This window comes from Heptranchias perlo, chromosome 26, assembly GCF_035084215.1.
Source record: "Heptranchias perlo isolate sHepPer1 chromosome 26, sHepPer1.hap1, whole genome shotgun sequence".
NCBI lineage: Eukaryota > Metazoa > Chordata > Chondrichthyes > Hexanchiformes > Hexanchidae > Heptranchias > Heptranchias perlo.
Genome location: NC_090350.1, coordinates 19,617,412 through 19,895,564, shown reverse-complemented (window position 1 = coordinate 19,895,564; position 278,153 = coordinate 19,617,412). Strand labels below are relative to the sequence as shown.

The 278,153-nt window shown below is 42.5% G+C and overlaps 3 protein-coding genes across 5 annotated transcripts; 1 reads left to right on the top strand and 2 right to left on the bottom strand.

Annotated features, from left to right (window-relative positions):
- Positions 1-9,278: 9,278 nt before the first annotated feature.
- LOC137342533 (interferon alpha-inducible protein 27-like protein 2A) lies at positions 9,279-21,083 on the top strand. Of its 2 annotated transcripts, none has more exons than XM_068006471.1 (6): positions 9,279-9,631; positions 14,570-14,658; positions 15,122-15,230; positions 17,636-17,683; positions 19,901-20,062; positions 20,932-21,083. In XM_068006471.1, the coding sequence occupies exons 2-6, from the start codon at positions 14,650-14,652 to the stop codon at positions 21,024-21,026; spliced, it is 423 nt and encodes a 140-aa protein (XP_067862572.1). In that variant the 5' UTR covers positions 9,279-9,631; positions 14,570-14,649; the 3' UTR covers positions 21,027-21,083. The 2 variants fall into 2 exon arrangements, with proteins under 2 accessions (XP_067862572.1, XP_067862570.1); XM_068006469.1 differs by having other exon boundaries at positions 9,280-9,631; positions 14,582-14,658.
- Positions 21,084-32,242: 11,159 nt separating this feature from the next.
- On the bottom strand, positions 32,243-37,427 carry smim12 (small integral membrane protein 12). 2 transcript variants are annotated; one of them, XM_068006985.1, is made up of 2 exons: positions 37,356-37,427; positions 32,243-32,966 (listed from the first exon to the last, which is right to left on the bottom strand). In XM_068006985.1, the coding sequence occupies exon 2, from the start codon at positions 32,959-32,961 to the stop codon at positions 32,677-32,679; it is 285 nt and encodes a 94-aa protein (XP_067863086.1). In that variant the 5' UTR covers positions 32,962-32,966; positions 37,356-37,427; the 3' UTR covers positions 32,243-32,676. The 2 variants fall into 2 exon arrangements, with proteins under 2 accessions (XP_067863086.1, XP_067863087.1); XM_068006986.1 differs by lacking the exon at positions 37,356-37,427 and adding an exon at positions 37,142-37,270.
- Positions 37,428-53,464: 16,037 nt separating this feature from the next.
- On the bottom strand, positions 53,465-251,602 carry LOC137342532 (disks large-associated protein 2-like). The gene is made up of 11 exons (XM_068006468.1): positions 251,525-251,602; positions 162,036-163,133; positions 122,333-122,553; positions 113,387-113,558; positions 104,272-104,503; positions 95,521-95,861; positions 87,543-87,637; positions 79,770-80,194; positions 75,529-75,620; positions 72,690-72,842; positions 53,465-55,592 (listed from the first exon to the last, which is right to left on the bottom strand). Exons 2-11 carry the CDS (start codon positions 163,065-163,067, stop codon positions 55,374-55,376), a joined length of 2,982 nt encoding a protein of 993 aa, XP_067862569.1. The 5' UTR covers positions 163,068-163,133; positions 251,525-251,602; the 3' UTR covers positions 53,465-55,373.
- Positions 251,603-278,153: the final 26,551 nt, after the last annotated feature.

Sequence of the window (278,153 nt, the reverse complement as noted above, 5' to 3'; positions counted from 1 at the left end):
CACCAAGCAAACATAGCTGTCACTCACAGCAGGCTTCGATTGATCTCCCTGCCTGTTTGTTTCTGCTCAACCAAGTTATAAAGCTGATAATCAACTAAAATTGAATGAATCAGCACTTATACAGATAAATATCAGGTATCGTTTCTGGATAGAACAATACCAGTGACTCTGCAAATAGACATTAACATGTTACAACCACCTTTTGTTTCACTGCATTAACCTGCAGACACATCAAGGTAAATTTTTGTCTTCACATGAACAGTAATCTGGCAGAACAGATGCCTGCTCATTAAAGAATCCGTAACTATAACCTAGGCAGCAGGAGATGTTTACCCTGCATCCAACCTAAGATTGTTTGATGCGATACAGGGTAGGGGAAGAAAAACTGGTGATATACTTATTACTGGTGCAATTAGGATGTATGGTTAGCAGGAAATTGGGTGGATTTCTGAATTTCGTTTAAAACAAGCCAATTGTGATGGTGTGGTCGGCCTATGTGGCCACTTTCACATTTTTGGGTTATTACTCAGGTTGAATGTGACCAGCCACTCTCGCAAACAAATCTTAACGCCTACAATCCAGAGTACACCTATTTTGTGCCCAACACCTAGATAAACAATAGCATGCCCCAGCAATTGTAACAGAGAGCTTTTACTCCATGAATCAGCTATTGGAATGTGTCATGTGCTGCCTTATGAATTCTGCATTTTGTATGAAAGGAGAACCAGATAAACACTCTTACTGAAACAAGGAGCAGACTTTGAATCAATAAGTGGCTTTATTTAGATAAGGCAGATGAATGAACAGCACACAGTGAGATTTATATTTCCCTACATTCCTTGATATATAAAACAACAAAGACATTGTGTGCTTTCTCTCAAACCATGGGTCTGAAGTTCTTTCTCTCGCTTCACTCTTCTAGCTCAGCTGGCTCCAGCTTGAGATATTCAATCTTACAGCTGGTGGCTGGAAGTTTCAAACACACTGCACCCTCACTCAAAACTGTCTGAGAACTGCTAATAAAAATCTGTAGGTTTCTGCCCACGGAGCTGTCAGTCACACAACCAAGAGCCTTGCCCTCTTCTCAAGAGGTCTCTCGAGCTGTTTCTCAAAGTCACTTCCCCACCTGTTACTTATCCTTGGAACTGTGACCAGGGAGCTTCTGGTGGTCTGACTGGTTGTGTGCCATGCTGGGCAAATTGAATAGAAGGGCACCTTAAGCAGTGAGATGTCCCAACATACCTCTGTCAGCCAATGTCAATCATCTTTGAAAATACCATAGGATTTTGGCAATTGCAAATAATAGCTTCCTGGGCCCTTTAAGCAGTTAACGCTTCATATCATCATTGCGTGGATAGAAAAAATATATTTACATCTTGAGGAAAATTTGGCAAATAATTTGACTAGTTCAAACTAATAGCTTTCTACTGGATAAGGTACTTTGTGTGGCCTTGAGATTTAACCTCTTGCATACTGATTCCAGCAATATAAAAAATGTTTAAAAAATTCAACACAGACAAAAATGCATTTTGCCACACTATGTTAATCAATTCTGTTTGTTTAACATGCATGCAACATAGTAGCAAAGTTAATTTTATTCCATGCAAAACCTCTTAATGTTTGGGCAGTTTCTGCTCATTAAGACAAGACATTAAAGGTGTATTGCATAGGATTTTTGTACTTCAGCATATCCAATGATCTGCATGGAGCAATAAGGCATGAATAATACATCCTCTGGGTGGTTGATACAACATTAATATGCAACACCACCTCCCCTCACACTTTTGCAGCTTGCTTATGCAGACAGTGTCTTTCAGTGTCGAACAGAGACACTTTCCTCTGCCGCACTTCATCCAGCAGCACCTCTACAGTGGACCAGCAAATCTTGCTGCTCTTGCATGGCTCTACTTCATTTTCCCTAAGCTGAGCAATTGCAGAGAAATTCCACCCGCCAAAAACGTCCCCCACTTTAAACTGCCACTGTAGACCTTTATATCCCTGCAGCAGCACCAGGTATCCACCCCATCCCCACTCACCACCCCCCCCCAACCTCTGTAAAAAGGTGGGGCAGGGTCACGGGGGCTTGATTCTGGAGGTGGCAAATCCCACTACATTTGGAAGGTGAATTTTCACAGTGGTTTCCTCGCTTGTCCGCTGTAACTTCTGTGGAAGAGCCGCAGAGAGACGACATAAACAGCATTAACATCGTTTTTCCGAGTTTCCATGGCTCGTCCACCGAAGTTGCAATGAATGTTCCACATGTACGCTGACGACACCCAGCTCTACCTCACCACCACTTCGCTCAACCCCTCCACTGTCTCGGAGCTTGTCCTACATCCAGTACTGGATGAGCATAAATTTCCTCCAACTAAATATTGGGAAGACTGAAGCCATTGTCTTTGGTCCCCACCACAAACTCCGTTCCCTAGCCACCAACTCCATCCCCCTCCCTGGTCACTGTTTAAGGCTGAACCAGACCGTTCACAACCTTGGTGACCTATTTGACCTTGAGGTGAGCTTCTGACGACATATCCGCTCCATCACAAAGACCGCCAACTTCCACCTCCGTAACATCACCCGTCTTTGCCTCTGCATCAGCTCATCTGCTGCTGAAACCCTCATCCATGTCTTTGATACCTCTAGACTTGACTATTCCAACGCTCTCTTGTTCGGCATCCCATCTTGCACCCTCCATAAACTTGAGTTCATCCAAAACTCTGCTGCCCATATCCTAACTCGCACCAAGTCTCATTCACCCATCACCCCTGTGCTCGCTGACCTACATTGGCTCCCAGTCCAGCAAAGCCTCAATTTTAAAAGTCTCATCCTTTTTTCAAATCCCTCCATGACCTCGCCCCTCCCTACCTCTGTAATCTCCTCCAGCCCTACAACCCTCTGAGATCTTTGCGCTCCTCCAATTCTGGCCTTTTGCGCATCCCCGATTTTAAATGATCCACCGTTGGAGACCGTGTCTTCAGCTGCCTAGGCACTAAGCTCTGGAATTCCCTCCCTGCACCTCTCCACCTCTCTATCCTCCTTAAAACCTATCTCCTTGACCAAGCTTTTGGTTACCTGTCCTGATGTCTGCTTATGTGGCTTGGTGTCAAATTTTGTCTGATTACGCTCCTGTGAAGCACCTTGGGATGTTTTACTACGTTAAAGGCGCTATATAAATGGAAGTAGTTGTTGTTGATAAGGAGAAGTCCTGTGGAAATTCACTCCCTCCATTTTAAAGCTGGAAATAAACTGGTGATTTGCCCTATCACCATTCATATTTCAATGGTTGAAAAAAGCTGACTATCTCAACTATGGACTCATTAAAAATCACACCATCAGTGTGAGTTTAATGAGATAAATATTGCATGGCATGAAAATGGAGCCCATACCACAGCATTCAGTGCAATGTTAAGGTGGCTTTTTATTTCTCCATTTGCTTGTTCTCTTTCTCCTTTCGTGTCTCTGTTTTTATTTCTCTGCAGCTCACTCTCCAGCGAAAGTAAGAAACCATTGAAGTGTCAAACAGGAAATTTGCTGTTTTCAGCGAGCTAGGATCAGGGAATTCCCTTTAAACACTGCAATCGCAGAACAGTTTACAGAGTAAACAAGGAGAGAGCTAGCTGTTTCATTACTTCATTGAGCGAACTCCGCCCTAGGAAATGGAAACTACATGGATTCATCTTTAGAAATTGTTGTTAGTTTCGATTCTTCAGAAATCTGCTCACGACACTAACAGCCTGTAGGGATCAGATTACACACTGGTGATCAGTTTCATTTCTCGTTCCACAGAGTAAATGCATCAGTAAATATGTAAATAAGTTGCCAGATATCCGGTAGTTTGTTTTTTTCGGTATATTTTCTTGCATACCCACAGGTGTGGGCTCACCAGAAAGAGAATAGACGAAATACTTTTTAACTACTAGATCTCTGTGGTGTTGCTCAGGAATCCTTTGTCACCTGATCTTTGCTTCTCCCTCATTCTGACCCTCTAGACTTTTTCTGTCCTCTTTCCCCCCCAACCCCCCACCACATATCTTACTCTTTTTCCTGATCTCTCTCTGGCCCCAATTTCTCTCTCTTTCCCTTTATTTTTATTTAGCATATGCAGACTCATCATATATCAGCCATTTTAGAACACTGCCATCACCAGCTTGCAATGCGTGAAGGCCACCTGATTGTTTAGTTAAGGGACATGATTCAACGACGTGAGACATGGTTTCAATTTGACACCATCACAAAGGCCCCATAGGTGAAGATTTGAGGCGCAGTGTCCCTGTCCAGTTCAAAAGCGGCTGAGAAGTGCCCAACTATAATGTGGCCAGTCGAATCCTGGTTGATGGTCTGTAGAGTTGGAGATTATACGAGCATCTGCTGCCCATTCTTCATGCCAGCGAGTTGATAAGGAAAAGTCAAGGGAATCAGGAACGTTTGACCATGTTAGCTTTCACAGAGAGCCGCACATGTTGTTGGTGGATAGAACAAATCAGAGTGAATTGGCGACATGATTTTGTTACAAAGTCTATTCACCAGTTTTGCTACTGCATCTGAATCACAAAGATGTTGAGGAGCTATGTTGCAAAGCACTGGTAACCATGGGAGGGGAATAGGGCGCAATGTGCCTGACACAAGGCACATTGTAGCATGCAGTTGTGTATGTACCAGTTTAGTGTGCAGTGAGCAAGCCCAAACGGTAGCGCAATATTCCGTAACTGAATAGCAAAATACAAGAGCAGATAAGCATAAAGTGCAGGTGTTTGCTCCCCAGATAGAGCTGGCAAGTTTGGCAGTTTTCAGCAGATAGTTTTTGTAAGTTAGTGACTAGTCAGCACAGAATGCACCTATTATGACTATACTACCGATAAGCTAGTCTCTAAGAATGCATAAATTGTGAGAAAGTTCAGATGTAAACGCAATTAATTTGTTGTTTAACCTCAAGATCAGGCTGCTTGTGACCTCTGCGAAGACTGCCACTTTTAGCAAAGTTCTGCAGGTTTTTAACCTTAGGGGCCTAATACAGAACGGATTCCTCACTCGTTCTCAATCCCTTAACACATATTATCATTAGCGATGCTCATTGTCAGAACCTTCTCAGGCAAGTGACCTAACAGTAGTCACCACTTTCAACTTGACTATATTTAATATTATATTGCCAAATGTGTAGAATATATTCTTCACTATTTTCTCTCTTACTATCTCCTTAGCTTCTGAAATTCTGTCTAGATCTGACTTTCTCTTCCATTACCTGAAATAAATAAACACAGATACATGTTTTATAAATAGGGACATAGAGTATGAAGTAAAGTAATGATAAATTTGGTGAAGCCAATGCTTGGACCATTGTATCTGCACTGTATACACACACAAGTGGAAGGGAATCAAGAAAAGTGCAGCAACCTATTTGATCCAAGGTAAAGAACTGCGCTGTATACATACACCAATAGAAAGGAATCCCCCAAAAAAGTGTAGAAAATTATATGATCCAAGGTAAATGCATACAGGGAAATCATCAGAGAAATGCAAGAAAAAGAAAGCACAGAATATAAGGAGTGACAAGATCTTCGCTATTCTTTATCACCCTTGGCTCTGAATTTCTCTCCAACTCTTTGACTTTTCTCTCACTTTTGCCTGCCACTTTCTGAAATTGTGTCAAAAGGAACTCACCTTCAGTGAAATTGTAACTTTCACTACTGAGCCATACCTACATAAACAACTCATTCCCTACTTATTTTGGAGTTTGCCACTGTAAATAGTAGCCAGAAGTGTTGTGCACTACCAAAGTAGATGGTTTCCCCTGAGTGTCTGATATAATTGCCAAGTAGAGGCTGCCAAAAAACATTGCCACCAGCACACTGAGAGTCTGGATTGACCCTGTTGTGTCCGTAGAGGTCAGTGAATCAGTTTCCCACTCCCCTGGTCTGTAAAATCATTCCCGAGCATATCTGGAACATAATTACACCAGCAAAATAGTTGCAAACTTGTAGTGCAGGTGGTTTAAAGTCCTTCCAGTTACTATAGAAACGGGATAAACAGGCCGGTTGTAAAATCAACAGCAGTGGGAGACAATAATAGTGAACTGCTTCCAAAATTCACAGCACAAAAATGCCCCAAATTTGATAATAATTGGCATCCTCTCTCGGGAAAGCCAAAAGATGGCTGTCATAAGAATTGAATCTGCCACGCTGGTGCAGAGGGGATGGGTCTTTCTTCTGAAATTAGGGTCAATGCATAAATCAGAGATGGTTCTCCCATCTCCTCGGATTCCTCCTCCTGAATGATTATATCCACATCTAACATGATTTTCTGTAAATAAAAGTGTACTATTGCATACTAATTATTTTTAAAGGGGTGCCACCTTCATGCCCTTCTATAGAACAATTAAAATCTTGGTTCTTTCAACTCTTAAAAAAGAGCTGCCACCTTTTCCCTCTGATGGCTCCATTTTTAGTTCTGCTTCATCTATTGTTACTATTAGGCTCACTATAGGCACTGATTTCAAACTATCTCCTCTGACCTCCCACATCTCTTCCATTACTAATGTTCCAAAAAGTGTGAGGCAGTAATAAGCAGAGAGAATAGAATGCTGGGTTATGTTGCCAAATCAATTCAGTTCAAATCCCCACAGGTCATGCTGAAGCTGTACAGTGATTTAGTTAGGCCACATCTAGAATACTAATCCAGTTTTGGCCATTGTAACATCAGGGGGTCTTCTACATCTCACAGGCAGCACAGATGGGTGCAACAAGAGTGATCCCAAGTGTTATAGAGATGAGCTGGGAGGAACAATCTGATAAGAAAGGCTCTTCAATCTCTTAAAGGGAAGTCTCAGAGGGGACCTTATAGAGCTATATATGACTCTTAGTAAGTAAAATAAACCCAGAATGATACTTACAGATATGCCAAGGTCAAGAGAGTACAGATTCAGAGTTGTGAAGGTAAGAAGTATCTCTTTACACAGATGTTGATCAACAACTAAAACAAGTTGCCAAGAAAGGAGGCAGAGGCCAGGATACTGGAATCATTTAAGAAACAAATGGAAAGGGGAAGTAAGTAGGGTAAGTATTCTGGAAGAACGAGATCAAGTGAGCTGAAGGGCTTTCTTCATTCAAACCTATCTTGTGAAGATGCCTCCAAGAAGCTTGATATTCTCTCTTGTGACTAACACTTCTTTTCCCCTCAATATCTCTTACTCTCTATAAAGCCCAGTCAATCCAAGACTTGACCTGTCTGCAGCTTTTAACATGGTTGACTACACCATCTTCCTCCAACACCTCGCCTCAGTCGTCCAGCTGGGTGCGACTGCCCTCACCTGGTTGCATTCCTATCTATCCAGTCGTAGCCAGAGAATCACAAGCAATAGCTTCTCTTCCCACACCCACATCGTTAACTCTGGAATTCCCCCAAGGATCTATTCTTGGGCCCCTCTTATTTCTCATCTACATGCTGCTCCAAGGCAATATCATCCGAAAACACATCAGATTCCACATGTAGGCTAATGACACCCAGCTCTACTTCATCACCACCTCTCTCGACCCCTCCACTGCCTCTAATTTATCATGCTGCTTGTCCGACATTCAGAACTGGATGAGCAGAAATTTCCTCCATCTAAATATTATGAAGACCAAAGCCATTGTCTTTGGTCCCCACCACTAACTCCATTCCCTAGCCACCGACTCCATCCCTCTCCCTGGCCACTGTCTAAGGCTGAACCAGACCATTCACAACCTTGGTGTCCTATTTGACCTTGAGATGAGCTTCCGACCACATATCCACTCCATCACCAAGACCGCCTACTTCCACCTCTGTAACATCACCAGTCTTCACCCCTGCCTCAGCTGAAACCCTTGTTCATGCCTTTGTTACCTCTAGACTTGACTATTCCAATGCTCTCTTGGTCGGCTTCCCATCTTCCACTCTCCATAAACTTGAGCTCATCCAAAACTCTGCTGCCGGTATCCTAACTCGCACCAAGTCTCATTCACCTATTGTCCTTGTGCTCACTGACCTACATTGGCTCCCAGGCCAGGAACGCCTCGATTTTAAAATTCTCATCCTTGTTTTCAAATCCCTCCATGGTCTCACCCCTCCCTATCTCTGTAACCTCCTCCAGCCCTACAATCCTCCGAGATCTCTATGCTCCTCCAATTCTGGCCTCTTGCGCATCCCCAATTTTAGTTGCTGCACCGTTGGTGGCCATGCCTTCAGCTGTCTAGGCCCTTAGCTCTGGAATTCCCTCCCTAAACCTCTTCACCTCGCTCGTCTCCTTTAAGACACTCCTTAAAACCTATCTCTTTGACCGTCACCTGTTCTAATATCTCCTTACGTGGCTCGGTGTCAAATTTTGTTTGATAACACTCCTGTGAAGTGCCTTGGGATGTTTTACTACATTAAATGTGCTATATAAATGCAAGTTGTTGTGGTTGTTGAATACTACAATATCTGGGAAGGCTCTTCTAATGCCTCACATGATACAAGAAAAGGTTTGTCATTTGATGCGATCCCTTTCTCACCTCTTACCTTCAACTGCTCCCTTACAATCTTTCTTGTCTCCCTTTATTATATCAACACTACAGATGTCCTCTTGAGTTTTCCTCCTTTATTCTTCCTATACTGAAAAAATGCTCTTCCTCTTGAAATCAGGACTCATCTCCCAGTATCCTACTCTAACGTTCTTTTCCTGGATCTCAAAGTTATGTCTTTCTTTCCTTCCACAATCTTGAGACCTTTAAAACCCAAATCACTACTTCCCTGATTAACCTGCAAGGGATTTCCACAGGGGCATTTTCCAATCTCATGGTGTAACTTCGTCTCCAAACTCTGAAGAAAGTGTGTGTTTTCATTTATTTTTGAATTGTTTATCTATTTTCTCCAGGGTTTCCGCCTATGTTCCGTCGAGGATCCGCCACTGTAATTTTTCCTGAGCTTTTCACCCTTTAGGTGTCTTGGACTGAGCCTTGACCCTCCACCTTGTTTACTCAATAAGAAAATGCTCCAATGACTTTTCAATTTGATTGTTCAATGCCTGATTTTTAATATTTATATTGAATTGTTGACTAATTAAACTGGCCGTGGTACAAACTTACGAATCAGCTTTTTACCGGAAATTTATAATAAACATATAAACTGCTTTTACAGTGATTCGGATTCAAAATAAAAAGTTATTGGATGGTGTGTTCACATATAAAACAACGTTCTTTCCCACTATCAGTGTAACCGCAACCAGACGAAAAAAAAAACATTAGTCTGATCGAAACGACTTGAAAAACAAATTCACAAATGAGCCAAAATCCCCAAGGATAATTAACAGCACGCCACGAATTGTTGGGATCTTTTCATTGGTTTGCATTTGCCAACGAGAATTTCTTCTTTATTTGGCCAGTTTCATTTCATTCATTTTACATCAGCGGTGCGTGAGCTCAGAACTTCTGGCATTCTTCAGTATCCCTTAGACCCGCCGCTGTTAATAGTCCGAAAGAAACTTTCGGGGGACAGACAACATAGTCAAAGCCCCCCTGACGGTCATTAAACCGACCAGACTTGTGCAATCCAAGGGACCCTGGAAACGAATGGAGGCATCAGCTTTGATTTTATGTTAGGAGCGCTGAGGGAGGCTTGAAACCCCTGATTCATGGGTCAGGTAATGTAATTTCTATTCATTTAAACTTCGCACAGTATTTCCGCGCAACAGTCCAAAGAAGAAACATTACAAATTTGTTATGGCTAAATATGGCTTATTTTATTACACCCTTACCCTTCTCCTATATTATATTTAATCTATTGCACCCTGTACCAAATCGTCCTCTAGCACGACAGTACCGTTGTCACACGCGCCTTACAGGGAGTCAGGGAGGTGGAAAGAACTTTGCAGCGTCAGTCCAGCTATATTTGAAATACCAGGTTCGCCAAGGTGTTACTCATTTTGAGGAGAAAGAGGAATGGCTGCCATTTTGGAGAAGAAATTTCATTTGCCCAATCTAGAAGTGCCAAGTATTTTTAGCATTGTATTACGAGCAATGATGTCCTTGCCAATAGGAGCTGTTTTTGCAATACGTGACATGGTTATCAACTAATGAAAAACTTTGCCAAACAACTTTACAAGGGTGATAATGCCTCTGTAATTAAAATCTGAATTGTTGTTACAGTATTTGCTTTAATTTGTGTGTTTGGTACTCATTAGAGACAATTGCGCTGCTACAACTGTGTTGTCTGGAGAATTTCTGGGGAATTTGGTCTCAGGGGTGCAACAAACACTCTCAGAACCAGTTTGTCTTCTTGGAAAAGATCAACGAGGAATGTTGGAGATAAACTTCTATTGTGGATTGTAGGTGTATAATCATACTGTATTTTGGAACAAAAAAAATGAAGTCATAATTGGGCTAAAGTAGGCTTAACAACATTTTCACATAAAACGTCAACGGTTGTGCATGTAGCCAGAGAGAAGTAGGAGGAATAACTAGTTCAGCAAGTTGATATCAGCAGTGCAGTGATAAGGGGGGAATAAATGGAAAGGAGGAGCTGTTTCACAGGATGTTCAAAGGACCCATGTCATCATGGCAAAATGTCTTTCAAAATACTTTATCACGTTTTTAAAAGTTCACCCTGCGGCGCACACTTCTACCTGAATTTTGCAATCAGGGTCTACAATTGATGAAGGACCCCAACTAGCAACGAAACTGCCTTACACCTGTTTTAGGCAGGTGAGCTGCTCGCCCATTTACAGGGGCAGCCTGAATATGGCATCAGGTGGGCCTTGGGTGTCAATGGACAGCCAACCCCCACTGCCCACCCCCCCACCCCCAGTTTGCAACCGCTGGCCGTCCATTTTGCAGGTGTAAATTAGGTGGCTGTGAGTTGAATTTCTTCCCCGAGGTGTCAGATAGGTGAGCATATAGAGGTTTACAAGATTGTTAAGCGTATAGAAAAAGTTAACCCAGATTATTATTTTTAATGAAACAGTGGATGTAAAACAAGGGGAAAAACTAGGAAAAGGTAATTTTAGGACTGGTATGAGGGAAGTCTTTTTCACATGAAGAGTGGTCAATGTGTGGAATAGACGTCCAGATAGAGTGGTGGAGGGAAAATCCTGGAATCATTGAAGAAACAATTGGATGCTACAATGGGGAGATTTTAGGATCTCTCTGGAGAAATGGGTCAAGTTGCCTTCCTTATCCGTGGGGCATTGTGAACTTGTGTCAGCTGCAGTGTGAACTGTCCTTGGTGATTGACATGACAACAGAGTTTTCAGAGCCAGAGGTGAGCCTGCCTGAAAAACTTCTAACCAAAATTATACTTCCCTTTTTAAAAAGTAAAGTGCAAAACCCAAAAATCAGGCCTTAAAAGCTCTGGAAATAATACAGCAGTTGGTGAGTACACTAATTCTGTGAATGTTCATCATGTTCGAAAAATTATTGGGCCAGATTTTGCTGTAGGAGGGCATCAAACATAGAAAGGAACATAGGAACAGGAGTAGGCCATTCAGCCTGTACTGCAGCAACTCGCCAAGGCTTCTTCGACAGCACCTCCCAAACCCACGACCTCTACCACCTAGAAGGACAAGGGCAGTAGGCACATGGGAACAACACCACCTGCACGTTCCCCTCCAGGTCACACACCATCCCAACTTGGAAATATATCGCCATTCCTTCATCGTCGCTGGGTCAAAATCCTGGAGCTCCCTTCCTAAAAGCACTGTGGGAGAACCTTCACCACGTGGACTGCAGCGGTTCAAGGCGGCGGCTCACCACCACCTTCTCAAGGGCAATTAGGGATGGGCAATAAATGCCGGCCTCGCCAGCGACGCCCACATCCCATGAACGAATATTTTAAAAAAGCCCCTTGAGCCTGGATCATGGTTGATCTGTATCTCAACTCCATATACTCGCCTTGGTTCCATAACCCTTGCCTAACAAAAATCTATCAATCTCAGTTTTGAAATTTTCAATTGACCCCCAGCCTCAACAGCATTTTGGGGGAGAGAGTTCCAGATTTCCACTACCCTTTATGTGAAGAAGTGCATTATGACACCACCCCTGAATGGCACTAATTTTAAGGTTACGCTCCCTTATTCTGGACACTCCCACCAGAGGAACTAGTTTCTCCCTACCCTATCAAATCCTTTAATCATCTTAAACACCTCAATTAGATCACTCCTTAATCTTCTATATTCAAGGGAATACAAGCCAGGTCTATGCAACCTGTCCTCGTAATTTAATCCTTTTAGCCCCAGTATCATTCTGGTGAATCTGGGCTGCATCCCCTCCAAGGCCAATATATCCTTCCTGAGGAGTGGTGCCCAGAACTGAAAGCAGTACACCAGATGGGGTCTAACCAGAGCTCTGTACAGCTGTAATATAACCTACACCCATTTGTATTCCATCCCCCTTGAGATAAAGGCCAACATTCCATTAGCCTTTTTCATTATTTTTTGTACCTGTCCACTAGCTTTTAGTCATTTCTGTACTTCGACCCCTAAATCTCTCTGCTCATCCACAGTTTTTAGCTTCTCCTCATTTAGAAAATACTCTGATCTGTCTTTCTTAGGTCCAAAGTGGATGACCTCACACTTCCCTACATTGAACTCCATCTGCCCACTCATTTTGCCCACTCACTTAATCTATCAAGGTCCCTTTGCAACTTTCTGCTCCCGTCTACACTATTTACTGTGCCACCTAATTTAGTGTCATCAGCAAGCTTAGATATACGGCTCTCTATTCCTTCATCCAAGTCATTTATAAATATAGTGAAAAGCTGTGGCCTCAGTACAAATCCCTGGGGGACACCACTAGTCACATCCTGCCAGTTTGAGTACATACCCATTATCCCTACTCTCTGTCACCTACCTCCTAACCAATTCCCTATTCAAGCCAATAGGTTGCCTCCAATTTCATGCACTCTCATTTTTGTTAACAGTATCTTATGTGGAACCATGTCGAATGCCTTCTGGAAGACCATTTAAATAATATCCATAGACACTGTTATCTACCACATTAGTCACCTCCTGAAAGAAATCAACTAGGTTTGTTAGATATGACTTACCCTTTATAAATCCATGCTGGCTCTCTGATCAGCTCATATTTGTCCAAATGCTCAGTCTCTCTGTCTCTAATGACAGATTCTAGTAAATTCCCCACAACTGACGTTAGACTAATAGGCCTATAATTTCCTAGTTTAAATCTCTTACCAGTCTTAAATAGTGGTGTGATATTGGCAATTTTTCAATCCCAGAGGGCAATTTCTGAATCGAGAGAGTTTTGGAAGATTGTGACTAATGCAGCAACAATTTCCTCACCTACTTCTTTTAATTCCTTGGGGTGGAAACATCAGGTCCTGGGGATTTGTCAGTCTTTAATCTCATTAGTTTCTCCATCATCATTTTTTAACTTATATTGAATCTAGTTAGTACCTCCCCTTGATTTATTTTTAGTTTTCCTTGTGTCTCTGGTATCTTGTACTGTGCAGACCAATACAAAGTAGCTATTTAGTAAGACTGCCATTTCCTGATTTCCAATTACAATATCAAAATGGAAAGACTGAGAAGGAGGGTGAATTCAGTGTCAAATCAGGGACAGAAAGAGAAATAAAGAAAGAAAGATTGGATTGAGAGAGAAAAAAGAGACAAAAAGGAAAAGTAAGAAAAAAAAATTAAAAATTTGATACTTTTAAAATCTCCTAAAACACTTCACGTGAAGGAATGAGACTCCACACTCATAACAGTTAATTTTTGGTGCCAGAGAGGTTAAATGGCAGTCATTAACACTTATCATGTCGTTAAACTGGCCCTTAATATCTGCAGCGGGTTTCATTCAAATCTCCTGCACAAATACAGCAACTTCATGATATTCAATGCATGTCAGTGGTGAGGCGGACAGCGAAATGTCGTTTTCGCGAAGCTAACGGCAACTCAGTCAGAAATATTTGGATATTTGCATTTAACTGTGCAGCAAAATCTGGCCCATTAAAACAAAAGGTCTGTGTCAAACACTTTCACTGGATCAGCAAACCCATAAGTGGTATTTGGTCATCTTTTCTGCTGCTCAAGCAGATAGGTTTCCTGTGATCTGTCCAAGACTGCACTTTTGCTGAAAATTTTAAACTGGTTGAAATGTCTGACTCACTGTCAATTGACTTATCCACTCACAATTATGAAGTGTATTTTTTTAAGGTTCATCCATCTTGTTTTTTTATTTAACTCAAATGTGGTTTTAGCATTCCAAGTGACATTGTAACCTTCCATGGGAGTGAGTTAGTGTTCTGTGATAGATTCTATACTGCAAGTTGGTACAGAACATGACTATGAAGTTGGTGGTTGTTGGCTTGTTTTTGAGGGTATGTACCCTTGTTACAACCTGAGCTTTCTCGCACTCGACACAAATTCAAAATTCAGCTCCCATTGAGAAACACACAGTCCCTATGAAGTGAGGTGTGACCCTTTGCACAAAAAGCGAGCCCTGGCTGAGCAATAACGCCTTTTGTTTCTGGATTACATGTTGGATTTCTATTATGCCGATGTCACTGCGGAAGATTATTAAAATCAGACACACTATACACTTTCGTAACAGACTAAATTACCAATCAGTTTTATTTACAGTCATTCACAGAAGTATGGAGTAAAAGGAAGTTGTCGCAATCAGTCTGAATAACACCGCAGTGCAGTTCATGAGAGGGGTAAGTAGTCAAAGCTGACAGTTCAATGACTTTCTTTTAGATGCTTTCAAACTAAAGATAGACAGACACTTATCAGAAGGTGAGGATTTGCCTGATCCCTACCATTTATGGTCTTTCCTGGAATTACGAAGCTGTGTTGTAGCTAGGTCAAGGACATAACTGACTGGTACAGCAATAATGTCCAAGATTAATACTCATAAAACCCTTTGAAGCAAAGTCCACAAAACCAAAAGAAATGCAAATATAGATAGATACATTTAGCTCAAAAACAGTAGTTTCACTGGACACACTAACTGGGTCAGTCACAAATAACAATCAGATAGAAAAGCTCAGAATTTGCCTGCCACATGCATCATTTTGCTCTCACAGTAATCTTGTTTTTGAATGAGGTTTAATGTTTCCCATAGGATAGAAACTATGGCTCAACTGACGTATTATACAATCCTTCCCTCCATTTCTGCAGGTGACGGAATTTGATCACAATCTTATCTGGACAATATCATTTGGACTGTGGAGAAAAATCAAAATGCATTGCCTGGCCTTACTAATACTGGTCTGCTGTTTCTTTGCTGGTGAGACATTATGGTCTATTGCCACATAAAATGGACAAACAAGGGAATCAATGCCTCTTCTGTTTATTTGCCAGATAAAGTATATATTTTTTTGTTTGTTCTTGGGATGTGGGCGACGCAGGCAAAGTTGCATTTATTGCCCACCTCTGAAAAGTGGTTATGGGCCTTCTCATTGAACCGCTGGAGTCCCTTGTAGTGACTGTGTTATGTAGGGAATTCCAGGATATTCACACAGCAGTGATGAAGAAATGGCAATATATGTCCAAGTAAGGATGGTGGAGGTGATGGTGTTTCTATGACGTTGCTACTCTTGTTATTTTTGATGGTAGAGGTTGCAAGGCTGGAAGGTGCTGTCAAGGTAAGCTTGGCAGTTGTTGCATCCTGTGGATAGTACATACTCCAGCCACAGTGTGCTGGTGGTGTATGAGATGGATATTGAATTTGGTGGCAGGGGTACCGATAAAGCAGACTGCTCTATCCTGGATCTTATTAAAATTCAATTTTATTTACTGTTGCATCTTTCTCCCACTTTTTTCCCAGCATGCAGCATTCTATGACTGTGAGGAGAGGCAGCTTGTGCTTGAGATCCCTTTCAAAGGAAAATTCTCACCATCAGGGCCCTTAATCTTGATGTTGATACTCCTTTCCCCAAAACTTTTCACTGTCCTTTTAATTCCAATCCTTCCACCTCAATGCTGACACCATTCCCTGAATGAGATGCAGCGCTGACAGTCTGTTCCTAGGCTTCTTCCAGTGCTTTCTGTAACTGGATGTTGAGCAGCTCAGGATGACTTGCTGTCTGAACATCTCTCCCTGCCTGGGGGTGGGGAGGGGAGAAGTTCTTATTTTCTGCTTTCATTGACAAGAACCAAGACTGGGAACTTGGCATTTGTGGAGAATTGCACCTATCACTCCATGTTGCAACCCACTGGGCCTTTCATATTTCACTCCTTCTTCAAATCCCTTATTCTGCTTCCTGCCTATCCAAAACACTGGGACTGCCCTGGTCAAAGTTATCAACAACATCCTTTATGACTGCAACTGTAATGTGTTTTCCTACCTTTTTTTCCTTGACCTCTATGCAGCATTCAACATGGTCAAATACTCCATATTCTACCATTGCCTCTCTTGAGGTCCATTTTTGTGGCAATGCCTTTGCTTGGTTCCACTCCAACCTGTCCCATTGTAACCAGTACATCTGCTGTGGAGACTTCTTTTCCTTGCCCACAAGATCACCTCCATTCATGGATCTCTCCTTTTCCTCATGTACATGCTGTCCTTAGGCAAAGGATTAGCTTCCATATTTATGTTAATAACTCAGCTCCACCTCTCCACCACCAACACCATTGACTCCATTACTACCACTGTGCAGTCCAATTGCTTGTCTGGCATCAAGCCGATGGATGAACAAGAACTTTTTCCAACTTAACACTGCCAAGACTGAAGCCTTTCTTTTTGGCTCCAACCAAAAACTCCTCCCCCTAGCCCGATTCGATGTTCTTTCCCAGCTACTTTAAGTTGAACTCAACAGTGTGCAAGCTCAACGTCCTATTTGACCCTGACCTGAGTTTCAAACCCTACTTCTTACGCAAAATCAAGACTGGCTACTTCCACCTTTGCAACAACTGCTTCCTATGCCTTTACCTCACCCTCACTGCCACTGAAATCCCCATCCATGCCGTTGTCAATTCCAGGCTTAACTTGTCCAACTCTTTCCTTGCCAGCATTCCAAGCTCTGCCTTACGTAAACTTCAATTCAGCCAAACCTCTGCCACCTGCATCCTATCTTACACTAAGCCCTACTGCCCTATCACCTCTATCCTCACCAAAACCTGTCCCCCAACACATCAAATTTAAAATCCTTGCCTTTGTTTTTAGTCCATCCCTACCTTTTCAACCTGCTCCAGCCTTATGTACCAGTGCTCACTCTCTAACTCTGAGATCCTTTGCACTCCCCATGCCGCACCACATTTGGTGACGGAACCTTCAGCCTTTCAAAATGGAATTCTCTCCCTAAACCCATCCACTGTGCTATATCACTTATCTTCTTCAAAAGCCTCTTTAAAACCTCTCTTTTTGAACATGCCTTCGGTTATTTCCCGTAGCTCTTCTCCTACTGCTGCCTAGCATCCACTTGAGTCTGTGAAGTTCTTTGGGATGTTTTATTACCTTACATGTAGTATATAAATGCAAGCTGTTGTTGACAAATCTCCAAGTCATTTACAATTGATTACTATTTTGTAATTACTGAGCATAAAGGAAAATTAATTACTGAGTATAAAGGAAAATAAGTTAATCATAATATTATCACATTTGTACACACCTCTCTATTTCACTTTGCATGATGCCATTCAGTAGTCCTGTGCTGTAGGATTTTTCTGATTTAAACTTTTTTTTATTTACAGTGGATGCTTCACCATGTTCTAAGGCAGTGTTGATGGCTATGGGAGCATGTAAGAGCATGATTTCTCTATATTTGTCTATTCAACTGCAAATTCACAAATATTGCTTTATTTTGGTTCCCATTTTGTCCTATTCTCCGTTCCCCCTCCCCCACATCATGTACTATTTCCTGGCCAAGAGGATGAGTTAATTAATATCAGGGGGTAAATTTTAACCCCCAAGAACAGGTGGGTTGGGGGCAGGTGGGCAGTGAAAATTCCAAGTTTTCAGAGCGTGACCACATCCTGGCTCCAACTTGCACACTTCTGGGTTTAACTCAGGCAGATTTGTCTGCGTATGGAGAGCAGACACCAGGAAGTCCTGCCCCCACTTAAAAGGGCAATGTACCTCATTGAGATACTTAATATTTTGTGTATTGGATAATTAAAACAAATTTAACCTTACCTGTTTGGGTTTCCCATCACTTCCCATTCACATCAGATGAAAGCAGGAGGGAAAGGCTGGATCCATGAGGTGAGAGCCTTTATTGCACTGCTTGTGGGCCCAGAGGAGCAGGAGTATTTCATCCAGGCCCAACAAGCTCACCTGGCTGACGGGGCCCCCTGGCGATTGGCCAACCACCCAACCCCGCCCCACCCGATGGCGGCCACCCTCCCAGCAACCTCCGCTCTTCTTGCTGCCTCCCCCGATCTTCTTGCTGTCCCTCCCCCACCCTCTCCGATCTTCTCTCCGGCGTATGATCCCTCCCTCCCACTGATCCCAGGCTGACAGCTAGGCAGCCTGTCAATCAGGCTTAAAAAGGAATTAGATAGTTGCTTGAAAAAGGAGAATATTAATGGGTTTGGGAAGCAACAACAACACTGGGATCGACTGGATGGTTTATGTGGAGAAAAACACAAGGTTGAGAAAAGCAGATTTGGATGGGCCGAATGGTCTGTTTCTGTGCTGTAACATTCTATGATTCTACAATCTAATTTAAGCTAAGAAACACAGTACAGAGAAAGAGCCCATAAACTATGGAGAAAAATACTCAGTTTTAGTTACACCTACTTCCCACATCGCTGTGATATCCGAGTTTATATTAAACCCAGCACAAGAATTGAATCCCTGTTCTAAATGAAATTCTGCCTCAATTAAAGAGCACAATTAAGTTATAAGAATCAGAAAATCATATTTTTAAATTAGGGGTAGAACTATAATATCAATTTTAGCCCCACCAGCTCCAATTATCGCTCCTTTGTATTTCATTCGTAGAGCATCACTGCATCTATAATGTTAGTGTTGGAGGTTTGAACTAGGAGACCCAAGTTCAAATCTTAGTTTCAATGAGCATTACTCCAGCAAGGCAAGTTTGCCAGCCTGTTTTTACTGTGGCTTACGCTGCATTCAGTAAGTCTTCCATTCAATGGCCCCCTCTAGCTCTTCTTTAAATGTTCTGAATGGCTTATTTCCTTTTAATCCACTCTTAGCACTAAAGTACCTGTCATGTACAGTTACAGCCTTCAGGTCCCGTATAATTATCTTAATTATCCTTGTTATGACACCACCTCTAGCTAAATTAATTTTGCTGACATATTGACTATAGTCACTTAGCTGGAATGAAGACAAAAGCTCACTACGAAGTATTTTTTCCCAGATGAATCGTTTGTATACATCAGATTCTAAAGAGGTTTACAGCACAGGAAGTGGCTATTTGGTTCATTGTGTCTGTGCTGGCACATAAAAGGGCTCTGCCATGATTTTCAGATTATGAACCGTCCTGTAATCCACTGAGAAAAATAATCAATTTACAGCTATTATCAAGTGCTGCTGATTCTGTCACAAAATGCAGTATATCTTCATATCCTGGTAGAAAAAATATTTTAAATTAAGATCTATACATTGCAAATGATACTGAATCCCACAAACAGATTATTTCCTTGTAATCACTCCTACCTATCCACTCTCTATGAAATAACACTGCCCAACATGTTGGGGTTCACCACCAAGATCATAATGGATGTGCCCCATTTACACTGCATAATACCAGCTGAGATAGGAGGATATTGTTGTGTAGGCTGTGTCTCACCACAGGAAGCCTTTAAAATGAAAATTGGCTAGAGTTGCCATCACCCATAGAATTGCACCCAAGCATGAGTCCATTACCTTCAAGGGAGGAGGAAAGAAAAAGGGATGGGAAAATTGGGGGGGAAATTTATATGGTATAATTAGTGTCATCACATAATTACTATAGAGCTTCAAAATAAATTGAACACTTTCCTTTCCAGCTTTTGCCATTTTTGCTGCTCAGAATTTTATTGCTACACTAGGATTCACTGCCACTGGAATAGCAGCAGATACTTGGGCAGCCAAATTAATGTCAATTGTCGCATATCTCAATGGAGGAATAGTACCACCTGGAAGTTTCGTGGCCACACTTCAGTCCATTGGTAAAATATTTTCTTCTTTCTGTTTTTATCCTCTTACCAAGTTGGTCTACTAAATCCATGCTATTCTTGCTCAGGAGAGTCTGAGCACAAGGACAGACTCCGAGGAGTGCTGCATTTTGGTGAACGTGCTATGATGCAAGTCATAGTGGGAATGAAATGCACCACATTACCTAGTCTTCCTTTCCTCCTACAGATATTCCTTTGAGAATGGCAAAACTCACCTTGGAGGGGGGAATGGCCATTGAAATTAAAACCTGAAATCGGGTCTCATAGTTAGGACCCTAACACTCCAGCATTATACCTGTAGAGATGTTACAGTAATAAAAAATAAAGGCGTGGTGGTCCTTAATTAGGGTTCATGCAGTTTGAAATTGATGTTGCAATTTTACCACCATTTTTTATAAAATGAGTTTAAAGTAGAATTTTAGTGTTAAGTACAAGGAATAATGTTATAGTTTATCTGGAGGAGGGTGGGAACCCCCTGGGTTAGAAAGCCACTGTGGCAAGTCTTCAGATAAAAGTAAAAAGTACACTACAGAGAGTGCATTATGTTATTTAAACAAAGACAAATTGGATACATATTACTTCTTTAAATAAATCTGTATAAAACACACAAACTGTGGAATCAATTTTAACCCCCCGCGCCTGGCAGAAATGGTGGGTGGGTGGGTGGGAGGGGTTAAAATCAGCCAAGTTCACTTACCGTTCATGCCGGTGACATTTTACCTTCACCAACTTTGAAGTCAGCCGGGTCTTCTGCCACAGGTAGGCGGGGCCTAATTTAAATCTTAAAGTCGCAGCCCGATTATGTTCTTGTCTCAGGTTTGATATTCAATGCTTTTGTTTCTCTTTTTTTGTTTTCCTGAAAGGTACTGCAGGATTCTCCACCTCTACCAAACTCATGTTGGGAGTCATTGGTGCCATCAGTTCCATCCTCATCAGCGTTAAACTGGATATTTTCTGAAATAGAAAAAGTTGTTACTGCTAACTTCAGAAATAAATTGTTATCCTTATCCACCAAGAGTGTGATGGAAAAGTCTTTGTGTGTGTAAAATTCTCTTTTTTAAATTTGAGATAAATAAGTTCTTAACATATGTATGGTAACCCAGTTTAAATCTATAATAAATGCCCTCTATATTCCTGCAGCCTGACTGTCCTACATAGAGGATTGCACGGTTCACAAACCGTAGGAACATTGTGCACCAGAGATAGCTGCTGTGCATTCAGTTTGTAATATGGAATTTTACAAATATTTTGCAGCAGTCAAGATTCACCCATGGACTGTCATTCCCCTCTAATAATTGTTATTCATTGAGGAGATACTCTATGAAGCAGCAGATTATGAAGGGGGAAAAAGCATCAACTTAGCTGATTCCAGTCAGCCTGGTTGAGATCAGTCTCACCTTGTAGAGTATTACAAACAACCAGTGTCCTATCACACAATATGTTAATTAAGTAACGCATCACACTAGTGGGACACCTAGCTCTTAATGTTTTTTGAGAAATCTTCATTCATCATTAGGGTGTGAAAATCAAGGTTGTCGCAAAACAAAATCACAACAGCTACAAGGATTGTATACGTGCAGAGTAATTGAATTCAATGGAAAGAAAATCGAGAATGGTGTAAAACGGGCTGCTGACATGCTATGAGCCTGTTTTGCACTACTGGCGTAGACCAATTTCAACCACCCTTCCCCCTAGTATGAGCGTTTAAGTACTTTTAGGTCAGGCATGGTAAAGTCAAATGTAACTTGAAATTCCTCTTTCAATACCAGAATGTGCCTTAACCCCAAACTAGAAATGTCCACTTTGAATATTTATATTTCTCACACAAGCCATCGTTACGATCTTTCAGAATGAGACTGAAATGAAAAAGTGCCCACTGAGAGTGTTCAAATTTATTTCAATTAGTTCCTTTTTAGCCAGCAGAGAAGCGAAACTTTAGTCCCATCAGTTTGGGCCAACTGGATTCAAGACTAGGTTCTGCAGGTGAAAGGATAATGTACTAACCAACTGCCGTGTGTTAAAATACTGAAGTGTAAATGCCTGGAATACTTTTTGCTGGATTTCATTACCTTTTTGCCCAGTTATTCTGTAGTGGCTTTACATAATAAGTCGCAGTATCTGCCCCCTTCCCAATTGAACAGCTTCTTATAAAAATATTAGCAAAACTAGTTATATTTTATGTTGTTTTTGGAAATATAAATAAGAATTTCAAACCCTTCCTGCACAGCATTGTTCTTAAATTGAATACAGACAGAACTCTTTTACACTGAAAAAAAATATATTGGGCAACATAAGAGAATCAACAAAAAAAAGGTCAAAGTTATCCTGTAAGAATATAGGAACAGGTGTCGGTCATTCAGCCCCTCGAGCCTGTTCTGCCATTCTGTTAGATCATAGCTAATCTGTACCTCAACTCCATTTACCCACCTTTACTCCATATCCCTTGATATCCTTACCTAACAAAAATCTATCGATATAGTCTTGAAAATTTCAATTGATCCAGCATCTCAACCTTTTTTGGGGGGAGGGGGGGAAAGAGAGTTAAAGCTGGGCTGCCAGGGGCAAGCCCAGTACATTCTTGTGGTATAATTTGTAGGCCAATACATTAATGCTGCATATGTAGTACATAAATTTTTATACAAATTTCTTTGTGTAAACCAGGATGGGTTATAAAATGAATACGATACAGAGCTTTGAGACATAGCACAGCCTGCACTCTGCTAATGCCAAAAACTACTAAGTTAATAATTTATCAGCAAGTGATCCCAAAACACAAGTAAAATAATTATGTGAGGAAAGACTGCGTGGCAGCTTATAAAATAATTTTATTTATGAAACATCACTGACATAATTACAATCAGCATTTTGTGACAGTGATATTTTGCTGCAAATGAAAATAAAAACAAAGGACAGCACTTCATACAATTTCATTTTCAGATCTGATTTGAGCCAACATTAAATAAAAGTCTGGCCTTCACACTGGGTATAAGCTTTTATCGATTCAAGTGCACTTTAAACATAGACCACACTACTGCAAGTTACTTTAACCATCACGACTTTAGTTATACAGAGTTCATCTAATTCTTTTTGCTCACGTGGAACTCAAAAGCACAGAAATGAAAGGAAAACAATGTGAAAATCATCTTTTAAAAAAAAGGGACAAAAATTGATTTTAAAAAAATCACAATTTTTATTTGTGGGATTAAACCTGGTACCTTAGCTGCATGCCTCCAAAGGCCAAAACAAGCAGCGCATCCTTAACACTGCACACAATGGATATTTCAGATTTTCCTCGCTAGAAAGTCTTCTTTCTCCTTAGTGGCAAGGGCCTTGAGATGTTAACTGCTGCATGCGAGAACACTATAAATCAAAGTTATTGTTGACTGATGTCATCCATAACTTTTGAGCGTTTCAACTGTGACTACTAGTCTTCGTGGTCCAAATACAACTACATTTTTTTTTGCGAAAACATTTAATAATTCCAGACTTTCTACAGCCCCTTCCTCTGCCACCTCTTGAAAATGTCATTGCCAAATTTGTCCCTTTGGAAGGGGCTTATTTCCAAATTCTAAGAAAGATGAATGGCTTGTCACAAAAAGGCAAAAAAAACTATGTTTAGGTTTGTGAAACTATTAATACTTTAAGCTAATGCCTGTCGACCTTCCATGACATTTTCCCATTTCGCCTTCTCATCTGAATACTGTGGGGTAGAATTTCCTGGGAGCTCCACTTTTAAGTTTCTTCAGGGTTTCTGTCGCAGTTACAATGAGAAATTGGGAGAAGCCTCATGGAAATTACTGCTGTACGTTTCTGACTTCTGCCAATGCTGATTTTAAACCAGCCGTTGGGCAATTCGGCCTTGGATTCTACCTACTTTTCTATGGGTGCCTTGTTTCCTATTCCTCTTCAATGACCCAGTTGAAATTGTGATCTCAGACTGAATGAATCACGAGTGTAAATCCACACCCAATTATCCTGTGGGACAGTGGACTGTGCTGTGGGATGAAAAACAACCGTTGTCACATTATTAAATCAAACGGATTGTTCTGGGTGGTGTTCAGCTGTCAACAAAAGTTTTGAGTGCTGGAAGCGTACAATATTCCTATTGAAATCAAAAGTTGCCATTTGGTTGGGTGAATGTTTTGTGTGCCTCCTTTCCCCTGCAATTTCTAGAAAGTTAAGTATGTATAATGTACTGCCAGGAACATGCAACTTAGGAGGAACAGTGAGTGCTGTCTTCTCAATACCAGAAACGCCTGAAATTTCTGCAAGGAATGCTGACACAACTTTGGACTACACTGGCAAAAATGTGCCAGCAAAGACAGCTACCCAGGAATCATGAAGTAATGTGAATATGAGGGAAGCATTGGCCAATATGCATTTGATTTGAAAATGTCTTGAGATTTTTGAAAAACTACATTGTAGTACTACTCTATCAAGCTGTGCTGAATGACTCAAGAGAATTGTTTTTTGAAAAGTAAATGTGGCTGAACTACCAAGCCAGCAATGTTTGAGAGCATCATGCTGTAGCTAGCCAAACTTTTGCCAAGTCTTGAACTCTATTCACTCGATTATACCAGCCTTTCACATTTGGGCATTTTGCTTCTTACAATTGATAGTGTGCACTTATTTTACTATTTGGATTAGCTAACCAGACATTTACTAGCTCATACTGTATAGTTTCATTAAACGTACTGCAAGAACTCAGGCTTTTAATCCACAATAACAAGATATATATTTCATTTTAAAAATTGCCCTTGTAATAACACTGAAATCTGTAGCAGTTTCATCCAATTCCCAAAGACACTATACTGAAGATTTACTGTACAAAAATCAACTTTTTGTGGGATATGCCTCCACCATTACATTTCCCAGTATTTGGGAACACTATTATAAAGTGAAAATTGTGAATTGCATGGACACAAGTAGCATCTTCATTTCATAACAGTCATTTAAGTGAAAACCCTAAGTTGCATTTAGAAATGATACCCTGCAGAAAATGACCACATACACACCAGATTTTGCAGTGAATTACCGTGAGTCTATAATGAGGTATAAAACACTCAAATCTATATCCACGCTGTCAGTCCAATGTTTACTTATAAACAAATATAAAAGGTTTAACGTAAAACCCTATAGATTAGCATAATAATATATCTACTGCTCATTTACGTACAATTTTCATCTGCCACCCTTTTTAGGCGGCAGATTCAGCCCTTCAGAATATCAATATTACATAACATTGAGTGATACTGTTTCAACACGTAACTGAAATTAAAACCATCAACGTTTTCTGCCAAGAGAATCCGTTACATGCTATTGTGCAGAATGAATGGAGCATATGGAAAGTTGTAATCTGCAGAATGCTCTCAGTAAAACTTCCCTTTCTATCAAAAGTGGTGGCCCCAATACACCTATATGGCAACCAGGAGCCTCTCAGCAATGTTACAATAGCAATCAGGGCACAAGGTATTTATTACATAAAATATGTAGTCTTACATGTACACTCAGGTTGTAATAAATATAGGAATGGTTATCAGAAATCCTTCCATGTTAATCATAAGGTGATACATAAGCTGAAGTGTAACACAAGATTGAAAGAGTTCAGAAAAATCAACCAGGCTTGAGTAGTTGATCAATATAATCTGAATTGCATCCTCTAAATACAATCCAGCCTGTTATTCTCAACAGTGCATTCAAAGGAGTGGGGGTGGTGTGTCTCTACTCCATATTCATTTTTTGTTTCACTGGCTGGAGTTGTAGAGACATAATAATGTTGGGCAATGACCTTCCATAGTTTAAATTGAAATGCTGTTATATGTAATTTCAACCGCAGTGAAATCAGGTTGCATTCATTTCAAGTTATTCTCTGTATGCTAGAGCCTTAAAACAAATTCATATTTCAATGCATATACAATACATTGCTACGAACATGCAACTTAGAGGAACGTGAAACAGTGGAGGGCAGTGTTCTCAACACCAGTGGCAAACACACCACAGCATTGTTGCAGGTGGTCTCAAAAGTTTTCACACAGAACATTTAACTTTTAATACAGGTCTTGACACCACTAGTTCACTTCCTAAATTAATGAGTTGTGGTCTATTTTGGAGAATCAAATGTAAAATTCCACTGCTGCTTTTTCATTCTTGTAAATGCTTCCATGGGTTTTCACTCTCTTTCCCACTCCTCTCCCCATTTCATGCTCATATCCTGGTTTTAATCTGTGAAAGAAATCACCAAATCTACTACAGGAAGTAGGGCTTATGAAACAATTGTAGAAACATAAAAAGGCACAAGTATAAATATGGATTATCCTTTGACTGGATACCAAGCAAAAACATCAAGAGGATGCAAGAAGCAGACAAAGTCAATGAGGAAAGTCGGGGGGGGCGCAGAGGTGTAAAAGGGAGAGCAAGTGTTATTAAGGCTGTGAGCCTTATCTTACGTACAAGTTTTCTATGAGAAAATCCAAACTCTATACAAGCTGCCTGGACTGTATCAGCACAAAGTGTTATGCATGGCACTCTTTATTAAAAACTTAGTGTTAGAACGTAAGAAATAAGAGTAGGCCATACTGCCCGCCCCCCCCCCCCCCCACCGAGCCTGCTCCGCCATTCAATAAGACCATGGCTGATCTACTACCTCAACTCCACTTTCCCGCCCGATCCCCATATCCCTTGATTCCCTTAATGTCCAAAAATCTATCAATCTCAGTTTAGAATATACTCAATGCCTGAGCATCCACAGCCCTCTGGGGTACAGAATTCCTAAGATTCACAACCCTGAGTGAAGAAATTTTTCCTCATTTCAGTCCTAAATGGCCGACCCCTTATCCTGAGACTATGACCCCTAGTCCTAGACTCCAGCCAAGGGAAGCAGCCTCAGAATCTACCCTGTCACCCCCTCTAAGAATTTTATACTTTTCAATGAGATCACCTCTCATTCTTCTAAACTCCAAGGAATATAAACAAAAGCAAAATACTGCAGATGCTGGAAATCTGAAATAAAAACAGAAAATGCTGGAAATACTCAGCAAGTCAGGCAGCATCTGTGGAGAAAGAAACAGAGTTAACGTTTCAGGTCAAAGACCTTTCGTCAGAACGGGAAGATGTTAAAAGAGTTAAAGTATTTGAGCAAGTACAGAGCCAGAGAAAAGGGGAGGGGGGAGGGAAAGAAAGAACAAAAGGGAAGGTCTGTGATAGGGTAGAGGGCACGAGTGATTAAATGATAAAAGGGATGATGGTGCAAGGCAAGGAAAGAGGTAATGGGACGGGTTAAGAAACAAAAGATTGATCAGGAACAGCTGTAAATGGCAGCAGCAGAACCATTACCAGCACTAGCTGACTGAAAAAATGGGTAGTCTTTCCAACTGCCCGTTGCCAAGGCAATCACAGTGTGCAGACAGAGAGGTGTTACCTACAAGTCCACCGAATATACAAACCACCAAAAAAAAAGAGAGAGAGGCAGAAACATAGAAAAGACAGCAAATGACCCGTTATATTAAAAACAGATAACATTTGTTCGCTGGTGGGGTTATGTGTAGCGTGACATGAACCCAAGATCCCGGTTGAGGCCGTCCTCATGGGTGCGGAACTTGGCTATCAATTTTTGCTCGACGATTTTGCGTTGTCGTGTGTCTCGAAGGCCGCCTTGGAGTATGCTTACCCGAAGGTCGGTGGACCCTTTCTATGGACCCACGGCGAGGAATCACTGAAGAGACTACACGATAACATCAACAAGTTCCATCCCACCATCAAGCTCACCATGGACTACTCCTCAGAATCAGTTTCTTTCTTGGACACACGAATCTCCATCAAAGACGGGCACCTCAGCACCTCACTCTACCGCAAGCCCACGGACAACCTCACGATGCTCCACTTTTCCAGCTTCCACTCTAACCACGTCAAAGAGACCATCCCCTATGGACAGGCCCTGCGAATACACAGGGTCTGCTCAGACGAGGAGGAACGCGATGGACACCTACAGACGCTGAAAGACGCCCTAGTAAGAACGGGATATGACGCTCGACTCATCGATCGACAGTTCCGACGAGCCACAGCGAAAAATCGCATAGACCTCCTCAGAAGACTAACACGGGACGCAACCAACAGAGTACCCTTCGACGTCCAGTACTTCCCCGGAGCGGAGAAACTACGCCATGTTCTCTGCAGCCTTCAACATGTCATCAATGACGATGAACACCTCGCTATGGCCATTCCCACACCTCCACTACTCGCCTTTAAACAGCCACCCAACCTCAAACAGACCATCGTTCGCAGCAAATTACCCAGCTTTCAGGAGAACAGCGTCCAGGACACCACACAACCCTGCCACGGTAACCTCTGCAAGACATGCCAGATCATCGAAACAGATACCACCATCACACGAGAGGACACCACCCACCAGGTGCATGGTTCATACTCCTGTGACTCGGCCAACGTTGTCTACCTCATACGTTGCAGGAAAGAATGCCCCAGAGCATGGTACATTGGCGAGACCATGCAGACGCTGCGACAACGGATGATCGGACACCGCGCAACAATCACCAGACAGGAGGGTTCCCTCCCAGTCTGGGAACACTTCAGCAGTCAAGGACATTCAGCCACCGACCTTCGGGTAAGCATACTCCAAGGCGGCCTTCGAGACACACGACAACGCAAAATCGTCGAGCAGAAATTGATAGCCAAGTTCCGCACCCATGAGGACGGCCTCAACCGGGATCTTGGGTTCACGTCACGCTGCACGTAACCCCACCAGCGAACAAATGTTTTCTGTTTTTAATATAACGGGTCATTTGCTGTCTTTTCTATGTCTCTGCCTCTCTCTCTTTTTTTTTGGTGGTTTGTATATTCGGTGGACTTGTAGGTAACACCTCTCTGTCTGCACACTGTGATTGCCTTGGCAACGGGCAGTTGGAAAGACTATCTGTAATCACCATGTATTGTTCTGTGATTTATAAATGCGAAGGGTTCGAGGATTTCATTTCCACAACATTCACCTGAGGAAGGAGGAAGCCTCTGAAAGCTTGTGAATGTCAAATAAAATTGTTGGACTATAATTTGGTGTTGTAAAATTGTTTACAATTGTCAACCCCAGTCCATCAACGGCATCTCCACATCATGAAAAAATGGGAGCAGTGGTTATAATCTGAAGTTATTGAAATCAACGTTGAGTCCGGAAGGTTGTAAAGTGCCTAAACGAAAAATGAGGTGCTGTTCCTCGAGCTTACGTTGAGCTTCATTGGAACTGTGTAAGAGGCCGTGGACAGAGAGGTCAGAGTGGGAGTGAGATGGGGGATTAAAATGGCAAGCGACCGGCAGGTCAGGATCACGCTTGAGAACAGAGCAGAGGTGTTCAGCAAAGCAAGCACCCAGTCTGCGTTTGGTCTCCCCAATGTAGAGGAGACCGCATTGTGTGCAGCGGATACAGTATACTAAATTGAAAGTACAAGTAAACTGCTGTTTCACCTGGAGGTGTTGCATCTCCTGCACTCGCACGGGAAGGTGCCGTGGGGAGGAGAGCAGATGTCGGGGATGATGGAAGAGTGGACCAGGGTGTCGTGGAGGGAGCGGTCCCTTTGGAATGCTGAAAGGGGAGGGGAAGATGTGTTTGGTGGTGCAATCGTGCTGGAAGTGGCGGAGGATGATACGTTGAATGTGGAAGCTGGTGGGTGGAAGGTGAGGACAAGGGAGTCCCTATGATGGTTCTGGGAGGGAAGGGAAGGGGTGAGGGCAGAAGTGCAGGAAATAGGACGGACACAGTTGAGGGCCCTGTCAACTACAGTGGACGGGAATCCTCAGTTAAGGAAAAAGGAAGACGTATCGGAAGCACTGGTGTGGAAGTGGTATCGTCAGAACAGATGCAACAGAGAAGGAGAAACTGGGAGAAGGGAATAGAGTCCTTACAGGAAGCAGATTGGGAGGAAGTGTAATCAAGGCAGCTGTGGGAGTCGGTGGGCTTATAATAGATATTGGTTGACCGCCTATCCCCAGAAATGGAGATAGAGGAGTTGAGGAAGGGAAGGGAAGAGTCGGAGATAGACCACGTAAAGGCAAGGGAAGGGTGAAAATTGGAAGCAAAATTGATGAAATTTTCCAATTCGGGGCGAGAACAGGAAACGGCACTGATATAGTCATCAATGTACTGGGAGGGGACCTGAGTAGGACTGGAACAAGGAACGTTCCACGTATCTCACAAAAAGGCAGGCATAGCTGGGACCCATACGGGTTCCCATCGCAACACCTTTTTTTTTGGAAGAAGTGAGTGGAGTCAAAGGAGAAGTTGTTCAACGTAAGAACAAGTTCAGCCAAGTGGAGGAGGGTGGTGGTGGAAGGGGACTGGTTGGGCCTCCGTTCAAGGAAGATGCAGAGGGCCCGCAGGCTGTCCTGGTGGGGGATGGAGGTGTAGAGGGACTGGACGTCCATGGTGAAAAGGAGACAGTTAGGGCCGGGGAACTGAAAACTGTTAAAGTGGCAGAGGGTGTCAGAAGAGTCGCGGACGTAGATTGTAAGGGACTGGACAAGGGGAGAAAAAAGTCAAGATAGGAGGAAATAAGTTCCGTGGGGCAAGAACTGGCTGGTATGATGGGTCTCCCAGGGAAGGAGGTAGAAGCGGGCTGTATGGGGTTGGGGGACTATGAGGTTGGAGGCCGTGGAGGGAAGATCTCCAGAGGAGATGAGGTCAGTGACGGTCTGAGAAACTATGGCTTGATATTCGGCGGTGGGGTCATGGTCCAGGGGAGAGTAGGAGGAGGTGTCGAAGAGTTGGCTCTCAGCCTCCGTAAGGTCGAGGTCTCTTCGCCACACAACAGCATCGCCCTTGTCAACAGGTTTAATGACAATGTCAGGGTTGGACCTGAGAGAACGGAGTGCTGCAAGTTTAGAAGGAGGTAGGTTAGAGTGAGTGAGGGGAGTAAAGAAATTGAGACGGCCGATGTCACGCGGCAGTTCGCAAAGAAAAGATCAAGAGACCCTCTTGGAAGAGCCCAGGTGGAACGAGAAATCTGAAGATGGGAAAAAGAGTCCACTATGCAAGGGGAAGACTCCTGGCCAAAGAAGTGGGCACGGAGGCGAAGACGACGGAAGAGCTCAGCATTGTGTCGATCTCAAAATTCATTGTGGTGGGGGCATAAATGGATGAAGCTAAGGCCTTTGCTGAGGACTGATTGTTCAGGATCAGAGAGGGGAAGGTCAGAGGGGATAGTGAAAACACAACAAAGGGTGAGATTGGAGGGATGGAGTCAGAGGAAAGTGAAGGGGAAGAAGGATCAGGAAGGGGGTTGGTATCTAAGAGTTGTTGAAGCTTGCAGTCCTTGGCACCTGAAAGGAAGACAAAGTTTTTTGTTAAAGCAACGGATGAGGCGAAAGATGAAATGGAACTGCGGACCAGGACAGCTCTGAAAAAGAGTTGGTGCTGCTGAAGAGAGGTCGAGAGTGTGCACATGGTGTTGAGCGTGGATCTCAGGAAGCAGCGATTCGAGGAACATTGAATATCATGGAGATATCTGTAATCATGGGCGGATCCGAAACATGAAGGGTGGAATTTAAGTTGGAAACCGCGTGCAATAAGTCGGAACTGGAGACAGTTGCTGAGGAAAGGGATGTGGCTATGAAAGGGAGTTTTAGAAGAAACCTGATCAAACATGAGAAGGGAAACAGAAAGCAATGAAGGTGAACAAGGTAAAAGAGACAAACGGAAATCCCATCAGAGAGAAGAGCAGAATTTCTTCGAAGTGGCCATTCCTGGAAAAGTGGCCGTGAATTAAACATGAAATCAAAAGTAAAATGCTGCGGATGCAGGAAATCTGAAATAAAAACAGAAAATGCTGGAGCAGCTCAGCAAGTCAGGCAGCATCTGTGAAGAAACAGAGTTAATGTTTCAGGTCGAAGACCTTTCGTCAGAACTGGAAGATGTTAAATATAAGCCCATTCTATTCAATCTCTCCTCATAGGACAACCCTCTCATCCCAGGAATCAATCTAGTGAACCTTCGATGCACCTCCTCTAAGGCAAGTATATCCTTCCTTAGTATTGGTGGAGAAATAGACAGAATATATATGCAAGGACAAATTCTTGTATCTAACCAAATGAAAGGGGATCTCAAGATAGTCTATATTTGAGGAAGTTGTTGTGAAATGTTGAGACTTGATAGTACTCAAGAGACTACGTGAACTGTTCATTGTTCAGTAATTGTCTTTATTGTTCAATGGTAATAAAACCTTTATCTAATCGAACTAGAATACATTTTAATTTGATTCATAACAAGCCAGGAATTTTAATATTTCATTTACTTAGGACAAAATGTACCAGTCAAGGGATTACAATTGGAGACCAGGAGTAGGGGATCACAAAGAGAGAGATTCATCGGAATAAACCCCATTAGGAATTTCTTAGTTTTCAACTCTTGCAGAATCTATAAAAGTCTGCAAGGTCCTGAATATTCACTTCACAGAAAATCCTGGGAACAAGTGTCACTTTAAAGTCTTTTATGAACTATACCACAACTCAGTTAGGCAAATGTTCAAACTTCAACACACTTCGTGCCATCTGACAGCCAGAAACTGCATTTCAGAGACAGGTTGTTGCTCCATTGCGTCGGTTTTCGTGGGCTAGCTACTATTGGCTTTGTCTGGTCGATTCCTGTTTAGCACTGCCTTTGGCGTGAACTCCAGTTTGTCCTTTAGGCTTAGCACTTCTGTACAGTCTTTATTCATGATCTCAGCAAGTTTTCTCTCTTCACGCAATTCAAAAATGCTTTTCTCTTCAGCTGGTTGCTGTAGGTCCCCACGAATAAACCACTCTAAATTGTAGCCCACTGCCCCAACCACAAAGGCCACGGGAAAAGTTATGTAGGGTGCATACGTACGGAGGGCAGTCCACAAAACAGGCCACATGATGTCTGCAAAGAGAAAATATCATCTCAATGTAGAGCTCTCAATTTTTCATAATTCTTCTGAGTTTCCACAGAAAACTAGATTTTTTACAGCTGTCATCAAGACTATATTGTAACAAAATGGCATGAAAGACGACCAATTTTTGAAGTTGGCCACTACATCTCAGCCATTGCTAAAAAAAAAACTTGGTTTGCTACCTAACTTGGGTAGAAATCCTTTCCAGCTCACACAAGCTGAAAATCACAGCAAGTAACCAGCTTGCAACAGTATTTATCCCCATCTCCAGTCCTGTATCGTTTCTCGGTTTTCAGAGGTAATACTGAACTTGTACACAGCCTTAGTTACACTTCAGTCGTGTATGGTTTTGGTCACAACGTTATAAGAATATAAGGGCAATGGAAAGGTGCTGTATAGATTTAGTAGGATGTTACCAGGGATGAGGCATTACAATTTTGAAGAGAGTTAAGAAGTTAAAGCTTTTCTCACCAGAGTTGAGAACGTTAAGGGGTGGCCTGAAAGAGGACTTCAAGATTATGAACAGTTATTTAAAGGTGATGGAACTGTTTCCACTGGTTGGCAAGATGGTAATGATAGGGCACAAAAATTAAAATTTCTACATGAGGGTGGTAAGAATAACAGGTCTCAGCTGGTGTATTGTGTACAATTCTGGGCATCACACTTTAGGAAGGATGTCAAGGCCTTGGAGAAGATACAGAGATTTACTAGGATGAGGGACTTCAGTTATGTGGAGAGACTGGGGAGACCTGACAGAGGTATTCAAAATAATGAGGGGTTTTGATAGAGCAAATAGGGAGAAACTGTTTCCTTCGGCAAGTGAGTCAGTAACCAGAGGCCATAGATTTAAAATTGGCAAAAGAGCTAGAGGGGAAATTAAGAGAATTTTTTCACACACAGGGTTGTTAAGATCTGGAACGCACTACCTGAAAGGGTGGTGCAAGCAGATTCAATAGGAACTTTTGAAAGGCAATTGGACATGTACTTGAAGAGGAGCAATTTGCAGGGTTATGGGACTAAACTGGACAGCTCTTTCAAAGAGCCGGCACAGGCATGATAGGCCGAATGGCCTCCTTCTGTGCTGTAAGATTCTATGACTCTGAAGAGTTTAATTTAAAATAAAGTTTCTATTGTGCATTCTTAAAACAAACAGACCCCACATTGAGACTAGACTGGCGGCCAACATGAAAGAGAATCCAAAAGTCTTCTACAGGCATGTAAACAGTAAACGGGTAGTAAGAGGAGGGGTGGGACCGATTAGGGACCAAAAAGGAGATCTACTCATGGAGGCAGAGGGGATGACCGAGGTACTAAATGAGTACTTTGCATCTGTCTTTACCAAGGAAGATGATGCTGCCAGAGTCTCAGTAAGGGAAGATATAGTTGAGATACTGGATGGGCTAAAAATTGATAAAGAGGTATTTGAAAGGCTAGCTGTACTAAAAGTAGATAATTCACCCGGTCCAGATGGGATGCATCCTAGATTGCTGAGGGAAGTAAAGGTGGAAATTGCGGTGGTACCGGCCATAATCTTCCAAACATCTGCAGATACGGGGGTGGTGCCAGAGGACTGGAGAATTGCAAATGTTACACCCTTGTTCAAAAAAGGTGCAAGGATAAAGCCAGCAACTATAGGCCAGTCAGTTTAACCTCAGTGGTGGGGGAACTTTTAGAAATGATAATCCAGGACTCAATTAACAATCACTTGGAGGAGTGCAGATTAATTAGGGAAAGCTAGCACAAATTTGTTAAAGGCAAATAATTTTAACTAACCTGATAGTTTTTTGATGAGGTAACAGAGAGGGTAGATGAGGGCAATGCAGCTGATGTGGTGTATACGGACTTGCAAAAGGCATTTGCTAAAGTGCCGCATGGTAGGCTTATCATCAAGATTGTGGCCCATGGAATAAAGGGGGCAGTAGCAACATGGATACAGAATTGGCTAAGGGACAGGAAACAGATAGTGATGAACGGTTGTTTTTCGGACTGGAGGGAGGTGTACAGTGGTGTTCCCCAGGGGTCAGTGCTGGGACCACTGCTTTTCTTGATATATATTAATGACTTGGACTTGGGTGTACAGGGCACAATTTCCAAATTTGCAGATGACACAAAACTTGGAAGGGTAGTAAATAGTGAGGAGGATAGTGACAGACTTCAAGAGGATATAGACGAGCTGGTGGCATGGGTGGACAAGTGGCAGATTAAATTTAACGCAGAAAAATGCGAAGTGATACATTTCGGTAGGAAGAACGGGGAGAAGCAATATAAACTAGAGGGCACAACTCTAAAAGGGGTACAGAGATCTGTGGGTTTATGTGCACAAATCGTTGATGGTGGCAGGGCAGGTTGAGAAAGTGGTTAAAAAAGCATACGGGATTCTGGGCTTTATAAATAGAGGCATAGAATACAAAAGTATGGAAGTCACGATGAACCTTTATAAAACACTGGTTCGGCCACACTGGAGTATTGTGTTCAGTTCTGGGCACCGCACTTTAGGAAAGATGTAAAGGCCTTAGAGACGGTGCAGAAGAGATTTACTAGAATGATTCCAGGAATGAGGGACTTTAGTTACATGGATAGACTGGAGAAGCTGGGGTCGTGCTCCTTGGAACAGAGACAGTTGCTAGGAGATTTGATAGAGGTATTCAAAATCATGAAGGGTCTAGACAGAGTAGATAGAGAGAAACTGTTCCCATTGGCAGAAGGGTCAAGACCCAGAGGACAAAGATTTAAGGTGATTGGCAAAAGAACCAAAGGTGATATGAGGAAAAACTTTTTTTTTTAAAAACACAGCCAGTGGTTAGGATCTGGAATGCACTGCCTGAGGGGGTGGTGGAACCAGATTCAATCATGGCCTTCAAAAGGGAACTGGATAAGTACTTGAAAGGAAAAAAAATTGCAGGGCCACGGGGAAAGGATGGGGGAGTGGGACTAGCTGGATTGCTCTTGCGTAGAGCCGCTGCAGACTCGATGGGCCAAATGGCCTCCTTCCGTGCTGTAACCTTTTTATGATTCTGGGTACTACCTGTGGCTGGAAGGAATTAGCAGAATGCCGAGTATGAGAACAAGTACTCATATCCAGGATTCTGTGCTTCCATGATTGGATTGGTAAAAGCATGCAGTTGCAGCTGAAGCTCTGTTTTTATGGCAAGCTGTGCTGCTCACCATGCCACCTGTGAGGAATTCTTGGTACCTACTGTCTGCTAACAATCGCTCAAATAAATCTGCAATTGCTAGCTGTCCAGTAACCAATGAGTCACTATGGGATGAAGCTGATGAGATGGCAAACCTGGAGACATAGCACTCATTGTGTCCACATTATGGCCCGAAGCATTTCTGCTGAAGTCCTGGAGTGGGATTTGAACACACAACCTCCTGACTCTCAGGCAAATACAGTACCAACTGAGACAACCCGGAATCTTAAAAAGTAGCTTGCTCCTTGTTGGACAAGCAATGAGAAGTTAATTAATGGTCAGTGCCACTTTAGGTGACTAAACTCCTGCAGTATCGCTTCAGGGTCGCTAAGTTTTGACTCTTGTCAATCTGCACCTCGAGACTTAAATTAAATGAAGTGTGTGCTCCGTACTGAGAAAATAGTAAATGTGAGCTGTCAGCTGAATCAGGAATAGATGATAGAGATGGTACTTTTTATAGTGATTGAATATCTTAAACTTCACTGATGGGGATTTCACAGTAGTTCTGTTTGGCAATCCTAGGGTTCCCCTGGTGAGATACCCAAATAACCAAAAAAGTATATTAGGAAATGCAACTTAACTCCAGGCAGACCAGTCGTATTTACTTATTCCTAAATTCTACATTTGAATTGCCAGCAGTAGAATCCATACGGGCATTGCATATATACTTGAAAAGGAAATTTTTGCAGGGCTCTGGGGAAAGTGCAGGGTAGTGGACCTAATTGGACAGCTCTTTCAAAGGGCCGGCACAGGCACAATGGGCCAAATGGCCTCCTTCTGTGCTGTAAGATTCTTTGAATCGTTAGACTTTAATCACCCAGCAAGGGCCCGGCTCCTTCAAACATCCCCTGCGCCCCCCTCCCCCCCTCCTCCCCTCCTCCCTTCTACACCCATCTACCGCCATTATACACGGGCCCTGCCGCACGGTTGGATACAAGTGCATGAAGGACACGCTACCCTTGCACTCTTACATAAAAGGCGGATTCTTGCGGCCTTGTCACCACTGCAAATCCTCGGGCTCGATTAACGTCCTACCCGCAAGAAGGGCTCCTCCAGTCGGATTACTCCTCCGGGCATGGGGGAGAAGCCAGGACCCACCCCACCCCACCCCCGGTTATTATTGAGATTCATACCCCACCCCTCCCATCTTTCCTCTTCTCTCTCAGCCCCCTTTTACCAACCTACCTCCCCTCGCTGCAGTCACTGCTCTCCAGCTGCCAAACGTCCCGCCCCCCTGGTGCCTCCTGATTGGAACGGGTCCGTTCGCACTCCGACCGTGTAATTGGAGAATTCAACTGTCAATCACACACTCTTTCACCGCCCAGTGCCGCTCATCGGACCGTTAGAGCGCCGCCTAGTGACTGTAGGTTGCAACTGCAACTGGACGTTTGGAGGAAAAAAAGTGCAAAGTAGCTCTTGAAATATGACATTTGACAAAAATGGATTATTAGACAAAGTAGACCAATCCCCTTGAACACCCGAAGTCAGTCACTCCTCACAAATAATTTGAGGGTGTTTTACATTATCACTATTCACTTTTTTGGGAGCTCAAATGTTACAGGGGTGAGGTACACTGCTGACTTTTTAAATAGATTCTGTTCTGAAAAGTGTTTGGTAAATCCTTTTGTTTGAGGAAGGAGAAAAGTTAAAATGTCATATACAAGCAATATTGCAAAAGGTTTCCTCTACACTATGTGTAAGGAAATAATAACTCCGTTCTTTATAAGTGAATTTACCATTTCATCACACAGAACGCATAATTATGTTTCAACACTGTTAAATTGCCTGGTCTGATGGTGTCCTTTTAAAAATGTACTATAGAAAATGTTATGTTTTGAGCTGTGGGTATGGACCTGGGTGACCACAGAATACGAACACATAATTGGTCAGCACTGCGGGACATCAACTGCTTTATTGGGCGAAACCTCCAAATTACAATCTATTTTCTTTTTTATTCACATGCATTCTATTTTAGTTTGTACAGATTATCTTTTTTTATCAATGGTACCCTCCTGAATTTGGAGGAAGGGGGAGCTTGTGGATGGCCTAGTGACACTGAGCTTACCCAACACCACCCATCAGCCTGGTCAAAAGAGGACCATAGCAAATGACTGGCACATCTTGCTGTTAAACGCAATGAACCATTTTAATACAACTGTTGTGATGCAAAACTGTATTATGGCAAGAATATGCTGATACATGGGACTAGTTCAGGTCTGCCCGCTGTGTGCATCATTATGCACCAAACATGCACAAATCGCGAGCTCTGATTTTGTGTTGGCCTACCAGAACCTATCAGAACCAAATGGTGGTGTAAATACAGGTGCGGGACAAACGTAGGTTGGTTTAAACATAGCCCTGCTTTACAGATGTTCCTGTCTAAAATAGATTAGTTTACACATGTCTGAATGTATCTGACACGTTTATTATTTTATCATTAGTCAATGTCTTTGAAAAGTGAACTTTTAAAAAAACTTTTTCTTGTGTTTACCAAACACTGGAATGCAGTGACAGAAATCACATTGAAACGTCTCATTTTTTTGCAAAAGCATCATATTATTGGCATGTGATTTCATTGTGATGGAAATTATGCACAGCTGTTTGTGCTGCCTCACTTCCCAGCAGCCAAGGTACTGCACCTTTAAGAGATTACAGGGTAGATTTTCACCTTTACCGCCTGGGGGCTAAGCATCGCTTGGGTGGAGTGCAGAAGGAAAATCAGGCATTCATAGAAATATGTTTGTTACAGAACCCGCTCGATTTTCCTTCCATTAATTTAAATGGAAGGAAAATCAGGAGGGTTCTGTTATCAGTATGGGATCCTCTCTGCGCTTTGCTTAATGTCCAGACAGTAAAGATGAAGCTGTACCCCTACTTGTCTTACAGCGTACCCATGACCTCTGTGATAGCTGCTCCTGTGCTGACGCCTATTATACCTGCACTGGTCCAATATTTATTCGCTGTGGCTGAAGACTGGAAGATGAAATGCAAAATAAGAACATTCCCAATGGAACCAGATTCATTTAAAATAGTATTATAATAAAAAAATGTTTACAACATCAACATGTTTACATCCTTATGAAATAAAACACATCACAGTGTACATTGTCTAAATTCCCAATAGCTTACATTAAGCATATTAACCACACAACTGAAATTTCAAAGAAAATGGTTCAAAGTTATTAAGTTTATCTACATATATTTCATTTCAGAAATGAATGTGTTTGAAAATATTACCTACACAGTGATCCTGTTTTTTTGGATAATATAGAGGTACAGTTTTTGAAGAGAAGTATTACAGTGGTGGCGGTGTTTGAGGCAACAACCATTATAGTCACAGTTTTGTATCCAAAGAAGGCGGAATGACAGTCATAAGAAGAAATTTATTACTGCTGGTACTACTTTTAACAGGATCACAAATGTACAGCTAGAAGACTAAAATTGTTAAGAGGGCGTTTCTGGTATACTTGAAGCTTATTTCTTTTAGATCTTCATATATATACTCTCACTGTTTATACATACACTTTCAAAAAGACTTTTTTTTTCTTGATTAGAGTTTCTTCAAAGGTATCACTATTTACAAGTGAAAATTGCAACAGGAAAAATTGGGCAAAAAGAAACAATTCTGTGAATTACAGCAGCAAAACTTCCTGCCAGAAAGTGACAATCAATGTTGAGAATAACATTATTTTTTGTGGGAAGATGTGCGGGTTCAACTCTCAGGAAATTGACAGCAAAATCAGAAAGCTTTACTAGTGAGAGAAGTCAAAGAACTAAAAATACAATTTAGAAAGGAAAGCTAGGCTAAACCAACTAGACAGCATTCTGTGTCAATAGTTTCATGTGCATGCTTTTAATTCAGCATTTTATAAAAGTTAAGAGAATTTCACAAAGAACATTATCTAGCAGAAATACTTTTTTCAATTTTTATTTGTAATAATTTCTCCAGTTCCTTTTGTGGTTAGAGTACTTGTAATAAAATAGTTTTGCTCAGTAAATTGATCTTTTTTAAACTACATACATTTCTGTTTGTACTGCGTCATGTTTACTTTATATACTGTTTTAATAACAACTATGGATCTATCTAGGCACATAAATAGTTTGGAAAGCCTTGATGCAATAACCAAATGGGTTTGTTTTAAAGATACATGTGTCTCAGGAAAATGCTATGAATGTAACACTATCTGGTCAAATATAAATTGAAACAACAGACACCCTTCTCAGCCTGAAGTCTCGTCATGCAAACATCCTGGCTATCCTCAAATCTCTTGTCAAATGCATACTCTTGTGTGCTTCGAGTATAAAATACAAAGGATATCAGTACAAAGAGATCAACAATATGCACATTTGAACTCATCAGTTGTCATTAAATGGAGCTTTTGAAAGCTTTTTTCCTGAATTTTTCTGTTGACCCAGGTGTGGCATTTTAGTATTGGAGAAAGGAACAGTTTCCACTTTAAGTACCTTGTGTCAATATCAAGCACTCTCAGGGCAGGTATAGCATAGCATAGATAATGTAGCACTTTCTCTACTCTGTCCCAACAAGGTGCATTAAGCCCAGCCTCAGAAAAAGAGTGCCATGTGTGAATTTGTCATTTCCCAGACCAACCATCTTTGTGGCCTATCTGAGTAAGATTGCCAATTTAGTGCCAATAAGGAACAGTTCTGTGTTCTGGACTCGAGCCCGCTTGGAACTGGATTGAAATTGCCCAAATATATTTTACTTGGCACAGAAGGAAGACTTTCATCCCATCTATCTTGGCTGGATTCAAACCCAGGTCCCAGAAGTGGAAAAACCCAGTACTCTTCTTTTCAAATTCCATCTGTAAAATAATGGGTAGTTTAGAATTTCATTGCTAAGATGTGTGTACATCATAAGAAACTATCTTTGGGCCATCTGTTACTTTATGTAACGGATACACAGCATATTAATTTGGATGAATTTTGATAGGTTTAGTAAACTGCAACTCATGAATAGGATGAGGTTTATGCCCACAAATTCCACACAGTGACCTCATAGGGGGAAGCTTTTGGGTCAGGTGCCAACTGGGCGCGATATTGGAGGAGCGCCCACAGCACCCGGCCAATGTGGCAGTCAGGAAGTCCCAACCACTTTTGGGTTTTGGTCTCATTAACATTTTCTCGGCGAGCATCAGCTGGTGAGGAGGAGAATCATCTGACTAAATGGGTGCATGAAGTCCCTCGCAGATTTTCAACTGCCGGTCGCCCATTCTTTTTTTCAGGCGAGAAACAAGTGGCCGGCAGTTGAAAGTCTCCCCTGAACTCATCCTATATTCCTGACATCAGGAGAGGCAGTAATTGCAAAGTGTAGACAAATCAGTGAGTGTGCCATCCCAGGTTGCACTCATCTTCCTTCTAGAGTTATAGAGTTGCATTGGCAGAGATTTGGGAACAGGGCCACACCATCACTCTATGAACTGGGAATATCACAGAGGGGAATTTAAAAATGGGGAGATCCTTTCCAAAAATATAAAAACAATGGATGGACAACAAGACCAGACAGAAATGTATAGGTTTATTCACGTGCATGTTCTGAAATAAATAAAAATGATTGCTTTATTTTCTCTCACTTGATGTCAAGTGAGAAAAAAAATAATATGCTGTATGTATTTATATAATGTTTTAATATTGTGGCAAATTGCACCATTTATTTTATCAGCCAGTCAGAGTCAACTCTTATGAATGCCCACAATGCAATTTAAGTACATTGCTGATGCATTTAGGTAATAGAAACCATGTTTCGTCAGCACTATTTTGCCAGTATCCTCAGCCCTGAAATATTACTATCATCAAACCCAATTATATGTAACCTTGAGCAAAACAAACTACCAAAATACAATAGTGCATTATTAAAAACTAATAATAACACAGACTTCTGCTGCTGTACAGGGTGAAATGCTGGTTAAATTATTTGTCCAATGTTTATTTTCTTATACAGGCAAGCAGGCTGTAAGCTTGAATTATGTATTTTACACTTGGTTCTGTTGTAAACAAGGACTCCACAGCATAAACATGTTTTGTCAGAGTTCATTTCTAGCCAAACCCCAGGACTGATAATTAGAGAACAGTCAAATGGTCTGGTGAAAAACCAAGAGATCTTACCTCAGGGTGAATCTACTGTTGCAAAGATAGATAGATAGACAGAGAAACCGACCAATCAATAAACAGACAGACAGACAGATGGGCAGACTGAATGACGGGCAGACAGAAAGTAAGTTTTTCAGTCAATAAAAATTGATAGCTAAAATTTTATGTCACAAAATCTATCCTGTACATTTATTTAAATGTTTCTTTACATAAGACATTGTTCAATATATTTATAACTCTGCCACTGGTCTAATAGTTAGATTATATCAATATTGGTATATTGTGGTATATTAATATTTCATGAAGTAGTGATTTAATAATAAATATTTGTTCCATTTCACTCACATTCCCATATCCAGACTGAAAACACTGCATTACTGTACAGTTATTTGTGATAAGCTTTATCTGTTTAACAGTGTGGAGGGCTCATTTTAACCTAACCTGCCCGTTTTAGACGCTGCCCGATTTTACTTTCCATTGACGTTCACTGAAGGTGTAAAACGGCCAGCCGACCCAGTTTCTTGCTGGACGGGTTAGTTTAAAATTACCCCAACCTAAGGTGTCAGAACCAGTATTAGATTTAAGTAGTTACTCTATTTTCCACTTAAATGTGATGTTTTTACATATACATAGTAAAAAGATACAAACAAATTAATTTTCTTCAATGAAGCAAATATTTTCATGAAAATAGAATAATCACAGCACAAAAGTACTTCCTTGTAGCTTCTACAAAACTACATTTGAGAAGTACACTTTGCCTGTTCTCTTACAATTAAAGGAAATAGCGGTTGGACAATTTCCTAAAAGGCACATTTCACCAGAAGCTGCCCATGAAGAAATGTCAATCGTAGCTGATGAACTGGGCATGAAATTATGAAATCGCAAATGTTTTCTGCAATTGTTTTTTGAAAGGCAGTTTTGTACAGCGTGGTGAATAACGTCAGTGCTGGGAAAATGAATAATTGAATATTTTTCCGCTGTTGACATTCACTGGGAGCATTAAACAATCCTAGCATGTGTTGGATACAGAGATAAGCTTCCTCTATCCCAATCCAGCAATATGCCCTGATGTCCCACCTCAGAAAACCAACCCTCTACAATACCAAAGCAACATTTCAGATTCTAACACCAGCCACTTTCATGGCCTATCGGAGTTCAATTGCTGATTTAGTGGGAATGTACACATTTCTGGGTTTGTACTGTTGGCCAGGGGCTGCGGTAACCTGAGACGTTAGCTACTGATACACAGAGTCAGGAACGACTTTTGAACTAAAGTAACCTGAGTGGAGTCCTGGTCTTGGCTGGCTGGAACCGGTTTGAATTAATTATGTTTTGTGAAAGACAAAGGAAATGTGATAAGACACAAGTCCTTATTTAGAAAAGGAGTAATGAGGTAATGCTACCTAAGTCCTTGGGACAGAGCCAATGAGGAGAAGACAAAGGCAAAAAGCGAGCAGGCCTAAACCAACGGGAGAGAGAGACAGCAATGCCTGAAGAGATAAGATTGGGAATAAGAATGAAGGATCTGAGGCGTGGAGGCAGAGCGAAGACCCCAGAGACCAACCATCACAGAGGTGGAAGACCCTACGTCAGGGACATAGAGACGACGTCGAGAGAGAGATAGAACGGAACGCCTGGCCATCGTCATCTCTCCTTTTCGGGTATTATCCTTTATGTTCTGTGACCACTCAGGGAGTGTCAGAGAAACCTAGTGGGTGTGCGTTTAGATCTTAGTTTGGGTATAAGACTGTATAACCTGGTGTAAACTGCATGCCTATATCTAACCAGACGTATAAGCTATATGTATATGATCTAACGGCGTGAATAAAGTGAATTGAGAGTTAAGAGAGAATTGACTCTTCTCCTCTGTGCACTAAGCCAGTAACCGTAACCGGTGACAGTACGATGGATTCATGCTCACTGGGAACTGGGCAAGATGGTCCAAACTAACTGCAGGCATCAAAACAGGAGACCTCCATATCCCTCTTTGAATTTGCACCCAGGTGCCAGAGTAACAGGGCTGTGTGCTCATATACTGTACTTCCCAGGCTCCAACAGAAATGTTTTCTGTGTTTGGACATGAAGAATCACTGCCTTAGTAGCATAAATATATAGTGTCTGTCTAGTTGTACTTTAGTGTGAAATGGTGTCAAACACAAGTGTGAACATAGGGTCAGTGAGATCAATTGCTTTTTGTAAACTGAAACAAATAGGTATGGGCAAGCAGTCAGTGATGTAGCAATTGCCCCCAACACATAAGCCTTGGTTTACAATCCTGGTAAAGACTCTCACAAAATACTTTAATGGAATAGACAACAGGATAAGGCCCTACAATGGCCTTATCCAGTAATATTTCTGGATCCCTTCCTCTGTACCTAATTAAAAAGAAAACCATAAAAATATTTCAAAGCTTAACTAAAAGTGAAGCTTTCAAATGGAAGAGTGGGGAAAGGGGGCACTGAAAGCCAAACAAAGGAAATGCCAGATAATCTTCAAAGAAGCTTTAAAATATGTAAAATTAGGTTTCAAGAGAGGGAAGGGAAATTCTTCCCATGAATAATCTTTTTTTTAAAAGCACTCTGAGATGTTTGTTCAGGGAAGGAACTCTGTATAAATGCAATGTGGTGAGGATAAGGCCATTTGTTGTAGCAGGTGTGAGTGGGTAATGCCTTTTGGTGCAGTATTGACCATGGCATCATATAACATTAGACTATTAGCAGAATGATACCAGGAGATATATTTTAACAATGAGGCAGGATCTCAGCAGGGCGGGTCAATAAGCAGGTGGGAAACCTGGAAAAAATTTCATGCGTGTTCTGGACTGATTGCAACTCAATTGAAGGCACTTAATTCAACTTCCGGGTTTTGCGTCTCCAAGCTGCACAGCAGGCGTACTGCGCACCCACATGATGCGATTTAAAGCCCACTATTTAAAGGGCCAATGCAACAATGCATTTTGAAGGACAAAGTAGTAAACAGCATAATAGAACGACATAGAGGAAAGGCAGCACTCAGGTTCTTGGAGGCCTCCCTGGAGATACAGAAGCAGGAGGGAGGTATTATACCCAGGTGACAGGAGGAAGCAACCTGGTTCTGCCATCAAGAAGGCATGGCTGGAAGTGGCAGAACAGGTCAGCAGCAGGAGTACGGTGCCCAGGTCTTGGCTGCAGTGCAGGAAGCGATTTAATGACCTAACCTGGTCAGGAAAAGTGAGTACAGTTACTGATTCACCTGCATTCTGTGGTGAACATTACCCCCCTTCACACTGCGAAGCCTACTCCATCACATCACTCCTCACACCCACTTAAGGCTCAGTGTCAAGTTACCTTCACTTTCTGTGCACTTCTTCACATCCCCCATTTTTGCACCCACCTCTCCCTCTCACCCCAATCCTGATGCAATGTGATCAATCTGTCTTATAGTCACCTTCTGATGCATCTCTTTCATTGTCAGCCTGACCCAGAGCAATGCATCCATCGGATGACCACGTCACTCTCACTCATTCACATGTCTGTACTTTCTCTCCTTGTAGAAGAGAGTGCAAAATGCAAGGGAGAGGAGTTGGACAGGAGGGGGGCCTCAACAAATAGTGGCTCTTAAAGAGGCGGAGGAGGAGGCCTTGGACATCAGATGAACGGTGGGATGCCTGGCCGAGACTGACACCCTGCAAACGTCTGGTGACAAAACTTTAACATCCCTCACACACAACATGAATTGATGTTATCAATGATTAACCTGTTGCACACCTCAGTATGCTTATCGCAACATTACTTCTGCAATGATTCTTAATATTGCTGTATGTTCTCTTCCAAGGTCTTCAAGGAGTGAGGACGTGGACAAGTGCGATTTCTCAGAGCTGCTCCATGCCTCAACTGGTACCCGCAATGCTGCCTCCTCTCCAGATGGCTGAGTCTGCCCCTGCACAGGCCTAGGTGCAGCAGTCTTTGGTGGGGCCCTCACGGGCTCCAAAACCCAGAGGTCGTAGGCCAAAAGCATCCAAGCAGTCAGGGCATGAATGTGAGCAACCTGCCACTACCTCTGCTGAAGCCACAGGGGATGCACCACGCAGAAGCAGTAGGAAGAGGAAGTCTGAGGTTTTTTAATCATCAAGGGTATGTACAAGGGTGTCTGACAGAATGTCATGTTTTTCATTTATATTTATTTTTGGTTAAATGCACATTAAATCTTATAATCCTTACCACCACTGCCATGACTTGCCCATTCTTGAATCCCTTTTGTGAAAACGCCCTTTCATGTGATTCATCATGAACGGTGAGCATTGATGCCACCCATTGGGCGTGTGATTGTAGGACTGTTTTGTCTGGGGGTTGCGGGTGGGGGGGCTGGTGATGGTGGTGCTCGTTCCAGGTGGTCTGAGAACTAGCTTCACTTTGCAGATCTCCCTATGAGAATCTATCAAATATGAGTGACTCCTTGACATCACGAGCGGCCAGGTGTGCTGCTGCTCTGCCGATGGTTTGCCTATCGTCCTCTTCCTCCTCGTCTTCTTCAATGTTGAGGCAGATGCGGATGCTTCATGACCGCATGGAACCTCACCTGTCAATAACCCTCTCTGTTGTGCGATGTTGTGCAGGACGCAACACACGACTGTTTTTCTACACACCCTCGCTGGTGTGTTCTGAAGGGCTCCCCGAGATCGATCCAGGCACAGGAAGCGCATCTTGAGCAGTCCAACGGCTTGTTCAATGACAGACCTGGTGGTGATGTGACTGTCATTGTATCACTGCTGTGTCTCGTTGGTGGGGTTTCTCACAGGTGTCAAGAGCCACATCTGTAGGGGGTATCCCTTGTCTCCGAGGAGCCAGCCCTTAAGTCTGTCATGTGTGTGGAAGAGGACCGGGATGTTGGATTCAACCAGAATGAAGGAATCAAGGCAGCTGCAAGGGAATTTGGCACACATCTGCAGAAACCCCTTCCAGTGGTCGCACACCAGCTGTGCATTGATGGAGTGATATCCCTTTCGGTTGATGAACAGTCCTGGCTCACGTGCAGGTCCTCGGATTGCTACGTGTGTGCAATCAATTGCGCCCTGTACCCGTGGGAAGCCAGCCAGAGAGTGGAAACCCACTGCCCTCTCAGTCTGGCTGATGTCGTCGATGGGGAAGTTGACATAGTTGGATGCCCTGGCAAACAAGCCATCTGTGACCTGTCGTATACACCTATGTGCAGATGACTGAGAGATCCTGGTGATGTCCCCGTGGCGCCCTGGAAGGATCCAGAAGCGAAAAAATTGAAGGCAGTGGTGACTTTACCTGCAACGGGCATGCGTGCCCATCAGGCCCACCCGGGAGTAGCTCTGCATGAAGGAGTGAGCAGATGTCTGCGACCACCTGGCGACTCAATCTGAGCCAGCGTAGGCAATGCTCCTCAGAGGGGTCCAGGAAGCTGTAGACCCTCTCACGTGGTTAGTGCCTCCTGGTCCCCTCTCTGCTCTTCTGCAGGTCCTTGTGGCGCACCTCTGCCTTGTGGAGCTGCAACTCCCAGAACTGCACACCATGCCTGCCGCGGATGGTGATGTGCCTCATCCTCCGATGTACTGCTGAATAAATCCATTGCGCCCCCTCATCCTGATGGTGTCAGTTTGAGGGGGTCCAAAATGTAGGTAAATATGTGTGAACACAAGAATTCTGAGTATGAACAAAGAAATCTCAGTCTAAACACTAAAAACTCCCAGCCAAAGATTTGCCTGAGAGAACTGATTGCCCTGCTGCAAAAACTCACCTTTTATTCACACGTGTCAATCACTGGTTTAAAGGTCCAAATGGCTGCCGGCTGCAACTCGCCTCCGTTTCCATGGCATCTTTCAGAGGCCACGGCAGACATGTTCAGGTAGAGTTAGATTCATTTGTCTGCCTCAGTACACTAAAATTTAATTCCCTTAACTACTTCAAATACCTTAATTGCCCCTTTAAATGTCATCCTGCCGGCTTTAAGTGCCAGTGGGACTTCTGGGCTTCAGAAGCATGCGTGCACACCCAGATGTGTCTGGGTCAAACGCGGAAGTCGGCAGGTTGGAGCCGGGATTCGTTCCCTTTCCCAACTTTTAAAATTTTCACTGACCCTCCGCCCCCAACCCACCCGTTCTTCGGGGTTAAAATTTAACCCCTGGTATACATTAAACAGGTTTGCTTTCTACAACAAATAGGAAATGTCTCATTCAACAGAGTAGATTTCTACTTCATCAGAGTAACTCTATTCTTATCAGTGATGCCCAGAAGGTACATTTTATCCTCAGCACATTAATGGTCAGAAGGCTTGGTGCTATCTATACGCCAAACATGACACATTTACAAACTTCATGCTAATAAGATAAACTGCAAACCGCGTGTTAATTAGGGAATTAAAAAGCAACAGTATCATCCACAATGCTATGAATCATTCAAAACTGCATATACTTGCATTTATTTAGTTGCCCAACCTCTAGCTTTATATTCAGCAATTTGCTATTTGCATTGCAACTGTTCTTTAAATAAGGAGGAACTTCATTGTAAATGGCAAATGACTCTTTGATACACAACAAATAGCTGCTCAATAATGCAGTGCGTCACGCTGTTACACTCTTTTACATAAAAGCTGGGTCTCAGTCTCTTAAACCATACTGAGGATGACAAACCTACTCACAGCCCCTCATGTCCCAGTTACCCCAAATACTCTGTGTTGGCGTGTGCTGCAATAATTATTTTTCCTTGTTGGTTCTGATTTCAAGTGTCAAAATGCAGATTGTTTTTAAATGGGCTCAATTCAGAGGGAGGAATTTGGCACTAACGTAGGATTTACAAGAAAACTTCCACTCTCTTTTTTAACCTCCATCAATTTCTCTCCTTCCCCTCTCCTGAAGGCATTGACTCTTTGCTGAGCGACAGTTCCAGCTGCTTGCGCAATATCGCGCCATTAATGTAGAAAAACATCCCAAGGCATTTCACAGACGTGTAATCAGACAAACGTCGACGCCGAGCCAAAGTGGCCATTACTGATGTGCGTTCGTGTTAGCAGGCTATTCGACTGCAAGGGGCATCACAGCAGAGACTGATTCTATCTTCACCCCATGTCCACACACACACACATTTTCCAGCAGGGGTCATTGATCAGGAATGGATACTCTGAATGACTGGCTATAAAACCCCGACTCATCTCACTGAGATCAATTGAGTCCGATCCTGTCCTCACCTGACGTCCACCTGAGAGGCCTTCCAGCTGAAGCTGCTGTGAGTAACTGGGAGACAGGAGCTCGGCTGATTTTTTTTTATCCCCCTCCCTAAGCTATTGGAACCAGGGCCGATTACAACTGTGCTACTGCCGGCCCGGCTGAGATCAGCTAATTCAGCACAGTCTGGGAACCAAACCTAGAGTTTTCCTGGTCTCTCAAGGCTCGGCTATGCACTGAACACATGACATGTATTTTGATGTATTTTTTGTGTGACTTGCACTGATGTACACATGACTTCACATAACAATATAGCTGCTGAGGTGCCTGAAAGATATTGTCTGTAATTGGAGAGCATAAGTAACACATTGAGGACTATATTGTCAGAGTCCTTACATTGATCTTCAATTCTGTTTGCTATTATTCCTACTGTTGTTTGCATTTGGAAAATTTGGCCGGTACATTCATTTCTAGCGGTTTCTGCCACCAGTGCAAAGTTTGGTATAAAATTAGTGCAAAAGGGGCTGAAAATCTACTGCCATTCTGGCAGAACTGCCAGTTACCACCCTTTCCCCAGAGTTTCCATCTGACTCTGCAGGAGTGGAGCTCCCCCCGCCGCATTGATGCAGGAGGGGGTAAAGGCCGGGGGCACAGACTCCCTATGCCAGGACTTCCTACGTCCCCAGTCTTTCAAAGGCTTGGCGCAGCATCGGTGGCCGTCCCGTCTGGTGAAACCAGGCACACCAGGCCTCGGAGTGGAGCACATTTGGGGATCCAGGCCTTTGGGGATCCAGGCCAGGGGTGCAGCCTGGATCTCTGAAGAGGAGGGCCCATTTTTTAGCACAGTAATTTTTAGGCATGTGAGGGAAGCTGTAATCTTTCCGGGAGTTACTTGGTACCCCACCGACCTCAGCCAACCTCCACAACATGGCAGGCAACCTCGAGGTGCCCCTAATGGCACTGGTATCTTCCACCAACATGGCAATGAGGGGACCTCCTCCTAACCCCAAGAAGTTTGTCAGGGTCAGCGATGGAGGATCCCAGTGAGCGCGATCCTGCCATAAGTCCTGGGATCGCTCTCCCGTGGATTTTTGGCCGATTACGTCTTTTCGTCCCAGTTCTTGTGGTCCACAATGGGACTCTGCACAGAAAAATACAGGTGGCAGACTTGGAGTGTGTGAATAGAAGAAGGCTCCATTTATTGCACAGAAGTACAACAGTGTACAAAATGAAGACGATTCCCTGAAATCGATAAGCTACAAGCTGTGCAGTGGTTTTATATGGAATGGGGTGGAGCTCACTAAAGGCCAATGGCAGTAACTATGATGCTCCTCTCTGTTTTTTTTACAATGAGTTCAGATGAAGCAGTATTAACATTTATATGGACATTTTAGAGATGAAAATTGTACTACAGTACCATTCAAATTAAAAATCTTCGGTACAATTGTTCTTAAAAACAGTTCACATTTCTAAATGCATCTACGTTCTGGTCTTAAGAACATAATGGTATATCATGTAATCATCACATTTTTTTGGTGGGTTAAAGATTAACTAGGTAAAAGGGACACCCTCTATGGAATTTCTCAACTGGCACCTCTGGCATTTTTATTACAACTTTTTTTTTGTTTGTGACACTGAACTCACACCTTTTGTTCTACCACAGGGTTACCTTCACCTGTAGCCCTGCTGAGTCTCAAAAGCTTCAGCCGTGTTTTTCAAGGTAGAAAATGGAAAGTTCCTCAAAATATTTGAGAGATCCTATTATTCACCATGGTGGTGAGTGGCGGGTGGGGGGTTAAGAGAGAGAAGAGACTCCATGTTAAATTGAATGGTTGAATTATATTCAAACACACTATTCAGTCCCCCCTTCTGTGGAATGGCATGACATGAGTCACATGTTGTTTTGAATTGAGGTTATGTTGCGATTCTTGCAAAACCACTCTGTGAATGAAGCTTGCTGCACAGTGCAATCAGTTTCAAAGGATGGAAACGGGAGCATTTCTGCCTTTCTTCATTTCATTTACAAGAAAAAATATTTTTGCCGTGCTTCAAACCCCAATAGCCTGACGAAGGCTAGATATGCTACAAAAACAGATATCTAATCAAGAGTGAGTTGCTTTTCAAAACAAGTCTGCTCCACCTCCAGATCAGATCCACTCATTTCAATGAGAGGACATTTTTTGATGTTGCTGCAAAATGACTTTTTTTTCCATCTGGAGTGCTGGTCTTTAACCCTCTCTCCTCTGTGCAGCTCAGACATCCAACAAAGTTTGACTTCTATTGTAACATTTACAGAGCGCATCAGTATTCATCAAATTTTGCTTTTTAAAAGCAGGCGGATTAAAAGCACCAACCGTTGGTTCAGCCAGTGCACTCAGTGCACTCATCAAGAATAAATAGTATTTTTTCATTCCTATATGCCGGTGTGAAAAATCGGACCTGTCTTAATTTGAGCCTTTGACTTGAGTACATTTTTGGATCAATATTCATGCGAATTCCTGACCAAAAAAGCAATTTCTGCTAACAGCATTTTTTTCTTATTTGAAAACCCTATTTGCTCTAAGAGTTACTGATTCATAGCTTCAGTAATTAAATGTAGAATATATTTGCAAATCAGAAGTTACTTAGAAACAGGGAAGTGTTGGGCACCGAATTATTTTCTGACTGAAGTGGCATGCAGTGTCAACAGTAAACGATCAGTACACAGCAATTACTGATACAGTAAAGAAGAAAGTGAGAAGCCTTAAAGGAGCAATGGATAATGTAAGCTTGTGCAATTTGTCTGAGAGTAAATAGTTTCTTTAAAAGATAAAATCTAAAGCAAACAGAAAATAATTTGACACACCTAGCTTTGAAAGTTACAATGTCATAAAGGCTGTATAATAAATGTCAAGATATTTAACATTCTAAATAATTTGATGTTTGTTTTTTTAAAGCTGATTTCAGCTTCCAAGTAAAAGTTTTGATAAAAATTCATTACAGATTCCATAAAGAAGTAGATGATCTCAATTCTTTAGTTGCCTGGCTTGAATATAGGGAAACTCGTTACTCAAGTCTCTTTCCATGCAGTCAATAGATTGGCTGCCAAATTTTGGAATACCAACCACATTTGGAATCGACGGGAATATTAGTGTAGAGTTGAAACCAGAAAATTTCTTTATTAACTTCCGCCATGATCAAAATCTGACAATCAGTTGGATGACTAGTTTTCATGGACAGTCACTACCATGTAAACACAGAAGACATTTTCTGCTGGCAAGTCTGAAATGCTAGTTCTTAGTTCCGAATTTCTTGACAAATTTCCTGATCTTAATGACTAATTGCTAATGAGCCACTCTCTGTCATATTATCCACTAAGTTAGTCATTAAAATATCATAAGTTCTTCAGAGGAAACAAAAACAGAAAATGTTGGAAACACTCAGCAGGTCAGTCAGCGTCCGTGGAGAAAATTGAGAAGTTAACATGTTGGGTGTAGACCCTTTGCTAGAACTAAGTTTTGATGAAGGGTTCAGGCACAAAACGTTATCTCATCAGGTGCTGACTGACCGGCTGAGTGTTTCCAGCATTTTCTGTTTTTGCTTCAGATTTTCAGCATCTACAGTTTTTTGCTGCTTGCAGTTAACAGGAAATTTATCTGCACAATCATTTCACGTTGTACTCACGTGGCACAGGGCAAAATGTATCGGACAAGATAGGCACTCGTTAAAGTAGACACAGAGCTAATGTGGCAAATTGGAAAATAACGTTAGCAACTAACTCATAAACCATACATGTATATGGCTCGTACCCGAGTATATTGTACGAAACCTGCAATAAGGTCCTTCAAGCATATCTGTACTGTGTACGCATATGAGAAGTGTTTGAAGATTCTCTATCGGCAGAAATCTATATATATAGAAGCCAGTTGTCAATACACTTGCCTCAGTCTTGTGTAGACTTCAGATGTACAAAAACAAAAGTCAGAGAAGAAGAAAAATCAGCTGAAGGTTTCCAATACAGACAAGGACCATCATGCACTGTTCTCTGAAAGACTTTAATATAAATCAGTTTCATCAATAAGAATCTTTGTCCCAGTGATAACCACCAAGTGGAATATTATCTACTCAAAATTGTAACAGTCTCAGCAATAAGGACCTCTCCAATCCCTCTGCTGCCATCCCTTCCCATGTCTTGCCTTACAGAATTGGAATTTACAATATATTAGTGGAACCTGCTTACCATGCTGTTTAATATCATAATCCACTTTCTACTGTAGAATTCCAAAATACTGTGCATTCATTCCCATAGAATGTTGCCCATTTTTTGCTATTACACAGCCTACTGCATATTACACATTTTTCTCGGTTAATGCATCCCAGCAAGTCAGAATTATCTTAACATGCAAACACAACTTAAACCTTTTCACATTCTTTATAGGTGCAAATGGGCCTACCATCAGTTCCCATGAATACATCGTCATATCAGCAGTCTGGACCTATTGCCTTAAACCTTCGATCCCTTTTCTCTTGTTTTTAGCACTTTCGCTCAAATGCTTTCGCCATTTCTTTAGGTGCCCTTCCTTTTCCCCATTTCCGACCAGTCTTTCTTCATTCTTAGTCCTCCAATGCCACTGTCCAGTGTATGTCATGTTTCACCAGCAAATTTTGGGGGTGTTGATATTTTTTAAATTTACATTTTTAAAAATATATTATCGATTTTTTGTGCTCAAGGTGAGGGACATCAATGCTGGAGAAGGGTATATGTTTTCCCTTTTCTCCCACCCACTGTCAGTATCAACCACTCCCAGGTCAAATACACCAACAGGCAGATGGAGAGCAAACCTCCCTCTACATCGTCCCAACAACTTGCCTTAATTGCGACCTCTGAAGGGCATCCCCTGATACACCACTGCAAGCTTTTCCATTTCACACCTGTCTCGGCCTGCTAATTCAGCAGCTGTGAGTGCCAAGGTATTGGCAAGGTTTTGTGCTGTGGACTCGTACATACTGAGAACTAGCTTGAGCCTGTTAGAACTCATTTCATGTAGGCGCCTTACAGCCATTTTAGAGAGAAACAGAGCAGATGCTTTTTAAATTTGGCACTTCTGTAGTTCTGCTTGTGTGTTTGCATCGCTAAACCCACATTTTTGTCTAGAAAGGCGGGGGGAGGGGAATGTTTCATCCTGTTCAGCTGGGCCAGATTTAAACCCAGGTCCAAAAAGTAAAGGGATAGTTTTCTAACTGATTGTGCCACTCGATCCCCAGTAAGAAAGCTTCATTGTAACAGACAACATGGAACTCTCACAAAATTGCTGGGTAGTATAATAATTCGAAATTCTGACTTAACTCAGCACTTTCCAGACCATTTCCCTCACAGATTCAGATTTTTGGGGCTCTCACAGTTTTGTGTGTAAATCTTATTTAAAAAAAAACCTCATTTCTAAGACGAGTGACAAATTTAACTACAGTCACGATGCCTCAGTAAAATTTATCACATTAAGAATACACCACTGGTAAGTACCAGAATGAAAAGATAATTCCAATTAAACTGAATGATGAAGCTCACAGATCTGGTGTTTTGTCCTGGCGAACTGCAGTTTCCTAGTGAAACAAAAGTTAAAAATAAGTTCAAGTGTTTGCGGGATGCTTACAACGGCATGCTTCCTGGGTCTGACCATAACTCTCGTCATATTGTTCTTTCATTTGGATGCATTATAAAGAACTTTTGCACAAAATATATTAGACTGCAGCTTAATTTAAAAACTGAAGAAAATATAATTGGTCCACCGTGACAACATAAAGAAATACAAGAGGAATGTTAATGCTTGCTAGTGCTGAGACCAGACAGTAGGAGATTCAAATTATGCCCATAGCTGGCTTTGTCATCCCTTGTACATAAGATGTGAAGTTGAAGTTAAAGACAGGTTCCTGCCAAGTGGCGCTGTGCGATTTCAAAGCCTGGTTTGGGCCTCGGGGATATAGATTTCGATGCTATCTGCACTTTCTGTGGCAGAGTTTTGCCGATACGAAGCTGCTCTCTTGGCAGCCATGAGCCGTTTTCTTGCTTCCTGCCTCTGTCTGTCAGCAAGTTCCAATGACTTCTCCCGCATAGGAGGTAACCTTCCCTTCAGTGGTTTCTTTGGTATAGGAGGGGGGATCTTCGTTTCATCCTATCAACAAAAATATTTTTTTTAGATCACTGAAGTACAAATTCCTTCTTACTTCTTTATTTCCTCTCCTCATTGTGAATTCATTTTCATTTTTACCAACCAATTTGCTCTCCTGAAGGCGCTAATTTATGCTGGGGCATAATTCTATTAGCACCAGTTGCTCTCTGGTACCATACCCAAGTGCATCTAGGCAAGCTATTTCACTGTGGCAGGCATCACTGCTTAAATAAACCCTGCCCTCAGCTGACATCCAGACATATGCATTTTCCAGCAAAGTGGCTTAATAAAGATGAGGAGTGGGAACCCTGGATGATCTTTAGCTTTGCCTGGTCAATACTGAGCCCAATTGAAGGACTCCCTCCCTTTTCAGTCTGGTGAAGATCAGCCAAATCGGCACAGACAGGAGGTCGTACTTGGAATCTTATTAGTCTGTATATCTCAGTCTCACACTGGGCAGTACATTTACTAACTGTGCCAATGGGGAAGCTCAATTCATATTTATTTGAAATCTCTGCCGTGTGCTTGCCATAAATGGGGTAATGTGCCACGAGACTAACAATGATCCCTTAACCATGGAATAGAGATCATGTGGGATGTCCACCATGTTCTCCTGTTTTCTCTAAAAGGCAGTAAATATCACACCATGAGACTAATGCATTCAGGCTAAAACTAATAGTGAGTTTTAATTATTATAACTCAATACACAGAGGAGTAAGAACCATCAAGAAACTAATTGTACGATGCATATAACAATAAAGATAGAATCAGTCCACAAGAAGTTAAGGTATCTCCTTTAGAACGTATTCCTTATACAGTCTGATAATCAACAAGACGTTCGGAGGAAACAGTGTTTTATAGTCTTCCCAATCTATTCTCATTTGTGAGCAATACAATTTTTATACTGCCTTCATGGAATTCACTGCATATATGCACCAGTGAGACATGTTTGGCAGGAGCAGGTGACTTTGGACCTATGTTTCCTGTAAGAAAAGCACTACCCAAGGTTTCTACATTATTGTGAACCTCATGTTAAAGTAAAATATATATGATAGTTTATTTGTGAACAAAGCTGCACGTCTGAGACAAGCTTTTTACGACCTTGTGAAAGAAAAGCCTCTTTGAGTAAAGAGCATCTGGTGCCATCTGCAAGGCCTTGTTTATCAGTTAGAGAAGGGGAGCCATCTCTGGCTGTATGAGGGAGGTGGTACAGCCAAATGTGATAACGATCCCTGCTACAGAGAGAATACAGAGCTAATTGTCTCTAAATCGTATATAAAGTTGGGTGCTTTTTGGTACTGATTGGAATATTCTCGGAGCAAGGCTGGACTGCTCAACTAATCAAGACCTTCGAAAGTGCACTTTGAAGACTTGGACAGTGATCAACGGTTGTATTTATCTTGTATTATGTTGGATTGTACTCTTGTAACTTAATATCTTTGTTACTTATTATAACTTCTTAATAAAGCCATTATACTTTGGAACAAATCACCTTGCGATCTTTTGATTAAGGACCCGAACAGTAGAAGTATATTACTTGCATATTGGCGCTCCAATGTGAGGCACGAGGTGTTGTTTGGTACAAAGTCTAAGTAGTTGGGTTGTTGTACTTGGTAAAAGGGCAAAGTTGGGATCAGACATTTTGGGTGGTGGGAGACCTGTCTAATAGTTTCCGAGGCGGTACCATGGTGGGTTGTTTAACGCGGTGGGAGATTATATCCTCACACAGACTCACATTGTGAGTTGTTTAACGTGGTGATCACAAGGACTCACGGTGAACTGGTTATCGTGGCGAGCAATCCTCGCATGGACTCACGGTTTTGAGGGGTGAGTTAGTTAACATGGCGAGCGATCCTCGCATGGACTCATGGTGCATTTTAAATTGTTTTTTAAAAAAAAGAAGGGGAGCGTTGTTTAGCCATGGCAGCGGAGCTTGATAATTGCAGGAAGATGGAAGAACCACCAGTAAAAACAACTCTGGTGGATAAGATAAAGAAATATATTCAGGAGAAACTAAGAACTTGTGCTTTCTTAGTTAAAAACTGTCAGACTTTGTGGGAGGTTGAGAATCGAGTGAAGGAGTTAGCTAAGGAAAAAAGAATCAAAGGGATGTTGCTGTTTCAGCTTCAGGAGGTGGAAAGGTTAAAGGTTGAACTGCAGGCGGTTCAGACTGAGAATAAAATGCTGAAAGATAAAGCACAGGGAATGAAGGAAGTGTGTAGCAAGACTGACAATGAAAATATACAGAGATGCTGCAGGGATTGGTGGCATATACGCAAACGCAGGTAGCGAGCAAAACACTTGAGGCTACTCAAAGATAGGCAGAGTCGGAGGAAATTTAATATAAGTTAGAAAAAGCAAAGGCTAAAACAAATGAATTGATTGCAGCCGCTAAAACTATGGCTGACATTATGAGGAAAGAAGAAGAGGTGACCCAAAAGGGGCCTGATCACGATAGATGTAATAAAGAGATAGAAAAGCTTAAACAACAGATGAAATTCCACAGGGGGATGGTACATGTTGTAGGTCAGCGTGGTGTAGCTGAGGGAGAAGATAGTGGGAATGAAGGTGTAGACTGGGGTGGCCTCACAGAAAGGGCAGAGTATTACTGGGAAGGGGATGACGACCGAGATCATTATCATGATTGAGGTCCGAGGGACCCAATAGCCAGAATGGCCCCCACACATACGGTCAAACGAGAGGTCGGGAGAGTTAGGGTCGAAGAGGAAGCCCAGCTACCAGAGGGAGCAGAGGCAGATTTTGCAAACGCTGCAGAGAATGTGACCCAGACCATAGAGATCCCATATATGGGTATGCAATTACAGGAATTAGTGAAAACTAGTCCAAAAATAAAAGTCAGGGAAGACCCAGTACCTTCTATAGCAGGAATAGATCAAACTGCTGAATGAATGACTGTGACGACAGAGAGAAGGTATGAATGATATTATATGCCTGTAGCCCCAAGGTATTCAAGTGTCTGCCATCAGGGACACGAGAAGGCAGGCAGAGATGGACGGATACTCTAGCTGCAGTCTGGAAAGCTGTGGGGATAGGAGGTAATGGAGGTCAGGCTGCCTTGCAGGTCCTGATGAATTGTAAGCAAGGGAAAGATGGAGGAACCTTCACCACACACCAGGCTTGGGTGAGGACTCAGACTGTGAGCTTGAGATTTTGAGTCAGTACAGAATGGGGTTAAGTCACAAACATCAGCAATTGAAATATGGTTTAAGTGAAAAATGGTAGTCTATGATGGTATCAAAAAGGAGAAAGGGAGAGTGTAACAAACAACACAATTCTTTTGTTTTCAATGCACTGTCTCTTTAAAAAGCCTATCCTAATTGTGAGGGCTTTTTTCTCGGTATTGGGGGCTACACCCGCTTTTTAATGCTTTTTATGTGTTTTTCTCTTTTGTGTTGAGTAACGGTGACCGTGAATTGGTGTTTTAAAATTTGGACATTGGAGGTGATTCTATTGGTTTAATGATATTGGGTGTATTGGAATGTGATTGCTGTTGGCAAACTGACAGCATCCCCTTCTGGTCCTGTGATTGACTGTGATCAGAAAAGAAAGTGACCGAAAAAAGGAAAAGAATGAATCTGACAACAATCCGGTGATGTCTCGTAGTTGGACTATCTAAATGCTAAATACTTTAAAATGAGATTTAATTGTAAAAAAAAGATAAAATGCAGCTTTAAAGAATTACAGTTGCAGAATGGTCTCTGGTTATAAATTAATTTGAACTTCTTCGAAGCACTTTGTGCTATAGTGATTGACTCCTCCCCCACCCCCATAAGGTTCTGACAAGCAAGAAGTAAGTAACCCTTACTTCTGTATTGCTGAAGTTAAGTATTTGGACTGTACTAGTTTTTTCAAGAATTTTGTCTGAAAATTTCAAAGTGAAGCACCCCCTTTCTTCAGGGGTGCATGGTGAGGACCCTTGGATTAAATCAGGCTAGGTGGCACCCTCTCAGGACCTCAACACGAGAGTGTGACCATGGACAGGTTTACCCAAGTACCGCCCTATCAATTGGCCACAATTGCCAGCACAAGTTCGGTCCTTATGTTAATGGTCTTGAAGTGGAGAACAAGGTGATGGTGAAACTGAACAATGTCACAAGAAAGTGGGCAAAGAGATTTGAAGGACCCTTCTCAATAATAGACAAATTGAGTAGTAATGTGTATAAAATTCAAGCTGATAAAAAGGATAGGTGGGTACATATTAATCAGATAAAGAAGTGACAGGGACAGGATACCGAAACAGTACATGTCATCGTTCCTATAATCCTTTTATGGCTTATAGAAACACAGAAACATAGAAAATAGGAGCAGGAGTAGGCTATTCAGCCCTTCGAGCCTGCTCTGCCATTCAATATGATCATGGCTAATCCTCTATCTCAATACCATATTCCCGCTCTCTCCCCTTACCCCTTGATGCCTTTTGTGTCTAGAAATCTATCTAGCTCCTTCTTAAATATATTCAGTGACTTGGCCTCCACAGCCTTCTGTGGTAGAGAATTCCATAGGTTCACCACCTTCTGAGTGAAGAAATTTTTCCTCATCTCAGTCCTAAATGTCCTACCCCGTACCATGAGACTGTGACCCCTCATTCTGGACCCCCCAGCCAGGGGAAACATCCTCCCTGCATCCAGTCTGTCTAGCCCTGTCAGAATTTTATATGTTTCAATAAGATCCCCTCTCATTCTTCTAAACTCGAGTGAATACAGTCCTGCCATCCGAGGAATCAGTCTGGTGAACCTTCGCTGCACTCCCTCTATGGCAAGTATATCTTTTCTTAGGTAAGGAGACCAAAACTGCACACAATACTCCAGGTGTGGTCTTACCAAGGCCCTGTATAACTGCAGTATGGACAATGACAATGTGCAAGTTGAGGAGGACGAGACCGCCTCCACTGACTCCAGAAGGACATTCCCAGGCTATGGGCCTTTAATAACATGGGACGATGAGTGGGAGTTTGAACATTCTGAACCTTCCTTACCTGAGGGAATAAATGGAAACAATCAAAAACACAAAGAGAAGGACTTGGAGTTGGAAATTCCAAAGTCAGCCGTCCTATGTATATCTGTGTGTGGGATAGACAGCATTAATTTCAGACAGACTGCGAGTTCCAGAGGGAGAGAGAGAGAGAGATAGGACAGAGAATTTAGGCAGGCTCTCTCATGTTTTGTCTCTCAGGATTTATTTCTGTTAAAGGGATTATTCTTTAAAAAATGAATTAACAAATTAACTCCTTGGGCTCTCAAGAAGAGTCGCAATGGATTTTTGTGTTTCTTTCCTTTTAAAGCAAGAGACTATAGTTTTTGGGAATGCATGAGTATTGATGGTGCAGGATTACCAAGAGTAGTTCTTTGAGATAAGAGTAGCTTCACAAAGTTACGGAGCGATCCAGTGGTGTTAAGACTTTAAGACCTTATCTGCAGACATCGTCAGATATTAAATGTCACAGCATGGTGACGTTTTGGACGAAGACTTGGGTTTTGAAAATTCAAAATTACATCGAGAAGGAAAAGCAATCAACAGCCTTGATCCAAGTTGCTTTTCCTCTTTTGAAAACATTTTGATTTGTTTTGCTTTAACCCACTTTATTTTCCAAGACAGAGCTTAAAGGAGGGGAAAGGTATATCCAAAAGTAATTACAAGCACTTCCGTCTCTACTGTAAAACCGCCAAGCCTGGACATAATTGGTTTCCGAAAGTGGGATTGGTAAGATAAATTGATATGAGTTGCGGTTCAAGCACTCGAGAAGGGAAGATTCATCTGAAGTTTAAGGGGATGATCGAATTATATTCTAAAATAAAATGAGTCCATTCTAAATGGGTCCTGCCCAATGCTGTGTATCAAGGAAGAAAGTTTTTTTGGGAGCACATAAAATTGTACATTGACAAGTCCTGTAAGTCCAACAATACTGCTCTCAAATTGGGATAATGAAAAACGGTCCAAAAAGGATTTAAGTAAAATAAACAAAAATGTATTGATTTTGGACCAGACAGACAGTAAGGTTGCTCCAGAGCTCATTCATGAGATGAAATCTTAATATAATGGGATGTATTAAATAGGATGAGAGGAAATGGTTGAGGAAATGAGATAGAAACACCACCAAATGGGAATTTTTCTAAGGTTATCGCCCTAGGTGATTATGGGTGAATTTCAGGAACCAAACCAGAGGGGTTAGGGAAAGATGTGTGAGTTCATCCATGGGCTTAATTTTCAAATTAAAAAACAGGTGGGTTGGGGGTGGGAGGGCATTGAAAATTGTCACCATTCCAGACCTGACCCCAACCCGCCTTCAGTCCGCCCATTTCCGGTTTTCACTGGGTCGGGACGAGGGTCAGGCGACCAACCCGCTCCCAGGAGGCAGGTCGGGCCTTAAAACCTTTCAAGGAGGCTTCAGGCCTCCATTTTTCACCAATTCCTGATTTCAACCCCGGGGGGCTGGGAATCCCGGGCCTTCTGTTTCACGCCTTGTGAAAGGAGGTGAGAAGACCCGAAACTAACAGGTAGGTGCTTAGAAAGACACAGCTTTAGGGCTCGGAGGAGCAGGAGTGCTTCCCCCAGGCCCAACAAGCCTACGTGCCCTGAGCCCCCAATGATCGCGGACCCCCGATCGTGGACACCCGACTCCGATCATCCCCCTCCGACTCCCGACCCCGATCCCCTTGACACCGATCACCCAAACCCCGACCCCAATCCCCTGACCCTGATCACCCAACCCCCGATCCCCCGACCCCCAACCCCGATCCTCCCCCCAACTCCGATCCTCCGACCCCCAACCCTCCCCCTCAACGACCCCGATCCCCCGACCCCAATTCTCCCCCCACACCGATCCTCCCAACCCCGACCCCGATCCTCCCCCCACTCTGATCCTCCGACCTCCGACCTCCGACCCTCCCCCTCAATGATCGCAAACCCCCGCGATGACTCCCGATCCCACCACCCCCCCTGTGACTGACCCCTGATCCCATCCCCCATGACTCGTGACCTCCGTGCCCACCTATGCCCACCCATGCCCCTGTGCCCACCCATGCACCCCATACAGACAAAGACTTACCTGCAGACTTACCTGAAGACGTCCTCTCCCTGGCTGGTCTCACTTTCGACTGAGACCAGCCTGTCAATCAGTCGGTCACTCGGACGGGAAACCGACAAAAAAAAAAGTCGTCCTTACATCAAAATCATAAGGACGATCAGGAAACCGGTACTAATGGGTTTCCCGATCTCAATTTGACCCCCGCCCCCTTCCTGGCTACGTTTTAAAATCACCCCCCATGAGTCACATAAATCAGTTGGGAATGATTTACTAAAGATATCAATCTGGTGAAAGTCAGGAAAGTGTAGTTGAGAATAGTTAATTGATTGCTTTCTCTCGGAGATGTTTGCGTCCTTGCCCATATTGAACAATCAGAAAACTGCATTTGATAGCCTGGCCACTACCTGAGAAAACGGGACCATGCAGGGGAAGATAAGCAAAGATGTCCAGACACACCCGATCTTTTGATAAGATAACCTGAAAGCCCAAGAATGGCTACAGTGGACATGAAAAATACAAATGTATATCGCCCTCGGAAACGAAGACCAGGACGAAGAACATGATTACAAAGGCCTAAGGCCTGGTGAGCTCTTGGAACCACTCTTCAAACAGAGCAGTTGCTCTTACAGCATTGAATCTTACTGGACATATGAAGTGTGCCATGGAAAACACATTCGCCAATACCACGAGGGGAAAGAAACCAGCCAGCAGAAAGTTAATATTCAAGAATATTACCTGTGATATGTTGCGTGTGAGGCAACTAGTATGTGGAAATACATGATGAAGATGCACTGAAGAACGGGTCAAAGATTTGCTCAGTTACTTGATAACAGCACGACATGAAATGGTTAATGTGGCCCAGGAGAGTGAGAAAACCTTTTAAGCAAGGCACTGACACATGCTCCATAGAGAAACCGACTAATTAATGAAACAATCAAGATAGAGTTAAACACTGGTACCTATCAGAGAGATTGAAATTAAAATAAAGAAGGACATAGAAATTTGGATTTCCAAAATTCAGGGTTAGGTTCCCTTGAGTTAACAATGAAATTGGGACAAGTGAGGGCTAGGGAGAAATAATGTTTAGTAAAAAATATCCATAAGATGGATATTAGTAAAAGGAGAGCTGGAGAATCTTTTAAGTCCATGATTTCTTGACAATATGGTACATTGTAGTTTTCTATACAGCGTATTATGATTTTCTTTGTCTATATCGCAGTGTGTAAGATTAACCAAATGAAACTTAGAAGCAATATGTATATGTCTATGTGTGTTCATGTAAACATAATGCTAATAAAATGTAACTCCAGATGATCTTAGAAAGACCAAGAAGAAAGTTATGGGGTAGGGTGAAAATTGACCCAAAGTGGTTTCATTCAGGTTCAAAAGGTTGGAGATGTAAGAATATGGTTTAAACTGAGCATAGTCAATTATCCCATCTCAAGTAACATCTAGGCATTTAGCAAGAGGGTGGTGCTGGAGGAGACAAAGGTGCTGTCTCTGTGTGAACAAAAGCAGCTTGTAAGTACACAGCAGAGATGAAGGATGAGGTAGTCACGGTACGTGGCATTACGTGGCATGGTTCATCTAAAGTTGTTTAACACATGGGAGTCAGCATGGGGGTGAGATAGTTTATGGCTAGGAGAGAAGACCAGAGATGTGTACGTGCAGCCCCAACAGCCGAATAGTGTAAAGATAGGGCACTTTGCACCCAAAAGTTAGAGCTCTTGGGACAGTCGGAAGTCCACTGCCCACTTAGACCAGAAGAGCAAATGGCTCAGATAGGTATGTGATGTTGACAAGATGAGAACATTAGATAAGGCCATGTGAGGTCACCAGGGGCTGTTGGAAATTAAGATTGAAAGACTGAAATGAAACAATGCAATGCTGACATTGAAAACAGGACATCTACTCTTGCAAATCATGCATGGTGGGAAACAATATAGAACGTGGGACAACATCCTTGGGCTAGAATTCTCTCAGGTTTTAATCCTTGCTCAGCTTGTTTTAATTGCAATTGCTATCACAATGCTTTGTTTAGTATCCTCCATGTATAAAAAAGCTGAAAAGGCAAATGGTTGTAGCGTGGTGCCAGGCTGTGAACTAAAGATGGGACCAGAGTATGAGCCTAAAGCGTTTCCCCTGTAGGCTCAGAAGAAGGGAATGTAAGAAAAGCACTATATAAGCTATCTACGTTATTGTAAACCTTGTGTCAAAGTAAAATATATATATTAGTTTAGCTGTGAACAAAGGCTTGATGTATGTCCAAGACAGGCTTTTTACAACCTTGTGAAAGTAAAAGCCTCTTTGAGTAATGAGCACCTGGTGCCATCTGCATGGCTTTGTGTATCAGTCAGAGAAGGGGAGTCATCTCTGGCTGTATGAGGGAGGTGTACAGCTAAATGTGTGCATAAGGGAGTAGGACTGATAACAGCCCCAGCTACAGAGAGAATACAGAGCTAATTGTCTCTAAAACGTATATAAAGTTGGGTACTTTTTGGTACTGATTGGAATATTCTCGGAGCAAGGCTGGACAGCTCAACTAATCAAGACCTTCGAAAGTGCACTTTGAAGTCTTGGACAGTGAAAACTTTGTATCAGGTTGTATTCATCTTGTATTTTAACTTCTTAGTAAAGCTATTATACTTTGGAACAAACCACCTTGCGACCTTTTGATAAAGGACTCGAACAGTAAAAGTATTTTACTTACAGTTCCCAAAGTTCTCCATCACTGGAGATTTCCACGCCTTATGTCTGGGTCCGTTGTAGACCAATTGATAGAGATTGATTGCCATGATAAGTCAACAACTCCATTATCATTGTATCATGCAACTACCAGGTTGGTAGAAGGCAAACTAGATGGACCTTGGTCTTTTCTCGTCTAGCAATTCCTATGTTCCTATGCTTCTAATTCAAGTTCATGAACAACTGAGCTGAAGATATTGAGAGAAGACTGAACAAAGGACTGACTAACTAGCTAACAATTTAATTAATCACATTCAAAGACACAATAGTTGGAGATGCTTGCATTTCATGCTAACAAGCAAATGTTAAGGATTGGGACATTACTGTCTTCTTCTCACCTGTCCACCTCATGGTCCAGCCATCTGAGATAATCAAGGGCTGAATGGCCTACTCCTGTTCCTAGATTTTCCTGGGTCTGTGCCCAGGCACGCTGGATCGCCACGATGCATTGAATATCGGAAAACTGGGTGGTCAGAGTGCATGCTTGTAAAGGAACCCACCCAATTTTCCTTCCATTCATTAAAAATGGAGGAGAATCATGTGAGTTCCTTTACAAGCACGCCTTCTGACCCACCTGATTTTCAGCTATTTGTTGTTCCCAGGTGATCCACAGGGACTGGGTACGGACCCAGGAAATATCTCCTCTAATGGACTTGTTGCTTTACCTAGGATTTGCAAATGTTTTAATTAATATATGACTTCATTAATACTTAGGACAATACCTCAGTATCCCGACTAATTTACAAATCAAGCAACCTGGCCTGTATTTTGGAGGTAAATGAGCTCTCGTCTCTATTTTGAAATTAGGGAATGAAGGACATTTGAATCTAATTATTTCAAAACTGCATGACATAAAATACGGAGGTCTTCCATTGAGTCACTTCATTGCTTCCCTGGGAATATGGTTGCTCACTGGTGCATGTATACAGTACTTACCAGAACCTGTCCTGTGTCTTGCTTGGGTGAGCTGCCTGGAATGATGTCCACATGTCTTTCCAGTTAAGCTCTCCATGGGGCATGTGCAGACTTTCTGGCTTTACACATGTAACGTTGTCATGCACTATGTGGCATAGGACGTACATGGGAAATAGTATAGCTTAGCTGCTGTTTCATTGCCTACATTTGCCCTTCACACAAGCTGCCTCACATAGACAGTGCTGAATGTTTTGTAAGGTCTTTGCAGCCTGCTGTCCCTATCGAGAGACTGTCTAGCTTGAGCCATGCTCCCCTCACTGAGGGACTCACTCTGCTCTCAGCTAATGGGCTAATTACGTGATGGCCTGCAACCTCTTCTTGAACAGGCAAGACAAACAGGGCTAACTCATCAGGGAAAAGGTGTGGACCCATTATCAAGTGCCCCTGATAAGACGGTAACATTTGATTCCCCTTGAATCACTCCTCTGTGATTGATTCGGTGGGCTACTATGTCACGTAAGGTGCTGCTTGTCCTTGGCTCGGTGAATTGTGTGCCACTTGATCAGTGTGGAACTGTTGCTTTCCCACCAGTTAGTTAGCTGCTCAGAATGTTGTAAATGATTGGTCGGTTCAGCCATCTGACTGAGGGTCCTGGCCCTTTATTTGCTTGGAACCACTTCCAGAAAATGATTTCTTAATATTAATTCACACACCTCATCATTTTCCTCCCTCCAACCACAATTTTAATACATCTGTCATTTCTAACATCGGTATTGAGACATGGGAAGGAAGGAGTTAATTTGAAAATGAGCAGAAAGGACAGTTGGGACATATGATAATGTGTGTATGATTAAATTAGCAGAAGACAAAGGCCTTGATCACCTCAGCAATTGATTAAATTAGCAGCTTGAAAACTCATTTACCACAGGCCAAAACTGGGAGCGTCTGAGACTGCTGAGGGTAGCACACACAGAAAAGAAGCAATGCACAAAGTTATAACCAATCACAGAGTTAAGGGAAATAAGCGGGAGACTTGAATGTATAAAAAGGGATGATTCGATTAAATCGATGGTACTGTCTGAAGAGCTCATGCCTCGGCTTGACTGTTTCCTGCTTATCGCTCTGTAACATTGAAGTGGAGATGCCGGTGATGGACTGGGGTTGACAATTGTAAACAATTTTACAACACCAAGTTATAGTCCAGCAATTTTATTTTAAATTCACAAGCTTTCGGAGGCTACCTCCTTCCTCAGGTGAACCTGAGGAAGGAGGTAGCCTCCGAAAGCTTGTGAATTTAAAATAAAATTGCTGGACTATAACTTGGTGTTGTAAAATTGTTTACAATTGTAACATTGAAATAAGGGCAAGACAAAAAGCAAGGACTGAGTCTGCTTATCATTTTACCCGAAGGATTTAACTTAATTTAGTTTCAATCAAATCTGTGTAATTACAATCCTGAGCTATAGGTAACATTTTCAATTAATGCCTAAATGCTTCTGGCATAAAGTCAAATGCAGCAAAATCATTCATTTTACTATTCTCATAATCCACAACTGATCTACTTGTGAAAATGCAGCAATCTCTTTACTGCTAAGTGGCGGTATCTGGCTTTCTGCCCATCTTTCTTTTGTCTACCTATGGTGGTTTGCAACAATGCAAAAGAAACTCTCTGTGTCATCCCTTTCCTTAAAATTTGGAATAAGCTTAAATCTGATAAAGTTACTCTGTGCAGAGTTATGAGCTGAATCAACACACATCTTCAAGAATTGGTCTCATACTCATTGCCATACATACATACGAACATACGAATTCAGAGCAGGAGTAGGCCATTCGGCCCCTCGAGCCTGCTTTGCCATTTGATAAGATCACGGCTGATCTGATTGTGACCTTAACCCTACTTTCCTGTTTACCTACTATAACCTTTGACTCCCTTATTAATCAGGAATCTATCTAACTCAGCCTTAAAAATATTCACTGACCCTGCCTCCACTGCTCTCTGGGAAGGGAGTTCCACAGACTCACGACACTCTGAGAGAAAAAAATTCTCCTCATCTCCGTCTTAAACTGTGGCCCCTAGTTCTAGTCTCTCCCACAAGGGGAAACATCCTCTCAGCATCTACCGCTTCAAGTCCCCTCAGGATCTTATATGTTTCAATAAGATCACCTCTCATTCTTCTAAACTCCAATGAATACAGGCCCAACTTGTCCAACCTTTCCTCATAAGATAACCCCCTCATCCCAGGAATCAGTTGAGTGAACCTTCTCTGAACCGCCTCTAAAGCAATTATGTCCTTTCTTAAATAAGGAGACCAAAACCGCACACAGTATTCTAGATGTGGTCTCACCAATATCCTGTACAACGGTAGCAAAACATCTCTACTTTTATATTCCATTCCCCTTGCAATAAATGACAACATTCCATTTGCCTTCCTAATCACTTGCTGTACCTGCATACTAACTTTTTGTGATTCATGTACCAGGACACCCAAATCCCTCTGTAACTCAGAGTTCTGCAATCTCTCTCCACTTAAATAATATACTGCTTTTCTATTCCTCCTGCCAAAGTGGACAAGTTCACATTTTCCCGCATTATCCTCCATCTGCCAATTTTTTGCCCACTCACTTAACTTATCTATATCCTTTTGCAGACTCCTTACGTCCTCTTCACAACTTACTTTCCTACCTACCTTTGTGTCATCAGCAAATTTAGTAACCATACATTCGGTCCCTTCATTCAAGTCATTGATATAGATTGTAAATAGTTGCGGCCCCAGCACTGATCTCTGTGGCACTCCACTCATTACACCTTGCCAACCTGAAAATGACCCATTTATGCCTACTCTCTGTTTCCTGTTAGCTAACCAATCTTTTATCCATGCTATTATGTAACCCCCTACACCATGAGCTCTTATTTTGTATAGTAGCCTTTGATGTGGCACCTTGTCAAATGCCTTCTGGAAATCCAAGTACACCACATCCACAGATCCACTTTATCCACGTTGCTTGTTACTTCCTCAAAGAACTCTAATAAATTAAGCATCTCTCTGCCACGTTGGTTCCATTTCTCCTTTTTCTCCGCCTCATACTTGCGCTGACAATCCTTTTCTTCCTTCTTGGGCTGGCACCGTGCCTCCTTGAGTTTGTCCTATGCCTCCTTGTGCTTGCTCCTTGTTGTACTGAGCCACTAAGGAATGAGCTCTGATCTCAGTGAATTGGTTACCTCAGTGGTGCAGAATGGCCAGCTTTGAAAGCTTCCAGTGCACAGGATTGCAGTTCAAAAATCAGGAGTATTCCTTTTTCATAATAGCATATTTAATTTATTCCACTGCCACTGATGTTTCCAAAGGGTGGATTTTCTGAGTCCTCACCAGTGGGGAGTTATCTGGCCCACCTGAAGTGCAGATCAAAAAATTATGGGTAACGCACCTCATGACTTTTCGATCTGCACTTGCCATGAGCCATGAGCCAGGTAATTTGCCATGAATGGTAGAAGCAGGAAGCCCAGCAATGAAAGCATTGGAAAATTCCAGCCATCAGGCGATAAAAGCGAGGATTATGGTTTTAACAACAGAAGGGGAGACGTTGGACAGAGGCAATGTTGAGGAAGTGAAACAATGTGGTCTTGTGATAGACTGAATGTGGGGGAGGAATCTGAGCTCCAGGTTGAGCAGTACATCAAGGTCCTGCACCTCTGGACTAAACCTGGGGTGGTAACCGGAGAGGGAGATGGAGTTGAGGCTGGAAGCAGATAGATGTTTGCAGGAACAGAAGAGAATTGGCTTTGGTTTTGTTAAAATTAAACTGAAGAAAGTTTTGGATCATCCAGGTCTTAATGTCAGATAGTTGGAGTCAGTAGCAACAACCATGGGGTTAATGGAGGAGATGGAAAAGTAGAGCTAGATATCATCAGCATACATTTCAAAGCTGACAACATGCTTCTAGATAACATTACCAAGGAGTAGTATGTAAATGATGAAGTGGAGATGGCCAAGGCCTAAATATGAAAGTATGTCAAATGAGTTCTCTTATGATGTAGCATCAATAATGAAACAGGACCGAGACACAATGGAGGTGGACTATGGAGGAGAGATATTCGGGGAGAATGGAGTAGCTGATGGCGTCAAAGGCACTGGAGATATGGAGGAGGATCAGCAGGGACAGCAATGTCACTGGGGACTTTGGTAGTGCGGTATCAATGCTTTGGGCAGGTGGAAGCTGACTGGAGGGCTCTGAACAAGAAGTGGAAAGAAAGGTGCAAATGTGGTTGCGAGTTAACACATTGCATAACTTTAGAAAGAAAAGGAAAGTTTGAGATGTGATGGTAGTTAGAGATTGCATAGGGGAGGGGAACAATGACAATGGGTTTGAAATATGTAAGGACTGAGCCAGAGGAGGGGCATGGGTTGTTTATGTCGGTCATCGCGAGACGAAGAAATGGAAATTGGATGGTAAGGAGCTGGGATGGAATGGGGTCAACGGAGCAATTAATTGATTTCAGGGAAGAGATACATTTAGTGACGGCAGTGGGGGGCTGACAGAGGAGAGACTGTAGAGTAAGGGAAATGGTTACCTAAGGGGTACCACACCTGGAGTACTGCGTACAGTTCTGGTGCCCTTATTTAAGGAAGGATATACTTGCATTGGAGGTAGTTCAGAGAAGGTTCACTAGGTTGATTCCGGGTATGGAAGGATTGTCTTATGAGGAAAGATTGAACAGGTTGGGTCTATACTCATTGGAGTTTAGAAGAATGAGAGGAGATCTTATTGAAACATACAAGATTCTGAGGGGACTTGATAGGGTCGATGCTGAGAGGATGTTACCCCTCATGGGGAATCTAAAACTAGAGGGCATAGTCTCAGAATAAGGGGGCGCCCGTTTAAGATGGAAATGAGGAGGAATTTCTTCTCCCAGAGGGTCGTGAATCTTTGGAATTCTTTGCCCCAAAAAGCTGTGGAGGCTGAGTCATTGAATACATTCAAGGCTGAGTTAGACAAATTTTTGAGCAGCAAGGGTGTCAAAGGATATGGGGAAAGGCGGGAAAGTGGAGTTGAGGTAAAAATCAGATCAGCCATGATCTCATTAAGTGGAGGAGCAGGTTCGAGGGGCCGAATGGCCTACTCCTGCTCCTATCTCTTATGGTCTTATGGGGTGAGTGAGCAAGGGCAAGGGCTTGGAGTGGGAGTAGGATGGAGGTGGAGGGGTCAGATGAGGTAGAAGCAGCAGAGCAGATGCCCTCAATCTTGGACATAAAAAAGTCCAAATGTCCTCATCTTTGGCATGTAAGGTGAGGATGAAGGGTGCAGTGGAAGATGGTCAGGCTTGTTGGCCTTTCTATTGTTCCTAAAAAATCTGATGTTCTTATTCGGTCTGATGGAGAAACCTTGGGAGAGAAATTGGCCCCCATTGCACCCACATTGGGTCAGAAAATGAGGGTTCATGGGGATGAATTTCAGGGGGCAGTCCCATGCCTAATTCCCACCCCCCTCACCCCAGGAAGTGAACCAGCTGCCAAATTGGAAGCCGGCGACTTCAAAGTGTCCAGGGCATCCACCTGAAACAAGCATTAGGCCCCTTGAAGATGTTAATCAGGGTCCTAGCCTGATTAAACACCCACTCCCAAATTCAGCAGAAACTGGGTGGAGTACACAGCCGCCCATGGACCACTCAGTTTTTCTGGGCCTAAGCAGTGGTCTTGAAAGGGATCTCTGGAGGCCACTGGTGAAAAGGTAATGTTTATGTTTATGTGGAGGCTTTCAAAAGCCTCTTCAAAATCCTTCTCTTCAACTGTGACTTTGATCTCCCATTCTAACCCTCTCCATTTTTCCCTTCTATCCTCCTGCTGGGTTGTCCACACTCTTGTCCTACTTAATGTAAAGTACTTTGAGATACTTTCCTGCATGGGAGGAGCATTATTGTTGTTGTTGATCTTCCTGAAGGAGTACCATTCTGAGTGGAGATGTCTGTCAAACATTGTTAGTGTCTGCGGCATGTCCCATTTATAACCATTGTAAAATATATTTTTAAAACAAATTTCTTTTTTATATCATAGGTGTGGAGATAGTGCTCCATGTGGCAAAATATTACTTCTAAGTAATGGTCAATAAAGGAAACATGTCTGGAATATCCTAGAAGAAATCTGTGTTCCATCTTATTTTGCTCACTATACATCGTTCTCTCCCTCCCCTGGGTCAAAGAACATATGCAAACTGTAATCAAACTCTGCCCTGTAACCATGACTTGAATTTCATAAGAAAATATATGTTGAATCTTATTTTATTGCTGTGGTTTTAAAATTCTTCAAAAATATATCTATGACCTCTTTAATATTCAGTGAACAAACAATAAAACCAAGAAGAGCACAGTTGTGACACATGATGGACATGTGTGGGCCTACCTTTCCATCTGTAGCCTCTAGCAATTTCCAGTTATTGGCCTTTATCTGCAAAAGCTCATCAAACTTCAAAGTCACATCCTCAACTGACAGCTGCAAGAGATCCCAGAATCCTGCAAGGTCCTGGGAGGTAGGCAAAGGGAAAGCATTCGGATCCTGAGAGCACAAAATAAACAACAACAAAACAAGATTGCAATCAAAATTTTGTAAGTACAAACACCGATGAAGAAAAGTGTCCCAATATTGAAAACTTGCTTTTCTGACCATGGCAGTTCCTCTGTAGCTTTTGTTTGGATGGAGGGCGAGGGGGGGGAAGAGATGGCATTTTTTAATTGATACTTTACCCTTCCTGTCCTGAAGGCAGCAATTAATGCAAGGTTATTACAGACACTGGTAAACCTCAAACACCATGTTCAAGTGGCTTTACTTCATGTTTGAGACTAGGCAGTGAGTGTAGACAAACTTCTTGGCTCTTATATTATTATATCTTGGCTCAATTTTCCACCTCCTTGTTCTTATTTATGTGTTATGCCTGTATACAAGTGTCTGCGCACAGAATATGTCTTTTTAGTCTTGGCGCTAACATGATAGTGTAAATAGAAAAAGGCTTGTATCAGGGTGTAAATTTGAAACTGTCATTATAAACTGATATACAGCTTCCAAATACTCTCGATCTGGATTTTAACCCTGCCAGCCCAGCAGGAACGTTGCAGGTGGGGGATTAAAATGGCGGCCAGGCAGAACCCGCTGCATTACTGCAGCTTTCCCAACCCCCACAATTTTAACCCTCGGGTTTTCTGGAGTGCGGAGGCTGCCTGCCACAGGCAGTGGGGGGGGACCTGGTAAATGTTGAAGTGTTCTGGTCCAATGATGTAATTTAGACCCGATTTAATTTTAACTCTGAAATGCGCAACTCGCGCACGGTCTCCGAGTCACCAGCAAAAGCAGGCAGCAAACGGCATCCAACCAGAAAAGGCCCAGGTAAGTATTAACTTTAAAAAATTTGGTAAGGTTCCTTTAGACTCAGAAGGAGCAGGAGTGTTCGTCCTGGTCCAACAAGGAACCCCTTGGCCTCCTCTGGCCCAGGTTTACTCCCTTCCCCCGCATCCCCCCCTCCCCATCTCCATCTGTGATCGGCCAGGATCCTTCTCCTTCCTGAATTACCTTACTGGGGACCGTTTCCAGGGGTCCCCGGTACAACCTGCAGCCACATGATTTCCTGCTCCTACTCCCACCCGCTGGCCTCTACATCATCCCTACCGGCTTGGGGCAGGAGCCAGTGAGGGGGGATTTAAATGAAGCCCGGGTGTTAAAATTGCACCACCAATTCCCAGCCCAGGTTCAAATCGGTTTATAATGACAGTTTCAAATGTAATTATTATTCTTTATTTCCGTTCCATACGGCATCATTGTGTTTTTCAGTAATAAGTGTCAAGGGAGAGCAGGTGGTGAGAATTCAGGTAAATCTTAAGTCATTTTCTCTTTTTTCACGCTTCTGACGCTACCCATGGCCTGGACGTAGTTGGGAAAGGATCAATGGAAGTCTACGGTAAATTGCTGGAGTCTTTTCCCACGGGATTTACCAAAGCTTTTTACCATGGAGTCACCTATGATTTCTCATACAACCTCAGAAGGGCCTGGCTAGATAGTGACACTGACAAATGACACAACACTAGGTGGACTAGCTAGCTATCCCCTTAATTAGGTCCGTGTTTGAAGGAGCAGCAGTATTGGGGAAACGGGATGGGGAGGAACTAATTTACAGAAATATGGGAGATTGTGTCACAGCATTGCTTGGGTTACTAGAACTACAGTCTATAACCTGCTATCAAGAAATGCATTAAAAATGCATCAAAGTAATCAAATAGAAATCATGCTGTAAGTAACAAACTCCACCATGTCCAAGCATAAGTATTTAATAATAAAGTAAAATATCAAAAATTAGAGATTAACAACATTTTGAAATAAAAATAGAAAATGGTGGAAATACACAACAGCTTGGTCAGCATCTGAAAGAAAATAATAGATTAACATTACAGGACCCTGAATCAGGATTGTCCTGCCTGTCCCACCCCAGAAACATTAAGCTGTCTTTCTCTTTTAGATGCTGACAAACCCTTCTGTACCTTTCCTGGTTTTATTTGAAAATGCCTACTATATTGAGGTGTACTCGAAGAAGGGCAGGACAAATAATGCAGAAATGTTCATAACTCTGTATGCACTCAGCACTCTTGATAATCGTGATATCTGTGTGAGAAGAGGCAGGAAAAGCCTTATACTTGTCACAATTGAGCAACGAATGCCGAAGCTTAAAGAGGGAGTCTCGTCATTAGTACCGCTTATTAAAAAGTTGCAAAGAATTATCATTAATTTTAACATCCTTTATTTCATTGGGTGGAATATTTTGTTACATGATGAGCGCTGATAATCTCATTAGGGGACCCGGCTTGGAGGAGTTACTGAGATGTGAAAAGTGTGAGGTAACTCACTTCATTCACAAGCATGCGCACACTTGAAGCTAGCATAACCTGAGCTAATCATTCTGCTAATATTGAGATTCCCTTATCCCATTGAGTTCAGTAACTCCTCAAAGAAAAAAATTCCCCTGAAGGTACCATCCTCAGAAAAAAATCTCTTAAATAAAAGTATGCTTTCAAAAGAAAATAAATAAACAGTAGTTCATGATGATTCCTTGGAACTGAGTTCTAAAAGGGGTACTGATGGAGAGACTCACTCTTTAAGGATGAGGAAAGAATTTTGGCATATGTGAATAGCTGTTGCAGCAGAACCCTGGGAGAGACAATGCCTCCCTAAACGAATGCACATGCCCACTGTGATTTACCATATTCTGTTGGCAAAGTCGGTAAAACTGCTGGAACTTCTGTGACATGAGAAGCTGGGCACTGCCCACTGCGCTGCGAATCTTTTCAAGCACTAAAACACAAGAGAGAGCATATAAGAATACAATCATTGTACTAGGACAATGAGTTATTATTTATAAGTAAATGCAAAGATCTTTGGATCTCTCCCTAAGGATGTGCCAATCTCCAATTGAGAGGGAGGTCAGTTGATCTTGTTCCCAGGCCTCTGTCATTGCCATTGTGCTGTTAATAAGAGGTGAATTGCCCAGCACTGGGCTCTACAGTGATATGGACAGAAGGGCAGTGGGTCACATGATCATTCTACCAGTTATGGAGCCCTGCGAGATGTCAGGAGACCTAAAGAGGGAGAGAAAATAACTAAAGAGAAAAAAAGATTTAAAGAGGATGGATCTTGTCAGTAATATGAGAACTCTCCATGATCCAGCAGGAGATAGATGTCAGTTTTTTTTGAGACAGTAAGAGCTTCAGTTCAATTTTTTTTATGCAGCGAGTTGTTACGATCTGGAATGCACAGGGTGATGGAAGCAGATTCAATTGTGACTTTCAAAAGGGAATTAGTTATTCACTCGAAAAGGAAAAACTTGCAGGTCTATGGGGAAGGAGCAGGAACGTGGGATTAATTGGATAGCTCTTTCAAAGAGGCGGTACAGGCACGATAGGCTGAATGGCCTCCTTCTGTGCTGTATAATTCTATGATTCTATGATACAGATTGAAGCAGCGTGTCAGTGCCAAAATCGGGGCCATGGCAATTCCGCATTCTTTCATATTTTTGGATTATTCAAAAAATATAACATGATTGATGAATTCTTCCACAGTTGCTCACATCTCTGCAATTCTACTGTACAATAACCCTCATTAAAAATAAAACTGTAAAAGTTTCCTGGTACCCCAGTGAGTTTAGCAAAGAGAATAGCTGAACCATACAAAAAACACTATGATGCCACGTTTGATCCTTAATCTGTGCGGAGTTGGCTGATGTCTCTCAGGGCTACAGTTGGAATTGCTGCCCCGCTCTAAGGAGAGACCAGGATCTTTACCTCTGGTTATAAATGGACATCAGGTAAGGTGAGGGTTGGGCTCCGCTGTGATAACCCCCACAGCCAAACAGCCTGACAACATTTCCTGCAAAACCTCACACATGAACAGTGGCCACTGGGCAATGTGACTGGAGAGTGAGTAGTCCTCATAAAACCACATTCTGGGACGAACTAGCACCTTCAGAAGAGGGAGGGAAGGGGAGAGGAGAAATTGGGCATAGGAAACTTTTCAGTTCATTTATATTTCCTTCGGAAGGGACAGCGTTATAAGTGACAGTGTTACACCAACACTATCAGGATTCAGGTTGACATCCATAATTCCTGAAAAAATGGATGAGAATTTCCTGGCTAGTTTCGGCATAACTAAAGCATGAGAGCAGAGTTGTGCCATTCATTTCCGAGGAAATTCACACGTAACTGATATATTGAAACATTACTATGCGCCAATTTTCTTGATCATCTGCCCTGGTCCCAAGGCACTGCTGCCAAAACCCCACTTGGTTCATTAACATAGCTTCGTCACATGCAAAGGACCAAAGAACGGGAGTTTCCTACAGTTATGTCCATTCTGAACAGGTGTACATTTACACTCAAAATTTTAGGTGGAGCATGACCCGAGGTCACTATTTCTGGCGTTTAGTAGCAATATTTTTCATTTCACCTGACTGAGACCTGCACTCTATTTTCTATATCTTTGAATGCTTTTTTGTGGCACCAGAATCTGTTACATTAAAAAGGGGAAATCCTCCATAATTGCATTTTCTTAAACATGCTGGGGTACAGTTTCCGCTTTGGGCGCAATCGGGAAATTGCGCCCAAAATGCGCCTGAAATTGCGCTGGTTATGTTACAGTTCCAGTTTCCGCTAAAATGCATTTGCATAATTACAAACGTAAACTCTTCCATGAACCAGTGCAATTGGGCAGCGTAACAGAATGTAATCGTTTATTTATTTTTCTTTCCATTAAAAAATATTCGTTGATGTATTTAAGAGTGGTAACCTTGTGCAGTTTTATTAATACAGTTGAAAATGGGTTTATCATAAAAAATACGCATTTCTAACAAGAGTGTCCAGTCCTCCACCTGTGAGTAACCTGATTTTAAATCACTGAAAATGACTTTAAAAAACTATACTGAACCATTTAATAGTTAGTTGGTGTACACTCGTCAGTTTCTTAGTAAATTACATAGTCTTTGATATGTAAAAACTTTTAAAATGTGCCTACTGGTGCCTGTGCGCCGAAGAAAATGAGCACAATTTGAAGGGCCTTCCTGTGGAATCTCGCAATGTTGACCTGGGGGTGTGGCCAGTTCTGTTGGCGGGGCCTGATCCGGGCGAATTGAACCTTGAACCAGTGTAAAAGATCGCGGAGAACACGAGCGTAGGTGGTTTTGGGCGTATCTCACTTACGCTTAAAATTCCCCACTCTTTCGCGCTGGTTCAGCCGATTCCACCAGGATTGTGCTGATATTACTGGCGGAGATGAGTGGAAATTGTACCCCGCTGTGTTAAATGTGCATAATTGATGGTTTGATGGCTTCAAACCTTAATTTTCACAACATCAATAATATAAAGAGTGACTTAAAGAAGGAAGATGGTGTATGTTGCACGCTTTCCTTGGGCCCCGATGATTTAAAATAATTCCTGTTTGTTTTACGTCAGTTTTTATGTTTCCGTGTCTGCTAATGCTGCTGTCAGGAAATTTGCGCGTAAGTTCCTGTCGGCAAGATCGGTGTAGAAACCGATTTAATTTCTGTGTAAGTCGATCCAGAAAAGTTCAGATCATGAGTTCTCAGTCTTGCCATGATGTTGGGCAAGGGGACGGGGCAGGGGGGGGGGGGGGGAATGGGGGAAGAAAAATACGATGATGATACAACTCCGAGCAATTCCCACGCACTTTCTAATGACAGGCTAGAACGCATTCGGGGCAGAGGCCTCGGCCTGGATTTTTACTCCGAGCTGTGGAGAGCTGGGAAGCATTTCCGGACGGGAAACCTGTGTTTCCCGGATGTCCTGACGATTTTGACATCACGCTGTCTTTTAAATTTTTTTAGCAGGTTTCCTGCCTGACAGGCAGCCAGATTGACAGGATCGGATGGGAAAGCAGCCAGTTCAGTCGGACATCGGGGGGGAGGTGGCTTGGGGTCGGACATCGGGGAGGGGTGTTAGTCATGGTGGGGGAGATGGTGCGGTCGGAGACACAGATGGGTTCAGAAATTGTGGGGGGGCTCGGATATTAAGAGGGCGTCGGGGACACGGCGGGGGGGGGGGGGGGGGAGCAGCCGATCGCGGGCGTCGGATCGCGACAGGTAAGCTTGTTGGGCTTGGAGGAAACACTCCTGCTCCTCCTGGCCCACAAGCAGTGCAATAAAAGCCTGTTGATCCGGGCCTTCTCGCCTCCTCTTACGTGGCGAGAACCAGAAGGCCCCGGGAATCCCGGCCCCCAGGCGATAAAAATAAAAAACCTATTAAAATGGAGGCACGCAGCCCCCTTAAAAGATTTTACTGACCGACCCGCCTCCTGATAGCGGATTGGTCGCCCACCCCCCCTCGACCCGTCTCTGTTAAAATCGGAAATGGGCGGGTTGGGATCTGGTTTTACATTTTTACAATTTTTACCTTCCCACCTGCCCCCAACCCAACCGTCTGTGGGGCTTAAAATGACCCCCATAGGAACAGGCTGTCTGATTGAATTCGTCATCACCAGGTGATTCTAAGAACTAAAGGTTGAAAAAGTAACAAAAGAAAACTACATAAAAATGGAGGGAAAATATACAAAGTAAAAATACCTTGCGCACCTTTTATACTCAATACTCAACATGAGACATCATTAAAAGGTCATATAAATCATACTACTGAATCTTACAAACATATGAACATTGATGGATGTGAAAAGACCCTTTGGTCCATCCAGGCTGTCCCACATAATTTGCGATACCTTGTGCATCTTAATATACACACTCCCTACACCACCCAAAACCATGTGATCTCCTGGGAGCAGCGAAAAATCAGATAAAAAACTCAGGCCAATCTGGGAAAGCAAAATCCAGGAAATTCCTCTCCGACCCACTTAGGCGATCAAAACTAGTCCAGGAGATAATATAACAAGGGAACAAATTACTGAGGTGCAAAAACTCAAAAGGGAACTTACGAATAAGCTTACCCTCTTCAGGGAGGTCATTCTCCTCAGCTTCTCTCTCCATCTGCTGACACCATCCTTCCAATCGTTCTACCTCCGCCTGCAGCAGCTTGATAAACCAATCACCATCTCTGTGGCATGGAGATACCCTGCCAGGATCTGGGAGACTGTGAACACTGGACTCTCCCCAGTGGTCCTGGCGCTGGGCTTCAGCACTGTCATAGCGCATCCTGTAATCTTCCCTGTACGCCCATTGCCCTTGTGTGTGAACAGTTCTGAATGACGTGTACTCATTCGATTGCTCTGGTTCGGAGGCCTGCCGCTGAAATGGCTGGCCAAACTGAAAGCCCTTGTCCGCTGTGCTCACACACAGCCCAGGGATACCCTCCAATTCAAGGTCAGCCTGTACGCTTGTTGTCACACTATTCGAACGCTTAAACCTGGCGTGCCTAGAATAAAATAGAACCATATTAAAAGCAATTACTGGGCAAACCACAATACATTCCTGACACTTTTCCCATCCACATTTTCTGCCCTCCTCTCCTGAAGGTGATGCTGTGTACAAGGGCACAGCTTCATTGGCACAGGCAGACTCCCTCCCGTACCTCAGCCAAATGTCTAGCCTTCATGTGCGAGTCTAGACATGGTAGTCTAGCCTGATCCTCTTCTCACCCAACATCTACACATGTGCATTTTACACCAGGGGTCACTGGATGGATAAGGTATGGGATCCTGTGGTTGATTTGTTTACTTCTTAGGCCGGATGAATGGAGGCATAAGAACATAAGAAATAGGAGCAGGAGTAGGCCATTAGGCCCCTCGAGCCAGCTCCGCCATTCAATCAGATCATGGCTGATCTTCGACCTCAACTCCACTTCCCCGCCCGATCCCCATATCCCTTGATTCCCCTTGAGTCCAAAAATCTATCCATCTCGCCTTGAATATATTCAATGACTCAACATCCACAGCGCTCTGGGGTAAAGAATTCCAAAGATTCACAACCCTCTGCAATTGTAGTACTGCACCCCAATATAGATCAGCTAACTCAGCACAGACCAAAATCAGATCAAATCTGGAACCTTCTTGGGCTCTAAGGCTCAGTACCACACCGGACAGTGCATTTACTCACTGAGCCATTTGGGCTTCGGGTCACAATAAACAGGACCCTTTATTGAACAAGAAAGAGTTCTAACAATAGCAGCATTTACTTGCATTTCCATAGAGTTCCTCATATGCAGAGAAGTGGCTGAAAGAGCTTTACAGGGTGGTGTACACCAAGCCAAGGGGGAGGGGAGTGGGGGGAGGGGGGAGCAGTGTTCAGGAAGAAGGAGTGAAAGAATGGTCAAAAGGAAGGGACAGAAGAGGGATGTGAAGACACAGTGGTGACAAGCTGGATGCGCAGCAGAAGACAGTTCCAGAGGGCAGGAGCATAGTGACTGAAGGAGCAGCTACCAATGGTGGAGCAGAATGAGCTTTTTAAAAAATTCCTTCATGGGATGTGGGCATCATTGGCAAGGTCGGCATTTATTGCCCATCCTTAGTGTCCCTGAGAAGGCGCTCATGACCCTTCTTCTACGGTCTGTGTGATATTCTTTGTGGCGATTTGATGGAACTGAGTGGCTTGCTAGGCCAAGTCAGAGGGCAGTTAAGTGTAAAGCACATTGTTGTGGGGCCGGAATCACATATAGGCCAGACCAGGCAAGGACAGCGGGTTTTCTACCCTCAAGGATATCACTGAACCAATTGGGTTTTTAAGACAATGTAATAGTTTCATGGTCACTTTTACTGATACCAGCCTTCTTTTTCCAGAATTCAAATTCTCAAACTGCCATGGTGGGTTTTGAACTGACATTCTTTGTATTATTGGTCCAGACCTCTGGATTGCAAGTCCGATAACATATCCAGACTATAGTACAAGCAACAGGGTGATGTCAAAGGGACAAAGGCTAAATTCACAGAATTTTGCTTCACAGAAAGGGACCATTCGTGTCTGTGCTGTCTCTCTGAAGGAACTACCCGCTTAGTTCCCATTTTCCTGTCCTTTCCCCATACCCCTTTAGTTGATTCTTTTCAGAATATTTATGCACTCTCTTTTAAAAGCTATATTAGATTCTGCTTCCACCACATGTTTAGGGGTCTGCTGCAGATAATACAGGCCAGTTAGCTTAGCATTTATCGGTAGGGAAAATTTTGGAATCTTTAATTAAAGATGAAATTAATCAATATTTGGATGAAGAGAAAATAATTAGAAGCAACCAACATGGATTTCAGAAAGTAAGTTCATGCTTGACAAATCTGATAAGAGTTGTTTGATGAGGTGACAGATATGGTGGGTTGGGGAAATGCAGTGGATGTAGTGTACATGAACTTTCAGAAAGCTTTTGACAAAGTACCACACAGGAGATTATTGGAGAAGAATTAGAGGCATGGAATTAGGAGAAGAGTAGCAAATTGGTTTAAAAACTGGTTAGAAGGGAAAGTGTGAATAGGAGTTAAGGGTAGTTTCTCGGAGTGGTTGAAAGTGGGTAGCAGTGTCCCACAGGGTTCTGTACTGGGATCACTTCTGTTCACTGTGTACGTCAATGATTTGGATAAAGGGCTAAAGGGAGTGGTGTCCAAATTTGCAGATTGTACTAAAATAGGAGGCATCGTAAATAATTCTGAGGACCAAAGGAAGCTGCAAGGGATGTTTATAAGATGGTGGAATGTGCAAAAAAGTGGAAGATGGAATTCAATGTCAGTAAGTGTGAGGTGGTACATTTTAATAATAATAAATATAAAATTAACAATTATACTTTGAATGGGAGACAGTTGGGAGATGTGGAAGAGCAGAAGGATGCAGGTTCAAAAGATATTAAAAAGCACCACCTCAAGTGAATAAAGCCATAAAAAAAACCGAATGGATTACTGGGTTTTATGGTAACAGGTATAGAATATAGAAGTCAAGTTGTAATGGTGAATTTATATAAAACCTTAGTAAGGCCACAGTTTGAGTACTATGAGTAGTTTTGGACTCCACACTGTGGGAAAGATGTTGGAATGAAATTGGTCATTAGTGCAAAATAGGCTGATAGCAAACCGCAAACTAAAGTTAATGGAAAAGAAAATTGGGTCTGGTGTAAAACAAGTTATTCGCTAGCAGCCCATTTTGCGCTCCTGGCATAGAACAATTTCACCCCCGTCAAGGCTGCCGAAAGGGCACAGTGCAGATTCACAAGCACGCTGCCTGGTAAGAGAAAATACAAATACGAAGAATGACTTGAAAAATTGGGGCTGTTTTCGTTAGAACTGAGGAGATTACAGGGTGGTTTGTAATAAGTGTTCAAAATTATGAAGGGAAGGGATATGGTTGATAGAAACAGACTGTTTCTAGTGGCTGAGGGAGTCTAGGACAAGGGGACATACATACAAGATTAAATGTAAGAGATTTAGGACAGAGGTTTTTTTTGCACGGAGGATTGTGAGGCTGTGGAATGCAGTAGAGGAATCTGTGATTGAAGCAGAGAACATGTCAACGTTTAAAAATAGGTTAGATAATTGGAAGAAGAAAAGGGGGAATAAAGGGAAGATAGGACTACTGCTCATGTGGAGGACAAACACTGACTAAAACTGATTGCACTGAACAGCCTGTTTCTGTGTTGTAATTTCTATGTAATTCTATGTAGATACCTTCTCGGGATCAGTGGTGTCAATTGCTCCCAAAAGTGGATCCTGTGCCCCTTACAATCTGAAATTATGTTATGTTACTGAACTAGTAATCCAAAGGCCTGGATTAATAATCCAAAGAATGAGAGTTCAAATCTCGCCATGGTGGTTTGAGAATTTGAATTCTGTTTTAAATATCTGGAAATAAAAACCTGGTATCAGTAAAGGTGACCATGAAGCATATTGGATTGTGGTAAAAACCTAACTGGTTCACTAATGTCCTTTAGGGAAGGAAACCTGCCGTCCTTACCTGCCCAGTCTGGCCTATATGTGATTCCAACGCAGCAACAATGTGGTTGACTCTTAACTGCCCTTTGAAGTGGCCTAGCAAGCCATTCAGTTGCATCAAGCTACAAAGAATACCACACGGATTGTAGCTGTTCAAAAAGAAGACTCACCATCACCCTTTCAGGGAAATTAGGGATGGGCAATAAATGCCAACCTTGCCAGCGACGTCCATATCCTGAAAATTAATTAAAACAAAAAGTTCCCTCTGATCCACCCAGGGGCTATATCAATCCATTCCCCTTGATGTACGATCTGAATATAGTTTCTTTCACATGTGATGCTTATGTGTTTTTCAATCTTTTCGTAGGCAAAGAATGATATAACACTTGGTAAGACAAGGCCAGATACGAATTGTTAAACAGCTTTATTTCACACACAGCAACTGAACGTATGAAGCAACAGTTATGCTCAGACTGACTTAATTCAGTACAAATTGTCTTCATGTAATAATGCAAAATAATGAGCAAACAACACTTCCTCACCTCAACTAAAACAAAATAACTTCTAACTACTTTCCTGCATTCTAAACTTCAGAGCCTGGCAAAAACTTGTCCTCGCAACTTTCTGTTTAAAAACATGACTGTGAGCGAGTGTTTTTGGCCCCGATTTTAACTGCCCCCACCTGACGGAAACTGGGCAGGAGGGCAGTTAAAATAATGGGTATCAGTTAGCCCCATCGATCCCGCTTCCTTCCCAATGTAACCCCATTATAGACCTGCTCTTTTGAGCAAGCGAGCAGGAGGCGAGGTCCTGTTTTAAATATGCAGATCGTGTCCAATGATGTCATCAGGACCCGCTCTGCAATATCAACCAGAGGTCGGAGTGTGGGGTCCATGTTGGTTTCCCCATCAGGCGAAACCTGCCGGGAGCCAGATCCTCGGCCAGAAGAGGGCCAGAAGGTAATTTTTAAATTTATTTTTCAGGTTTTCTTCTGGTCAGGAGGGGCAGGAGCCTTGGAAAGACCCCTACTGACCCTGATTGCGGACAGATCACTCTTCCCCCCCCGATCGTGGATTCGTTCACACCCCACCCCAGATCCTATCAAGACCCCCCCGACCCCGATTGCAGCAAGCCCACCCCTCCCCCACCGATCGTGGCTCCGTTCACACCCCTCCCCCTCCCCTCCCCTCCCGATCGCGGCCCCGACCTCTCAACTTCCCCCCTGACCCCCGATCCTGGCCCCGAATTTTGAAACCACCCCCTCCTCCCAAGCGTGGCCCCGAGAATCCCCCCCCCCCAAACTAACTGCCGGGATCCGTCTTCACGGGTCCTCGACTGCAGCCTCCTGCCGTTTGTTTGCGATCCAGCCCGCCCGCCAGGCTGTCAATCTGGCCAGCTGTTGGACGGGAGACTGCAGCATTTTATTTAAAGGAGGCCCTGCCATTAAAATCTATGCGAGAGAACCTATGCTGAGTGCTCAGGACTAGGGATCTGCCAACATAATGGCTATAAGGTGTTTATCAATTACTGAGACAGACCTACTAGTTGCTTATTGTTTGTGGTCTTGGGGGAAACTGCTTTAAGCCCTACCTCATTAGCATTTTAATAACCTTCCAACTCAGTACTTTTTAAATTAAAAATAACTTGTGTGAATACACTTTGTTTTAAAATACAACTCTTTAAAAAAGAAAATCAAAAATCCCAAAATGTAACACTTTCTATATGGTTCCTTATCAACTATCTTCTGAAACTCCATGCACTGCACTTTCTTTCTCAATAGACTCTATTATTTCCTCAACTAACTCTTAAATTTGTCAGACATGACTCGCCTTTTAAAAATCTATTCTGGTTGTGCTTAATTAACCCATGTGAGTATTAATTTTATTTCTCTGGAAGCTCACCCACTATTGATATTAGGCAGCCTGATCTATAATTCCCCCTTTCTGTACAGAAATGTTACATTGACATTCCTACAGTCCTCCAGCACAATTTCCATATCTAAGAATGATTGAAAGTTTGGGGTCAGAGCCTATTTCCTGTCTGACTTCCTTACGTAGTCTAGGATGCATGCCATCAGGACTCAGTGGCTTTTCCATCATTTTTTTCAGGACTACTTCCTTATTAATAGTTATCCTAGCCAATTGCTCCACCTCCTCCTCTTGTACCCTTTCATCTACACTATCATAATCTTCTGTGAAAATCAAGATGAAGTACTCATTTAATATCTCTGCCATTCCTTCATCCTCCATAAGAAGATTTCCTTTTTCATCTTCAATTGGCCCTGATTTTTCTTTAAGCGTTCTTTTACTGGAGAATGAATCAATCTACTTTCACAGCTGGATGGGAAAATGATTTCTTGAAAGAAGACACTAATCACTCACAAAAAATACAACTGTGGGATAAGGATGGCAGCAAGGCTGAGGAGAACTCCATACTGGCCTGGGTTGAAGGACTGCCTCTGGGGATAATGCGTGCATTAGCGAATGGCTGCTGGCAGGTGGGCAGGTATACTTGTCTTTACAGCTACTGTATAGATGAAATAGTAAGAATAACAGTGTCCCAAACTGGTATTGGAGGAGCATTCTCTCAATTAAACCATTTAGAGAGTAGAACATCCCTTTAAAGGAGCTGTTTGCCTTTGATGGTGTTGTGGTCTGAAAGAGCATTACAATTCTACTACCAACTATTGCCAATGAAAAGGTCACCAGCTCCCCCCAGTGGCCCAGTGGGTAAATGCAGCACCGAACCATGTAGACCAAGTTGGATTCCTGTCCTGTGCTGGGTTAGTTGGTCTCAGCCAGGAGATCAGGGACACAGATTATAGGGCAACAGTTGAGGCACTACAATTGGCTTCAGTACCCTGGGCTAGGTAGGGGAAAAATCAGCTTGGGTTTCTGACAGCTATCCATTGATTCCTACTGGATAGTGTGCATGTATAAACATTGGGTGAGGACAGGATCAGGTTTGACTGTGATGGACTGCCAAGACTTGCTGTCTAGCTCACATATTAAGAATGGCATCACTTGAGTTTGGCACTGGAGGGGATCTGACACCTCTGGAACCATACCCCAGGACAAGACAGTACTTTCAGGAGAGAGAGGGGAAAAATGATGAGACAATTGGAACAAAAAAACCTGAATGTTCTGTATGTTGAAATGGGTGTGGAATGAGTGTCACTATTGCCATCACAAATCATACCTTCACACATTAAATAAAGCAATTCACTGATCCTACACTCTCAGTTGGGAGCCACAAAAGGGAGCATGGGTCACAGGTACGGTAACAATTATGTAATACTGATTTGCTGACCAGTGCTGACTTTGAGTGGGAGTGGTGAATTTACCCAACGGTCTCCATGAAAAACATTTGGCAAACAATTTTGTTTGCTTACAAACACATGATGAATGAAAATACTGCAGTGTTACTTGCACATGATGCCATCTAATGGAAAAGGTACTTGTTACTCATTAAATATCTTTAAAAAGACATGACACACCATGATTTGAATCATGATTTCTCTGCGCTCACGACACATTCATATGACGCAGAAGATAAGATTTAAAAAATGGAAATACTAATCGAGTATTTTTTCATGCAGTGAGTTGTTATGATCTGGAATGCACTGCCTGAAAGGATGGTGGAAGCAGATTCAATAGTAACTTTCAAAAGGGAACTGGATAAATACTTGAAGAGGAGAAAAACTGCAGGGCTATGGGGAAAGAGCAGGGAAGTGGGACTAATTGAATAGTTCTTTCAAAGAGCCGGCACAGACACGATGGGCCAAATGGCCTCCTTCTGTGCTGTATGATTCTATGAGTAATAAATGAATGGACATGTCCTGTTGAGTTAAGATGACGGACTTACCGTTTATTATCTTCAACCTGCACTCCAATAGAATGGAACTCTCGAAGGCCTTTGCTATCTGTGTCAGAATCAGTCATAGTCTCTGAACTATCCACCTGATATGTTAAAAAGACAATGGAATCTTGTTATAGCTACTGCAGCAAACCAAACTGGCAAAAATCAAGGAACAGCTTTACCAGCCATGACTAAACTGAGAAAAAAAGGACTTGGGAAACATTGGATTATACAGTGAGATGTCACACATGCATTCACCTATATGACAAAGATAAAGCATTTGTATCTTGGGGTATATTATTTTATTCCTTTCCCTTGGGGCACAGTACACACAGGATTAAAATTGAGGATCACTTATAGAAAAAATAGCACAGGCTTTTTGATAAATATTACATCCAAAGTCAAACAATTCTCTGATATAAATGTAGAAATCAGGGAGATATGCATATATAAACTTCGGAATCTGTACCTGCTTGCTCGGTCCATTATGTTCAAAATACCAATAAGTGTCAATACTAATAAGTGTCAATTGGATTCTTCCTGCAGCAGTCAGGTGGGACAGGATAACTTGTTCATCAGGTGGAAGGCCAAGCCATTCAATTCAAACACTAATATCTTTTGTGTATATTGTAAGGTATATGTTTGATTGGCAGCTCTGACTGATTTTGAGAGATACACTTTTACATTTCCTTTGTTCTGGTATACCTTAAAAGGAATTTGAATGGTGTATTTTTGGCTGACTTGCTCACAGCCAGCAGTCATTCTAAAGCCATCTTAGAAAGAGGCAGGTGAGAGACTCCCTTGGATAGTCAGCAGCAAACCACCATGTAAACATTGAGCGACCAAGTTACAGTGCACAGGAAAACCGTCTTTGTTGTTTTCGATATTCCGAGGAAGAACAATAAATTCTGTGCTTACTGTAAATCTACTGTTTGTAATTAATACTATTCATTTATTTATTCACTGTTAAATAAATCTGTCTAGCAGATTATAGCCAAACCCACATTTTGACAGTGTTTACCCTTCCACTTTTCCTAAGTTAAGGAAGCCACACGGTGGGATGTGGTATACACAGTAAGCCCAAATATAAAGGTAAAAGTTCCAATGCTCTGCTCCTTGGGGAGTGTCAGGAGTGCACATCAGAAAACTGCGCACTTTAAATGGATAGAAAATGATGGATGGAGAATGGGCTATTGGCGATATTGAGCAATTTGCTTTTAAATCACATTGGATATCTATTTAAGGAGAGAAAAAAAACAAGAAAACTTTCAACAGTAGAAATACATACTTGATGATGTTGCAGTGATTACTCTGATGTCACAAGGTCCTTTATGATATCGTGAAGCAACTCAATTACCTTCAGTGTTTCAACATATTTAAAGAGATGGTCTTTTAAAGGAGTCTCACCATTGCTGTTCCCTTTATAAAGACATTGTTTTGGCTGAAGGGTGATAGCAGTCAGAATTGCTGTATGGCTGTTTCATGCTGTTATGTTGTGAATGATATGACATTTTTGTGATGTAATCACATGTTTCAATGTGGCTTGTGTCATCATGTTAGGGCAAACGTAGAAAACAGGTTTCCTAAAACGATTTCAAGTACCTTTTTAAAGAGAGGTCTCACCAACTTAGATTTTTCGATTAGCATTAACACCAGTGGTAACCCATTGAGTGATCACTAGTGTTAAAATAACACTGATCAGGGAATAAAGGCTGCCATCTTTAAAATCAAGGGGTCTGAGATTCCTCAGTCCATAAGGTAACATGTGTAACTTTTAATGGATCCGCTGTGGCATGCAGTGGTGTCTGTCAGAGATACAAGTAACTGGTAATGAAAAATAGCAACCAGTGACAGCGAGGAGGCTTTACAATGCTGATGAACGAGGTAATGGAGAGACTGGAGCACATGTGGGGAGGGGCATTCTACCAACATGCAAAGAAGGCACAGTATTTGTCAAAATATCATTGACAACATCAGGACTGTCTCCTCTTCTTGGAGGATCTGGCAGGAGTTGTGGAAGAAAGTGAATAATTCAAAGAGAAGCACAAAGGTAAGGTATGATTAGAACTGGAAAGTAGAATGATAAAGGTTAGCTCTGCAATCCCACACTCCCAATGGGAAAATTGTGCTTAAAGGGAGCGTACGTCAGGGAGAGAGCTCCAACATTGTAGTTCCAGTTCTCTGACCCATGCTCCCTGCAAATGAGTGGTCACGATATGGAAATTACACATGCTGCAAATTACACATGATGGGAGAATTAATGCACTGCATGGGCCAAATTACTATATGTTAATTCCCAGAGCTCTCAGCATACAACAGAAGGGGTCAGCATGGCAACACACGATGACCCTTTAAGCTGTAGCCTTCAAGATAAAGACCTGTAACAGTAGCATTTCCTTTCTTGCTCTTTCCCAAGTTTCAAACGTGCTGTCTTAACACAGGGCAATAAATGGAAATTGCATATTCATTTGCCAAAACTGCATACATTAACATTTAATCATGGAACCTCATCAAAGGGAACCGTTGGAAAGGTGAACACTGATGATATCATTGGGAGAGACTGGCTGGGATGGGTTCCTGAGCCCAACAAAATGAGGAAGTTGAATTAATCTGACACACAGAGTCATTGATCTTTTATTTAAGGTGTGTAGATAAGAACATAAGAAATAGGAGCAGGAGTAGGTCTTCGACCTCAACTCCACCTTCCTGCCCGATACCCATATCCCTTGATTCCCCTAGAGTCCAAAAATCTATCTCAGCCTTGAATATACTCAACGACTGAGTATCCACAGCCCTCTGGGGTAGAGAATTCCAAAGATTCACAACCCTCTGAGTGAAGAAATTCCTCCTCATCTCAGTCTTAAATTGCCGACCCCTTATCCTGCGACTATGCCCCCTAGTTCTAGACTCTCCAGCCCGGGGAAACAACCTCTCAGCATCTCACAATCTTATATGTTTCAATGAGATCATCTCTCACTGTTGTAAACTCCAGAGAGAATAGGCCCATTCTACTAAATCTCTCCTCATAGGAGAACTCTCTCATCCCAGGAATTAATCTAGTGAACCTTCGTTGCACCGCCTCTAAGGCAAGTATATCCTTCCGTGGATAAGGAGACCAAAACTGTACACAGTACTCCAGGTGAGGTCTCACCAAAGCCCTGTACAATTGTAGTAAGACTTCCTTACTCTTGTACTCTAACCCCCTTGCAATAAAGGCCAACATGCCATTTGCCTTCCTAATTGCTTGCTGTACCTGCATGCTAACTTTTTGTGTTTCTTGTATAAGGACACCCAAATCTCTCTGAACACTAACATTTGATAGTTTCTCACCATTTAAAAAACATCCTGTTTTTCTAATCTTCCTACCAAAGTGAATTGCCTCACACTTCCCCACATTATACTCCATCTGCCACCTTCTTGCCCACTCATTTAACCTGTCTATATCCCTTTACAGACTCTTTGTGTCCTCCTCACAGCTTACTTTCCCACCTATTTTTGTATCATCAGAAAACTTGGATATATCACACTCAGTCCCTTCATCTAAGTCATTAATATAGATTGTAAATAGCTGAGGCCCAAGCACCGATCCTTGCAGCACCCCTAGTTACAGCCTGCCAACCTGAAAATGACCCGTTTATTCCTACTCTCTGTTTTCTGTCTGTTAACCAATCCTCTATCCATTCTAATATATTACCCCCAACACCATGAACCTTTATCTTGCATAACAACATTTTATGTGGCACCTTAACGAATGCTTTTTGAAAATCCAAGTATACTACATCCACTGGTTCCCCTTTATCTACTCTGTTAGTTACATTCTCAAAAAACTCTAATAAATTTGTCAAATACGATTTCCCTTTCATAAAACCATGTTGACTCTGCCTAATCATATTATGATTTTCTAAGTGCCCTGTTACCACTTCCTTAATAATGGGTTCCAACATTTTCTCTACAACTGATGTCAGACTAACTGGCCTGTAGTTCTGTTTTCTCTTTCATTCCTTTCTTGAATAGCGGGGTTACATTTGCCAACTTCCAATCCACTGGGACCGTTCTAGAATCTAGGGAATTTTGGAAGATCATAACCAATGCATCCAAATCTCTGAAGTCACTTCTTTTAGAACCCTAGGATGTAGGCCATCAGGTCCAGGGGATTTATTGGCTTTTAGTCCCATTAGTTTCACCAGTACTTTTTCTCTACTGATATTAATTACTTTAAGCTCCTCATTAGCCCCTTGGTTCCCCACTATTTCTGGTATGCTTTTTGTATACTTTGAAGACAGATACAAAATATTTGTTTAATGTCCCTGCCTTTTCCTTATTCCCTATTATAATTTCTCCTGTCTCAGCCTCTAAGGGACCAATGTTTACTTTTGCTACTCTCTTTCTTTTTACATACTTGTAGAGGCTCTTGCAATCTGTTTTTATATTTCTTGCCAGTTTACTTTCCTATTCTATTTTTTCCCTTTTTATCAATTTTTTGTTCATCCTTGGGGGACTAAAAGGTGTAAGCTCAGCTCCATTGCAGTCAGGCTCAGTAGTTCCTTGAAGTCAACTCCCTCAATGACGCTTTCAGCACTCAATTTTTGAACAAAAATGTTCAAAAAGAGATGCCAAACCAGGATTTTTAAAAGGGTTCCCGAATGTAAAGCTTTCAGAAGTTTCTCCGCTGTGTAAGGAGAATACACAATGAGAGGCAGCAACATAACAAGCACTCGTGTAACATTAAGGGCACTGACTGAGCTATAATGGCTATTAATCAAATGCCAGACTCAACAGCAAATTGCATTTACATAGCAACTTTAACATAATAACCATGATGTGGAGATGCCGGTGATGGACTGGGGTGGACAAATGTAAGGAATCTTACAACACCAGGTTATAGTCCCAACAAATTTATTTTAAAATCACAAGCTTTCGGAGATTATTTCCTTCATCTGACGAAGGAGATAATCTCCGAAAGCTTGTGATTTTAAAATATATTTGTTGGACTATAACCTGGTGTTGTAAGATTCCTTACATTTAACATAATAAGACATGCCATGTCAATGCACTGAGACAAAATGGTCATTGGTAGGAAAGTAGTTAGGGAAGGTAGTTGAAGACATGGTCAAAGAGTTAGGTTTTGAAGGGACTTTTTAAAGAAAGGAATGAGATAGTTAGGTGGAGGAGTTTTGAGAGAGAATTCCAAAGTGCCTGAGGCTCTGACACCAAAGGTGGAGACGAGGCAATGGGGGCTCAAAGGGGGCCAGAGTCAGAAGAGCACAAGGTGCATCTTAGCACACAGCGCTGGAAAAGGTTGACGAGGTGGTGGGAGGGGGTGAGGTCATGAGATTTGTAAATGAGACAAGGGTTTTGAATTCAAAGCATTAGGAGATGGCCGCCAAAGGAGGTCTGTGAGACAGGGGTGATATGGGAGCAAGACCTTATGCGAGATGGGACAAGGGTGACAGAATTCTAGACAAATTGCAGTTTATGTAGGGTGGAGCTCAGGAGACTGGTGAGGAGAATGCTGGAGGAGCCAATCCTGGAGATGATGGGGTGGGTAAGAGTTTTGGTGGTGGTGGGGGTGAGGTAAGACTATAAAATTGTGGGATATGGGGTTTGTAGCTCAGCTCAGGATTAGTTTTATAATGTGTACCATGAGATGTTGAGGCTACTTTATGCATTAATCTCTGAATTTCTATGTCAGTTTTAGCTGTTATGAGGCACTCTTATACCTTTTAATTTTGTTATAAAACAATTGGATTTTGAATCCTGCTCTCCATTTTACACTTTACATTTGAGCTGATCTCTTAGGATTGCTAGGCTCCCTGTACAATACAAAGACCCAGCGTGCAAACACATGGGACCAAGTTCCCTTGTTAACTTGACTGAAATCGGTGCCTTTAACCCAGAGGCATATTCACGGACCCACATTTTTGTGCGTGTACAGTGCTGTCAATTAGCCAAATGATAGGTTATTTACACTATGGAGTACCACTATTGAGGGAGAGCCATATGTCTGCCCTCAGCTTCAGTGTAGGCATTAACCCATCTTGAAGCTGGCACAGTGTATCTGCAGCACCAGACAGTTTACTGAAACAATATTGCAAGACACACGGTGGCCAAATAAGTATGTGAATAACTGTTTTATGCAAAGACTTCTACACTCAGCAATACATTTGGTGCAAAAATCTAAGTATAATTAGGACTAGGACATTTCATTTTTCCTGGTGAGATATTATTGTACTGATTTGAGGAAATATATTCTACTGACATCTGTTGTGCATGTAAACAGTTTAATCTACTACAGATGCGGTAAACTATGAGAATTGGTGATTTTGAAGCTCTGAAAGGCCTGCTTCCATCAACCAGCTCTATGCCAACTAAAAGCATGAGCCATGTAAGGCTTTTTGTTTCATTCTTTTCCTCTCCTTTATTAATGTTCTGCCCTTATCTTGCATATGCCATTGACTCAGGGGAGAGGCAGAAGGTCTGCCAAATCCATGCTGGTGCCACTTGATTCAGGAGCTGTAAAATGAAGCTCCCCTTCCAAGCAGAGGCTATGGTATCTCTCTGCGACAGGGAGGGAATTTCAGGGGGAAGCGGCATGCCTGGTGGTCCCATGTACCTCGTTTTGGCTGGCTGTGGGTGCATGTTTACAACTGTCTGGGAGCAGGCTGATTGCCCACCCTTGTAGTTGCAGACTTGTCTAGGCCAGACAGACTGAAGATGAAAAATAATTTATTTAAAAAAAATTACATTGAGAAAGTGCTAAGAAAAATAGTTAAAATCTAAATGATTAAATAAAGTCAACGTTTCTGCTACATGTAATTGTCCCAACGTATTTCTACCTCTTCTTTCTTATTATCCGTACTGCGGGCAAGTCAGAAAAGTTCTATGAAGTAAATAAATAAGATTGCCTGACATCTGACAGTTTACCGCTTCTGTATTAGATTAAACTGTGTACATGCACAACAGATGTCACTAGAATATGTTTCCTCAAATCAGTACAATAATATCTCCACTTGCCTGGATGAGTGCAGCTCCAACAACACTCAAGAAGCTCGACACCATCCAGGGCAAAGCAGCCCGTTTGATTGGCACCCCATTCACCACACTAAACATTTACTCCCTTCACTACCGGCGCACTGTGGCTGCAGTGTGAACCATCCACAGGATGCATTGCAGCAATTCGCAAGGCTTCTTCGACAGGACCTCCCAAACCCGTAACCTTGACCACCTAGAAGGACAAGGGCAGCAGGCACATGGGAACAACACCACCTGCACGTTCCCCTCCAAGTCACACACTATCCCGACTTGGAAATATTTCGCCGTTCCTTCATCATCGCTAGGTCAAAATCCTGGAACTCCCTACCTAACAGCACTGGGAGAACTTTCACCACATGGACTGCAGTGGTTCAAGAAGGCGGCTCACCACCACCTTCTCAAGGGCAATTAGGGGTGGGCAATAAATGCTGGTCTTGCCAGCGTGCCCACATCCCTTGAATGAATAAAAAAAAAGATTCAAAGTAGGAGAGAATGAATGGTGGCAGGTCTTAACTCAATGCAGAATGAAGAGAGGCTGAAGAAACAAACTCTGCTCTCATTGTAAAACAGATGGGGGAACTGAATGAAGCTTTTAATATATTCAGAGTGGATGTGGCGAAGTTGTTTGTGTTGAAGAATTCTGAACATGATTAAAGCTATAGAAACACTAAACAAAATGTAGCTTCAGGAGTAACCATTTCACAAGAGATGTTAATTAGGAATTGGACTGCCAGTTGGTGCAGAGAAGGAATAGATAACTGAAGCATTCAAAAGGAAAAGGTAATGGGCAGATTCTCAATTCAGTAGTGACTAGGAGGCTACGGACCAGAGCAAAGCAGCAGGGAGATGGAAGTAGACCAAGGGGTCATATACCTAAATAATAGTGAGATAGATGGGCCAACTTGTCTTATCTCATTCATACCTTTTAATTAAATATATATTAAATGATTACCTGTATCCCTACAGATGAACGCCACTTTCTTTGGCGTGGCTGTAGCTTTGGTTCATCGCGACTCAGAATGCCTTTACTAATTCCAGTTCCATCAGAGCTCTTCATTGAAGAACGACTTGGGGCAAAGGACTCCAAGGCCAGATGCAGTGCTTTAGTACTGTCAAGACTGTCTGTTGAATTGCACTGGGATTTAATATCTTTTGACCAGGACGTGGGCCGGTGTACCTCATTCTGCAGGTATGCATCCTGGGTTGACTCTGTGCTGCTCTGGGCTGTCACTGAGATAATTGGTTTTGTAGCCATCCGAGGAGGAATTGGAGGAGCTTTCTTGTAATTAAATGCTAGAATTGGGATTCAAGGTAGAAGCATATTAGAATGCTTAATTCCACAATATTTTGCATTTAGAATGACATTGTTCATTATAAACATAGTGGCTGATAATGCAATGATTAGGTCTCCTTAGCATTAAAGGGGTATGTGATACTGAAGCCTGATCCATTCAGTGCCGTGTTCCCCTGCTGCACTATAATGTACCCGTGGAGCATTCAGGGTGCTCAGAGCCAGCAAACTGTCTATGAGCTCATTCTGGCAAATGGATCTGACATAAATTAGGGGCTCTCCCCCAATATGAGATGGAGACACCTGAGTCATGCTCCAGATGCAGATCGTCAGCTTGGACCAGATGCTTTAGTACATTTAATACTTTAGAACCAGATGTCCATTTTTTGTTTGCAGGTGTTGCCCTCTCCTTCCAATATAGCTTCCCTTCTATTGGCTGTTTCCTTTCTTTCGTTTCCAATGCCCAATCCATGAAAGGTGGTCCTTGTGGCCGAAGGAAATTATTCAGAATATTTGGCAATGCAAAAGGACAGCCAGCAGCTCTTTCAAGACTGCTGGAGCGTAACATTCTTGGGTGTTCTTTATCATGCTCCCAACATGTCACACCCTAAGTGCCAGGAGCACCATTAAAATATGTAAATGAGATAGCCTTGCATTATCATATGCCATCAGCTCATTTCAATGCCTGATGAGCAGTGGTCCAGGCACATGCTGGGTATAATTTTGCTTTGCATGTGCATATCAAGATGAGGGAAAAACAGCGCAGAGCAAAAGAAAATGTTTTCAGATTACATTACTGATAACTCAAAGGTCAGGCTATGGATTGAGCCATTGAAAAATCAAAGATCTTTGGCATAATCCTAAACCTAAAAATTGGTTCTCAAGACAGCAACTACAAATGCAACAACAGCACGACAACAGCAATAACTTACATAGAACTTACCATGCATCGATGTCTCTCAACACTTTAGAGGACCAAAGAAAACAATGGCCGCCAAGCAAGAGGGGAAAGGGAATAAGAGAAAAGACTGAGGGAAGGAGAGGTGAAGGCATGATTGAACACAAGGGTTTTTAAGTTTTTGAAGACAGGGAGGGAGGTGACAAGGTGGAGGGACATAAGGAGGGAGTTAGAGAGGGAAAGGATGTGAAAGAGTTGCCCTGGGTAGTCCAGAGTACCTAATGTACCGGGGTAACATTTCCACTCTCTGTCCTTATTGTCTCTAACAGCAATCTTGGAAAATGTAACTGGAGCTTTTTGGGAAATCAGGTAGCGATCCATATCACTGGATCTCTGCTTGAATTGCATAGTGATTAAACTGCCGTTCTGTGAAAGTTTAATTTTAATACTGAACCTTTCATGTGGGGAATGATTTGTGTGCTCATCTCAACCATATAAAATGGGTGATAAAGGCCCAGCACATTTGGAGCTTCTTGTTAAAGCTTAGACTACGGGATTGATGATAAGTGGATATTTTATAGTGTAATTTTTCTTCAGATTTTTTTTTTTTGCAAGTATTTTGATTGCTACAATTGAAAATTAGAATATGGGAATTTCTATATTTGTTTTTTGGAAGAGGAAGAACTCCCTGAACTTTTATACCTCCAGTTCATTCCAACCTACCATGGGGAACAGCCACATCAGTCAATCTATAGTGCATAGATAAATCAAGCAGTTTGCTGATGCATTGTTTGCCAGAATAAACTTGCTGGTGCATTGTTAGCCAATTTTGGGAGAGATAACCCTTCCAAAGTTTGGTTATCATAAAAGGTATTCCCATTTACTAAGGGTACAGTAGTAGAATGATTATGTTATTGGAGTAATCATCCAGAGAGCCAGACTAATAATTCAGAGAATGTGAGTTCAAATCCCACCATGACAGTTTGAGAATTTGAATTCAGTTTTAAAAATCTGGAAATAAAAAGCTGGTATCAGTAAAAATGATAATGAAGCTGCTGGATTGTCATAACAACCCAACTGGTTCAATAATGTCCTTAACCCAGTCTGGTCTATATGCAACTCCAGTCCCACACCAGCATGGTTGACTCCGAACTGCCCTCTGAAGTGGTCCAGCAAGCCATTCAGTTGGTTCAAGAAGAAGGCACACCACCACCTTCTCCAGGCAACTAGAGATGAGCAATAAATGCTGTCCTTGCCAGCAATGCCCACATCTTGAGAATTAATGAAGAAAATGTTAGAACAGAATGGGATTTATCTGTGATGCCCCATATTATCAAATAGTCTCCTGACACTCACTATCTAGATGTAGATGTCGGAGATGGCCAATTGGGTAAGGCACTATCTATTGTCATGAAGCTGTAACCCAACATGAGTCACCAATTTCAGGAATGAGGGGTAAAAGATGAGAAATATTGGAAAGAAAAATAAAAGCTACTACTCTCAGTAGTATGAGAATGTATCTTTGCTCTGAAATAGGATGTCTACCATTACCAACAAGCCAGGGGATCAACCCTGGTTCAATGAGGAGTGTAGAACAGCATGCCAGGAGCAGAACCAGGTGTACCTAAAAATAAGGTGCCAACCTGGTGAAGCTACAACTCAGGACTACATGGACTACATGCATGCTAAACAATGGAAGCAGCATACTATAGACAGAGCTAAGCGATTCCACAATCAACGGATCAGATCAAAGCTCTGCAGTCCTGCCACATCCAGTCGTGAATGGTAGTGGACAATTAAACAACCAACAGGAGGAGGAGGCTCTGTAAACAACCCCATCCCCAATGATGGCGGAGTCCAGCTCGTGAGTGCAAAAGACAAGGCTGAAGCGTTTGCAACCATCTTCAGCCAGAAGTGCCGAGTGGATGATCCACCTCGGCCTCCTCCCGATAACCCCACCATCACAGAAGCCAGTCTTCAGCCAATTCGATTCACTCCACGTGATATCAAGAATCAGCTGAGTGCACTGGATACAGCAAAGGCTATGGGCCCCGACAACATCCCGGCTGTAGTGCTGAAGACTTGTGCTCCAGAACTAGCTGCGCCTCTAGCCAAACTGTTCCAGTACAGCTACAACACTGGCATCTACCCGACAATGTGGAAAATTGCCCAGGTATGTCCTATCCACAAAAAGCAGGACAAATCCAATCCGGCCAATTACCGCCCCATCAGTCTACTCTCAATCATCAGGCAAGTGATGGAAAGTGTCGTCGACAGTGCCATCAAGCGGCACTTACTCACCAATAACCTGCTCACCGATGCTCAGTTTGGGTTCTGCCACGACCACTCGGCTCCAGACCTCATTACAGCCTTGGTCCAAACATGGACAAAAATGGTGAATTCCAGAGGTGGGGTGAGAGTGACTGCCCTTGACATCAAGGCAGCATTTGACCGAGTGTGGCACCAAGGATCCCTAGTAAAATTGAAGTCAATGGGAATCAGGGGGAAAACTCTCCAGTGGCTGGAGTCATACCCAGCACAAAGGAAGATGGCAGTGGTTGTTGGAGGCCAATCATCTCAGCCCCAGGACATTGCTGCAGGAGTTCCTCAGGGCAGTGTCCTAGGCCCAACCATCTTCAGCTGCTTCATCAATGACCTTCCCTTCATCATAAGGTCAGAAATGGGGATGTTCGCTGATGATTGTACAGTGTTCAGTTCCATTCGCAACCCCTCAGATAATGAAGCAGTCCGTGCCTGCATGCAGTAAGACCTGGACAACATCCAGGCTTGGGCTGATAAGTGGCAAGTAACATTCATGCCAGACAAGTGCCAGGCAATGACCATCTCCAACAAGAGAGAGTCTAACCACCTCCCCTTGACATTCAACGGCATTACCATCGCTGAATCCCCCACCATCAACATCCTGGGGGTCATCATTGACCAATTGACCAGAAACTTAACTGGACCAGCCACATAAATACTGTGGCTACAAGGGCAGGTCAGAGGCTGGGTATTCTGCGGCGAGTGACTCACCTCTTGACTCCCCAAAGCCTTTCCTCCATCTACAAGGCACAAAGTCAGGAGTGTGATGGAATACTCTCCACTTGCCTGGATGATTGCAGCTCCAACAACACTCAAGAAGCTTGACACCATCCAGGACAAAGCAGCCTGCTTGATTGGTACCCTATCCACCACCCTAAACATTCACTCCTTTCACCACCAGCGTACTGCGGTGCATCTACAAGATGCACTGCAGCAATTCGCCAAGGCTTCTTCGACAGCACCTCCCAAACCCGCGACCTCTACCACCTAGAAGGACTAGGGCAGCAGGCACATGGGAACAACACCACCTGCACGTTCCCCTCCAAGTCACACACCATCCCGACTTGGAAATATATCGCTGTTCCTTCGTCATCGCTTGGTCAAAATCGTGGAACCCCCTACCTAACAGCACTGTGGGAGAACCTTCACCACATGGACTGCAGCGGTTCACGAAGGCGGCTCACCACCACCTTCTCATGGACAATTCGGGATGGGCAATAAATGCTGGCCTCGCCAGTGACGCCCACATCCGAATAAAAAAAATAGGCAGAGTTAGATGGGATGATCTTGGAAGGGGTTGAGTATTCACATTTGTTTTGATTCAAATGCATTCTTTGATGAAATCTGGGTGAAATTCAAATTGTATGAATCCAAATCTGAATTCTATATGATAGGTATATTTACTGAATCTTCTATTCCAGACGAATGGATTTTCTGAAATACAAATTCATCTGAACTAGTTAAATTGAGGAATGCTCAGAATCAATCTGAATTGGTTCTTTTGGAAAATGGCTTCAGAATGGATCTCTTGTTATTATTCTGAGGATGTTGTCATTATAGTCTGCTTGAATCCTGAGGACAGTTCTTCATGGATAATATCGGGGAGCAACAAAAGAAAGAGCGAGTCAGAACTCTGTGATCATCCTTCAGATCTATTGATTTCTGATGTTACACAATAAATCTCCTTACTACCTCTGTGCTCACAGAAAATCATTAAACTCCTCTCGGGCAACAGCTGTGACAGACACACCAAGAATATCAAACCATATTGAAGCTGATCTATCCAGAAACTTCCATAATAGGCTGCAGTTCCTACTGATCTGTCTTTGACAGTCAATTGTATTCCAAAACATAAAGTACTAAAGAGCTGTTCCCAAAGCAACTATTAATATTTCCCACAGCAGCAGTAAGCTTACACTATGATACCATTCTATTTGAAAAATCTATCTCCAGATGCAGCAGTTAGCTTGGCAGCTGAGATCTTGTCAAACAGCACAATATAATCTTGATGGGTTCTATTTTAAAATAAGTGCAGTATTGAGAGGAACTTCTGCTGGAAACTGCTGTTCAGAGACTTAAGCAACAATTCAGTAGTGTTCAAACGTGGCTAAGGGAGAATGCTATATGAAAATATAGCTGGCACTGTCTGTGTGCTGCCTAACTGTCAATCACAGTGTGCAAAAATGACAGTATGAATATGTTTATGCTATACAATTCATGTTGGATAGATGTTATTGATGTTGCATTCTGACATTTGCATGTTGTTTATAAAGTCACTCCGCTCCAGCATGACTTCTGTGAATTTCAGTCTTTATCCTTGCTAAGCTGGTTTTGAAGTTGTCAGCCAGAAAGCTGCTGAGACAGAGATGAGGGACCCTTCATTCAGCAGAATGTAAGGTCACCACAGGGCGAGGCAGGAGCCAGTCGGCACTCTGCTCTAAATTCTTACTGACGCAGTTTTTCAACTGATCCTAAATGCAATCCTCATTGAGCCTCTGCAGTTAAGGTCTGTGTAGATTATAACGGCTGTGAGTTAGAGTTGCATTACATTGCACTCAACCTTATCATAGTATCGTAGTATCATAGTAGGTACAGCACAGGAGGAGGCCATTCGGCCCACCGTGCCTGTGCCGGCTCTTTGAAAGAGTTATCCAATTAGTCCCATTCCCCTGCTCTTTCCCCATAGCCCTGTAAATGTTTTCCCTTCAAGTATTTGTTCAAGGATCTGTTAGAGCAAAGTGAAGAGAAATTTTGCTGCATTGTGTTAGATGCAACCTGGAGATATTGCATAGAGGAAGTTAATTTTTGATTACCGCAACACTGCCTGATCCATTGCCTAAAATGCCAATAGCAGCTGATTTATCAAAAGGAAAATTACTGGTAAACAGCAGATCTGCATTTGTACTTCCCCTGTAACTGGAGCTGCACTTGTTGCTGTTTGTTTGAAAATAAATGCGTTAGCTATTACAGTAGATCAGATTCCCAAACTTCTCTTGCTGAGCCCCCTCTTCCGAGATTCACGTTGCATGCGCGCCCCTCTCTTTATCCGTCCGGAAAAAGCACTCCCAAGTTAAGCAAAGTCTCTCTACTCTGCATCAACTCTAACCATGGAAGAGCATCCCCTACTGCACCAATGTGAAATTTTGGCATTTTGCCCATCAACCTCTCTAAAGGAAATTGCCAATTGAGTGCCAGTAGTATCATGATGGGCTTATGCCCACAAGGAACTGAACTGAGTGCCCAAATTCATTTAGAGCCTTACATGCAGCTTGGACCCAGGTACCAGCAGTGAGAGGCAAGTGTGTAACCCACTGCACCATCCACTCTTCTCTCTTCCACCCTCCCCCAATCAATGAAAATGTTACTTTGCCACATATTCCTTACATGCATTATACACATCTCATTAAATGTTGTCAGATACAATTCTATGAAAGGGCGTTAACACTGTTGTAATGATAAAACAATGAAATCAGTTTTGATCTTTCGTTCATTTGCTTGGCAATTGGCATTCCTATTGGTCGAAAAGTAATCTGAATGAGAACGAGTTGGCATTGGTACAGCACAAGTTTAGTATGTTATTGAGAATGCACTCAATACTCAATTAACAAGGAAGTACCACAGGCTAGGGATGCTTTAATGTATGTGAATATTCTGTTAATATTTTAATCTGTTAGATCATCAAAATGGTCATTAAGTAAAGAGCCACAAAACCATATGGAATAAAAAGGGAAAAAATATAAGCAATGGACATATGCCTTTGCAGAGAGATGCACAACATAAACAATTGCATGATAGGGACCTGTCCTGTATCCTAAATAATCACTGTAACCCAAATCTTTCATTCAACACAAAAGCTATACCGGAACTTCCTGACAAAAACACAAAACATAATGGCACTATGAAACACAAAAACTAGGCAAAACATTTATGGCAAAATCAGAACAGAAGATTGGAGCACTACATTCGACCAGACCTAAAGCAAAGCTGTGGGAATCAACCTGGACCAGGGACGTGCTGCTGGAGGAGGCAGACCGTGTGGACTTCGGTGCTTTGCTCTAATCCAGCCTGTCCTCCTCGTGCACCCCTGATAACCTCATCGTGCACCCCCCTACCCTAGGAGGCGCGCCCCCCAGTTTGGGAACCTCTGCGGTAGATGGATTGAAAAGTGTGGAACGAAAGTTGCACAGATCCATTCATGATAATGTTAGGCAATAACTGAAATGGCTTCCTCATGGCCGGCAAACTGTTACATAATTAATAAAGGTTAGACACTACTGGCTGAATTCAAATATAAATCTGGACTGTGATTCCTGATATTTAATAAATTAAAACTTAAATTTAGGCTGTGATCTGTTGCTTATGAAATTTAAACTCAGATTGTTGAGTTTGATATTTTTGAAATTTAGACCTGAATTTAGATTGCGAGTTTTGATAAATTGCAATACATATTTGGGTTCCTTAATACAGTGATTGATGTGATGTAATCTATCACATCCCTTGTCATTGTGTTTGCCAGACTGGTTAAATTCAGAATAAAACCTAAACTGATCTGAATAAGTCATTGATTTTTATTTAGTTTTGGAACTCATTTGCCATGCTTATAAAAAGAGGCGGTATTATTGCATTGAGGAGCTCCTGAGAAGGGTAAGTTTGTGGAACAGCCTCCACCTGCTAAAATAAATACTCAGTAGAGACTGAATAACAAAGAGTGAGTAATCAGACTGTAAACAGACCACTGGCACTCCCCTCCCATTGCTATCAATGAGTCAGAGTGGACACACTGAAAATTCCTTGGCCCATGCCATTCCCAACAGATCCTCAAAACTAAATGAATATAGGCTTTCACAGAGAATCATGGCAAATACAATTTTTAAAGAATCGAGCAATGGGAAATCAAAATACTAAGGATTTGTGTCAGGGAAATCCACACCGTCCCTTATGTTTATCCCGAAAGTCCTATTCAAAAAGATAAAAGTTTGTTTGGCCAAATTTGATTTGGTTATGCAATAATGTCCTGTTGCTAATTGAGTCAGTAAGGCCTCTTCTAAACACGGAAATCTGTGTTGCAAACCCTTTAAAACACTGATAGCTCAAACTGAGTCTGGAGGGTTGGTCTGTACAACTGGTAAGACTTGAAAAACTTAAATTATAGATGGACTGTTGGTATCATTGTCCTCACTGTCAGTACTTACAAGCGCTGGATTTAATAGCACCACTGGCAGGCATCATGGGTGCTGACATAGAAAATACAGACAAGCAGTCATCATCCTGTGAGCATCCGGCTTGAATGGCACGGAGATAGCTGTGGCTTCGCATTCGAAAGCAGCCAGGGAGGTCTAGAGCCTCCACAGCTTGGGATTCCACTTCACCGAAGACTGACTCGCACACCACTTCGAACTGTCGGTTCAGATCAGCCTCGCCAACCTGCAGTAAAGCAAGCACATTCCCTATTAATGGAGGCTAATTTGCTTCATGTTAGGTTATCTCATTAAACATTTAACAATGTTGACGCCAAATACAGCATGCATCATTGTTGTTAATTGCTCTTCCTAACTCAATTTATCTTTATAAAATGTATTGAATATATTTATTCCACTCCGCCCCCGTGCTTTGCATTCCCACTCTTCTCAGGTAGAAATTCCCAGCCGTAGTTTATTTTTTTCACAATATGTAAGTACATTTTGAAGGCAGTGGGTGGTAGAATGGATTACACACTGACATTTCATCTGTAGAATATGGGTTCAAATCCAGCCCAGATCGATGGAATAAAATTCTCCACTGTCTGTTGGTTGTATGAGTTTTGTGAAATCCGGCAATCTCCATTCAGTCTCCAGCAATCCGGTACAAATTGACATTGAATTAGAAATGTTATCTAGGAGCCCGCAGGAGGAATTGCGTGGGAGGTGGAAAAGTTTCACGCTGGGCAGTGCCATAAAGGTGATCTCCTGAGACTTGGGTCGAGGCACATTATAGGGGCAGACTCTGCGTCTGAGCTATACCTGAGAGAGCTTGAAAAAAGTGCTCAAAGTACATCGCAGGCACATCAACATCAAAAAGGTCAAAAGGTAAGTGAATGTATTGGGTAGAGCCCTCAGTGCTGAGATCTGCTGTCAACTTCCAGCATTTTTTATTTCAGCATGTACTGATTTTTCTTTCTTTTAATCTGTGGCAAATGTTTAATGTTTGACATTAGGTGCTCAAAATATAGAAAGTTCCTGCCTGGAATTTCTGGGGGGATTCTCTGTTGGAAGATTGGCAGAACCTCTGGAAAAAAATGGCTGGTTATGCCATTTCACCTGGGTTTCTGCCAACCTTCTGCTGAAGTTACTCCGATGAGCACAAAATTCATTACAAATAGTAAAACAAGTACTTTAAAATATAGTGTTTTAAAAAATTCTGTATTTGGTCTCAAGAATGTTATCCCTCACAGTGATAGTGTGAGGAGAATCTTACTGGATTAATGCGAGGTGACATTGTGTTTGGAGTCGATAGAAGTTTTTGTATCCAATGACAGGAAAACTTTACCACACGAGGACAAAGATATAATGGGGTCTGCTGACAGTAAGAGACATTTTTCCTCTAAATACCGGACACTCGGAAAGCTATCATCTCATTGAGAGATTCAGATAACTTATAGCATGTTCTGAATGCCTGCTGCTCCAATACTGTGAACTTTATGGGATAGTTTTACTCAGTTTTGCATAGTTTTTACTACCCAACAATTATAATGCTGGATCCTGGTCCACATCTTGTGCGTGACCAATTGTGATGCAATCCCCTGCTAATTCATCAAATAATAATCAACAATAGATTACAAGAAATAATATGGTCAGTGCATATTGTAGAGTAGAGGTCACTTATGCTGGACATGAATAAATGGAATCTCACTTTATAGGGGCGATCACTTCAGAAATGATTTCCCTCAGTGATTTTCCATGGACCAACCCACTGGATTAATAGGACAGAAAATCCATTCATCCAGCTAGATGGTGTGACTGTTGTTGAGTCTTCATGATTTTCAGCTCTGTTTGGGTTCCAGTAAAACAGCAGACTGTTTCACAGCTAACTGCAATACTGGCTGAGTGAAAATCCAACAAACTGGGGAGATCATTGTGGTGTCCTGATTAAACAGCTTTTACTGTAGTAATAATAATATTACTAATTATTAATTGAGATCCAGATTTAGAAGCTTGCGCTGAGTCTTTAAGTCCACAATTGAGTATTGGTTCCAACATTATTTCAATGCACTTTTGTTAGTGGGTGGTTGAAATATAAACAGCATGTGGAATATCCCATATCTTTCAAAGAACCTACAATTAGATTTATTTTTGGAACAAAGGCTAATCTGGCTTCGGCCTAGATTCACTATCTGTAGCTGCCAATGCAGACCCAAGGAAGCACTTGAACTATATTTTTGAAGCTTAAAATTATATATATTCTTTCATCAGACATGTCACTCAGCTTATTAAACCTGACCTGCAGCCAAGAAGCAACACCTGAATGCCATTCTCAGTGAAAGTTAAAGCAAATTTCTGTAATACTGGGTTTTTCCAGGTACTGACAGGAGATATCACTGGGATCAGCAAGAATGCATTCATCACCATATTCTGCAGATGATAAATCTGAATAACATGAAGAAAAAGGGTGGCACTCCCAAATCTAGAGCCCCCTGGATGTCAAAGAGCATACAGGGTAGGATAAGGCAAAAAAGGGAAGCTTATGTCAGATACCAAGAGCTCAATACTGCAGAAAGCCTAGAGGAGTATAAAAAGTGCAGGAACAAAATTAAAAAGGAAATTAGGAAAGCAAAGAGAGGGCATGAAAGAATATTGGCAAGTAAAATCAAGGAAAACCCAAAGATGTTTTATAAATACATAAAAAGCAAGAGGATAACTATGAAAAAAGTAGGGCCTATTAGAGACCAAAAAGGTAACCCATGTGTGGAGGCGGAAGATGTGGGTATGATTCTTAATGAATACTTTGTGTCTGTCTTCACAAAAGAGGGGGACAATGCAGACATTATAGTTAAGGAGGAGGAGTGTGAAATATTGGATGGGATAAACATGGTGAGGGAGGAAGTATTAAGGGGATTAGCAACTTTGAAAGTAGATGAATTGCCAGGTCTGGATGAAATGTATCCCAGGCTGTTAAGAGAAGCAAGGGAAGAAATGATGGAGGCTCTGACCATCATTTTCCAATCTCCTCTGGCTACAGGCGTGGTGCCGGAGGACTGGAGGACTGCTAATGTTGTATTGTTGTTTAAAAAGGAAGAAAGGGATAGATCGAGTAATTATAAGCCAGTCAACCTAACCTCGGTGGTGAGCAAATTATTGGAAACAATTCTGAGGGACAGTATTAATCTTCATTTAGAAAGGCATGGGTTAATCAAGGACAGTCAGCATGGATATGTTAAGGGAAGGTCATGTCTGACTAACTTGATTGAATTTTTTGAGGAGGTAACAAGGAGGGTCGATGAGGGTATTTGATGTATTCTAAATGGATTTTAGCAAGGCTTTTGACAAGGTCCCACATGGCAGATTGGTCAGAAAAGTAAAAGCCCATGGGATCCAAGGGAAAGTGGCAAGTTGGATCCAAAATTGGCTCAGTGGCAGGAAGCAAAGGATAATGGTCGATGGGTGTTTTTGTGACTGGAAGGCTGTTTCCAGTGGGGTTCCGCAGGGCTCAGTACTAGGTCCCTTGTTTTTTGAGGTATATATCAATGATTTAGACTTAAATGTAGGGGGCACGATTAAGAAGTTTGCAGATGATACAAAAGTTGGCCATGTGGTTGATAGTGACGAGGAAAGCTATAGACTGTAGGAAGATATCAATGGTCTGGTCAGGTGGGCAGAAAGGTGGCAAATGGAATTCAATCTGGAGAAGTGTGAGGTAATGCATTTGGGGAGGGCAAACAAAGCAAGGGAGTACACAATAAATGGGAGGATATTGAGAGGTGTAGAGAAACAGAGGGACTTTGGAGTGCATGTCCACAGATCCCCGAAGGTAGCACAACAGGTAGATAAGGTGGTTAAGAAGGCATATGGGATGCTTTCCTTTAATTGCTGAGGCATAGAATATAAGAGCAGGGAAGTTATGCTAGAACTGTATAAAAGACTAGTTAGGCCACAGCTTGAGTACTACGTACAGTTCCGGTCACCACATTACAGGAAAGATGTGATTGCACTAGAGAGGGTACAGAGGAGATTAACGAGGATGTTGCCAGGACAGGAGAATTTTAGCTATGAGGAAAGATTGCATGGGCTGAGGTTATTTTCTTTGGAACAGAGGAGGCTGAGGGGAGATTTAATTGAGGTGTATAAAATTATGAGGGGTCCTGGATAGAGTGGATAGGGAGGACCTATTTCCCTTAGCAGAGGGGTCAATAACCAGGCGGCATGGATTTAAAGTAATTGGTAGAAGGATTAGAGGGGAGCTGAGGAAACATTTTTTCACCCAGAGAGTGGTGGGGGTCTGGAACTCACTGCCTGGAAGGGTGGTAGAAGCAGAAACCCTCATCGCATTTAAAAGGTATTTGGATGGGCACTTGAAGTGCCACAACCTACAAGGCTACGTCCCAAGAGCTGGATAGTGGGAATAGACTCTTTTTTGGCTGGCACAGACACAATGGGCCAAATGGCCTCCTTCTGTGACATAAATTTCTTTGATTCTATGATTGTGAATACGCTTTTGCGCCACAGGTGTCCATACATCAAGTTCAACAGCTGCATACATAACTAGCTGGAGATGTAGAAGTAGAATATTATCAGTTGTGTGGCATTCTCAATGTACAAGACATTACTGATCACATTCACTCCAGCATTCCTGCATTTGAAGCAGAGAAAAATACAGGGCTACGAGGAGAGAGCAGGGCAATGAGATCAATTTTGGATTGCTCTAACAAAGAGCTAGCACAAACATAATGGGCTGAATGCCCTCCTTCTGTGCTGTAAATGTCAATGGCTCATGCACCTGCAGGCATGCCTTGCCTTTTGTCGACAGAAAAGAGGAACTGTTCACTGAACATTCAGATGGTACATGGCCACTAGCTGGCAAAAATGATACAAGTTACAGGTCCTTTTCCCAGGACTGCTCACAACGCATACACCCTGAGGGAATTGAGGAATCGAATTCCCCAAATGCTCGATGGAAGACAGAATGTAAGCTTGTGAGGCACAGATTACTGGCTCCAAAGGTAGCTGATGCCACTTCTGTAATCTCCAAATCCCACAAGAAAGGATCTACATGGATGCACATTTATGAGGCAGGAATATAATAAAGCAGACATTTGGCCTCCTAAAACAATGTTTCCTCTGTTTGGACAACTGTGAGCTACCTTGCTGTATGAGCTGGGGTACATTGACTGTACATTCGCTGTAGTATATTGCATAATGTACAATATTGCCACTGAAAGAGGCATACATATACAAAGCTATTCCAGCTCATGGCTGCTGAGCTCCAGGAAGGGGGTTGGAAGTACATTAATGCCTTTTAATACCAGCTAGTATACAAATTGGCATAGCTAGGATGAGTATTCCATAATTTTCTCCCTTGAGGCTTCCACGTGGCCCAATCTGCAAACAGAATGACAGAATGCAGAACTTTGTAAATACCCTTTACCTAAAGTTGCCTGATTGTGTTTTGTTGGCACAAGACTAAGTACTTTTTTCCTGTTGCTATGTACAATTTGTTAACTATTCATTTCGTATTAAAAAGGAAAGGCAGCGTTTATGGTGTTCAACATGTGTATTTATTAATATAAGATTGCATGTGAGCAATGTGTCTAACGTGATGTACTGCTGTATTGTCCGTTTATGCCACATGTGCCAGTGCACCATTTTTTTTCTCTTGTATTACTTCTAAATGATTCCCTTTGGAAGGAATAGGCAGGAAGATTCTTGAGAAATCTCCTGAGGACCTGTTTGCAACCTCTCTGGTAGCTCTTCTGATTCTGGATTATTGTGAGAACCCCCTCCATGTTGCACACTCCACCATCAATGGCAGAGCCTCCAGCCATCATGGTCTGCACTCAGTACTCTCTTCTCGAACCACTCCAGCTTGCTGCATTTCTCCTCACTTTTAGGAGCCTCTTCAAAACCTACCTCTTCAATCTTACTTTCATTCACGTGTCTTAAATCTTCTTCCAACTCCTGCTCAATGTCCAATTTCCTCCTCTCCATTGTGAAGCACTTGGGATGCTTTAATACATTATATATGTGGCAGTTGTTGCCTCCAACCTGTACACGTTGGAGACTCAGGTCTTTGTGCTGGGAATAACGGTACTATTCTCTCAGCGGTGGCCTACATACTTTGAAATGCTTCTCTTATCACTTGCCCAGAGGCAAGGGATTGGTAGTAATTTCACATCCACTCACCTGTTCCTATGCTTCTGTTTGCATGCCACTATTGGAAGCCCTAACTAAAGCCAATGATCTCTGTATACAGATACTATTGCACTGCTTCAAAATCTTTGAATTTCTTCTTGATGGCTCTTTCTAACGTGTCTCCAAATGCGTTAAAATATCTTGGACTGTGGACATCAATATCTTGGCTTTATCAGTGGGAAAGTTCCTGAGAGATGCTCTAACTGTGCTCACTGCCTACATGGCACTGATATTACATGCTGCTCAATGACAGTTGTGCAAATGGATGGTAGAATCTGCACCTCAATCCAGACCAACTTTCACCATGAAACAAATGACTTGCTCAGCACCTCATGTTTATGAAGGATCATTTGTTCCTTTGATGGTCCTGTGAGGTCAGAATTACAAAGAGATTCATGGCCATGTTGAATCTCTGCGCATCATCAGCCAGCTCTTCTTCACTTATCACCTCTCCTCCTTCCTTACCTTTGATCAGTGGCTCACTCATCAAACTCGCTAATACCTTCCAAAGTGTTAGTGTGTTTGGGCTGGGGACTGCTTCAAGTAATGTGGGAGTTTTGCACCAGCACTTGGCTGGTATGGAGTTCCAAGGAGGGTGTGAGACAGTCCTGGAATACCAGCTTCTTCTTCCTGGGCTTATGAAGGTTCTGGAAAAAAAATGACACAGGATAAGCACGTTAGAATTGAAATGATATTTTTGTCACACTGACAGTTTTGCAGTGAAGCACAAACACTAGTTTCAATCTGTTGAAATTGAAAATTCTTGCTACAGTGATGGTATGTGATTATCACTGCACAAACAGGAGCATTGCTGTCGCCATGAACTTCAATATTCTCCAAACCCTGTATTGCTTCCCAGCCTATAATCTGCATAATAGTGTGTTCATAGCAGGTGAGGAGTTTCGTCTGCTGTGTGACGCTTCCAGTCTTAGAATGGTGCCATGTGTTGAAGGCCATCTTCTTCTGCAAGTCTTTGATTAGTTATTTTGCAGGGAGAAGCAAGGACCACACATCAGTGTATGTGTTACGAGGTCTAGTCGAATGAAATGTGAAATATCTTGCTACCTGAAGATGGAAAAGTAGCATCTGTACTTTCAAGTAGTCATTTCTATTTGTCAATACGGGTTATTAGTGAGCAGCCTTTCTCAGGTAGTAGTAAACAGGTCTGGCTTGTTGTATCTGCTTTGTCTCCTAAATACCCTCTTTTCTGCTCCACTTTTAGCAAGATATAGCTACATTTGGGTTCCTAATACTGTTGAGTGAAACCCATTCAAGAAATATGGCCAATAACTTCAATCTCCTTGGATAGGGATTTCTACTAATGTTAACTAATTGTCACCCAGGCACTGCGTAGCAATGAAAAGGCATTGACAGCCCTAACCATATATAACAGTGTAACGTAATTTCAGTGATTCTCATTGCTTACCTTGAGACTGTTCTTGAAGTCAGACACCTTCTTCTCCAAAACCTTCCAGGTACAGTGGGGTTGTATGGATCTCACATGATTGCCTCCCTTGCCTGCTGGAGCCTTTGTGTAGCAGATGACTATTGCTTATGTGCCAACTAAGGTGGTTACCAGGTGATTGAGCACCACTATGGCCATTTTGTTACGATTGACTGCTCAGTTGTGCATTAGTTGCAATGCATCTAAACTCCCGGAATTCACTGTGAGTAAATTCATACATTACTGCAAGTGTGCTCGAAAAGGAAGCAAACAGTGACTCTGATTTAATTCATAATAGTGCAAAACATGTAAATTAAAGCCCCAAACGATTTCCATCACCTTTCTTCCATTCAAACCTTTAGCTCCCCATAACTGTTAAACATGTGTACGTCTAAAGCCCTGGCAATGTACTTCTGAATATCTTTCGTGCACTATCTCAAACAAGTACAAAATATTGGGATATTGCAACATCTACAATTTCATACAGCAAAATCTGTCTATGTTAAAGTATTCTGGTGGTATTAGGCATGGGTGATCCTTTTAAATGAAAGAAAATGAATACTTACATTTATATAGCACTTTATCATACGTTGAAATGTCTCAAAGCAGTTCACACAATGAATAACTAGAGGGAAATACAGGAGCCATTTTGCACCAGAACGTCTCAAAAACAGCAATGATAATAATGACCACAATCTGCTTTTTTTAAGAAACAGAAGTTGCCAGACCCCCAACAGAAATCTTATTTTTCTTCATATAATACCATGGGAACTTTAACGTTCAGCTGAACAGTCAGATGGGATTTCATTCTAACATCTCATCAGGAGGATGGCACATCAAACACACTCAGTGACAGCCTGGGTTATTGCACTCAAGTCCTAGTATAGGACCCGAACTTACAACCTACTGATCCAGAGATGACAGCCAAGCTGGCAACTTAATAACCTTTCCCACAGTTTACAGATACCACTAGCAGATAAATAAATGTAACCTATAGCTCTTAGCTTCCAGTAGAGAACCACTTACAGTATGAAGACAGACATTTTTACTGTCCACTTTCAGTCTGTCAGAATAGTAGTGTTCCCAGAACATTTAACATTAAGTCAGCACGATAATCTATATTCAATGACAACAAGATTGACACCATGCCCATAAGAGTTTTAAGAGTTAGAAGGGGGATTGTCAACCCCTTCCTGTTTTAGTTGGAGTCTCTCCTGAATCCTAAAGGTGAATTGATGCAGTTGTAATAAAATATTACAAGAAGTATCTTTGGGTCACTAGACGCAGCTTGTTATTTTGTATGACTCAACGAGAATCTTCTTGGTCCTTTAGATTGGTTGCCATTAAAAGGACCATATATCAGGCTGCTACAGACAGGTTTTTATCCCATTTAAAAAAGTAAAAAAATCTGTTAGCTCCAAGGTTCATGGTCTTTGTCAGCCTGGGGTACGCTTTACTGCACAAGTTCATACCTGATCTTACCTGATTGTTGGCACTGAGCATTCGATTGTAACCCTGACCCCTGGGTAGAAGCTTAGGTGGAGTGCGGAGACTAGACCGGTGCAGATTATCCAGGCTGTAGTTCATTGCAGTTTGTCCCTGCAGATAGGAGTGACTGCAAATGTATGGATCAGAGCAGTGCTTGCAACTGAACCTGTGTGGGTAGACAGAAATGCATTATTGCGAAAAGTATATCTAATACAAAAATATTGAGGGTGAAATTGGTCTTCACCAGTAGCATGAAAAGGGTCCATTTTACACTGCGCCCAATTTTCTTTTTCATTATGGAAAATGGGCTGCCGATTCGCTATCATCCATTTCGTGCTACTGGCGAAGACCTATTTCACCCAATTTTTTCTAGTTAGGAAAGGATTACAATATTTTATTTTATGGTTCTGTTCCGAAACTAATGGATGCCAAGCGGGGCTATTATTAAAGAAATCCTTAATTCATCTAGGTCATTATGTACAGAAGAGAAGAGCCTGCATTTATATAGTGCCTTTCACATCCTCAGTACGTCTCAAAGCACTTTATAGCCAATGAATTGCTTTTGAAGTGTAGTCACTATTGTTTTGTAGGCAAACGAGGCAGCCAATTTGCGCACATATTGGTCCCACAAACAGCATTGAGATGAACAACCAGTTAATCTGTTCTGGTAGTGGTGGTTGAGGGATTAATTTTTGCCAGGGCACCGGGAGAACGCTCCACTCATCTTTGAATAGTGCCTGGGTTTAACATGGCATCCAAAAGACAGCATCTCCAACCATGCAGCTCACCCTCAGTACCACACTGAAGTGTCAGTCTAAATCCTGAAGCAGGACCTTCTGAGAGTACTGATACTGAGTCAAGCTGACACATCGTGATATAACCATGAACAGACATGTAATCCACACCACTATAAAAGACCATACTAAAAGAAAGAGAAAATTCAGGTTGTTATTCGGGATTTTCACACACTAATTTTAACTTTAGGTGATATCGGATCAGCCACCAATAAAGGAAAACCGGGCAGGGTGTATAATGGGTGGCCGATCCGATTACCCCCATTTTACACCCTAACCGAAAGTTAAAATTATCCCCATTATTTTCAATTCTGTTCTGTGTTAGATTGAAGATGACAACCTTCATTCCCGATTGAATCAGGAACCTACCTTTTCCCTTTTTGAAGACCTCAACTAAGCTAGCATTTTAATAGGTGGCAGATCTTCTTGGAGTGCCTGGGATGATATCACTGCCCCCTGGTCTAGAGACTGCAAAGACCAACAAGGAAATTCCAATGTGGTTGCCAGGCCCTTTTGTTTCACTGTCCTGTGATAGTTGCCAAGCCTTTCTCTCCTTCTAATCTCATGCTTCTAATCACTCACTTGAACTTTGCCTTTACTTGCCCCTCTCCCCTTTTGGTTCCTCAGCTCTTCGCCCTCACTCTGTTGAAATCAAGACTCCTTGCATAGTCACTTACTAGCTTATTGTTTATTTGGAGCTCAAAACTCCTCCCTCAGCTCTTTGCCCCCTTCTACTATCTTCAAGTTTTTAAACACAAGCTTAGAATCACCTCAACATTATTTCTTGATTGACCTCAGCTCGTTCACTCTTTTTAACCATGTGGTGTCTTCCAATATGCGCTTTGTCTCTTCAACTTTGTTTCTTAATAAAATAATTTATCATTGCAGGTGGCAGCATATTTCATGAACCAATAGTTCTTCATATGAAAAGGTAACCTCCCCTGTTTCATTTAGGTTTTACGCAAATCACTGGCAAATCACTGGGTCTATTTTTCCCGGTTCGGGACAAGATTCACTAGGTACATCATACCAACATTGGAGGCACGCAATGTTGATCCACGTATACAATGTTAGACATGCAAAAGCAGAGAGAGTATTTTACAAATCCTACTGAAGTGAAGTCATCCCCACCGTCCCTCCATATTGTGGGGTAGGTTACTGCAGTGATTGTTTGCTATTGCAAAATGTGAGAGACGACTTGAATTCAAATCTTAAAATGCCAAATATATTTTAAAATATTCTTAATCTGAGGAGAGGATGTTGCTGGAAATGTAAACTACAATGACTTCTGCTGCTGCACCCATGAAGATTAAAAGGGGCAGAGACCTGGTGGTTTTGGTGCTGGTCAGAGTTTTCACCTTGTGCAATGGAATTTATTAAAATTATTTATTGTCCATTGTTCAGTAATGTCAATTGAGGACTTGTTAATGGCTCAGAGTGCTGATTGGGGTTATTTTCTGTTGGGTGCAATAAATTCTCCACAGCTGCCTGTTATCCTGACTATTGAGTTGGAGTCTTTGGGGTAGAAATTGGTATGCGATCCACCTGTTTCTCCGGCATAAAACAGGCGGAAAACATACTCATTTAGCAGTGGAATGGCCTGCACCCAATCTGCGCAGGAACTGGTCCCCCTGCTAAATTCGTGGGGCCCATTTTTTAGGTGTCCCGGGGCAATCAGTCAGAACAGCCCTTCTTGAACCATTCAGAGTAGCCACATTTCTCAATTTCTATCCACTGGTAGTTTCCAAGCATCAAAAGGGAACCTCACAAGGATGAGCCATTATTTAGTCCACAGGACCATTAAACAGGTGCCCGATGTGTTGCTCTGTCGTGCCGAACAGGATAGCAATTTTGGCGCAGAGCAACACCAGCAAATTCACAGGTAGAAGGGCTTCTTCCAACTTGTACAGTTCCCTGGGATTCAGGGAATTAAACTTACCTTTGTGGGCCTCTTCTAGCCCCGATCCACTCCTGCGCTGGGTTGGCCTAGCAGGACACTGACTGCCATTTCCTGCTCAGGCATCTAAGTAAATATTGCAGTTGGGTCCCGATGATGTCATCAAGACCTGACATACAGATGCTAAAAAGTACCAGGCTGGCTTTGGGCAGGTGTCCTTGCTGCCTGCGGTGAAAAATCCGGCAGTTCAGCTCCCTGAGGCTCCAGGGCGGGCAAGTGCCCATTTAATTTAATTTAATTGCCACCAGACAAGAGTCCAGCAGGTGGGTACAATTAAAATCACCCCCCACCATATAGCTAACATATATTTAATGGAGTTTTCTCCTCCGCTTTCACGTTTTGATAGAATTAACAGTAACTGAAGGCACGTTGCTTGGGATTCAGGTTCAATCTCCCAGTGCTAGTAAATTGCCAATATAAATTGCAGTGCTACAAGGCAGCACCAAGTGGAGGCCAGGTGGGGCAAAGAGGAAATAGAGGGAAATTGATCCCTGAACATCAGTTTTGTGATTTTTAGTGACCAGCTCATCATCCCACCAATATTGGCAAAAGGCAGGAAGCAGGTTCTCACTCTCCCTCTGGACCACAGATGACCAATGGAGACTGCAGGAACTCTGAAGAAAGTAAGATTTGATACCTTTGCATAAACAAGGAATGAGAAGGCAGCGACACTAGTTTCACTGCACCAGTACACAGCAGCTCAATCGAACCTTCTATGCTGCAGACAATTAGTCCTGTTTTTGTTGAAGAGTATATTGATCACAGCAGTCTTCCAACCATGAGCACCCTATGCTGTAGCTGGTGCTCCAGAGTACTGATTTCAAGAGTACTGCATTGTCAGAGATTCTGTCCTTCACGTGAAATGTTAAACCTTCTGTCTGTTCCGGTGGTGTAGGTGGATGTTAAAGATTCTACGAGTCTATTTGAAGAAGAACGTGGTATTCTCCGAGTCACCTAACAGTCTTCTCTCAACCAACATCATGGATTGACAGCTCATTCATCTCATTGCTGTTTGTGGGAGGTTACTAATGCAGACTGGATGTCATATTTACTTAATAAGATCATCTTCACTTCAAAAAGTAATTCATTGTGTGATACTTGATCAAGTGTTATATAAACGTTCAGTATTTCTTGCTGCCATTATTATAGCAACAAGAAATGTATACATCCTAAAAAATGTAAGCACATTTTGTGCTTGTCAAGTTGAGGCATGTCAGTTGTGGAATGTGGAACATTTTTCTGCTTTGGTCACCTGATGTTAACATTAATGATGTACAGATGCAAAATAAAACTTCCTACTGCACAAATGTGCCATTTCCATTTCCTATGCATTCCATTGTTGTGGCCTAGTTCAGTGAGATTGCTAGTTTAGTGATGTGGAGTCACTCCCACCTGGAATTAAGACTGCACAAGCTCTTTAGATATAGGGCCCTGACAACAGTCAGAGAGACACTGGCCAGTCTAATACATAGATGAAGGATTTGAACTTATTCAGTAGGTACACCATTAAAGGTGATTAATATTTACATAGAAGTTACAACATAAAACCCAGTTCATTCAGCCCAACCAATTTGTGTTGGTGTTTATCCTCCAAATAAGCAGTAGTCCCAACCCCATATGCCTGTCCTGTTCCTATATCCTTTTATCCCCCTATTCTTCAATCACCCATCTGACCTATTCTTAAATATTGACACAGTTCTGCTTCAAATATTAATGTCAACATTAGATACTTTGTTTTGAGTTTACTCACAGAATATTGTAAATGAAGAAATGTTTTGTGGTGCTGTATAATGTTTAACTGCTAACAGTATTGTAAAGAGTTAGAGTTGTAGGTGTGGCACGTTAAAAACACACATACAGACTGTGGAGCCCATCGAATCAATTTGTTACTGGCAAGGTGTAGTAGACCCTATGACTTTGCAGCACTTTTAACTTCAAAATTATAATGATTAAGGTGGGGAGAGGTCAGCCTTACGACACTTTACTGCATGGAGACTTCACTCGCAGTTCCTAGGTTCTCCACCCACACATGTAGGGGAATTTTAGCTAACTTGCCGGGTGGGAAACCGGGTGGGATCGGGTGGAATGCTGGTTTTACAGCCTGCCCAATATTACTCTCCACTCACTTCAATGGAGAGTAAAATCGGGCGAGGTATAAAACCAGCATTACACCCGATTTTGTCAATTTTCCAATGGGCGGGTTAGGTTAAGATTGCTCCCCATTGGAGTTTTTAAACTCAGCTGGAAATTGCAAAAATAGGGAAGGGAGGTGATCCAAGGTGAAGCAAAGGCATGATAATTGTTAGGGAACAATGTTGTCCAAAGTCTAACAACAACTAGCTTACTAAACCCTCTCAGATGGGGAATGATTTGTAACACAGATCAATAAATGAACAAAATTTGCAAGATCACGCCTCTGAGTCAGAAGGTTGTGGGTTCAAGCCGCACTCCAGAGACTTGAGCACATAATCCAGGCTGACACTCCAGTGAAGTACTCAGGGAGTGCTGCACTGTCAGAGGAGCTGTTTTTCCGATGAGACATGAAACCGAGGCCCCGCCTGCCCTCTCAAATGGATGTAAAAGATCCCATGGCACTATTTTGAAGGAGAGCAGGGAAGTTCTTCCCAGTTTCTTGGCCAATATTTATTCCTCAACCAATATCAGATTTTCTGGTCATTATCACATTGCTGTTTGTGGGATCTTGCTGTGCACAAATTGGCTGCTGCGTTTCCTATTTTACAACAGTGACTACACTTCAAAACTATTACATTGGCTGTAAAGCGCCTTGGGACATCCTGAGGTCACGAAAGGTGCTATAAAAATGATTGTCTTTTTTTTCTTTTGCAAGGGGGGGGTGGGGAATCAAAAAATAAATCAGGCCTTCTCAAGCATGTTGCAGCAGCTTCAGCCTGTGGAGAAAGTGTCAGGTAAAATGTCAGTTGAATGGGCTTATTTCATTCACACAATACCTAAAATAAACTTAGCAGATGACTGCTATATTATTACTGTCATCCTTAAGTACATTTACAGTACTTAAAAGTCTGTTTAAATGACATGGCTGGGATCTGTCCAAAAACATCAGCGCTGCTGTTTTACTGGAGTTAGCTACTGAGATGTTTCCTCTTTCATTTCAATTGTGTGCAAACGTACAACTGTAATTAGGAAATGGATTGGACATATGATCCTAAACGGAACAGTATCGTAACTAATAATCACTTGACAGCAATTCAAGCAACACTTCTCATAACCCTGGAATGCCCTGCATCATGCAGTCTATCCATTTCCAACTGTTCTCTGTAGGTGGCAGCACAGAACCATGCGTTAACGGTAAAAAAAACAATCGTACAGTTAAAGGAAACAGATAAATTCTAGAGTGAGATGGAAATAAATGCTGATAGGTAACACAAGAACATATCCATCTTTCTGTTCGGTCAGCGGTCAAAAATGGAACTGATAATTTATGGAATAAAATCTAACCGTAATGGATTTAAAATGTGTGGGAACTTTCCAGTGTACAGTGTGGTAGTCAAATATTAGTACCCAAAACGAGCAATTCCTCCAGGGAGAGTGGAAAGAGGTATCAGTTCAACAATAAAGTATAGGCTATATACTACTTCATCAAAAATTGTGCCCCATTGCCCAGGACACCACAATGCCTGTGGTTCCGATCCAACAAACAACATGATTCCAGATATTTCCAATGGGAGATTTTTAAAACTAAATTTCAAGCAGTGCTTGAATTTTCTGGATGCACCACAATTGCAGCTGTTAAAGTGGAAAATTACAAGTGGGTAGCAATTACCTCCCATCCATCCCTTGATTGATATAATGTGCCTGCAGAAGCAGTACGCCATTCATGTCGGCGGGGAATGGCATACAAGACAAGGCCTTGCAGCACCATCCTAAAATAAGGTGGCAGCTATACTGATGACCTTAAAAAAGGTCATGTGAGTTTTAGGTTACTAAAACAATTTATGAAGGTAGCTCAGAGGTGCTGCTTTCAGTGTACCAGTGTGCTGCACTATGGAGTGCTGGGTGTGTGATCATGCCATTATCATTTCCAAGCTTTAAGGGTTCTTGATCTTATCTGGGTTGACCAGGGAGGGCCCCTCCCCCAGAAGGAGGGGGAAGACTTTCTCTGCACACCAGGTGGAGCAAACCGAAAACAGCATCTCTTTGGAATACATTTTGTACATTTCCTCTTGGCTGGTACCACAGCCATTGGCAGAAGCTGGTGAGGTAAGGTGGGGTTATATGTGTGCGGTGTAGGTCAGATGGCCCCTCTCTTGGTCGCAACATGGTGTATATTGTGAAAGTAATGCTTCTGTTGTCAATAATTGCTTCAGTAGAGCAGTCCTATTTGTGCCTCTAAATGAAGAACACGTATACAACAGTAACCTATGTGTAGATTTCAGTAAAATATCAATCACAAGTCAGCCCCTGCAGTTTCAACATTATCAGGAGCTTGTTGGATGAAGGAAAGGGTTAATACTGTTATTTCACAAAAAATGTTTTACACATATTTTAGTGGGTATTGTACTCCTCAGGGTGTGAGATGTCAGTGCTGGGGAATGGAATGCTTTTTCACTCGTTTTGCATCAGTGGCAGAATCAAACTCTTTAGGTCAAGTATCGCATAGCTGACTGGAGAGTAAAGCTCCCTCTACTCTGCCCAACAATATGCTTAGCCCCAACCTTAGAGTCGTAGCTAGTCCCTAAAATTCACCAGCATGCTATTGGCTGATCCCGAAATGGCCTCTCCGAGTGAAACAGTCAATTTAGTGTGAAATCACGCAGAATTACTGGCAGCTTTATATTGTAGACATACAGTGATTGAGAACTGGACAGACACTGTCCAAACTCATTTTATCTGGGACCCTTGCATCTGCCAAAGATGGGAGATTTATATCCGTTCTACCTGACCTGAATACAAACCCAGGTCTCAAATATGAAAACACTCAGTTAAGTATTTGCCAGTTTAAAGGCCCATTATGATCAGGAAATTCTAATAGGTACAATGGAATTTCAGCCTGTAAATTTGAAAGAATGATCAGAAATGAAAACTGCAAGGACTTTCTGTGATTTTTATAATGATGTAATCAATCATTATGGTGAAAATTAAGGCATCTTTTCTTGGTTGCCATTATTTTGGATTTCCCACATTGGTTCTCCGTTCATGTGCAGAAATTTGTGTATTTTTCCATAATAAAAATTCCTGATGACAGTGCACCTTCAAGCTGCAATAATTACTTTGATAGCCAGTCCTTGTGAAAATTCTGAATAAGTGCATAGTTATTCTCTTGGGTTCAGCATCATACAGTTTTTCCCATAAACGGATAATGTGTCTCCCACAATCAGGTGTTTACGTTTACTGCCCAATAACTAACCCTATGATCAGGCCGCAAGGAAGAAACCACTTGTTATATGAACTAGATGAACTGGAAAATCTTCAAACATTGGGTACCTCAGCGTGCCAAAGCACTATATCTGGGGGAGCAGTATATCAATAAGTCCTGTCCTACCCTGCTCCATTGGTTGATATGAACTGTGGAGAAGCCCATTCTCAGATTATTTCATCCTCCCCACCTCCCCCCACCCCCCCCCACATACACTCTCCCAGTTGAAGGAGTATAGTGTAGGGGTAGGGAAGCAGAAAAGGGGGATAAAATATTTTTCGCATCTCAGGTCTTTGTGCTACTACAACACGCAATAGACAAAGGCAGAGAATTCACTCACATCAGCCACAGTATGGCTATTCAACTACAGGGAACATCACACCTGACATAATCCTGTTTATATCAGACCGCCACAAATGCACATTTCCAGCAACGATTATCGGATAGCAATCAGGAGTGAAAACCCTGATGACATTTCCTCTCCCTAACCCAGGGGGGCATTGAGGTCAATAATAGCACCCATACTGTTGTCCCCATTGAGTTCAGATAACTCTTGACATCCCGGATAAGGGCAGTAGATACATAAACAGCATCTTCTGTACAAACCATGCAAAATGGGCATGCACCACAATGTGCTGCTCACATGAAACTTTAATGATGTGTGTCAGCTTTTATGTGATGTGTACGACAGGTCTCTGGAATGAACAACCGTTAAGATTCCAGAAGGAAAAATAAAAATTACAAGACAACATAGCCCACGCTGATTGGGACTCAGCAGGGGCCGTTAGCCTTACTTTGAGCGAATCGGCTCACTGCTGCTTCCCGAAATGATAGATTTCAGATAGCTCTCATGCTGAGAAGCTCCCTTTGGTGACATCTTTGGGCTTGCATCCGAGTCGCCACTTTCATCATCCCCCATTGCTTTGATGTAGCTGCCGCTGCGCATTCGTCGACAAGGGATTTCTCCGTCCTTGTTCACTCCTGGATACCCACCACCCCATTCATCCTGGGGCACCTAGACAGCCAAAAATACAATGGAACAGATGAAGGGGTTAAATCTACTGCCGTAAACGTCATGACAGACTGTTGACTGTAATAGTATTTTTATAGATGATTATGAACAGTCTGCTCAAGATCCTAAAACTACTTATTGACGAATAGTTTTTTGTTTGTAATAAATCATGTTGGATGCTTGTGTGTGAGCTCAGTGACTTGGATGTCTTTAGGCAATACTACATTTTAAAAAGGAGTGGAGGCAGAATGCCTTGTTTGGTTTCGTAACAAGGACACAGAGATAGCCCACAGCAAGGTTTTCTTCTCTGGAAAGGTTAGCTTCCCTATGGGCAAGATGTAAATTTTTTTGCCTTCAATCGATCGATGGGAGGAAATGCAGGGAGGTGTTATACCATGGTAATATGGTCATTTGTGATGTGCAAGGTTTTATAGTCATCACAGTGCACTCTCTTTCTCTGCCTTGTAGTTTATCTGGACATATATCGCTGTTCATTCATTGTCACTGGGTCAAAATCATGGGACTCCCTACTCCCTAATTATGGGAGTAACTTCACCACATGGACTGCAGCAGTTCAAGAAGAAGGCTCACCATCACCATCTTCTCAAGGGCAGCTATGGATGGGCAATAAATGCCGGCCTTGCCAACGAAGCCCACATTCTGAGAATGATTTTTTTTTAAATGGCTAACTTTATTTTTTGAAACCATTTTACTATTGAAGCCTGTTTAATTTATTTTGAAACCTGTTAAAAGCTGTTGGAAAAAAACTTTCGCCTTTATCTCACTATTATCCCAAACAAGTGGAACCCATCGGTACTGATTAATATACAGTAGGAATTAACACAAGCCCAGCATAACATTCCCTAGAAATAAAGATCTGATTAACTAGCACCAAATCTATTCTTTTGTTTCTGATTGCAGTTTATTGTACATTGCTTAAGAGCTGTAGTTAAACAGTTTCAAAACACAGACACAGACAAATATACACACAGGTTCAAACTGATTCATTCCTGACTCTATATTCGTACAAGTGGTTTCGATATATCCTGAAGCTTCACAGCTGCAGAAAATCCATTCACAAACACTGCTATTTTCAAGCACCCTTTTCCCTGGTCTGTAATAATACTCCTTATTAATCAAATATACTTTGATATCACAGACACAAAGAAATTAACTGCAAAGATGACTTACGTCAAGGCAAGATGTAGATTACATGTTTTTTTTATTTTTCAAATGCTGTATCAGCTTGGCTCAGTTGGTAGCACTCTCACCTCAGAATCAAAAGGCTGTGGATTCAAGCTCCACTATGGACTTGATCACATAATCTCGGCTGACATTTCAGTGCTCTAATGAAGGAGTGTTATACTGTCAGGAGTGCCCACTTTCAGATGTAATAATTCCCCCAGTGATGCCATCAACAGTTGTTGATTAAACACAAATTTTGCAAAAAAAAAGACATGAAGAAATAAATAAATAAGAGTATCTTAAGCCTCTGATTCCTGCAGATGAGTTTATTCTTCCATGGTGCAACCATGGTAATCCTCATCATTTTAATTGGCTGGAAAAACAGGCTTTAAAGTTTTTTTCAATATACGTGGGAGGCAAGTTGCTCTCCAAGTGCTGAATTTAAATTTCTCCTTCTGCCACCATCCATTCTGGAGGTGGGACAACTTTTTCAAAAAGGGATTTTAAAACAGGCCGAAAACAACTTGAAAGGCATTTCTCCAGCCAATTAAAACCTGAGATTATGAAGACAGAGCACAGAAGAATTGTCACAATATTTTTGTTTAATTGGCAACTGTTGATGACATCATTGGAGGACTAGCCACAGAGCAGGTTTTGAACTTGGCAGTGTTGGGGGGTGGGGCTAACTTAATGCAGACAGCATAATCCTGAACAGAGGCAACTCCAGAACAGAGTTTCCTGTGGGCAGCTTATTTTCATGCCAAAGTTGACAATGGTTTTACTTCACTGCCTCCTTTCACCTTTCAGCCACCAATAGTCTTTATTTTTGTGTGTGTTTTAAGAATAGAAGTCTGGCTTTTTCCTCTCAAGCAGGCCCTTTATTGCAGTGCAATCTTCCAATCCTTGGTAATGATGCACTTGTCTGATATAATTTGCTACTGTTGCTGTTGCTAACACCAGCTCTTGCTGAACCAGATCCAGACGCTGTGTATTGGTATAATTCCCTGCAGCTTGGCCTTATGTTTTCTCCAAATCTCAGTTGTTTGCCATCTGTCTAAAAGGCTTCACACTAAAGTTCCAGCTGCTAGCATTTATTGACCATGCAGGTGATCTAAAAATCACTGCTCCACAGTGACATATGACATGGAATGCTGCCGGACAAAAATATTCAAAGTTGGGTGGTTGGAAGATGTTCAATATTTGAGATCCAACTTATCAATTTATAGGTTAAATATATACAGTCAGAAACATATAGAAAGCAAAAAGCTAACAGAAAATTGTGTGAACAGCTTTACAGACTATTGACAGACCTTTTATGAGAGCATGGGTGTTATTTGTCCTTAAAGTCAATACTTGAGTTTTCACAAATTGATTTAATACATAAGAATTATGGCAGCAGCAAGAAACAGACATAAAAGTGCAAAAATATATAGCTTTGAAGTGCAGTCATATACAAGCTTAAATTTATGAATGCAGAATACAGATTTTCTTCAGTTAACTTATGAGCCTAGAAATTGCAGCTGGTTGTATTAGTCAGATGAACACTTAATTCATCCATGTGACATTCCTCTGTCACCTATTTTAATGAATTTTAAATGGGTTGAGGCCTACATTAAAATAGCTGGCAGTGGAATATCGCGCAAATGAGGTGAATGTTCACCTGCTGGTATCACTAATAGTAATTTCTGTGCTATACATTCAGGAAATGCAGAAAAAAAATTGAAATTAAATATTTTCTTTTTCTCTTGAATCAGCTTGACTTGGCCTTTACACTCCAGTCTCTGAATCAGAAGGTTATAAGTTCAAGCCCCACTTCAAGACTTAAACATGTAATTTAGGCTAACATTTCAGTACAGCACTGCTCTGTCGGAGATGCTGTCCTTAAGATGAGAGAAACGAAGGACCTGTCTGCCTGTTGAGCTAGACATAAAAGCTCCCTTGGCATTATTTAGAAGATGAGCATTTCTCCTGGCCAACATTCATCCCTCAACCAACACCATCAAAAACAGATTAACTGTCATTCATCTCATTCTGTTTGTGGGACCTTGGTGTACACAGATTGGCAGCTATACTTGCCTACTAAAAACAGAAGTAACTATTGGTTATGAAGTGCCTTGAGGTGTCCTGAAGCCATAAAAGGTGCTTTGTACAAATGCAAGTTCTCTATTTACGGCGTGAAGGTGACTCGTTGCCAGGCTTTCTTCAACCTTGCTCTTGAATTGGCTCCTAAAAATCATAGACTGTTACAGCACAGCAGGAGGCCATTCGGCTCGTTGTGCCTGTGCTGGCTCTTTGAAAGAGCTATCCAATCAGTCCCATTGCCCCGCTCTATCCCCATAGCCATGCAAATTTTTCCTGTTCAAGAATAAATCCAATTCCGTTTATCTCATGATAGATCATTTAGTAAAACGTATAACAAGTTAGAATTTTGTGGAACTTTTCCGTGAGCCCTGAATTTAATCGTGGAGCACCAACATTTCAATCTGCATTATTCAAACCTGATCAGTTGGAGTCCACATATGATCTTTCCATAGCCCAGCAGAACATTAGTCCAGGAATTCTGCTGGGTGATAGCAGTGTACAAACACTTAATACGTTCCTCTCTCTGCTATGTTAGCAGTGGCGTTGGCCTGTTTTCAATAAGTGAATTGTCACCTCTGCTAAAATAGAAGGAAGAATGCATTAAGCAGTCACACACTATGGCATAATATCCACAGGGCCTTTGTGCTTCAAAGAATACTTGATCATCTGGTGATACCTCCTTTCCTTCTTCCAGGTCCCAGAATTGCCAATGATTTCACCCACAATTTTTTATTCATGGTTGTGCCTCTAAATGATGTGGAGATGCCGGTGATGGACTGGGGCTGACAATTGCAAACAATTCCACAACACCAAGTTATAGTCCAACAATTTTATTTGAAATTCACAAGCTTTCGGAGGCTTCCTCCTTCCTCAGGTGAATGTTGTGGAAATGAAATCCTCGAATCCTTCGCATTTATAAATCACAGAATAATGCCTGGTGATTACAGATAGTCTTTCCAACTGCCCGTTGCCACGGCAATCACAGTGTGCAGACAGAGAGGTGTTACCTAAAAGGCCACCGAATATACAAACCACCAAAAAAAACAGAGAGAGAGGCAGAAACAAACATAGAAAAGACAGCAAATGACCCGTTATATTAAAAACAGATAACATTTGTTCGCTGGTGGGGTTACGTGTAGCGTGACATGAACCCAAGATCCCGGTTGAGGCCGTCCTCATGGGTGCGGAACTTGGCTATCAATTTCTGCTCGACGATTTTGCGTTGTCGTGTGTCTCGAAGGCCGCCTTGGAGTATGCTTACCCGAAGGTCGGTGACTGAATGTCCTTGACTGCTGAAGTGTTCCCCGACTGGAAGGGAACCCTCCTGTCTGGCGATTGTTGCGCGGTGTCCGTTCGTCCGTTGTCGCAGCGTCTGCATGGTCTCGCCAATGTACCATGCTCTGGGGCATCCTTTCCGTTCATCCGTTCATCCAAGGCGGCCTTCGAGACACACGACAACGCAAAATCGTCGAGCAGAAATTGATAGCCAAGTTCCGCACCCATGAGGACAGCCTCAACCGGGATCTTGGGTTCATGTCACGCTACACGTAACCCCACCAACGAACAAATGTTATCTGTTTTTAATATAACGGGTCATTTGCTGTCTTTTCTATGTTTGTTTCTGCCTCTCTCTGTTTTTTTTGGTGGTTTGTATATTCGGTGGCCTTTTAGGTAACACCTCTCTGTCTGCACACTGTGATTGCCGTGGCAACGGGCAGTTGAAAAGACTATCTGTAATCACCAGGCATTGTTCTGTGATTTATAAATGTGAAGGATTCGAGGATTTCATTTCCACAACATTCACCTGAGGAAGGAGGAAGCCTCCGAAAGCTTGTGAATTTCAAATAAAATTGTTGGACTATAACTTGGTGCCTCTAAATGACATTTTCCTCTTTACTGTGCATGGAGAATGCTCAGTTTTCAGACATGGTGCAAAGAAAAAAGGGATTTAGACCCATTACATCAGGTCTCCATGGCCCACAGCGCTGCCTCAGTTTTTTTGCGGCTCCCCAAATTTATGTCACTGGCCCATCCCTGGAGTAGGTGCAGGTCCAGTGTAAGAATGGAGGAAGCATTCCCGACCTTTCATCTCACTCCCCTGGCCATTGGGTGCCTGGGTGGAGGGGTGCCTGAAGAAACCTGGCACTGGAGCTTGCACCAGGACCCCCGTGGGCGGGAGGAACTCCAAGAGTCTTGAGGGTAGCGCAAAGATGAGTTTCGTCTACTTTTTGAAGGAATTCCCTCCTGAGTTAATCTTCAGGACTCAAGTTCTTTTGGCTGTTGCCCTGATTCTGGTGGCACAGCACAGGAAGCCAACATCCTGTTTCCATCATGCACCCCCTTTACCCCATCCCAGTGTAAGGCCATGTCAGGGAGTGGACCTGGGCTGTAGAAATGGCATGGGCCAGGAAAAATGGGAACATCTCTGTCCTTAGGCAGGCTGTTGGGTGGTGGGGGGGGTGAGTGGTGGGGGAATGAGTAGGTGGGGGCTCTGTGAGGAAATCTACCCAAACTTAAAAATGCTAATCCCATTCCCAATAAGACATTCATTTTGCCCTTTTTGTAAAGGAGTTAATCAGTTGCTTCTTTCCAATTATCTATCATCCTACAAGAAATATTGTTTTTCTAATCTCTAGCTTCAGTTGAGGGTAATTCACCAGTGCTGAAATTCTTTAGTTCCAGGATCACGATTTAAGATATGGAGCCTGATTACATCCATCTTTTCAGCATTTTGAAGAGGAGGATCATGTGCTTCTCAATTTTTGTTTTGCCAGTGTACATAAATTCAATTTATTTGAGACTCTCCTTCCAATTAAAACCTTAAGTACCCTTGCTGCTTTTCTCCGAACACTCTCCAATAAATCAGTGTCCTTCTGAAGGTAGGACATCATGTTCTAAACGTAGCCTTACAGAGTTAGAGTAATATGTTGTGAATTAAAATAAAATGCCCTTGAGATAAATCCCAGTACTTGATTAGTTGATAACAGTCTCATATTGACTGGGTACTTTTAATGACTGGTCAATAATCCCATCTGGGTCTTTCTCCTTTCTCAACTATGCCAATGGACATACCCTCTCACCTCACATTATCCACACCAAATTCTATCTGCAGCTCCTGAACAATCCATTTAATTTGTACTTTTCACATAACAAATCTTCCTGGCACAAGTCACGTGACCGCACATTTGGGATCATCAAATTTTGTAATATTACAAGTGGTATTCTGCTTCAGATTATGTATGAATAATATAAACAAGGTGGTCCCAAACTGGATCCCTACAGCGTGATACTAATCTCTGTCCATGCGTAAACCCTTCCCCCACAAAGCCTTTCCATTTATCAGCACCTTCAGCTTTCTATCGCTGAACCAATTTTCAATCTAGCTATTCAATGTTAATTTTCTTTCATCACATACTGAGCTTCATTGAATGAGTTTGGAAAATCCATGGCCTTCATGTACTAAATTAGTAACCTGCTCAACAAATGCCAGAAAATTCACAAACAATCTATTCTTTCTAAGGCAATGCTAGCTACTTCTTATGACTTCTATTCTTCTCAAATGAACACTGACAGCGACCCCACAAAATGCCCTCTAGCATTTCTTCACTAACTGATCTATCATTCCCTGATGCGTGTCTTATTCCTTTTCGAAATATCTGGATTACATTAGTTACTTTCAGATACTAACCATGTGTGCAGTGTAGTGCTTTCTATGTTATGTACACAATTTCATGAAGTAGTTGTTAAATCTCGCACTATCTTCACACACCCAATCAACACTATAGAAAGGATCCAAGATGTCCAACCCAAGTTCATCCAAGACTTAGAAAGGCTATTCTAATACTTCACTCACATTACCAAACAGGTTACAAGAACGCTTGTCACCTGATAGGCAATATTTCTAGCACTTTCTGTCTCCATCCTGTTTCTCTCTATCACAACCTTTCTTGTTTTTCTGTATTTTATCAATACCGCTATGGTCAGCATCCATCTGGACACTTGTTTGTCCTAAGAATCAAGTACACCATTCTTTACACTTTTCCTCCTCTCTACATCTTGACGTTATTGGGCTATCTCCTATTCCAACTCACTCATTCCCAAAACCCAGAAGTTATGGACTGCTTTAACTCCCTCAGTCTTCCTCTCTTCCTACAATTTTCAGGATTTAAAATCCCTGGAATCACTATTTCTGATTTACCTTATCTTCTTTACTACTCTTTTCAAAACTGAGGTCCTTCCCCTCAGTTTTTCAATTTGTAGCCTGTTAATCTGTCTATAAAAATGACAGGGCCAATTTTCGTGCTGGGTTTGTATCGGGTGGGCAGTGGGTGGAGTGGTCACACCGCCATTCAAGTCTTGGAGACTGGCCATTCAAAGTGTGTACCAGGACTTACAGGGAGCACTGCCCACTCCAATATAAAATTACTGAGAGTAAAAATCTTCAGGAAATCTTTTTTACGAGTAACTACATTTTTTTGTACAAAACATCAAAACATAGTAAAGCAGAAACGACAACATTTTCTGAGGTAACTTTGCAAGCAAAAATGTGTACTGTGTAGTAAGTAAGCTGAATACAAATATAGCTGGGGAGAAAGCCGACATGGGGGAAATGACAGTGCACATCTCTACATTCTAAATCGATACAGCAGCCGCATTCTTTTATTAAAGTTTATGCTGAGAATTAAAAATAAGAATTGTTCATATTTATAAATAGCAAGTTCTGGAAGATTGGAGAAAAATCCTGAATAAAAATCCTGATTTAAACATGTATATTTAAATAGAACAGTTTGGTAACACTAAATACTGTTGCAGAGATATTTGGTAATATTTGGCATTTATATAGCACCTTATCATATCCTCAGGATATTTCAAACCACTTCACAACTAGTGGGTTACTCTTGAAATGTTGTTATGTGGGCAAACATTGCCACCAATCTCCAGTAAGGTCCCCCGCATACCAAATAAATAAATGAGCAGATAATCTATTTTTGGTTATATTGATTGAGGGAGAAATGTTGGCCAGGGCATTGAGAGAACTAACTGTTCTCCAAGTCGTACCATGAAATCTTTTACGTCCATCTGAGCAGTGAGACAGGGCCTTAGTTTAACGTCTCATCCAAAGGATGACACCTCTGACAATGTAACAATCCCTCAGAACTGTCACACTACATTATGTGCTTAGGTCTGTAGTGGGCTGTGATTTCACAACCTTCTGACTTAGAAGTGAGAGTGCTACCAAATGAACTAAGCTAATATTCAGTGAAGAAAAAAATATGTAAATTAGTTTAACCTTTTCTTAAGTTTTATATATTTATTGGCGTTCACCATAAAAACCAATTACAAACAGATGGTCTGTAAAAGGTACTAAGGACACATGCGAAAACAATCAACAATGAGCAATCAGCAAAAAGCAATACTATAAAAAAAGGTGGACTGATGACATTTTTTGAAAACCTTTAAGCCACCATATTAGACTCTCACCAAACCAGAAATTTAGCATTGAATATGAAGTTTGTAAATAAGACAAAATTACAAATTTCACAAAAGATTATTAAACTTACTTACGCAAAGGGCCGATCCAGGAAGGATTGCCATTGTCACAGAGACCAATTGGCACATACCATGCCATCTTTGGGCTCAAGCAGTCTCTTGCTCTCCCTCTCGACGTGGCCGGGTGTCATTCCGAGTTTCCACTGCCCCTGCAGAGTGGGCATCCCCATTGCACCGTTACAGCTGTGAGTGCCTACCCTTATTATTTCAATGACCCCCATCCCTAGGGTTTGGGATGACGTCCGGAGCCAGCACTGCAGAATTTGTAGGCCTATTTATTGTCTACCTATTTTGTAGAAGGAACATTATCATTCTCCAGGAACCAATCAAAAAAACACTGTTCCTGAGGAGATCTCTTACAGATTTCTTTCCAAATTCTCTCAGTGCTGATGTGCACCTCTCCCCAGTCTCCACACCTCACCATGCCCCTCATGCAAGAAAATCAGGAGCAGCACAAATCAGGCCAACTGATTTAAGTGCCTGATTTTCCAATCTGCGCTGCTGTCAAGTGAGATTCTGCACCGGCAGCAGAGCTTTGGAAAATTTACCTCCTGGAATTTGAATCCAGAGGTCCAAATGGATTCAGTTTCAGAATCATAAATCTAATATTATTGCAGGGTTACTTTTTCTCATGGGTCTTATAGTTCTTTGTGCTCAGTGTCAAACACCCAGATCTGTCTTTGTGCAAACAGCGCCCCATATGACTGTTGCCAATTTATAAGCAAAAATTATCATCCATTCCCAGGTGCTCAAAGCCCAATGACTTGATAAATAAAGGCTTGCAATCATCCTAAAAGCTTCACCTGCAGCAATTACGAATGTAATGGAAATATAATTACATCAAATAAAGTGGGAAACTGATTATCCAGTCACAGAGCAATTGAGTATTAATAATTTATCAGGAAAATGTAAAGTTACCAAATAATTTATTACTGTAGCGCATTTGACAGAATAGGTTCGGCAACAAAAACACAGGGCTAGAAATTGGGCCGTCAAGCGCTCGATGTTTTGGCGCTACGCGGCCTCCCGAACATCGAAGATGACGTCTTGGATGTGCACGCACGCTTATGGCATGACGTGCGCCGGACTCACCATCTTAGTAAAGGGTTTAGCACATGCGCAAATAACGAAGACCGACAGCATGTAAAGTAGGGAGAAAATGCATTTGATCAGTGTGCAACGCCGATTTAAAGTGATAGACACCATTTTGGGACTTAACGCTCCACTCAACGCACAGTCTTAACCCCGACCATCTGAGCATGTCATAGAGTGCCTGGAGGGCCCCCCACCAGCGCTATTTAAAGGGACCATGCTGGATTTACAGGTTAGTTGCTGGATTATTGCTTCTGGCTGCTGATGCATTTGTAACTGTTTTTAGAGGTCTCCTGTACTTGAATACTAGGACGAGAGGACATAGCCTAACATTTAGAGCCAGGACATGCAGGAGTGAAGTTAGGAAACGCTTCTATACGCAAAGGGTAGGAGAAGTTTGGAACGCTCTTCTGCAGACGGCAATTGATGCTAGCTCAATTGTGAATTTTAAATCTAAGATTGGTAGATTTCTGTGAACCAAGGTTATTGAGGGATATGGAGCTAAGGTGGGTATACGGAGTTAGGTCACAGATCAACCATGATCTCATTGAATGGCGGAACAGGCTCGAGGGGCTAAATGCCACTGTAGCTTGCTGCCTCCTGTTATGCACCACCTTCTCCTGCAAGAAAGCGGGACGTGTGTTTGGGTGATGTGCCTGTCATGGTTGAATAGCTGCCAGTGTGTCTGACCTGTGAGTTTTGGGTGTGCAGCTTGCAACAGTGTTAATGTGTAAGCGTAAGAGGAAGCATCTGATTGGAAGAGTTGAGTACTGATTGAAAGCGTTTGTTGGTAGGTAGATGATGGGGGTGTAGTGCGTGGAACAGTGGATGTGGCTAGTCGTAGGAGACGCCACTTGACAGTTGACCTCACCGTTTGACCACTCGTGTCAAAGCATTGAACTTCTTCCTGCACTACATCCATCTTGTCCCCTTCTGCCTCCCACTGCCTTGTGAGCATATGTCTGGAGGGCCTCTTGCCTCTTGCACCCCCCCACCCACACCCCCCACCACCACCACTGCGGATATAGAATGCCCCTCCTTCTGTCCACCTCTTGCATCAGCAGAGAACCTTGGTGCATGCACTCTCACAGGCTTGGTGCCAACTCGAACCGGCAGATTGTTGAGGTCTGGCATGCAGATTGGAGGATGTGGGATTTAGTGATGCGCAACCTTTATTCAATGTTTTAACATAACTCAACAGTTTGTAAACATAGGGACTGCAGCTGTGTTTTATGTGTGTAACGTCTGATCTCCAGTCAGACTCCGTGCAGACAGCAGACTGTTATTTTTAGCAAATTACAGGTACTGGCTACCTTTAAGAGATTTTGGCAGGCTGTGAGAGACATCCTGCCTTTAAGAGATTGGGGCTCCCCCTGCTGGTGAAAAGTGTGAATGTCCTTGAATCCTCGTGTCAACGCTGATTTGCAACGCTGCTTTCAGGTAAGTACTGACGCTGGACGAATGTCTCGTACTGCCTGGGAAGGAAGCACTGGGCGTGGGTTAGTCGCGGATCGCGATACCCGTGCCCGGTTATTGGCCTAATCCAATTTAACCTCCACAGTCTTTTCCACTTTGGTGAATGCACAAGAAGTGAACATTTGTGTTAAAGTGAATAAAACTGAAAATCCAATTTACACCGCTATTTGATGAAATTGTTAATTTTGCCGTTCAATGACTATCACAGACGATGTGCTGCTGAGTTTGAAACCTGAACTGCACATCACTCCCCAAGCCTAACTTCTGTTATTTTGTAAAAAGTTGAAATAATAGGGCAAAACAGTTTGCGTCTTTGGATTACTTTCCACTATAATTATAAATATGCAAGAACTTGTGAAGCAGAAAATTTTGACTAACATTTAGTGTAAACTCCTTCATAAGAGGATAAAATGTTGTGAGAAAAGACTGCAGTCAGAAGTCAACTGCACAACATGTTAGAGCAGTGATTTAATGGGGCTACAATATGTTGGATAATGCTTTTAATTCTGGGTGAGTTAGACCGGTCATCAAAATATTCATTTTTGAGGATAGTAAGGCCCATCTTCCTGTATGCCACAATGGTGGCAGATCTTCGGTGGGGCAGGAAATCAGGTGTGCCACCCCATGCCTGCATTCCTGACCCCGATCCATTTCCTGGGAGCAGAGTCTTTTACAAATTGAGTGCGAGCGCTGTGGCTACTTGTGACACTGCTGGGTGCCAGGAAATTCCTGTGCTGTCTTGCCGCAGTATAGGATAGGCAGTGGTGACAGTCAAAGCTTTTCATAAAAAAAAATTTAAAAGTTCAAACTATTTGAACTTGGCACATTGCATCAGGCAATCAGTTATCTTACAATTGCTTGGATGAGTTGCTCCTGCAAAAGGTATTGACCTCCCTTACCCTGATCAGGTCAAATCCACCTCCCCACCCAAAAAAAGATACTTTGGGAATTTAATCTGTCTGGTGAGATTTTCAGTACTTCTCTCTTTATAGGTGGTGTTTAAGGAAGTTTGACAAATGCCAAAATTTTAATGGTGTAAGAGTGTAATAGTGGCAAATGATTAGTTAAAGAGTAACTGCACCAGGTAGCAAGTACTGTAGTGTAATATCACTGTGTTTTTCACTAAATTACTAATAATTATGACACACCGCATATATGTATATAATTGAACTTCTCAAATGTAGCATGTCAGTCACACTTGCAAAATGTATAATACAATGTCATTTGGATTCACAAAGATATATTCATAAAAGAGTAACTAATCACTGTTAACTGAATAATACCAATTGTCTGAACTATGACTTAATAGGTAGGAAAGGAGGAAACAGTTCCCAATAACCAGTTAGTAAGGATGTCATGGGGAACTATTGGAAGTGTTCAAAACCTTTTTTGGAAATGTTTTCCGTTGCCATCTTGCTTTATCGGTAACCCGAGGATGTAGCACTAAAAATAAGGTTCGCAACATAACACATAAACATTTAATGAATTCAGAACAAATATCTTTAAATTAGCCATAAAATTCACCGTGCCCTACTGCAAATCCATCCAAGATGTTTTGCTATAAAAACAGAAAATGCTGGAAAAGCTCAGCAAGTCAGGCAGCATCTGTGGAGAAAGAAACAGTTAACTTTTCAGGTCAAAGACCTTTCGTCAGAACTGGTCCATCTTCTACAGATGCTGCCTCACTTGCTGAGCTTTTCCAGCATTTTCTGTTTTTATTTCAGATTTCCAGCATTTTGCTTTCAGTATGTTTTGCTTCCTCTCTCAGGGGCCTGAAGGTTGAGCTTTGCTCCTTTCTTGTATCTTGCTTTGTACAGCTGGACATTCCCTGTTGATCTTCTCATCTCGCTCGCAGCTCAGAGCCCTCCCGGAGCCCGGATGCTCATGTCAAGCCCTCCTGCTCCATTCCTGAATGGTGCCTGTGAGCAATTCCAAGAGAAACTTCCTCTGCAAATGTGCAAATTGGGTACAGTTTACCAAATAAATGCTTGCTTGGTCCAAGCACATTTGTGATCCCAGTGGTGAATTCTAATTTAGCAAACCACTCATATTATACAGAATTTCTGATCCATGCATAAATCTTAAATACAATTCTGATCCATGCAGAAAATAGTAATCCATTATCCTGTTTTTAATGCTCAGTGCATTAAATATAGTGAATCCACTGCCAAAGATCAGCAAGAGTGATTAGAAGATTTTATAAGTCTTAATACTTTTTGTGTGAAATATAGATTCCTCTTGGATTTTCACTTCTGAAAGAATGATTGGAATGGGCAATGGTACATACATTTTCCAATTACCTGTTTTTATCTGCAACTTATAGAAGCCTTGACCCAATTGCAATCCATTTCTTCAGAAAGCAGTTCAACCTTTATCTGAAAATGACTTTATAGAAGGGAATCTTTCTTCAGACCCATTTGTTTCTAGTTTAGCCATTCTTGTAACGTGCAAATGTATTATCAGGCCCCAACATGTATCCTCTTTATACACCACGCTCAGTTTTTAACTGGGGGTAAGGGGAGAGCATAGGGCCGGCAGGGCAATTGTTAGGCCGACTCTGGCTTGCCAACGTGAGTCCCGGATTATTTTAACTCCCAGGCCTCATTCAAATAAGTTAGGCCTGACTCCCTCTTGGGAGCAAGAGAGGGTGAGCACGGGAGGAGGGCGGTGCTGAGGACCCCTGGGAATGGTTCCCGGCAAACGGAAGTCTAGAGGGTGGGGATCAGGAAGCAATTGCGGGGCGGGGGGTGGGGGGGTGGAGAGGAAAGTCCGGGGCAGGTGAGGCCCTAGGATTCCTAATGGAGCTCAGACGAGCACTCTTCTGCGCCTGCTGCTTCTTGGTGTCTGGCATTCCTGGGGAGGCCAGCTCTGGGTGCTGAATGCGTGACTGTGTTAAAATGGCGTCTGGGTCTGAAGTGCGTCGTGCGACCCTGATTTTTGCATTTAAATGAGGCCTGTGGCGAGGCATCGCTTGCCTCCCAAAACCCGAGAGTAAAAATCGTGGCTGGCATGAGTGCGGCGCTAAGCTGGAGGGCAAACGCCGCCTGTATTTTAATCTCCCCTGCAAGCCCTGTTCTCGTAGGGCATGTGGGGTTAAAATTGACCCTTTAATCCCTTTAATTAGAATTCTGTAGTAGAATTGCAGAACTGTTAATCAGGTGGCAGCATTATTCTGCAATGATAACACTACATTAATCTCTCACAATCTTCAATCAAGATCATTTTACTTTTGTGTGCGCTTAACTTGATTTCCTTCTTGCTAAGACCTGAGTGTACATGATACGAAATTATCGCTGGTAGAAAGTGAATAATAAGCTGTAATTTAATCCTGGGGTTCAGGTAATGCGTATAAGCCACTCAATGATGGTTTGAAATTAAAAAGATATTAAATTGTCAGCTCACACTGCTCTCAATCTCTCCTCCTTTACCAAGCAGAGTAATTTAATTTAAGCATTAATAATGAGCTTCTTTCGTAGAAGTAAAGAAATGGATGTTTTGTTTGAAGGGATCCAAGAATCGTGTGCCAGACATATTAGACGATGATAAATGGCACCGCTGATGGAAATTGCTATGAGTCCCGGTCGCCCAGTTGGAAACACATGCTTGTTAGTCCAGCTGGAGAGAGAGGTGGTGCTCTATTGATCTAATCATTCTGCGTCTTCAGAATTTTCATTTTCAAATTTGTGCTAACTGAGGTGAAGCGAATGCTATAAACAGTTGGCAGAGTGTGAAGCTGCTCGTTTAACACAAGAGAGACCATTTGTCTCTCAATCATCAATAACTAAATGATTGCTTTCCGTGCGGCTTGCATTGCTGGAGGGCGTGCATCACATTAATCATACTCCTCTATTTGTGGTTTTGGTCAAAACAATGGATAAGGGCTATTTACTCCAATGGTCCGTCCAACCTACATAATAGTAAATTGGTTTTAACTAAATTGCCATATGCAAAGTGAGGTCGATGGTTTGCATATAAGCTGGTTTCCTTCAGTCTGACATTAGTCCTGTGTTTCATTATTTCAAAACTGTTGGTCATATGCAGCCTTTGAACAGACATTTTGTTACATCATGAAATGTAATCAAGACTGATGTAAAGTACTGAACAAAGGGAGAAACTATGCGGCACACGTACCCCATGAAAAGTTTTGAAATAGCGAAGGATGAAGTTGAAAGAAACCTAGGAGTCTTAGTAGACTCAGTGTTCAACCAATGCAGAGCAGCAATCAACAAGGCCAACAGAAAATACACAGCTGAGGCACAGGGGAGACATTCAAGCACTAGAGATTTTTCAAATAAAAGTCACGGGGCTGGTCCCTAGTTTCAAGGGTTTGAATTATGAGGAAAAATTGGAGAAACTAGGGCATTTCAGCTTGGAAAGGAGGTATCATAAGGGACCTGGGATCTAGTCATCATTGTATTGTTGATGTTGTTGTCAAAGCTGAGGCCAAAAGCAACAATATGGTGATACAGGACTTTGGAAAAGCAGATTTTGGAGCTATAAGAAGAGTCTTGGGCCAAATGAGTTGGGAAACCAGACTTAAAATGGATCAGGAGAGAAATGGAATTTATTTAAGGCTATTACACAGGATGAGGAATGTACATTCAGTTTCAAAAAGAGTATAGCAAGACCTAGATTACAGTGACTTAATAAGGAGGCTAGAAAGCACATGCAGTTTTCGTCATCCCTACTTCAAAAAGGAAATAGATGCATTAGAAATAGTTCAAAGAAGAATGATCAGGATGATTCCAGGCCTTAGGGACTAAATTATTAAGAATTGCTCAAATGATTAGATGCATTCTTGCTGGAGAAAAGTCTGAGAGGAGACATGATACAGGTCTTCAAAAATAATGGAAGTAATAGAGGAGGCTGAAGTAAAATAGGTTGAAGAATGAGCTGAAAACTAAAGGTCACAATACAAATTCACAAGCCTCGAGTAAGATCAGGAAAACCTTTTTTTCTATAGAATAGTGGATATGTGGAACAAACTCCCAGAAAAGGTGACTGATTCAGAGCCAATTTGTACCGTTAGAAAGGAGCAAGATTGATATCAACAACAACAGCTACTTGCATTTATATAGCGTCTCTAACGTAGCGAAATGTCCCAAGGCGCTTCACAGGAGCGATTATCAAACAAAATTTGAGGACACTGAAGATTGCCGGTTAGGGAGATATTAAGAACACTGTTTGACCTTTTTCAGATGGGTACAGTAGGGAATTGGTGTTCGCTAAAGTAGTGGAAAATCAACAGATGGTATGGGAGGGAAGCCCAAGATAGCAGAATCATCTTAGGCCTTTGGATCAAATGGGCTTGATGGGCTGAATGGCCTTTTCTCAGTCTAGATTTTCTTACGTATCTTCAACATCAACCAAGCAAACTCAAGCCCAATCTCTGCTGCACCCTTATCTCATATACTGTCCGTATTTGAGTTTGGTACAGTATTGCAGCCCTGCTCCCCATTCACAACGGAGTGAAGTTACACAAAAATTCTGCTCCCTGGTTGCTTCTGACAGCAATTTTAAAACATGCAGCATGAGAACAAGGGGATGACTGAGAAAGATCGGTGTACGTACAGATAGCTCCCTTCATGACAATTAGGATTATGTGGCAGTTTAGATGAATACAGTATGTCTTTAATCATGGCCATTTTCATTCAAGAACAGCATCTGTTTAAACCCATTGAACTATAACCACATCTTGAATGGCAGAGTTCATTGGCATTCCTTCCTAGAATTCAGATACTAAAATATATTTAGTTAAACATCTGAGATAACTTTTTATTGTTTTAAGTTTGTAATTTATACTATACCATGCATCCACTCTATGGGCTCGATTTTAGGGTCGGGTTACCTGCGGGTTTCCAGCGGGGGGGCCCCGAAAATCCCGATCTCCGATCACGTGACCGGATTCGGACGAAATCCCGGCCACTTCCGGGTACCGCGCTGACGTGCGGGGCTGCGCGCGCAAGCCCCGCTGGTGGGAATCCCGCAGGCAATTAAAGCCAGCGGGGTTCCACTTGAGAGCACTTAACTTGCTCGTTGTGGTCAGTTAATGAGCTGAAGCAGCTGTCAAAAGAGGAAGTGTGGGATTTTACGTTCAAAGCAGTCAGTTTCCCACACTGGGGGAAACAGGACCCTTCAAACCAGGCGTGTTGCAGCCAGCAGCCTGTGGCAGGTGCCAAGGTGCGCTCCACGGGGGAGAGCCCTCACCCACGCAGGAGGCCACCGCGTCACATAGGGCAACCCCTGCCCCCCACCACCCCCCGGCCAAGCCAGAGGACAGACCGACACGAAACCGCAGCCCCAGTCCGAGGACCCACACACCTACCCTGCACAACCCCTCAGATCAACACCTGCCAGTTGGGTGGTGTGTGGACACCCTCGGAGGACGAAGAGCATGACCACCACCAGCAGCCTCGCAGTCCACGCCGTCCGCCGCAGAGACGTGGATCCCCCCAACACGGTGTGGTTGCACGCCGACCTGCACAGCAGGAGGGAGGGCTACCGCAGAGAGAGACGCGTCGCAGAGGGCACTACCCTCGCCACAGGGTCCACAGACCGAGGCGCAGCTCCCCGGACCTCTCCGAGCAGCAGTGCACAGGGAGGCGCAGATTCGCTCGACATGTAGTCGTGGAGATCTGCAGCCTCTTTCATGCCGAGCTGCTCCTGGCTGGCCCCAGCACCAACTGCTTACCTGTCGCTGGCAAAGTCACCACTGTCCTCCACACCTTCTCCTCCGCATCCTTCCAGGGTGCAGCCGGCAACACCGCCGATGTCTCTCAGTTGTCTGCGCAGACGAGCCCTGCAAATACACCTGCACCTACTCTGCAGTAACACGATGGGTGGCATCAGTGGTGGGTCCTCATAGTGATACCCAGGAGCGGGCATTATTGGACACAATGGACAGGATTCGCGGAGACATGGCAGTGGTGGTGTCAATATAATGTGTGCTGTTTGTGGCTCTGAAATTCAATATGGGTAACACCCATGACAAACCCTCAGACACCCTTGTGCACCCCCTTCATGCTGACGAGACGTTTGCCTTACCCTGCCTACTGCACATATGTGATGCATGCCCTGTGGCTGCAGCACAGGTGGTGGCAGGTTGAGTGAGGCTGGCCGTGAGGGAGATGCACGAGAGGGTGAGTATGGGATGGAGCCATGAGATTGTATGAGGATTGGGTCGCGTGTTAGTGGCAGGATGAGTACTGGCGAGGTGAGTAGGTGGAGGTAAGATGAGGATGGGGTGTGAGTGGGCATGAAGGGTGATGTGACAGAATAGTGTTGGCGGTGCCGAAGGAGATTTGGGGTGGGGGCAGTGTTGTGGCAGACGGAGTGTAGGGGAAAGACTTCGTGTTCTCACTGTGGCTGACCTACTGCGGTCATTGCAGCGCCTCCTGCACTGTATGCAGGTGGGCGATATGTTGGTGGCGCAGGTGACCCCCTCTGCCACCTCGAGCCAGGCCTTCTTGGTGGCAGAGGCAGGCCGCTTCCTCCCGCCCGCCGGGGGGAAGATCTGTGTCCTCCCCCTCCTCCTCACCCCATCTGATGATACCTGGGGTGAGGCATCATTAAACTGGGAGCAGCCTTCCCCCTGGGCTGCTCCATGCTGCAATTTGTCCCATTGGTTGCAGCATCTGTCAGTGGAGGACTGCCCCTTTAACTAGAGAGCCTCCAGCTGACAGATCGTACTGCGCATGCGCAGCCCGCCCGACGCGCAGGCCAGCGCCGTGGACCCCGGAGGAGCAGGTAATTGGATCCTATTAGTGGATTGCCTGCTACGATCGCGTGGGCAACCCACTAATTTCGCCGTTCGCGTTTTCGACGCTCCCGGACGACCACCCGCTGGGAACCCGCAGGCCTGCTAAATTCGAGCCCTATGTGTCAGCTAATCTCTAATCTAATCGATATTTTAGTTGTTTTTAAATGACTTGTGTTGCAGCTGTGATATGAATTTAGAGTGTTTGCACTGCGTCTGCTGTAAATGCAGATCCTGGGATTTTCAGTGAAAAGTTTGAATTTGCTCCATTGTATTGGCTGCTTGCTGTTATGTACAGTTTCCATGTGTGGGCCACACCATGTGACAGAAAGGTATGTTTACAACATTATGGGCGATTGTGACCTTTGGGTGGCTGACTAGCGGAGCACACCTGTTGGCCTTTTGTACCAAGATGCAGCCGTGGTTTTGAGGCCCTGACCTCATTTGAATTTGACGGGCGAGCTGCGGACACCAAACGAGTGTCCCGATGCGGCTCGTCGGTCCTCGGCCTCAGGAATGTTGGCTGGCTGGAACGCCAGCGCAGGCCTGCAGAGAGGGCTCTCGGAGGGGAGGCTACCCGAAGGCAGGGTGAGGGTGGGCTGGAAGCTGCCCGCAGTCTTCTTGTGGAGCCAGGAGGAACACCCCTGCTCCTACTAGCTCCACAAAACAAAAACAATTTTTACAAATGTTTCTGGGGTTTCCTGATAGGAACGCCGGTACGCATGGGTGTTGTGTGCCCGCCCATGTGTCACTTAAAATTGCCAGCGGAGTCCTAATCACGCCATTAGGATGTGATTTGCGTGGGAATGAGGCCTACCTCTTGTTTCAGGCAGGAACTTTGGCCGCCTAGTGATAGGCCCCTGTGAAAGTTACAGCATGCCGATTGTCGGAGTTATTGGGACGGTAAGGCTACCGATTTGCCGTAGTCCTGCCGCCGGCCTCATTAGGCGTGCAGGATCATGCCCCGATTCGGGCACAATCCAATTTCCAGGCCGTTCTGCAATCGCATGACATATATTCATTGATCGAATACTCTAGAATTTTCACAGTTAAGACGCTGCACTATATGTTCGATTTGTGTGACAACTGCTTTTTTTTTTAGCTAGAAGCACGTTGGAATGAACAGAATATACAATGGGAACCATGAGATACTGAGTTTTTCTCATTCATAAAATGTTCCACTTGTGCCTTTGTCACTTCTGAGTTATCAGACCTGATCCCAGCTTTCCCTGGTCCCCAAGTCATCTTGTGACAGGGTGAAAGATAATGTGTTACAGTCAATTAATGTGAAAAGCCATTACATACCCAACCAATGCATTAAGGACAGCAAGTATTCAAACTAAATCCACCACTCCAGTATCTATAATGAGTCTTGTCGAGTGTTATAGTTGATTGCAGTGCTCGGTGCATAGGCTGAGAATGTAGTAGTTCTTCACACTGTTTATCTCTCTCACAGCCACAAGATGAACTAAGAAAGAGTGGGAGAACATTGGGACACCAAGCTCATCCCAGGATATTTATAAAATCTACGTTCATCTGGGGTGAATTCTTTATATCACAAGGTAATAATCAGAAAACAATGTTTTAAATTCTTTTACAGTTTTGATGAGAGGTGATCTTATTGAAACATATAAGATCCTGAGGGGACTAGAAGGGGTAGATGCTGAGTGGATGTTTCCCCTTGTGGGAGAGACTAGAACTAGGGGCCACAGTTTAAAAATAAGGGGTCTCCCATTTAAGACGGAGATGAGGAGAAATTTTTTCTCTCAGAGGATTGTGAGTCTGTGGAATTCCCTTCCCCAGAGAACGGTGGAGGCAGGGTCATTGAATATTTTTAAGGCTGAGTTAGATAGATTCCTGATTATCAAGGGAGTCAAAGGTTATAGTAGGTAGACGGGAAAGTAGGGTTGAGGTCACAATCAGATCAGCCGTGATATTATCAAATGGCAGAGCAGGCTCGAGGGGCCGAATGGCCTACTCCTGCTCTTAATTTGTATTCGTATGTTTAAACAAGATGTAGAATTAGTTTTAAAAATTGACAAAATTACTACAAAGTGGCATGATGTTATTAAATTGTTGTTCTGATTGTGCTCAGAGGAACCCTCCACCGTGGTTCGATTAGTTCCCATAGTTTAACATAGTGGGGTGTTCTAGAACATTCCTTAAAACTAAGTGAGAGGGTTATAACCGGTGGAAATAAGTTTAACTGAGTGAAAAGCAAATTTGAAACAGACATTAGGAAGAAGTCCTTCAATCAAAGTGTGATAATTACTAGGAATAACTAAGCAGGATAGTGGAAGATCAGGGATATTCAAAATGTTGCTGGATCTTATAATCAAAGAACTAGGGCACTAGATCGATGAGCTTTCATGGGCTGCATAGGCCTTTCTGGTCCTTACTTTTTCTTATGTACTTCCCTTTCACCTCTTCTCACTAGGTTCAAGTCCAGCCCAGACTGATAGGATGAAACCCTTCTCACTGTGCCAACTGTAAATGTCCAAACTGAGAGTTTAGGCAGTCCAAATCAAGCTCCTAGTATGAGTCCACATCACAAAACTGCACAGAAATCAGCACAAACTGACATTAAATCAGGAATCTCGCTCATAAAGGGCACAAGAACGGCTGGTGTGGGAAATGGAAATGTCACACTGTGACAGGGATTGCTTTTTGAGGCTGTTGGGTGGGGGCTGTTGGGTTTAAGGCTCATTATTAAGGCAGGCTAGAGGGAGATGATCTGCACTGATTGGTGGCAGTTTGGAAAATGTGAAAAAAGTATTCCTTTCCCAGTACCAAGATAACAAAAAAAGTACAAAAAGAAAACTAAAAAAAATGCCGAAACTACAGCAGAATGGCTGACTGAGAACCTCGATTCTTCACACTGATTGATTGCAATACTTTTCGTCGTCCTTCTTGAGTGTGTCTATTTCTGGTATGAGCAAATTAAGAACAGACTATAAATATTACAACAGCGCTGGAGGGTTTTTAACTGTAAATGAAACACTTTGTTCCTTATTAAAGTAATGATCTTTGCTAATAATTTCGGTCCTCAGAGCAGTGATCTGTTCCGGAATGATTCCTTATTGCTTAGGTTCTGATGCAAGCACTCAAACTGTTGCACCGTAGCTTATTGTCTTCCTCAGTGGTAGAGGATCAGCGATCACTCTGATTTGGGACGACCACATTAACCATTTCTACAAATTGCTTGAGCATGGGATTTGGGATGATTTAGTGTTAAGAAAATGATAGTGGGAAATAAAAAGATATATTTTTAAGGGATGAAAACAATATAAATTATCATTGGTGAGGATTGATTTCATGCTCCAGTGTTCGCAGTGGTTAATGTACGGAACATTACAGGCTGTTTGCCCTCAATGTGCCGGTTCAGCTCTGTCAAGTACCTTCCGTGATTTTTCCTTAACCTCACAGCTAACAATTTCCTACAGAGTTTTTACTTTTCAAAAACTCAGACAGTAAGTTCACACTAAAGGTAACATCTTCATTTGCTTTTATTAGAAGCGCAGGAAACATCACGTATGGATATGACGGGAGCTTGGGCCGAGAAATTGGTTAAGCGCCAGAAACCTGCTCCCCCTTAAAGCCTTCACAGGAACAATTGTTGCCTAAAATCTCCAACACTGTTCCTTTAATCCACTTGGAATAAGAATTCATTGGGTCACAATGTGTAGTGACTTAAATGGATTCATGAAGCTTTCCTCCATTTGCCCCTCCCACCAATCCAGGAAAGTGCCTGGAACCCATTTGCTTTTAAACTATATTTACAACTTCACTAGAAATACCAGAGAAAGGAAATCTTCTCAAATATATTTACAATGTCACAACAGACAGCGACCAGATGAAACTTCCCCACTTGATGTTTTTATAAGGAAAAATTGGGATTGGAAGGAGCCATGGGAACAGCTCCACACAGAGTAAGAAGTAAGGGACAAAGTTTTAACTTGTATCCTATTCACCAATGATACTTCAGAAGCTTGTGGATGACATTTGTTGTTAAAAAGGAAGGCTTGCCATCTGGGTCATTTTCAAAATCAAACTCTTGCAAATCATTAAAAGCAAATAACTGCGACGCTGGAAATCAAACAAAAACAGAGAACGCTGGAAACGCTTATCGGTCAGGTAACATCGATAGAGATAACAGGTGAGTTAATGTTTCAGGTGTAGGCCTTTTGTTTTGAGTATCAGCCCATGCAAACCTCTACCAATGACTTCCCATTCCCACAGTAACCTCAGGAGTCCCCCGAGGATCCATCTTTGGGCTCCTTCTTTTCCACATTGTGTCCCTTCGTGACATCATTCACAGACACCAGGTCATCTTCCACATATATGCTGATGACACCCAGTTTCACCTCTTCACTACCTCTCTCGACCCCTCCACTTCCTCTGCACTATCAGACTTCTTGTCTGACATCTAGTATTGGATAAACTGCAATTTCCTCCAGCTAAAACATTGGGAAGATCGAAGTCATTGTCTTTAGTTCCCGCCACGGACTCCGTATCCTTGCCACCAACTCCATCCCCCTCTCAGCCACTGTATCAGGCTGAATCAGACTATTTGCAATCTCAGCATCCTATCTGAAACGAATCATAGAATCATAGAAGTTACAACATGGAAACAGGCCCTTCGGCCCAACATGTCCATGTCGCCCAGTTTATACCACTAAGCTAGTCCCAATTGCCTGCACTTGGCCCATATCCCTCTATACCCATCTTACCCATGTAACTGTCCAAATGCTTTTTAAAAGACAAAATTGTACCCGCCTCTACTACTGCCTCTGGCAGCTCGTTCCAGACACTCACCACCCTTTGAGTGAAAAAATTGCTCCTCTGGACCCTTTTGTATCTCTCCCCTCTCACCTTAAATCTATGTCCCCTCGTTATAGACTCCCCTACCTTTGGGAAAAGATTTTGACTATCTACCTTATCTATGCCCCTCATTATTTTATAGACTTTTATAAGATCACCCCTTAACCTCCTACTCTCCAGGGAAAAAAGTCCCAGTCTGTCTAACCTCTCCCTATAAGTCAAACCATCAAGTCCCGGCAGCATCCTAGTAAATCTTTTCTGCACTCTTTCTAGTTTAATAATATCCTTTCTATAATAGGGTGACCAGAACTGTACACAGTATTCCAAGTGTGGCCGAACTAATGTCCTGTACAACTTCAACAAGACATCCCAACTCCTGTATTCAATGTTCTGACCAATGAAACCAAGCATGCCGAATGCCTTCTTCACCACCCTATCCACCTGTGACTCCACTTTCAAGGAGCTATGAACCTGTACTCCTAGATCTCTTTGTTCTATAACTCTCCCCAACGCCCTACCATTAACGGAGTAGGCCCTGGCCCGATTCGATCTACCAAAATGCATCACCTCACATTTATCTAAATTAAACACCATCTGCCATTCATCGGCCCACTGGCCCAATTTATCAAGGTCCTGCTGCAATCCTAGATAACCTTCTTCACTGTCCACAATGCCACCAATCTTGGTGTCATCTACAAACTTACTAACCATGCCTCCTAAATTCTCATCCAAATCATTAATATAAATAACAAATAACAGCGGACCCAGCACCGATCCCTGAGGCACACCGCTGGACACAGGCCTCCAGTTTGAAAAACAACCCTCTACAACTACCCTCTGTCTTCTGTCGTCAAGCCAATTTTGTATCCAATTGGCTACCTCACCTTGGATCCCATGAGATTTAACCTTATGTAACAACCTACCATGCGGTACCTTGTCAAAGGCTTTCCTGAAGTCCATGTAGACCACGTCTACTGTACAGCCCTCATCTATCTTCTTGGTTACCCCTTCAAAAAACTCAATCAAATTCGTGAGACATGATTTTCCTCTCACAAAACCATGCTGACTGTTCCTAATCAGTCCCTGCCTCTCCAAATGCCTGTAGATCCTGTCCCTCAGAATACCCTCTAACAACTTACCCACTACAGATGTCAGGCTCACCGGTCTGTAGTTCCCAGGCTTTTCCCTGCCGCCCTTCTTAAACAAAGGCACAACATTTGCTACCCTCCAATCTTCAGGCACCTCACCTGTAGCGGTGGATGATTCAAATATCTCTGCTAGGGGACCCGCAATTTCCTCCCTAACCTCCCATAACGTCCTGGGATACATTTCATCAGGTCCCGGAGATTTATCTACCTTGATGCGCGTTAAGACTTCCAGCACCTCCCTCTCTGTAATATGTACACTCCTCAAGACATCACTATTTATTTCCCCAAGTTCCCTAACATCCATGCCTTTCTCAACCGTAAATACCGATGTGAAATATTCATTCAGGATCTCACCCATCTCTTGTGGTTCCGCACATAGATGACCTTGTTGATCCTTAAGAGGCCCTACTCTCTCCCTAGTTACTCTTTTGCCCTTTATGTATTTGTAGAAGCTCTTTGGATTCTCCTTTGCCTTATCTGCCAAAGCAATCTCATGTCCCCTTTTTGCCCTCCTGATTTCTCTCTTAACTCTACTCCGGCAATCTCTATACTCTTCAAGGGATCCACTTGATCCCAGCTGCCTATGCATGTCATATGCCTCCTTCTTCTTTTTGACTAGGGCCTCAATCTCCCGAGTCATCCAAGGTTCCCTACTTCTACCAGCCTTGCCCTTCACTTTATAAGGAATGTGCTTTCCCTGAACCCTGGTTAACACACTTTTGAAAGCCTCCCACTTACCAGACGTCCCTTTGCCTGCCAACAGACTTTCCCAATCAACTTCTGAAAGTTCCTGTCTAATACCATCAAAATTGGCCTTTCCCCAATTTGGAATTTTAACTTTTGGGCCAGACCTATCCTTCTCCATAGCTATCTTAAAACTAATGGAATTATGATCACTGGTCCCAAAGTGATCCCTCACTAACACTTCTGTCACCTGCCCTTCCTTATTTCCCAAGAGGAGGTCAAGTTTTGCCCCCTCTCTAGTCGGGCCAGCCACATACTGAATGAGAAATTCCTCCTGAATACACTCAACAAATTTCTCTCCATCCAAGCCCCTAATGCTATGGCTGTCCCAGTCAATGTTGGGAAAGTTAAAGTCCCCTACTATTACCACCCTATTTTTCTTGCAGCTGTCTGTAATCTCCTTACATATTTGCTCCTCAATTTCCCGTTGACTATTTGGGGGTCTGTAGTACAATCCTATCAAAGTGATCTCTCCCTTCTTATTTTTCAGTTCTACCCATATAGACTCAGTGGGCGAACCCTGGGATATATCCCCTCTCACTACTGCCGTGATGTTCTCCCTAATCAAGAACGCAACTCCTCCTCCTCTCTTACCTCCTGCTCTATCTTTCCTATAGCATCTGTACCCTGGAACATTGAGCTGCCAGTCCTGCCCCTCCCTTAGCCATGTTTCAGTAATAGCTATAACATCCCAGTCCCATGTACCCATCCATGCCCTGAGTTCATCTGCCTTGCCCATCAGACTTCTTGCATTGAAATAAATGCAGTTTAATCTAGACTTCCCTTGGTCTTTGCCCTGCTTTCTCAGACCATCTGTCCGGTCATGTTCTGTACACTCTCCCTTACTGCCTTTTGTTTCTGTCACCACTTTACTTCCCACTGACTTCCTGCATCGGTTCCCATCCCCCTGCCACATTAGTTTAAACCCTCCCCAACAGCACTAGCAAACACTCCCCCTAGGACATTGGTTCCAGTCCTGCCCAGATGCAGACCGTCCAATTTGTACTGGTCCCACCTCCCCCAGAACCGGTTCCAATGGCCCAGGAATTTGAATCCCTCCCTCTTGCACCATCTCTCAAGACACGTATTCATCCTAGCTATCCTGTCATTCCTACTCTGACTAGCCCGTGGCACTGGTAGCAATCCTGAGATTACTACCTTTGAGGTCCTACTCTTTAGTTTAACTCCTAACTCCCTAAATTCAGCTTGTAGGACCTCATCCTGTTTTTTACATATATCGTTGGTGCCTATATGCACCACGACAACTGGCTGTTCACCCTCCCCCTCCAGAATGTCCTGCAGCCGCTCCGAGACATCCCTGACCCTTGCACCAGGGAGGCAACATACCATCCTGGAGTCTCGGTTGCGTCCGCAGAAACGCCTGTCTATTCCCCTTACAATCGAGTCCCCTATCACTATAGCTCTGCCACTCTTTTTCCTGCCCTCCTGTGCAGCAGAGCCAGCCACGGTGCCATGAACCTGGCCACTGCCACCTTCCCCTGGTGAGCCATCTCCCCCAACAATATCCAAAACGGTATACCTGTTTTGGAGGGAGATGACCGCAGGGGACCCCTGCACTGCCTTCCTACCCTTCCTCTGTCTGTTGGTCACCCATTCACTATCTCCCTCAGTAATTTTTATCTGTGGTGTGACCAACTCACTGAACGTGCTATCCACGACTTTCTCAGCATCGCGGATGCTCCAAAGTGAGTCCATCCGCAGCTCCAGAGCCGTCAAGCGGTCAAACAGTAGCTGCAGCTGGACACACTTCCCGCAGGTGAAGGAATCAGGGACACAGGAAGAATCCCTGAATTCCCACATCCCACAAGAGGAACATGACACGGCCCTGGGATCTCCTGCCATGACTTAACCCTTAAGTTAGCTTAACAACAACTACAATGTCAAGAGAATAAAAAAGGAAAGAAAATCTACTTACCACTCCCTTTAAGGAGTTTACTCCTTTAAATTATTCTTAATTTAGAGAATGTTAACTACACTAGGGACCTTGATTCACTAAAAAAAACGCTACTTGCTATCAGACCTGCAGACCTTACCTATCTTTTTATTTTAGTTACTGTATAAAAGTAGAAATACTCACCTGAACCTACTCACCAATCTAAGCTGAGCTTCGGACCCTATATCCTCTCCATCACAAAGACCGCCTATTTCCACCATTGTAACACTGTCTGCCTCCGCCCCTGCTTCAGCCTTTGTGCCGCTAAAACTCTCATCCATGCCTTTGTCACCCTTAGACTCAGTTATTCCAATACTCTTCTCATCAGTCTCTCATCTTTCACTCTCTGTAGATTTCAGCTTATCCTATCCTGCACCAACTCTGGCTCACCCATCACCCCTGTCCTCACTGACCTATATTGGCTTATAGTCCCCCATCTCTCCAAATTTAAAATTCTGATTCTTGTGTTGAAATCCCTTCATGATCCCACCCTTCCTGATCTCCATAACCTCCTCCAGTCCCACAACCCTCTCAAAGTTCTCCATTCCTCTGATGCTAGCCTCTTGTGCGTCTCCCCTTCCTTTGCCCCACACTCTAAAATTCCCTAATCCCCTCTACCTCTCCACCTCCCTCTCCCATTTTAAGACCCTCATTAATACCCACTTATTTTATCAAGCTGTTGGTCACCTTCCTAATATCTCCTTCTTGGCTTGACATCCATTTTTTCCTTCGCCTTTCTGAAGTGCCTCGAAAGGTTTTTCTATATCGAAGGCACAATAAATGCAAGTTGTTGTTGTTCTCGGTGTGGTCCAATTGTACTCCACCCCAAGATACTTAAACGACATTGCATATATAATTTATAACATGTTCTGTTTGATATTTATGGAGGTAAGGACACAGATTTATGATAATTGGCAAAAGAACCAGAGTGGAGATGAGGAGAAATTTTATTACGCAGCGAGTTGTTATGATCTGAAATGCACTGACTGAAAGGGTGGTGGAAGAAGATTCAATAATAACTTTCAAAAGGAAGTTGGATGTATAATTGAATGGGAAAAAATTACAGGGCTATGGGAAAAGAGTAGGGGAGTGGGCCTGATTGGATAGCTCTTTCAAAGAGCTGGCACAGGCACGATGGGCCGAATGGCTTCCTTCTGTGCTGTATGATTCTATGAAAGGGTCACGACTATTTTCTCTTTTTTCAGTGTCCACATTGAGGGGAGCAACTCTTTGACTTTTTAGCTGATTCAGTAATGGATATTTTCTCCTGCCTTTCAAAAAAAGGGAGCCCAGTGTATATGTGAATATGGTTCTACCCAGAGTAAAATACAATTTTCTGGCCTCCCAAGAATGTCAATGAGAAGATAAAATGAAATATAATTTTACTGCTCACAGCAGCCTGTATGCAACATTTAAATAGTAAGTGAAGAAATTTAAATCCGGCTAATTTTAAATCAATACAATTTCCTTCGTCAAGTTGTAGAGTTGAATAGGTAATTTTTAAAAATGATATGTTTGATTTACTATGCATTATATCTGCTTTGTTTATTTAATTCCACAGTGCAAATGATCATCTTGCACAGGCAAATAAATATTGATCAGTCTATTTAAATATATTGATGTTGGTGTGTCAGGCCTTTGCAGGTCTTTCTGTGGGATGGTATCAAGTGTTCCACTCTCCTGTGGATATTGTCCCACTCTGGCAGGCCAGTTAGTAATAAACACCGTTGTCTCAATACAGACAGTGTTTCTTCTTTTGAGGTCAATAGAAAAGGAAGTGTGCAGTTGTAAATTGATGGTGGGGTTGCCGATAATAAAATAGGTCCATAGATTTGCATCATAGAAAATATATCTGTTTCATGTGTATTTTTACGCTGCAACAGAACAGAAATCAATCAATGAACTGTAATATCACAACAATAACCCATGACTATCCCTGTGTGGCATTAATTGTTGGGAAATCTCCAATTCCAGTTAGTGAGTGAAGGGATTCGCAAAATTTCACATGTTTCCCCCCCCGCCCCCCCCCCCGAAGATTTATTGGAGTTATTAAAAAAATAACCCTGGTGTGACTGTGTTCTAAACAAGCCAGGGCCTCGCAAAATGGCTGCAGTCAGACACATGGCCAAAGGCCTGCAGCATTTGAAACTGGACACCTTTCCACAAGGGCAGACAGGGATTTTTTTGAACAATGCAGGGAGACAAGCAGTTGCATTCACACCCTGAGGCAAGCCATCAGAAGTAATCCCACCTAAGGTGAACCATCAAGGAACATTCAGGAACAATGGAAAGCAGTTATGGAACTCATCAGTACAGATACCGGCCATTATGTAAATGGACCAGAGATTGGGGCCAGAGATTGGGGTCCTTTGTCTTACGTTTTCGTGCTCAAATCGAACAATGCAGCAAGCTGATGAGGCACGAAAAAAAAAACCTGATACCGGGAGGATATAACTGGGGCTTCCCAGAATCTCTCTCTCTCTTCTCTTCGCCTCTTGGCCCGGTGTCCTGTCTGCCTGCTAGCAACTAAGAAGGAAGGCCATCCAGTAAACCTCGCAACCACATGTCGACGGCAGCAGCAGGGCACAGGGGCCAGGCCTTTTCATCTGTTTCACCGGTGAGCATTAATTTTCTGGCCGCCACAAGACAACCTAGCTAGGTGTAAGGGTGGGAGTTAAAGGGGATATTGCTAAAATTGTGATTTTAGAATTTTCCCTCGATGTGTCCGTTTCTTCCACCCCGTTAAGTGTAAGACTGTATTGTAGCCATAGCGATTTCTTTTATCTTCTGTATAATACTGTTTACCTTGTAGTTTTAGTTTTCTTATTAATAAACATTGGTTTTCCTTGTACCAATCCACTGGTCTGTTCGTCTGTCCTTGTTACCGCCCAATAAGTCCTCAGCTCAGAATCAGGAAGGGGAAAGCGATTCGCAACCGCACAGCGGGCAGGGCAGCTCAGGAAAAACATAACTGGCTGACCTAAAATAAGCCCGAGAAACAGTAAAAACCCCTTACAGAAATGGCGAGCCAGCCAGGAGCTAAGGCGAAAGCGTGTAACAAGGCAGACAGTGGTGCGGAGGAGGAATCCGCAATGGAGGAAAGGTTGTCTGCCTATGTGCGCGGCAAGGTAAATATCGCGAAAAAATGGGTGGGCGATATGTTAAAGGCCGAGCGTCCCATAGATGCAGCCATCCAGTGGACAGCAAGTAAACAGTATAAGAAAGGTATTGAGAAGGCGGTCTGGCTCTTGTGTTTTAAAAAGCAGATCTTAGTACTAGACCGTGCTGTAGCAGCACGAGCAGCCAAGATTAAGCAGTTGACCCGAGAGCTGCAGGAAAAGACAGCAATGGAAGAGAAAGGGGTAGCGGCGCTCCAGGCAATAAGCCAAGAAAGGGCGCAGATGGCAAGGGACCACCAGGCAAAGGTAGAGCGCTTGGAATACCACATCGCTGAGCTCAAAAGTAGCGCTAGAGGTAAAATGGAACACCTGTAATACCAGGTCAGAGAGGCGAGAGGCAGTGAGGTTAGGTTAATGGATAAGATCCACAGCCTCACGAAAGAACTAAAAGAGCAGGAGGAGAAAGTAGGCGAGGTAAAGGCAGCATATAAGCTGGCCTGCGCCCGGGGTTTGAAGACGCAGATCATGGCCCCTGCAGGCAAGAAATAGAACGTTTGGGCATGGCCTTAGCGAGGGCGAAGGGCATGGTATGCCTCATTAGCCCGAAGGCGGGCCAGTCGGATTTTACCGGCAACCCAAGCAGGGAAGTCCCACAGGCAGCTCCCAGAACGACACTGGTTAGGGAACCAGAGGCTTCACAGCCATCACCCATAGCCCCGAGTTTTCAGGAGGTCTGGCAGCAAGGAGGGGTGGAGGATGAAGCATTAGGGGAGACCCAGCAAGCCCTGGTAGATAGACCAGGACCGGGACCAGTGTACCCCCTCCGACAACGGAGGTACGGCCCACCCGCCGATGTCGAGGACCTAGGGGCCATCCAGAACCAGTTTGTAGTGCCGCATGGCACCCCACAGCTCAGGGCCATGGTTAGCCATATCCCTAAGCTTACAGTGGAGGGAGACCCCTCTCTACACTTCCGTGAGATAGAGCAGGCAGCGTGCGTTAATGACTGCGATGAAGCAGAACAAGCAAAAATGCTGCTGTTTTCTCTGGGTGGTGACCTCCTCCAAACCTTATCAGATGAGTGCAAAAGGGGGCAGAAAGATTACGAGGAGTTAAGGGATGAGATATTGGAGGCCATGGGACTCAATGACGGGAGTCCGTTCGCCCGGGTGGAAAAAACGGTACAGCTTCCCGGGGAGTCCCCACAGGCTTTCGCAGACAGGCTGTGGCCAGTCTACCGGAGCGCATGCCCGGGAATGCCAGGGCGGACACTCCTGAACAGAGATCAATTGGCCCACTGGCTCCGCTGTCTCATGACAAACTGCCTGCCCCAAATTCGAACTCGAGCTGCGGCCTGGTTTGACCCCCGTAGCCCCCAGACCACCGAGGAAACGGTGATCCGCCAGCTCACGATAGCATTTAAAAATATCAGGGGTATCGAGACGCCCCAACCCAAAGGGAAAGTCCACGAGGTTAAATCAGGGGCCCAGCATAAAAGGGAATGGCACCAGGAAGGGAATCGTCCCGCCCAGGCTAAGTTAAACTGCTATGGGTGCGGGAAGGACGGCCACTGCCGCAAAGATTGTAAAGACCCCTGGAAGGATACCAAGGGAAAGAATCCCACCGCCCCAGCCCAAAAGGCAGTGATGGGGGAGGCAGAGACAGGAATTGCCCCCGCTGCCATGGAGTCATTTTTTGAGGCCATGCGATCTTTTATAGCCAGCCAGGGAAAAATAGCAGCCACTACCGGTGTGGTAGCTCCCTCAGCCCCCCCTGACGACGCCCCGAAATGACTAGAGCCCGCACAGCCTGTCTACCTGTGTGCTCTCAGGTCTGATGCATGGAAGAGACCGCTCGTGCAGATGGAGGTAGAGAAGGTTAAAGGGACTTATCTGCTGGATACGGGGGCATCATGCACCGTGATCCACGCAGCTAATCCCACCACCTCACCTCTGTCTAGCGGAGTTCCATACGTTCTATCGGGGTTCACCGGCAAGGAACAGGCGGGAGCCTTCTCCAAGCCGCTCTCAGTCCGCCTGGGCCCACTCCAAACCAAGTGGACGTGTGTCCTGGCGAGGTGGGAAGCGGAGGGAGGAAAGGGGATCCTAGGGGCCGACTTCATCGTGGGCCACAGGATCCTTGTGGATCTCCGCAACCATTGCCTTTGGGGAGCCGACACGGGTGAGGAGAATGGCGTGGTCGTTATCCCAGGAAAAGAAGGGAAGGGAACCCTGTGTACTGTGAAGCCGAAAGGAGGTTATGACCTCGGGCTCATGGTGGAGGGTGTTCCGGAGGAATTTAAAGCAGTCGTGCAGGCTCGCATGGCTGCGTTCGCCATGCACAAACACGACTGCGGGAGGATCACCGGGTTTGAGGTCAGGGTAAATGGAGACCCTATGGCCCGGCCCCAGAAGCAGTATAACTTTCCTAGAGAAGCAGAGCCCGATATGGAGATGGCCATATCTTCGTTGGTGCAGCAGGGAGTGCTGAGGCCCATAGCCACTCATGTTAATTCTCCGCTTTGGCCGGTCAAGAAACCGGACAATTCATGGAGAGCCACGGTGGACTATCGGGTGCTCAACAGCAATATCCCCGCATGTGCCCCCACAGTGGCAGCAGTTGCCGACCTCATCGGAAGCATTCCAGCATCCGCGACTACGTTCACGGTGCTGGATATTTCGAATGAGTTTTGGTCGATCCCCTTAAGGAGGGAAGACCAGTATAAGTTCGCTTTTACTTTTAAAGGGCAACAGTATACTTGGAACTGTTTGCCGCAAGGTTTTCATAACAGCCCCAGCATCTTTCACCAGTGCATGGCGAGTAGTTTAAAGGAATTTAGCCAGCCCACCCAATTGGTGCAGTATGTGGACGACCTGCTCTTGTTTACCGACTCAGTCGGGGAGCATGGCCCGCTACTGGTCAAATTGCTGGAGCTGCTGCAGAGTAAAGGGTTCAAGGTCAACCCGAAGAAGACGCAGATCGGCCGCCGGGAAGTTAAATTCCTGGGCCTGACCGTCCGCGCAGGGGAACGAGCCATAGACAAGGCTAGGAGGGAAGCGGTCCAAGAGCTACCGGTCCCCAGTACTGTGAGGGGTGTGAGGTCGTTCTTAGGGCTAACGGGCTACTGCAGAGATTTTATTGAGGATTATGCGGCCACGGCAGCCCCTCTGCTCCAACTCCTACACAAGGGAGTGGAGTGGTCTTGGGATGAGGGGTGCCAGGCAGCATTTGTCCAGCTCAAGAGGGACCTGCAGACCGCACCAGCCCTGGGAGCGATAGATGGTGGGAGAGAGTTCTTTCTGGAGGTAGCGGCCAGCGGGGATAATCTCAGTGCTGTGCTGCTTCAGGAGCGGCACGGCAGGCTAAGACCCGTGGCCCACTCCTCCAGAGTACTCACTGACGTGGAAAAGAGCTACTCAATTTGCGAGCGGCACCTTTTGGCCACGTGCTGGGCTGTGAAAAGATCCTCGATCTTCACAGGCACCTCTCCTATCACCCTCCTCACACATCACACGCCCACCCAAATGCTTCTGGACGGGAGGATCAAAGATGGGACAGTCAGCAGTGCCCGCATTGCGCGCTGGACCCTCCTCCTTTCCCAGATGGATCTGAGGTTAGAAATCCCCAGCTCCCAGCAGGTCCCAGCTCACAGGCAGCATATGCAGGCGCAGTCACGTGCGTCAGGGGAGGAGTCACCCAGACCCCTGTCCAAACCATTCCCCCTCTCTTCTGGGACTCAGGTGGGGAGGAGGAGGAGCCCGAGGCAGGTAGCCCCGCCCCCGACCCAGGTTTTGAACCTGGAGAGGAAGACTCTCAGCCACCGGCAACAGGCAGCGAAGGGTTGCCTGTCCCCAGCTCAGACTTGGGAAGGGAGGAGCCACAGGGGAAAAGCCCCCAGCCAGCGAGGACTGCGACCCACAGCAAGGGTCCGCTCGCCAGGGTAGCCCCACCAACAGCACTTCCTAGGAGGTCCCCTCGGACACCCCAGCCTAGGAAGATATGGTCGCCGGCTCCCCAGTTTAAAAGGGCTACCTCCCGCGCTAAAGTTAAGTCGAAAGACAAAGGTCCTCAGCCAGCAGTCGCGGGCTGTGAGGGACCGGAAGTAAAGCTCAGTACAGCCACGCCACAGGGAGCAGCCTGCAGCAGTCCTGACAGAATTTGAGCTGGCCGCTCGGAGACGGGCGGCGGATGTATATAACTTTAGCAGTTAAGTTTGTAGTTTTAAGTTAAGATGTATAGGTTTATTATAAGGTGTGGAACCGTAATGTAATTTTAAGATGGAACCGTTCCAGTGTTGTCAACGTGAGCCGAGGTCGAGGGACCCGCTCACACTTCACCCAAGCCAGGCAGCCTATAGGGAGCCCGGCTAGATGTTCTTTATCTTTTACAGGGAATGTTCGGAGGCGTGATCCTGCTCGCCCTGTCTGGGCTGAGCCTCGCGAGAAGGGGCGACATCTTCGGATGCTCCGGAAAAACGGCGCCCCTAGCCCACGATGAGAGTGGCCTACGCGAGGCGGATGAAATCGCCTTGTACACTCACGAGGGGAGCTGGCCCGGATGGCTGGGGTCAAATTTGACCCAGTACTCGAGCCAGACCGGTTTTTCATACAGGGAGACCTCCCTCCAGTGCCCGAGGATACGAATTGTCACCCCAAGGATTAGCGTCACCGTGGGAAAAGGAATATGTTTGTCATGTAAAGGCAACGTTCCCCTGGATAGGTGGTGGTGGCTTAGGAAATTAAGTAAGGATATGGGGAACGCCAGGGTAGAGTGGGAGAGGTTAGGGAATAACACCCACAGGACCATCACAGGGACCCAGGAAGGGTGCTGGGACAAATGGTGGGAACCGGATCAGGGGATCTATGTCTGTATGTGGGGTTCAGAGAAAGTCTGCCCCACAGGCATTTCCATCATTTTCCACAGCCAGTGGCAAGATGACGGGAGGGGGATGGACTGGGAATCGCGCCTGAGCGCATGTGTGATCCCATACTCCCCAATCTCGGTTAATGCCACTGAATTAGTAACCCGCCCCCGACAGCCCCTGCCCACGACTGTGACGTCACGTATGATAGTAGAGGGATGCCCCGCCACCACCAAGGGACCAGGGAATGGCTTGGTGCTAGTACCTACAGACCAGGTGCTGTATCAAGGGGTGCACTACACGGTAGCCTCTGTGATTTTAAACCTCACCGAGGTACACCTACCCGCGTGGTGCCCCACAGAGACCGCACAGTTGTATCAAGCCCTCTTAAAAGAGATGTTCCGTAAATTTTATCAGTTTGATTTTTCAGACGTTGACAGAACCAGACTATACACCCACGAGCTTTTGGACGGGATTGGGAGACAAAGAAGGGGTGTTTTTAACGATGTCTTAACTGGTTTTAACACGGGGTCTTCTGTCATCAACAGCTTAGATGACATCGAGCTGCAGACCCAGATTAATGGTTTAAAAACGCAATTAAAGAAAATATTAATCGATGCGAATAAGGTGGTGGGTTCGGAACTGCACGAAGATCAGGCCATTACTCTCCACTTAAAGGAGATCATAGCGGAGCTGGAAAAGCATGCAGAGACGGTGAATGCGCTCATTAGGGAGGGTCGGAATGCGTCAGACCAGGCGGCGCAGAATGAAGTGTGCGTGCTGTATGGGGCATGGTTGCTGGGCGAGGCCCGCAGCAATCTGGAGGATTTAAAGCAAGGTTTAGTCCCCTCCTGGATCAGCAACAAACACCTCGCAGCCCTCCACCCTTTTGAGAATACATTAAGTCCGTGCCAGCTCCGCCTAGCTTCTGAGGCCTACCCAGTCCCAGTGGACTGTGGGCGTTCCAACCACACCATCATAGGGATAGTTGTAGGGATGCCAGTCATGGGCGGGACGGCCCGACCCGTGCTGGTGTACAGGGTGGAGAACATTGGTGTCATTCAGGGGGGTGCACACGTTCGTTTCACAGCGGTCCCGCCCTACGTCATAAAGTGGGAGCATGCTATGACTGGTACTGACCTCTCGGGGTGCCAGAGCCGGGGATCACACATAATCCTGTGTCCCCAGCACTTGAACGCCTATTCAAAACCGCAGTGCGGGTTCAGAGCTGCTGACGCGAAGCCTATAAACTGCACCATGGAAGCCATGGCACAAGGCCATGTTCCCCCACAGGTGGCGTATATAGGTGGGACATATTGCGTCACCACAGCAGCGTCTCACTACCAGCATGGTCAGCACAGCTGGTGCGCGGTGAGTGACAGCAGTTTCTGCTTTAAACCCAAGGCAGAAGTTCAAGTGGCACAGACACGAATTGTCCCCATCCCTGAACCATCCACTGTTCACCTCACTGTGAAAGAGAATTTCACCAACCTCCAAAAGTATGTAGCCCACTTCAGCTACCAGATCCCCCCTCTCCCAGAACACCTCGTTAAATTATTAAAAGCAGTAGGGGTGTCCCAAAAACACTTTTACACACTGGAACAGAAGATTGTCCAGATAGGGCCCGATATTCTGAGTATTACGACCCCACCCTGGTGGGACATCTTTGAGAATATAGAGGTCCCCTCCTGGATTCATCTGGCATCACACGTGCTAGTAATCTGTCAGCTCGGGATCGTCCTCTACCTGGTTTGCGTCCAGTGCAGGAATAGGGGTCTCGAGGTAGTGGTTACAACACAAAGGGTATGGAAGGACCAGTATGCTCGGGTAGACGAAACACCCGTGTGAGTTCGGGGACGCATCCCTTGCGAGTGATGGCAGCCTGTTTCATTATTTTAATAAAGATGGTCCCTTCCGTTTGTTGTTTTCAATAAAGTAAGTTTTCGTTTTGATGTTGTTTTGAATAAAGATTGTTCATCGTTGTGTTGTATAGTGTGCGAAATACTGTCTCATCCCAAGTGGTGCAGGGGTATTTGGACCCCTCCGTGCTGGGATTGTTGTAATTCAACCTTGTTTTCTATCTGAATGCCTGCCATACACTGGGGTTCTCTCCAAGTAAGGGAATGTATGTGTCGAGGGATTAGGGATAGGTAAATAAAGGGGAGGGTTGTTTGCGACGGTCAGAAATTTTGCTCACCTTGCATGAACACTTCAAGCAAGTTTAAGTATCCACAGGGGGGAGTGAAGGGATTCGCAAAATTTCACATGTTCCCCCCCCCCACCCCGAAGATTTATTGGAGTTATTAAAAAAATAACCCTGGTGTGACTGTGTTCTAAACAAGCCAGGGCCTCGCAAAATGGCTGCAGTCAGACACATGGCCGCTATTTCTTAATTACCTCAGTAACACCCGCCCACCTCCTCACTCTCCACAGTGCAGCATTTGAAACTGGACACCTTTCCACAAGGGCAGACAGGGATTTTTTTTGAACAATGCAGGGAGACAAGCAGTTGCATTCACGCCCTGAGGCAAGCCATCAGAAGTAATCCCACCTAAGGTGAACCATCAAGGAACATTCAGGAACAATGGAAAGCAGTTATGGAACTCATCAGTACAGATACCGGCCATTATGTAAATGGACCAGAGATTGGGGTCCTTTGTCTTACGTTTTTGTGCTCAAATCGAACAATGCAGCAAGCTGATGAGGCACGAAAAAAAAAACCTGATACCGGGAGGATATAACTGGGGCTTCCCAGAATCTCTCTCTCTCTTCTCTTCGCCTCTTGGCCCGGTGTCCTGTCTGCCTGCTAGCAACTAAGAAGGAAGGCCATCCAGTAAACCTCGCAACCACATGTCGACGGCAGCAGCAGGGCACAGGGGCCAGGCCTTTTCATCTGTTTCACCGGTGAGCATTAATTTTCTGGCCGCCACAAGACAACCTAGCTAGGTGTAAGGGTGGGAGTTAAAGGGGTATTGCTAAAATTGTGATTTTAGAATTTTCCCTCGATGTGTCCGTTTCTTCCACCCCGTTAAGTGTAAGACTGTATTGTAGCCATAGCGATTTCTTTTATCTTCTGTATAATACTGTTTACCTTGTAGTTTTAGCTTTCTTATTAATAAACATTGGTTTTCATTGTACCAATCCAATGGTCTGTTCGTCTGTCCTTGTTACCGCCCGATAAGTCCTCAGCTCAGAATCAGGAAGGGGAAAGCGATTCGCAACCGCACAGCGGGCAGGGCAGCTCAGGAAAAACATAACTGGCTGACCTAAAATAAGCCCGAGAAACAGTAAAAACCCCTTACATGAATACCATCGTTTGAAAAGAAGGGATTCATGTTCTCTCACTTCCAAACAGGAATTTTCATCCAGATATACTGTTGCTCCACCCCACCTATGAAATACAGCAGAGTGTCCTGAAGGGGGTCCTCTATCTATCAAAAGAATACAGTAACATAAAATTCTCAAAAAGTGCTGTGTCTGATTTAATATTCATATCTAGGAAGGATCCAAAAGTCATATCAAGCTGAATACGCCCTCCCCCCAATTTTATGATAATTAAAACAAATTTGAAGGAAGCCAAATGAGAAATGTACAGCTGGAAGCAAATGCCTTCGAATGATTCACATAACATTCATGGTATTTGTGCATTGATGATCCAGCTCGCTTCTAACATTGATAATTATATTTTAACACCTACCTGAAGATAATGATAAGCCCTTTCTTGTGCCTTGGTATCCTGAAGCATTGAAGGTTTGTCTTGGTTCAGTGCTGAGCTAGGATAGGCCTCTCTGGCCTGGCTTACTGTCATAGTGGACCACACACTTCTTTTCATGTGTTGTGAATCAGCCAGCTGTGGCATAGCTGCACACGCTAAACATTTCCCCTCACTGCTGCTTTTTAAACTCTTCAGGGTCAGATCTCTGAAGGCACTTTCAATGGGTTCTGTACAGTACTGGGTGGCCTGTTCCATAGAGTGCCTACTGGCTCCAGCGGCCACCATATAACTGCTGTCACTGTCAAGGTTGTCATCTGAGCTCCACCAGCCAGCTATCTTAGCTCTGTGCTTGGAGTCAGATTTGCGTTCCTTGCTTTTGCTCCTCTTTGTTGACCTTGACTGGTGGTGGTGGGGGTGGTGCTGGTGGTGTTGATGGTGATGGTAGCTGTCCCCACCTCTTCCCTCCATCTTAGTACCGTTTATGTTTCCTTTCGAAGGGGCTTCCAGAGAGTGAGACTTGGCAAAAAGCTTCTGCACAGAGTGAACCAGGTGCCGAATCCTGCTGGGACTCTCACTTCGCTGCTCAGCTGAACTTGCCCGTTGGTACTGGAGTGTGTGAAACCCATCGTGGTGGAGAGGCAACTGCTTCTCAAACTGGTCCAACAGGTTGGCAGGTAGCCGATTGATCTTGCTGGCGGTGTGGGTGGCAGCCATGCAGTCATCGCAAGATTCATACTGTGGGTTATGGTGCATCCTAGGAAACGTACTGCTAGAGGACATCTGCTCAGTCATGCTAATGGGTGCTGCAGCACATTCAGAGGGCATGGTACTCCTGGACATGCAGTAGTGATGGTCCATCGAACAGGATTCTGTAGGACTAAGCAAATAAGACTGCCTAGGATCTTGGCTGTGATGTAAATAATCATGGGAATGATCACAATCCTCGGGCATACAATGGCATGTGTGTGCAGAAGAGTGCTGTGACTGGCTGCGACTTCCATTATATCCTTTCATTGTGTTAATACAGTATGAAGTCCGTCTTCATTCTTCAGGATAGTGCTAAATAGCCAGTATCGTCATCTGTAAAAGAATCAAAATTACTATTGAAAATTTTTTAAAAATTAGTAATGCAGCTCTTGAATCTTCAGAAAAAGATGACACTGTAAAGCAGCAAAATAAAACAGGCAGAAATTCATCAAAACGTTAAGTTATTTTAATCTTTGAAGTTTTAAAAAAGATCTACACAATGGGATCTCAGGGGTCAAATTTACTCATCGTATTTGCATCACATTTGGTCATTTATATGGTGTCGGTAAACATATCTGCTGTAGAGACACAAGGGTAGATGTTTGTCTTTGTTGCCTAAACAGTAATCTGTTGCGGTGGATCCCACGTCCTTGATGGAACGTGCCTAATTTTCATGCCATTGAGAGCAATGAATTGAAAATCGGGGAGGTTCTATAAGGAGCGGGTGATCTACCCCACAGCATCATCGTCATTGGAGAAATATTAGGAGTAAGATTTATTATCAAAACCTTTATTTTTCCAGAGTGAGATAAATCAAAGTAGGCTACATTGTTAAATGAATAAGTGTCACTCCAAATCAAGTCTGATAACGGCAAATACTTGACTGCAGAGAATCAATCCAGGTTGCTCCTACAAGGCATGACCAAATATTCAGATGTTCTATAAAGGTTCTGCATCAGCAGTTTGATGACTGTTTATTTTACCCTAAGTACCTGACTTAGCATAAATACTTGTTTCTGCTAGTAAAGGTAAAGAAGGGATTAAGCAATTTAATTTCCACAGAAGAACAAGTTTAACAGTAAAGATCTTGCAGCTGGCTGATTGATATAAAGTGGCTATTACCCTTATCAATTGTCTCAAGGGGCACAAACTATAAGTAATAGCATCACTATCAAAAGTAAAATTATCTTCTGAGGATTACAAGATTCTCTCACTTTTTGGGGTATAAGTGTAGAAATTGCATGATTTGAGGGGCGCAATGCTGGCATAACCAATATGGGTACCGGAGCTCGGAGAGAAACCCGGGTTTTCCACCCATTGCTGACCTTCAAGGACCGGGAGCGGGGATTTTCCTTATGCCTGCACCCGTTACATTGTTAAACCACTTTGAGGATGTTTCTGGAAGCATTCCATGGCTTCTCAGAGAATTGTGCCAAAGCACCCCTGACAGGCTCAACGAGACAGACATCTGTGGAGAGCCTGAAGTGGGACCTGAAGCAGGAAAGGCAGATGCCATTCGATCCCAGAAGGATTGATTACCTGTGCCATAGGGGCCACACATCACCCCAATAAAACATTAAATTCCTGACCTTTGTCTTTGATTTGACCTAAGCTTTGGGTTCCTCCTAATGTAGCAGCAGGCTGAAACTCTGACTTTTGGCTGCCTCAGTGGTGTGGTCATCTGCTCCAATGATGTACATGGCCCCATCCTGAAATTTGGGACGGGGTCAGTGATAGGTCACAGCGGTGAGTGGAAGTCCTGCCTCAGCACACTTCTGCTTGTGAGATTTCTACCCTATAGTCTGTAGATACCATTGCACTGTGCTGGAGACCTATAAAGGGGCAAAATGTCCTCAAATCTACATTATAAGCTGTTTGGAATTCATTTTCTCTTTACTCTCACGCTTCATTTAATTGAGTATTTTAACATTTAAAAATAGAAATCCCCGCCCTGCAGCCATCAGCCTTTACAAACCATGTAAGAACCAGGATTTACGATGGTTGATATGGAGACTGTGTGCTCTTTTTCATTAAGTTCTGTTCCAATATAGGTCTCAATAATTTGAAAACGGCATCTCACACCGACAAATGCTATTCCTATTTGATCAGATTTATAGTAACACTATAGTTCACAGAAATGCAAACATCTGAATCTCAGCTGAATTAAGGGACCAACTTTCTGAGTGCGTGCTGCCAGTGGACATGGATACTTAACATATAGTTCACCAACTGTGTGTAAATCAAAAGATACCTGTGTTTTTATTAAAACTTACTTGGCAGTGGGCAGCCCAGCAGCGTATCATGCTGCGTCACTGAATAATAGGATGTAGGAATGTGATTCCCCGTGTGGTGAATTCTCACCTTCCACTGTATCACTGGGGAAAGTACTGAATAGAGGCTGGATACTTCTCCACAGCCCAGAACAGTAAAATCAGGTCACACTGCACTGCTTTCACCCCCCCACTTCCATCATCGCCAATTTTCAAAAGTTGCAACAGACAATTGGGAGCAGATTACTTCCCCTTACCATCCTTTAGGAACGAGGTGTGGGAACAAAAAGACAAATGGGTGAATGCCATTGATAAAATAGCAGAGAGAAGTTTGATTGAGTACAATAAGCTTTTAAGTGTGAGTCGAGGCTTAGTGGTAGCACTCTCGCCTCTGAGTCAGATGTTGTGGGTTCAAGTCCTACTCCAGAGACTTGAGCACAAAATCTAGGCTGACACTTCAGTGCAGTACTAAGGGAGTGCTGCACTGTCTGAGGTTCTGTCTTTCGCATGAGACTTTAAACCCAGGTCCCGTCTGCCCTCTCAAGTGGTGGTAAAAGATCCTACGGCATCATTCGAAGAAGAGCAGGGGAGTACTCCTAGGTGTTCTGGCCAAAATTTATCATTCAACCAACATCGCTGAAACAAATAATGTGGTCATTGTCACCCTGCTGTTTGTGGGACCTTGCTGTTCGTAAACTGGCTGTTACATTTCCCTTCATTACAACAGTGACTACGCTTCAAAAGTACTTCATTGGCTGTGAAGTGCTTTGGAATTTTATATATGTTATCATATATAAAAAAAGTATATTTTTTTATATATGATAACATGATAAAGTCGACTCTAGGCATTTTAAATACACAATTTTATTCCAAGCTCAATTTTACTGCATATTCAGCGTCATGTGAAACTCAGTAATTGCTGCTACTGAATGACGTGCAAAGTTGGACAAGTGATCTTAAAAGTTACAATTTTGTCTATGTGTCAGGAAATAGATGAAGAGAGCTTAATACAGTGGATCTTGAATAATGCAAAATGAGTTTAACAAGGTATTTTATGCTTGGATCAGGATTTCTACATGCTGCACATAAAAACGCCCAGTCTGCAATATTTATTTTCGTTCTTATATCATGTAAATTCTAACCACAAAGAGGGCCTCATATTAAAACCTGGAGTTCATAAGTCCAGAGTCCTGAACCTACACATTTTCTGTGTTTCCCAAATTACATTGGTCCCTTCTTTTAGTATGAAATGTTCTAACTGATTAGGTTATTGGCTGGACACATACTGTGAGGAGTGTAACTGACATCTTTGTTGGTTCAATCCATTCATGAAAGAGGAATGGACTTTGGCAATATATGATAAAAGCTTTCTTCACACAGTAAATATGATACTGTGATTAAAAAAAAGATGTGATAGCTCAGTGAGTAAAAGTAGCACTTGGTGCTACACTCAAGCATACAGATCAAGAAGGACCCAGGTTCAGTCACTGGTCTTTGCTAAATTGGCTTCTGTGTCCATTAACTGTTTGCTGTCTAATAATGACCCTTGCTGGAAGGTGTTATTCATGCAGGTCAAGGACAGGAATTGTATTGCACCATGATGTCCCTATGGTCAAATAGTCTGTCAATGCTGTCTGGGCTTATACATGAAGAATGGCTACTGCAGGGCAACGGAGTGGGACTAATTGGATAGTTTTTTCAAAGAGCTAGTATAGGTATGATAGGTTGAATGGCCTCCTTCTGTGCTGCATGATTGTATGACACTACTTGGGCAATTTACTGGAGGGGTGCTGGCACCCATGGACCTGTATCCCAGCAAGAGTTAACTTTTTCAGAAAGATGGAGACAAGTTGGGGAAAAGATATTATGGAAGACTCGTGATTCTAAAAAACTCTGCGCTTTTGTTAAACTTTCCAAGATCAAAGTAGTCAAGACTGCTGAATTTTAACCAGAGTACAACTGATATTTGAACAAGGCCTTAAACAGTCTCCTCATAAGAGTTGACCGTAGGCTGGTATAGCCCTTTAAAGCAACAGCCTGTATAACAATGGCTAGAGGATTAAGCTAATTTAGTACTTGGCTTTTAAAGGAAAATTGTAGCTCATTAAACTATAGTTCAAACATGTTATTCACAAACACAATCATATGTCAAGTGTTCTGGACTGTAACAGGCTGCATTGCTAAAAAATCATTTTTTTGACGAGATTAAATTATTCAGAAAAAAATGAAAATACAGCTCCAGAGGGCAAGCTGGACATTGTGGGTCGGGGGGGGGGGAGATCACGGGGGAGATTGTGGGGGGGGCTTCAGATCACAGGTCGACGGGTCGGTGGATTGTGGCAGGTTTGCTTAAGAGGCCGGGGGTGCGGGGGGGAAGCAATTCTGCTCCTCCTGGCCTACGAGCAGTGCTACAAAGGCATTTACCAACCATTCTTGCCTCCCTTCAGCTGCCAGGTTTCCCGAGCCCTTGGAGACCCGGCCTGCAGTTGTTAAATGTAAAAATCAGTTTAAATTTGAGGCAAGCAGCCTCATTAACATATTTAAATAAATGACCTGTGCCTTGAGAGCAGATTAGTAAACCGTCCCACAACCCGCCTCCGTTAAAATTGGAAGTGGACGCGTTGGAAGTGGGTTAGGGTCGGGTTTCAGAATTTTGAAATTTTAAACCACTCGTTCCACCGCCATTGTCCCGCCTATCATGGAGGGTTAAAACTCCCCTCCCTTCTTTCACAATAGTAATGTTAGGGAGCGCTCTGTTCAATAAACTAGATTTTGAAATCAGTGCATGGTTTTCTTAAAAACATCAGGCTCTGTACATCATCATTGTTTTACCTGTTCGAAATAATGGAAAAACTACCCATTTTTCTTCATAATTGAACAAAATCACAGAGATCCAAAGTTTTGAAATGTGCAGTTCTTGAGAATGACACTTTGTAGTGGGAATAAAGAAAATCTGTAGCTAGTCACGATGCACCTGCGATAATGATCCTGTAACATTTCTCAAGCAGCTAATGAACCACTTAACCGGTATAAATGTCGAAAAGTTCATTAATCAAGCTTTAGATTGCAAAAACATTACGTAGAATGGCAGAACTGTAAGAAAATTAGATTTTCCGAGCAGACCCTTGAGACACTGCTCTGGCCCCCAACATGCAATAGAGACGAATAACATGGCAATTGGTTACGGAGAGTTACTGCAAGGTCACCAACGTGGAAGATCTGGTGGGAAGCCTGAAAGAAGTTGCATGATCAACAGATGGAATGAACTTCTGATTCGGGTCATGGAGAAACAAACTGTGGAATCATTCAAGAAACAGTCAGATGGAGTGATGGAGGTATTAAAATTTAATGTATTATAGCCTAAAAATACCATTGTCTATCTTAATGTTTTTGTCTGAAATTCCTCTCTGCTATTTTAGTATTTCATTTGCCTGGATGAGTGCAGCTCCAACAACACTCAAGAAGCTCGACACCATCCAGGACAAAGCAGCCCGCTTGATTGGCACCCCATCCACCACCCTAAACATTCACTCCCTTCACCACCGGCGCACAGTGGCTGCAGTGCGTATCATTCAAAGGATGCACTGCAGCAACTCGCCAAGGCTTCTTCGACAGCACCTCCCAAACCCGCGACCTCTACCACCTAGAAGGACAAGAGCAGCAGGCACATGGGAACAACACCACCTGCACGTTCCCCTCCAAGTCACACACCATCCCGACTTGGAAATATATCGCCGTTCCTTCATTGTCGCTGGGTTAAAATCCTGGAACTCCCTTCCTAACAGCACTGTGGGAGAACCTTCAGCACACGGACTGCAGCGGTTCAAGAAGGCGGCTCACCACCACCTTCTCAAGGGCAATTAGGGATGGGCAATAAATGCCGGCCTCGCCAGCGACGCCCACATCCCATGAACGAATAAAAAAAATATCGACCTGTTTATTTTAAATAAAGTCAATTTTAAATTATATAGTGTTTAGTATATTATATGGTGATTATATTTATGTAATGTTACATATTGTAGTGTATACTGCATTACATTGCACAGTTTATATAATTTAATATTGTATGTTAGTACTAAATATGTTATGTTATAGGATTTAGGGTATTATATGGTGCATAAGTGTGTTATATAATGTATAGGTTTTCAAACTCAAGAGGAATTTAGGGGGTCCCTAAGCTCCCATTTCTATTTTTTTTTGTATTCGTTGGCATTATTTCTGTTGCTCAATGTGTATCGCAATTAAAGAGCTCACTTGAAGGTAGCTATTCAATTTGTCATTCATAAACTACTCAAGTCTCTCGGTTTGTTACATCAACAGAATCCATCGCCTAAATGATCACTTTGTAAAATCACTGCTAGCCGGCTATTATCCAATAAGCTGTGAATGGGAAAGTGATAAAGGCCCTGCAGGAGAATTAAATAAACAGAGAAGAGCAGCAGCCTTTTTATTGGATTATCTTTCACCTTGTGTAATTCCTGGCGCGTTCTCTCAGTAACAGCCTTGAACTATCACATTGTTACAGGCACTGATTATTACTGATTCCAAGGTGATTATTCACAGCGTGAGCTGAAGGTTGGCCACATCACAATACTTTCATTGATTAGATTCTTACACAGTAACGTAACAAAGGTGAAAGAGATAATACAGTTATAACTGGTTATCAGGCACAACCAATATGTTATGAAGAGTGCACAATTAACTGAAGTATGGTACATACTCATATGGTCCATATCACTTAAAGGAGCTATATACTTTAATTCTGACATAACTAAAGCTTTTTAAACTGTGTCAGCTTTAGGTCAGTGGTAGCATTCTGGCCTCTGAGTCAGTCAGAAGGTTGTGGGTTCAAGCTCCACTTCAAAGACTTGAGCACATAATCTAGGCTGACATCTCACTGCAGTATTGAGGGAGGTGCTGTCTTTCAGATGAGAAATTAAACCGAGACCCTGTGTGCCCTCTCAGGTGGATGTAAAAATTCCCACGGCAGTATTTGAAGAAGAGCAGGGGAGATCTCCCATTGTGCTGGCCAATGTTTATCCCTCAACCAACATCACTAAAACAGATTGGGGCAGAAATTGCTTCTTAAAAGCAACAGGCCCTGGACGACATCATGGATTACAATTTCACCTGTTCGAAATAAAGGGAAAACGACCCACTTTTCTTCATAATGGAACAAAATCACAGGGATCCAAAGTTTTGAAACGTGCAGTTCTTGAGAATGACACTTTGTTAGTGGGAATAAAAAAAACTGTAGCTAGTCACGATGCACCTGCGATAATGATCCTGTAACATTTCTCAAGCAGCTAATGAGCCACTTAACAGGTATAAATGTCGAAAAGTTCATTAATCAAGCTGTGGATTGCAAAAACATTATGTAGAATGGCAGAACAAACTGTAAAATTAGATTTTCACAGCAGACCCTTGAGACACTGCTCTGTTCGATAAACCTGAACGTGTAAATGGGCCCCAAATTTGCAATGGAGACAAATAACATGGCAATTGGTTACGGAGAGTCACTGCAAGGTCACCAATGTGGAAGATCTGGTGGGAAGCCTGAAAGAAGTTGTATGAAAAGTAACAAGGTAACGCATGAATATTACTGCAAAGCAGTAACACAGGACACATATCGACATGAAGAAAAATAACAGTTGCGAAAGATGTATGCTTTCCTACACAAAGAAATGTTAGCAAGTTAGGTACTTGAAGTCAATGTAGCAGCGTTGTCCAAAATATAATTGTCATGATGAGAACAATAATGTACTGCAAAAGGGAAATTCCATGGGCCAAAACATCCCAGGGGAGATTTTCCTCTTCTTTCTGCTTGGGGAATGCTCAGTTACCAGGCGCAGTGATGAATAAATGAGGGTCGAGACACTTTGACACAGAGACACTCTGCACTGAGGCCCCCAAAGTGACGTGACTGCATAAGAAGTGGGAGGAGGAGTTCCCTGCCTTCCCATCTCACTTTCTTCTGTGTGCGTCGGTGATGTGCCCAGAGTGTGCCCTGAAAAAACTGGCAGTGGGGCTTGTGTAGGGATCATTCCTGAGAGCAAAGGTCAAAGGTTGCAGATCGGTAGACAAGTAGGTGATTTCAACCCCACTATCCCCGACTTGACCTTCAACCAGAAGGTTCCAATGTCAGTGGCCTGGAGCATCGTGGCCGGCTTCTCAAGCCTGTAGCTACGCTACTGTTCCTGCCTCTCCAATCCCAATGCAAGGCCCTAACAGGGAATGGCCCAGGTTCGGAAATTTGGGTGCACTGGTCCCTCAGCAAGCATAGTGCACGTCCAATACACTGCACCCATTGGCTGCCCAGCAGGCCGCTCTGAGAGGAAAATCAACTCTCCTTTCTCATTCAGCACTGCTGTTATGTTTAATGGCAAAACTCCCAATTAGAAGTCATAGCATGGAACATGGAACCCAAGACGATAAACCACTAATGCCATGTGAAAAAGCAATTGTAGAGCCATTGAGAGAGAGCGCTTGGAAATCATAGGCAGGCAAGCAAGCTGGTCCCTGGCCTCTTCCAATGGCAGTCTATCACCAGTGCATGAGGTTAGCCCAAAGTGACTTTCCTAATAATTTTCCCTCCCTCTCTGAGGGAAAGTACCTGGCCATAGTTGGTCCCTCCTTATATGCTATTGATAACCAATGGCCATGCACCCATATTCTATTACTAGGCGTTACTGTGTACCGTGCTATATTTCTGCACACACCGAGGGAATATTTCCTCCTCTGTTTGCGGTTTATAGCAATCTTTAAACACGTTCTTTATAGTCACACTTACAATTTTGCTGCAAATAGTGAATGGGGGGTATCTTCATCCACTGGGATCTTTAAGCAATCTTAAACTATCCTAATATTGGAAATATAAAGCAGCAATTTTGCTTCTCAAACTTATTTTTATGCACCTTTCTCAAATGTATATTCTTCAAAAGCATATTAGAAGTGAAGAAAATAAGCCAAGCATTTAAAAACTGCTCTAGGATATATTTAATCAAGTTTTATGCTCCATGCAGCCTTTTGTGCTTTTATAGACAAGAGAGGAACAATTCGAACCCTGCCCACCCGGCGGGAACAGGGCGGGCAGAGGGCTAAGATGCTGCATTGCAAACACGTTCTTGGCCAATCACCATCTTAACTTACCTCAGATTGAGCATGGGACGATCCGCCTACACCAGGCAGAGGGGGCCTATTAAACTTGGAAAAGGCGTGGCCTGATTACATCATCGGCACCGCAAAGCCATTTTAACATGAAATTGCGAGAGGCCTGTACGGCACCAAACCCACCAGTGAAACTTGGCGGGAGGCAACAGGGTGGCCAGAAGAGGCCAAAGTACGTTTTATTTTTAATATTTTTGTGAGGATTCCTTGGGAGCCTAGAGGAACAAGGGTGCACATCCAGGACCCTCAAAGAATCCTTGGGTTTCCCGAGGCTCATCCTTCCCCCATTGTTCCATCACCAGCAGCTCTTTGTAGAAACGTTAAATTGTGGATAGTTTTGTGCTGTGGGCCTGTCGCTACATTGATTAGGTTAAGATTGCCAGGACTCTTTTCACATATAATCTTTACAGTCAGCAGAGACATAGAAACATAGAAAACAGGAGCAAGAGTAGGCCATTCGGCCCTTCGGGCCTGCTCCGCCATTAAAAATGATCACGGCTGATTGTCTAACTCAGTACCCTGTTCCCGCTTTTTCCCCATAATCCCTTGATCCCTTTAGCATTAAGAAATATATCTATCTCCTTCTTGAATACATCTAATGACTTGGCCTCCACTGCCTTCTGTGGTACAGAATTCCACAGGTTCACCACCCTCTGAGTGAAGAAATTTCTCCTCATCTCGGTTCTAAATGGCATACCCCGTATCCTGAGACTGTGACCCCTGGTTCTGGACTCCCCAGCCATCGGGAACATCCTCCCTCCATCTAGTCTGTCTAAGACAAGAGACTTCATCTCATCAGTCTGTGCTGCATTTGAGCACAAGTTCTAGAGGTGAAGCACAGTGCGCTAAACACTGTCACTTGCCCCCTCCCTTAATAGTCTTCAAATATAAAAGATGTCTAATTGATTTATCCCTTCATTTACTCTCCATGAAAGCAGCAGATCTGAGATTTCCTGGAGTAAATATCCTGAACTAGAAGAAATATCTGAATTAATAAAGATTCACTTCAGTCTTTTCGAAAATACAAACCTGGCTCCTATATTGCATTTTGCTTTCAAACACAGAGTGCAGCATCTGCCAATTAATTGTGCATTAGATCACTGCTGAATCAATTTCTGTTCTCTGACTGTTTACCAGTGTTGGAAAACCCCCTGGTTCTCACTCAGAACGTTGACTTCAGAATTTTAATTCTGCCTCTGCATAAAGATTCTAACACGGCAGGTATATTAAAACACTGCCACCAGCAGCACTGACCACAGCATCTGCGCTATGATATAAGTGAGGCGGCAAAAAGTACCACTTCAAGAGTTGGTTTCCCTTGTCGCTGGAGGTACAGAGCTGGTGGCAGCAAAGGTAAATGGCAACCGTGGGTCACCAACCTTCTGGCTGTAGGCAGAGTCAGTCTTCAGCCCACCCTGATTAACAAAGTGGTTTTTTGCTGGTTTCTATGGGCCTTCCTTTAACCGCAGAGAAAGACTTGCTCTGGGACCAGCTAGGTGGACTGCAATGGTCCTTCCCATTTCTGTATATTTCAAGGTTCCTGTGTTTTATTTATTAAAGCCGGCAGGCAGCCACTGCACTTCCTCATCCCACTGAGGAACATGTAGAATAAGCAGAAGTGTGGGGAGTGGAAGGCGCACATCATACACTTTCACAAAGGCGAAACACCGGGTAAGAGATACTAAGCACACATGCACCATGTACAGCAAGAGGGAATAAAACTGGGTTAACTGGAATTTAAATCCATTGTAAGAATTGATTTGGGGTAAGACTATATAATTGTGTAGAAATGGAGTGGTATCAATGGCACTTGGTTTAAGGCTGGGGGGCAGTGGTGAGGATATGGTTTTGTTCTAATTTATTGGGCACATATGGAGATGACTGTGCACTGTTTGGCACTGGCATTTATGTGAAGATGTTAACTTGCCTCAAAACTCTACAGCATAGATTTTCCAATTGGTTATGTCTGATAATCAAGCATAAAGTGGGTGTAACTGATCAGAAAAAGGATAGAGATCCGTTACATTGGATTTTTGCCCATTTATTGCCCAATCCTATTTATCTATTTAGCACCGGAAGCGTCCACCACTTTGCTGTCTGTTATATTAAAAGTAAGTCCTGATTAAATCATTTATACATCCACGTAATTTCCTGGCATTGTGCTCAATCATCTGCACAACCAAATAAAGTGGGTGTCAGGGACTGTTAGGAATTGTATGGAACTTAAAAAGCCCTATAGAAAGACTTACAGCAGAATTTAGTTGGTCAGGGTGATTTTTGCCGAGTATTCTGGCACTGCCAATTTTGAGTATGTCCCTAATAGTGGGACAGTGGATTTCCCAGTGGGAATCTCCCTTTTACTTATGTTTTATGAGGAACAGGAGGCGCATCAGAGGGATAACAGGCAAGTCAGGCTGTGCTAAAGGTGATTGCACCATCCACTGGCAACATCCCACCCACGCCTATGGAAGTATTGTCATTGTTTCTGCATCAGCAGATGGCCAGATGCAGAGCTGTGCTATCTGCTGCAGGGACACCTGCAGCTAATAGGGCTGGCACTGCCAGAGGCATTAACACTCAGCTATGTTCTCAAGTTCCCCTACTCTGCCTCCTTCCAGGCATGCCGCGATGTTATCCTATGGGGAGGGTGGGTTAGTGACAAATGGGCCTATTCTTCTCACTAACACCTCAGTCAGCACCAGCTCCATTTCACCAGCCATCAAACAGGAAGTTTGAATGCTGTATTCCATCAGTAAGGCACCAATTCAGTTTCCTGCTTCCACATCTATCATGTTAGTCACAGGGTTTTGCCAGACATTTTTGGTACCTTTGAAAAGTCTGAAATATATACATAAAAATACTAGCAACTCAATATTAGCAATGCATATGCAATTATTTATCTTTAGGTGACTGCATCCCTTTAAATTTACCCATCACTCCCTCAAAAGCAGCAAATTGCTGCCCCCTACCTCCTTCTGAATCCAGGCCCAATATAGGCAATGAGTTCATGCACATTACACACAGCCAGAAAATTCAGGTAGGGTTAGTACATCAAATGGTCAGGCAGGTCCTAACAACGCACTGGCCAACTAATGCCTGATTGGAAAATCTACCTTTGCTTGTCTGAAAGTTAGGTTCGGCATGCATATCCTCTGAGGGAGATGCATGCCACATGCACTTACCCTCTGCTTCCTCTGCATGTGTTCACCGCATGCTTTGTGCGTCCGGCAAACAGCAGACCTAAGGATCTTAGGGGCATCTCGCCTGATTGGTACTGACACTGCTGCACATAGCATCAAAGAACCAGTCTCAATACCCGAAGCTACCTATAAATCAACTATGAATCCATAATACCAAAGATATGGTTTGCAGATCTGAAACCTGGATCATTCAATGTGCTTGAGCCTAATGATAACACAAACCAACCCTCCATGAACACCATAAACTATATTGCAGTGAGTGATGAAGAGGGTATTGCAATTCCAATATTTAAAAAAAATATCATAGAAAAGTCCTGCTTTAACAAATTTTCTACAGCAAAATCGCTTCATTTTAAAACCTTCTTAAATTGTCCTGGCGGATAAGCACACAATGACATTTTTATACTTTTTACTTGATGAACTGAAATGCTAAATGTCGTGAAAAAGGTCCCTCTACTTTGTCCCAACAATGTACCTCTGCTCCAAATCTCCTAACAGCAACGTCTACTGCACCCACACCAGCCACCCTGTAGTTTCCCTTGAGTGAGATTGTCAAGTAGTGTTGTATCTGGGGCAGATTTGTGCTGTGGGTCCTTGGCCACTAGGAATGGAATTCATACTGCTGAATTTAGTGAGCTTTGATTTCTTTTTAAAGAAGAAGTGCAGATGGTGAAACTCTTTCTTTAAAAGCCCAAAGGCAGAGTTGCAGACGGCACTTAAAAGTGGTTTTGTTGTTTTAGCTGTGTTGTCGCTGCAATTTTCATCATCTTGGGTAAGAATAAAATCCAGAATATTTTACTGAAGTTGTTCCTTTCAAAAATCACAGGGAACCTATTAAGCTCAGGTTAGACTGAGAGGAGTAAAGTAAATCAAAATCGATACTGGCAGTAGTTCAGGCCTATAATTAGCAAACCGTTGACTGCATATTACAAAGGTTACCTTGAATGTGCAGTGATGTCCCAACAATTTCGTGACCCACATAATATTTGTACAAGAGATACTTTAGGTTAGGCATACCAGGTTGTGGCATTGCCAGCCTATATGGGCAGACGAGCACTCAGTGCATCTGTGACCAAGAAATACAACAGCATGTGGCATCCAGGGATGTTGGTAGCAGCGATTTACATCTGCCTCCAGTGGTAGCCCTGTACCTCCAGTGCTGAGGTGGCATTCCATGCTGCCAGCAGTACGAGTGCCACCTCATTAATATTACAACATCACCTCCAAAGCTGGAGTTGTTGCTGATGGCAGTGCAGGAACATAAATGCAGGGTTATATTTATGTTATGACAGTCTTTTTTTTTTACAAAAGTGAACTTACATGTTCAGGCTTTACAATCTGATCTTGTATCTTTTATTATCGCTACCAGTCGGCAACATCTGCTAAGTATTCCCAGCTGGCTTCACATCACATGGCAGGAAGTTGTGATTTCACTAAAACAATAATGCAGCTTACTGAAGAGTAATGCACTGGGGTAGATCTCGAAATCAATGGATATAAAAATTGTGAGAGATGTAAAATGGGCTGATGACTCGCTATCACCCGTTTTACTCTATCGCACAAAGTCAAGATCTACCCCACCATCTTTAACTGAGAGAGTTAGAGTATGTTAGGACACATAACATTTTCCTCACACCTCCTTCATTGTTAGCAGGTACTTCAATCCAGGCCTCCATAAGTTACATAGAATTTAGAATTTACAGCATAGAAATTGGCCATTTGTCCCAACTGATCTGCGCTGGTGTTTATGCTTCACATGAGCCTAAACAAACTAAAAGTAAACAAACTAGTTTTATAGTCAACCATGTCCCTTGTAAGCATGAGGCAACAAATAGTCCAGAGATACAATCACTCTACGTGAATACAAATTGACTCAAAGTCATACAACTACATTCTTACAGCATTTTCTAACTTAAAAAAGTATAGACATTTTAAGTCCTCTGTTACTTTCATACTAAATTAAGTATAACTACAGATGTTCGTCCCCGCAACACAAAACACGTTCCTGTGTTCCAAAGCCCTTGAGATATTCCATGTGGAAGGTCCTTTGATTTTTGTGTATGTGTGTGTGTGAAGCTGAGAAGTGTCACATTTTCAAGTCTGTCAAAACCGATACATATAAAAAAATTACAAGTTTGCGATGTACAAAATGGCTGAGATATTTATCTTGCCCAACGCTTCGCTTCTGTACTCACCCTTCCTTTTCAATGCTGACAGCATCTCACCATTTACTAGGCAGAGCTCTCAACCTTGCAGTGTTGGCAACACAAATGCAAATCTTCTGCGGCTTACGAAGCAACTAATGCAAAAGGCAGAAAATTCCCCTCGATTTAAACAAATGTGAAACCTGGAGCTGCTCACATTCCAGGAACACAGCTGATGTGTGGATGGAGGTAATGCGAGCAGCTTGCAATCAGCTACTGCAGATTACGCTGCTCAGGAGATCCCTGAGAAGGGTAATTAATCCCACTGTACAAGTCTCGAGCTCCTCTCTCAGCCCACAAGGCCATGTTGTATTTAGATGCTCAGGTTTTTAAGAGAGCCTTAAAAAAATAATAATTTAAAGGTGAAAAATATCTGTGCAATACCTATTGTATGTTACCTGGAATCAAGCACCTCTTCCTTGACAATTTAATCCAACAAATAGGTATGGGGAATTGAGCTTGCCTGAGTCTCTAGACTCTAATTTGGTTTCGTATTAAGATTTAATGAATGAGAAGTGTGTCCTCTCTGGGTGGTAAATCAACAGACACCCACCAATTGGGAACGCACCTACTCCGCATTAGAACAGATGATGATGACGTTTTATATAATTTTCAGGAAATGTGGGGAATGCTTAACAACCCCCATGTGCACTATCACTGGCTGATTTCAAACAGCAGCAGGGCAGAGAGAGGCAGTCTGTGCATCAGGAATTGTTGTCTTAAAATAAAAATGGTAGAAGTGGTTCCCCTAATGAGGTCAACTAGTAAGGGAGTCACAGTGTGACTGTCCATGCCAAGATAGTCTATAGGGGATACTGCAACTGACCTCAGCATCTCTGGACCAGGGAGGGGAAGGTCACTAGGTCCTGGTTCACTATCCAATGACCCTTGCGAGGATGCAATCAGACTCAGTACCTCCAGTGCTTGGATAGCTTGCTGGCGCTCACTGTCCAGGCACACGTAGGGAAATCGTTTTTTTGGGGAAAAGTACCAGAGAATGCCCCAGGTCCGTGGAACAAGACCCAAGTAAGATTTAGCTCCTTTAGGAGAGGAGGGGTTGAGCAAGGAAAGAAAACAAAATGTTCAATTTAAATGAAAATAAAATAGCCAACAGTCCTGTGACCATGGCTTCCAGTTACAAAGCTTTATGATGGTCAAAACATACCTGCCATGCTCGGGAGAGTTTTGCCAGAATTCAGAGAGGGTTATGATAAATAACTATGATGAATAAAGTCTTTCCCCTCCCCCCTTTCTCCTCCACCTCCCTCCTCCTAAGCAGCTATTTTCTCAGGATGAGCTCCAGGTTCATTCCCAAATTAAAACTATTCTGATAGGACCCATTCAGACTTATTTTCATTTTCCCAAAGCTGCTGTCTGATTTTAGTTGATTCAGACATCCAAGTAAACACAGTGAATGCAAAGGCAAGTCCTGTGATACATAACATCAGAATTTAGCTGTAAGAATGATGACAACAACAAGTGAATCATATCCAAATGCAAATGCAAATCCAGACCAGGTGCTGAGTCTTTCTCTGCTATGGTATGTAGTTACATAGAATTACATAGAATCTATAGCATAGAAACAGGCCATTGGGCCCAACTGGTCCATACCAGTGTTTATGCTTCATACGAGCTTCCTCCCACCCTACTTCATCTAACCCTATCAACATATCCTTCTCTTCCATTCTCACTCATATACTTATCTAGCTTTCCCTTAACTGCATCTATGCTATTTGCCTCAACTACTCCTTGTGGTAGGGAGTTCCACACTCTAACCACTCTCTGGGTAAAGATGTTTCTCCTGAATTCCTTATTGAATTTATTAGTGACTATCTTATATTTATGGCCCCTAATTTTGGACTCCCTCACACGTGGAAACATCTTCTCAACGTCTACACTATCAAACCCCTTCATAATTTTAAATACCTCTATTTAGGTCACCTCTCGATCTTCTCTTTTCTAGAGAAAAGAGCCCCAGCCTGTTCAATCTTTCCTGATAGTTATAACCTCTCAGTTCTGGTGTCATACTTGTAAATCTTTTTTGCACCTTCTCCAGTGCCTTCTCTAGTACTCATCCATGTGCAACACATGCCTGATTTTAATGCCACTAAAGTCTCAGTAAACAACACAAACACCAAATGTATTGACAGTACAATATTCATTTCAGAACAGTTGGCTGAAAAAAGATATGCTGAGTGCTACTTTTTGATAACGTCCTCATAATTAGTAACTGAAGACACTAAACCAGATGGACCCGGAGATGCCAGGTTTAATCCCTGGTCTCTGTTGAGCTAGTTGATCTCCGGTGAGGCGGTAGTTGAGGTGATACAATTGGACTTAGTATCTGTAGATTGGGAGGGGGGGGGAAACAAATCCATCTTGCACCTGATTATAATCCAGTGACCAGAGCTGTAAAATGCATATGTGTGGACGTCAGGTGAGAAAAGGAACGAGCTTGGCTGTGATGCTGTCCACAGTCAAATAGCCTGCTGATACCCATTGTCAAGGTTCACATATGAATAACTGCCACTGGACTTAGGTACTGGACTGGTGCCCACACCCATGGAATTGCACTGCAGTAACAGTCAGAGGCTTCTGTGCAGAAGAGGAGGGAGAAAGGGAAAACATTGAGAAAAAATAGGAATACTCCAGGGAAGGCTCATTGATACCATTTATGTGCCGAATAATTTATAGTCTTCCTGTACAAGTCGACAAATTTAAACCAACTTCTCTTTAAAATGAGAGTTTAATTTCCTCAGTGACTGTGTCACATGTCCTAACTGATGGCCCATTAGCATTTTCCCACCTTAACTTTCAGAGTGTTATGACGCTCGAAAGTGTTTGAGACTAATAATATATGAATGCTGAAAATGGAAAGCCCACTTCTGATTTCTCTACTGTGCCTGGTGCTTGATTACAATAAAATCTAACATTAATATACAGGTAGCAGGGTGTTGCAGTGCCACACAGTGTAGGGAGATGGCTCCGATCATTCAGTTTCAATCTCAGCCATGAGGCTCCAGGCAGAGACAGGGTACCACTTCACAGCAGGAGGGCAGATTGGAGATACAGTCATTCCAGGCTGCACCTGTGCAGCTCCTGGAGCCTGGCTCAGAGTTGGATTAACAGAGGCTTGGGAGCAGATGGCCTAACCTGGCTCATGGCTACAGGCATTGGATGAAGTGAAAAAAACTTAGGAAATGTTCATATTTCACAAAAATATATTCTATTCTCCCAGCTAAAAGCCCAATTACAGTTCATTTTCCTGTTTTTGTTTGTTACTGTGCTGGATGGACTGAAAGCAGAAATGAGGACAGAAAAAGTGGAATCCCTTTGTGAATGAGAAAGATTTTACTATTCAATATTGACTGTATAAATCTGTTTAGCAGCCTTGCTATTATATGTTTGTTTATCTCTTATAGCTGCAATATATAATTGTTGTCCTTCTTTATTGTGGATTGCTGTTTTTTTTTGGTAAGGACAGTGCAGACAGCCAGCTGAGAAAAAAAGGCTATTGCTGAGGACACACAACACCAAGAAGGATGCTGTCACTTGGTTGGACACTGGGCACGAACCAGTGTCAATGAGAATTCAAACGATTATAGAAGAAGGTAATACATTGTGGGATGAAAAAAGGCAATCTTCTTCTTCTAGAACCAGTAGGGACCAAAAAAAAACAGTTTGGCAGTGGTTTGTGGCCTCACAGCAGTATAAAATGCACGTGACCGGGCATTGGAATTGTATAATTCAGAAGAGAACACAGCAGAGGAGCCAATTCAGTAATTCCCTAGCTCCCATAACATGTTTTGGAAAGGATACGTTAAGTTCATCAAAAGCTTATTTTTGAATAGCTAATAATCTCTCTGTTTTTAAATCTCTAATTCTCCCCAAACTGTGCACCATGGCTGGCGGAGAGGCAGCTAGGCCTTCGGCTCCCAGCTATCTGCCAATGCTGTTCTGTATCTGACCACTAGAAGGTACCAAAGAGTGGCATATAGAGTAATTTTTCCAATTTGTTTTAACCTTGGCTTCCACTCAATGCCTCCCCACAGCAACACTGCAAAGATTACAAATGCACCATGTGAGGAATCACAGCCAACCTGTTTTGTATCAGCCCACTACACAGTTCATTGGACCACCAACACACTCCAGCAGACCACTGCCTGAGAGGCCTCCAACACCCTCCCGCAGACTAGGGCCTGGCAATTAAATTTTGGGTTATAAGATTAGGTGACAGGATATGAGGAAGAGCAAGTAAAAATCCATTAAATGGTGTACAGGAGCAATCAACATTATAGGAAGCTATTATAGTCAGTGAGAGCTTAAGGATGCACGTAGTGAAGAACGTTGGGAGTACTTGTGGAATGCTGGCTGGCAAGGAGAATTAACTGGAAAGAAAAAGAAGAAAGAAGTGTGTGGTGAGTGAGTTGAGGTCCGGGATTAGAATTGGTTAAACAGATATGTGCTCTTGTGCACTTGACAGAGTGCATGCGGCTGTATGCGCTGGTTTCTCCTGTCAAGAATGACCTGCAATCGCCTCAGGGAATTCCTGTATAATACTGATAAGCCTCCACCAATCCAAGGTCAATGACAGAGAATAAAACAGATACTTGATTTGGACACAGCTTCAAAGTATTTGTATTCAGTCAACCGGGTTGAAAATCTTCAGTTGGAGGCAGATTTGTTTCAGCTTGGATCAGGCTGTGTCGGGACTCTTGTGCCCCTCCCGCCCCCAGTTCTCGAGGAACCATGCAGGTTCTTTTCCAATATTGTACACATATAAATAAAGGTCTATTTTTCAGTAGGAATTATATCAAACGTAAAAGATTTTGCAGACTGCAATCATCAGCAGTGTCTATATATTCAATTCATGTTGTAGTGGTTATCAATTTTCCTTTAAATTGTCGTCCTCTTTTAGGAACATGGCTCGCATTCACATCTCTAATAGTTATTTCTAGCCTATTGTGCTCTTTTGACTCCCAAAATGGTTCATATTCTTATACTGGAAATAAAAATCATTACCACTGCAATTGTTTAAAAAAATCTGAAGTGCTGAAAAATGTGGTTTGCAGGAACAGGCTTGGGGAGCTGCATTTTGCACTCCATGGTGGACCTGACTGACTGCCTCCACTCTGAGGTTTGCAATCGACTATACTCAATAATTATTAATGTTGCTCCTCATATTTTCCCAGGGATGTAGAACTGACGATGTGGGTTCTGCACGGTAACATAGAATTGCCACCAAAAGGGCATAAACAAACTGAAACCAGCTTTCAAAATTACAGATTATAACTGGGTACTACCAACACACCCATAAACAGACTAATTGTCCACATCACAATTGTCCATTATAATAAAGTCTGAAATAAGGAAATCTGAAAGTAATTGTTTCTAAATGAAATGAAACTCATTACCACTCCAACCCCCTCCCATATTTAATTTCTAAACCCAGGCAATTCAGCAAATGCTCAAATAAATCCAGTTAATATAGTCGCATTGGGAACATTTTCTTTCCCTCAAAAAAAAGGCACTGTAACTAGTTTTCAAGCAAATAAACCTTCACAGAAAACAGTAGCCACGCATGCCCCAGAAAGTTCTTTTGAGGAAAAGTTTGAAAAAGCTGCATTATAACAGTTTATTCTTTTTATTTAACTTCTTTGGGGTCAAAAACTAAATAAACATAAATATAACTGAGTATCACAAACACTTCTGCCTTTTGTATGTGTGCATCAAACAGCGGGAAAAAGTAACACTGATTGGTTCTGACAGCCTGTGGTTCCACCTTCCAACTGACCTGATTAGTTGACGTTGATAATCTCCAATCCTAGTGAAAAGAGTGGATTTTTCTTGTGAAACAATAATAAGCTGACACATGGGTTGAAACGCTAACTGTCAGCTTAAAACACTGATGGTTGACATCTGTGAAAGATGTAGCTTGTTTCTTTTTGGCATACATTTCCTCTGTTGTATTTTGTATTCCAACAACAACTTGCATTTATATAGCGCCTTTAACATAGTGAAACATCCCAATGCGCTTCACAGGAGCGTTATCAAACCAAATTTGACACCGAGCCACATAAGGAGATATGTGACCAAAAGCTTGGTCAAAGGGGTAGGTTTTAAGGAGCATCTTAAAGGAGGAGAGAGAGGTAGAGAGGCAGAGAGGTTCGGGGAAGGAATTCCAGCGCTTAGGGCCGAGGCAACAGAAGGCACGGCCGGCAATGGTGGAGCGATGAAAATCGGGGATATGCAAGAGGCCAGAATTGGAGGAGCGCAGAGATCTCGGAGGGTTGTAGCGGTGGAGGAGGTTACAGAGATAGGGAGGGGCGAGGCCATAGAGGGATTTGAAAATAAGGATGAGAATTTTAAGATCGAGCTATTGCCGAACCGGGAGCCAATGTAGGTCAGCGAGCACAGGGGTGATGAGTGATCTGGACTTGGTGCCTGGACAATGGATTCATGTGTTAATTTGCTCTGTTAGAAAATGAATTGATGTTGACTCAGCCAACCTACTTCAGCTCAAGAGTTTCACATAATGAAACACATGGATCACTGCCTCTACCTGCCGTTCTCTCCCACCGATAGGAAACTCTTACAGCCACACAAGAGTTTTCTGTATTACCTTGTTGGATCTACAAGCTGAAGAAAACTAAGTTCATAAATGTTTTAAAAATCAGTAAGCCTGCATATTGTGCACTAAACATATATATCCACACACGCAAACACATGTGGCATATTTTCTTAAAATGTCTGCTTTCTTTATCCAATGCCCAGTCAGGGGTATATTTTAGCCTAGCTACCTACCAAAGAATGCCTGTAGAATCAGAGCCCATCCATCAGTAACAATGGGCTCAGTGCAAGATTTAGAACGACCCTCTCTCATTCTGCTGCAGGTTAAAGAGTACAGCAGTTGCCCCCAATACCTTCACCCAATCCTGTCTTTTCAGCAGAAGGCCAGATCTTGCTCCAAGTAGCTTTACAGGTGTTCTGTATCGTCTGTTGTCATAGAGGCTGATATGGAGTAGAGGTGAGATGTGTATGTGGGCCGTGCTTTGTGCATAATCCCTAAATGTGAGATCCCCAATGTATCTGCAAACACGATATCCAATAAGGTAACCTGTAATGCATATTACCCAAAAAAGTTTGTCAGGTTTGCTAATTTAATCAGAATCTTTAAAAAAGATAACAGTAGGCTGAATGGTATTTTCTCATTCTGTGCTCTCTTATATTCACATCTTGTGCAGCTGCTCCTGTAGCATATCATGTTGTACTTCCGTTACTTTTTTCAAACCTCTCTTCTCACCCTACCCCAACTATATAACAAGCAATTTTTTATGGTGTCTGTTTCAAGGACAATTCTGTCTTTCCACATGATTTCTACTGCTGAATTTATTGAAATGTTGACATAATAATGTTAGCAAATTACTTTTTCTTAATTTATATTGCTTCCAAAAGTACCGCCATAAAACTGGAATTGGAAATCTCCTATGATAGCAGCATATAAATGTTACAGAATAATATCTGCTACATGAAAGAGGAGTGCTTTCTTCTCAAGACTCTCTGCGTTGAACTCTAGGTCCATTTTTTATATACCGGCCTGTGATTAATATTTACATCAGGTCACCAAGGAGCAGAACATAGACAAGCCAACAGACAGAGATGCTTTATCTGTCTTCAATCTTCTTATAAAAGCAGACTCATCTGAACCTGAGTCGAATGCCTTATTACACTAAAGTTCACAGAGTTCTGCACTAAGCAATATATTGGCTCTTTGGCCTCTTTTTTTTAATGATGGTGTGATGCGTGATTTAGTTCAGTTAAAAATAAAATTAAATAAAAGAGCTCCTGCAATGGTTCAGTAGATAAGTGCACTCTCTGATATGTTACCAAGCCATTTAGACCAAAAAGATCCCTCGTTCCACCCCTGACCTGTACTGAATTAGCTGATTTCGGTCAGGGCAGTGACAAGGTTGCTACAATTGATCTCAGCAACCTGATCAGTAGATAATTAACCAATGATGCCCAATAAACAGCAGCTGGTAGGTGCGCAGGGTAGCGTGAATTGGTTTGACTTTCCTCTGATAGGGGATAGGCATCTTCTCTGCTCGATGCCACTTCTAAAGGCCTACCTAAAATCAGCTTCTCACTCTGTGGAATCTACAGACATACAATACTCCACCACGGTGCATATTACATGCTCCAGCCTCAGGCCAAGTACCCTCTTCCAGGTTTCTCACCAAACTTGTACTCTTTGTCACAGTACATTTTGATATTTAACGTCAGTACAGTTTCCTTTCATACAACACCAACAGATAAAAATCTCAGAGGGTGGAAACAATTTCAGCACAATAGAACCAGGATTCAACCTGACAGCAGGACTGTTTGCTCTGCTATAAGAAAAGTAGACTAAAAGTTATTTTTTATATATAAATCTCATTAGGAAATTAATGACATTTCAGTAAAATGAAACAGCAAGGCAAAGTCTTAAAAGTTCAAACTCTCAAACAGCCAAGTAGTGGCAGTAACAATATGAGTGAAACTACATCTTGAACAAAAGGAAAGGGAGAATGTTTTTGGACTGTTTGTGAGATATGGGGTCCGATATTACCAAGGCGGCGGGTTCACGGCGGGGGGGTCGATTGGGCGCGTGGGTAAGGCGCCCGCTGAAATCAGTCTGTTCCGTGCGCAATCGCAGGCTGATTGGATCCACTTATCTGTTCTTCCGGGTTCCCCGCTGCTGAGCTGCGCGGCGGGTGGGCTGCACATGCGCAGAAAGGTCTGTCAGCTGGAGGAGCTCTATTTAAAGGGGCAGTCCTCCACTGACTGATGCTGCAAGAAATAGGAAAAATTACAGCTTGGAGCAGCCCAGGGGGAAGGCTGCTCCCAGGTTTAATGATGCCTCACTCCAGCTCTTATTGGATGGGATGAGGAGGAGGGGGAGGACAGAGATCTTCCCCCTGGCGGGGAAGATCTCTGTCCTCCTCACCAAGAAGGCCTGGCTCGAGGTGGCAGAGGAGGTCACCTGCACCACCAACATATTACGCACCTGCATACAGTGCAGGAGACACTGCAATGAGCTAAGTAGGTCAGCTAAAGTGAGTACACTTACTCAATCCCCGACACTCCGTCTGCCACATCACCGCCCCCACCCCACATCTCCTTCTGCACTGCCAACACTACTCTGTCACATCACTCCTCACACCCACTCAAACCTCATCCTCATCTTACCTGCACTTACTCACCTCGCCAGTACTCATCCCGCCACTACCACTCAACCTAATCCTCATACAATCTCATGGCTCTATCTCATACTCACCCTCTCATGCATCTCTTTCACGGTCAGCCTCACTCAACCTGCCACTACCTGTGCTGCAGCCACAGGGCATGCATCACATTTGTGCAGTAGGAAGTGTAAGGCAAATGTGTCATGAGCATGAAGGGGATGCACAAGGGTGTTTGAGGGTTTGTCATGGTTTTTACTTATATTTAATTTCTGATCAACTCACATTACATATTATATTGTCACCACTACTGCCACGTCTTTGCGAATCTTGTCGGGTTTGTGCAATAATGCCCTTTCCTGAGGATCACAATGAAGACCCACACCTGATGCCACCCATTGTGTCACTGCAGAGTGGGTGTAGGTGTATTTGCAGGGCTCTTTTGTGCAGACGACTGAGAGACATCGGCGATGTCCCCGTTGGCACCCTGGAAGGATGCGGAGGAGAAGTTGTTGAGGGCAGTGGTGACTTTGACAGCGACAGGTAAGAAGATGGTGCTCGGGCCAGCCGGGAGCAGCTCGGCATGAAGGAGGCTGCAGATGTCCACGACTACATGTCGAGTGACTCTGAGCCTCCGTGTGCATTGCTGCTCAGAGAGGTCCAGGAAGCTGAGCCTCGGTCTGTGGACCCTGTGGCGAGGGTAGTGCGAAGCATCTCTCTCTGCGGTTGCCCTCCCTCCTGCTGTGCAGGTGGATGTGTCACAGCACTGTGTTGTGGAGCTCCACGTGTCAGAGGTGGACGGCGTGGCCGGCGACGCTGGTGATGCTGTTCGCCCTCCGAGGAGGTCATGACTGCAGCTACGGCGGCCCCCATCTGGAAGGTGTACATTTGAGGGGGTCCGCAAGGTAGGTACATGTGTCTGGACCCCGGGGTAAGTGTGCAAGTTGGTGAATTTTATTGTTAGGAGGAGGGTGGTGGAGGCCAAACTTTGTCCAAAGTGACAGAGTGGCCTCCTGCAATCAGTGAAGGTCTCCCCCCACCACCTGTCAAATGGACCTTTGCAGCTGCCACAGGCTGGTGGCTGCAACACGTCCATTTGAACTGGGAGTGTTTCCCCCAGTACGGGAAACAGTCCCAGTCAGTTGCAAAATCCCATCCCTGCTAAAATAACAGGTCAATCAGGTCTGTAAACAACCTGAAGTACCTGTTCAATTACCTTAAGTGGCACCTCGCCGGATATAATTGCCGGCGGGAGTCCCACATGCGGGGGCTGCGCGCGCATGTCAGCGCGTCAGTGGGGAACCCGGAAATGGGGCGTGTTGGAGCCGGGCTCCGGACCCGCCCCGGGAATCCCCGATTTTCACCGCCCCCCCGCCAGGAACACACCCAATCGCGGGTGCGAAAATCGAGCCCATGACCTCAGTACAATAGCATTTCCCTGAAGATGGTTCCTTTGAAACCATCGGCTGTAAAACCCAGAATGTGATGCTATTTCTGGCACTCTCTCTTTTATGCTGCTTCACCCATTTTGGTGATTGTTAATGTCAATACATCTCCACAGTTACACCAACATTGAGATTGTTAGGGATCACTGGATGAATCCATTAAGAATATTTATTTTCTTTCCAGGATTTTTGATTTGAATTGCAAATATTCAACTTTTGAAACTTGAGTACTGTTGCCTGATAACGCTCCTGTGAAGTGCCTGGGGACATTTTATTACATTAAAGGCCCTATATAAATGCAAGTTATTGTTGTTGTGTTGTTGCTCACTTTGTAAATCACAGTGATGTCTGTCCCATAACACTTGCTGTGAGTCATTGTGATACCTGTCACACAATGCTGAATCTATGAATCACAGTGATATCTGCCCCATAACATTCACTGTCAATTACAGTGATATCTGTCACACAATGCTGAATCTATCAATCACACTAATATTTGTTACATAATACTCCTGCTGTCGGTCAGCATGATACCAATCACACAGGACTGAATCTATTCGTCACAGTGATATCTGTCACACGTTGACTAACCTGTCAATCACAGTGATACCTGTCACACGTTGACTAACCTGTCAATCACAGTGATACCTGTCACATGTTGACTAACCTGTCAATCACAGTGATATCTGTTCAATGAGACTATCTCATCAGTTTTCTGTCAATCATATTGATGTCTGTCTCATCACACTCACAGGCCTCGATATTAAGGGTGGGGGTGGGGTTAAAGATTTAATTATGGGGAACACGTTCCCAACACGATGGCGGATATTGGAACACTTTATTAATATATTTAAATCAGGCTCCCACAATGCAATTGGGAACCTGGTTTATAATTCACTGCAGTGAAAGGGAGGTGGGAGCTGCCAGCTCCATAAGGTAAGTGCCTTCCTCAGCACTCCTTGTGGGCCAAGAGGAACAGGAGTGCTCCCCCCGATCCCTCAAGGGAGCCATCGGCCTCCCCTTTGCCCTGATGTCCTCTCTCTCCCTCCAGCCCCGATCACCGATCTTCTCCCCTCCCAATTGTTGGGAACCGTTCCCAAGGGTCCCCGGCTGCGGCTTCCAGCCACCGGCATTCCCTCCCGCCCGCCGGCCAGGCTGTCAATTTGACCGGCTGCCGGGCGAGAAATGGAACAAATGAATGATAATGAGTTCGTGTCATTAAGTTCGACAGGACATCCGTGTCCCCAGCCTTGCTGGTTTCTTCGGCCGTTTTCGGCCTCCCCGTAAACATCGGTGCCACTGTGTCAATCATGGTGACCTCTGCACCATTGAACACACTCAGTCAGTCACAGTGACTGATGACATCATTTGTCAACAAGCTTGGTGGAGTCAGTGACCTGATTGTGTGAAGGAACAGACGGATCCCTGCAGTACCTCGCCCACCTGGGCCAATCCTAATGTATGACCCCTGACATAGTGAGTGGAAGGCTTCACAGTTCAGTCCAATCTTGTTCTCATCTAATGTCCAATTCTCAGCAGGGGTTACTGGATAGCAACCAGGGATCAGGAATCTTAGTTTATTTTTCTCCTTCTCAGCAAACTAGTGCCTGACTACCACCTGAGCTGAGGTCAATTTACACAGCACAGAGCAGGGATTGAACCTGAAGCTTTCTGCTCCTTATGTTACAACTGCACACTGCCTTTATCAGTGGACCATTGGAGGACATTATCCTATAGTTAGCTGTGTATTTCATAATCTTCCTGACTAGCAGTGTTATAGTTATGGATTATTTAAAAGTGAATCATTATCCAAAATCTAATATTCTCAGCAACTTCTCATGAACATATCATGCTTATCGAAGATAATAGACCTAATGTGACAAAACTACTGTTGCTGAACTTAATAAAAGGGAATGCAAAGGTGCAACGAGAAGTTCAATATCCAAATTTGTAAGATCGAAACCTTTGCATATTTCCAACTCAGGTTGGCGGGAGGTTTGCTAAACAATTCAACATAGTCAGTCAAACAAACTAGTCTGAAGTGGGATGAAGAGAAAAGAAAAAGGACATCCTGAATAAATGTAAGTTACAGAATGGCTTCTGGACACTTACTGACTTTTAGTTGAACTCAAATTCAACCTACTGGTGTCTGTAAGGAAAACATTTTATAAAAGACCTTCTCCTATCTACAACAGGATTATACATAGTGTGACAAATTACATCTGGTGTGTTTATAGATTAGAAAGATAACAGCAGTCGAGTGAGGCGAGACATAGCTATGGTATTTATATCTTTCCACCTGAAGGTATCAGGAAAGAGTCCTGGGAAAGAAATGGTCAATAGTGTGACTTTTAAATGTAGAGCTGGAGGCTCCGTTAATTCAATTTCCTGCAAAATATCAATTTGCTGATCTGCAAATACAGTCTACAGGGCTTTGAAAGAAATGTGAAGAATGCCCTGTAGTGTAGTGGCAAAATTAGAAGTGCAGAAAAGCTCTGACAATTGGGAAAGCATCATATGATCATCGGGTCCTATAAAGTACACTGAAACCATTCCAAATAAACAACCTGCTTTTCAAACTTGTATAAATTTGTTAATTTTAACTAATGTTTACTGCGTGAAATTATGTGCTAAGTTCAAAGGAACTTCCCTCTGATAACTGGTTGTCCATGCATCTTCTGGGTTCTGGTGTAATTTGCACATTTGCAGGATTGAAGGCAAGCCTTCACATATATTGTGCAGACTGGAGGCTCATTTACTGAACATCAGGGAAGATACATGCCTGATTAGCAGCGCAGGGCTGATAATTAAGTTCATGTAGCTAAAGCCATGCACGCACTCAGCTGTAGAACAAAGTATCACCTTTATATAGTTAATTAATGGCAGAAGTTAGTTGAGGCAGTTTCATCTGACAATATCTTTGTTTGAAGTGGCAAGAAAACATTTTTTATGATTCATGCAGCAAGATTAATCCTTTTACACTGGGATGGCAATCGTTCCTCACTACAATCAGAATGCATATTTGCTGACAAATGGAGATTGTACTCTGTTGTTCACTGTCCCCTATGGTGTTCCTGTCATGTGCTGCAATGGTAGCAAATAATCAAGCTTTCATGTGGTTTATCAAACTTGAAAGAAACTGCTGTTGGTTGAAGCTAACATGCTTTTAATTAGAGACTAAAAGAACATTTTTCAGCTGACCTTCTCGGGCTGCACTTTTACTTCCAGTGCCCTTATAACTGGTTTCACCTTCGTAGTCTCTATGATTCATACTCTATGATTTCAGTACCTTCTCTGCATACATAAGTATGGTATCCTGCTTCTGTAATAACTCTGAGAGCAGAGAAAACTCAGCAATCCATTATATGTAGCTCGGTCTCCCTTTTGTCTCTTGTCTTTTGAAGCATCAAAGACAGGAGCCTAAAGTGTCCCAGTTATTCCATACAGCACACACTGTCGTAGATGAACAGACTCAGCTCCTAATATAAAGCAATTCTGTTTAGTTCCAAACCCAGGTCTTCAGCACATTCTTGCAATTTCTTTTGGTTGAGTGGTGAATGGTTGTACACATTGTATAATCTCACCATGAATGGCTGAAACCATTCACTTCATTAATAGCATCTCTAGCTGCTAGTTCCCTCTGAAACACCACTTCTCATTTTCCATCAGTCTGAGTAACCCTATCACTCTGTTTACTGTCCTGTGATTGAGACAATGTCATATTATGACATCTGACTAGACTCTAAATCATTAAGACTGAGCAGTTCCTACTTTTCTATCTAACAATGCACCAGTAAATACAACTAACTGATCCTGCAAATATATGTCCTCAAATCCATGACTATTAGGTCTTCAAGCAAGCTCTCTGTAATAGTTTCTTATCTCTGATCAGGGATATTCAATCAGTTCAAGAATGTGACGAGGGTCATTCCTTTTGTCAGTGTTACGTACCAAGAAAGCAATTTTGTTGCTTAAGGAGATAGATTCATCAATTAAAATTGATGTTTTACCGAGAACTGTTTCAATCTGGTTGCAGATTTTTTTTCACATCTCTGAAATTAAACAAAGTTTGCTGTTTTTTGCGTCGCATTTCATCTATTCGGTTTAATAGTATGGACTCCATTCGTACACTATAGGTGTCGCACAAGTGCAGCAGAGAACCATTGTTGTAGTTTACAGGCCAGTACGCAGAGGCCTACTTGGAGCTGTCATTTGTTTTTAAACGTAATAGAATGAGTCAGATGGCATTGAATCACATTGATATGCATGATTAACATTAATAGCCTTAATAAAGCTGAGGGAAATGACATGGGAAAGTCAAAAAGACAGTTCACTTTTATAAAAAAGTACCAGAACAGTGTTTGAGTGTTCTGGCTCCACTACATCACTGACAATGTCCCCAAGTACACCGTATTAAGCAAAATTACAAGTTCGATTGATACATTAGCTACATTACTGCAGTGACTACACTTCAAAAGTACTTAATTGGCTATGAAGCGCTTTAGGACGTTCTGAAGTCATGAAAGGAGTTATATAAATATAAATTCTTTCTTTCTAGACTGTATGTTCTGAATAAAAAACGCACATTTGGGGAATAATTTTCAAATACAAAAAATAATCTGCAAATAACATTTAATAGTACAGGGAACAAATACATTTTGTTTATCCAAGATTTGGTGAGAGCATTTTCTGCTTGACAGGCTGGATGCTTTGGCAATTACCAGATCTTTCCCAGTGCAGCAGCAAGATGAGAGCCTTGGGATGCAGAAGCATAGGAAGTACATGACTTGCAAAAGGTACACCAGACAGTAGATCAATCATAATAGAATCAATTACCTGGGTAGGACTGAGGAGCAGTGCGTGTGCAATCTGTGGTCCATGATGATTTGTCAGCACAATCAGCCGCCCCCACTGCATTGCCAATGGCAGTGAAGGTTGCCACCATTGTACTCAACTTTTATGCCGCAGGATTCTTCCATGGGACATCTCAAGAGTCAACCACTTTCCTGTGAGCCAACCCATTAAGGAAATAACTGAAGCCCTGTTTTACCATACATCCAGTTCCACTTCAACAGTGACCAGCAGCACCAGGGGCAATTAAAGTTTTACCGAATTACAGTATACTGCGTGCTGCACATTATTGCCAAGGCTAGAGGCCTCACCATGGCCTTGAATGGTCAGCAGCTCCACACCATGGAAAAACATGCAATTGATGGTGTTTAGCGGGGAGACTGGACACTGAAAAAATACCAGCGTTTCAGAAATCTCAACAACATAGGCGTATGCTGAAGAATAAAAGAGATTGCTCGTGCAGTGAATTAGCAAGGATTTTGTTTGACCGATGTACTGAGACACTGAAAAGGTTTCAAAACCTTACAGTTTAGAAAGAAAGGCTTGCATTTATATAGCACCTTTCAGGATCTTTACAGCCAATGAAGTATTTACAGTTGTGATGTAGGAAACGCAACAGCCAATTTGCACCCAGCAAGGTCCCACAAACAGCAATGAAATAAATGACCAGATCATCTGTTTTGGGTGTTGGCTGAAGGGTAAATGTTGGCCAGGAAACCGGGAGAACTCCTTTGCTTTTCTTCGAATAGTGCCGTGGGATCTTTTACCTCCACCTGAGAGGGTTTAACATCTCATCTGAAAGATGGTGCCTCCGACAGTGCACTCTCAGTACTGTGCTGAAGTGTTAGTCTAGAATATGTGCTAAAGTCTGTGGAGTGGGGCAGGAACACACAACCTCCTGACTCAATGGCAAGAGTACTACCACTGTACCAAGGCTGACACCTGTTTATAAATGAAGACTGCATTTCAAAATGTAATTCACCCATTATAGACTTTTCAGATGTACATTTGTGCTTTAGTATTTTACTGAATTTTTGTGCCTCATATTTCTATTTAATTCGCTGATGTATTTTTAGTTATTGCAGAGAAAAATTATACATTGGACAGTGGTATCTTTCTGATTCTCTTCCTGTTTGCCACTGGCTTGTCTCTCACTATCTTCCAAACTGATAACTCATAATCCCATCCTCAATTATGTGCCCTTTACTGGTTAATCCCTTTTGTTCCCTACTTAAATGACTATTTTTGCCTCTTCTTAAAATTGGTGCAATATGAAAAAGTGCCAGGTGATGAGTTTTGACACACATGAAGCAATTTCACTTCTTAAGAAATGTTTTCCGTGAACACTTCTGTCCCCTTTTCGATTAGCTTATCCACTGTCTGATATCAGTAGATAATAAAGACCTTCTGTTTGCAGTGATGTTTCAATATGTGGATTTTCTATTCCATTACCTTCTGGATGTTTTGATTCAGTTACTTTCTTAAATTCTGAAACCTTTCTACATTTACAAGCACTGTTTGACTCTTCCAGTCTTCTCCAACACACTTTCTGTTTATAAATGTGTTGCTTAACTTTTACACTCTCAAGTGGATTGCTTACACAAAAAGTAAAGTGCAATCTCAAACCCATTAAAGCTTTCAAACTGTGTTAATGTTGTTATATGTTCTTATAGAATTTATATTCAGTATTGGATGTATCTCAGCTCTCTACTTCCATGAACATAATTTAACATGTGTTTTTTCCCCCTTTCTTTTCTCTTTTTCTGGCTGGCCAGAGGATTGACATGAATGTGCTTTACTGTGATATATGACAATATACTGAGGAAAACAGATGGCTGATGTTGAGTTACAAGGAAATAATTCAATTCCGTGGTTCTGACATCATAAACCACAAGGACGGTTCATGAACCTTGCAGGGTTTCGTGAAAGAATTAAATATATCAGCAGCTTTTGTTATTTTTTATAATACTTCATCAAACATTTATTAGAAATAAACATTTGTTTTTGGACCTGTTTTGCTGTTATTCAGGAGCACATTGTGCACTGCAAAGTCAGCATAATCTGAAATGAGGGGCAATAAAGAGAATATAATAATGTAAGACCTGAAGGTGTAGGCATTATGCAATATCATATAACTTCACCTCTTCGATCACAATGTCTAGCACGTTCTTAGACAGGGGCAACTAACATAAACCATACATTAGAGTACATGTTATATAATCCATATATTAACAAACTGGACACAGTTTATTATACTTTGTATACTATAAACTATGTATTAATATACTGTGAAATCCATGTTATATAACTAATAGATTAAACAAACTATATACCATATAAACTATATATTAAACAAATTATGCTATCGATAATATACTAAAAATCTTAAGTCTGCACACAGTTCCATTTTCCATTAGAAATTCCTATATCCATATTTATAATGAAATTTGTCTGTATAAACTTTTCACCAGCTGATTATATCTTCCCATTCATGGCGCAACTCTATACCAACATTTTGCATCTTCCATCTCCACAGCCTAACTCTACGTCTCTGCTTCCAAAATTGGTCCAGGTTTTGTCAAAGTATTATATAATAATAAATAAAGACACTTTAAAATGGGAATTGAATTATGTCTGCACACCTTGGTCCAATTATCCTCCACCCTCTACTTTTGAAGCCTACACTTGGTCTTCACTCCCGTGTGCAATCCCTCAGGAGACTGACCAGTATATATATTTATAAACTATGTATTAAACTATACAGTATACATTAAATCACAATATTTGATACTACCAGCACATTATTTATTATATAAAATACAAATATATGATGTACGATATAGATTATAGGATAAATTCACTGATCCCTGGATCTTTGTGGGGAGCTGTTCTCAAAAGGGAGCTTGGGTCAGAGATCATCGTGCTAGTTCTTTGACCCCCCCCCACCTCCCTTTGGATGTAGGTCTCGCAGGCAGTGCTGGATAAGTGAATTTACCTTTATATATATCAGGTAATACAAATTGTACTCTTGTACATCATCCAAATTATTCAGTGTGTTGTTTGCACTGTCAAATTCTGGATTTCAAAATTACTTTTATGGGGTATAAACCTTTATAATTTTGATGAATTGTGGGGATAGATTTGAACTTGGGCCGTCCGGCGTCAACGAGGTAGTAGCACCCCGAAGATGACTTATATAACGTCATCCTTGAGCAGCATCACGATCAACGACAGACAATTGCACAGATGGATGACTGCAATTGCATTTAACAGAACGTGATTACCACAATTGTTACTGCAGAAGAAAACTTTCAAATCAAGCATAATCCATCATGTAGTGTCTAGAAAAACACGAATAAAATCACTTTTCTAGGTCTTTTTGGCCTCTTTTAACCTGTTTTTTTTATTTGGAGTTCAGCGTCCGTGAGCTGGCTCCTCACATGGGTCCACGATTCTGCCACCAAACTGGAAATGGATTTAACCATATACACACTGGGAACTGGCTTGTGGACACTTGCGTCCCAGAATTGGAATTAAAGAAACAGTATAAAAGCAGCCCTAGTAATAGACTCATAGGATCGTAGAATGATACAGCACAGAAGGAGGCCATTCGGCCTATCATGCCTGTGCTGGCTCTTTGAAAGAGCTATCCAATTAGTTCCGTTCGCCTGCTCTTTCCTCGTAGCTCTGCAAACTTTTCCACTTCAAGTATTTATCCAATTCCCTTTTGAGAGTTGTTATTGAATCTGCTTTCACCACCCTTTCAGGCAATGCATTCCAGATTGTAACAACTCGCTGAATAATTTTTTTTTTCCTCATGTCACCTCTGGTTCTTTTGCCAATTTCCTTAAATCTGTGTCCTTTGGTTACTGACCCTTCTTATTTTTTCCTTATTTACTCTATCAAAACCCTTCATGATTTTGAACATTTCTATCAAATCTCCCATTAATCTTCTCTGCTCTAAGGAGAACAACTCCAGATTTTCTAGTCTCTCCACGTAACTGAAGTCTTTCATCCCTGGTACCATCTAGTAAATCTCCTCTGCACCCTCACTAAGGCCTTGACAACCTAATAAAGTTAGGCATTAGGAATATGTTATAAAGAAAGTAATATTCATGCAGTAATATACAGGTAAGGGTGTGTTACATATAGAATAATATATAACTCAGGTTGGTCACAAAGAAAATAACAGATAGCTGGGAGCGTGTGATGTGGGGGATAATTGATAGCACAGAGTGTATTACAAGGTAACAAGTTCAGATGTCATCAATCATGAATGAAACTCTATTTTTTTGAATATATCAGAGCTCTGAGAAGTTATAGCCTTCAAACATACTCTCTTATGTAAGATTCATTCTCCACGATGCAGGCAATGTCAAATAAAGTCACTGAATTTTTGTTTGAAAGAAACTTGCTGTAAAAGAGACCAGACAGCATGGAGCCTGGTGGGAAATTATTGAATGTGTGCAACTGAAATGGGCCTAAATTATCTTGTCTGTAAATACATAGAATCATAGAAAGTTACGGCACAGAAGGAGGCCATTCGGCCCATTGTGTCTTTACCGGCCAGCTTAATCCCACTTTCCAGCACTTGGTCCGAATCCCTGTAGGTTACGGCACTTCAAGTGCACATCCAAGTGCTTATCAAATGAGTTGAGGGTTTCTGCCTCTACCACCCTTTCAGGCAGTGAGTTCCAGACCCCCACCACCCTCTGGGTGAAAACATTTCTCCTCAGCTCCCCTCTAATCTTTCTATCAATTACTTTAAATCTATGCTCCCTGGTCACTGACCCCTCTGCTAAGGGAAATAGGTCCTCCCTATCCACTTTATCTAGGACCCCTCATAATTTTATAAACCTCAATTAAATCTCCCCTTAGCCTCCTTTGTTCCAAAGAAAACAACCCCAGCCTATCCAATCTTTTCTCATAGCTAAAATTCTCCAGCCCCGGCAACATCCTCGTAAATCTCCTCTGTACTCTCTAGTGCAATCCCATCTTTCCTGTAATGTGGTGACCAGAACTGTACGCAGTACTCAAGCTGTGGCCTAACCAATGTTTTATACAGTTCTAGCATAACCTCCCTGCCCTTATATTCTATGCCTCGGCTAATAAAGGAAAGTATCCTGTATGCCTTTTTAACCACCTTATCTACCTGTCCTGCTACCTTCAGGGATCTGTGGACGTGCACTCGAAGGTCCCTTTGTTCCTTTGTCAAACATACACGACCATCAAAAATAACCAGTAACATTATCACAGACAGAATGATGCCAAATCAGAAGTTCTATTTTGCAAGTTTGCGCTGATTGAGAAATAAAATGTAGTGTGTATTATAGATGTGTAATAATATGTGGTCAGCTGATGGCTAAAAGGATTTTAAATTACCAGCCTCGGCTCAGGGGTAGCACTCTCACCTCTGAGTTAGAAGATTGTGGGTTTAAGCCCCATTCCAGAGCCCTGAACACATAATCTAGGCTGACACTTCATTGCAGTACTGAGGGAGTGCTGCACTGTCAGAGGTACCATCTTTCAGATGAGATGTTAAACTGATGGCCCTCTTAAATGGATGTAAAAGATTCTATGACACCATTCAAAGAAGAGCAAGGGATTTCACCCAGTGCCCTGGCCAACATTTATCCCTCAACCAAGACCATTAAAAGAAAAGATCAACTGGTCAGTTATCTCGTCCTTTGTAGGACCTTGCTGTGCACAAATTGGCTGCCACATCTGCCTATATTATAACAGTGGCTATGCTTCATTGGCTGTGAAGCCACTTTATTCATGAAAGGTACAATATAAATGCAACTTCTTTCTCTCTTCCTTATTTTCACTGTAGAAAGAACACCTCACCGTAACAATGACTAACAATTTTGTTATTTCTGTCTTTCTTTTGATTTTATTAGTTTTTTTAATAGTGATTTGATAACATCATCAGGGACCTGCTTCAAGTGTTTAAAATTTTTTTATCTCTGCAATTTTATTGCCTCCCATTCTGTCCTGAATGTGCTGACTCCTTACTGGGGTACGGCTCCTTTAGCAGCACCATAATCCCTATTTGTACCACAGTGTTAAATTTACTAAGTAATATATTTAATCCCCATATCAGTAAGTAGTGCCATTTAAATATGTGACTAATGTAGCTTTCTTTCACACTGTAGTAACAAACAGGCCTTTAAAAACATTCATGCCGCAAGAAATGCTTCTCCCTCTGCTTTTAAACATGATGGGAAGAAGAGAGGAGAGATGGGGTCAAAATTTCCACTGACATTCCATATTTGATTTGACAAAGCACAAAGTCAGCAACATTTATAACTTTTGTTCAAATGACATCAGTTACTTAAAATATATCATCTATAAAATGGTTGTGTTCCTGCTCTGGGAAAAATATGCATGAAAAAATTATGGTCCATATATATAAATGTCATATTATCTTGATTTTGCACATAGAACTATGAGTTATAAATTGATTCAAACAGGCAGCCATCCTTAATACTGGGATTGAGAAACACAGGTACAAAAGTGTGAGGTGAGAATTCCAATCTGCTGAGGACTGCATCACATAAAATATAACATGGGTCGAGAATTTCCTCGCAGCTGCTTTGCCATTGTAACTTCGCTAGAATTTTGGCAGAAACCGCATTTATATTAATAATGGAGCAGAGAGAGGGGAAACACAAGGACTAACCAATCAGAAAAGGAAAGGGTGCATACTTAAATGCAGGACCAAATAGGTTGCAGTGGTAGGTGGAGGGAGGCTCATGGAAGGATTGAAGATGAGGATAATAGTTTCCAAATTGATGCACTGGAGGACAAAAAGCCAGTGGAAGTCAGTGAGTCCATGAGTGATGTGTGTGGGACTTATGTGGAATGGGAGATGGCCCATAGAAATTTTGATGGAGTTCGTGCAGAATGGAGCTGAGGAGACTGGTGAAGAGATCGCTGAAGAAATCAACCCTTGAGGTAACAAAGGTGTGGATAAGGGCAACAGGAATGAGGCAGGGGCAAAGATGAGTGATGTTCTGGAAATGGAAATAAGCAGTCTTGTTGATACACTGGATGTGGGTGTTAAAACTTAGCTCAGCGTCCTGCACAGTTTCTGACAGGAGCTGAAGGGGATGCCTCCAGACTTGTCAATGTGGAGATAAATTAAGTTCTAGCTCATCCAGGACTTGATATCAAGCAGGCAATCAGACAGCAGGGAGACAGTGGTGATACCAAGGGGAGGAGTTGGGTGATATTGATGTACATATGGAAGCTGACCCACGTTTTCAGATGATGTCACTGAGGGGCAGCATATAAGGAATAGGAAATTATACTTACTCAAGTTTCTGAAGATCTGTGCCGTCACAAAACAAAATACTTTGAGTGTATAATTTATCTTCTATTGGTATCATGATAAGAATGCAGTTGTGATCATTTATATATGTATTTCATATCTTATGCTCCCAGTTCTCAATGGACTGTTCTATTGATGAGATGATTAAGTTTTCAGTCCTGCTCCGCACACTATCTTTTCAGGCTAGAATATCAGTCAGCGAAATATTTCATATAAAAAGTGAAATCAGGTGATTTTGGCAATAACATTTAAGGTCCAGGATTTTGAACTTTTGAATAGTGGGTTTTAATAAGGGATCCATTTTGCTGTCAGAATTTAAAACATGTATCTCAGGGATTTGCTGTGATAACTCCATCATTTTGATGTTTATTCCTGATTCCACTTCTTCATCACTAACTTCTCCTCACAATTTTGATCAGAATGAATGGCTAGTGACTCCCACATTCAATTTTCTCTATCATCCTCCAACCAGTCAGGCTTGATTTTGTTTTTCACCAGGTTATGGCTACTGACCGTTTGAAAATCTGGCTGACACATAATTATGCAGGAAACACTTTGAGTATCCTTTCTCTGCTGTTTCACGAAACAATGCTTATTAAATTCAATCAACAATTGTTAAGGATTCTTAGATAACTAGTTCCACTCAGATATCTACTGATCTATACAACTGCCCAGAAAATTATGTTAAAAGGATAAATGTTTGTGTTGTATATACAGGTTTGAATGACATGGAAAGAAACATCTAAGTGCGAGAGATACAGAGAAAAAGAATGACCAAAGTCCTCAGCAGTCTAGACTGAGTCACTGATGTATACAATAAGGAATAGCACACACCTATCAAGCAACCACCTCTGTACCAATTTCAAATCCATTACCAATGAAAGAAACAATTCAAGACAATAGGATTCAGATTACTTTCGGACATAACGTTAAAAGATTCTGTTCCTAGAGGGAAAGTCAGGACTCTTATTTCTGCCTTGTGCACTGTCATTTATTCATTCAACAGTTTATTTTCAGTCAATCACTGCCTTGTCTGGCACAATCAATCTCAAAGATGTACCTCTTTACAGCAGCTTGACTCTCCACAGCTGAGCTATCCTAACAACTATCCAAAAAATATAGAAAAGAAAGGTAACAGTAGTGCTGTAGTAAGCACAAATACAGCCTCGTTTAGTTTGTCAAATGGAGGGCCGATTTTCCTGGGTGGGCATTGTTCGGGGCAATGAATGCACTATGCCCAGGGAAATACTGGAGCGCCAGGATTTCCTGCTGGCCCTCATTATAATGAAGCGGGCAGACTTCGGACATGGCCAAAGGCACTCTATTGGGCACAGGGCAAGGGAGGACTGGAAAATTGGGAGTATTTCAGGTCTTGAAGGCAGTAGCACTGCTAAAGGGGCAGGTAAAAGCCCCACGAGAGACCCAGATGATCTTTGTCTTTTAAAAGTAGTGGGCAGGATTTTTATAGTGCCAGCTTTTGAGATTTGAAGTAAGTTTTTAATTTGAAGTAAGTGTTCCAGAAGCTGTGATTTGCATTTTGATGGTCTTCGTGTTAACTTAAAATTCTATCTCCTATCCTGCTGAGCCATGGCAGGGGTGGCAGCAGCAACCCAAGCAACAGTTTGTACACCTCTGTCGTCTGCCTCGCAGGGAGCTGGTAAGAGGGCTGGCATCATTGTACCAAGCAGTAGGCAAAGGAACAGAGGAAATAATAATTGTGGTTGTGAAGAATGATGGTACGGGAATAGGAGGAGGGCGCTGGTTTGACGGTGAGGTATTCTTGTTTTATTCCAGGTGGCATGGAGAAGGTGTATGGTCAGGAGAAGGAGGGGGATGCCCAGACCATAGCATTAGTACTAGGCTCAGGTGGACACCTTCACCAGTTGTCAGGGGAGATTGTAGTTGTTTCCCGTCATCTGCATATGAATAAGCCATTTTACAAAAGGGGCAGAGGGGAAATGGCGCAGTTCTGACATGACCCTGAAGTGTAAAAGACTAACAGCATTCTGCAACAAATACGAGAGCAGTAAAACCATTTTTTATTTAAAAAGCCAAAAAACAAAGACCTCTTTTGACGATATGGCCTGCCTCTTAAGATAGAGAGCACCAAACTGTCAGCTTTGGACGCTGTGGAGTCAGTTTGCCCCTGAACTGCATTAGAAGAAGTCTGAGCGAAGAGGTCACTGACATTCATTTGCATGCACTTTACATTGCTGCACGCTTTCCAGAAGCAGTCAAGTTCAACCATCTAAAAAGCCAAAAAGTAATTCTACTGCAGTACTATTGAAGCGCAGAATGCAGGCAAAGGAATAGCATCCACCTTTCCTGTGCATAAGCGTCAATTTTCCAGGCACTATTTGGATGCTAAACCTAAGAAAATTTGCCACGCATAGATTAAACTTTCTGATGTTGTTACACAATGAATTTATTGCCAAATTCACATCGAGTATTAGCAATAAATACAATGTCAAATTCATAGAACATAGAATTATAAACCGGCTCCACTGTGACAGACCCGTGCAAAGAGTGATCTAACTGTAGAGTCCTGTTGTCAGGGTAGCAATATAATACAGAATGTTGAGACAATGTCATGCTGTTATAGGACATGTGAATTTACCAATGTGAGTCTGACCTCCTTTTTCGGCTAGTAGAATTGTGCAGAAAATAGATGTCAGTGTGTATGTGGGTGAGATTGGGCAAAGCACTATGTGTACACGGACATGGCATGTACAAATTTCTGCACATGGGAACAACACCACTGCACGTTCCCCTCCAAGTCACACACCATCCTGACTTGGAAATATATCGCCGTTCCTTCATCGTCGCTGGGTCAAAATCCTGGAACTCCCTTCCTAACAGCATTGTGGGAGAACCTTCACCACACGGACTGCAGCGGTTCAAGAAGGCGGCTCACCACCACCTTCTCAAGGGCAATTAGGGATGGGCAATAAATGCCGGCCTCGCCAGCGACGCCCAAATCCCATGAACGAATAAAAAAAAACATTGGTGCTCTAAATTTCAAAGCAAATCGGAGCGGCGTCAGTATGGATAGGTTTAACCTGAGGTGGATGTCGGTATAATCTGAGGTGCCTGTAGCTATATTCTGAGGTGGCTGTAGGCATAATCTGAGGTGGTTGTAGGTATAATCTCAGGTGGCTGTAGGTATAACCTGAGGTGGCTGTAGGTATAATCTCAGGTGGCTGTAGGTATAATCTGAGGTGACTGTAGGTATAATCTGAGGTGACTGTAGGTATAATCTGAGGTGACTGTAGGTATAACCTGAGGTGACTGTAGAAGAGCAACACTGATCAGAAATCAAATATAAGTAAAAACCATGACAAACCCTCAAACACCCTTGTGCATCCCCTTCATGCTCACGACACGTTTGCCTTACACTTCCTACTACACATATGTGATGCATGCCCTGTGGCTGCAGCACAGGTAGTGGCAGGTTGAGTGAGGCTGGCCGTGAAAGAGATGCACGAGAGGGTGAGTATGAGATAGAGCCATGAGATTGTATGAGGATTGGGTTGAGTGGTAGTGGCGGGATGAGTACTGGCGAGGTGAGTAGGTGCAGGTAAGATGAGGATGAGGTTTGAGTGGGTGTGAGGGGTGATGTGACAGAGTAGTGTTGGCAGTGCTGAAGGAGATTTGGGGTGGGGGCAGTGATGTGGCAGACGGAGTGTAGGGGAAAGACTACGTGTACTCACTTTGGCTGACCTACTGAGGTCGTTGGGGCGCCTCCTGCACTGTGTGCAGGTGGGCGATATGTTGGTGGTGCAGGTGACCTCCTCTGCCACCTCGAGCCAGGCCTTCCTGGTGGCAGAGGCAGGCTGCTTCCTCCCGCACGCCGGGAGGAAGATCTCTGTCCTCCCCCTCCTCCTCACCCCATGTATTGATACCTGGAGTGAGGCATCATCAAACTGGGAGCAGCCTTCCCCCTGGGCCGCTCCATGCTGTAACTTTTGCTATTTGTTGCAGCATCTGTCAGTGGAGGACTTCCCCTTTAAATAGAGCGCCTCCAGCTGACAGATCTTACTGCGCATGCACAGCCCGCCCGATGCGCAGATCAGCAGTGGGGAACCCGGAGGAGCAGGTAAGTGCATCCAATTAGTGGATTGGATGCTACAATCGCGCGGGAAACCCACTAATTTCACCGGGCGCGTTACCCACGCGCCCGATAGCCCCCCCGCCAAGAACCCGCAGCCCTGCTAACATCGGGCAATGTAACTGAAATATTACATAACTTATGTTAATATAATACAAGCACCATTTGTGACTATTATAATTTAAATAATTGAATAGTACAAAAGTGCATATTTACATTTCATAAGCAAAGTACTTAATTTAATGATAACTGTGTTAGGAAATAATTATCACTTCGTCATCAGTCTATGCTGCATCAGTATAGAAGCTTTTGTACTCTCTGTCTGTATTGTCTGCAAGCTATTCAGAAAAGTGAGAGCACATATTATTGGACCAGACAATCTAATTTACTTTATTCTTCCCATTTAAATTGCCGCTGGCATGTTTCTCCAAATTCACTTTGGGCAATTGGCAAACAATGTTGACTATAGTGGATTGGCAGTCACCCTCTAACCTATCAGTGGATTTCTACATTTCTTGCGCCAATGTAGACTATTCTTATGACCAATGATGCTCACATCTATGCAGTGGTATTCCTCATACAGGATCCATTTCTGCTGCTGTAGAGCTGTTTTTGTACTGATGCTGTTTCATTTTGGATTCTGAGAGACCCAATTTTCATCAGTCTACAAGTATGCTTCTGGGATAAGGGAGCTGAAGTTAGCAGTTCAAATGGGAGCCGACTCATAAACACTGCTCTCCCAGAATCCAAACCAGTACTATGGTTTAGAATGTTTTCAGGAAAATATGGTTGCTGTTTATGCAAAGGATGAATGAGGTAATATTAAGAAGCTATTATCCATGAGAAACTGCCAAATGGCTCTCGCAGCTGGCAAAGGTGCTTGTGCAGCTGAACCCTCATGTTCCTCAGGCTCCTAGAAGATGTCTCCCTGGTGATGTTTAGTGCCTTCCTGGTCTGGCTAGTCCATGTTGACTCCTCTATTAGGAATTAAGCTTTGGAGCATGTGTGCTTTAAAGAAAATCTACCACAGTCCAAAAACACAACTTGAATGCAGCAGTAACTTGCTGGTTGTCCCTTTAAATAAATCTAAAGGTGTAGCCTAGCAACTGAATGCCCAATTTATATGGCCGATATTATGAAGTAGCTTTGTCCTGTCCTTCTTGTAACATACCAGAGCCTGTGTGATTCCCGTACATAACATATGCTAGGCTATAGGTTATCCTATACATATCACAGTCCAGCTCATGTGTTATTCTGCTGGTAATATATTCCAGGTTGGATGTTATGTTATATGCAGCACATTCCATCCTGTGTTCTGTAGTTCATATATTGTTATACTTTTTAAAATTCTATTGAAAAATGCTTTAATTTGATCTTGGAGCTAAAAATCATTTCTTTGCAAATGCTGCCAGAGGGAACTAACAGAGTGTGCAGATCAGGTGCAGAGAAACAGCCTACAGCCAAATATGTCAGCTTGAAATAAGCAGCTGTTACTTGAAAAGAAAGTGGGACATGATACAAACTGGCTGGCTGTAATGTGGAACATATTGTAAGGCACTCACAGGACATAATACAGAGCCTAAAGCCAGCTATCCATATTTCCATATTTCTTGCAACTGTTAAAATAAAGGATACTCAAGAGGTAATCATAGAATGAAGATTAAATGACTAACAAGTGGTGAAATATCTGCTCCACAAACTCTCATTGAGTCATCTATTTATATTGCAAGTAAAAAAAATGGCAGCATAGTGGTGTAGAAATGCACTGTTCCAGAGATTGGAAGCCAGAAATGCAAGCCCATAACTCCTAGGGGGTGATTTTGACTTTGGGCGATAGTGTAAAACGCGTGATAGCGAATTGGCAGCCCATTTTACATCTCACCCGATTTCCACTTCCACTGACTACAATGGAAATGAAAATGGGGAGAGATGTATAATGGGCGGCTGATCCGATATCGCCCGTTTTACACTTTCAGACAAAGACAAAATGACCCCTCTAGTCTAGTATCTTGAATTTCCAAAGTTAGCCATAACATCAGGGGATTAGTGCTGTGTACTAGTTAGACACTTGCCATTGATACAAGGAAAAGATCAGGAGGAGAGTCTTTGCCCATACATACCTCCTGGTGGTCATTTAGACAGTGTCAATGACTGAACTCAGGAAACAATGCAATATGACATAAGGAAAGAAGAAAGAACTTTTTTTTTGGTAATGGTACCTTTAACTACTTCACTTATTTGCATCTGTGAGAATACACAGAAAGTCCCTTGGTGCATCTCCCAGACATATTCTAGAGTGTCCGAATACTGGACTATACAAATGCATCTGCAACAAAATTTGTTGGGGGGAAGTTTCCGTCTAGTTTTGCACCCAGATTCCAGCGCAATCCGGGTGGAATCAGCCGAACCAGCCCACAGGGTCGGGGATTTTTAAAAGTAGGTTACGCCCAAGACCACTTACGCTCGTGTTTTTCACGACCTTTTACACTGGTTCAAGATTCAATTTGCCTGAATCAGGCCTCGCCTACAAAACTGGCCATGCCCCCAGGTCGAAATTGTGTAATTCCATTATTTAGGAAGTGGTAACAAGGCACTTAGAAAATCATAACATGATTAGGCAGAGTCAACATGTTTTTATGAAAGGGAAATCATGTTTGACAAATTTATTGGAATTTTTTAAAGATGTAACTAGTAGGGTAGATAAAGGGGAACCAGTGGATGTAGTATATTTGGATTTTCAAAAGGAATTTGATAAGGTGCTACATAATAGGTTGTTACGCAACATGAGGGCTCATAAGGTTGGAGGTAATATATTAGAATGGATAGAGGATTGGTTAACGGACAGAAAACAGAGAGTAGGGATAAACGGGTCATTTTCAGGTTGGCAGGCTGTAACTAGTGGAGTGCCGCAAGGATCAGTACTTGGACCTCAGCTATTTACAAACTATTTTAATGATTTAGATGAAGGGACCAAGTGTAACGTATCCAAGTTTGCTGACGATACAAAGCTAGGTGGGAAAGTAAGCTTGTGAGAAGGACACAAAGAGTCTGCAAAGGGATATAGACAGGTTAAGTGAATGGGCAAGAAGGTGGCAGATGGACTATAAAGTGGGGAAATATGAGGTAATTCACTTTGGTAGGAAGAATAGAAAAACAGAATATTTTTTAAATGTTATAAAGCTATTAAATGTTGGTGTCCAGAGAGACTTGGGTGTCCTCATACAAGAAACACAAAAATTTAGCATGCAGGTGCAGCAAACAATTAGGAAGGCAAATGGCATGTTGGCCTTTATTGCAAGGGAGTTGGAGTACAAGAATAACAAAGTCTTACTACAATTGTACAGGGCTTTGGTGAGACCTCACCTGGAGTATTATGTACAGTTTGGTCTCCTTATCTAAGGAAGGACATACTTGCCTTAGAAGTGGTGCAACAAAGGTTCACTAGATTGATTCCTGGGATGAGAGGGTTGTCCTATGAGTAGAGATTGAGTAGAATGGGTCTATACTCTGGAGTTTAGAAGAATGAGAGGAGATCTCATTGAAACATACCAGATTCAGAGGGGGGCTTGACAGGGTAGATGCTGAGAGGTTGTTTCCCCTGGCTGGAGAGTCTAGAACCAGGGGGCATAGTTGCAGGATAAGGGGTCAGCCATTTAAGGCTGAGATGAGGAGGAATTTCTTCACGCAGAGGGTTGTGAATCTTTGGATTTCTCTACCCCAGAGAGCTGTGAATGCTGAGTCATTGATTATGTTCAAGGCTGAGATATTTAGATTTTTGGACTCTAGGGGAATCAAGTGGTATGGAGAATTGGGCAGGAAAGTGGAGTTGAGTCAAAGACCAGCCAAGATCTTATTGAATGGTGAAGCAGGCTCGAGGGGCCGTATGGCCTACTCCTGCTCCTATTTTTTATGTTCGGTAAGGCTCTTCAAATTGTGTTCATTTTCTTAGGCGTAAAGGCACGTTTTAAAAGTTTTTTCATATCAAAAAATATTTAATTTACTAAGATACTGACTAGTGTACACCAACAAATCTATCAAATGGTTCAGTATAGTTTTTTAGGTCATTTTCAGTGATTTGAAATCACATTACTCAGGCAGAGGACTGGACACCCTTATTTTTGATGATAAACCCATTTTGATGATAAACCTATTTCCAGCTGCATTAATAAAACTGCAGCAGGTTAAATACATCAAGGAATACATATTAATGGAAAGAAAAAATAAAGAAATTATTACATTCTATTATGTTGTCCGAGTGCGTTGGTTGCGTTTGTGATTATGCAAAGGAATTTTAGTGGAAACCTTAAGTGTAACCTGACAAGTGCAATTTCAAATGCATTTTGGGCACAATTTCCTGATGGCACCCAAAGTGGAAACTGTACTCCATTGAGTCTGATACTTAGTTAGATTGGCTCATGATTGCCTTATGGATTATATTTCTGCTCTACAATGATAGGTGGATCTACTAGTATGCACAGCTGAATCCATCAACTTAGGACGATGCCCCATTCAGTGAGGATATCATATTCTATCCGACTGGACCTAGAATTTTTTTTTAGTATCAATGCCTTTTTCTAAATTATACCCAAAATATATATGTATGCATGTCCTCCTGAGTTAGTCCATAACCTGTGAATTAAGACTTGCTGCTGATATGTTTATTTTCCAAGCCTCTAGTGTGGAATCTGATTCCTGTAGTTAGAATCCTGGACTGGGTACTGTTACTTGGAATTGAGTCATCTCTTCTCCTACCCATTTAAATGGCATTGGGATCTTCTCAACATGATTCTATTGGTATCTCTCTCATCTCATGCTGATTCTGTTTTAACACTGGATTGAAGCCAATACACTTGCTCTACCTGATACTTCCGCACCTTTGTAGATTCATCACCTTTTGTATTTGCATTTGATATATACACTGCTTGATAGACCTTCTTAAATGATAAACAAACTAATATAAGGTTAAACAAACATGTGATCTAATTTTAATGGCGACTTTAGGCACTTTGACATTCCTAATAGTCACAAGGTGGCATTTAGCTCTCCCTAGAGGTGTTTAGCATATATTTATGCTGCAGCCTGAAAGACAAATGTTTCAACATTGGTCGTGGAGCAAATAAAAACCTTTGGTTGGATGACTGAACAGTACTTTAAAAAGAAACATTTTCATTTAAAATGTACTGTAAATTTTAGACTGAATGTGAATGCTGTAAACTATAACTGCATTGTTGTAATAATTTCCAGCATGGCTCAGTTGGTAGCACACTTGCCTCTGAATCAGAAGTTTGTGGGTTGACATCCCAATTCAGATTTGTGCATACAATTTAGGCTGATACTTCAGTGCAATACCAGGCTGGGATTTGGGGTGTTCCAGTCAGGTTGGGGAGGTGAAAGCTGGTCAAACTTCCTGCACCTGATTGCTGTTCAGTGACCTCCTTGTGGAAGTGTGCATGGATGGACATTGGATGAGAAGAGAATTGGACCTGGCTGTCATGGCCCTCATGGTTAAATTGCTGCCAACACACATTATCAAACCTCACAAGCGGGGAATGGCCACACTTGATGGCGGCCAGCAGGTGTCAACTGAATCAGCACTTTCAGGGAGAAAACTGGCAGGAGAAACACTGGGGACAAAAGATCAGTAGAATCCTTTTCAGTTTTAGTAAAAACATGAAACAAAAGAAGAATCTCCATTAAATCCCACTGAAAGATGGCCAAATGTAATTGGTATTGTCAGTTATACAATCTTAGTTTCATTATCCTCCAATCCTTATCCATTATTGAGCAATGCGGTGATTAATGATAAAATCCCCCAAAAAAACAAGAAATGAAAAATAGAGATGGATTAATAAGAAACGAATGTAATAATTCACACTGATGGGTGGGTGGGACCAAATTACACTGGACGGTAGTCAAATATTCTATGTATTATGACATGTTATAGGAATCAGAACAGTGATCAGATTGGTTGAGCACTCTGTTTTGTGATTTACAGCAGTCATTATTCCAGCAGCCAATATTTTTGTGATCCAGAATCATTTTGTGATGAGCATCTCACTCATATTCTGATTCCTAACTGCAAGGCTTTCTGCAGGGTATTCTCTAAAGATAAAGTGCATCTCTTTCAATGGGGCCATATCAAATCCAAGAAGGTTGGTGGTGTAAGGCAGCCTGGTAGTGCAGTACATTAGTGACCTGACGCATTGTGTGATGGATTGGCAGGTTTCTCTTCCATGATTCTTCTATAGTAATGAAGGCATTTTCCATAAGGCAGATTGAGTTACTGATCTTCAGAAGATCAAAATAAAAGGGGCTGCCCATCAGAAGTGAACTGAGTCTTTTAGGGATGGAGGCAAAACCAGAAAGCAGGTTAACCTCCTTCCCCAATAATGCTCATGCCCCTCCCAGTATCGAGTTTAGGAGCTGCATAGGTACAGCCTAGGTTTAGGCTGCCCAGCTGCATTCTCAATCTGGAAACGGTGCATGACAACAGTTAGGGAAGAGGGAGCTACAGTGATGGATGAACATACTACCTTTGGGTGAGGGGAAAGAAATAAAAGAACCATAAAACTCTACTCTAAATTCACCATAGTAAAATTAATAGGCCAAGGTTGACCTGATAGTTCAATGATTAACGGTACTGTCCAGTGTGGTGCTGAGCCATACAGACTAAGAAGGTCCTAGGTTCAATCCTTATTTTGTGCTAAGTCAGCTGATCTCATCTCATCTAGTACTGGGACAATTGACCTCACTGTCCTTGGACTAGGGAAGGAAAAATCAGTTTGCGTTCTTGTTCCAGTAACCTCCCTATTTGTGGATACTAAAGGGGTGATTTTAACCGGAAACAGATCCTGCTGTCTTCTGCTTTAACCTGCTCTTCTGAGCAGGCAGCAATGACACCCCCCCCTTTAAATATGCAGATCAGGATCCAATGATGTCATTGGGCCCTAGCTGTAATTTTCCACCAGATGAAGAGGATCCAGGGTCAGAAGTTTAGGCTTACTCTACCCTAAGCTCTCCATTTCACTCCCCAAAACTCCCTATTCATGACTTACCTTGTTGCTGGCGACCGTTCCTTTGATAGCGGCTGGCGGGCTCCTGCCGAGGTCAGAAGGGTTTGACGCTTGCCCCGTTCCCATCCTTGCACCTGCCCATGCCCACTTGAGTACTACTCCTGGTTAAAATCAAGGCTTGAATTTGGACAAGATCAGGCTTATAACTGGTTCCATCTCTGGTCAGACATCCTGCTCGTGCATGATGTTTAGTTCAATAAATGAAATGCACTACTTGGTTGTATACTAAGACTGCTTGTACCTAATGAAACATATCCCAGTGTGAATCATGTTAACTCTGGGCAGGATCGGGGCGTGCCATTTCGGGGGTGGGGGGGGGGGGGGTGGTGTGCAGGTCGAGCGGCAACTTGTACGTCGAGGTCCAGAGAGATTTTAATTCCCAGATCTCCTTTCCATCTTTAGGCTCCGACGCCCACCCAAACCCGGCAGAAATCACTGCCTGGCTGGAGCGGGAATTCAAGCGGCAAGAGGTCACCTCCGGGCCCTCTGTGAACGGTACCTGTCAGTCAGGTAAGTGGTGAGGGGTCTAGAGGTGATCACGACTGGGGGAGTGAGGAAAAGCCTAGAACAAGGGTTTCCTTGTGGGGCCTGGAGGAGCATGCCTCTATGCAGCTCCCAGCAGGTTTGGCCTGGCAGGAAAACCACCATTGCTCCCATGCTCAGACCTTGGGTTAAAATAGCAGATCAGGTATTGATGATGTCATCGAGCCGATCTGCATATTTAAAGAAGATTCCATCGGTTAGGGGTGCGTGTCCTTGTTACCTGCAATTTAAAATTGCAGTCAGTCAGATCGGGGCGGGAAAGGAGTGAGGTAGTCCCCCACTCCATTTTAACTGCCTGGTTTCCACCAGCCATGGGGGGAGTTAAAATCGAGGCCACTGCCATTAGGACAGAAGTGGTGAAAAGAAATATGGAGCAACAGCTGCTCTCCAACCTTCCTCAAAGGTTTTAGTTGCAGGAAGTCATTTAACACTTGGTTACAGGCAGTAATTGCACAGCAATACTAGGGTACTTTTATCTGAAACATTAATTACTGCATTCACTGCACTAGTATTACTGTGAGGCTATAAATTAGAGCCTGCCAACTGCTAATGCCAGTTTATAACTAAACAGAGTAAATAACCCTAATATGAAACAAAATTGGAAAGTCCATTAAAGTACAAAAAGGGGCACATTTGCTTCAACCAAGACCATCACCAGTATCTTCCTTCTCACTTCAATTTAACTCTTTTTTTTTATTCGGAGCAGCTTGCACTACGGTAAGAATGAGAACAGTCCATTCAGCTCTTTGAACTCATTCCATCATTTAGAACCAACCTCAGAATCTTCACAGATCATTTTCACCTTCCTCCTGTTTACAATGGTATTGGTATTCATTACAGTAATGGGATTAAATTGGTGTCTGAGATGCAGTTTTGCAACCAAGGAAAGACCATTAACAAACAACTTGCTTTTGTGTAGTGCTCTTCATGTGCAGGAAAATGTCTGAAAGTGTTTAACATTAAGAGGACAGAACAGTAAAGGCTGAGCAGGAGTGGGCAGGGAAAAAGTGGAAAGGATGGGGGAGGAAAAACAAAAGCATGGTTGAGAAGAAAAGGGTTTTGAAAAGCAGGAAGGGAGGTGATAAGATGGTTAGAAGTTGGCAGGGAGTGCCAGTAGGCAGGATCATTCCGTGAACAAGTAACGACCAATGGTGGAGTTGAGGATGAGAAGAAGGGCTATGTTAGAGTGGCAAAAGGCATGTGTGGGGACACAAGGCAAGAGTATATCACTAAGGTAGGACAATGCGAGGCCATAGAGAGATTTGAAAGTGAATACTTTCAATTCACCTTGCTGGTATGGGAACCAGCAGAGCTCGGGAACTTTGGTTACTCTGGCATCTTAAAAGGGCTTCACACAAAGTGCAGTCAATGGAAAGGAAAGTAGAGATGCATATAACGGTGGCTGACTCATTATCACCATTTTTCTGCTCGCCCCCAAAGTGAAAATGACCCCGAATCATTCTAACACCCTAGCTACATGATGCATTTTCATTTACTCACAGACACGTTGGGATGCAGGATGGGCACTTGGATGTCACTGTCGAAATTCTGCAAGCTTCCAATATCTCAACTTGCTTACAGGACAAGTTGATTCATAGCAGGTTGGAGTTGCTACAGTGGGGAGGAGAGACCCCAAGTTTCTGCCCTTCGACAGATTTCGAGAAGGCCAGTCTCAGCATTATTGCCAATGAAAATTGCTTTGTTGTTATGGTCTGGAATGCTCTGCCTGAAAGGGTGGTGGAAGCAGATTCAATAGTAACTTTCAAAAGGGAATTGGATAAATATTTGAAAGGGAACAAAACTGCAGGGCTACGGGGAAGTGGGACTAATTGGATGGCTCTTTCAAAGAACCGGCACAGGCACGATGGGCTGAATGGCCTCCTCCTGTGCTGTATGATTCTATGATTCTATTCTATGAAAGCACTGGGGGAGTGAGGGAGGGTGAAATCTGAGCTGAGGGCTACCACTGTCCTTCTCTTGTTATGTTTTCTCCTCCTATTCATTCACTCTCACACAGCAATGCACCCAAACAGAACACCATGACACACAGTTTATAACCATGTAGGCATGGTTTGAAATTATGTCTTGCAGTCAGCATTGTAACATATGGTTGCCTTCTGTTTTTGTAGGCTTGCCCCAGGAGCCATCAGCAGTCCCGTGGAATCAAACAGTACACTACATCACTCACTCTACCCATCAGAAGCACAGCTTCAGAAGATGCTACATCCACTCCAGAGAACTTTGATAGTAAGGTTAAGGAGGTAACTTCGGTGAGTCAAAGCGAATGAAGGAGGAGGACTATTGGAGGTGGCAATGTCGGATCGGGAACCTGCTGGTCAGAGGGTTATTTTGCTTCATTCCTCAGCTGAAGAGTCGACGGATTCTCAGGGCTTGCTTACAAAAGAAAATTGCTGCCTGAACGTGATCATCTATTGGCGTCATTTTTACCTGATCAAAGCACCCTGTGGCCAACAGTGTGAAGGAGTGCACCAGCCACTTCTGTGCAGTCATGAAAAAAGCCTTCACTTTACACTGCAGTCTACCTTGGAGCACATGGGATCTCCAGAAGCAACTGCAATGGAGCCCCCAGTGACACACGTCCCTCCTAAATACTTACACTTCCGCTACAGAGTCCTTGGGCTGCACTATGCTAGGGACTTAGGTAGAGAGAATCATGATGCAGTGCCTTACTGACTTCATTGTTACCACACAGAGAGGTATACATGCTGGGAGAGTGTCCAGCAGTAGGAACATTGCTGAAATAAGGTTGCTGTCTCTCAAAACAATGGCATATCCAGCTAATCCAGTCTCCCTCACCGTATAGTGGATGCGCCAAAATTGACAGCAGATGCACTATGAAGTGGTCAGGATCACAGCAATGAGAAAGAACTTTCATTTATATGGCACCTTTCACATCTTCAGGACATCCCAAAGTGCTTCACAGACATTAATTTACATTAGAAGTGTAGTCACTACAGTTACGTGAGCAAATGTAGCAACCAATTTGTGTATGTGGCCAAAGTGGTAGAAGCACTTTGAAAGTGAACCCATACATTTAAGGTAAAAATTGCCATTGTAAAAAAAAAGAATGTGTCCCTTTAAGAACTCATTTCTACCTATAAGAGATTGCCGTTTGTCTTTCATGCCCACTTTGAGTGGACTTAATGCTGGGCTGGTCTTCCATCTAAAACTTGGGAAATGGATGGTTGACTACAAATGCCCTCATTTAAATTTAGTAAACATACATAATGAGGCATTTTATGCCAGAGTTCTATCTACTGGTTGGGAAATGGCCCAGGGCACATGTGAAGTGGGAATTCGGCAATTCATGATGGAACAATTTACCAGTTATCACTCATAAGATTAAGGAGGTGGAATTGTTCCTGCACATTGGAATTTTTAACCTTGTGACAAAAATGGTTTTTTGCCGGTTCTTAATTTTTTTAACTTCTATTTCTGTACTGTTAAATCCAGCATGTAAAGGGTTTAATCAGTATCATGCAAGGAATTTCTCAAAGGAAAACACATCAGTTCCGTTCCAAATATACTGGCAACAGTGTGCTTCACATATATAAATTGTTAAAAAAAATGAAAAGCTCCATCTGTCAATTAACAGGAATGATAACATTCACTGACAAGCATCTTTAGTCATTAGTAGAGATTACTCCCATCGAATATTGATGAATAGCAATGTTAGTTTAATTAAATCATGAGAGGTATATTTTCTGCTGTCTTTGTATCAGGATCTGTGGGGGTTGGGAGTGTTCACAAGTCTCCTGCTCATATTGCAAAGGGTAGGCCCCAGTCTGAATTTTGATTTACAGCTATTTCTGAGTCCTCTGAAAAGAAGGCGCCCAATTGATTGGCTGGAGCCTTCTGTAATCAAGAGCTTGGTGGGCAGAGAATTCATCTCAAAGATTGATATTAGCAGGTCTAAAAAAAAGACACAGCAGTCAGACTATGGGTGCAACTCCCAACCAGGAGCTGAAAGGTTTTCAGACTTTAAAGTTCAATGTCAGCCTAGCAAGCAAAGTCAGAGGGCTCGATTTTACACGTAAATTGTGGGTGCATTGGGGGGGGCGGGGGGGCTGCGAAAATTGCAAAATTCAGAGCGGGTTCGGAAGCCGGCTCCAACCCGTCAACTTCCGAGTTCCCCACGGACGCACCTGTGTGCGCGTGGACGTCCCGAATCCGGAAGTCCTGCCAGCAATTAAAGCCGGCGGGATGATAGTTAAAGAGCCAAATGTACCTCATTGAGGTACTTAAGGCACTTTACTTGTGACACATTAGGTAGTTAGAACGATTTTTAACTTACCTGGGCGGCTTTCCCATGGCTTCTGATTCACGGCTGGTGAAACCAGGTGTGAAGGGCTGAATCCGACCAAAAGAAACTAAATAAATTAAATAAAATCCTTTGCATGAAGTTAAAACACAAAATCAACCTATCTTTCCACCCTGCTCCGATGTCCGATTCTCCCTCTCTGATCTCCCCCTCTTCACCCCACTGATGTCCCCCAATCTTCCCCTCTCCCCCCCACCGATCTTCCCCTCTCCCCCCGACCTTCCCCTCCCCCCCCCCCCCCCGATCTTCCGATCCAGTGCCGGATGATGTCTGGCTCTCTCTCTTTCTCTCCAACTTTAATCATCATCAATTACGATGCAATCGTGTCGGAAACAGTAAGTTTTGTTTATTCGGGTTTACGACGCGCACGAACCCGCCACCATTTCAAAATTGAGCCCAGAGTACTTGAGGTTATAGTAACTAAACATATGATTAAATTTCCATGTTTAGAGGGAAAGCAAGTTGCATCTTAGTTATTTTATATGTTAAGGAGCATAGGGAAAATAATATCATACTGTGTGAAACTGTATACTGTTCGTTCATCTATCTTATATAAATAAAACCATTTGATGGTTTGAAGCCTATGTCTCAATTCAGTAAGAATGGTTATCTAGTCTGCCGTCCATAAAGAGAGAATTGATATGGCCACTCATGATATATTCCAGTAGCCAGTATCCCTGTTATAATCCCATGGGTCATGCTATCATTTTCATCAGATACTGGGCAGAAAATGGTGCATTCTGGATCATAGGATCTGCTTATGGGAGTAACCAGTAACACTCTACTTGAGAGAATTTCTGCGTAAAAACCCAAAAACTATGATCACCCTCATATCAAGCAAACAGAAACTTCACCTGGTTTTCTCAGTACATTGGTTTGGAGACTTGTAACTATATGTTTCCACATGTGTCAGACACCCAGCTGACCAAAAACAAAATAAAATCTAAATTAAACAAATTATATGTATCAGTGATTTGAAGTAAATCATGTGTATCCATTTTGTAATTGTCATTGGCTTGCATGAATAAATTGTGACATCGAACACAATTTGCATGCCTTTTGTTATCACGATATTCAACACCCTTATTCATTGAAAATATTTACCTACTTCATGTAATAAAATGTAGCTTCAATTATTAAGGAAATTAAAACTATTAAACTCCTGTCAAATATAACCAATGGAACGTCACTTTGTAAAATAGAGTTGCTGAAAATTGTGATAGACTTACTGGGGCCAATAATGCAATTTAAGGCACCCAATTATGTTACTGGGTGATTAAACCTGAGGCCTTTGCTCCTGGAAGATGTAAATAGGCCTGACTATGTGAAGGAGATAAATTACCTTCGATACTGATCAAAACGAGGGATGCTTCAGCTTCAACTGTTCGGCTTAATACTGCTGTGACACATGGTGATACTCAATAAATCCTCCCAGCTACTTTCCCTGATGGTGTCATCAGATCATTTAAACAGAAACACACATGAAAGCAAAGCGCAATTCATAGTAACTTTTTAATATTAAAAGGGGTACCTCTATTTTAAAAATCATTTTCTCCTTGTTTCTTTTAGATCCCTATAATCAAACCACTCCTCCTTCCCATGAACAAAAATGTTCTATTCATAACCATGGGGCAGCATCAAACTGCTTTCACGCTTCTATAAAAACTGACTCCTGCTTTCAAGGTCATGCGTGAAAGCAATGTTAGAGGGTTGGCTCTTTGGAGCTGCATCTTATCATACTCTACCACAACATGACAGAAAGCCAGTGCACTGTGCCAGTGCGTCACCACAGTTTCAACTAGTCTTCTAGAATTGCTTCATTGGATTGGTGCGAGTTTTGGGCAGGTTCAGTTCCTGCAATGTCAGCCATCTGGAAATGTTTACACTGTTGCAGATGTCCTACTATTCCCTCAACCAACATCACTAAACCAGATTGTCTGGTCATTATCTCATTGCTGTTTGTGGGACCTTGCTGTGTGCAAGTTGGCTGCCGAGTTTCCTACATTACAACAGTGACTACACTTCAACAGTACTCCATTGGTGGTAAAGTGCCTTAGGATGACCTGAGGTCATGAAAGGTGGCTATATGAATGCAAGTCTTTCTTTCTTTATAGCATGTACAAAAGCATGTATAACAGTAGGTCATTCAGCGCATAACAAACATGTGAAGTCTATACTGACCATTTAATCTTCTGAGGAAAATTTATACATAAATACTCCCAGATCCCCAAAGATAAGTTTGGCATCACCAGTGTAGCATGGTGAATTATTTGCTAAAGCAGTAGCAGCTAGTGTCGATATTAATAGTTATTTTGTGAGGCTTTGTGGTCAGCTTGGAGCCTTATTAGATGCAAGCACAAGTTGGAAATATGGCTATATTATAGCCCTGACCTGAGCTCAGCACAAGAAAGGCTCCACACTGGCAGTGGAGCCTCATAAAATTATCCTTATTGACTCAAGCTACAAAGCCATCTGGTATACAGGGTTAGTACTTACATGTACCCTTTGCATATACAGTGCAGAGCAAATTCAGTGAGACGGAAACACATGTGGGAGATAGGACTATAAAACGATAGCCTCAATTCACTGAACTGCCATCCGGTTCTGCTCCAGGAGCGCAATCCTGTTGAATTTGCCCTTGAGAGCTGGGAACGGTGACTGTGCCAACACACACTATTGTAAAAACATTGTTTATTTGAACTCCTGCTCTGAATAATTGTCAGTGGTGTCATTGCACATTTCTCTATTTGCAGACTTGGTAAAGCTTCTTACAAGGCACGTTGCCAGATGATAGGGCTCCTTTAAGTCCCAGAGCAGAATCGTTTCGATAGCATAAAATGACATTTTGTTAATCATCTAGATAAACAGTGTAACATGATGCCACAAGCTGTTCAAATTATCTCCTCTATTATTTTAATGGAATACCAGAGCCTGTAAACATTGGAGCAGCTTGTTACCACCATTCTTTAAAAAGAAACAAGCTTTTTATTAAACAAGACCTATTGAAACAGAAATAAATGAATCTGAAGGAGACCTTTAACTGTGTTCCTGTTGTGGAGAAAAGTCTGCCCTCCTTGGAATAAACTTAATTTCACCATGGTAACAATCGCATGTTATGAATATCAGCATCACAAGAGCCATGAATAATAATAGTTCATTTAAAAATGAATAACCTATTCCTGCAGGTTTCATATTAAGCATCAAGTCAGCTACTGGCTGAGAACTAGGGCAATGGGAACACACCGTTGTGCTTTTGGGGAGACTGCAGGCGGGCTCAGGTCCTAGAGCAGCCAGCACACCATGCTCTGAAAGCTCACTTTCGATGCTCTGAGTTGCCTACCAAGGACGTGTGTGTTATATCAGCAACAGTATGAATTATTCCATTGTACTTTCCACAGGAAATGGTTTAACTTTTTACTGATGCTCTTAATTCAATTACTTTTTTTTAAAATGTCATAGATGGTGATTGATAACACGACCGTGTCAGTGCACCACCCATCAGGTCACTTCACATTCGTTTTCAAACCCAGGAGGTGTCCATGCAGGAAAACTTTCCTACCTCCTGGGTACTGCTATGTAATGAAGCTTCTCAGCTTGGATTCATCCAAATCAGCACTCAGAGCAGGAAAGAATGCAGACATGAGCAATCCCATGGAGCCACTCACTAAAGTTCTTGCAGTTGACAGGCACTCAACGGCTTCCTGCAGAGAGGAGAGGTCTCAAATAAGAAGTCTCCATGGGCAAGAAAAAGATTTAAACCATAAATACAAAGCAATTTTTCAAATCATATTTTTCACCTTACTTAACATAGAGGAGATATCTCATATTGAAATGTATTCTCCCTCATTTTCCTTTTTGCAGCCTACTGTCAAAAACCTGGAAAACTGGGGTCAGGTTGGTAATTAAATGTCCCAGCAGAGACGATGGTGTTGTGTTGCAGACACTATTACAGACAAGTAAAACCATTGCAAATCAGGCAGTAAGTATACCACACCATATATTCCAGCAATAAAAACTGATCATGGTGCCGTATTTTGTGGCTTTTTTTTACTACCAGTGCTTGACTGAGCTGAAGCTACCTACTTAAGCTATATAATCTAATTTGGTTTTATTTCCTATTTATTTATATTTTTGCTGCATTTACTTGTATCTGCCATGTTTAGATATTCTGTTATATTGCAATCACTATTTGGACAAATATTGTGTGTATTTTTGTAGTTAACTTCAGTCTTTCTATAATGTGGCAATAAACCAATTTTATCACCAAGAGAATCACACAATATCCAAGAGTGTGTAATGCAGATGAAGATAATTAGTGTCTTTCAGTGAATTATGAGGCAGTGACCCAACAGTGGCCTTCAAATGACATCAGAAAGCACAAGTGCAAAATGAGCAGTTTATTGCATGGTCAGCAGAGCGCTGAGGGGAATCCCATTTGATGGTGAGTATGACAACAATTCACTTGGAGTTGGCAGTGGTTCCTTTGCATTATTTCACAGAATGAGGGGTGATTTATGATATTATGATTCTTGATCACGGGTTAGCAAAATTAAATATTGCTCGATGGGACAAAGTGCGAAGTGCGTGTCCCGCCAGCAACCGTCCTGTTACATTGGGAGTCCTGGAGGATTTTTGTGTAGGGGGTAGGGTCTAGAGGAAGCCACTGTGAAGGTGGAAGTGGTGCACTTAAAGCTGGACTGTTCTTAAAGCAGTACTAGCATGCAGCAATTTCAAACCATGGATCAAAAAGGAACCAAGAAGAGAGCTTCTTGGAGAAAAGAAAAAAAGAGGGAGAGAGAAAAAGAGAGAGAGAAAGAGAATAAGAAATAAAGAACTTTCATTTATATAGTGCCCTTCACATGCTCAGGACGTCCTAAAGTGCTTCACAGCCAATAAAATGTAGTCACTGTTATAATGCGACTAGGACCCAGATTTTAGGAGTTTGGTGATAAGGCTGTCGATGTTGTTTCTCTCGACATTAAATGTAGCATCTCGGTATTGAAGGACTAGATTCCGTTCATTGATGGGGATTAGAATTTTTAGCCAGATTGATACGAGTAAAACATTTAAATTTGGAGCAAAATACTGCGGATGCTGGAAATCTGAAATAAAAACAGAAAATGCTGGAAATACTCAGCAGGTCAGGCAGCATCTGTGGAGAAAGAAACAGAGTTAATGTTTCAGGTCGATGACCCTTTGTCAGAACTGGAAGAAGTTGAGGATTAAACAGTTTTTAAGCAAGTACAGAGTCCGGGAAAGGTGGGGAGGAAGGGGAGGGGAGGAAAGAACAAAGGGAAGGTCTGTGATGGGGTGGAGGGCATGAGTGATTTAATGACAAAAGGGATGATGGTGCGAGGCAAGGAAGGTGGTAATGGGACAAGTAGTGAAACAAAAGATGGGTCTAGAGGAGCTGTAAATGGCAACATCAGAGCCATTGCCAGCACTTGCTGTCTGAAAAAATGGCAGCAGTTGTAATGAACTGAAGTTTTTGAAATCAATGTTGAGTCCAGAAAGTTGTAAAGTGCCTAATCGAAAGATGAGGAACAGCTTGCTGAGTATTGCCAGCATTTTCTGTTTTTATTTAAATTCCGACATGTATTTGAGCAGGCTAGCAATGTTACTTCTGATTGTGCAAGTCAGGTTCAATTCAAGCAACTCATTCAATGCTACTTTTAAGCCTTTTAAGTTCTTGGTAAAAGGATGTGCACAATCGATATGAGCTGACCACTGTGTGTCAGACATTGAACGGAGTGAAACGGGAACATTTTCCCTCAAAATCTCCCACCTTTGTGAACTTGTGCTGAAAATACTGTACAATGACTGAAGATACTCAAAGAACGTGATACAATCAATTGCCGACTCTGTTGATTTAACACCAAGTAGGTTCAGGGTATACGCTGCATATGGAGCAAAATGTGCCTGTGGATTGTGTTGAAGAAGCACCGTCTGAGCTCCAGAGTCCTTTCCTGCCAAGTTGGCTCCATTATCATAAGCTTGTTCACGACAGAGTTTGAAAGTAAATCCCTGTTCAGCTATGGCGTTTTGAATCATCTCAGCTATTTCCTCGCCAGTCTTCTTGGTGAAGTCTCTGAAGCTCAAGAGATGTTCCTGAATCACAAAGTTTCCTGCAGGTACTTGACGAATGTATCTGATCACTGGTGTTATCTGTTCTTTGTGTGAGCTGTCTGGTATCGCATCGCAAACTATTGATAAGTACTTTGCCTCCTTAACCCTGTTTAGGATTGTTTTCACAATATGCCTGGCGCATTCTTCAATAAAGTCAGTCTGTTGGAAGTGCCATCTTTTAGATGAAATGTTAAACTGGGGCCTGTTCAGATGGACAGATAAGGTCCAAAAGCACTATTCAAAGAAGAACAGAAAGTTCTCCTGGTGTCCTGGTCCACACCATCAAAACAGATTAACTGATCATTTATCTCATTTAAGGTTTGCACAAATTGGCTTGTCATGTTTGCCTACGTACAACAATGAGTACACTTCAAAAGTAATTAATTTGTGTGACCTGCTTAAGGATGCCCTGAGGGCATGAAGGCACTATCTCAAATTTTGCTCTCCCCTCACTGATTAGGAATCATCCCAGCATTGTGAAGTTCTCCTGTCAGCTTGTACAAGAAATGATGGTCGTTCCAACAGTGGGAGGTAGAATTGGGAAGCACCTCCATACTCGAACCTGCAACTAAGTGGCCAGGAGTCAGGTGCTGTACCAGTGAGGTATCCCTGCAGTAGATAATCTGCCGATGTCAACTGGCTAATATTCGTAATGTTAAAAGTCCTCTTTTATACTGCACCAACCACAGTGAAATAGGATAGCTAAACTGTCAAATTACATGTAACTTTAAAATAAAACCTTAAATAAAGAAACTTATCTTGTCACCACAAGATGGTAGCATAAGACAATGCTAATTGTTGTTAAGGATAGTATTAGATTAAAAGAAGAGGCCTATAATGTTGCCAAGAAGAGTAGTAAGCCTGAGGATCGGGAGAGTTTTAGAAAGGACGGCCAAAAAATTGATAAAAAAGGAGAAAATAGAATATGAAAGTAAACTAGCAAGAAATATAAAAACAGATTGTAAGAGCTTCGACAAGTATGTAAAATGGAAGAGATTGACAAAGTAAACGTTGGAACCCTAGAGGCTGAGACAGGAGCAATTATAATGGGGAATCAGGAAATAGCAGATGTGTTAAACAAATATTTTGTATCTGTCTTCACCGTAGAAGACACAAAAAGCATACCAGAAATAGTGGGGAACCAAGGGGCTAATGAGAGTGAGGAACTTAAAGTAATTATTATCAGTATAGAAAAAGTACTTGAGAAACTAATAGGACTAAAATCCGATGAATCCCCCGGACCTGAGGGCCTACGTCTTAGGGTTCTAAAAGAAGTGGCTAGAGAGATAGTGGATGCATTGGTTATGATCTTCCAGAATTCCCTAGATTCTAGAACGGTCCCCGTGGATTGGAAGATAGCAAATGTAACCCCGCTATTCAAGAAAGGAAGGAGAAAGAAAACAAGGAGCTACAGGCCAGTTAGCCTGACATCAGTCATCGGGAAAATGTTGGAATCCATTATTAAGGAAGTGGTAACAGGGCACTTAGAACATCATAATATGATTAGGCAGAGTCAACATGGTTTTATGAAAGGGAAATCAAGTTTGACAAATTTATTAGAGTTTTTTGAGGATGTAACTAGTAGGGTAGATAAAGGGGAACCAGTGGAGGTAGTATATTTGGATTTTCAAAAGGCATTCGACAAGGTGCCACATAAAAGGTTGTTACCCCAGATAAGGGCTCATGGGGTTGGGGTAATATATTAGCATGGATAGAGGATTGGTTAACAGACAGAAAACAGAGAGTAGTCATTTTCAGGTTGGCAGGTTGTAACTAGTGGGGAACTGCAAGGATCGGTGCTTGGGCCTCAGCTATTCACAATCTGTAATAATGACTTGGATGAATGGACCGAGTGTAATGTATCCAAGTTTGCTGATGATACAAAGCTAGGTGGGAAAGTAAGCTGTGAGAAGGACACAAAGGGCTCAATTTTCAACGTAAAAAACGGTGGGTTGGGGCGGGGGGGCATTGAAAATTGCCATCATTTCAGACTCGATCCCAACCCACCACCAACTCCCCCATTTCTGGTTTTCACTGGGGCGGGACAAGGGGCGAGAGACCATCCCGCTCCCAGGAGGCGGGTCGGGCCTCAAAACCTTTCAAGGAGGCTTCAGGCCTCAGTTTTTCTCCAATTCCCGATTTCAACCCTGAGGGGCCGGGTTTCCTGGGCCTTCTGTTTGACGCCTCGTGAAAAGAGGCGAGAAGGCCTGAGGCTAACAGGTAGGTGCCTAGAAAGGCACAGCTTGTGGGCCTAGAGGAGCAGGACTGATTCCCCCAGACCCAACAAGCCTACCTGCCCCGACCCCCACAAAGATCATGGACACCCGACCCCCGATCGCGGACCTCCCCCCTGATCGCGGACCCTCGTTCCTCAATCGTGGACCCCCCCCACCCCCGATCGTGGGCCCCCGTTCCCCAATTGCAGAGCCCCCAACCCCGATCCCGATCCTCCCCCAACCCCCGACTCCGATCCCTCGACCCCGTCCCCTGAGCCCAATCCTCCCCGACCCCTGACTTCGATCCTCCGACCCCGATCTTCCCCCTCCCTCCAATCCTCCCACCCCCGACCCCAATCCTTCCCCCACTCCGATTCTCCAATCCTCTGACCTCTGACCCATCCCCTCAACGATCACGGACCTCCGCGATGACCCCCGATCCATACAAACAAAGACACCTGCAGACTTACCTGAAGCCGTCCTCTCCCTGGCTGGTCTCCCGCCCGACTGAGACCAGCCTGTCAATCAGCCGGTCAGACGGACGGGAAACTGACAAAAAAAAATAAAAAAACGTCCCATGTCAAAATCATGAGGATATCCGGGAAACCCATACTAATGAGTTTCCCAACCTCAATTTGACCCCCGACCCCTTCCCGACTCCGTTCAAAATTGAGCCCAAAGAGTCTGCAAAGGGATATAGACAGGTTAAGTGAGTGGGCAAGAAGGTGGCAGATGGAGTGTAATGTAAGAAATGTAAGGTTATTCACTCTGGTGGGAAGAATAGAAAATCAGAATATTTTTTAAATGGTGAGAGACTATTAAATGTTGATGTCCAGGGAGACTTGGATGTCCTTGTACAAGAAACACAAAAGGTTAGCATGCAGGTACAGCAGGCAATTAGGAAAGCAAATGGCATGATGTCCTTTATTGCAAGGGTGTTGGAGTACAAGAGCAAGGAAGTCTTATTACAATTGTACAGCAGTTTGGTGAGACCTCATCTGGAGTAATGCGTACAGTTTTGGTCTCCTTATCTAAGGAAGGATATACTTGCCTTATAGGCAGTGCAACGAAGGTTCACTAGATTAATTCCTGGGATGAGAGGGTTGTCCTATGAGGAGAGGTTGAGTAGAATGGGTCTATACTCTGGAGTTTAGAAGAATGAGAGGATCTCATTGAAACATATTAAGATTCTGAGGGGGCTTGACAAGGTAGAATGGTGAGAGTTTGTTTCCCCTGGCTGGAGAGTCTAGAACTAGGGGGCATAGCCACAGGATAAGCGGTCGGCCATTTAAGACTGAGATGAGGAAGAATTTCTTCACTCAGAGGGTTGTGAATCTTTGGAATTCTCTACCCAGAGGGCTGTGGATGCTGAGGCGTTGAGTATATGCAAGGCTGAGATAGATAGATTTTTGGATTCTAGGGGAAATCAAGGGGTATGGAGATTGGGCTGGAAAGTGGAGTTGAGGTCAAAGATCAGCCAAGCTCATATTGAATGGCAAAGCAGGCTCGAGGGGCCGTATGGCCTACTCCTGCTCCAATTTCTTATGTTCTTATGTTGCCAACAGCCAAATGTGACCAGCAGACAACTTCTGCAGCCTCCAGGTCTAACTCCATACCCTAAAACTTGACTTCAATGGAAATAAAAATTGGAAGAGATATAAAATAGGTTGCCAATTCGCTATCACTCATTTTAAACTATCACATAAAATCAAAATCTATCCCAGTCACTTCTGAAGGATAAAAGCCGGGGTGAATATTGCTTGGATCGAACTGACAGTCTTCTGGTTCCTGGGCCAGTGCTTAGTCAATTGAGTTAGCCAGTGCTCAAGTAAAAAAAATAAGAAGCTAAAAAAAAAGGAAAAAAAGATGGTCACTTGCTTCAAAGGTGTGCCAAAATACAAACAATCGTCTCTTCCTGAGACCTTCACTTTGTTCCAACTCTGAAGACCACACACCCAAAGCTCAAAAATATCTGTCTTTAAATTGCACTTGCTATTATTTTCACATTACAATCAAAGGGAACTTTTACTTTGCACCAACACTACGGATATAGTGTAAATGCAGCCTAAATCCAGACCTGGCTCTTAGCAACTCACTGGTGGAGACCGTTTTAATTTGATTCACTGTGAAGTTAGGTGGGGACCTAGTTTAGTTTAGCATCGGTGCCAGATTTATATTGTAAAGGAGAACAGGAATGAGAAAGGGCTGTTCACCCCATCCAATCTACCCTGTTGTTTGTGTCCTCTTCTGAACATTTTCTCTTTCCTTCCTTTCCCTACATTAGTCCAGTATAGAAATCTCCTATAACATTAATCATCACTAATCATTCCAGCATTAAGAGAGTAGGCTGAATATAGACTCCTCATTACCTCCTTGCTTCCCTCCCTTCTGCCTCCTCCTTCTCCTGGGAGCCTACTGAAATTTTGTCCATCAATTTCAATCTTCATCTCTTGCCTTGAGATGAAGGTTACAATGACCTTGCTGCAAGCAGAAATTGAAGACATTTAAGATAGTTTATCTAGAATTTTTTTTTAAAAGCCATATTGCTTCAACTTAAATGCATATGACTACATTGATAACTCTGCCAAGACTGTGAAGCTGAAAGAAAAAGGTCAATTGGATTGTGAATAAGACCAATGATTTATAGAAGAGATTGTTTACTCCCTCTGGGACTGATGGGCAGGTACCAGATATCTTTTATGCTGTGTACTCTCCTGAATTTTTTTTTTACATAACCTGGCTCCTCCCCAGGTCAAGCAGAAAGCTTGGCAAAGGGTAAGCATTCATGGCTAGGTAATTACATAAAGAATAAATCCTTTAAAGGAGTGCTCTGTGTACACAGCTTTTAAAATGTATTATTTACTTCAATGAAAATCCTGCTTTTTAAGTTGCAGTTTTTTAAAATTTAGTTTTGTTCCTTTAAAATGATTTGCCTAACGCTCCTGGTCCAAACTTCCTCTTTGGCTCCTAAGGTCAGAGACACGATATTGGGCTTACTGCATTTGTCATTGTATCACGCCCTGTGGAGAGAGCAGGACCAGGCTACAGTCTGCTTACATTCAAAATGCTTTTCTCGTAAACTTTATTTTTGAAATGGCCTGTCCATGAGTTGGCAGTCAGTAGAATTGTAATGTCAATGATTCTGCCACCAACTACAGCAAATGAGGCATTCTGATTTTCTTCAACTTTGGGAGTGACCCCATCAATCTTGCTGGAAAAATAACAATGTTATTAATGTGCAAATCAGCCAGCAAGTTCAGGGGATTAAGAGATACGTCATGAGTTTTACTGATAAAGTTACTGATAAACAAAGAAATAGAACAACAATGGGAAACATTTAAAACGGTGATCAATAGAGTCCAGGAGAAATATGTCCCAATAAAAAACAAGAACAAACTAGCCAGTAATGATACAACATGGATGAATAAAGAAATAAGGGCAAAATTGAAACTAAAGAAAAAGACATACACTAAGTACATAGACAACAAAGGAGAGAATGACAAAACGGAATATGAAAAGGTTAGGAAAGAAGTTAATAAAACAATTAGGAAGGCAAAGAGAAACTACAAAATTAAATTATCAAGGAATGCAAAAAGAAATGTTAAAGTATTCTACAGACACATAAATAACAAACAAAAAATCAGGATAGGGATAGGGTTACTAAGGGATCCACATGATAAACTCACAGGTAACGACAGCGAAATGGCAGAAATATTAAATAACTACATTGCCTCAGTATTTACCAAGGAGACTAACATGGTGGACATGACATTAGAAGAAGAGATCAAAAAAGACATAAAGACATTTAAGATAGAAAGGGGGAGATAATTGATAAACTAATCAAACTTAGAGAGGATAAAACCCCTGGTCCGGATGGATTGCATCCACATATATTAAAAGCAGTTAGGGAAGAAATAGCAGAGGTACTATAACATATATATATACAAATTCATTAGAAAAGGGAATAGTGCCAGAGGGCTGGTGGAGAGTTAATGTGATTCCAGTATTTAAAAACAGAGATAGACCAAGTCCAGGGAACTATAGACCAATTAGCTTAATGTCAGTGGTAGGAAAGATAATGGAATCCGTACTCAAAGATGTAATAGAAAAACATCTAGTAACCAAAATATGATAAAGAATAGTCAGCATGGATTTCAAAAGGGAAGGTCATGCTTGACCAATCTTATTGAATTCTTTGAAGAAGTAACAGAAAGGGTAGATAAGAGTAATGTGGTAGATGTAATATACTTGGATTTTCAAAAGGCCTTCGATAAGGTATCACATAGTAAACTCATGACTAAGGTCAGAGAATGTGGAGTCAGGGGGCAAGTAACAGAATGGATAGCAAGCTGGCTACAAAACAGCAAACAGAAAGTAGTGGTTAAAGGTAGTTACTCAAACTAGCAAAAGGTGAGAAGTGGTGTTCCACAAGGATCACTGTTGTTCACTATTTACATAAATGATTTAGACTGAGGAATCAGAAGTACAATTTCAAAATTTGCGGACGACATCAAACTGAGGAGGACTGCGACAAAATACAGGAAGACATTAATAAACTTGCAGAATGGGCAGGTAATTGGCAAATGAATTTCAATATAGATAAGTGTGAGGTATTACATTTTGGTAGGTAGAATAAGGGGCCCACATACTGCTTGGATAATAAGAGTCTAAATGGGGTAGAGGAGCAGGGGGATCTGGGGGTACAAATACACAAATCACTAAAAGTAGCGATGCAGGTTAATAAGGCCATCAAAAAAGCAAACCAAGCACTGGGGTGCAATTCTAATGGGATAGAATTGAAAATCAGAGAAGCTATGTTAAATTTGTATCGAACCTTAATTAGACCACACTTGAAGTACTGTGAACAGTTCTGGCCTCCATATTATAAACAGGATATAGAGGCACTGGAGAAGATGCAAAAAACATTTACCAGGATGATACTTATCAGGAAATATTGAGCAGGCTTGGGCTCTTTTCTCCAGAAAAGGGAAGACTGAGGGGTGACCTGATAGAGGTCTTTAAGATTATGAAAGGGTTTGATAGGGTAGGCGTCAAGAATATGTTCCCACTTGCAGTGGAAACCAGAACTGGGGCCATAAATATAAAATAGTCACTAATAAATCCAATATGGAATTGAGGAGAAACTTCTTTACCCAGAGAGTGGTTAGAATGTAGAACTTGCTACCACAAGGAGTAGTTGAGGCGACCAGCACATAGCTGCATTTAAAGAAAAGCTAGCTAAACACACGAGGGAGAAAGGAATAGAAGGATATGCTGATATGGTTAGATGAAGGGGAAATGTGAAATTATCCACTTTGGTAGGAAGAATAGAGAAGCTGAATATTTTTTAAAATGTGAGAGACTAAGAAATGTTGGTATTCAGAGGGATTTGGATGTCCTTGTACATGAATCACAGAAAGTTAACATGCAGTTACAGTAAGCAATCGGGAAGGCAAATGATATGTTAACCTTTATTGCAAGGGGGTTGGAGTATAATAGTAAGGAGGTCTTGTTGCAATTATATAGGGCTCTGGTGAGACCACTCCTGGAGTACTGTGCACAGTTTTGGTCTCCTTACCTAAGGAAGGATATATTTGCCTTAGAGGGGATGCAACATAGGTTCACTAGATTGATTCCTGGGATGAGAGGGTTGCCCTCTGAGGGGAGATTGAATAAAATGGGCCTATATTCTCTGAAGTTTAGAAGAATGAGAGGTGATCTCATTGAAATGTATAAAATTCTTAGAGGGCTTGACAGGGTAGATGCTGAGAGGCTGTTTTCCCTGGCTGGAGAGTCGAGAACTAGGGGTCATAGTCTCAGGATAAGAGGCCGGCTATTTAGGACCAAGATGAGGAAAATTTCTTCACTCAGAGGGTTGTGAATCTTTGGAATTCTCTACCTCAGAGGACTGTGGGTGCTCAGTCGTTGAGTATATTCAAGATTGAGATAGATAGATTTTTGGACACTAAGGGAATCAAGAGATATGGGGAAAGTGGAATTGAGGTAGAAGATCAGCCATGATCTTATTGAATGGCGGAGCAGGCTCGAGGGGCTGTATAGCCTACTTCTGCTCCTATTTCTTATGTTCTTATGAAGTAGGGAGGGAGGAGGTTCGTGAGGAGCGCTAACACCACCATGGACCTGTTGGGCCAAATGGCCTGCTTCTGTGCTGTACGTTCTATGTAATTCTATGAGTTGTGAATCTCTAGAACTTGCTGGTCGATTTATGCCACTCCGCGCTTGCTTCGCACAAACTGCATCTTGCCCTTAGCCTCCCCATTACTTTTAAAAACTTGCTGGATTTGCACATTAATTGCCCATTAAACTTGCTGCAGTAAGTTAAGTCTGGAAAATTAACAGCATAGGTACCATTTTAACAACATTGTTAATGCAATGCCAATCAATCTCTCTGTCCCAGAAAGGAAACAATTTAAACTGTTCAAACTCATTCCTACATGTAGTCAACTGTTTAGAGATTTAAAAAATGTTAAATTTAAAATTTAGAAAAAATGTTCCTACTTTACCTTTCTGGCTCTCTAATTCTCTCTCTCTTAAAACAATCTTTCTTTCCTCCTCTTTATTTTTCTTTCTGTACCTGATTTGACTCTAATTCACCCTCCTTCTCCGTCGTTCCTCTATTTCTTTCTCAATCCTAAAATCTCATTGGTTAAGGAGATACACTGTTGGTCCTGCGTTCACTGAGATCCCAGATGCCCTGTTGCCATCGCCATCATGAGCTCACACTTCCAGCAAGTTACAGCGCAAACATTTTTCGAGCTGCAGGGTGCAGAAAAAAGTCTAACTAACGGTGTACGCCCCGAGATGCCCTACTTTTGCAAGATCTGGCCCAATTTATCTCTTTAAAAATAAACCTTATTTCTCCTGTCTATTCATTTGAATATATTTTATTTTAATATTAAATACTATTACATCGAGTTACATTGAGTCTACAGCACAAAAATAGGCCATGCGGTCCTACTTGTCCATGCTGGTGTTTATGTTCCACACGAGCCTCCTCCCACCCTACTGCATCTAACTCTATCAATAAATCCTTCTATTCCTATCTCCCTCATGTGCTTATCTAGCTTCCTCTTAAATGCATCTATGCTATTTGCCTCAACTACTCCTTGTGATAGCGCATTCCACATTCTTACAATTCTTTGAGTAAAGAAGTTTCTCCTGAATTCCCTACTGGATTTATTAGTGATTATCTTATATGATGACCCCTAGTTTTCGACTCCCCCAGAAGTGGAAACATATTCTCGACGTCCACCCTATCAAACCCTTTCATTATCTTAAAGGTCTCTATGAGGTCACCACTCAGCCTTCTCTTTTCTAGAGAAAACAGCCCCAGCTTGTTTTGCCTTTCTTGATAAGAATATCCTCTCAGTTCTGATATCATGCTTGTGAATCTTTTTTGCACCTTCTCCAATGCCTTTATATCCTTTTTATAATATGGTGACCAGAACTGTTCACAGTACTCCAAGCGTGATCTAACCAAGGTTCTACACAAGTTTAACATAATTTCTCTGCATTTCAATTCTATCCCTCTAGAAATGAACCCCAGTGCTTGGTTTGCCTTTTTTATAACCTTATTAACCTGCATCTCTACTTTTAGTGATTTGTGTATCTGTACCCCCAGATCCCTTTGCTCCTCTACCCCATTTAGGCTCTTATTATCTAAGCAGTATGTGGCCCCCTTATTCTTCCTACCAAAATGCAACACCTCATACTCATCTATATTGAAATTCATTTGCCAATTAGACGCCCATTTTGCAAATTTATTAATGTCTTCTTGCATTTTTACGTGTTCTTCCTTTGTATTAACTACACCCCCCAATTTGGTGTTGTCTGCATTTTACTGAGCAAAACTGCTGTAGAGTTTGGAATTTCAGAGTAAGGAAAGTTAGTTTCATCAGCCATGCACTGCAGACCCTACTGCAAGAATTCAGGGAGAGGAGCCACACAATTGATGGAACTGATGACTAAAACCATCGTACACAAGAAGCACCGTGCACACCCGGCATGGGAAGAGGTTGCTTAAAGCAGGCAGGTACTAGTCAGCCATGACAGTCCCAGGCGGGGCAAATTCACATCGAGACACCTCACAATGTACAGTACAAGGAGGTGCAGGGCCATTAGAATCCCAACAGGCTGTCAGTGAATCTCTACAAGAAGCAACACACTTACTGCTTCCAATAGCGAATCACATACAAGCAGTAGTAGGTTAGGTAACATTCGTCTGAAACAAAGCACAAGCATAGTGCCAACTCAAGCTGCCAGCATTAATACATACCATATCAGAAGAAATAAATGCCACGGACTTTACTTGAACATTGTGCTGAGTATGTTATGAGTCAAGATATAGTAGGAGTCCAGCCAAAGAAGGCAATAGATGGTATTTGAAGAACTGAGCATGAAAGTGTAACTCATGGTGGTTTGGGAACAGTTATTCAGCACATGTGATTTACCTCTTTAAGAAATTGTGCAGCAGTGCTGTTCCTTATGATGCATTTAGTGCTAATTCCTTCCGCCTGCCCAATACGGACGAATATTTAAAATTTCCCCCATTGTTCTCAGTGTATGAACATCCAAAAAACTCAATGGCCTCGATATTAACCCCCCATGATGGCGAGCGATAGTTGTGGGGGGGGGGGGTTAAAGACATAAACATGGGGAACTCATCCCCAACATGCTGCACACGTGCCCGCCACATTTTTTATGGCGGCAGATATCTGGGCTTCCGAGTGTCCCACTGTAGAGAGGCGGGGCACTTAATTAACATATTTAAATCGGGCTCCCACAGTGCAATTGGGAGCCCGATTTAAAATTCACTGCTGCTGCATGGGTTTCCCAGGGGTCGGGAAAGCCAGCAGCGAAAGGGAGATGGGAGCTACCAGCTCAACAAGGTAAATGCCTTTCTCGGTACTCCTTGTGGGCCAGGAGGAGCAGGAGTGCTTTAACCCAGTACCCTCAAGGAAGCCTTTGGCATCTCCCCTCCCGATCGCTGACCTCTCCCTCCCCAGCCCTGATCGTCAGCCTTCCCCCCGCCCGACTGCAGGGCACCGTCCCCAAGGGACCCCGGCTGCATCCACCTGCCGCTGGTGTTTCCTCCTGGCCACCGGCCAGGCTGTCCATTTGGCCGGTTGCCGGGTGCAAAACGAAACAAAAAAAATGGTCACGAAATCCTGCCGTTAAGTTCGGCAGGACCTCCGCGTCCCTGGACTTGTCGGGTTCTTCAGCCATTTTCAGCTTCCCCATAAATATCGGCCTTGGAATGTTACGCTGCATTAAAGGCACTATATAATGCGAGCAATTGTTGTTGATGAAGGCAAATATAATTGTACAATAAATGTACTGTAGTTTCATAAGATGTGGTCTATATAGGAACTCTTGGAAAAATTAATTAACAAAACACACAGCTGAATGACTTACTATTTTTCATTTGATGGTGGAACTGTGGTGGAATTGCTGAATTATTTTAAAGATAATCACTAGCATCTAACTCAGCTAACATTTAATGTAGTTTTTAAAGGAGTTGCTTTGTACTCATCGAGATGATTGTACTATTGAGTCATGAAGCTCTTGGATTATTCGAACACAAACATAACTATGGGCCAGACACACAGATCAATACTGCCCAATAATTCTATATCTATATCTGGCAAGCTTCCTCGGGTTATAATAGACACAGAATAATTTGAACTTCTGTATGATGACTATATTTTACAAAAGCTGAAAGTAGCACATTGTTTAAAAGCTTTTCACTTGGCAGTGACACTGGTGAGATCTTGTGCCTGATGGAGGATATGTTTTAACTCTCAGTGCTGGGTAAAGGACATCCATTCTCAGCGGTGCTTTCTAGTTAAACTGTTACATGGAGATGTATAGTTCAAGGACAGAGAGAATGGAGGATCCATGCATAAAAATTACTATTCTGAAGCGTTTTCTTTTGAGAATGAATAAGCACAGACAGGGGAATAATAATGTCCTCTCTCTCTGAAGGCTGTTAAGGGTCACAACTCACAAGTGTAATGAATAGTTACAGTTTCAAACCAGCTCCCAATAGATATGAATCCCTTGGACAGACAGCCTAGTGACAGTAATTCTGTAATCTCTAAGAAGGAATGTCAGTACATAATGCAGCACTCTTTTGAGATCAGGTCTGTAAGGTAAGTTAATGCCATATTTTTCCTTCTTAAATATTTAAGATTTGTTGCTGTTGTTTCAGTAAGGTTTTGGATTATTTATATGAAAAGCATTAGAGTAGAGAGGCATGCTGTTGGTATGTATTGGTGTTCTCAAGATATGATTTGCACCTATAATTTCCTGTATTACATGTTCCAAATCTCAGATTTGGATACATTAAGGAAGGTAGAAGCAGGGTACATACTCAGTGGAAAGGAGTGTTACTCTGGGCTGCTCTTGTACATTTTCTAGCAGCCCGTTATAGAAAAAAGTACTCCTGGTAGAGATCTGAGATCATTTCACCTGCCCACCTAGGGTGGGTGGGGTAGAAAGCCAAAAACGTGGAAGAAAATAAATAAAAAATTGGGCAAAAAATAAGTTAAACTAAAAACATTTCATACGTGATTATTTTATATATCTATAATATATTAAAAGTCTTGTGTATAACATGTACTTCCTGTAAGTGTCACACATACTTCCTGTCACACTTTAGCTGTCACACTTCAACATATTCTTCAAGTCATAGTGAGCATGTCATAAAAGATCTGCTAGTACAAAAAAGTATACATTACTTTAAAAATAACACTAATTTAAAGTGAACCAAATAAAAATCTACCAAACTTGTGGCTTCATTGTTTTGGTGATTTTTCTGGAGAGATTTGGGTAATTTTGCTGGTATGATATGGTTATGTTTGCTACCATTTGATGATATGGTTTTGGTGTGTTTGTTGGGATGTTTTTGAAAGGAATCCTGGTGTGGCTTATGAGTTTGCCTATGAATAATCCTTAAGTAAACACTTATTCAAGTAATACAAAGTGGCATCCCTGATACAAGTGTCACCACAGCACAGAGGGAGCCCAGATTTAGAGCAACCTGATCAGTTCCCGATATGTATTTGACCAGTACCTGACTTACATTCGGACAGGAGAGAACTTGATACAGTTGCAAGGAATAAAGTTTAAATATAAATGTACAATGAATATACAATAGTTTCGTAAGGTGAATGTCTTCATGAGTACCAGTGGTTGCTGCTGTGTAACTCAAGGCATGTCACTGCTGGAGATCTAGCTGTTGGACTCCTTCACTTCATCCATATCCCCGTCTCATATTGCAAGGTGGCAAATTCTTGCTCAGTATGTTACTACTGCTGTACCGTTGAACACCAACATAATTAAAGGTACTGAAACGTGTTCATCTATGTGAATCCCAAGGACACACTGCACCAGATGGTTTATATGCATAAGGTTGCATGAAAGCAGTTTCTCTTTTAAGCTATGAATAAAATCTGCCATCTAAACACTCCTCTGGACAGTCTCAAGTGGAAGGGACTAGTTTTTCTGCCTTGTACTTAATTTCTTTGGATTCTGATCTTGTGTAATGACTATAAATGTGGGAGTATAGAAGCCATCTGTTGCTGTGTGTTTGCCTTTGACTTGTTCTGACTTAAGTACTGGAGGTATCATGGGTAGCTCAGTGGAAAACTGAATAAAAAGTAAAGCATCCACTGTCACTTAAGAAAATCAACTCACTGTGCCTATGAGATTTAATTACAGAAAACTAAATTCAGGATATTCCCACAATAAGTTTTGCAGCTATTCTTCTCACAATAGATCTGGATGTAAGAACTGAGGGATGCATGTGTTCAATGTGAGTTGCTGATGTATTTGCCTCTTGTGCTTTATATACTTCTCCTTGCTTATTGTGCATGTCTCTCTACTATGCCCTCCCCCTAGTTGAAGGAGGTACAGGGGTCAATGGCTGCTCAACCAACTGGCCAGTTATTAGGGATACCTGCTGCTGCTGTCAGTGACTAACCCTGTTGTAACTGCATCAGTGCCAGGGATATTGTTCGCTTGAGTTATTGTTTGCAGAGGTGGCACCTACAGTCACTTGTGCAGAGCACCATCATGGAAAGAACTTCATGAGCACCAGTGGCTGCCGCTGTGCAACTCAATGCGTGCCACAGCTGGAGACTGCACTGAATATCCAGCTGTTGAACTGTTACATAACATAAATCTCCCCTTCTAATATCGTGTGCGAAGAGACAAATTATTGCTCAGTATGTTACTACTGCTGTCCCAGGGTCAGTTGCAAGCAGCCCCAGTAAGGTTTGTATCCATGAGGGACTCAGGAGGGGCATTGAGTATGGATTAGCTGCCACAGTTTGATGTAGGAATTAATCACAATTTTTACCTTTTAATTGGCAGTTGGCAGGCTAGCCAAATGTTAAATGAGCATTATCACAGGTGCTTCCTGATTGGCTGACTTTTTTTTAATCTGATAATGCTAATGTTGTAGATTGCACGAAAGAAAAACACAATTGCCATCTTGATTTTCATTCATTATTTTCTACAAAATAAGGATAATTAATCCTTTATCGTTGAAAGGAGAAAAATCGACTCTGTTATCACTTGGTGCACATTATCTGTCAGCTCATCACACTAACTGAATGCATCACTCCCTCTATAAATCTGACAAACAAGGGATTTCTTAAATTAAATAATTAGCTTGCTGAGATGTTAGTGATGAGCTTCACTCGATGTATGATGTCAATCAGTGGAGTTTATAAATTACAATATTAATGCTGAATATAATGTGCGCCCTCGCTAAGTGTTGGGTAAACTGGTACAATGGTTGCATCAGCTGAAGCGATGTTTGCAGAAGGGTCACCAGTGGCAGATTAATTGGTGTTATTGCAGCAATACATAAACAAATCTTTGAAGGTGGCAGGACAAATTGATAAGGCTGTTAAAAAAAAGCATACGGGATCTTTAGCTTTGTAAATAGAGGCGTAGAATACAAAAGCAAGGAAGTTGTGCTAAAGCTTTATAAATCACTGGTTAGGCCTCAGTTGGAATATTGTGTCCGATTCTGGGCACCACACTTTAGGAAGTGTCTTAGAGAGGGTGTGGAGGAGATTTACTAGAATGATACCAGGGATGAGAGACTTTAGTTATGTGAAGAATCTAAAGAAGCTGGGGGTTGTTCTACTTGGAGCAGAGAAGGATAAAGGGAGATTTTACTAGAGATGATCAAAATTATGAAGGGTTTTGATAGAGTAGATAAGGAGAAACTGTTTCCACTGGCAGGAGGGTCAGTAATAATTGGCAAAAGAACCAGAGGGGAGACAAGGAGAAATTTTTTTATGCAGCGAGTTGTTATGATCTGGAATGTAGCGCCTGAAAGGATGATGGAAGCAGATTTAATAATAACTTTCCAAAGGGAATTGGATATAGAATCAAAAAGGAAAAATTTGTTGGGCTATGGGAGTAGGACTAATTGGCTAATTGGCTTTCAAAGAGGCGCCACAGGCACGATGGAATGAAAGGCCTCCTTCTGTGCTGTATGATTCTATGGCCCCAATATTTACTCGAGGCCATGCAGAGAGTGATGGTGGGGGGGGGGGGTGGGGGGCAGTGTCGGGATTTCCGGACAGGAAACCTGTAAGTATGGATTTCCCGGATGTTCTTACAATTTTGACGTAAAGATGTCTTTCAAATTTTTTCTGTAGGTTTCCTGTGCGACAGCCAGCCAGAAGGGAGAGCAGCCAGCGAGCAAATGCCAGCAGGTAAGTCTGACATCAGGGGCTTAGGGCTGGTCATTGTTGGGGGTGGGGGGGGTGTCAGTCATCGGGGGGGGGGGGGTTGATAACCAGGTGGGGGGATCATTGGGGTCGCGATCACTGGGGGGTCTGAGATTGTTGGGGGGGGGGGGGGCGACCGACACGGTGGGGGTCGGCCAATCGTGGAGGGGGTTGGAGTTCATGGGGGGGGAGGGTCGAAGATCGTGGGAGGGTCAGATACGGGGGCTGGTTGGACATGAGGGGTGGGTGTTGGTGTTGTGCAGGTAAGCTTGTTGGGCCTGGAGGAAACAGTCCTGCTCCTTCGGGCCCACAACCAATGCAATAGAGGCTCTTACCTGTTGATCTGGGCCTCCCACTTCCTCTTACATGGCCTGAAGCAGAAGGCCCGGGAATCCCGGCCCCCAGGAGTTAAAAATAAAAATGCTGTTAAAATGGAGGCAGGCAGCCTCCTTAAAAGGTTTTACTGACTGATCCGCCTCCTGAGAATGGATTGGTCGCCCACCCCTCCGACCCGCTCCAGTAAAACCAGAAGTGGGCAGGTTGGAGGTGGGTTGGGGTGGGGTTTTCCATTTTTACAATTGTTACCTTCCCACCCGCCCCTCGACCCACCCGTTCTTGGGGTTAAAGTTTACCCCTATGATTCAAATACTGGAGAACTTAAAATTTCTTCTTCCGAGTACATTAAAGTTTTGCCAGTAAAACATTGGTGGAAATATAATTCAGTATTTTTTGTTAAATTTCTAAAACTAAAAAATGAAATACCTGTGCGGTATTATGACATAATTGAACTTTATAGAAATACATATATAGATTCAGAATTGTGATCTCATTACACGATTGTTGAGACACATACACAAACTGCAGAATACCAGGCCCAGGCTAATTTTCCTTTCATAGAAATCTATTGCCCCCTAATCACAAGATCTAATAGCTGCTGAATGTTCCAGAATTTTTGCTTCCACTACCCTATTTCGGGTATCAATCACTCTTTGCTTGAACATTACCATTGTGGTTGAGATCAGCTAAATCATCATTGATCTGGAATTAAAGCTGGGTCTAGCTGTTCTGTATTCATTAGTACCATAATATGCATAGACCAGAGATCAAAGCTAGAGCCTAGCTAGTGTGTATGCCTCAGTACCATGCCATGCGCAGATCAGAGATTGAAGCTGGCCCAGAGACGATTTGTGTACCTTAGTATCACATCATTCATTGCATTTCCCCATTGAACAATTGAGGAATTTTATTTTGGTTTTCGATTGTTTTTCTCCACTGATTCCAAATTCATCACCCTGCACTCATTCTATTTTCCTTAATGAGAAAATTGCTCTTGGATATCGTCCCAGATGCCATCAATTCTCAATGAATCCACCAAGAAATGTGTTTCGGAGAGAACAAAGCTCTGCGGCCAGCCAACCAGTTTTCCTTCTCTTTGCTTCAGAATATCCAGCTGAGACCAGTGAAACTCCTTCCTGCGAGGAATTTCTGAGAGTCAATGCCAGGCTACACTCAAGCGTGAACTTGATCTTCCCAATCACTAATCCAGTTCCCAGAGAGTGGAAGATGTTCTGACCTGTCATTTTCCACATGGTGAGTCTCTAATCTCAGCCAAGCCAACAAAGAGAGGTGCAAAGTATGTGCCAGACACTTCCCACAAAGGAAAACAAATTGGAGTCTGTGCCATCCCATGCTTTCCAAAACATATTTTTCAGCAGTCAGATCAAGAGCACTGGCAGAGGAGTGAAATCAGGTCACCTGCCCACCCTCTCAGAGGCTAAAGAGAGAGGAGGAGATGAAGTAAAACTAAATTAATATGAAAGAGGGAGAAATAATAGTGTTACACAGTGTAGTGACTGGCAAGCCACCACAATTAGACATTATTTTAGAGGATATTTGTTTTGCAAAACCTGAAAATACTACTTTGGAAAACAGAACTCTAGATTCCCAGTAGTAAACAATGGAAATAATAAAATATGAAGTGAACATTGTCTGCACTGCTGTGGTTTAATTATTTCATTTTCTCATTAAGCAAAAGGATATTGATGATAGGAATAAAGGGGAAAGTACTGACATCCCAGTTAAAGAGCATCCAATCTACATGTTGCCTGTCAATTTATTGAGATGAAGGAAATAAATTATGTCTCCAAACTCATTAAAACTGACTGTATTTCGAAGGCTTCCATCTCAGCTTCTATAGGTGGGGTACCTTGTCTCACAGGAACACCTATTCATTAACTAACCTATCCTGGGAATTTCTGATCCTGTAATTGCCCTTTTCCTTTGATAGTTCAGTTATTAATAGTGTTTAATGGAAAGCTGCCTAGTCTACACATCCAGAATGAAAAATCCTAATTGCATTCTTCTTTCCTCATTCTTTAATTTGGTTGAATGCTGTTAGATGAATAATTAGTTTGCAAGAGAATTATTATGCATTAAGTAGGATTAGTAAGCATGTCATAGGTTGTTTAGATGAGGCTGACCATTTTTGTTAATATTTGTGCCACAAATCACTCAGGCTGCAACTTAATTAAAACACTATAATATATACAGGGCAAAGGACTTCCTGACAATCAGCTCCTTCAGAAACTAGCAATACTGACGTCACAATTCTTGATCCTTTTTTGTGCATCATCTCACATCAAGAACATGAAGTGCACTGACAGACACTGTCAACATAAAAACCAACTGAAATGTGATTAAACCTTTACAGGCAATTAAAACTGCATACATTATAACTAATAACATATCAGGGACTGATTTCAAGGCAGTAATGTGATTCTGGTGGTTCAAATGATGAGCATTAAACAGTCACGGTTTGGTCTCGCTGTTTGTTGCCCTAGGATATATGTTATTTCCTGGTAAAGCAACTCAGATTAAATGTAAGTAATTTTGCAGTGATTACGTCACAGATTTAATGGGCTCGATTTTCGGACGTCCGAGATGGCGGGTTCATGGCGGGGGGGCTCCGAAAATCGGGGATTCCCGGGGCGGGTCCGCAGCCCAGCTCGAACCCACTCACCTCCGGGTTCCCCAGTGACGCGCTTAGATGCGCGGGCAGCCCCCGCATGCGGGACTCCCGCCGGCAATTAAAGCTGGCGCGATCCCACTTAAACCAATTAATTAGATAGTTCAGGTTGTTTGCAGACCTGATTTGTAGGATATTTTAGGAGTTGTGGGATTTTCAACTCAACTGAGCGTGTTTCCCGTACTGGGGGAAACATTCCCAGTTGAAGTGGACGTGTTGCAGCCACCAGCCCGTGGCAGCTGAAAAGGTCCATTTGACAGGCAGGGTGGGGGGACCCTCACTCATTGCAGGAGGCCACTCTGTCACTTTGGACAAAGTTTGGCCTCCACCACCCTCCTCCTAACAATAAAATTCACAAACTTGCAACCTCAACCCTGGTGTGCAGACGCATTTACCTACCTTGCGGACCCCCTCAAACGTACATCTTCCGGATGGGGGCCGCCATAGCTGCAGTCATGACCTCCTCGGAGGATGAACAGATTCACCAGCCTCGCCGGCCACAACGTCCACCTCTGACACGTGGAGCTCCACAACACAGTGCTGTGACACATCCACCTGCGCAGCAGGAGGGAGGGCAACGGCAGAGAGAAATGCGTCGCAGAACCAGAACCCTCACCACAGGATCTACAGACCGAGGCTCAGCTTCCTGGACCTCTCTGAGCAGCAGTGCACACGGAGGCTCAGTGTCACTCGACATGTAGTCGTGGACATCTGCAGCCTCCTTCATGCCGAGCTGCTTCCGGCTGGCCCGAGGACCATCTTCTAACTTGTCGCTGTCAAAGTCACCACTGCCCTCAACAACTTCTCCTCCGCATTCTTCCAGGGTGCCAACGGGGACATCGCCAGCGTCTCTCAGTCGTCTGCACAAAAGAGCCCTGCAAATACAACTACACCCACTCTGCAGTGACACAATGGGTGGCATCAGTTGTGGGTCTTCATGGTGATCCTCAGGAAAGGGCATTATTGCACAAACCAGACAAGATTTGCAAAGACGTGGCAGTAGTGGTGACAATATAATATGTAATGTGAGTTGATCAGAAATCAAATATAAGTAAAAACCATGACAAACCCTCAAGCACCCTTGTGCATCCCCTTCATGCTCACGACACGTTTGCCTTACACTTCCTACTACACATATGTGATGCATGCCCTGTGGCTGCAGCACAGGTAGTGGCAGGTTGGGTGAGGCTGACCGTGAAAGAGATGCATGAGAGGGTGAGTATGAGACGGAGCCATGAGATTGTATGAGGATTGGGTTGAGTGGTAGTGGTGGGATGAATACTGGCGAGGGGAGTAAGTGCAGGTAAGATGAGGATGAGGTTTGAGTGGGTGTGAGGGGTGATGTGACAGAGTAGTGTTGGCAGTGCAGAAGGAGATGTGGGGTGGGGGCGGTGATGGGGCAGACGGAGTGTAGGGGAATGAGTAAGTGTACTCACTTTGGCTGACCTACTGAGGTGATTGCAGTGCCTCCTGCACTGTATGCAGGTGCATGATATGTTGGTGGTGCTGGTGACCTCCTCTGCCACCTCGAGCCAGACCTTCGTGTTGGCAGAGGCAGGCCGCTTCCTCCCGTCTGTCGGGGAGAAGAACTCTGTCCTCCTCCTCCTCACCCCATCCAGTAGGACCTGGAGTGAGGCATCATTAAACCTGGGAGCAGCCTTCCCCCTGGGCTGCTCCATGCTGTAATTTTGGCTCCTTTCTGCAGCATCAGTCAGTGGAGGACTGCCCCTTTAAATAGGGCTCTTCCAGCTGACAGCCTCTGATGCGGGTGTGCAGTCCGCCCATTGCGCAGCTTTCTAGCGCAAAACCCGGAAGCCAGGATAAAAGCCTTCAATTAGGCTGCGATCGCGTGGGGAGCACCCCGAATTCACCGGGCGCGTTACTCACGCGCCCAGTCGCCCCCCCCCCCCCCGCTGCCAACCCGCCTCCATCCTAAAATCGAGCCCAATATTTCACTGAAGACGTCAACGTGCATCAACTGAACGCAGCATTCCTCCCGTCACTTGCATCTCTATGAGATTATTTCCTTTTAATGTCCCAGATTTGTAATCAGTCTGTTATTTGAAATAAAAGTTGGTGTGAGAGTTTGCTGAAGTGCAAAAGCTGACTAAGAATTTGAAAGTACTGAGTAATGACATCATGTATACGAAAAGACCACTTTACACTTTCATCAGGATTATTCATTAACATCCCACTTCTGAAAAGTCACAGCAGCGTCTATTAATAAACTCCTTCAACACAATTGAAAACTGAGCATTGGGAGTTGGAGTAAATGTAGCAAGAATATATAAGCCCCAAAGCTGCATGGCAGTTCCAATGTAACTCGGATGGGAGCCTGCTGGAATGGTCGCAAATTCCAATGGGTCCTGGGCTTGCGATGGAATTTCCTGTGGCCATAAGTTAGGGGGTGGAACCTCCATCCATTCCAAACAAGGCTACTGATGTGGAGGAGGCAGGATGAAGGGCAGGGACTCCCTCCGCTGGGAGGTTCCACTTCCTCAATCTTAAAGGGACCTGTGTAAGGTTGGAATTGGATAGGTTGAGGAGTGCGAGCCTCCTGATGGGCAGAAGCAGGCCTCATTGGGGGAGGTTCAGGCTGAGATTGTGACCTAGATACCCAATCACTCTGGACAGCCAGATTGCGCTGATGATTTTGGTATCTTTAGTAGGTGCGCCACTACATTTTCAAAGGCCTGCTCCTGAGGCCCCTCCCCCTTAACCTCTGAACTTTGGTGAGGTCGGGTGCGGAGTTCAGCAGTGTGTACAATCCCGGTGTAAGTGCTGGAATCACACCCCCTGTGGTTTTGTGGCCGTAACGTTTGTGCCAATTCATATAATGAAAGCAGAAATGGTATTTGATGCTTTGAAACTTTGAGCTCTCAGTATGGGAGGAGAGGTGATTATATATTGCAGTGAATGGGCAGTGATTGGGCTACTGATGTTTGGTGTAATGGGAGACAGAATGGGAACTGATTAAGTCTATCAGAGTTCTATATGAAGGCACGTCAGATTTTGAACCCTGATTCACCAGATATTGTTATAAGCAAAAATGTATTGATTTTGTATAGATCTTTTTCTAAAAGCTGTACTACTAAAAATAGAAAGCACTTCTGAAGTAATTATTATATTAATAATGACTGCAGATGTTATCAATGAACTAATGCATCAACATCCAAAAGGAGCATCATCTTTATTTTTAGGAAGGAGAATAGCTGGAATAGTTGTGCACAATGACACCACACATAAACAGCTTAGCCTCTTTAGAGTAGAAAAACATCCCAAGATGCTGCACAGAGGAGTAAGGAAAATTGGACATCGAACCAAGGAAAGAGGTAATAGGAGGAGTGGCCGGAGCTTAATCAAAGATGTGGTTTGTATGGAGGGTCATAAAGGTGGAGAGGTGGAGGGGTTAAGGGAGGGAATTCCAGAGTGCGGAGCCAAGATAGATGAAGGCACAGCTGCCAATGTTGGGCCAAAGGGAGGCTTTAGATTTATAGAGGTTGATAACTCTGCCAAAGCTCCACACTATCAGGGCCTCCACATGAATGCCCATTTCAAATAAGCACTGTGCAGTTGGAGCACAGTAGCAGTGCTCCTGCCACATTATAGGGTGGGCACCTGATTTAAAAAGAGGTTGGTCTTCTAATGAGCCTATCGCGCAACATGTTCACTTGTTTCCAGCCCCCTGTTCTAACAGCCTCAGGCCTCTGAATCTAATTTTCAGCCCCATGTTCTACTTTTGTGACTATACCCCACCGTTTTCTTGGTTTTTTATTTGTTATGCTTTATTCTCTGGATATTGAAAATTCCATGTTAATTTCTCCCAGGCCACTTTCTAAATCTACCTGTGTTAATTCAATTCCATTTATCTCATACTCATACTTTTTAACCTAGGTGCAACAATTTCTATTTACCATTGTTAACTTTCATTTTCCATGTGTCTACCCAATTGCATAACAAATCCAAAATATTTTGCAAAACTTTTTTTAAAATCAATCCTCTGTTTCTCCTGCTCTCCCCATTTTTCTATCAACAGGAAATTTGACCAGGTTTTCTTCCAGGTCTCTGTCAACACCCTGGGGTATCTAGCCTGGGAGATTTGTTACTTTTAAGTCCCTGTAGCTCACAAAGTACCTCAGTGAGGTTGTTTTCAAAATCTTTTTAAGGTGCTGGATATACTACCTAAATTGGTTAGCAAGCCTTCGCTCTAGTGAGTACATGTAGAAAATACTAATGTAATATTTTATCCTCTTTAACTTGATCACCACTTTTATCTTTTAGACTTCTAACTTTGTCAATAACTGCTCTTTCCCTTTCTGGTATTATGATTAATACTAGAATATTGATCTCCTTTGACATTTTACTTCCCTTGGTTTTTCTACAGATTTTCTGTTTGAATGGAGGGTACTAATGACTTCATCGGGAGAACTGGCTGGGAGGGATTAACAAAATCAACAATGTGAGGGAAGCTGAATTAACCTCAATTGCTGCTGTTGGAGGGAGTGGAGTTCTCATAAATCAAACACTCACACAGAATGATTTAGCAATCCTGTGATTTTTACAGCGTGCATATTAATTCAGTTCCTTCCCCTTGAAGGTCTCAGTAATTCATCCCAGATGTTATCATCACTCTGTTAAAATAAGTATATTTTAAATATCAACGGTGATGCACAGAACAGCAAAGATTTAAAGTAATTATAATACTCTTGAACTGCGATTTTGAAAATGTTCTGATACTCAGACGTCCTCTTTCAAAAAGTTTTGTAAGTGAACCCTCTTCTTGAAAAAAGGCCTGATGTTAAACTTTTCTCATTAAAAGAGCGGCCTTATAATGAGATTCCCTCTTTAAACTCATTTCAAAACCTAGGAACTTGGTTTTCTTCCTCCACAATCACACAATTGAGGCCATAATCAAAAGCCAAAATAGAAAGAGCAGCCACATGTACATTGTGCATTTTTTAATGATGCAATTTAAATTTTGAAATGTATTTTGTATACAGTTTGGCCTAATCCAGAGAACTTCTCCGCAGATAAAAGGCATTCTTTAATTGCTTGTTTTAGAAACAATTTTCTTTTATCTGCATTTCAGTCAGTGGTTAATGGCCGGCCTCATCTCCTGAAAGTAAATAGATTGGAGCTGGATTTTTCTGGTGGTGCATCTTCTATTGGGTGGGACTTCCGTCTGCCCCTTGGCAGTGCCCCGACCTTGGCCCATTTCCCAGTATCAAGGTCCATTAAGTGTGTTGCCACAGCACAGGTTGTCCAGCGGTGCCAGCCAAAGATTTAAAACATTTTTACAAAGTTCAAAACTTTTAAAATTTGACGCATTACAATCAATCGCTCTGTGATCAATTGTGTTAGGTAAACTGGCTATTTAAATGCTAACGCCAACTGCCCCACCCCTCTCCTGTAGCCCATAGTAATGGTGGATGCCAGGGATACACGGGCACCTCAACCACCCAGTAATGGGAAATACGTCCTGTGATGTCATGCTGTGATTTATAATGCGCTTGCCCATATTTGGGGTGGACATATTATACACCCAACATCACTTTGGGTGGTAAATCCCAGAAGTGGCTTTGGGTGGTGGGGAGCCAGGAGAACAGCTCCCTGCTCAATTTTCCTTCCCTCTCCACCAACGTTATGCCCTTAAAGGGGAAATTCAGGGCCTAGTTACTCAAATGTTCATTCCCATCTCTGATGTCTGTAGTTTGAACCTGGGCTCCACAAACATGGAGTATGGACACTGGGGAAGAAGCGAATCAAGGACAGGGGCTAAACCCGTCCCCTTTTACATATTTTAATTTAACCTTCCAGTGCTCAGTAGAAAATTGAATCTAGGTATAAATTGCGATGCTTTGCACAAAACATTAATAAATAGATGGATTAATAAAATGGATGGACTTGGAGTGACGTTGCAAACATTAACCCTTCTCCACTGCTCCTGGGCACTAACATCACGGGGAGGGGACTCAAGCAAATGTTTGGGATTGAGATCCTTCGTCAGAACACAGTGCTTATGAGGTTCTGCGACTGTCATGTTGACATGTAGTTCCCTCCTCTTGGGATGAGTGAAACTAGCATGCTTTCTGCTTTAACTTCATATCTGCTGTACGTGCAGTTTGTCTTTCTGTTGTCTCTGTTTTTCCATAGTTTCTCACATTTTTTGTGGTGCTCTTCTCTCATGTCTTTTTACCTCGCCCTGTTGATGCTTGCTTCTGTCCATTTTATATCCCTGCATCATCTCACTAATGATGTTTATACCATCTAACAGTCTTCTATTAAGCAGTTTGCAGGTCATTCCACCAATTTCCTCTCATTGATGTATCTGTTGATTCTTTCCCTCTCCCCTTTCTCTCTGTTGTTTTCAGCCTTACTAAAATATCTGTTTATCTTTCAGTCTTCAGTTCTACTGAAAGAAACACACTTGAAACATTATAACCTGTCTTTTCGCTTTACAGATACTAACTGACCTGCTGAGTATTTCAAGCATTTTCTGGTTTTTATTTTTATAAAACCCTCATCTTCAGCCTGTCTGTCGACCTCAAAGTGGGAATTTTTAAAACATCTCACATCTGAAGTGTGCCACTCTTGTAATTGTTTAGCTCAATATATCATATTCTAAAATAGCAACAAATCACAACTGAAGCACCTTAAAGAAAAGATAGCTAGAGAAATTATTAACTTGGCCTCTCTCCAAGGTGAGGAGCTGAGGACTCACAAGCAGCTGCCGTTCCAAAGATAAGCTTTCCTCAGCCACAGCAATTAACTATCAGGATGTGCCTATTTAGAGCACTTTCCCAAATGCGGCCTTAAAGGGATAGGCCATGTTAAATGCAGTTCTATTTAGCAGTGGACATCGTTCCATTAGACAGTCCCTTTACATGTATTAAGAAAGGGCTATCAGGATATAAACACTCCCCTTGTTATATAATAACACATGGTGTCACGTAACTGTCATTATAAAATAAGGTCACTTCCTGACTTACCATGGGTAATACCACAGAAGATATACTGGTCTTGATAGTAAATCCAAAAATGTCTAAGTATTAGCTAACAGCTTGATGTAGGAGTTTTGTTTTAGTATATGGTTACTAAGAGAGATCAAAAAAGGTTTTGATGGGTGTGTGGGAAGAGATTGCTCAGCTAAATTGATGGTATCAAAATCTGTGGATGCACAGACAGCTGTTCACATTACTGAAAGTCTGAATGGGGATGCAGTACTTTACCAGCCTATATATAATCAAATCTTCATCTAACAATCAAAGGGTACAAATGATGTTATTAACTGACAGAGCAGATCTCAGTGATTTGTATACATCCGAGTTCCCGAGTTTATGCAATAGCCCAAAACTCGTTCTGCCACCACACTGATTTCATTTTCCCAGCTATTTTTACACATCTGGCTGACTACAACGGCGTAAAGTTAAGTGCAGCTGTGGGTTACACTTTTGTTTCTAGATCTCTTCAGTGATGGTCTGCTGAAGGTGCCGACTGTTCAGGTAGCTGTCATCTGTATCCCCGCCATTGTCTGACAGGAGGGATCAATGACATGTGACAAACTGGGAAGTTACACAGCCACTGTACATTACATAGATACTAATGAGCAACAGGGATGAATTATAAAGATGTATGTGGTCTCAAACTAGCGTGGGGCTTGTGTGTGTGTGAACAAGATAGATACTCAAATTTATGTACAGAAAAAGGGGGTAATGCCACAGGTAAAACTTTTTCTAAAAATCTAGGATTTTAAAATGACAAAATTGAAGCAAAATGCCTGAATGTTTAATGTTTATTGTCTTCGGGGTAAAATGACAATGGGCCAGAATTTACTGTCAAAATAACGCTGAGACTAACGGTGCTCACCGTTATTTATGCGCAAATCGCACAGCAACTTCAGGTGAGGGCAGATGCGCAGTTAAACGTGAAAATCTGGAAGTTGCTGTCCGAGATGTGCCGTTCCGCCGCCAGCTTCGCGAAAACGGCATCTCGCTGTCTGATTCACCATTCAAATACACTGAACGGAGTGAAGTTCCTGTATTTGCATGGTAGATACGAACTAAACTCACCACAGAAAGTTAGGATTTGTCCAGTTCAGTCTAAGTACTCTTTTTAACAGCGTGATAAGTCTTAAATTACTGCTAAACAACCTCTCTGGCACTGAAAATTAACTTTTACAAGTATGGAGCTTCATTCCTTCAGCTTTTAATTGTTGTTGGAGATTTTTTTTAAATTGAAATAATTTATTTTACTTTTTCTTTCTTTTTTTTCTCTCTCTCTTAATCCAATCTTTCCTTCCTTCTCTTGATTTCTCTTTCTGTATCTGATTTGACAATGAATTCACTATTTCAACTTACACTTCCTGGTTCAGAATCTGCGCTGATCATTAACAATTCTTCGATCCGATCGGTTAAGGAGATACACAGTTGCTTGTGCTGTTCACACAGGTCCCAGAGAGGGCACCGCGCTCGTTTCCTCTCACACTTACAGCAACTTGCCGTGCAAAAGTCATCGAAATTAAACGGGCAAGGGCAAGTCTAACTAACGGCAGGTGCCATTCGTTTGCCAGCTTCAGTAAATTCTGGCCCAATGAAGAAAAGAGTCAATGATTAAAAGGGTTAATTAGAAATAAAACTCTTCTTTAGGGCTACAGGCAAAACTGAGACATAATAAGAAGTTCAGGTTTCCGCCCGTACCTATTAACTGTCTCGCACGTTAAACGAAAGCCTCCCCAGCTTCAGTACTTGGATCAATCCTATCCCGATACTGACTGGGGAATTTTGAATGAATGGTATCAATGTAATTTTAGAAAATGTAAAAGGGTGTCATATGAGAAAAAACAGGAAGATAGTTACTACATCTGTAAGTACAGGGGATTAAACTACCTGAAATAGACGACGTGTTTAAGACGTTATAAGTGGCAACTTCATAGTTGACTCCTATGTAATGACGAATGGTTAGCGCTATTTGCCCGAAATAGGAGGCTGCCCATTATAAGTGCGAACGGTGTAAATGGTGGGGTCTGTATCTACATATGGGTCACTGAGTGCAGTGGAGCCAGTTTCAAAGCTTCACCCTGGATCCTAACCCGGGAATGTGTATCAATACCCTGTTAAGCCATGTGCACTGTTACGTAACAAGTAAATTGCTCGAAAAAGTAACATGTGGTGTATCGTGTAAGAAAAGTGAATTACCTGCTGGACCATCTGCTGGTGTTAATAGACTTCTTTGGCATCTAGAGATTTCACCTGCAGTTCATTGGAACCCGAAGAAGGATTATGTTGAACACAAGAAATGGATGTGTGCCAGGAGCCCATGGAGTCCTTGTTATAGTCAGCCAACTGTGAGCTGCATTGATATTATGCTGATCGCAAAATGTTCTTTGCACTAAGTTTCATGTATAGCAGTTTAACAGGCAAAAGCTCCAAGATAGATAGTTAAGATGTTCTGAAATCATGACAGTCCCGCAGTAGCAAAGAAAGTCCCCTGCCAGAAGTTTTCTTAAATTGTTTGATCTTCTGGATATCAGTTTATTCCAGTTTGGAACAGATGTGTTGCCATGTTTTATTTTTGCTGACTGAATATAGCATGTGAGAGATTTTATGTTATTCAATCTAGTCAGTAGTTGTGAACAAATCATATTGCACTAGTCCCAAGTGAATATCCTGCAGTTTGCCACAGTTTTACTCAAATCCCAATGGTGCATCTAATTAATAAAGCAATATCTACAATTCACAAAAACACACACATAATGTTACTTATCTTGAGAATGAAGGAGGATAATTGTTTAAAACTGGAACATATAAAACCAGCTCACTTCAAACGTACCATTGAGCAGCTCGGAAGACAGGGACAGTAGCAGCAGCAGTAGAGAGATTGGCAGCCACCTCTTCCAGGCTTTTCCCTCTGTCAATAAAAAGGCAGAAAATCAGGGGTTATAGGTGAGTTATTTTTCCAATATCTCTCCTCTTCCTCCCCCAACTTTTTTCCAGCATGCATTGTCTAATTTCCTGTTAACCAGGTCAATAAAAAGACCATTGACAGGTGCTATCAATTCTAAAAAGATTATATTTCTAATACATACTGGCCATGGACTATCCCTGTAATCAGCTGACCTGCAGTAATAACATTGCTATTGCTTATCCTTTTGTGTGAATGTCGTCACACACCAAACACAGGAAACATACTTACAGTCGGTATTGCCTGTTGATGGTAACAAAACAAATCAAACCTAAACAATACCACACCCCCCCACCCACATAACATTGAAAAGGTTCTTCAGTGTTGTGATCTACCCAAAGAGTTCAGAAGACAGTTATTCACCTCGCATCTTTGATTTACATCGATCATGCAGAACTAGCTCCTATTCTCCGCTAATTGCTACTTGTTTTAATCTCTTTTAATTGTCTTCCTGCCTCCATGATGTTGTCATTGATTAGGTTATCTCCTTGTAATCAGTCCAAGCTACATGTTCTTATATTTATGTATGAAAAGTGATATTCCCCCTGTAAATCACAATTAAAAGTATTATGCTATTGCTCTAGATGCTATATCACAATATTTCCAGAAGCCTTTCTTCAGTGACACATTGCCAACCAAAAATACAACCACAATAAGAAACTGCACCTTACAGGAAAAATTGACTTTTGTATATATTGTACTCAATACAAGCCAGTGAATTTAGAAAGTAATCTAGTCTTGAATATTAGATGACAAGCAACTTGTTTGTGCTTGCTGTTATTCTCTATGTGCAGAGGTATCTGCTATTCTCTCGACTTGTTTTAATCCCTTTTGGCTGCCTTCCTGCCTCCTTATATCTTACAGCTATAGTTTCTGAATGCCAATGTTTTCTATAACTACTGCCAATGCTGTACAACTTCACTCTATGGTGTTTGTGCTTTACAGGGGGAGACTATTAATTTTAGTTTCCTTCCTTCTTCCATGCTCCTGCCCTGTCAAAGATAAGAACGAGTGAAACTTTACCATAGAAATTAGCCTGTCTCGAGGCTGGAACTTCTGAGCAGGAATCTGACATTCTGCAACTGGAGCCTCTAAGCCCAAGCAGTACTAGTGAGTAGTAGCAAAGAAATTCCCCTGCCAGAAGTTTTCTTAAATCGTTTGATCTTCTGGATATCAGTATTATTCCAGCTTGGAACAGATATTTTGCCATGTTTTATTCTTGCTGACTGAATATAGCATGTGAGCGATTTTATGTTATTCAATCTAGTCATTAGTTGTGAACAAATCATATTGCACTAGTCCCAAGTGAATATCCTGCAGATTGCTACAGTTTTACTCAAATCCCAATGGTGCACCTAATTAATAAAGCAATATCTACAATTCACAAAAACACACACATAATGTTACTTATCTTGAGAATGAAGGAGGATAATTGTTTAAAACTGGAACATATAAAACCAGCTCACTTCAAACGTACCATTGAGCAGCTCGGAAGACAGGGACAGTAGCAGCAGCAGTAGAGAGATTGGCAGCCACCTCTTCCAGGCTTTTCCCTCTGTCAATAAAAAGGCAGAAAATAAGGGTTATAGGTGGGTTATTTTTCCAATATCTCTCCTCTTCCTCCCCAACTTTTTTCCAGCATGCGTTGTCTAGATTCCTGTTAACCAGGTCAATAAAAAGACCATTAACAGGTGCTATCAATTCTAAAAAATTATATTTCTAATACATACTGGCCATGGACTATCCCTGTAATCAGCTGACCTGCAGTAATAACATTGCCATTGCTAATCCTTTCATGTGAATGTCGTCATATATTTTCCAAAATTCTCTGGACTCGGCAAAGGTCCCGGCAGATTGGAAAACTGCTAATGTAACACCCTTATTTAAAAAGGGTAGTAGGCAGAAGGCTGGAAATTATAGACCAGTTAGCCGAACATCTGTGGTGGGTAAAATTTTGGAGTCTATTATTAAGGAGATAGTAGCGGAACATTTGGATAAACATAATGTCCTTTAGGGAAGGAAACCTGCCGTCCTTACCCGGTCTGGCCTATATGTGACTCCAGACCCACAGCAATGTGGTTGATTCTTAATTGCCCTCTTAGGGATGGGCAATAAATGCCGGCCTTGCCAGCGACGCCCACATCCCGTGAACGAATAAAAAAAAATAATAATTTAATAGGACAAAGTCAGCATGGCTTTACGAAGGGGAAGTCATGTCTGACAAATTTGCTTGAGTTCTTTGAGGACGTAATGTACAGGGTGGATAAAGGGGAACCAGTGGACGTAGTGTATTTAGACTTCCAGAAGGCATTCGACAAGGTGCCACATAAAAGATTATTGCTCAAGATAAAGAATCACTGGATTGGGGGTAATATTCTGGCATGGGTGGAGGATTGGTTATCTAACAGGAAGCAGAGAGTTGGGATAAATGGTTCATTCTCGGACTGGCAACCAGTAGCCAGTGGTGTTCCGCAGGGGTCGGTGCTGGGTCCCCAACTCTTTACAATCTATATTAACGATTTGGAGGAGGGGACCGAGTGTAACATATCAAAGTTTGCAGATGATACAAAGATGGGAGGGAAAGTAGAGAGTGAGGAGGACATAAAAAACCTACAGGGGATATAGACAGGCTGGGCGAGTGGGCGGAGATTTGGCAGATGCAATACAATATTGGAAAATGTGAGGTTATGCACTTTGGCAGGAAAAATCAGAGAGCAAGTTATTATCTTAATGGTGAGAAACTGGAAAGTACTGCAGTACAAAGGGATCTGGGGGTCCTAGAGCAAGAAAATCAAAAGGTTAGTATGCAGGTGCAGCAGGTGATCAAGAAGGCCAACGGAATGTTGGCTTTTATTGCTTGGGGGATAGAATATAAAAACAGGGAGATATTGCTGCAGTTATATAAGGTATTGGTGAGACCGCACCTGGAATACTGCATACAGTTTTGGTGTCCATACTTAAGAAAAGACATACTTGCTCTCGAGGCAGTACAAAGAAGGTTCACTCGGTTAATCCCGGGGATGAGGGGCGGACATATGAGGAGAGGTTGAGTAGATTGGGACTCTACTCATTGGAGTTCAGAAGAATGAGAGGCGATCTTATTGAAACATATAAGATTGTGAAGGGGCTTGATCGGGTGGATGCGGTAAGGATGTTCCCAAGGATGGGTGAAACTAGAATGAGGGGGCATAATCTTAGAATAAGGGGCTGCTCTTTCAAAACTGAGATGAGGAGAAACTTCTTCACTCAGAGGGTAGTAGGTCTGTGGAATTTGCTGCCCCAGGAAGCTGTGGAAGCTACGTCATTAAATAAATTTAAAACAGAAATAGACAGTTTCCTAGAAGTAAAGGGAATTAGGGGTTACGGGGAGCGGGCAGGAAATTGGACATGAATTTAGATTTGAGGTTAGGATCAGATCAGCCATGATCTTATTGAATGGCGGAGAAGGCTCGAGGGGCCGATTGGCCTACTCCTGCTCCTATTTCTTATGTTCTTATGTTCTTATACACCAAACACAGGAAACATACTTACAGTCGGTATTGCCTGTTGATGGTAACAAAACAAATCAAACCTAAACAATACCACACCCCCCCACCCACATAACATTGAAAAGGTTCTTCAGTGTTGTGATCTACCCAAAGAGTTCAGAAGACAGTTATTCACCTCGCATCTTTGATTTACATCGATCATGCAGAACTAGCTCCTATTCTCCGCTAATTGCTACTTGTTTTAATCTCTTTTAACTGTCTTCCTGCCTCCATGATGTTGTCATTGATTAGGTTATCTCCTTGTAATCAGTCCAAGCTACATGTTCTTATATTTATGTATGAAAAGTGATTTTCCCCCTGTAAATCACAATAAAAAGTATTATGCTATTGTTCTAGATGCTATATCACAAAGCTGATATTTCCAAAAGCCTTTCTTCAGTGGCACATTGCCAACTAAAAATACAACCACAATAAGAAACTGCATCTTACAGGAAAAATTGACTTTTGTATATATTGTACTCAATACAAGCCAGTGGATTTAGAAAGTAATCTAGTCTTGAATATTACACGACAAACAACTTGTTTGTGCTTGCTGTTATTCTCTCTGTGCAGAGGTATCTGCTATTCTCTCGACTTGTTTTAGTCCCTTTTATCTGCCTTCCTGCCTCCTTATATCTTTCAGCTATAGTTTCTGAATGCCAATGTTTTCTATAACTACTGCCAATGCTGTACAACTTCACTCTATGGTGTTGGTGCTTTACAGGGGGAGACTATTAATTTTAGTTTCCTTCCTTCTTTCACACTCCTGCCCTGTCAAAGTTAAGAACGAACAAAACTTTCCTATAGAAATTAGCCTGTCTCGAGGCTGGAACTTCTAAGCAGGAATTTGACATTCTGCTACTGGAGCCTCTAAGCCCAAGCAGTACTAGTTTCTAATTGACAAGGCAATGACCTTGCTTACACAGAATGAAATCATTCAGGCCCATGGTGTACAATTTCTATACCGAACCTAACGCCTTCTCTTGTGACCTGATCTCCTCCTAATTCATTTCTGATTCTCAATAGACAGTAAGTTAATCACATTAAATGTATAAAAAGCATGCTTCCATCAGAACTAAAATCCTTTTTTATTTTGTTTTCTTGACAATTCTTTGGTCTTTTTCTTCTACTTTGCTTTCTAAACAAAAAATAGCGTTCGATATCTTCCAAAAGTGAACTTACTTTGAAGCAAAGATATTTTTACCACTATTTGAATCTGCAGATCTCACTTCACTGTCAGCAGGCAGTACAAAATGGATGGTTTCTCACAAGGGCTGCGCTAGAGATGACCTAATCCTGCAAGATGTTCTTGCACTGCCTTTATGTTAAGCTTTTTAGGGCAGACTTAATTGATAGTCTCATTACAATTATAAAGATAAGCATGGTACAGGAAACTTTCTATTGGCTAAGGAGATTATTCGTTATCACAGAAAGTATCTGAAAACTCCCTCAAAACTGGAATGGTTTCATCTGCTGGACAGCCTGATCCTTAAAGGCTGATTTGCAGAAGATAAGAAGAGACACTGCTGTCTATGTCAGACATGGGATTACTTTGAAACCCATTTCACGCTAGCCAGCTAGCACTGTAAGGTTATATCCTAACAAATAGAATATATCTGAATGTCTGGCATACAGTACCCTTAAGCGAGGTTATAATCAGTCCAATTGGCTCATGTTTCTCACTGAAAGATTAGGCACAGTATTAAAAGAGAAACCAGCTGATAGTTTCAAAGTAAAATGGCTCTCTAATCCTCACTGCTTTCTTGGGTTTTTGATATTAGTTTCCCACATGTGACTCCTGAAGTTTGTTGGCCAGATGCTGTAACATTACCATTTATCATATGGAAACTTTCTTGTCATGCTCGAAAGTGTTTTAATAAACTGTTTAGTACTTTAACTAACAATCATTTCAGAATGTAACATTCCATTTGTTAAATATTTTAATCTCACCCCCACTACCCGCATTATTTAGGTTCCCTTATGTCACCTACTATTCCCTGACCTGCTCACGGACTCTGACAGCAGTCCCCGGCAACTAGGAAGTATATAAAAGTGGCCGGGGAGAATTTGGCTCCTGATTGCTCTCCTCATTGCCCCTTCCCTGTAGAAAAGAGTGTCCAGTCAGCACCTTCTCCTGATGATTAATTGATACTGGGGGTTCCACAAGGAATAATTGCGGGCATGAATTGTGAGTTGTTATAATCTGGAATGCACTGCCTGAAAAAGTGGTGGAATTAGATTCATTAGTAACTTTCAAAAGGGAATTAGATATATACTTGAAAAGGAAAAATTTGCAGGGCTAAGACAAAAGAACAGGATGGTGGGACTAATTGGATAGCTATTTCAAAGAGCCAGCACAGGCACGATGGGCCAAATGGCCTCCTTCTGTGGTGTATGATTCTAGACACTGGATTCCGCTACTACATGATTTTCATTGTTCACATGTTTACATATGTTCCTCTCCCCGGAGATGGAGTGGCTGGTAGGAGGGAAGGATGTGGTTGGGGTTCATGGTGTGCATAAGTTGTACCATAAACAGTTTGGGCCAGGCTTGATAGATCAGCTGGTCTTTTTCTGTCCTTCATTTTCATATATTTGTATATACTGTACTGATGCACCGGCTCTACATGATACAGTGCATTCAATAACTAGCACCATTAGGCTGGCTTAATTCAGAACTTTTATATATTTTTACGCAAATACCAGAGTGCCATGTTCGCTTGATTAGATGGACTTGGACACAATTTTTAAGTGATTTTTATTGTTTACTTGTTCATGTATGTGCTTGTGTAGTTTGCCACATACACATGGATGGCTTGATATACTGCAGTACCTCCATGATCCATGTGTTTGGTGTGATGTGTTATATGTATGGTATGCCCGTGTATAGCTTGTGGTCTGATGCATGCTTAATATGAGTGGGTGCATAATGCATGATGCATGATGCAAGTCATTTGTGTGTCCATTCATGGTATAGTGAGGTACTCTGCTTGGATACTTGTGTGCAAAAATAACAATTGCATGTGAAAGTATCATTATAAGTAGTGTAAGAACCTTAATGTTTGGTTATACCCCCTTAACCTGCACAGCAATTGTTTATTTTTTCTTCAGGATTAAGAAAGCAATTGTGTTTCCATGTAATAACCTTGTAAAAAAAAACAAATTCCAACAATGACTTCTGACCATTTTGTTAGTGGGTGATTATTTGTGGAGAAAAATAGTCATTTTTCAGTTTTATGTTGAAAAAGGAACTTCATACCTGAGGATCCTTTTTAATGTATGAGCATGGAAGCACATCTTTCCAAGCCCTTTGAGGAGGTATGCACATAACAAAAAATCTTCAGGACAAACCTAACATTGTTAATAAAGACACTGCAACAATGCACCTTTTGCCTTGTTACTACAAAAAAAACAGACACAAGCTTTGTCCTAATTACAAAGGACAATAGAAACACCATGACTTATTTATGAACCTGTACCATGTTCTATAGTAAGTTATGACTTTCATTTACTGCTTTGCTGGTGTGTAGGGCTTCTTGTACCTGACAATTTGATTAGATTTTGATGTAGTACATTTAATTTCTGAGACATGCTCTTAAATTTCTCCGAAGATCAGTGGGGTGAAATTTTTCTAATAAAAATGGGAGAATGCCTATAGTTCCTCTAACGAATTTTCATTCTCAGAAATTGCATGGTTTAAAATCATACGTTCTTGCAATTTCATTAGTGTGTCATTAATTACAGAGAGTAATTGGCATTCTCCTATTTTTCATTGAAAGTGGCATTTCAATCTCCCGTTCCTCCAAAATGTGACTTTCGATATGTCAACAAGGGAGTTCAGGATTTTTCCCAACCCCTTGAAATAAATCTGTACATTACCACAAATCTGCAGCACAAACCCAACAGTGCAATGAAGACAGTGGAGGCCATCTCAACCGACAACATGTACAATAATGCACCATTGGTTTGTAGTTATTGAAAACACAAACTGTGTTCATCTGGCTTCATCTGACTGCAGCTCCTACAAAACATGATCTTTTTTTGTTCCCATTCTGTGTATCCCTTCCTTCCCCCTTGAGTTATCAATCTTCCATGCCACAGTTCTTTTCCTGAGCTAGCCGAAGGGCAGATAATAGGCTTTCAAACTTTTGCTAATAATCATCTTGAAATGCTCATTAGAGGATGCATGTGACCGATGCTGACTGACTTGCCCTCAGATTTTCCAAGCTCAGCACTGTCCTCACCAATGTCCACAAAGGCATAGTTTCCATTGGATAGCAATCAGGAACAGGAGTCTTGGCTGATTGTTTCACCTCCAATGTCCACAGGCCAGTAGTATTGTCCACTTGTTAGCTCATTCAGATTAGCTAACTCAGCACAGCCCAGGGATCCAACCTGTGACCTTCTGGTTAATAGGGCTCAGTATTACACTGGGCAGTTACCCATTAAGTTTTAGCCATCCATCAACATCAGATATATCAACAACTTGTCCGAAATTTTCCAAGCCCATTCTTGTCATTACTGTAGCTTGAAGTTTTCTGGGCGCAAACATATTGGGCTCAATTTTAAAATGGTGGCGGGATGGCAGCGGGGGAAGGGGTCAAGGTGCGCACGGCAAACCTGAATAAAAAAACGTAACTTCCTCCACGCGGTCGCAACTTTAATCGATGGTCATTGATCTTGGTTCTGGGTTTCGCGCCCGGCAGCCAGCCTGATTGACAAGAGAGTTGGGGGGGGGAGCAAAGATCAAGGGGGAACAAAGATTGGGGGGGCATCGTTGGAAAGGTAGGTGTATTTAATTTTTGATGTTCTGAAATGTAATTTAATTTAATTTATTTTGTTTATTTTTTTACTGATCCAGCTGCCTGAATCGGAAGCCGTGCGAAAGCCGCCCAGGTAAGTTTAAAATCGTTTTAACTACCTAATAGGTCAGAGATAAAGTACCTTAAGCTTCTTTAAATATCGTCCCGCCAGCTTTAATTGCCAGTGAGACTTCCGGGTTCGGGAAGGCTGCATGTACCCAGATGACTCTGGGTCATGCACGTTCCTCAGCAGGTTGGAGCCAGGAATCCTGCCCGCTCCAGAAAATCCCAATTTTCGCCTCTCCACCTCTCTCTCCTCCTTTAAGATGCTCCTTAAAACCTACCTCTTTGACCAAGCTTTTGGTCACCTGTCCTAATATCTCCTTAGGTAGATTGTTGTCAAATTTTGTTTGATAACGCTCCTATGAAGCTCCTTGGGACGTTTTACTATGTTAAGGGTACTATATAAATGCAAGTTGTTGTTGCCCAATTTAAATGTGAGCAGCTTAAGTGGTGGGGAAGTGTTGCACTGTTGGAGGTGCTGTATTTCGGATGAGATGATAAACTGAGGCCCCTTCTGCCCGCTGAGGTGGGCGTAAAAGATCCCAGGGCACTATTTCGAAAAAGAGCAGGGAGGTACTCCCGGTGCCCTGACCAATATTTATCGCTCAACCAATATCACTAATAAAAACAGATTAGCTGGTCATGTATCTCGTTGCTGTTTATGGGACCTTGCTGTTTGCATTTTGGCTGTTGTGTATCCCTACATTACAACAGTGACTATATTAAAAAAACTATTTCATTGGCTGTAAAGCATTTGGGAAGCCCTGAGGTCATGAAAGGTGATATATAAATGCAAATCCTTTCCTTTCCTATATCTAACCTAATTATATCTGATGCTGATATATGGTTAAAACCGAATGGGTCTCCTCATGTAATGTAACTAAAAGGTAAAATAGAGCTTTTCCAATAGTTTATTCATCAAAGGGAGTGTATAGTTAAGCCATACAGGCCAGAAAGTCCCAGGTTTTGTTTCCTGGTCTGTGCTGAGCTATATTACCTCAGCCAGGATGGTACCACGGGCTTTACAACTGGTATAAGTCCCTTGGGCTAGGGAGTGATAAGTAACCTTCACCTGATTACGCTCCAGTGACTTCTGTTGGAAAGTGCTTGTGTATGGATGCCTTGTGAGAATTATGCTCAGCTGTGATGCTTCCAATGGCTGAATATCTTGCTGACACTCATGCCTAGAAATTCGATTGCACCTGAAAATGGGCGTGTGGGGGTGGGCTGCTCGCTGCACGTGCCTGTTCACGTGGTCCCAGGCAGTGCGTTAAATTTGTACTGGGTCCTCATTAAATTGATTCAGTGCTAATCATTGGCTGCATGCCTGTTTGGAGAGGCAGAAAATCGGGCATGTCAGCCGGCTATCAAAGGCAGCCAGCATCTCTTAAAGGGGAGGTGCACTCCGGCTGCAGAAAGTGATGTGAAGCAAAGGCGCCTCAGACATTTCTCCTCAGAGAAGTTCAGGTAGAAGTGCTCCCTGAAGACCTGCCGTGAGTATGACCACCTGTGCAGTGCCCTCCTCCTCCTCTTCCCTCTTCTCCCAGCTTCTCTTGCTCTCTTCTGTCTTCTTTGCTGCTCCCCCTCATCTTCCAGCCCCAAAGGTAGCCCTACCAGACCACCCCTGACTGCAGTAAAACTGTTTGAAGGCAGCCAAAAACAGTGCAGCAGCAACAAAAACTTCTCAGAAATCAGAATTGACTTTTATAAGTCAGAAAATGGGCCCAAAAATGCTCAGAAGTTAACCAACAGCCTAAAAGGACAAACTATCAACTAACCTGTAGATAGTGGATGAGCCCTCTAAATAGTGCTGCCAAAGGGTCCTTGCTGCCTGTTTGTGCCACAAGTTGAGAGAGAGTTTATCAGGAGGTGAGTCAGGCACTGGGCAGGCCAATGTCACAAAAGGGTCATACAACAAGGATAGAACCCTTATTTAAATATCTTAATCTGCATTTAATATATTTCTGGCGCCTACTGAGCAGCCCGATGCAATATGGCAGGCGGCACACTTCCAGCATGGAATGAGCATGAGCGTGCTGCCGCCTGCCATACTGGACACTTAGGTACCCACTATGCGATTAAAAAATGGGTGCGTCACCAATGAATTTTGTAGGCCACACTGTCAAGGCGCACATATGAAGAATAACCACTTGGGCAAGGTACTGGAAGGCTTCCAGTGTCTATATGATCATAACCAAGAATAAGTCAGTGCCTTCAGGAGAAAAAGGGGAAGGGAAGAGAAGAGGAGATAATTAGGGAAGAAAATAGGGTAAGTAAAAATAGTCCATACTATTTTACAGCACAGAGTCTGCAGCTTTTCTAAAGAAGACGACAGCCTTGAGAATGATTGGAATTTGGGAAATATAGTTAAACAATTTGAACGCCAGTCTGATATATAATCTGGGTTTGATGCTATGCCAAATTGATCACCCTGAATTCTACAGTTTCAAAGTAGGCATTTATTATTTACATCAATATCTGTTGTAGTTCTCAGTTCCACCTCATGACAAAGCCAACACTGGTCTTATAAAAACCGCCATAAACATGGAGGTTTATTTATTTGCTAAAGATAATTATTCCAGGATCTACCTGATAAGCTTGAAAGCTTGTTTATTCTGTGTCCATGCCCAAGGGCAGCAGACAAACACAAAGAGAGTTAGTATGATACACAGAAAATGCTGGAGAAGCTCAACAAGTCAGGCAGCATCTGTAGAGAAAGAAACAGAGTTAACGTTTCAGGTCGAAGACCTTTCGTCAGAACTGGAAGATGTTAAAGAGTTAAAGTTTTTAAGCAAGTACAGAGCTGGGGAGGGAGGAGTGAGGAGGAAAGAACAAAAGGAAAGGTCTCCAATAGGGTGGAGGGCAGGATCATATTATCTGGTGTAAATAAGCTGCAGTCTGCCTGCTTTCTGGAACAATTATAACAGTTGACAATATGAGCTCATGAGGAAGTAATAGCCCAAGTTAACTTTGAAGCAGTACTCCAACCCATGAACTACAAGTTTTGTATAAGGAACATTAGCTTCTCCTCCCCCACACCAAGATAGGCACACACACATTTTCTATATAAATAAAGACACTGTTATCCTACAGTACTGGTGTGAGACTGGTACTTGTTTTGAATGAAAGAAAGAAAGAACTTGCATTTATATAGCGCCTTACATGACCCCAGGACGTCCTAAGCGCTTTACAGCCAATGAATATTTTTGAAGTATAGTCGCTGTTGTAACATGAAACCAGGCCAGCAGACCTGAATCATACTGTCAGCTCTGCAGCACTTTCTGGCCAGAGATATGGAACTCCATTCATTGACGTTGAGCAATAGTTAAATTTTAATATTCGTAAAGAATCAATGGTGTGGAACTACACCCTTGAGGTGGTCTCACACTGACTGCCTCAATTAAATATGGGTGATTGCTTTGCATCAGCAGAAAATGTGTACTGTAGCTGGCCTATAATTCTATCCTATTGGAATTCCTTCACACAAGTACAAATCTGACTAATGCAATGTGTATAAAATGAAGTTGCTAAGTAATAATCCCAAATCAACAAACAGTTGTTATTAATCCTCATAGCTAAAGGTTCAGAATATTTAACAATCTGTTTTTGTTACTGTTTTTCTTAAGTGACATACACAAACAGTATGAAGACCATTGCAAAAAAAAGTAGCAGTAACTGTTCTAAGTAAGCACATTTTGTTAAGATTGATAGAACAAGTAGCTTCAATTTCTCCATAAGCCTTGTGGTACATATGCTTTCTATACAAGATTAGTTCAGCTGTATCCTTCCCAAGGGCATATCTGTCTCTTGACTTCATGCAGCTGATAAAACGCCATGGTATTTAGATGAAGTGGATTCTGAGATTCGCGTTCAGAACTAATCAATGGAGATTGTCCCTGCCACAGAACTTCAAAATCAAATGCAATTCAAAAAGTGAAACCTAACCTCAGGGGCATCTATACTTTGTGTTTCTTTTCCCATAGAGTGTCCAGAAAAGCATGCTCCTGGATCGATGCTAATCGTTTGACATAAAATGGCACCTGTCTGTTAAAACAGGATGCTAACTGAATTCCAATTTATAGTTGGGACAACAGGGAAAGGTGCACAATAAAGGGCTGGCCTCCTCAGGCTGTCTGTATGTATCGTCCAAGCTGCCGCTAACAAAAAAACATTGGCTAAGGCCTGAGAAGAGATGCCTACTTGCCCTCTACACTGAGAAGAGGTGAGTTGGAGGGATGTGTAGAAAAGGGGCATAAAACAGTTTCTAAGTCTTTCCTTTCCATCTGTCTGCAACCTCTGACCGCATGCGTGAGTGTGGTCTTTTGTCGAGACATATTATTAAAGAATCTAAAAGGAGTCTACACATTGTGGAGGTTGGATTTTTTTTACTCTCTACATTTTGGTTTAATCTGTTCCATCTACTTATTAAAGTAAGGCATATTGGTTAACTATGCAGCAGCTGTACAGCATATAATGATTCCAGAATGTGCCAGAAATAGTAGTAAAATCAATGAATAGGCATGAATTTTATGGAGCAGGAGCTCGGGTTTGGAGTAGGAAAAAGTTGAAAAATAATCAGATTGTGTCCTGAGAATGAGTTAGATGACAAGATGAGCTGGATGGAGTTCTTCATTCCTACATTCATAAACTCAGGAGAATTGGGAATGCAAGCTCATCCTACCAGGAGTTCTTGTGGCTGTTTTAGTCTCTCAATTTAGTATAAAGGGGCTTCCTCTGAGACCAGAGAGAGAGTTTTTTTTTTACAGTGGGAGGTTTGTAGTAACAAACTTCCAAAAGGAGTTTTTAAAAAATCGCTGAGGTTTTACCATTTGAAACTGCTGTAATGTTTTTCTCCCAGACTGCAGCTATGGTGGCATCTGATGGACGTCACACATGAATGGAAATAATTAATGGTAACCGCACATTTTATCAGGGCAAGGCTTAAAACTGAAACGTCTGGGCTGTACTAACCAATTTATAGCAGTTCGTAGTCATTGGGACCTGGTGAAGGCAGCTACTGTCCAGTCAGCAGGAAAATCCATTTAATTTACAAAGGATGGAAAAGGCAACCATATGATATGGGGTGAGGGATTAATTCAAAAATGCAACGTTATTGCAAAAAAAAACTTGTATAAATTCCTCAATAAACTCACATTGCAATTAGACATACTGTGCATTTCTAGCTTGTAATTTTTTTTTGGTCAGATTGCCAGCCTTCACCTTTTCTTTGTTTTATCCCTCTCTCCATTGATTTTCACTATATTGTACAAACAGATCAAGCTTATAGTGACAACTACAGCGCTACAGCAGTTGCTTATAACAATCACGAAGGAAGAATAGTCTGCGTTTTGTATAATGGTCTCATAAATGCATTCAAAAGGAACCTATTTACAACGTTGGTTTATGCAGTGAGCTCAGCTGCTCTTAACTCCTCCCACCCCCACCCCAATGTGAGACCATAAAAACTGCAATTATATTTGACTCATTACAGAACAGAGATGAATGCAGTGTTGTACTCTACCTGTGATTTGCAAATTGAGTAACTATCGTCCAGTAGACACCCGGTATTGCCATTTTCAGGTTCAAAAACTGACAGTAAGTGTGAAGTGATGATGCAGAGAATTCTGCTCCTTGTTGCCAAGGTTTCAGCAAACACATGGAGAAATTGTGCAGTTACGTCTGTTTTAGTGACAACCTGTGAATAAATATCACCTGTGCAGAGCAATTTCAAATGTGCAGTGGAACTGTGAATGTGACTGTGGCAACATGCGTATGGTGGCAGCTACCACTTTTGCTGCTGACAATGAGTTTCTGACACCTTTCGCAAGGGCCAAGTTGAGAGAAGGCAGTCTCAAAATAGATGTTAGCACCTCTGCATGCAAGTTGACGCTTTTATTAATCATGACAAAAATATAATTAAGAGCTCCAGCTGATTTAAAAAGAAATGTTCTCAAGTGCCGCAATTCCTCACAAGGTGCTCAGGACTGGGACTTGCCAAGGAAGTGGTTCACTATCTGATTAAGAGGGTATGTACCAGGCATCTGTCAGCCTGATGAAAGAAGTCTTTTGGTTTCATAAAATGGTGCTCTTCATTGTAGGCCCTGTAACAGTTTACAAGAGAGAACAAGGATGAGAGTAGAGTACGGGGAAATAAAGCGATGACAGAGGGAATTTCAAGCCTCAGTTACGTTATGGCAGGAATAAAGAATGGCATAACAGAGAGGCTGAATGGTTTCACATTACTTCTAGTGGGACCCATTGTGTTTTGTTGATAATCTTGGTAGGCTTCAGGCTAATATGAGTTTAAGAATGGTTCTTAGAGTCAATTTGACTCAGTTCGAAGTACTCTAGAAACTACATCATAAAGTTGTGGGTTCAAGGCCCACTACAGACTTCAGTACATAATCTAGGATAACACTCCAGTACAGTACTGACGGAATACTCCATTGTAAGGGGCTGTCTTTCAGGTGAGACATTATACTGAGGCCCTATCTGCCTCCCAGGTGGATACTAATGATTCCCTCGTACTACTGGAAGAAGAGCAAGATGTTTTTCTGGTTTCCTAGCCAACATTTCTTCCCCACCAAAAACAGACGAACTGGTTATTCATTCATTGACTGTGGGATCTTGTTGTGCACAAATTGGACCCTGTGTTTACCTATATTACCACAATGGCTGCACTTCAAAAGTAATTGACCAGTTGTAAAGCACTTTGGAATGCGATAAGGTGCTATATAAATGCCAAGTTCTTTCTTTTCTTCCCAGTTCCATCATTGAGAATAGCTATGAAGAACTGATCAATTCTCAGTAGCTGTTCTTGAAACATTATGGATTGGGAGAGATAACCTGGATTCCTACTATTGCAAACTAATCAGAACCAGCAAAGTAGTTCCGCTATCAACATTTCAGTTCCTTTAATGACCACGGTGGACCTTCTGCCAGAACTAGGTGAAAAATCTGTTATAACAATAAATTTGCACCAATTACTTTGAAAACTGTGATCACATTTTACCATTACAGAGAGCTGTGAAAATTAGTCACATTGAACTTCCTGGCAAGGTTAAATGATTAAAGTGTGGGAACATTTTGTGCACATATTAATGACAGGTAATAATGAATTAATAACAAAACATGTGAGGAAGTGTGAAGTGACAATATGAAAGATTCCAAATTGCAACTCCTAGCTTCATTTTCGGCCCAAGGTTTACTCATGTTTTTGTTGCTGGACTTATCATTCTAAAAGCGTGTGGGAACCAATTAGATAGCTTTTGGGCTGGGCTAAGCTCCAAAAAACATCCTTCTTAAACTCTCCTTTAGTAAACAGATGCTATATCTGGCGAAGCATAAACTTTTATAATGATTTGCAAATCACAAGGTTCTTCATAAATTTTGTGCTCATCAAGTTTGTCAGCACTGGACAATAGAACACATTTTTCCCCACCTGTTGTAGTACAGTTAGCTGCAAAAACAAAGTTCATTTTACACTGGTAAACCTCAGAAAAGAATCCTGTACGGCAAGAACTCCTTTAGTGCGATACTGAGGGAGGTTGCATTGTCATAGGTGCTGTCTTTCAAATTGAGGACCTGTACACTTCTTCAGATGGATATAAAAGATCCCATAGTACTATTCAAAGAGTATGGAGCTATCTAGGTGCCTGAGTCGAAATTCCTCCCTCAACCATTACCACCAAAAATAAATTAACTGGTCATTTATTAATTTGCTATCTGTAGGCTCTTACTGTGCACAAATTGGATGCCATGTTTGCCTGAATAACAACAGTGATAGCACTTCAAAATAAATCCTTTAGTTATGAAGGACTTTGGGACTTGATGATGTACTATATAAATTAAATTTCTTTCGTACTAGTTTTCAAGTCGGGCAATTTTGTGCTTTAGGCTCATACTCCCCAAGGTCAAGACTTCCCAAGCTCATTTTACATAGAATCTTTATGTCAGCTGAGACAGGAGACTTCCATCCAACTAGTTTGGGTGTGCTTTAAACCCAAGCCCAGAGCTGAATGGGTAGCATGTGAATGTACTGCACAGCCGTGAATCACTGATTTATTAGCACAAAGATAAAAGTAATAATTTTAAAGCACAACACACATGATTGACAGTGTGATGATCCCACCATGTTGCCAACTATGTCTTTGTACTCTTCTTTGTTCTAAACATGATAAAAAAGTATTTTTCAAGGTGCTTTAACACGGCAGCATCACCTCTTTAATATGCAGCACTAGAATGAAAATAGCTGATTCAGCCAGTTGTATAGAAGTAGATAATTGTAAATACAATTTTGTTTCACTATTAAAATATTCATGATTTCACAGAAGGTATTTTTATATTAAGATCGACATTTTGCAATTCATGAATATTATTCAGAACTCAATGTCTTATATAACAACTAAAGGAATGATACTTCATTTGATCCAATTTATGCACAACCCAGGACTGCTTCAAAGATGAGTAGCTGGACCTTCCAAAAAGGAAAAGGGAAAAAAAATCATGTTCAGCAGTCCCATGTATTAAACATTACTCCAGCTTGGTCTTATGTACCTCTTGACATCAACTATGCATGACTTCTACTAAAGCCTTTCTACAAGAGTTCTGAGAATATTTAAATACACATTTTTTTTTAGGGCGGAGGGTTAGTGTTGAGATTGGAACACGTCCCTGATTTTTGTCCCTGTCAGGGTCAAACACCTCTGATAAAAGTGTAAATCTACCTTTACCCTACCCCAACAACATTCTGAACTACAACCACAGAATAACACCCCGACTGCATCAGTGTGACATTTGCATTCCTCACATTAGCCATCCGTGTCTCCCGACACTGACAATTTAGTATCAATCTGTGCTAAATTACAAACAGTTCTATGCTGTGGACTCATGCCCACGAATAATGCGTTTGAGATGGCTTCCAAACCATTTGAATTTAGGCCCTCAGACCGTCTGAGAGAAAAGGTTTTCAGTCCCATTAGTCTGTGCTGATTGTGAATCCAGTTTCTAAAGGTAAGAAGACACTGTTCCACCTCACTGCATGAGGCCACCCCCAGCCTATCTTCAATCTGACATTATTTCTGATTTGCTACATGTAATACCAAATTGCGTAGAATTATTTCTAAAATTACAGTCTATTTTTCTAATTGTCTTGTCTTGTTGTAGCCTTTGTTTAATCAAGTGGTGCAAGTACAATTATGACAGTTTATTGAATCCATAGCTAACTGTGTCAACCAAATATTGATTTTTTTTGTTGGGTGGAAGAAGCTTTAAATATTAAAATAATATTAAAATAATACTGTTAATTTAAGACCATGCACCATGTTAACCTTTTTGCTCTTAGCTTCAAATAATTAGACTTCGGGGGTAAAGGAATTCGTGGAATGTTCAATAAAACTAAACATCATCCAGCTAACATCAATTGCTGTGATTGATTTTTCAATTTTAATGTTACATTTCATAAATTACAGTGCTGACGCCTCACAATTTGACACGATGGGCCGAAGGGCCTCTATCCGTGCTGTATAACTCTATAACAATTTTTGTTATTTTTTAAATGATAGGGATTGAGGACACCTACTTGTTCTTCCTCCCACTTTTTGGCCTGAAGGAAGTTGAATGTTTGCAGTTTAAATTAATGTTGGAAATATGCTGTTTGTGTACTCCTGCCACTTATATTGACTGCTGATGCTGAGCTCCCCTTGTTATTCTCAATCCCACTGTCAACCAGATATTCATTCAGCTCTTTTTTTTAAAACACAACTTTAGCAGTGAACCTATTCCACATTTCCACTACTCTGCAAGAAAAAAAAGTTCCTCTTAGTCTCGAGTTGTGCTTCAAACTAGTCAGATTGGTACTTGTGCCTCCTAGTTCTGCATTCACATTGCTACAATCCATGCATCAGTAACACAGCTAGAGGTAGTAGCTCACTCTATGAAGTAAAACACATTGGAAGTGCCGAGTAAAAGATGACAATTCACATGTATGTGTGGTAGATAAAAACTGACAATTCACTAACAACAAGAAATGTATTAAATTTTGGGTGTGGGATTAGCTATATGAATACAATATTAATAAACCTTAAGCAAGGTTAGAAGCAATCTTTTTCTATTCACATTGAGCAGTAGGTATGTGAAATGGACTCCCACCACATTATGTTGTTAACACATTGGGGCAGAAATCGCTTCCGAAATAACGGAGAGCTGAACAGTGCTCTCCATTGTTAGTGGCGAAATGGAGGAGCAAGTTCGCAAATGCGCAGTGAGTCCAGAACTTGCTCCTAGTGGTTCGCCGGCAATATGACAGCTTCAAATTAAAGGGACATCGCACACTGCAATCAGGGAAATCATTGAAAAAGTGTAAACTTGCTTATCTGCCCAGCTGGAAAGTAATTAATTATGCCACCAAACAGGTACGCTTAAAAATACAGGTCTAAACTAAGTTTTAACAGCGCAGTAAGTCTTAATGACTGCCAAACAACTAAAAATTAACTTTTAAAAATGTGGAGTCTCATTACTCCTTATTTTAATAGACTGGTAATTCTAAAATAATTTACATTTTTTTTTTAATTTAAATTTTTTTTCCCTTTTCCCTTCTGTCTCTTTTATTTAATTCAATTATTTCTTACCCTCTCTTTTTTCGCTGTCTATAACTGTTTTTATATTGATTTAAAATGTACTTTTCACTTCCTGGTTTAACGATCCAAGCCTGCAGAGACAGTTAACGCAGTTGTCAAAATTGTTGCGATCTGATTTGTCGAGGGGAGAGATCGATCCTCTCGCTTCTCCCAGGGTCCTAACTTCTCCTGGACTGAAGCTGGGCTCTTCTTCACTTCCTATTCAAGGAAGTGCCTGAAGAAAAGACTGCAGTAAGTTTGTGGGTTAGTATAAATCTGTGGAGCGGTGAGGAATGTTGGTTCATCACTCCGAGCGATTCCTACCCCATTGTTTTCTAGCTCCTTTTAGAAAGAGTACGATGGTTATACAAGGATCTAATTTTGGAAGGATGTAAGTACAGTCAAAGCTGACCAATTGCTCCATGAAACGTGACGGGCCCAATCCTGCTGACAACTTTTGCCGTTTAAGTGGGATTTGCAGCAACGACAACAACTTCCATTTATACAGTGCCTATAACATTGTAAAACGTCCCAAGGCGCTTCACAGGAATGTAATCAAACAAAATTTGACGCCCAGCTGTGTAAGGAGATATTAGGGCAGGTAGAATCATGGAATCGTAGAAATGTTACAGCATGGAAGGAGGCCATTCGGCCCATCGAGCCCATGCTGGCTCTATGCAAGAGCAATACAGCTAGTCCATTCCCCCGCCCTATCCCTGTAGCCCGGCAAAATTTTTTCTTTCAAGTACTTATCCAGTTCACTTTTGAGAGCCACGATTGAATCTACCTCCACCACCCCCCCACTTAACCAAAAGCTTGGCCAAAGAGATTAGTTTTAAGGAGGGTCTTAAAGGAAGGGAGAGAGGCGAAAAGATGGCAAGATTTAGGGTGGGAATTCCAGAAATTAGGGCCTAGGTGGATGATGGCATGGCCGCCAATGGTGGGGCAAAGGGAGTGGAGGGTGTACAAGAGTCCAGAGTTGGAAAAACACAGAGTCCTTGGTGGGTTGTAGGGCTGGAAGAAATTACAGAGGTAGAAAGGGAAGAGGCCGTGAAGGGATTTGAACATTAGGATGAGAATTTTAAAATTGAGATGTTGGTGGACTAAGAGACAAGGAAGGTCAGCGAGCACAGGGATCATGGGTAAACGGGACATGGCACAGGTTAGAATATGGACAGCACAGTTTTGGATGAGCTCAAGTATATAGAGAGTGGAAGGTAGGAAGCCGGCTGGGAGAGCATTGGAATAGTCGAGCCTGGATGTAACAAGGGCATGGATGAGGGTTTCAGCAGCAGATAAGCTGAGGCAGGGGCAGAGATGCCTGGACCCTGCATTTTTTCCAGAAGTAGAAGATCAATATATCCCTACAAAATACTCACTCCAATGAGGTTCACAGAATTAGAAAGGGTACCATTCACACTCATGTTTAGCCATTAAGGCTGCCTGTATGTTTAATAGCTCAAAAAAATGTTTCTCCAAAATGAACTCAACTTCTCTCAGTTCTTTTGCAAATGAAGTCTGTTGTTTCTCCCCTTGGAATTTTACATTTAAATGGCATATACTGATGACATCATCAGGAGAATTTGTATGGAAGAGTTACTAAGCCTAAGAGTTTGAAGGAGCTAAATCAAAACCAATAGAGATTCAATCATTAACTGGAGGAGTTTCAACATCATTTCATTTGAATTGAGCATGTTAGTTCAGCCTCCTGTGAATATGCTATTCCCCTGTAATATGCAGTGAAGTAAGTTATCACTGTAATTAAAATCATGTTATAATAGCGCTTCATTTTAAACAGTGCAATATGATAGCACTTCAGTTCAGATTGTGTGATTGGAGTATTGCACTGGGCTGTCTATCACCAGCTGCCACAACTTGGGAGCACTGGCCAAACAAACCTCCCCAAAATGGAATATTACCACTAAATCAACTGTCTATATATAATACGGTTTCAAGGACATGACAAATGGTCATGTTCGGATATCGTATATAAAGCACTCAGGCTTTATTTCTGCAGTTGTATATCATCTGAACTTCCTGGTATGTAACACACTCCATACACATATACATCCAGATAACTGGGGGTTTCAAATAGAAAAGCAGAATATCTAATGTACCAAGCGGGTGTACTACACATGACAAGCAGATATGTCTCTTGACAAGCTCGGTCAATGATCAGCCAGCTACAGAAATATATGAAGCAGCATTGATCATGGAACTTCTCAGCTGGAATTGTAAAATTCACTGCAGTGTCCAACACCTTCAGGTTTGATGAGCAGAGATCAGAGAGGATGTTTGTGCCCGTGGGCTGGAATTTGCCTTCAGTTAAATACACAGCAGCAGAATTCTCAATCAGTGTAGTAATAGCTTCTGCGCCATTCTCCAAACAGAAAAATCCACTCAGCGCTAATGTTGGGCCCCCGTTTCTGAGGAGCCCATGAACCAGAAAGTAGATTCCAAACTTTATAAACGTTGATTGACGCATCAATTCAAGACTGACAGCAAACAGCAAGGTCTCTACGCACAACACAAATTGCTCCTTAATTGATAGGGATCAAAGTAAAAAAGTGCATTTATGTTGAGATTCAGCTTTCTAATCTGGGTTATGTATTGAATTGCACACGTCGATTTGATGAAGTTGCTCCATTGACACCTGTTCTCTGTTCCATTAAAATGCTACAGGCTGTTTTTCTCACTCAAATATTTCAGGGAATGTTCACAAAAATCATATTTTTTAATTCTGACCAATATGACGCAAAAATAAGACAGACTTATATAAAATAAGCCATTTTATGTTTCAGCATCTCATTAGTGGCCCCATATATCACAGCAATTCCCCTGTTCCTGTGCTCATTGTTAGCGCAAAGCATGTGATGACTCAGGACTGCCTGATGCCAAGTTCACCATTCTCGGATTTCAGTGCTGGCTCCCAGTCAGCTTTCATCTGTACACGTTCTCATGACACCCAGTACTTTTACATTCTGAAGGTATAAAAGCATTGGTCGCTGGGAGGTTAGGGTAATGCTGGAATTTAATTGGAAGCCAACACTAGGCTGGGCATTGGAGTCAAGAGAGTTTCAGACTCAGCATTAGGCTTTCCTTAGATCATCTCGTTTCAGGAATGCTGTGAAATGATCATGAGAACCTAGAAATGGCTGTCAAAGTATTGAAATGGTTTACTGAAGCCAAATTTAAATTCCATCTTATTATGTCAGTTTTTAAGCAAAGGCTCACAAATAACTTTTCCCTCTTACTATCAGCAGCTGGTTCAGGAGGACAAATGTATTGAGTCGTACAAGCTTTCGGAGCTTTTCTCCTTCGTCAGGTCACTCACCTGACGAAGGAGAAAAGCTCCGAAAGCTTGTGATTTAAAATAAAGCTGTTGGACTATAACCTGGTGTTGTACAACTCCTTACATTTGTCCACCCCAGTCCATCACCGGCATCTCCACATCACAGGTTCAGGAGGAGTTAGTGGCTGTTTGAGAGGGCAGCAGCGTTGTGAACCCTCTATCTTAGGGTTAAGGCATGTAGATTAGAAACTAGCAGTTCAAAGCAGTAAGATTGAGTTGAATCCAATCTCATTTGCCATAACTGCATCTGAGCCAGACCAAGAGCGACAAAAGATAGTGGTTATTCTCAAAGTCATTTGATTGACACAGGCACTGGAGAGAGAAATGACAGACTCACTAGACTGAATACTTAGATGACCTTCCTCCACTGCAGAATCAGTGTTTGGCAAATGTTTACCACAGACTCTCCTCAGTTAATTTGCAGTGCCATGTAATGCTATTTTAAGGCGCAATATATAACTAGGTGTGGAGTATGGAACATCTGTTACTTTTCTGCTTGTCAAAACATTAATGAGGCTTGCAAAGGTCAAAATCCATGCAATAAGCTATGTTTTCTTTTACTTCTGCAGTCTGCAAAAGGTAGGGCAGCTTTATTACCATCCCAAACTGAAAACTGTGAAATTATCTAGATTAGCACAAAAGCACATCTATTAATACTAGTCAGTAACATATAAGTGAATATCCTGTTCAATCTGTCTAGTGAATTCACTGAACAGAAACTCACAGGAAATATCAGTAAGAATTTTCTATAGCAAGGTGCCTGGTAGAATTTTGATTCTTCAAAATGTAGTTTTAACTTGATGTGGTTTTGCACCAAAACTTGTGTAGTGTGTTGCACAGAAGCTGCCTCACATAAATAGGCATGAAAATTATGTGATCAGCTGAAATTCTTTCAGATGGCAGAAGTGACTACCACGAATGCTGGCATTTATATAGTGCTTATCACTTTGTAACATCTCTAAGTGCTTCACACAAAGAATTTCTGTTAAAGTGACGTGACTGTTGACAAACAATAGGTGTAGATAAAGGAATGGGTTGGGATTTTCAATTTCTGTTCAATTTAACAGTCCATGTCACTTAAATTTAACTGTGTAGTACACTATCACAGCAGTTTGAACCATGTGATACAGTAATGGGTGCCTGCCACTGTGGGGGCGGGGCGGGGTGTTCAACCTCATAACCACTTTTACCATAATTCTGTTTATATAACACAATGTGATAAATAATTGTAAGTGGAATGTGGAACTTATTCCACATAAGTGAGATAACATGACTGGAACTTCTTTTTCATCTACCTGCACAAGTGAACAAATTAACACAGTTATGCACTGGTCCTCAACACCTGCAAGTGGTATTTGTTACTGTAGCAACTCAAGCCTAATAACTATCAATAAGCTCTCTAAGATGCCAATAGCAGACACAAATCACATTAGTGCTACACAGTTTAAGACAACATAACAATCGAGTACCTGAATGCTGATCCTCAACATCCAAGCTGTCACCATGACAACCAACTGCCAGGACACAACATAAAATGCCACTGAAATTAAATGAACAACGAAAACTACACTTAAGAATGCTGGGTGAGAACATGATACAAATGCAATTCATTTTTTTTCTTCTTTCTTTCCTTTTAAAACTCGCATTCAGTGTCACCTAATCACCTCTTCTAGATTCTTTATGAACTACCTTGATTTCTCAGCAATAACAAAAAGTTATTATCCTTTAGGAAGGATGAGAAAGCCTTAGAGAGGGTGCAGAAAAGGTTTACTAGAATAGTTCCAGGGATGAGGGGCTTTGGTTACGTGGATAGACTGGAGAAGCTGGGGTTGTTCTCCTTAGAGCAGAGAAGGTTAAGAGGAGACTTGATAGAAGTGTTCAAAATCATGGAGGGTTTAGATAAAGTAAATAAAGAGAAACTGTTCCCATTGGCGGAAGGGTCGAGAACCAGAGGACACAGGTTTACGGTGATTGGCAAAAGAACCAAAGGCGACATGAGGAAGAACTTTTTTACGCAGCGAGTAGTTATGATCTGGTATACACTGCCTGAAAGGGTGGTGGAAGCAGATTCAATCGTGGCTTTCAAAAAGGAATTGAAAAATACTTGGAGGGAAAAAATTTGCAGGGTTCTGGGGAAAGAGCGGGGGAATGGGACTAACTGGATTGCTCTTACAAAGAGCCGGCATGGGTTCAATGGGCTGAATGGCCTCCTTCTGTGGTGTAACCATTCTATGATTCTACACAGATTTTGTTACTGATAGGTCTGACAGCACTGGCCAAAAAATACAATATTGGAGCTGAATTTTACATCCTACTCCAAACTAATTTAATATGCATAGTTTAAGATTTTTGGCTTTATTCCAAAATATTATGAATTTTTATTCGTAAATTATGATCATTGCTAACCCTTGCAACAAAAATACAAAATGCATTCATTAGTCAGATAAACTGCAAACTTTTCCCCTGCAACATAATTACACTCACCAGCTCTCACCAGACCTCATTACACTTTCCCGGAGCTATGGTTGTATACAAACAAGGCTGGATTCTTACAACTAGTTCTCTATGGCTGACAGAACAATCAATGGACATTTTTCTCTACATCTATAGAACGATTCATGGAACCAACTCTAACAGTGCCTCAGACACCCGCACTGAGTGAAAGATGAGCAGAAGAGGTTAAAAAACTCACATATCAATGAACTCCAATAATACTGAGTGATAGTTTGTGATTTCAGCACAGGGTGAAGGGGACGCTAATAGAAGCCATTTAAAGGAACTGGCTGAAACTGATCATAAATGAAAACTGACGAATCTTTGCAACATTCAAATCGCTGGAGGATTGATGTTCTCACCAGGCTACATTGCACCTCCCACAACAGCCCGCTGGAATCCAATGAACCTATAGATTCCATAAGTGTCTATAAATCAAGCAACATATTCGGATATAAAGTATATGTATATGCATAAATGCCGCAGTGGATCCTCTCTGGGCCCCTGACTGTCTCGGGGCCTCGTGTAATTGCACGGGTTGCATGGCCCTAACGCGGTCCCTGAAGAGACCTAGTGATGTACACAATATCAACACTGTCTCCAAGCTAACAAACAAAAGCATAAAATTGCTACACAAGCCCGGCCACAGCAAACAAAAGGAAAATGACTACATCAACTTCACAATCACCTGATGGACCTCTATCAACTTTACTGCACAACACTATTGGCCATGGAAAATCAACCAACACATACAAACACACGCACCCTCACACAGAAATACACATACAGACACACACATGTACAAATGCACACATACAAACACACACAAACCCATCGATATAGATACAAGAAGCAGACTGATACACATACCTAGTGCACAAACTGACACAGGTAAACTATGTACATCTATACAGATAGGCAACACACACACACTAATATGTGTACACAACATAATCATTACACACTAATATAATACTCACCCTGCAGTAACAAGCAACAAGATAATGGAATCATTACTCAAAGATGAAATAGAAAAATATATAGAGACCAAAAATATAATAAAGAGTAGCCAGCACGGATTTCAAAAGGGAAAATCATGCTTGACCAACCTTACTGAATTCCTTGAAGTAGTAACAGAAAGAGTAGACAAGGGTAATGTAATAGATGTAATATATTTGGATTTTCGAAAGGCCTTTGTTAAGGTACCACATAGTAGACTCATGACTACAGTCAGAGCACATGGAGTCAGGGGACAAGTAGCAGAATGGATAGCAAACTGGCTACAAAACAGAAAACAGAGAGTAGGGGTTAAGGGTAGCTACTCAGGTTGACAAAAGGTGGGAAGTGGTGTTCCACAGGGATCGGTGCTGGGACCACAATTGTTCACAATTAACATTAATGATTTGGACTTGGGAATTGGAAGTACAATTTCAAAATTTGTGGACGACACCAAATTGGGAGGTATAGACAATACAAAAGAAGAATGCAACAAAATACAGAAAAACTTGCAGAATGGGTGTGTAAGTGGCAAATGAATTTCAATGTAGTTATGTGTGAAGTGGTGCATTTTGGTAGGAAGAATAAGGAGGCCACATACTGCTTTGATAGTAAGAGTCTAAATGGGGTAGAGGAGCAAAGGGATCT

What these genes read in the sequence shown, in the direction of transcription:
- LOC137342533 (XM_068006471.1), top strand. An exon ending in GTTGATGGCTATGGGAGCAT is followed by an intron (nt 17,684 to 19,900) that starts GTAAGAGCATGA and finishes TTTCCTTTCCAG; the next exon opens with CTTTTGCCATTTTTGCTGCT. An exon ending in GGCCACACTTCAGTCCATTG is followed by an intron (nt 20,063 to 20,931) that starts GTAAAATATTTT and finishes TTTTCCTGAAAG; the next exon opens with GTACTGCAGGATTCTCCACC.
- smim12 (XM_068006985.1), bottom strand. Translation starts at nt 32,961, where the DNA reads ATGTGGCCTGTTTTGTGGACTGCCCTCCGTACGTATGCACCCTACATA.
- LOC137342532 (XM_068006468.1), bottom strand. Translation starts at nt 163,067, where the DNA reads ATGAAAGGATATAATGGAAGTCGCAGCCAGTCACAGCACTCTTCTGCA. An exon ending in TGCTATTAAATCCAGCGCTT is followed by an intron (nt 95,862 to 104,271) that starts GTAAGTACTGAC and finishes TCCCAATTCTAG; the next exon opens with CATTTAATTACAAGAAAGCT. An exon ending in GACTTTGCCAACAGAATATG is followed by an intron (nt 72,843 to 75,528) that starts GTAAATCACAGT and finishes TTGTGCTCTCAG; the next exon opens with GATCCGAATGCTTTCCCTTT.